The 288,358-nt window shown below is 42.3% G+C and overlaps 6 protein-coding genes across 6 annotated transcripts in view; 1 reads left to right on the top strand and 5 right to left on the bottom strand.

Annotated features, from left to right (window-relative positions):
* itpr3 (inositol 1,4,5-trisphosphate receptor, type 3) overlaps positions 1 to 21,029 on the bottom strand; it is a gene marked incomplete at its 5' end in the record, with an annotated part of 188,451 nt that extends 167,422 nt beyond the window's left edge. The window contains 2 exons of the mRNA XM_083975602.1: positions 1,131 to 1,201; positions 20,938 to 21,029. Coding sequence (XP_083831728.1) covers positions 1,131 to 1,201; positions 20,938 to 21,029 — 163 coding nt within the window. The remainder of the gene's footprint in view (positions 1 to 1,130; positions 1,202 to 20,937) is intronic.
* Positions 21,030 to 41,489: 20,460 nt separating this feature from the next.
* LOC310988437 (G-protein coupled receptor 37-like 1) lies at positions 41,490 to 51,564 on the top strand (the record flags this gene model as incomplete). Its single annotated transcript, XM_083975032.1, has 4 exons — positions 41,490 to 42,194; positions 46,637 to 46,945; positions 48,998 to 49,369; positions 51,391 to 51,564. 4 exons carry the CDS (start codon positions 41,490 to 41,492, stop codon positions 51,562 to 51,564), a joined length of 1,560 nt encoding a protein of 519 aa, XP_083831158.1.
* Positions 51,565 to 78,298: 26,734 nt separating this feature from the next.
* LOC310988841 (ADP-ribosylation factor-like protein 8A) lies at positions 78,299 to 99,267 on the bottom strand. The gene is made up of 7 exons (XM_083975620.1): positions 98,873 to 99,267; positions 96,532 to 96,612; positions 94,195 to 94,268; positions 92,343 to 92,436; positions 90,229 to 90,296; positions 87,329 to 87,399; positions 78,299 to 85,393 (listed from the first exon to the last, which is right to left on the bottom strand). The coding sequence occupies exons 1-7, from the start codon at positions 98,993 to 98,995 to the stop codon at positions 85,341 to 85,343; spliced, it is 564 nt and encodes a 187-aa protein (XP_083831746.1). The 5' UTR covers positions 98,996 to 99,267; the 3' UTR covers positions 78,299 to 85,340.
* Positions 99,268 to 101,529: 2,262 nt separating this feature from the next.
* On the bottom strand, positions 101,530 to 129,018 carry LOC310988531 (tyrosine-protein phosphatase non-receptor type 7-like). The gene is made up of 11 exons (XM_083975171.1): positions 128,949 to 129,018; positions 116,517 to 116,670; positions 116,013 to 116,193; positions 115,192 to 115,276; positions 115,007 to 115,086; positions 110,388 to 110,525; positions 110,074 to 110,265; positions 106,129 to 106,322; positions 102,106 to 102,219; positions 101,912 to 101,996; positions 101,530 to 101,791 (listed from the first exon to the last, which is right to left on the bottom strand). The coding sequence occupies exons 2-11, from the start codon at positions 116,621 to 116,623 to the stop codon at positions 101,699 to 101,701; spliced, it is 1,269 nt and encodes a 422-aa protein (XP_083831297.1). The 5' UTR covers positions 116,624 to 116,670; positions 128,949 to 129,018; the 3' UTR covers positions 101,530 to 101,698.
* Positions 129,019 to 150,510: 21,492 nt separating this feature from the next.
* Positions 150,511 to 186,558, bottom strand: LOC310989108 (suppressor of tumorigenicity 14 protein homolog; the record flags this gene model as incomplete). The annotated part of the gene is made up of 19 exons (XM_083976012.1): positions 186,434 to 186,558; positions 176,068 to 176,230; positions 173,996 to 174,126; positions 172,454 to 172,524; positions 171,791 to 171,990; positions 167,824 to 167,859; positions 167,384 to 167,612; positions 161,597 to 161,733; positions 161,407 to 161,504; positions 160,482 to 160,582; positions 158,808 to 158,941; positions 158,617 to 158,721; positions 156,118 to 156,225; positions 155,852 to 155,968; positions 154,005 to 154,130; positions 153,724 to 153,907; positions 152,352 to 152,623; positions 151,792 to 151,928; positions 150,511 to 150,672 (listed from the first exon to the last, which is right to left on the bottom strand). Exons 1-19 carry the CDS (start codon positions 186,473 to 186,475, stop codon positions 150,511 to 150,513), a joined length of 2,553 nt encoding a protein of 850 aa, XP_083832138.1. The 5' UTR covers positions 186,476 to 186,558.
* Positions 186,559 to 198,048: 11,490 nt separating this feature from the next.
* kcnd1 (potassium voltage-gated channel, Shal-related subfamily, member 1) lies at positions 198,049 to 286,959 on the bottom strand (the record flags this gene model as incomplete). The annotated part of the gene is made up of 8 exons (XM_083976021.1): positions 198,049 to 198,256; positions 203,837 to 204,087; positions 205,444 to 205,539; positions 212,074 to 212,157; positions 215,836 to 215,998; positions 277,504 to 278,216; positions 282,803 to 283,048; positions 286,804 to 286,959. 8 exons carry the CDS (start codon positions 286,957 to 286,959, stop codon positions 198,049 to 198,051), a joined length of 1,917 nt encoding a protein of 638 aa, XP_083832147.1.
* Positions 286,960 to 288,358: the final 1,399 nt, after the last annotated feature.

Genomic DNA, 288,358 nt, shown 5'->3' with positions numbered 1-288,358 from the left:
AAACTGTTTTGGGAGAGATATGAGGTTCTGCAGCTCATCCATGGTGTTATGCTGAACCATCCAGTTTATTTTTGGTAAAAGCACTAAGTGAATGCAAATGAGCCAAAAGCAATTGAGAAAGATCTTTGCCATTTTGATGGTACTGACACTTTACATGGTAAAGGAATCTAGTTTTGAAGCATGTGTGAACAGTTCTGGGAGAGATATGCGCTTTTGCTAGTGAGCTGTAATGTTGTGCAGAACTGTAAGACTGTTTGGCCAAATGGTCTTATAGTTTTAAGAATGTAATTTCTGTTTCAAGAAATGAGCCAAACCAACAGAGAAAAACTGTAATGTGGATGAATCTACGCTACCCACACTTGTTAATGGCTCCATTTTCACTAAATCTATCGTTTTGAACCTCTTTGAACCTCTGACTTTAATTAGATTAGATTAGATTAGATTAGAAAACTTTATTGATCCCCAAGGGGAAACTGCTTTGCCACCCAATAAAAACACATACATCCACTTAACAAACAATACAAACATTTCCATACCATTGCACAAAACTTATCAACATGATTGGATACTTAATACGACAGAGTAGGCTGCTCAAAGCAAGTGATTTAAATTAATATTAATATAGGCAAGGATAAATAAATAAGTATACACCTAAAGATAAAAACAACAACAACAACAACAACAACAGAAAACCGCTATTTGTGGTTAAAATAATTCTTGATGAACGAAAACATGAGTCTGTCTTGTGCCGGTCAAAGAATTTCATGGTGCGTGCGGAGGCTCATAAATGTAGTGTGAAAACACTTCGCTTTTCCAAAACTCCTCGTTGTCCCTTTAATTATTTAATTTAGTTAATCAGTTTATTAATCAACCACAAAACATAGTCAGAACTCATTTGAAAGTCATTTTCTAACCCTAACCCAAGCTAGAAAACAGTATAAAACTCTATGTCGAATAACTGAGCTCTTATCTGAGTACACACCCACACACACACACACACACACACACACACACACACACACACACACACACACACACACACACACACACACACACACACACACAAACACACACACACACACACACACACACACACACACACACACACACACACACACACACAGTCCTACCTCTGAATTTCTTTGGAGGATTCTCCAAATCTCCAGCTGCGGGTTCGACCACACAACGGTCATCTACCAACCTGCAGACAAAGACCAGACAAGGAGACACATCATTAGTCATTCAGGTGCTGATGATGGGATTTAAGGGGTTAATTAATAACATTTTTTTTTATGCTGTCTGGGTATTTTAATTTGCTGCACATTTGCACTTTTGATGCTCAAAAATCAACCGATATACTGAGTGTTTTATTTTTCACTGTGTTGGCTGACAATTAATTCCCCACAAGAGAATGTTGCACTTAAATACACACCCTAAGTTTAGATTCACACTGATATGACGCTCATTCTTTATGTTTCACACTTCCACTGAGCGAGCAGGATCAGATAAAACAGTGATGTTGCGCAAACTTTGCAAACTGATCTGAACTCAGTAGCAGTATAGCGACAACCATGAAACATAATAATTCACCTTCACAGACATGTGCACGAGAGGTGAGCAGAGATGAATCACTATGGTTTGACCCGCAGCCGGCTGTGGGGTGACTTGCAGTTGATTTGTTAAAAAATTTGTGAAGACACAATGATACAGTGCTTTTTTTTGTTTTTCTGAAGAGGACAGGAAACGACACCCTGACGCTTCGCTTCGATCTGCCGCTTGTGGTTACTCCTCTTCTATTTTTAGACGCTTGTTCTCACCGGACGGTTTTGTGAGTTCACACTGAGACGTCAAGTGGCGTCGAGCGGCTCAGTCACACTGGTCAACTTGTCAGCTGCTGTGAAGCGATGACACACAGCTGGTGGTCCTCACATTCACAACTTTTTAGCATCTTATGACCAACATATGTTCAGAGAGAGCAGAGGTCCCCTGGGCTCAGATAGTATTCACCGCACCGCTGACCCCAATCAAACACGTCTGTTGTTCAACAGCATGATCTGTAGTTTCTCTTTGCTGAGAGCATGCAGCTCAGCATGTCACATCTAAAATGCACCAATGCAACACAACACATCTCAGGATCCAGTGTGGGACCAGAACTCACACTTTCTTGTGCAGGTCACCACCAGTGTAAAAGAGATTTAGATTTCTATCGGTTTCAACTGGTTATATACTGTAGGTTTAAAGGGATAGTTCACCCAAAATTGAAATTTCACTCATTATCTACTCACCCTCATGTGGACTAAGGGCTGGGAGAAGTTTCAGAGTCCTCTGTGGCTTCTCTTAGTTACAGGGGGTCTCGGCGTAGCAGTGCATGTCCATATAACGGTTGCAAATGGATACCAACTGTCTTCGTAACAAAAAGACACACCAAAAAACATCCAAATACCTCCATGCTGCTCGTATGTAATGTCCGTCTTGTATTGAAGCCCCGAAATGCGAAATTGTCCTGAAAAAAATTTAATAAGTCTATATTTCAAGCTTGTTTGTAGCGAAAGCTCCTCTTCCCGTATGGACGAACCAGGGTCTGTCCTCTTCCCAGTTCGTCCAAATTTGACTAACCGGGAAGAGGAGCTTCGAGAAGCTTCCGCTACAAAACAAGCTTGAAATATAGACTTATTTAATTTTTTTCTGGACAATTTCGCATTTCGGGGCTTCAATACAAGACGGACATTACATACGAGCAGCATGGAGGTATTTGGATGTTTTTTGGTGTGTCTTTTTGTTTACGAAGACAGTTGGTATCCATTTGCAACCGTTATATGGACATGCACTGCTACGCTGAGACCCCCTGTAACTCAGAAAAGCCACGGAGGACTCTGAAACTTCTCCCAGCCCTTAGTCGACATGAGGGTGAGTAGATAATGAGTGAAATTTCAATTTGGGGTGAACTATCCCTTTAATAAGAATTAAAAAAAAAAAAAAAAAAAAACTTCTGCCTCAAAACATCTGTCCCTCAGAGCACTTCTTCGTGACCTCTTCAATCTGCTTTTTTTTCAAATTTTCATTCCACGTGCGCAAAAAGAAACAGGAAGTAGTTCTAGCAAAACACAAAACTAAATATGTTTACTGTATTTACGTGTTCAAAATAGCTACAGAAACACAACAGCACTCGTCCACACATGTCTGCTTTATTTGGATACGAGTTGTCAGTGGGGGGCATGCAGCGGATGAGTGCAGGAAGGGGAGAATAAAAGAGACGTCATGGAGGTGTGACTGCAGAGATGATTTAAAAGGGACAAAACCCTCTGGATTCAGCCAGAAAAGATCTGATCACGACATTAAATATCTATCAGCGTCTGTGTTTTAAAGGGATAGTAGCATTTTGTGTGGGGTTGTATGATCTACAAATAGCCCCCAAGTACTTTAATTGCAGTAGAAGACTCTCTACACTCCTCCCGTTAGCAACGCCTCTTTTAGGCCGCAAAAATAGGCTGTTTCTTTGGGTCCATTCACAACAATGTATGTTGTAAATCTCTGGGCAGGGCTATGGGCTGGCGTTGCTAATGGGAGGAGTGCAGAGAGTCTGCTACTGCAATTAAAGTACTTAGGGGCTATTTGTAGATCATACAACCCCACTTTAAAAAAAAATGCTAGTATCCCTTTAAGGTCTAACTAGGAGATCATGGAGGTTCATGCTTTGTATTTCTCTTTGGTCTGGAAGCAAGTGGAAAAAGTCATTTTGATGTGTAGTAATCTTGTTTTCTGCAGGTTTACGGCTCAGATTAGACATTTAGCTTCGTGTTCTCTTTTTTTTTTCTTTTTCTGTTTATGTAAAGTACATGTGACTATTTAAGGTCAGAGCAGGGATACCTGACCAGTCAGAGCACGACTCTGTGTGCGGTCATTAGAGGAAATCTCTCTTACCATCAGTGTTTAGGAAACAGAGGGGGGCTCGGTGGAGACACACACACACACACCTGTTAAATCTCTCTTTTCATGCAGTGAGCAGACAGACTGCACTCAGCAGGATTACCTGTCCATTCATAAACACATTAACTACAATCAGCAGGAGGCCAGGTGTGTGTGTCTGTGTCTGTGTGTGTGGTCCTGGTATTACTCATGCTGGCGGGACCGAAATTTGTTCACACCATCACATTAAGGGGACTTGTATTTCTTAAGGGGACAAAAGCCTCAATCATTAATTCCAAGGTGAGTGTGTGAGTTAGGAGAAAACTGGTGATGGTTCAGGTTCCAGGAAATGTTGAAAAGTAACATATTTTCTCATACTGTGGTTTCCCTCCCCTGAACCAGAACAGGTAGAAACCAAGATGATCCACTGGACTGTGACATAATCAATGTTTCATTACCTTTAATTTCACAATAAGAGTCTAGTTTTGTATGATGTGTCTGCAATATCTTTTAAACTGCTGCAATAAGGGTCAGACATTTGCATGCTGGTTCAGTCAGACCCATACGAGCCAATTACAAAGCAAAACCAAAGCATGTAAACAAAACAGGTGTGTGAAGTGATTGCGGGAAGCTGCAGCTGCAATTTATTAGAAGATCAAGCTTTTATGAGCTCTGCTCACATAACTCATCTAATCACTGAACTCATGACAGGCAGAGAGGGAAGATGGACATTGGCTGATTGTGGTTATATAAAGGTAAGATGACACATGTTCACAATACAGTTTTGCAGTTATCACCTACAAAGCTCTGGGCTTTATCTCCAACCTGCTCAGTCCATATATAAGGATTCATGCTAATTATATCACAACCCCGGTAGTTCAGTTTATGTGTTGCCTTTTTAAAACGTCTGATTTTAGAACTCCCAGAAATATACTGTAACATAACATACTAATATAAAGAAAATTAATAATATACATTACACTGACTTGATACAATTAAATCACAAGAACAGAAACTCTGAGTGTGTCTGTGTAATTGGTTTGTCAGATTGTGTGAAATGTTTTAGTTTCTAAAAGTTTCGCCCTCTCTGATAAATGCTGCACATCCTGGATCTGCAAACAAATCCGCAGTTTTACCTTTTCCTTTGTTCATTATCACTTTTCCTTTTTTCAATTCTTTCACCAACTCCTTTCTTTCTTTCTTTCTTTCTTTCTTTCTTTCTTTCTTTCTTTCTTTCTTTCTTTCTTTCTTTCTTTCTTTCTTTCCCCAACCAATGACAACAGCCAATCAGTTCTTTTGTCTGCCGTGTGTCCCAGTCCCAGGTGTGTGTGCATGTCTTTCCCGACGCTTGTGGGTGGGTACTGCTGATTGCTCTTTTCACAAAGTACACACACACACACACACACACGTACGTGTACACGCACACACAGGTATGTTGATTCAGTGACTAACGTTTGGCTCAGCTCTCTGACAGGTGACCCACTGTCAACATCTGTGTGAGTATTCCTATCAGACTGACTCTGACTCTGACTCTGTCTCTGGGCCGACACTGAAACTGTGTCATTCCCTCTTTTCTTTTCTTTTTTATCTTCACATTTTCCCTTTCTTCTTGGCTTCTGACTTTCTTCATTCCTTACCCTCCTCTTCTCTTTTGTCCTGTTTCATTGTCCTTTCTTCTCACTAATTATTCAGCTCTCAAACTTTTTTTCATTCACTTTCCTTCTTTGTATCTTTCCCCACATCCTTTATTTTCTTCATTCCCTTTCCCTCCTGTTTCTACTTGTCATTCTTTTCTTTTTACATTATTTTTCTTTCAGTCATTCATCATATATTTTCCTACACTTCCCTCCCTTTTTTCCCCATTCTTTACTTCTCTCCATGTTTTCAGTTTCAAATGAGTGACTTTCTAAACACTGATGCCTCTGCAGCTTCACTGGCTGTGACCCATCCTCCAATGACAACAGAAAAGTCTTGGTGTTTTTTTCCCTCTGTGAGCTCCTCCCTCTTTTTTCATTCCAGCGTTAAGCTGAAGTTAATGCATGTCACTATCAACCACAAACTCTGTGACTCACAGATTCTCTTTGGTCAAACTGAGGACAAAATGTAAACTGTGGTCAACTGCCCCCACCACTTCCCCTCCCCCGCCCTCCCGCCTGCAGGAAAACGGATTTGAATATGGATTGAGGTATTTGAATTCATCCAGGTGTCTTCCACCTCTGCTGCTTGACAACAGGAAAAAACCCAACCCCACAACTACTATACAGAAACATTTGCTTAAAGGGATAGAACCCTGGGCCGGAGGGATACGTGAGTTGGTTAGTTCCAAATAAAAACTGTGTTTTTCCTGCACTTTGAAGGGCTGGAAAAAATGATATTATAGCGAACAATGGAACTGTGTAATGTTTTTCACGTAAAACCTCTTTTAGGCTGCGAAAATAGGCCGTTTCTTTGGGTCCATTCACAACAATGTATGTTGTAAATCTCTGGGCAGGGTTATGGGCTGGCGTTGCTAACGGGAGGAGTGCAGGGGAGTCTTCTACTACAATTAAAGTACTTAGGGGCTATTTGTAGATCATACAACCCCACTTTTTTAAAAAAAATGCTACTATCCCTTTAATCAAAATACCTGGACAGGTAATGAAAAGTAATCAGCAGCAATCAAAATCAATCTGAGGTGAATTAAAGAGAGAGGCTTGTCACTTACACAATGTATAATAGACTCTTGTCTTTTAAACTCAATGATGGCTGAAGCTCTTGGTAAAGAAGCATCAACACAACCTGCTGACAGCAAGAAGCCATGCGTGGAGGCTGAGAAAACCTCTAGCAGAAAGCAAACAGTCAAGTTAGGTGGACAAACTGTAAATAATGCTGACATATTGGTTCTGCAGGAAGAATCTCCACAAACATCATCTCAGCTTTAACTCTCACATCAACAATTATTCACGAGCAATGCTGCTGGGATGTTCAGGGAGGTGGAATATACTCCAGGGACGTGAACATGGAAGGTGGAGATGGAATGAAAAACAGCAGCTGGTAAAATGTTTGTGAGCTCAGTTCCTGTTTGAATCTAGTTTGTGTTGATGCAACAGAATTTGCCTGTAGGGAAACCTGTTGGTCCCCTTCTCTCTATCTGTCTCATCCGTCTCACCTGGAGACAGCAGGTTCTCCCTATTCAAATGTCTCCAGCTCAGTTGACTCCAACTGGACACAGGCAATGAGCAAACAAACACGCAAAGGCACCTGGCCTGTTTAAAACTTACTTAATGGCCAAAAGTATGTGGACAGCTTAACATCTCCACATCCATTCAGGCACCATCACTCAGGTCCAGCACTGATGTTGGTGGCCAGGTTTGGATCACAGGGGTCAGGACTCTGCAAGCCAATCCAATGCCCAAACAGGAAATCCACCACAAAGGTTTTCAGTCGTCCAGGTCATGATTATCCCAGAGAACTCAACTTAAAGGGATAGTTCACCCAAAATTGAAATTTCACTCATTGTCTACTCACCCTCATGTCGACTAAGGGCTGGGAGAAGTTTCAGAGTCCTCCGTGGCTTCTCTGAGTTACAGGGGGTCTCGGCGTAGCAGTGCATGTCCATATAACGGTTGCAAATGGATACCAACTGTCTTCGTAACAAAAAGACACACCAAAAAACATCCAAATACCTCCAAGCTCCTCTTCCCGGTTCGTCAGGGTCCGTCCTCTTCCTGGTTCGTCCAAATTTGACGAACCGGGAAGAGGAGCTTCCGCTACAAAACAAGCTTGAAATATAGACTTATTTAAAGGGACAACGAGGAGTTTCTATTTGGTTATTTAAAAGTCTCACGTTAATGTGGATGAATCTCCGCTACCCACACTTGTTAATGGGCCCATTTTAGATAAATATATTGTTTTGTCTATATCGTTATTTTGTTATTATAACTTTTGGTTTTGTGGCGAGTCATGAGAATAACGCCGCCGAATCGCCTTTTATGGTCGGGACTACGACGGTATGTGATCGTCTTCGAACCTCTGACTTTAATTCTTGGTGAATGAAAACATGAGTCTGTCTTGCGCCGGTCAAAGAATTTTAAGGTGCGCACGGAGGCTCATAAATGTAGTGTGAAAACACTTCGCTTTTCCAAAACTCCTCGTTGTCCCTTTAATTTTTTTCGGAACAATTTTGCATTTCGGGGCTTCAATACAAGACGGACATTACATACGAGCAGCATGGAGGTATTTGGATGTTTTTTGGTGTGTCTTTTTGTTACGAAGAACAAAGGGAATGGCGTGCTCGACTCTTGTGTAGAGGTAAAACTGGGTACTGGCTCAAAAATCGAAACAATGAAAAAAACTGAAATGGCAGCACTCACAAAATAAACTTGAAACATTTATTTAACGCACAGCAGTGCCTGACGGACGCGTTTCAGCCCTTGGCTTTCTTCAGTGTTAAATAAATGTTGTATGCCGAGACCCCCTGTAACTCAGAGAAGCCACGGAGGACTCTGAAACTTCTCCCAGCCCTTAGTCCACATGAGGGTAAGTAGATAATGAGTGAAATTTCAATTTTGGGTGAACTATCCCTTTAACAAGTCCAGTTTCCCTAGACATCAACTGTTGTGGGTGTCTGCACAATTTTGGCTACAAAGTGCAGAACTACATACAAGTACAAATCTGCAGTCAGAGAGATAACCATAAACGGAGGTGAACGTGGAACAGAAGGATTAATCAGAAATGGACCCCATTTGATGAATCAGCCATTAATTATTAAACCCCAGACTGAGGCAGAACTCAGACACAGTTTTGTTCTCTTTGTGGGTTTGTTGTGTTTGATTAAACGGGTGGAGGACGGACACAAGGAAGTACAGCTTTATTTACACTTCTGTTTCCGACTGTGTAAACAAGTTTGTACTAAGAGCTGGTATAATATGATGATAATAATGATCATTAGGCCTACCTGTGTTTGTACAGTTACTAAAGTTATATCTGTTCAGTAGCACTTGAACTCTGTAAATCTCTTGGAATTTTATTTATCCTTCTGTTGACCCTCAGACCAGAGGTCCTAGTCTTGAGGTCTGAAGGTGGACTCTCTGGGCCTTTGGGCTGTTGGGGATTAACCTCCTGAGGGGCGCTGCGCAAACATTTGCTTTTGGGCCCCTGTAACCCTCCCACTATAAATGGTATAAAAGATTAGATGATTGATTAATTTATCTATTTATTGGTTGAAAGAAAAGTTCTTGGCAATTGTGATTATTGATCAAATTCACAAGTTACATAATCTAAAAGCAGATTATTTTGCAAATGCCCCAGTGTCTGTCTATGATATTACACATGAAGCTGTGAGTTAAGAAGCCTAAATGATGCATTAAAGGGATAGTTAACCCAAAATTCAAATTTCACTCATTATCTACTCACCCTCATGTCAACTAAGAGCTGTGAGTTCCTTCTCTGATACCCCTTTCCCACTGGCCAAAAAACCCGTTTAAACCCGCTAACAATCGGCTTTTAGTGGCAGTGGGAAAGGCGCACGGAGCCGCGTCGACGCGGGTCGACGCGGGTCAAACGACTCGGCAAGCGACGCGGGTTAAAATCGCCTTTAATCGGCTCGGCTCGGCTCGGCTTGCAATGGGAACGCCAGACCCGCGTCGACCCGCTAATTTACGTGATGACACTGAACGTTACGTGACGCTACGTCATCGCGCCGGTCGCGTCCTGGTCTCATCCGAGACTGGGATCAAAAGATGAAAGAACACTGACCAAAAACGATAGAAAAAAAGAAAAGAAAAGAAGCGACAGTCTGTTTAACTGACGTGTTGTGTTGTGCCACGGACGTCCGTCATCCGGCCGCAGCAGACTCTCTGTCCTCCGCGGTCCTGGTGCTCCAGGTCAGCCAGCCAGAGAGTCTGCCTCGGCGGACGGACACTCCGCGGCGGACGGCTGTGGCATGACTGTGTGTGTCTCTTGCACCGCGGATGAGAGCGGGGCGACTGGTTTATGCTCTGTCTGATCCCTCAGCGGGGGGGCAGACTCGGCTCATTTTGGTCAATGGGAAAGGGGCCAAATGCCGATTGTTAGCGGGTCGACCCGCGTTTAAAAAAACCCGCGTCGACCCGCTAATTTTAGTGGGAAAACGGCTTGAGTTACGGGGGGGGGGGGTCCACGCAGCAGTATTTGTCCAACTTTCTTCACCCAAAAAGACACACCAAAATACATCCAAATACCTCCATAGTGCTCGTCTGTAATGTCCCTCTTGTATTGAAGCCCCGACATGAGAAATGGCTTCCGCTACAAACAAGCTTGAAATATAGACTTATTTAATTTTTTTCGGAACAATTTCTCATGTCGGGGCTTCAATACAAGACGGACATTACAGACGAGCACTATGGACGTATTTGGATGTTTTTTGGTGTGTCTTTTTGGACGAAGAAAGTTGGTAGGTATCCATTGACAACCATTATATGGACAAATACTGCTGCGCGGCCCCCCCCGTAACTCAGAGAAGGCACGGAGGACTCTGAAAATTCTCACATCTCTTAGTCGACATGAGGGTGAGTAGATAATGAGTGAAATTTGAATTTTGGGTGAACTATCCCTTTAATTATTAATGAGTTGTCAGACTAATCAAATGATAATAAATAATGGAGCACTAATACACTACTTCAGATTTAAACACACAGTGTTTACCAACAAATACACAAGAGAACAACATAAGATACAATATGTTCAATTAGGGCTGAATGATGTGCAAAAAACATCATAGGCTACTGTATTATATGGGCACGTATTGTGATTGCAAATGTCCCTTTATGGTTATGGTTACGGTTCATTGTGCTGCCCTAAGATAAATAAATAAAACTTTGATACTTCTCAGGACCACGAGATTCACTCAGAATTGAACTATTTCTGTGGCTTTAGTGGGTCCAGTTCCTGAACAGTAAAACCAGTGGTAACAGTGAACTGGGCTCTGGTGGTCCAGGAGAAAAATTTTTTTTTACACAAACATGCCTGAACAATTCTCTGTGGACAAATTGAGCCAATGACGTCTCCTTCCTCACAGCTGTTAGAACATGACGCTAATGTGACTAAACCAAGTGACCTACAGTTTGCATTGTTGCCACTGAGATCAGTGAAAGTCAACAATCGAAGTTAAAAAAGGTCAAGTAAAAGGTCAAGATCCAGTCACACACACTAGGGTGGGTGTAATAACACAGTACAGGAAACACACTCACACACTGGCACATTGGCACAATGGAAATCTCTCTCGGACATACTCCATACCACTTCCTTTTCCTGACGTACAAGCAGACATAGCTACTACCAATGTGTGTGTGTGGCGTGTGTTAAAGGATATGCTACACAGTACAGCAGACACTCACTTAAGAGTAAAATGGTTTGAGACTGACTGAAACTGAAAAAAAAAAACAGTTTCATAGCTTCAAACCTGAATCTGTAGAAATTGCATTTACTGTATTTCTACTTCTCCTTTTTGTCTGAAGGCAGAAATTAAATGATCTAACGTCTGAATAAGAGCCAGAAAATCCTCCAAAACTGGCAAAGATATGTTTGAGGTCATTTAGAAAGAGTCTAATTACAGACTTTATCCAGCAGAGCTGAGGCTGGACTGGGACCTGCTCCAGGCCTGGGCCGCTTCACCCCAACATTCAAAAAATAACTGAAAAGTATTTTTATTTTGTCCTGAACAATTTGAGCAACCATAAACATGCTCTATTCAAATAATCAACGTTTCCTGACACCTGCCTGGTTGATGTGGCCATATAAAAACTGGACACAGAAGAAGGACATAAAGTTGTTTTTCAATATAAGGCTAAAAATTAACACATGTTAATGGAAACAGCATTTGGACATGTTTCCCATGGCAACAACTGAGAGAGCTGCCGAAGAAGATCATCAACTCCAGCAGTAACTTACATTAATACAAGATGGTTTTTCTCTTTTTAAAAAACACCTTTTAGACACATCCTGCTGATAAGTTTCTGTTTTACTCAGAGAGGGGAAACCAGCCGCCCACCCTGCTAACAATAACACTGATTACAAGACTTTAGTTGGTGGGGTTATTGTTGATGACTGATTGACTCAACAGGTGGTTGACTAGATACTTGGGAGCACATATGCGCCACCTTTTTGCCCATGCTAGGGGTGGAGTCACTGGCAAGATGGAGAAGGTGAAGCAGTTCACTCAAAGGGATACGCCAACATTTTTTTTTTTTTTCGTGTCTTGCCTCACTCCCGAGTCCATGACAACCAGATAGACACCATCCTTTCGACTGTGCGTGCAGTAACAAGGGAGATCGCCCGTAATTAGCTTAGCTCAAACACTGGAAGTGTATAGGTAGTGTTAGCCTGCCTTCACCTAAAGTCATCAGAGAAACTCTCTTCAGCAACTCTAAACGGAAAGCGGCGGGCCGATCTTCGTCTCAGAGCTGACAAAACTCTTCGGTATAAGGCATCTTGAGCGGTCAAATGCCGGTAACGGGACCAGATCGGTCAAAACGGAGGGTTCAAGCAAAGACGGTTTATTTTGGTTCAAACTAGCTACATCGAGGGTAGGTTAGCTTATTTCAAAGTAAAAGCACAAATTCTATCGTCATGGTTTTCTGTATGTAAAGGGCAACGGGTGTTTTATTTTGTGAAAGTAACCAGAAGTGCGTTGGTCACAACGGCTAGCTTGAGTAGCGCCGAATTCGTCCGAACAAAATTGTAAACAGCTGGTATTTAGACAAATTAACAACACACTGCTGATCTAAACGGCTACTTTCTCGCCTAATAATGTTTGAATGTCGATAAAGTGATATATTTACAGAGTTTAGAGCTAAAATGAAATCAGCTTCTGACTGCTGATTTTGGCTCAGGTATGAGGCAGGCTAACACTACCTATACACTTCCAGCGTTTGAGCTAAGCTAAGTAAGGGCGATACAGGCTTGTTACGTACAGTCGAAAGGATGGTGTCTATCTGCTTGTCATGGACTCGGGAGTGAGGCAAGACACGGAAAAAAAAGTTGCCATATCCCTTTAAAGGTAGAGTCTGGGGATTTGTTCATTGCAGTTTGTGGGTTAGGGTTAAACAAAACATTCAAACTGAGTCCCTCCTCTTTGGCTCAACTGTGCAGGGCTCCCGCCCCTGATAGCAGCAGCAGCAGTAGTCAGGACTGCAAAGAAAAGGAAATGCAGTCCGAGGGAAGTGCTGGAGTGACGAACCGATACCCGGCCGTCCCTGAAAACGGGAGCCTAGAGTGTTAAGCTGTAACGAGTAGGAGGGCCGCTGTGGTGAGCTGGGAAGCGGGTGGTAGTAGTGGATGCTAGCCACTACCGCTAGCGGCGGCAGCGGCACTCTTCATGTCTGTGGCGTGGAGCAGTGCGTCTCTAATGCAGCGGAGACAGCTCCGTGACACTACTGTGTAGGCTGACTACCTGTGAGTGCTCGCGGCAGCGCCGCTGCTCGTTGAAAACAGCTGTGATAACGTGATTTGAGGTCCAGAAACGTTTGTAATATCACTGGAAAAAGTCGCTAGATTTGTCGCTAGTCGCTTTTGACAAAAAAAAGTCGCCAAGAGGGTTTGGAAAGTCGCCAGATTTAGTGAGAAAGTCGACAAGTTTGCAACATAGGTGATGATTAAGCCAGATTTCATATAGGTCTAGCATTTTTTTTTTTAGCAAAAACCTCCAGACTCAACCTTTAAAAACTGTTTTTCAGAAACCATCACAGAGGCTACTTCCATCTTTATTTACAGTCTGCTTCATTTCCTCTGGCAAAGCAGATCATTCAGGGAACGAATAACTGAGACGGAGCCTGACGCTAAACCTGCTGCAGCCATATGCTGTGCTTCAGCTTGCCATGCTTACGCTCATCCTTTTTGTTTTGATTCAGATTTAGGATACATTTGACTAAATACTGTATGATTCAAACTGACACTAGGTTTTCAACTCAGGCCCAACAGACTCTGATAGGGAAAGAAACACAAGCAGCCACTACTGCCTTTGGTGGCAACTCTTGATAAACATTTTTAAACAATAGCTGTACCCTAAGTGGGTTTGTTTTCAGCTACTTAATGTAAAAAGTATGTGATACATTTTATCAGACCAAGTTTAGGGTGATTTTCTTTGAATCCATCAGCAAGAGAGACACAGGGTGGAGGGAGAAGAACAGGGTGGAGCTTTTCATGGTCTGTAGGGACCAGAAGAACCTAACAGACCTTGTCCTGGACAACACAGACATAAAATAATAAAAAGACCCCTCACATTTGACTTTTCCACAGTCTTCTCCCACAGTCGCCTTGTATCAGCAGTGCCCACTACAGAGCAGCAACAACAGCTTGGCGGACAGTGCACTGCACCTGCAGAGCAGACTGTGTGCAGGTTGCTGAGTACACCATAATGGTGTAACATCTGCTGATCATCAGCAGTTCTCACATGGCTGCTAGTTAGCATTGTCTGCCTGTGCTTCGTGGTTTCAGATGTGGTGAACTAGGGGTGGGCAGTATGAACAGTGAAACGATATGAATTTGGCCAATGGTAGAGATTTTGACTATCAGGGCCTATCGAGATAGCCCATGTTGATGATGCCATTAAAGGTGTACAGAAAAGAAAATTGAATTTGAGCCCACTCTGGGTCATAAAATTAGTGTAATAACTCATCTATCAGACGATGTAGGCCAAACTTTGTGCAAAATTCTATTTTTGAGTAAATCCGGGATGAAAGTGTGTTTTTTTTTTTCGCATTGGATAATGCAGGCGCACGGATTATACGTCAGCCTGTACACGATTCACCAGCCACTGATATTGGATCTGTCATCCGTCATTCAAACGTCTGAGACACGCACACACACACGGAGCTCGGTCTCGCCCCAAGCTTTGAATGTCCCGCCTGCTCGATAACGACCAACCAAATTAGTTTTCCTTACTCGGGTAAACTCGTGTTGCAGCTCGTGACAACTTAATATTGCAAGTTTAAAATGTGTTGTTCTGGGGCGGTGTGGGGCGCAGTGGTTAAAGCGGCCGCCTCATGTAGAGGCTACAGTCCTCAACGCAGGCGTCCCCGGTTCGAATTCCGCGTCGGGCAGACCTTTCCTGCATGTCATTCCCCCTCGATCTGCCTCCCCCTTTCCTGTCTGTCTCACTGTGCTATGAAATAAAGGCAAAAAAGCCAAAAAAAAAATAGTTGTTCTATATTCTAAGGAAAAGAAACCTGTTGATCTTGAAGGATTTCTATTTCAAATATGTGCAGCTTTATTTTTGTGCAAAATAAAAAAATATAACGCAAAATTCTCTGTTACCGACAAAGCTTCAATTTACACCGTAATATAAATTTTAGGCCATATCGCCCAGCCCTATGGTGAACTCATAGTGATGGGTAGTCCTGTGACCTGAGTGTAAAGCCATGGAGTAGCATACAAGAGGTAATATAGTGATACACTGAGGCCACAGGCGGAGCTAATCTACTCCCAGCTGGTCCACACCTGTATGTCAGAGGGCTCAGATTCACCTGTTCATGTCTTAAAGCTGAAGTTAAATAACAAACAGGTGAAACCAGAGCATCTGGGCTCTGGTCCAGATGAAAAGCTCCTTCAAAACCCCACTGACATTTATAACAACAACAGCCATAACTAATGATCCACACTCAGAACAGAGATTCAACAGTTTCCAGCATGTCAGGTGATGCTAAATGGGAGTTACAACAGCTGGTGGAACACAGGCCAGACAGGAAGTGAGGTCACAATTTTTGCACACACGCAGAAGACAATGACAAAATAACTATACAAGTCAAAACAAATACCAGCGGACTGTAGTTGATGTCTAAGTGTGTTGCCGATCAGATCAGAGCAGTGTTGAGTAGAGATTTGAAGGGGAGCATGACTGGAGCTGTGGTAACACACATAGGTTCACACAATGCGCACACACACACAGTTCTCTACCTGTTCAGACATGTCTCTGTTGCTTTAACCAGCAGGTTGACACATTCAGCTTCAAACTTTTTTAAGTATATTTTTTGAGCTTTTAATGTCTTTAATTGATAGCACAGTGGAGAGAGAGACAGGAAATGGGGAGGCAGAGAGGAGGAATGACATGCAGGATAGGGTCGTCCGATGCGGGATTCGAACCGGGGCCGCCTGCAGTGAGGACTATAACCTCAACGTGGGACAGCAGCTCTACCAATTCAGCTTCAGTTACGGTAATACTGTAAAAAGTATTCTACACAACTTACTAAACCTTTTCAGCTTGAAAAGTCAAATGTCAGGTCAGGTGCTTGAACAGTTTAAAGGGATAGTTCACCCAAAATTGAAAAGAAATGTGGTTACAGGACTTTTAAAGTTCAGAATACAGTAGTGGAAACACTGGAGACTGTCTTGAGAAATATGAAAATAATTAAATAATCTTTCTCAGGTCCCTCTTGGTGGTCTTTAGCCTCAGGCTGGTGGGAGTCACTGCTCCACAGCACCTTAAAGTGATAGTTCACCCAAAATTGAAATTTCACTCGACTAAGGGCTGGGAGAAGTTTCAGAGTCCTCCGTGGCTTCTCTGAGTTACCAGGGGGTCTCGGCGTAGCAGTGCATGTCCATATAACAGTTGCAAATGGATACCAACTGTCTTCGTAACAAAAAGACACACCAAAAAACACCCAAATACCTCCATGCTGCTCGTATGTAATGTCCGTCTTGTATTGAAGCCCCGAAATGCGAAATTGTCCCAAAAAAAATTTAATAAGTCTATATATATCAAGCTTGTTTTGTAGCGGAAGCTTCTCGAAGCTCCTCTTCCCAGTTCGTCCAAATTTGATAGCCGGGAAGAGGAGCAACCGTTATATGGACATGCACTGCTACGCCGAGACCCCCTGTAACTCAGAGAAGCCACGGAGGACTCTGAAACTTCTCCCAGCCCTTAGTCCACATGAGGGTGAGTAGATAATGAGTGAAATTTCAATTTTGGGTGAACTATCACTTTAAGGTGCTGTGGAGCAGTGACTCCCACCAGCCTGAGGCTAAAGACCGCCGAGAGGGACCTGAGAAAAATTATTTAATTATTTTCATATTTCTCAAGACAGTCTCCAGTGTTTCCACTACTGTATTCTGAACTTTAAAAGTCCTGTAACCACATGATGTCACGAGGACCATGACTGTGATGTGCATCTACTTAAACTAGTGTTTTTTTTTGTTTTTGTTTTTTACAGCTAAGAGCCATTGTACATCACAGCAGCAGCAAACTAAATGCTGATCACTGGAGTCTTGGCAGTGGTGGCACCAGAGGAAGAAGAAAACAGGGTCTAGGATCTAAACTACGGAAACCAAGAGAGTCCACATCAGACTGAATGAAAATCTAATGGATCCAGACACGCAAGGCTAAACAGACAGAAACAAGTGATAAAGTGAATCTGCTTCATGTTATTGTGTCCGGCTCCCTTGTAACAGTCTGTCTCTATATGTTCCCGGTTTGTGCCTGCAATGAATTTATGGTCACCTTATCCCCCTGTTTGGTGTTTTATCTACAGTGTGGTGTCAATATTCTGCTGTTGTCTGTTATTTGTACAGTAACTCAATGAACTGTAATTTAACACAGCATCATCGTCATGGTTCCTACAGAGAATTGACAGTGTGTATACAGATCTGCAGGGAGCCACGTTAGGGTTTGTGTAGCTCGGTGGATTTGAAGTCAGATGATCATGATTTAATGTTACAGATGTTCTACCACTGTTAGTTTATGGCAATCTTCAGTATATTTTGTTACTGGTAAAAAAAAAAAAGGAGTAAGTAGCACTGAACATGAGAAACTGTTAAAGGTCCATACAGTATAAAGGTAGATTCTCTGATTATAGATCCATGTCTACGTTCTATACTAATACAGTGAAAGTATCAAAACCTCAGTCCACATCCTCAATTCACACAGACTATATTCAGGAACTGAGCCCTGAAACCAGCTGTCAGGACTTCTGTCACTTTGTGATGTCACAACAAACCAGTCGTCACCCTTAGCCACACCTAAAGCCACTCCCACCTCGACTCACTATCAGAACCTTAAGAAATTTGGTTTCTCTTGGTACAGTGTTTCCTCTACATTCATTTAGGAGTGGCGGGCCGCTCAATTTTTTCAATCGCGTCACCAGGCTCTTCAGACAAGCGAAGAGCCTGATGTCTGTTAACTCCGAATTTTGTCTGCATTCTGGTTCCCGTCTGTAATCACCAAATTCACCAAAATAAAAGTGTTCACCAACATAAAACTTATAAAATAGACATTAACTTGTAATAAAATAAAAGCAAAATGTTAACTTAATGGCTCTGGGACTTTCTTGTAAATTATATTCCTTAAATTAAAGAGTTTCACCTCATTTTATTAGCTTGGTGCTTTTATTTTGACGGAAAGGCCTGTGTCTCTCGTCCTGGTTCCGTTTCCCAGAGATGGGACCAAGTCACACATGTGCAAGTCTCAAGTAAGTCTCAAGTCTTAACCTTCAAGTCTCAAGTAAGTCCCAAGTCATTTTTCTTTGGGCAAGTCAAGTCAAGTCAAGTCACAGGTTATGTCAAGTCAAGTCCAAGTCAAGTCGTGCATAGGTCAAGTCAAGTCCAAGTCAAGTCACCTTATTATTGCAATTTCACCCGCAGAATCTAATCTAAATAAAGTGAAGACAATATATTAGAATAGAATAGAACATCTATTATGTCTTATGTCTTATCATGTCTTATAATGCATTAATGAGCCTCTTCATACCTGATCTGATCACAAAAGGTTAACTCCTACTACATCAATAGAATAGAATAGAAAATCTATTAGCTATATTCTATCATGACAACACTATTCTCAGCCTGCACTCATACCAAGTAGTTAGATATTAATTTGATATTTTATATTCAAAAGTCAAAGAATGTGTAACATTGAAACATTCCTGGATGCTATGAGTGACAGGCAAACAGCAAACAGCTGTTTAGTCACTGCAGATTCTGCAGCAGTGAGAACGTGAGGCTGAAGGAGAGGAGATTTTTTAATTTTTTAAAAAGGACACTTTAGCTTCTCGCTATGGTAACGCTGGTAACAGGTGACTGTTACCGTATGTCTATTGGTTACTGTGCGTTGTCCCGACGCAGCGTTAATGAAGCAGCGTCAGGCCGCTCACCGTCACTGAAACTCCGGATGAAATCTCTGAGCTGCGAGCGTGATAGCACGCCATGGATGTATTATATTATAATAGATCCATGTAGCACGCCCGCTGCAGCGACCCTGGAGGCCCCTCCGTATCAAACCCCCCTCTCACTCTCCCCCCTCCCTCTCTCTCTCCAGCGGTCCTTTCAAAATAAGTGCATAAAAAGTCCGGGGGAAAAAAAAAAAACACCGACTGAGCTGGTGCCGTGCCGGTGAGAAATTCAGCGGTGGCGGCTGGTCATTCAAGTCATTCAAGTCATTCAAGTCATCGTGTCTCAAGTCAAGTCAAGTCCCGAGTCTTTAACCTTCAAGTCCGAGTCAAGTCGCAAGTCTTTTATTTTTTGTCAAGTCAAGTCAAGTCGCATCAAAATAGCGACTCGAGTCGACTCGAGTCCAAGTCACAGTGACTCGAGTCCCCATCTCTGCCGTTTCCTACCGGAACAGCGAGTCAACGGCCCCAGACTAGTGGTGTTTAGCTAAAATCTACTTTATTCTTATCGGATCATTCAGAAAACAGCTAGCAAATCAGAAGATAGCCTCAGAACCTCCTCTCCTCTGATTGGCTGACTGACTGACCTGTTGTTACCAGAGCTCCAGAGATAAATCTGACAATAGTTGCACTACGAACCCCACTCTCATGAGATTCTGTTACTTATGGATGGGATTATACTGAAAAATGAATTCATCCATCTTTTCACTCAAGACCCCTCTAGGTCCCCGGACCCACTGGGAAACACTGCTCATGTGTGTTCATACACAGATAAAAGCTGAATAATTAATCAAAACTGAAATCGTAACGTGGCCAAGCACAATATCCAAATCAGAGGAGCTCCTGTTTTTGATAAAGATAAAATGTGAGACATTGTTGTGCATTGTAAACACCATTAGTGTAGTGCTGATACAGGCCTACAAAGCATTTCCTCCAGACACGAGGGAACATGTTGTTAAAGTTTGGTAAAGGGACCAAAAAAAATCACCATATTATATATTTTCATTGAAAATGCAAAAAAAAAAGAATTCCTAAAACCACAGCTCACAATTTGGCAAAGTTACCCCAACTTGAATTTTTACCATATTATCCATCCCACACAGAACCACATATTTCTTTCTCATGATACTGCAAATATCTGGAGACCACAACAATAAGTCACATTTGCCCAGTTTCTGACGGCTGCAGTTAAAGTCAGGAGTCAGATTTGCACTGGCACACGTTCGATCCCCTGCCCCTCCTGTCCACCTTACACAACCGCTTAGATATCAGTTTGAGTAATAGAAAGTTGAATAACACTTCAGATACAAGAGGAAAAAAAGTTAAATATGAGAGAGAAACAAAGGAGAGAGAAACAAAGGACATAGCCTATGATGGGAAATGTGTTTTATCGTAAAAAGTCATGTCGTTATTAATTTCACAGGTATTGTGATTCCAGTTCATTTTTGTAAACCTTGTAACTGCTGAGAATATGATTTTCTGACAGGGGGTCTGTATAGCAATGGTGTTAACAGTGTGTAACAACGTCCTTACACATTTTACTTTCTTTTCTTTTCTTTTGGATATGGCCATACCGCAGATTACTTCAATGAGGCCTAAACTGAATTATCCAATAATGAGAGACACAGTGACTCTTCTGATTAAAAACACTCAGCATGCCCATGCACAGAGCAGATATAAAAGTGGCCACAACAATACATGGTCAAATAAAAATGAATGAGACTATAACTTCACCGTCTCATCTCAGCACTTTGAGGTCAAAGGTCAAGCAACGTGAACATTATCGCCTAGTAATCTCAGTTGTATGTCTCGTGCCGCTCTGAGCTCCCACTCGGGGACGTGTGCAGGTGTTTCCCCCCACACCTGTCCGCTGACTGACAACCTGCGACGGGACAGAGACAGACACAGAGACACTCACCCCAGGGTGCTGATGAAGCCGTTGACCGACCCCTCGGCGTACAGGGACACAATATCCCCGATGTGGAGGAAGCTGGAGGCAGAGTCCGACATCCTGGACCTGGATCTGGAGCGGATCCGGGTCCCGACGACCACCACAACAACAACAACAACAGCAGCGGTGGTGGTGATCCAACAGGTCGTGGAGGAGAGGAGACACTTTCTCCTCCGCTGTCCTCCGCGGGAGACACGAGGACTACAGGGTCTGTTTGAGCCTCACATAAGGCAGAGAGACCAGGGGGGAAGACTCCAGTCAGTCCCGACCTGGACGATCACCCTGGACAGCTCACACCGCTCACACACACAAACACACTCACACACTCACTGCCGGGTTCTGCAAGACGGCAAACTCCTCAACCTCCCCCCGAAGAAGTTGGCAGATCAACAACCATGAGAGCAACAGCTGATCGGTCCTGGAGGCTGCAGAAGACACCGCACAGCTACACTGATCCTGTGTGTGTGCGTGTGTATGTGTGTATGTGTGTGTGCGTGCGTGTGTGTGTGTGTGTGTTCGGATGTTATGTGTGTGTCGGTCCAGGAGTTGAAAATGTGCGCGCAGAGGTGTGGAGCCAGAAGAGCACGGCACCGCGCTGCTCCCGCCTTCCCTGCGCTTAGTCAGTCAGTGTGTATGGGGGCGTGCGTGTGCGCGCTCACGCCAAAGACTCCGGTATTTAAAACCAGGAAGTGAGTCGAAGTGTTGATAAGGCTGACAGACAGCTTCAAGAAAACTGCCGCAGGCACACACACACACATACACACACACAGGCAACAAAAGCAGCAACCCAAGTGTGACACACAAGCAAGGGAGCGTGCAAGGGTAGGGCCCCCACAAAAAAATCTCCTATTACCAAAATGCACACAATTATAAAATAAAATAAAATAAAAAGTAGGAAAGTTCTGTATCGAAAAATAAAATCTTAGTCGAGGGTCACCTGAAGTCAGTTTCTCCACAGTCTGTTGCTCAGATTCTTCATGGGCAGACCTTCAGCTTTACACTACATCTTTTGAGAATAGGTTATAGACTACTTCATCAAACGTACAGACACATCTTCATAAATGTTTTTGTGAATAAAATATTTTATGTTGTTAATAAAATAGAGGAAGGTCACATTACATTTATCCTGTGTTTATTTGAAGTATTGATAGGCTATGTTTGCAAAGTTGACATCTTTTCTCTCAGGCTTCACTCTGGAGCTATAAGGGCAGTCAGCCAATCAGAAGAGAGGAGGTTTTGAACCTCTTTTCTATGGCTTGCTGTTTTCTGAGTGATCAAATAAAATACAGCAAATTCAGGTAAAACACTCAAGAGAAACTATAACCTGCCAGATTTGGGTCCGGGTACAAGTGGGCGGGGCTTGGTGACTGCTTTATTGTGACGTCACAAAGTCCTGATGGCTTGTTTTAAAGCTCGGTTTGTGAAAACGGGCTGTCTGAGCACTTTCATACAAAACTCAGACATGCTTTAAAATCAAAAGCACATGGACATCAGCCTCTCTACTGTATGGACCTTTAAAAAAGGATTTTCAGAGGAAGATGTTCAGTGCTCGACCTCAATAAGGCACATCAGGAGTTTTTATGAGAAACCATGACAGTGAACATGACTCCACATCGCCCGTTAAACACAGAAAAGTGGGACTTTTTATTAATGATGATGATAAAATTCATTTAGATTGAATCATAAGTTCAGGAGTGAGTCTCTCACCAGTTCCCACTGTACACGGACTGAATGATACTGTACTTTGTGTGGTTCATTGACACCAGTCAATTCGAGAGAAAGTTGTTTTGTATTGTGTGACACTATAAATATAACAGTCTGATCTCACAGGCAACTTCTACTTATGTTAAAAGCCTCGTCGTCTCTCCTCTGACACGAGCCGATGCCGTTACTGCTGAAAACCTGCAGGTGTCAAAGATGTGATGTGCGGAAGTCTGTGGTTTTCTATCGTAAAACCACAGTTCTGGTGAGAATGTGTTGCAGAGATGAATTTTAAGGGACTCGTCCTTTTGCGTCTGAAAAAACTCAGCTACTTTGTAAGGTTCAGATTTTATTCACCAAATACAAATAACAATGATAGGCATTTTTTGTGTAGTTCCAGTTTTTTATTGTGAGTAAAATTCTCACAATAAAATATGAATGCATCAGCAATAAACATTTCTTTAGCCGATAGCGCTTCTGCAGATTCAGTTTAGTGAAGTTGTTTTACGTTGTGGAGTTTTTAAAAGATCAGAGGTCTCCTTCTGTTGACACACTGATGTCTGTGTGTGTGTAAAGTCATGCTGACTGGACTTCCTGTCTTAGCTGTTAAAACAGTAGGCTGTTACACCCAGTAGGAGAGCCACTGGTGGTTTGTGACTCACTGGGCTCCATGATCTGCCTCCTCCTCCTCCTCCTCCTCCTCCTCCTCCTCCTCCTCCTCCTCCTCCTCCTCCTCCTTCTACTTCTTGTGGTCACTGTATAGGGCCCACAAACACACACACACACACACACACACACACACACACACACACACACACACACACACACACACACACACACACACACACACTGAGGTGACGGCAAAAGAGAGACCAAACTTTTGAACTAGATGTTAAATCCCCTGCTTCACAGAACAAACACATTGACAACACAGCCAAAGAAAACACTGTCTCCTGATTGGTACGTCATTGTGTCTGTTTCCAGACCACCGCCCACATGCCCAGTCAACTTCCTGAGGAGCCAGCTAGCTAGATAACATTATATTCACAATGATAATGACAAATAACTGCAGATCACAACAAAAATATTTCCACCTCCCTAAAAGAAAACATTAAGATGAAGTGTCATAAAAATGGCAATTCAATCCTGAAATGATGTCAACATCTTTACACCTCAACTCAAAACACCACTGACATTTGTAGGCTATAGCAGCTCTATATCTACTATATCTCAATGTCATGTGTCTAACGTCATATTTTTTGGATAAGGATGTGTGGTGGCATTTTTTATGAGAAGTGACATAAGTCTGAAAACAACAAGACCAATGAAAAGAAAGTTATGCCACCTTTAAAGACTGAGTGTGAGCTGTGTTATTATGTCATTAAAAATCACATTTTATGTTATTTTGTGTTGATTTGAATAGTTAGAATATACTTATTTCTCGTGTTCTTATGTTGTTTCACTCCACAGTGGCTCTATCATTGCTAATTGCCATTATCTGCCTACAAACATCGCAACATGCTCTTTAACACCACTTAATGGATGAAAGTGTACATTTCAACAGGGTTTGGAGTACAAGGCAAAGTGGAGAGTCAGGAGACAAGAGTGAACTATGTATGACCCTTTGTAACACCTGTTGTTTTGCTAAAAGTTGTTATGCTAGTGCAAATCCGTTATAAGGCCACCAGAAAAGGGCTGTACAGGGGCTGAGAAAAGGGATTTCAGAGTCGTATGAAAGTCTATGGGCAGCCTCTTGGAATACAGTGGCAGAATGGCATGATAAGAGAATGGATACAAGGCTGAAATCGAGGCTGCAACAGGGATGAGGCCACGGGGTGGGAAAGTACCTAAAACCACAGACACACCAGCATATAAGCCACACACGGATGATGTGAAAGTCAGTCACTTCGACCCTTCTGTCAACACTTTTTCTTTTTCATATACTGTGTATCTTGTAAGTGACTCGAGGTGTTAATTTGTGCTTTACTTTGTCTAAGAGTGAATAAAAGACAACTCTGCGTCGGATCCATCCTTTTCCAGCGTTTTATTGGAGTCTTCAAAGTTATTATATTAAAGTGATGCTAAATAGGTTCAAGGCCCAAAAAGACGAGCAGATGATCAGTGAATCAGTTGTTTATTCATAAGTGACATTTTTCAGGAACCTTCAATAAACAAAAAATCCCACAAGCCCCGGTTGTTTACAGGCTGGTGAAGGGGGCAGTTTGCTATTGAGTTTAGTTTAATGGACATGGATGAAACCAAGGTTAGAGTGTATGGAGCTACACCACGGCCAATAGTTTGATGATTGAAAAGCAAGATTTTTGGAGTGGCAAATCTTCACTTTTATATTTTATACTTTTATTTCATTTATTTTTTTCACTTTCAGATCAGACTTGATTATTAGAATCAGACTTATTTAGAATGAGGATGTAAGTACCCACACCGTGTCTCATAAGAACCATGGATTATTAAATCATGTAACTATTAAAATCAAAAAAGTTTCAATTTCTTATGTCAGTTGAGATGATTTGTCTTAAAATATGGAAACTAACTAAATAACTAACCTCAAAGACAGCATGTCAAATTTTTCAGAAGTACCAGTAAATCAGAGGCTGACTGAGAGTTTTACCTGTTCAGTTTCTACTTATATGACAGTGTCTGCTGGGAGCAGGTGAAGGACTTTGTTCTGTATGAAGATAAAAACACAAGTCGATGCTCAAGTTGAAGCTTTTACTTTGAACAGCTTCACCAACACTGTGCTCGTGTTTACTATTAGTAGTCTATTCACTCCACCTGTCCGCTCCATTAACAGATTTAAAATGTGTGTGTCTGTGTGTGTGTGTGTGCGTGAGTGAGTGAGTGTGTGTTGGTCTCCAGGGTGACATTGGGCAGTCTGTGGTCTCTATGGTGATGGATCAAACAAGCCAACAATGCATTTGTTTCAGTGGAGGCCTAAAACTTCCGCAGAGCTGAAGGGACAACTCTAGACCTGTGTGTGTGTGTGTGTGTGTGTGTGTGTGTGTGTGTGTGTGTGTGTGTGTGTGTGTGTGTGTGTGTGTGTGTGTGTGTGTGTGTGTGTGTGTGTGTGTGTGTGTGTGTGTTTATCGTACTGTAGGCTATACTATCACCCTCTGTTGTTCTGCTTTAGTAGTGTGATCTATATGTACGTAGTAGATACTCAGTTATTCATAAGTATTTTTTTATTGTTGTATTGTAGCTACATTTACAGAACCTAATGACAGAGGTTCAACACTGTCGAATGAGATTAAAAAATGCCACTTTACCACCGAGACTAAGGTTTTTCACTGCTGAAATTTGAACTGGAGTAAATGGAGGCATTTGAAAACATGTGACAGCCAGTTTGTGTATGTGACATAGTTACCGTCGGAAGTGATGTGGGCTGGAACGCTCAGTGGATGGACTGATTTAGGAAAGGACAGCTGTCTGCATGGGGGAGATGGGGAGAAGAAGATCTAAAAAAAAAAAAAAAAAGAAAGAGAGAGAGAGAGAAAAAATAGGAGTTTCCATCTGAACCTGAAAACGAGCCACATACTTCTCTGGAGGTTACGGACCCGGACGAGGTTGGTTAACTGGAACGAAGTGAGGCAGAGGAGGAGGGTAAAACCAGTCAGAGACATAATCTAACACACAATAAGGTGGCGGAAAAAAAAATAATGAAAGCTACAAAAGATTTGGGTTTTATTTAGCTTGAACCGGTCAAACGCTGCTGGCCTGTGCTTGTCCAGATGGGATTTCACTGTGTCTGGGTGTCACTGGGCAAATCCAGTGACACATTATCTAAAATGTGCACATTGATGCAGATAGGCTGTAACTTATGTCATTTCTTACACAGCATTCATGAATGGAAATAAAAAATAGTGACAATGGCCACTGTGAGCCACTGCTGCTGTTAGGCTGTTGTTAGTGTTGTTGTTTGTGAATGAGAGCAAACAAGTAGAGCAGCTGTTATCAGGACCAGAGCTACTGGTTTACCCACATCCACGGACAGGACAGGACAGGACAGGAAGCTAACATGTTTGTTAGCCCTTGGGGAACCTGCATGTATAGCTTCTGGCAAACTGAGACAGGACAGGTAACTACAGTAAGATAAGGGGACGTTAGTTAAATGCTGCTACACAGATCTATAGAAACTTTCAGCTGTGAGTTTGTGACAGTCAGTTTAAAACCGTTAAAACAGGTGTCAAATAAAAATAAACTGTTGTACATGTTGTACTTGTGACTCCTTCCAAAACTTAATCTTAGTAGTTTGGTATTACTGTGTAGTGTGCATGAACAAACAGTGGCTGGCCTGGCTGTGGCTCAGGAAATGGAGCGGTTGGTGGGTCAACCCCCAGCTCCTTAAAGTATACTGGGCAAGACCCAGAACTGCCTCTGATGTGTCATGGGACCAGAAGAGGGGTTCTGGGGTAAGTTGAGCCACTTCCCATATTTAGGATGATTACATCAAGGCAATTATAGTTTTGTAAACTCATATATCTGCGTATATTTCAGGATGTTGTTCATCTCTACAAACAAACAGAATGAGTGTAAACCATAGACTGTAAAAAAAAAACATGGACGTAGCATCGGTGACGTCACCCATTGGTTTTGGGGAGTCGTTTTTGTGACTCAAATATTGTGGCCTGATCAGCGCCATGTTGGATTTTGGTGGGCGTGTACTTTCCATATTTGGAGGAGAGGCGGTAACTCAACGGGTCAAACAGCCAAGAACCCGCCCATGGCCTCGAAGCAACTGCCAAACCTGCTCCGGACCTAATTTATGCAAGAATTTTAAACCTAATAATAGTAAAAAAGTAGAGTTTAAAAAAAATTCACCCCCCTCAGAGTGTGTGCGGGGGTTGAAACTATAGATTGAGACCAAAAAACGTGATGACACCGGGCTTTGATCATGTTTATTGAGGATGTAAAGTCGGTGATTTTAACATGGGGGTCTATGGAGAATGCTGCTTTCTGACACCAGCCCCCAGAGGAAGCTGAGGGGATTGCAGTTTTTTGAACGCGGAAGTGAGCTTCACTTCTCAGACCGACAACTGCCCCCTTGGTGTAAACATTACTGTTTTGAAAATAGGCCTACATGTATAGCATGTCCAAAAAAAGTCATCTCGTGGCACAACTTACCCCATGTTGAGTAGGCTATAGGAGCGGGGGAAGTTGAGACCCTTCCATCTGTCTCCCTCCTCACTCAATATTCCACCTGTCCAGGTTGCAGGTGAATACAAACTGCTGGGACACCAACTCAGTGAGGTTTGCAGTTACATCACATCTTGGGAAAGAATCCTTTTCTTCACTTAATTCCACTTTAGTTCAACTCATGGCCACATACATAGTATGGAGCACAAACATTAAACCATATCAATAATCAAACATAGCAAGTGGCAGGGCTATAGCCTACATGTTTTCCAGCTCTGACAATTGGGAAAAAAATCACTTAAACAAAGGAAGGACACTTTTCAAACAGGCACCTAACTTGTAAATAACTTTTAGTTTATCAGATTGTAGTAATAAAATCAGTTTAAACATTGACGGACAATTTACATAATATTTTGAAAGTAAAGCTTGGCTTACCATAAACAGCGTTGCCTCTTCTCAGGAACTTACCAACAGTAAGCAAAAAAAAAATCCAGACTCTTGCTTTAATAATTAGGATATTAACAGACAAAATATACTCATTAGGAGTATGGGACAGGTGACTCAACATACCCCAGAGTTACCATGTTATTAGTCCCCACAGCTAAAATGGTTCACTTTCATGCTCTTGTGTTGTAGCTCATAGATACCACAACTGATGTATGTAACAAATGTATATTTATATCTTTTCTAAACACAATTTTCATGAAATTTATGACTGACTAAATTCACTTTCAAGAGTGAAAAATGTTTTTATGGACATAGCCGTGTCAAACCACTTGACCCATGTGGTTCTTACCGGTCCTATGTTCCCCACTTTGTATGGGACCAAAAGGGTTCTATGTTCCCCGCTTTTCCCCAAAAGGGTCCTATGTTCCCCGCTGTGTCCGGACCGGGGAACATAGAACCTTATTTTAGAAAAATGGTCCTTTGTTTCCCACTTTTCCCCCAAAAGGACCTGGGGAACATGCAATTTTTGTACCCATACCTGGAAGTAGAGTTGTGACTTTGCAGATTTTTGCCTATTTCTGAGTAAAAAGTTGAGTTGTGACTTTGAGTGAGAAGTGGAATTGTCCCATTGGTTGGGTTTAGGCAATGAAGAAAGGAGTTGGTTAAGTTTAGTAAAAAGACCAGGTAGAGGCTAGACAGGCCAGATAGATAGAGAGAGTCCAGATAAGTAGAGAGAGAGTTCATTGACCGGCAACAGCGGGGAACATCAGACTCTTTTTTTGAAAAAGGGTCCTATGTTCCCCAGTATGTATTGCGACCAGGGAACATACCCTTTTTGGGAAAAACGGGGAACATAGGACCATCTTTTTGAAAAAGGGTCCTATGTTCCTCCATGAAATGATGCTTTCCTCCTAAATATTTGGTCACATGCTCAATTTTTCTAAGGGTATCCTAGCAACAAGGGCTAAATCTGCCTCTATGATCAATTAACCCCAGTCTCCCCTAAATGATATTAACACTCCTTGACACGCTAACTGCTATGCTATGCTAATTGCCTAATGGCGGGCGTTGGGTTGATATTTGCCTTCTCCTCTCGCTGTCAGCAATAAAACAAAGGTTTGATGAGATATGGAGATGTGTTTAATGTCATCAGCTATAGATCTGTGTGTAAATTGGTACTTGTTAAGTTTTACTGCTGGGGCAGGGTCTCGGTGAAGACACAGAGACTGGTCTCATTCAATGATGATGGAGGTCTGACCTGTGTGTGGATTGAGTCTGGATATAGGTCTGATTGTGTTTTTTCTGATTGTTGAAGTTATCTTTGAGGAGCAGTGTGATGTTCGCTCCAAACCAAACACGACTGTCAGCTCTGGGAGATTTAGATTGGATTTAAGAGGAGGAATTTCACGCTCTGTTGTTTCTCTCCAACATTTTCCACAGACTTTCTCTCCCATATAAGGTGTGTGTGTGTGTATATGTGTGTGTGTCCACTGACCCGTGCTGCCCTCCACGTCTTTCCACCAGAGAGACTGACGACCTTATATAGAGCTGCAGGAGCCGAACGGACTGAGGACAGTGAGTCCATGAGCAGTTAGAGTGGACTCACCTGATGTATCACCTGTCACCTGTTAGTCTGGGGTTGAACTGGGGCTTGTGACAAGTGCCCAGTGAGGTTGAGGGCTGGATCATGGGTGGGGTTGGTTTCCACAGACCAAAATGGGCGTAGGGAATATTTATTCAGTAGACAGTTATACCTAATAAATAAGTGGATGTGATTAAAGATGCTGCTGTTGAATTCTCCACATGACAGTGTGGAATCCATAGTTCACCACAATCTGTTGCCTAATTCGCACATCACTGCTGTAAATATTGCTGCATTTAAACAATATGTCTAAAGCCTCCCTGTAACCATCTAAGGTATGGGCCACAAAGAAAACTTGATTCCCCAGAGGAAATGGCAGATTTGATGGAGCTGGACTCATCCTCGTGACCTTTTGTTTCTAGTGGTAGTTTACTGTAGAAACTATGTCTATATGCAGAGAGGCATTCAGGTTAAGACCATAGTGAGATCACAATGCCACATTAGAGAGTTGAACCCAGTACTTTAAAGCTCCATGTTAGCTTTTTCTTCTGTGTTTTATTTGAAGTATTGATCCATAAAACGATATATTTGTGGTTTAAAGGTGTACAGAAAAGAAAATTGAATTTGAGCCCACTTTGGGTCGTAAAATTAGTGTAATAACTCATCTATTAGACGATGTAGGCCAAACTTTGTGCAAAATTCTATTTTTGAGTAAATCCGGGATGAAAGTGTGTTATTTTTTTTTCGCATTGGATAATGCAGGTGCACAGATTATACGTCAGCCTGCACATGATTCACCAGCCACTGATATTGGATCCGTCATTCAAATGTCTGAGACACACACACACACACCGAGCTTGGTCTCGCCCCAAGCTTTGAATGTCCCGCCCGCTCGATAACAACCAATCAAATTCGTTTTCCTTTTTCGGGTAAACTCGTGTTGCAGCTCGTGACAACTCGGCGCGACAACCAGGACAAACGGCCATTTCTGTACACCTTTAAGGACCAAAACCCATCTCAGCGTACTAGCGTAGTTTTACATCTCCTCTCTCAGATTCTCTCTGAGGGTCTGGTAACAACAGGTCTATGAGCCAATCAGAAGAGAGGAGGCTCTGAAGCTCTCTTCTGATTAGCTGTTTTCTGAATGATCCAATAAAAATATAGCAGCATGGCAGTTAAGCACTCAGAGAAACCTAAACCTGCAAGGTTGGATGGTGGGTCCAGGTGGGTGGGGCTTGGTCCATGGTTTAGAGCTGTGACTGCTCTGTTGTGACGTCACAAAGTAACAGAAGTCCTGATCACTCATTTTAAGGCTCAGTTTCTGAATACAGACTGTAGACTCTGATAGGAGATGAGATGAAGCTGAGGTCCAGAGGGCTGTGGCCCAGTTTTAGCCCAGAGTGTGTACTTCGGTATCACTGGAAGCTTGTGTTCAGACCGAAGATGGCATGGCAGGGCCGTCCACCAAGGCACTGGACTGTCCAATCAAATACATGCACATTCTTGGTAGATTGCTCTGAAACATGAACTCTGTTTTTCTGCTGCTGAGACTGTAGAATAAATGCTGTGGGAAAGCAGTTAGGGTTTTATCTTTACGGCCCTCTGGTGAGCATGAAACATTGCACAAACATCAGAAGTGCTGAAAAGTATTGATGAAGATCTAAGCCTGGCGAAATCAGTTGGCATATTAAACATGCCAAGACACACAAAAAAGCCCCCTGGCAGCGATAGTCTAACACAAACAGGAAGGTGGCCATTTTCAGTACAATGTGAAATTTTGGCACTGTTTTTACAGTTACCCTAACTAACTCCTCCCAGGGGTTTCATCCAATCGACTCACTATTTGGTCAACCTATTTCAACAAATCAGAATGTTGCACATTAAAGTAAACAGCAAAATCGACTTTATCCTAGCTGAGCTCATAAATTATGATGTCAAGTAACATTTTGGTTGCTTTTTATGATTTGATATGGGCAGATGATATTGTCTCATATCGATCGATCCCTGAATCAAATCAAATTGAAATCCTATTATGATAGACTTTATGAATCCTTGTCCATTGAATTGATATATGTGATCATTTTACTGTGATTTACAGCTTTAATGATTGACCATAAAAAATCAAACTGTTATAACTCAAGTTTCCAAACTGCTCCAAACTTAGTTTGTGTGGCAAGAGTTGCTCCCTGAAGAAACCGTTCTGACTATTACTGTAAGGCAAATTATCACTCCAACTTTAACCACTTGAGCCTCAGATGGTTTATCTTTGGAAGTGTTTAAAGAGATGTGCCATTTTTTTTCTTTGTAAACTAAACATGTTGTGCTTTTCACTAAGACGAAGTATGTCTATGTGTGTCACTGTCTTAAATTGCTAAAATATTTTAGATATCTGGAGAGATCTGGTGCACTGTTTAGATCTTCATCTGTCATCTCTGAGAGTGATGTATTTTCACGTCACTTCCTTGGGCACTGGCTGTTGTGCAGGACTGAAATGAAAGATAAACTGGCTTTTTTCATCATAAATGATCAAATGCAGTGGATATAGAAAGTATTCAGACCCCCACTATTTGTTATTTTGCAGCTTTATGTTAAAATCAATAAAAATTATTATTTTTTCTCATCAATCTACACTCACCACCCCATCATGACAGCAAAAACCCAACATTTTTGAAGAAACATAACTATTCCCTTTGCTGTGACACTCCTTTTGGTCATTCAGGTGCCGTCAATTCATTTTATTCATCTTTGAGATGGTTTTGCACCTTCATCTGAGTCCAACTGTGTTGAATTAAATATTTTGGACATGATTTGGAAGGTTCACACCTGTCTAAATAAGGCCATACAGTTAATTTGCATATCTGAGCTAAATGAGATCCATGAGGTCGAAGGAACTGCCCCAAGAGCTCAGAAACAGAACTGTAGCAAGGTACTGAAGGTCATGTTATAATTCTGTTTTTCTTTTTTAATTTAATTTGCAAAAAAATCTAAAATTCTAGGTTTGTGCTGTCATGATATGGTGTTGAGTGTAGACTGATGAGGAGAAAAAAAGAATTTTATTGATTTATTGAATAGAATAGAATAGAATAGAATAGAATAGAATACTTTATTGTCAGTGTGTTACAACGAAATTGGTTTAGGATAGCCTAACCATAGTGCAATAGTATAAAATAGTAATGACAATGACTAAAACTATAAACTGTCCCACCCACGCATCATTCATATATTGTTCAAGAGCCTGATAGCCCAAGGGTAAAAGGTGTTTCTGAGCCTGTTTGTGCGTTGCCTCAAGACCCTGTACCTTTTTGCCAGAGGGTTGCAAGTTAAAGAGGCTGTGACTGTGGTGAGCCGGATCGAGGAGGATTTCATCATAAAGCTGCAACATAAAAAATGGTGAAAATTTGTAGGGGGGTTGAATAATACAATTTAGATGCCTGTCCACAAGAATCTCAAGATCTCAATTTCACACACTGACCACATCTGCATACTCACTAAGTGGAAATTTTGTAGCCGCTGTGATATTAATCACGTTTCAATGAGACTTCAGCTTATTTCCATCACTCTAGTCTCCGTTGAGTAAAAGTGTCTTTTCCTCTTCTGCGGTTGATCACAACGATTGTCCTGAGGATGACAGAGAAAACCACATATCTGTTTAGCTACATAAAAAAAAAAACGTAATCCTTTGTGTGATGGTCAGTATGTGGCACTGAGTTTCAGCATCAGAGAAAATTAAGCTAAGATGAATTTCGAGAGGAAATGAAAGGAGTTAAGAAGGCTTACGGCAAATGTGGCGACGCATTTAGCTTCATGCCTGAATCGCAGCGTCGCTTGCAGTTTTGCTGTGGGACTTGATGTTGGATGCTGGAACATAAACAAAACAAGACCATACATGTGAACTAGAGTCAGACAGTGGAATGCATGAAGAGTAAAACTTTTTAAATAAACAGAAAGAGGCTTATGCTAATGCCATAATCAGATGTTACCATCCATACAGTTATACAGCATATTAGTTTGCTAGCATGCTAAATGTTACCATGCATACAGTTGCAGTAGCATGTTGAGATGCTAGATCACTATATCTCTTCAACCAGAGCTGTTTGCTGTAAATTTCAGAGACTTCAGTCCATTCAACAGTTGCCCCGGTGTTTTATCTGGCTCAAAATTCAACAGACTTTGGGCCTTTCAGAACAAGTCAGCCTCAGCTAAAAGTATTAATTACAGTACCTACGGTTTTCTTTCTTCTTTTCTCTGTGTGCACTCTGTTTAATTCGGAAACACTGACGCCCAGATCTCTCAGACAGGTAGCTGCACGTCCTGATGAGCTGACAGATGAGGAAGGTTCACTAAAATCTGAGTCAGCAGTCGTTGCTTGTTGTTCTTAATGCAGGCTTCCCACAGCCCAAAGAAGTTAAAAGCGATAAGGATATTACAGTTAATCTTCCACAGCCCCTTGGAAACCTGTGTTCTGCTGTGTAACCAGGTGAGGGGCGTGGCAGCACCAGGAGTCTACACACTGAGGCCCTCAGTGCTCCTCCTGACACTGTGAAATGTGAAGTGATGAGCAATATGTGGAAATGAGGTTATGTATTTGTTTTTATGCATAACTTTCATAATGTCAACACATGCAACAAACAATTGTTACAGGAGAATTGCTCTGAGTTAAAATGTTATATTTGTTGTTGCCTGCTTGTTTGAATACTACACTTACTGCATGCTTGTGTAGCCAATGTTAAAGGGATAGTTCACCCAAAATTGAAATTTCACTCATTATCTACTCACCCTCATGTCGACTAACGCCAGGAATACACTAGGCACGGACGCGACGCGACACGGCTTCACTGTTTGTTGTTGCAGCTGTCGGCTTCACCTTGTCAAGCCTGCAGTAAATGAGTGCACTTTATGCATCTCAACACATTTTTACATCCCTCCTGTTACAATGGATTGACAGAACCTTTTTCACAGGTAATTTGCTGACTATGTAGGGTTTGCAAGTGCAGACTATATTAAATGGTATCAATTAACTGTTTAACTACACGATCATGGATCCACAATGTAAAAAAACAAACCCCATAATGTTGCACTGCTACTGGCTTTGCCTCTGGTACATGAGACATTTATTTTAATCACTTTTAAACGTAATATATTAGTTTTAGACACAGTTCTCTGTAGTTTTCTACCTGTTGGAGGGCCGCGTAGCCACGCCACGAGGAAATAAAATAGACCCGGCGTGAAAAAGAAGAGAAACGCGCGTCGCTCACATGGCCGGTGGAGGAGCTTCCATTGACTGAATGGGCGCGAGCTGCTGCGGGTGTCGCGCGACATACGTTTCGCGTCGCGACCGTTCCCAGTGTATTTCAGCCGTAAGGGCTGGGAGAAGTTTCAGAGTCCTCCGTGGCTTCTCTGAGTTACAGGGGGTCTCGGCGTAGCAGTGCATGTCCGGAAGCGGAAGCTCTTCTTCCCGGGACGAACCACATTTCGGGGCTTCAATACGAGACGGACATTACATACGAGCAGCATTGAGGTATTTGGATGTTTTTTGGTGTGTCTTTTTGTTATGAAGACAGTTGGTATCCATTTGCAACCGTTATATGGACATGCACTGCTACGCCGAGACCCCCTGTAACTCAGAGAAGCCACGGAGGACTCTGAAACTTCTCCCAGCCCTTAGTCCACATGAGGGTGAGTAGATATTAAATTTTCAATTTTGGGTGAACTATCCCTTTAATCTGCCCCTCTGCGTTGTGTTTTGGTATAGACTGCCCCATGTGGGGTGTGAACCCTGGTCTCCAGTATGGTGGGCACGATGCAAACCATTGTGCCAAGAGATCAATGACCGCTTGGCAGTCGGGTCTGCACGTCCTTTATGGGTGAGGGAGTGCACCTGGCCCCTCTGTTACACTTGTCCTGTTTTTACATATTTCCTTATTTATTGAGCCTGTACAGTTTATCATTATTTGTACAGCATTCACAAGCACTAGAGAGAATTAGCATATAAACAGCAGTATTAATAAGTATTACGATGACAAAATAAATAAAACAACTGACAATAATGATTATAGGATAAGATAAAAAATAAATAAACAAATAAATACATGGTAGAATCATTTAAAAGAAAGAGCATAAAAGTAGGTACTGTAGTACCAAGGTGCTACTTCAAAAGGAAGCTTCTCTTACCTACAGGTAGTCTGCTCCAGTCTACGATACACAGGCCGGATCAGAGGACCTGAACGAGCCAGCTGGAACATAAACAGATCAAAGGTCAGTTAGGTAAGAAGATCCACACAGAAGGTAATGTATGATGTAATGACCACTGTGTGTCTGTTCAGATCGCGCTCATGAAATACATCCCACTGACTGGGATGTGTAGCCTACTCTGTTTGCTCCAGGATTCAGCAGCGTCTTGAAGACTCAGGGTGTTTGGGGTGGAACAGAGAGTATTGATGGTATTCACATTTTATGTAATGGAATTTCTACTTGGTTTGGTAATTTATCAGTTAAGTTAAGAACTCAAATAAGCAGACTGGTTCATTTTGCAATGAAAGTGATGGGGGTGAAAGAATAGCCCTCCGTCAGATGCTTTTTGATAAAATCATTGTGAGACAGGCTAAGAAATCACCACCGACCCCTCTTATGTTCTACACGGTGAATACGAGCTGCTCCCATCAGCAGATGCTGTAAAGTTCCAGTTAAGAATAAACAAACGCTACCTCAATAGATACAGGAACTCCTTCATTCCACTTTCAGTGGGTCTCCTGAACTCAAAGCAGTATCGATGCTGATATAGTGTATTGTGATTGTATGATTGTACATTTTTGTATTTATGTTCGTAGACGTATTGTACATGCACTCATGTCCTGTCCATGCACTATGCACTATATGTAGCAGCCTGCGTGCATGTCCTAGACACATTTACTACAGGACAAATACATTTAACTAACTTACTAACTAATTAAGATGCTAAATCGTGGAATGATTTTAAAATCAATCCTAAAAGCAACAGGAAGCCAAATGCAGGGAGGCAGGTGTAATGTGATCTCTCATCCTGGTCGAGGTTTAAACTCTGGCTGCTGCTTTTTTTTTTTTTTAGAAGCTATTATTTTTGTGTAAACCAGTAAAAAAGTGCATTGCAGTAATCTAAGAGTGAGACAATGAAGGCATGCAACAGCTTTTGGGGATCTTCCAGGGAGAAGTATGGTCTCACTGATGTTTCTCGGGTGAAAGATGACCATTGCAACACTGGTAAAAAAAATGTGGCATAAAATCCGACACCCAGGTTTATATGATATTCTCATTCTGTACAGCCGGATGGTTTTCCTTTAAAAAACATATCTAATTTAAATCTGTTTATACTTTTTCTGGAATGTTGCAGTTGTAGAAAATAACATAAATCAATGAATAAATAATTTTCATCAATGGTGCCATAAACATAGTCGTACACAGGTATTTAGATATAATTAATATTTCTTAAAATACTCAGGTTTTCTGACGAGAAAGAGAAAGAGTAGTCTGAAGAAATATAAGTCCAGTACTGTGACATCAACATTGGTGCATCATGGGAGGACACCTGATGATCTGTGGAACTTAATGACCCACACAAAAAAGAAACACCGCCCATTTAGACAAACACTGTACAGAGACTATCGACTTCTCTCTCCCATAAACACACTCAGCAAATACATTAACTGCACACATTCATACCTGACATACAGGTTATATCCATTCACATGCACACACATGAAGAGTAAAGATTTGTGGGTGGGTGTGAACCAGTTGTTTGCACAGAGAACTGATAACACACTGATAACGCGACCTTTGTAAATCTTCAAGATGAAATTTTGATGGACTTCAGGTTGATTATTAGTTTGAATAAAGTTTTGTTGAAAACAGAACCCCTGCTCTGGAGACCTGTTCTCACTCTGAACTTTGTATTAATCATTGAAGAGTCTGGAGACTGTGCCTTTGAGACAGTCAATTTCACCAACACAGAGCAATGCTGCCCTCCAATGGCACAAAGAAACACTGCAGGTACGTGACCCACCACCACCTAATGACCCGACTAATGACTTCACTTTAACCTCCACAGTTCAGCATGGCTCATTTTTACTCAGATTTTAACCACAGATTGAGATTCTCTGTGTGTTTCTCTATAAACATAGACTTGAGACTCCTGGTTTAAAGCAAGATCTGGTGAACAAACATGTCTGGTGGATTATGGGTAATTGAGTCATGATGATTTAAGAAAACATGCAGATGTTTAAAAAAAAAATCCATTTAAAGGGGGAATTGCCGTTTTTTACAATCTGGATCTTATTTCTAGCATAAAATACGATCATTTACTCACCCAGATAACTTTGGTGTCATTACAAGTCGTTCCGACGAAATTAGATCCAGCAGAGAGCCGCGTATATCTGTATAATGCGAATCTACAGTGCAGCAGAATGCAGCCTCTAAATAACACATTATCTGCCGCAAAATTCGTTAATTTTACCAATATTTAGTTCTGATAGGCTAGTGCTATTCCCCTCTGAGTCCGGGGTTAGCTGTTATCAACATCCGGGGTCTGTAGGTTGACCTACTGACCTCTGACCTGGATGATGTCATCTCCGAGTGCTGCACGGTTAATTCTGATAATAATCATTCCACTTTTAGCGCAACTAGCCGGAGCCTTAGTGAGACCAGGGGCCTCATTTATCAAAGAGGGTGTAAAACTGCTACTAAATTTTTGCGTACGGCGAAAAGACGAAAATGGCGTACACCCAAAATATTTACATCTTTTTCTGATCTATCAAACTGTGCGTACGCACAACTCTCCGCAATTTCTCTTTGATAAATCACACCGGACCCAAGTATGGTGCACACGTGAACACACCTCATACTCCGCCCCGGAACGCCTATGTACAACCATATGGTCAGCACGTGCATATTAATTAGCCATGTGCGCTCTGTGGAGCGGCAACAAAGTGACAACATAGTGACAAGGAAGACAACCGGTGGAGGGCAGGGGAAAGAAGCGGAACTTCTCCGAAAGCAGATACACGGCGACATCGGGCAATAACTCAGTCAGAAAAATGATCTTGCATTTTAATAAGCTACAATAAAAACAAAAACCTCCCAAATCTCAACAAAAGGGAGCAGAAAGAAGAATAATTTCATGTAATCTGCCCCTTTATCCCAGAAAATCTTTTTTTTTTTTTTTTTTTTACCTAGATGTTAAAACAATGTAAAGCTGGATTTCCACGATAGTTATCTACCATTACTTTGCACACCCTTCCACTACACAGTTACAGCTCTACTGGACTCGGTTTAGGTCATTTTCCATTACAGCTGAGTCCTTTTTCCTCTTCGAGCCGCGTTGTCTCGCTCTTTATTCTCTCCTCTCGTCAGCTCCAAACACACGTGCACCTCGTTAACTCAGGTGACAGATTAATAACAGTCTCAGTAGCTGCAGATCAGTGTGCGCTGCTGCCGGTGTGTTTTTAAACTTGGAGGGTTTGATCCTTCTCGGACGTCACACATAGCCTAATCAAAAAAGCAAAATCCTCAATCCGCTCTGTTTATCAATTAACATATAGCCTAGTGTTATTATAGAGCGGGTTGGATTGCCAGCATCAACCACTAGCCTACTTACTTCAAAAAATCCTAGGGGAAACACTGTGCTCTTCTAAATGTAGGTACTCCGCGCTCCTCTCTCCCTCACACACTGCAGTTCTCTGACTCAGCAACGGTGTCGCCAATTCCTCCTGTTCTTCAAAAAAGGTGTAAATCACGGTACGCCAGGGTCAAAATGGGTGTAAATGTCCGCACTTTTTCCCGTCAGGTTTTGGCTTGATAGATCTCAAATTTGGCGGAGAAAAGTGCGTACGCACAAAACGGGGGGAAAACGGTGTAAAAAAAAAAGGTGTATCCACAATGATAAATGAGGCCCCAGGTTGTGGAGAGGAAGCCTGTGGAAGCTGAACTTCATCCAGCTGCTCATTTTGTTCTGACGTCGGAAGTCGGAAACACGCAGAAACGAACCATAGCATTAGCCGTAGCAACAAGCTGCGCCGCGCGGCTCTCAGAGATGACATCATCCAGGTCAGAGGTTAGTAGGTCAACCTACAGACCCCGGATGTTGATAACAGCTAACCCCGGACTCAGAGGGGAATAGCACTAGCGTATCATAACAAAATATTGGTGAAATGAAGAGTTAGAGTTAGAGAGTTGCCCTGTAGACTTGCATTATACAGATATACGCGGCTCTTGGCTGGAGCTAATTTCATTGGAACAACTTGGACACCAAATTATCTGGGTGAGTAAATGATCGTATTTTAAGCTAGAAATAAGGTCCAGATTGTAAAAAACGGCAATTCCCCTTTAATAATGAATCCTTGTGATATTCTCCATGGTCCTTCATGTCAACATTAACCATGTGCACAGATACAAACAGCACTGCACTGTGTGTGAGAGAGAGCGATAAACTAACACGTTGGTTTGAGGAATAAGAATGTAATTAAATGATAGCACAGGACTAATCCATTAAGTTAGCTTGTTTGGGTAGAAGAAAACAAACATTTGATTGATTTTTAGGTTTTATTTTCTTCATTGTGTTCCATTGTGTCTGGTTTATAATCAATGTAATAGCTGAGATCACAGTTCATGGTGTAGTGCTAAAAAAAAAAAAGCTGCCAAATCTGTCCTCATCCTGCAAAAATGTTCTCACACTGGTTCCCACGGAGAGAGAGAGAAAAGCAGCTTCATCAGTATTCGATTCACACGTGTTTCTGTCAGTGAAATCAGCTGCTTTAGTTCCCACTGAAACCACCACCAGGGGGCAGCAGAACTAAGAGTGATTAAATGTGTCCCTCAATGTGTGTGTGTGTGTGTGTGTGCGAGTGTGTGTGTTTGTGTGAGAAAGAGAGAGCCAAAAAGAGCAAAAGAAAACTATGCATGCATGATTGTGCAGACAAATGTGTGAGTTTGTGTGTGTGCCAACCTTATTTGTATGCCTGTGTTTGTGAGCTTGTCAATGTGTGTGTGTGTGTGTGTGTGTGCCCTGACAAAGGCTCCATCCAGCCATACTGCAGAGGGCTGCTTGTTCCCAGAGACCCTCAGAGCTCCAGGACGCCCAGTCTCTCTGCTGCCTGCAGCCCAGACACAGCAGCCCCGACACGGACCCTCACCCAGCGGGCCCCCCTCCTCCTCCTGGAGCTCCACAACACCTGTTTGGATTGTACTGATAGATGGGGAAAACAAAGTTGGACTTTCAAGCAGGAAAGTGTGGGTGGCGCAGAGTTTGAAGAGAGAAACCTGAGAAGAGAAGAGAAGAGAAGAGAAGAGAAGAGAAGAGAAGAGAAGAGAAGAGAAGAGAAGAGAAGAGAAGAGAAGAGAAGAGAAGATCATCATCTTGGGTGGACTACAAATTTATGAAAAGTTGGAGGTGAATCTATCAAAATTGTGGAATTGTTGACTTTAACAAAGTTTTGTCTGTTGTTCATCATTCAAGGATTTTAGAGCAAAACTGGAAACTCTGATCAAACTCATAATTTTATTCTTTGAAACATCTTGGGAACATTTCTGGAGTTTTATTGGAGCGCCGTCAACTGACACTGACTATCTAGTCCAATTCTAAGAGGAACCTTTCACGTTTAGAATCTGCGTCATGGCTCCGTCTGTCAGTCTGTGGTTGTGTCTGTACTTGCCGCTGCTCTTCGCAGACGCAAAGAGCGTTGAACAACATGACAGCCAGCACGTCGCTGTCGACAAATCCTCCTCTCATGTGGAACTGGAGCCTCTGTGGACCACCAAGCGACTCAAAGTTCAGGAAAACGCCTACGCCCAGGACCAAAGCCTTCCTCTCCCTGAGATGCTGGATCTGGATGCAGACCAGCAGCACCGCCGCCTGGTTCGCGGCGCCGATGAGGACGAGCAACAGTCCACTTTCAGCCAGTCCTTCGAGAACGACTCGGTGACACCGCCGCAGGTCACCGAGTTCCACAATGTGACACAGGTGTCACCAGATGATGATGAGAATGTTAATCTCCATAAAAATGCCACCAACGCTGACCGCGACGCACCGGGACTCTTCAACCCGTTCTACCCGCTGGTTGAGAGTTCGTACGCGGCCTATGCCGTCCTGTTCCTGGCCGGCCTGGTGCTGGCGGTGGGTGTGGTGGGAAACATGGCGGTGATGTGCATTGTGTGGAACAACTACTACATGAGGTCTGCCTGGAACTACCTGCTAGCCAGCATGGCATTCTGGGACTTCTTGGTCTTGGTGCTCTGCCTCCCTGTGGTGGTCCTAAATCAGCTCTCCCATAGGCGGATTCTCGGTGACATCACCTGCCGCATGGTGCCTTATATGGAGGTGGGTGGGGCTTATCAGGGAGGGAGCTCACTGTGATTGCTACAAATTGTTCCTTTTTTTATTATGTTTCCATGGTTTCAGGACTTTCACGGCTACATATCTACAACTGCATTTCTAAGATTCATTCATTCATTCATTCATTTTCTATACCGCTTATCCTGCACTAGGGTCACGGGTGAGCTGGAGCCTATCCCAGCTGACTTTTGGGCGAGAGGCGGGGTACACCCTGGACAGGTCGCCAGTATATCGCAGGGCTCATTTCTAAGATCATGGTTTTTAATCAAGTTCACTGGTTCGTGTCACCATCAGTCTCGTTTTACACACGTTTGTGTATCTGGCAATGTCACAGCTGTCATGGTGTTTGACATTACTCGAGATGGACTGAAGATGGCGCTGAAGGAAATCAAAAGAAATGTCTAGCATTTAAAGGAGACATATTCTGCCCCCTTTCCACAAATTAAAATAGTTCCCAGGTGTCTTAAAGACATGTATGGTCTGGTCAAAATCCACCAAGGATCAAACATCACAGCTCTTTTCATCCTCTCTAAACAGCCCTGTTCAGAACGGCTGCTTTCAGTGCCTGTCCCTTTAAATGCAAATGAACCACTGCTTGCCCCGCCCCTTCTACTGGTACCAGGTAGGGGTGGTGTTATGCAAATTCGAAACCTAGTTACATCACTGGAAGACAACTGAGGGAACAGCTCATAAAACCACATGGATTTCAACCTAGGGAGCCTGAAAATTACAGATTTTTTTGTCAATTCTCACATTTTGGAGGCTGGAAGGCAAGACAAACACCTAAATATATGAAAGTGATATTTCCATAATATGTCCCCTTTAAAGGATTGACTGTCTGGGAAGCATGAAGGTGTTCAGTGTAAATTTTAATGGCAGTCTGAGTTTAGACTTTGCTATGTTTTGTGCAAGTGTGCAACATTTTTTGTCCCGACAGTGGTGCTGGAGGAAAGATCAAGGGCTCGTTGGGAGGGTGTTTCACATCTGGTTTTAACCTGTATTCTGTATGTAGCAGAACCTGGAAAGACCATAAAGATATGAATGGAGGAGGACACATTGACATTAAAGGGGACACATTATGGAAATATCACTTTTTGAAGCCTCTTTAACATATATTTAGGTGTTTGTCTTACCTTCTGGCCCCCAAAATGTGAGACCTGACAAAAAAATCTGTCATTTTCAGGCTCCCTAGGTTGAAATCCATGTGGTTTTATGAGCTGTTCCCTCAGTTGTCTTCCAGTGATGTAACTAGGTTTCAAATTTGCATAATACCACACCTACCTGGTACCAGTAGAAGGGGCGGGACAAGCAGTGCAAGCATTTAAAGGGACAGACACTGAAACCAGCCGTTCTGAACAGGGCTGTTTTGAGAGGATGAAAAGAGCTGTGATGTTTGATCCTTGGGGCATTTTGACCGAAGCATGTCACAGATATGTCTTTAAGACACCTGGGAACTATTTTAATTTGTGGAAAGGGGGCAGAATATGTCTCCTTTAACATGATGTCCAGAACACATTTGAACATTTTGAAGCTGGGACGTCGCCTGATACCAAATCTTCCTATTGTCTCAAGCTGCCCACCTAAATAAAAGCTGTAGCAGCGGAGCCTGAAGACCTTTGATCTGATGTCATTGTCCAGATCCAAATCACAAGTAAAGATGAGGTCCAGATGGGTTTACCAAGCCTTTCCATTCTTTATCAAGCAAAAGGAATTATGATTTGTAAAGGTGCCTTCTGGTATTTATAAAAATACAGTTTTATTCTTTTAGCTTTAAAAATGTAGTGTGTATCTTGCAGATTTCTTCTTCACTACCTGTGTTGAGTTATTGCTGCATTTCTTGCTGTTGATGTTGTTGCCACCACCTGTTGATCAGAGGAGAAGAGTTTTATGTGGCTGCAGGGCAAAAAAAGGAAAGAACAGAAAACAGGCATTTGTCATAACATTGCTTTCTATGTCAAACAGGGCTTTCACTGCCCTGATCCGTCTCTGTGAGTCTCTCCCCACAGCTGAGACCGAGGCTTAGTTGCCATGGTGACCTGTAACCAAGTCTATAGGAATGTCCTGCTGCTGTTTTCATGGTTTGACAGGAACAAATTTGGGGTTAAAATTTGTTTGTATGATTGGCAAACCCTGTCTGTGGCGGCCATATTGGAGGTCCTCAGTCCAGAGAGCAGCTGATGGTGTCTCTGTGAGGACTCATCAGAACTGAGCAAACATGATTCGTGTGTTTCCCAGAGTCAGACAGACATAGAAAGACTTCCAGTCCTTGTGCTAGGCTCAACAGGTCATGTCTCTGTGAACAGCACTAAAGCTGAAGTCCAGTTAACTTTAGGTACAGTATATCAACAACGATTATATATGCATACCTTCTGTTTCTGCTGATCGGTCACACAGGACGGCAGTAGAGGAGACAGTGCCAGAATCTGGTCTCTCTGTTACTTTCCATTTAACTCACAGGAGGTCAAAGGGGGTAAATCTGAGACAAGTTACAACCCTAATTCAAAATTTGACGTTTTTAATCATCTAAAACTGTGACGACGATGAGTCACTTCAGCAGGATCAGATATCTGACTTTGAAATGCATCCAAGAAGCTTTAAAGACCAACTGAACCTGACTGTAGACCACATTTGGAGGCCCATCCTGGTGTGATGTAACCCTGTCCCCCCAGATCAGATCAGATCAGTTCAACCACAATGACCTTTGTTCTGCTCAGAGCTGAAGTTCTTCTTTACCAATTACCAAATAGCTTTAGGTGCATTAGCCTCTTCCTGGACCGATAGGGGACTGACCATGGTCTCTAGCAAAGAAATCAGATGTAGATTTGTGTAAATGGGTTTGAAGTGTAGGAAGCAGCTTTCATTTTTTAGACTGTTTGTTGTTTCTCTTTCTTGTCTGAAGATAGTTTATCAATCTTAATTTAATTTAAGCAGCAGCAAAAGTAAAACTGGGCTAAATGTTTACAATGATCCACTTGCACAAGCCTGGAGCTTGTTCAAGTAAACTCTTATAATGTGGAGACAATGGCTGTTTTCATACCATTTAAATGTAAGCCAAAGTGGAGCCAAACAATCAACAATACTATGATTGTGATTTGTATTTTTGAACTTTAGACAGAACCAAGCGAAACATCTCCATCCACCTCCAGTCTTCACGCTAAGCTAAATTAAAGCAGATATCAGTGGAATGTTTTTGTTAATATAAGTCCTAAATAGTCCTATTTTCCGTCAGCAATCACTTACATGAAGTATTTCAGCCTAAACACGAGTCTCTCCGTCACTCTGCTCTGCTGTAACCCGAGGAGAAAATTTTCCTTGTGGGATACAAGTGTTATCCAATGAGGAGAGAGAACGGCATGAAGGGCTGTGTGTGCAGCCAAGGGATGCGCGTGAATGTGGTGACGTAGCACGAGGACCAATTGATGCCTGACAAGGGCGGGGGCTGCTAACTCATGGTGCGTTCAAAGAAACTCGTACTTTGTGTTTTTCTTTCCTGTGAAGTCATACCAGTTCGATCTGGTACGAGTTCACGGGTCGGAAGTTACGAGTGGCCGTTATAGGGAACTTTCACAGACAACAGGATGGTAAAAACACGAGCTACGGGTTACCTGGAACGCTACCAAGTCGTAGTTGTGACTTGAAGCTGTAACTTACGGTTTCAAAAGCCTGCCTTGAACGCAGCATTAGCCGAAACGGCCGTGAAGCTGATATCTGCTTTAAGCCTCCTGTTGTCCTTATGGGTCAAATTGACCCAATCTGTTCTCTTCCTCCATCCTTCCTTCTTTCCACAATCGTTATTCCCTTCCTTCTTTCCTTCCTTCCTTCTTACTTCCTTCCTCTTTTGATCCAATTGACCTGATCTGTTCCCTCCCTCCATCTTTCTTTCCTTCCTTTTCCCCTTCCTTCTTTCCACAATCCTTATTCCCTTCGTCCTTACTTTCTTCTTCTTTTGATCCAATTGACCTGATCTGTTCCCTCCCTTCTTTCCCTTCTCCCTTCCTTTTTCTTCCTTCTTTGAACAAATCTATTCCCTCTCTCCATCTTTCCTTCCTTTTTTCTCTCCCTTCCTTTCTTCCTTCCTTCCCTTCGTCCTTACTTCTTCCTTCCTTTTTGACCCAATCAACCCAATCTGTTCCCTCCCTCCTTCTATCTGACTTCCTTTTTCCCTTCCTTCTTTCCTCCCATCTTTCCTTTTGTCCTTCCTTCCATTCTTCTTTCCCTTCATCCGTCCTTCCCTCCTTCCTTCCTTGACCCAGGAGGACAACAGGAGGGTTAAGCCTATCAGAATCTGAGCGTCTAGAAGAGAATAAGAGGATTTTGCAAAACATAAAAAATCAGATGTTAAAGAGAAAACAAATACTCACAGATGTTTTCTTCCTCCTCCTCCTCCTCCTCCTCCTCCTCCTCCTCCTCCTCCTCCTCCTCCACAGGTGGTGTCTCTAGGCATCACCTCCTTCACCTTGTGTGCTCTGGGCATCGATCGTTTTCACGCTGCTACCTCCTCATCGCAGCCTAAAGCCCGGCGGGTGGAGCGCTGCCGCACGGTGCTGCTGAAGCTGCTGCTGGTGTGGCTGGCCGCTCTGCTGCTGTCCAGCCCAGAGATCTTCCTGTGGCAGCTCAGCCAGGCTGTGTCCCCCTCCACCGGCCGGCTGGTGGACTCCTGCACCATCACCCCCTCCTCTCCCCTGTCGCTCTACCTCCCTGACTCCCTCCACTCCCTGCTGCTCAGGTACCACCAGGTGAGTCCCTGCTCTGGAGTTACTGCCTGCTATTAGGAGTCAAAGGGCTTCACCCACAGGTATCACATGATGATGACAATGATACAAGATCTATATCAATGATGTTGGAGGCAATGGTGGACTTAGAATAGGAGAGGGAGGCTTGTGATCAGTCACAAGTAGGGTTGCAAAATTTCGGGAATTTTCAAAGTTGGAAACTTTCCATGGGAATTAACGGGAATATATGGGAATAAACAGGAATAAATCCAAAATTTTACTTTTTGATTGGGTGGGGGAGTAATATTTTACTCAAAATTCATGTTTTTGTTGTTCAGTAAAATAATTGATTGTTCATACAAGAATTAAAACGTGATAAAGTTCTATTCACAAATAAATCTGTTGAAATGTCATGTTTTTTTAATTGTATTATTTAGCATGGATGTCTGCTTATGATAAAACTAAATATTTACATTCATGTTTGGATATGAGATATAGTTTGTTTAAATTACCCCCAATTACTAGTTAATTCTCATAAATTCCCAATAATTCCCATAAATTCCCATAATTCCCATGGAAAGTTTCCAATTTCAAGATTTTTTAGGTGTGCATCAGCCTCCACACCTTGAAGTTTCCAATTTGGAATATTTCCAAAATTCTCCATCTTAACTTCAAGTTTCTGGAAATTTACTAGAAATTTACTGGACATTTTCCGCCCCTTTGCAACCAGTCACAAGCTTTCTCTTCGACTTAGACTTAGGCCTGGTTAGTGGTCAGCTGTCATTGTGATCGGATCATGAACAAATCTAGGTGTGACTTAGTCAACCAGTGACCATCCATGACTGAATCAAATAAGTAGCACATGCAGTGAATCTGGACAATCTGATCTCAGCCCCAGTAGTAACCCTCTTACAGCATGAAGCTTTCACAGGTTGTTTTTTTTATAGTGGTATAGCACATTTCTGTCAGTTATAGATACAATTGATTTCAAGTTAACCTGAAGTCTCCAACATGAAACTAAATTGATAAAAGATCAAAAGCTTTCAATTTTCAGTTTTCTTTTTTAGATGGTCCTCTGTGTTCTGATCCCTCGTCTTTCAGTTTGTTTTGCTTTGAAGTTGCTTCTTTCCACAGCAACAAATGTTGCTTGTACCTTCTCCTACTCAGAAATTTTGAGCAAGTTGTCCGTTCCTTGTTTTTTTTTTTTTTTGTATTTTGGGGGTACATTTTATGCCCTTATATAGGACAGTGAAGAGAGACAGGAAAACATTGAGAGAGACTGGGGGAATGAGCATGATCTGATATCACCAAGTAATTAACAGCCCAGGAGCGCTGTTATAACCAACCGGTTAGGTTTAGGGTTAGGTTTCGTCCTGGGCTGTTGTTTAGTTGGTGATATCAGATGGTGCGGGGGAATGACATGAAGGAAAGATTGCCTTGGTTTGGAGTCAGAACGGCGTTTGACTGCTTTGGGGCAGACTATGCCAACATGAGACATGCTCTGACCACTTGACCACTGCGCACCCCATCAAACCATTTATTAGAAACATTTACTCCAATGACAGTTCATGATCATTTGGTGTTTGTCGGTTTCTCTATTTTTTTTTTTACAAACCATGCTCTCCAGTGGGTGACTATCTAAGGGACTGAAAGAATTGGTGATGATGTTACCTTTGGTGTCCATCCAGGTTGCATTTACCGATCAGGTCAAAAATAAATTAAATATAATCCAGACTAAAACGTATCAATATGGACATATCCTGAGGCACAGTGTTTGTACTTGTGTCATTGATATCACCAGCTTCACTTTCAGTGAACATGGACTAATGTTAGTTTGGCGGGGACGAGACATTTGTCTAAGGGGACACTTATGGAAGCCCATTTCTGCCACTTGATGAAAAAAATAAGATATAATAACTCAAACTTATGAGATACTAAGTCACTAGACATAAGACACTAGAATTTCCTTCGGGATCAATAAAGTTTATTCAATTCAATAACCCTAGTACCAAGTATCAATTTGTTTTCACGTCAAGTAATCAGATTACTTCTGTACCTACTATCTATCTGTTTCAGGGTCGTATGTGGTGGAGTTTCGGCTGCTACTTCTGCCTTCCCGTCCTCTTCACCATCCTTTGCCAGCTGGCTACCCGCAATGTCAACAGCGATTACAGCTCTGCCCAAAAGCAGCGTAACCACGACGACCGCTCCTCCAATCAGAAGCGCCAGCAGCACCAGGCGGTGGAGCGTCAGCTGAACTGCACGCTGTTAGCATTGGCTGTGGTCTACGGCATCTGTGCGTTGCCCGAGCACATCTGCAACATCACGTTGGCCTACACGCACATCACCGTCTCTGAAGACACGGCCACCATGCTGGCTCTGCTGCATCACTTCCTGTTGTTCTTCAAGTCATCGGTGACCCCGGTGCTGCTGCTCTGCCTCTGTAAGGTAGGTCTGATGGTTAATGGTTCACCAGTTCCATCCAGACACATCAGGCAAACCCCAACATCTCCAATGTGTGTGAGCAAGGGGGTCTTAGAAACCTCGATACCAAGACCAATACTCAAGACCACCTGAAAATATCAACATTCATTTCTTTGTGATGTCGAAAATGAAGGCACTATTGCACTTATATGTCATGGGTACAATAACTGCTATTAAAGGGGAACTATGCAAGTCCTGTAGCTCTTCTGCTGTTTTGCTAACCCTCCTCCTGGCCATGTGCATTTGTTTTCAACGAAGCTGGCAAAAAAGCAATCCACTGAACGGTGGATAATGTTATATATTACGATGTATATCTGTGTAGACATACCTGGCATAAGCAAGAGATTATGGGTTACGGGGCGTGTTTGTGTTGCGGTGCCACCAAGACCAGAGCTGGGACACCGGGTCGGAGGCTCTGATCTTACAAGGATGGTTTTCAGCCAAGAGAGGCTAGGTGGGAGGAAGAGAGTCTCCATTCTCCTTGTAACAAGTTACACGTTTTATTTATCTATTATGTTTTATTTATTTAACCATCACAATTGCGGCAAAGCTGATTAATTAAGGTAAAAATCTTGCATAGCTCCTCTTTAACACTACAACTTGTTCAGTCAGCCCTCACAGCAGCAATACTAAAACTCCCTCAGTAAAACAATCATCTGGTACCTCTCCTGTCACTAGTAGTGCAAACTAATTTCACTCAGGAACATACAGTACATACTTTCTTCTCAAAGTACAGCCCAGATTTGTGTTTTTTTTTTTTTACATTTCTGAAATGAGATTCAACCTGTTCATCAATGAAATGTAGAGGTTGTAGCTGGTATGTTAGGTAGAACTTTGGACTGTGTCAGGCTATACGTATATTTCCTGTCCTTGTGCTAATCTAGGCTAGCAAAGAGGCTACAAAGTTTACCAGCATCTTGTTTATCTCCACCCCAGTGTGCATTGTTCTTGTGCAAAATTTGGTGGCCTTAAGCCCCATTCGCATGGGATTAGTATTACCTGGGGACGTCTGGTAATTTGTAAATTACCCCCCCACGTCTGTGTTTCTTGCGGTGCATTCGCACGGAAAAATTAAGTCTGGATTTTACTCGGGCGCATGACGTCTGTCCGACTACCCATTTCTCCGACCATACATTTCTTTATTTTTGCGTCCATTAGTCCGACCTCCCATTTCTCCGACTTAAGTAGCCCTAACTCTCAACCTTACCCTAAACCTAACCTTAACACTGTAGAATGGGTAGTCCGAGAAATGAGCCGTCGGACTTATGGGCAGTCGGACTGATGTATGCTCCCCATTTTACTCGAATTTACTGACATTAAGGCTCCGATATGACGTCAAAGCTGTGCACGTCGTAACATCAGCTGCTGTCACATCCATGTGCGAAGCAAATGTAAATAAAATGTCAAAGCAGCAACGTGACTTCGCAACAGTGTGCAGTTGTTGTCACAATAACGGGCCGTCATGGCATTTGTATTAAAAAGCCGCCTGTCAATATCCTCCGAAACTTCGCTCTTTTTATGGATCTGAGCTGTTTCTTCAAATGGGTCTCCAGTACCGAGACGAAACTGTATAATTGCACCTAAAATGGTGCCAAAATTGCCGCTCATAATTTCCACCACAGCCTCCATGTTTCAACCGGGAAAGAAGTAGAAAAAGGCGCACAATAAAAACAAAAAATGCCCCTCAATTACTGAGATGCAGATTCGCACGGGACTAGTTTTACCACGGGGCGTCTGTCTTTGGTGAAATATAGTAGGTAATTTGCGGGGGAAATTTTACTTTACAAATTACTGACATGGCGCATTCGCACGGGATTAAGATCACAGACGTCCTCGGCAATTATTACAAATTACTAGAGGTCCCCAGGTAATACTAATCCCGTACGAATAGGGCTTTAAGGAAATAGCAGTGAGCCACCAGAAAGAGAAGTTGTTGAAGCTGCTGTGGTCAGAGTCACCTTTAGAAACATGTTTCTGTGTTTCAGGCTCTCGGTCAGGCCTTCATGGACTGCTGCTGCTGCTGCTGTCAGGAGTGTCAGCCAAACACAACTCAAGGCTCGCCAGGCTCCGCTCAGGTCAAACTGAAGGCAGCCAACGAGACATCCATCCTGTTCGACAAGGCTAAAGAGACGTCGGCCATCTTGTCCATCTCCAGCTAGAGCCATGGGTCTCTCTTTTGACCGTCTGTTTATCATTCCCACCTCCATAAATCCTGTCCATCATTTTCTTCTTCCTTGTCTTAAAATGATCACTTTCCTTTCTCCTTTTCTTTGCTGTTTTGCCATGAACCCGATTATCCTTCCTCTACAAGTTCTTTCCATCTATGAACACCCCAATCATCGCCTTTCTTCATCTTTATCTCTATCCTCTCTTCTCTTTCAGAGCTCTGTTTGTATGATATTCTTCTATGGACACGGTTCCCCATCCAGCTTCATCTCTGTGCAGGAAAAGATGTTTAATCTGTAGTGAGATTAGAAAAGTTGCTGTACTTGCACAAAGCAGCTGTTGTAAAAGCAGGAGCCTGTTTCAGGACTCTCCCAGCGGACTCTTCCCTCCAGCCTCCTGCCAAGATGTTTGTCAAGTAGAATGAAAAAAAAGAAGAAGATGCAGAATAGACAGAAGACTCCGGATGTCATGATTTGGTTGCACTTGAGAGGGATGAGATGAAGCCGAAGTTTAACTGTTTCATGAAAAAGCAGTAGTTTGTGTAATATACATGGTAAGCTTCAATCAGTTTGCTGCAGTCTGATGCTGCTTTGGCCCGGATGTGGATTTGATGACAGGCTGGGTATTAGTTTGAATCAAATCAATCAATCAAATCAAATAATCAGACTGGAATGTATTATATGAGACAAAACTCAAAAGCAAAAAGCAAAAGTTTTTATTGTTCAAATTTTTTTAAATTGGATGATTAACCTAATATGTTCACAACAAACATCAAATTTGAATTCAGAAAAGCTTTATTGGCATGAATGTTAAGATTACACTGTTGCCAAAGCTCTGTTACATATTGGTGCAGACTCGTACCAACATATATGTTGCATCAATGCCCAGGCCTAAATGAATACTTCTTGAAGACATAGTTGCTGAGGAGGCAAGACATATGACATTGGCTCTGTTAAAAATTGTGCTATTTTCTAAACTCAACACATGAAAAGAGAGTAGGCTACAGTCAGTGCACACATTAAAATATGGGGTTTTGTTTTAGACCCTGTAGTCATGGGGTCAAGGGACAGGATTATCATTAACTTTACTGGCCCCACAAGATGATTCATAATACTTTGGTTGACTTCCTGTCTCGCATCCGATTCTGACTCACTGGTCCATGACAAGGTATCCTGATAATCAACTGGAAGCTGTCTTGTTGCACCACCTAAAGGTGCAGTTTGAGTGAATTTCACCAGCCAAAACACTGTTTTAGTCGAATAGTGTGCCTAAAGGAATAAAGATTTTACTGACAATTCAGTGATGTCCCGAGGACAAGCATCTTTATACACTACACTGATGTTTTGAGTGTATTGATCAGTGGCTTTTAGCTGACAAGTGGAATCAAAGATCAAAGGTGGGAGTTTCATTAGACTTCAGAAGATGAAACTGAATTTCTTTAGATGCGAGACTGCCAATGATCTGATCCATTTGTTTCTGCCTCCAAAGCAGCTTTGGCTTTAAGAAATGTTCCAACATGTGGATGAATTGGATCACACTGTGATCTCAGACATGAATGTGAGTATGATGATAAATCATGGCATTGTTTAAGGATTTGAAGTCATTTTCACAAGTTCTCTTTCTGTGAAGGATTTGGTGCTTAATTAAGCTACTAATGCAGTGAAGTGGAAAGTTGTTAAGTATAAAGGGCAGGGAGGACATGTAGAGTATTTGAACAGGACTCGAAACCCTCTCAGTATTGAGGCGGTCTCTTTGTACAGAAAATTAAACTGTGTAGAAAGTTGTGTATTAATGTCTTTAGCACAGTGCTCTCACTGTCCAACTCAAACAACTAGAACAAAACGAAGAAACAGAGGATATGAATGTAGCTTATTAATGCTAGATGTTTGACTAATTACATCTTTATATGAAGGGAAGTGATGAAGTCTTTTTTTTATGTCACAAGAACGTCTATGCCTTTGTAATATTCAGTGTCACAGTGTTAAAGTGGTGGTATTATGTGTGTCAGAGCCGACTGTGCCTTAGCGTCTCCTCAGCCCTCAGCCCTGGACCGTCAGTCTGAACACAGAAGACTGAACACCAGCCAGTAGACACTGTAGTCAGACTAACTTTGTTTTCACTCTATGAGCAGCTTGTTCAAACTCCCGAAAGGGAGAAAACTGCATGTATAGTATGTTCAACAAATGTCAGAGCAGGTATTTAGTAACTGGTCGTAGATATTCTCAATGCCAGGTCATTAAGCTGAACTGATAGAGTTGTCACTTCTTTACATTTAAAATTCAAACTTAATCTGATCTGTTTGATTTCCAAATTCCACCCCCAGCATCCCTGCAAGATGTCTTTGCTAATAGAGAAAAACTAATGGAAAATGACAGCACTAAACTGTAGCATTGTGGATTCAACACTGTAATATCAGACAGGGGTACGACTGAGTTTGATACGTTTCTAATGATCCATTCTACATCAAGTCTTTGTGGAGGTAAATGGGTTAACCATGTTCACATTTATTTAATCAAATTACATTTGTTTGATTTTGCCCATTCTTTTTTTTTTTTTTTAAAGCAGCAGGGGTCATCTAGCCTATATTACATAAACATTAGCAAAAGAAAAACGGATAGGGGTTCCTGTTAGACGAACAAACACTTTATTATTCCCTTGCTGGCTTCAGTTCTCTGGCCATATGGCTAATCCACAAATTTAGGTAAGTTATCTGTGTCCCAATTCAGGAGCTGGAGCATGAAGGTCCAACTAAAATAAAATGTTTAACATACAATTATGTTTTTTGATCAATTTGTTGTCTATAAAAGGATGGTGCATTTGAAGGAGCCTTTACAAAGGCACAGTGGTCATACCGCTGTCGATCTTTGGAAGCAGCTGAATTGGGACACAGCTGTTGCTAGGAAAGTGACATAAAGTCAATAGATTTTTCCGAAACCTTATATAATAATCTACAAGGACCATGAGACAGTTCATTCAGCCGGTTTACATTAGATATGCAGGGGTGCGAAACTCATGTTCAACATGTTTTGTGTCCCGTTTTACAGCTGAACCTTCACGTGCACTCTGTGTTTCTGATTCTTTCCTTTGTCGTCTCAGTCATTGGACAAAAGAAATGAGTCAAACTAACAGCTCAAGACCTCGCTGATGTGTTGGGAGTTCACTGTAAATGTGAACAAAGCCTGGCTGCTCTTTCATAATCTTTTAATAAAGGTACAGTCCACACAAAACAAATTCATGAAGTCTGTTGAGTGTTGTGTCTCTTCAGGTTGTTTTTATCTTTGGAGTTAGGCATGAACCAACCAATTGGATGTAGAGTTGGTAATTTATAAATAAAGGCGTGTCATTCAAATTACAGTTGTCTTGAAAACTTATTGATTCAATAATGATTGATTAGTGATCACTTTTGCTATACGTCCACACTGCTATGTTTCTGTTTTAAATTGCATCTCTTTTGCTTGGTAACTCTGGGGCCTCATTTATCATTGTGGATACACCTTTTTTTACACCCTTTTTCCCCCGTTTTGTGCGTACGCACTTTTCTCCGCCAGATTTGGGATCTATCAAGCCAAAACCTGACGGGGAAAAGTGCGGACATTTACACCCATTTTGACCCTGGCGTACCGTGATTTACACCTTTTTTGAGGAACAGGAGAAATTGGAGACACCGTTGCTGAGTCAGAGAACTGCAGTGTGAGAGGGAGAGAGGAGCGCGGAGTACATTTAGAAGAGCACAGTAGGATTTTTTGAAGTAATTGTGGTAGTGGTGGACCGTTGATGCTGGCAATCCAACCCGCTCTATAATAACACTAGGCTCTATGTTAATTGATAAACAGAGCGGATTGAGGATTTAGCTTTTTTGATTAGGCTATGTGTGACGTCCGACAAGGATCAAACCATCCAAGTTTAAAAACACATCGGCAGCAGCGCAAACTGATCTGCAGCCTAGACTGTTATTATTCTGTCACCTGAGTTAACTAGGTGCATGTGTGTTTGGAGCTGAGAGAGGAGAGAATAAAGAGTGAGACAACGCGGCTCTCAGGAGGAACTGTGAAGGACTCAGCTGTAATGGAAAATGACCTAAACCGAGTCCAGTATAGAGCTTTCTGTGTAGTGGAAAGGCGTGCAAAGTAATGGTAACTATCGTCCTGCTTCCTACATTGTTTTAACATCTAGGTAAAAAAAAAAAAAAAAAAAAAAAAGATTTTCTGGGATAAAGGGGCAGATTACACAAGATTCTTCTTCTTTCTGCTCCCCTTTGTTGAGATTTGGGAGGTTTTTGTTTTTATTGTTGCTTATTAAAATTCAAGATCGTTTTTCTGACTGAGTTATTGCCCGATATCGCCGTCTGCTTTCGGAGAAGTTCCGCTTTTTTCCCCCGTCCTCCGCCCGTTGTCTCCGTTGTCACTTTGTTGCCGCTCCACAGAGCGCACATGGCTAATTAAATATGCACGTGCTGACCATATATAGTTGTATATAGGCGTTCCGGGGGCGGAGTAAGAGGTGTGTTCACGTGTGCACCATTCTTGGGTCCGGTGTGATTTATTGCGGAGAGTTGTGCGTAGGCACAGTTTGATAGATCCGAAAAAGGTGTAAATATTTTGGGTGTACGCCATTTTCGTCTTTTCGCCGTACGCAAAAATGTAGTAGCAGTTTTATACCCTCTTTGATAAATGAGGCCCCTGGTGTTTTAGAGCAATCGTTCTCAAACTTTTTTAGATCAAGGACCCCTAAACTGACACAAATTAGACCACAGACCCCCCATTGGACAAAATTTTGAAACAAACACCAGAAATACACAAATATTTGTTCTGAGAGTGAATAAGGTTACGTTTTTTAATCAGTGTACATTCAAATTAGGGCCGTGAAATTCTGGAGAAAAAAATGTATATTTCTGGAAAAAAAAAGTGGTAAAATTTCGAGAAAAAGTTGGGGACCCCCTTTAACCCTCTCATGGACCCCTGGGGGTCCCCGGACCCCACTTTGAGAACCACTGTTTTAGAGCACCGAATACTAAGCGCCATGGAAATGCTGCTGACCCTGTTTTAGAAATCTTCAGGGCTGTGTTGTCATCATGACTGGACATTGGGAAATGATGAAGTAGAGCCAGTGATGGCTCCCTGATTGGGTCTTATCTGTCCCAAGTGTCCGAGGTGGAAACAACGAGGTTAGTGTTGGTGTTGTCTTCACTTGCTGTTGGTTGCTGTTGTAGTGAAATTATGCATTTCAACATGGCAGCTGCCATTTGTTGTTCCTTGTTGCAACTAATTAGTTGCAGAGATTAGGGATGGACTGATATGTTTTTTTCAGGGCTGAAACTGATTATTAGTGATCAAGGAAACCGATAACTGATATTCATTTGCAGCAAAAATTAAAATGTTGGTGTCAAAATTAAGAATAATGCACCTGGGATTAGACTGAATACACTATACTGCTTGTTTTTTGTATACTGTAAAAAACTGTGATAAAAAGACCTTACATTTCTGTAGTAACACAAACTCCAACACAGATCTTGGTTCAGTGGGCGGGACACTGTTACACAGCCAAGAGTAGCTGCTGCATCAGAGCCAAAGGAGCGTACATTTATTTTATTGGTGATCGGTGAAAAAAGTGGCCTTCATCTTCCTCTCACATGCATTGGCCATCTCCAAATTTCTTGTGTGGATTGAGCGTGAATGTTGCGTGAATGTGGTTGTTTTTTGACCAGGGCGCACGCAGAATACACGCTGTGTGTAGGCCCTGGGATCCATGGGGGGCCCCACTTTGCACAAGCTGTTAATAGTTTTTTGTAGGACATTCAGGTTTAAGTAACTTTTTTCTTTTTTAAACAAAAACATCTTTTGTTGATTTTTTTTTTTTTTAGAGACCCGAAGGAGTTTGCTTCTGGTTATAAAAGAGTCTCATATTAATGTGGATGAATCTACGTTACACACTTATTAATGGGTCCATTTTCGATAAATATATCGTTTTGCTTTTATAGTTATTAGTAAATATCTTATTATTATTATTTGGTGGTCGACTCGCCCAGCATTTCCTAGTTTCAGTTTCCTGGACGCTGCCCGGCGGGTCATGGGAATAACACCGCCGAATTGACCCTTCGCGTAAGCCCCGCCCCCTTGGTTACTGTTGCTCCGGCGGGCAAGCTTTCACTCCCAGCCATGCTCCTGGCAGTATTTGGTATCGATTTCAAAGGAAATATCAGCAAATTTCTGGATAAACTGTTCTGAGATAATAGAGAGAAGAAGTCACAAAGATCATTCAGAGTTTTAAGTGACGTGACTCGCGCAGGAGGATAAAACATCTGTTCAACGACACGACTGGACAATGTACAGAGCAGCAGTAAGGACTGGTAATTTTACCGTCTATCAACCCACGAAGACTTAGGTCATCTCACTGGTCATGAAACGTTGTCAAACTGCAAGTTTTTGGGCGATTGTGAACCACATACAGCTTTCGCTGCTGTTTTGTTTTCTCCCACCGCTGTATCAGTCAGTGAAAGCAGTCCCTGCCTGGAGGATCCCTCCCCTAAAAGCCCAGGTAAAAGCCCTAAAAGTACAGCTGTCATTTCGGATGTGAACATATGGTTATCCCCATATTTACACTTGCTCAGGTCGAAAAAAAAGTCCGCTCGTATCTGAACATGTCTATATTGCTGCTGCCGCCGCCGCCGCCGCCATAGTAGCAGCAGCAGCAACAACATCCTTCTCTACAAACAAATGTTTTTCGTCCTAGTCTCAAAATGTGTCCACAAAAGCAAACGTAATGACTCACTGCGGAAAGCTTGCCAGGCCTATAGTTACGGTTGCTAACGTAGGATTGGACAATAGCCGTTTGTGGGAGGAGTTGGCGAAGGGTCAATTGCTGTTTATGGTCGGAACTATGTGTGTAACACTGAGGCGTGAGCTTTCATTGGTCCACTCTGCTATATAGCCCAGATTGGTGGAGGCTTGGTGGAGGCTGCACCAATGGCTCATCTTCTGAGCCATCTTCTGTAACTTTCTCCCTTTGTTTTTGGGGTTCTTTGTTACCTTTCTGAACCAACTCTCACCAACTCCGCCAACTGTTCAGTTTGGCTGGATGGCCATCTCTACGAAGAGTCCTGGTTGACCCAAACCTTTGATGGAGGCCACTGTGCTCTTAGAAACAATAAGTGCAGCAGGTCTTCTTTTGTAGCCTTGTCCAGACCTGAGTCTTGCTACAATTATGTCTCTGTATTTACCGCAGATCTGTGCAGTTGCAACTATCAAGAGTTACAAGATTTTTGAAATCATCCAACAAAAGGATTGCCCATTCTAGTAATAGATGATCAATTTACTACATTCATTAACTTCATTTAATTTATAATAACTTTGGAATGATAAGGCTCCAGTGCTTCTCTACCCCTTCCAGATGCTTTTGCGTCTTTGCACAACTAATCCATAATGATACTGTAATGCATGTTTTATACACATCATTTGGAAGGTTACTAGTCAGTGCACAAATTAAAAGCAGCAAATTAGCTAACATCAATTATCTTGTTAAGACTTGAAAATATGGTTCTTTTTATAGATATTTCAAACATTTCTGGTGGGCTCCTAGGCTAAAATTGTATAGTAGGTACTAGGGTTGTATATCTCCACCACTGAGGCCGATTCGATATGCATCTCGATACGCTGCCACCGATGCGATACATTAACGATACACTGAAGCTCCTGTCGATACGATGCGATGCGATTCACTCCTATTCACGATACGATGCGATTCAAAAATGATTTGATAACGATATGACTTAATTACAAAGAGATTTGGTTCGATATGATGTATCAAGTTCGGTACAGTTGTGATACGAGAGTTTCTTAGCCCACATCAGGTTTCTTACCTCAATACCACTATTCTGCTTTACTCTCTGTATCAATTTGAGGGATGTATTTAATATTTGGTTAATTTTTATGGGGCAAACAACTCATATTTGAAAGGTATAGTAGAGCTTTTTGCTAAAAAATAAATGCTAGACAAATGAAATCCAACTTAATCATCACCTATGGGCTTCTAGTCCTGTGTGGTGGTAAGTCTGTATTTTGGTCTTTTGCTATGTTTTAATAATAATAACTTTATTTATATAGCACCTTTAAAAACACAACTTTACAAAGTGCAAGTCACAGATGTTTTGTTATGGGACACTTCTGGAGAGTCTGTGTTTTCTCTCTAGCCAGTGACAGAGCTCGGGTGTAGCTCCGTCCAGCAGAGCAGAGGTACTAGCCCCGCTAGCTAGCTGTCCGGATGGTAACCGCTACCGCTAACTAGCGGTTAGCATCCGCCGCTACCACCGCTTCCCAGTTCACTACAACCAGAGCCACTACCATGGCCCTGCTCCTAGTTACAGCCGCTGACGGCCGAGTTTTAAACCCGTCGCTCCAGTGCTTTACTTTTCTTGGCGGCTCTGACTATAGCTGCTGCTGCTGCTGCTGCTGCTGTTACCTGTCAGGGGCAGGAGGCTACACAAGGCTTCCGCGGTGGTGCATTCAGGAAACGATCGATGTAACCATGGAATTTACCGATGTAGACAGCTAGAAGAGATGCATCGCAAATTCAACCATGAATTTTATCCGATGTACCCTGAATCCACCGGTGCAGTCGCATCGCAAACGTTTGTATCGGACCACCGATATGAATCAGTGAATCTCCACATCCCTAGTAGGTAGGCTACTGACGTAGCCTCATGCCAAATTTCACACTTTTATCTGCTCCGTAACGGTAAGCCCAAAAAAGTGTGCAAAGCCCCCTGACTATTCGTAGTAGTTGTCATCATGGTCATTTTGAGGAGAACTTCAGCTAAACGGGAGAGGTTAGCTTCCTCCTTTCGTTTCATGCTGTCACATCGTACTTCATACTTCAGACTGCAGCTTGTACCTGTGTCTTATTTAGACATTTCATGAGTAGCATTGCTGAATAATTAAGAATAATAATAACTAATACAGATGCCTTGTTTATACCTTACAAGAAAACAAACTACAAACACTTTGAATGAAAGTGTTTTTCGTGTTTTTTGTGCTTTTCACATGTTCCTGTGGCATTTTTCTTGTGTTAGAGCACATATCAGCAGAAAAGGAAGTGCAAAATTGCATTTCTGAGTTTTTCTGCCTTCAAATTGCTGTGAACCAATGGCAGACGCAAACTGGCAGTTTCAGCGATCCTGGGGTTGACGTGTCACAACCCCAGGGTCGCAAGGGGGTGGTTGGGTGGGTGCAGAGCAGCGCAGTCTCCGCCCCCCCCCCCCCCCCCCCCCCCTCCAGAGGTGCATTGCTAATGAGCTGCTGGTGCTGTGCAGAAGGAGAGCCCTGGGAAATGGCACAGGTTGTGTGATTTTGGCTAAAAGCTTCATAATCACAATTTAAAGACCACAGAGAATGTTTTAAAATAACCAAAAAGGGTCGCGGGAGGGGGACTTTAAACCAAACAACTGTACCATTTTGTCTGAATAAAACACTACTTGTCTAATACAACAGTGTTAAATCAGGAAGCAGCTGAACAGTGAAGGAGAGGAGGTCAAGGGCTTGCTGGGCCACATCCAGGTGAAACACACAATGGGAATAAATTGGTTTCATGCTCACAGAGGACTTTGAGAGGATCATCAAAGCCATTGTTTTTTTTAGTAGTTATAAATGGTCTAAAAGGATCCTTCCTCCTCTTTAATAAGAGACCAAAAGTGAGGAGGATTTTCCCTCAGCTCCACTGCTGCTCTGCATATCAATGTCCTCACTACTGTCCTGTCGCCATGGGATACCACCCCAAATTCATGCGCGAGAAAGAACATGCACAAGCACGCAGGCACGCACGCACACACACACACACACACACACACACACACACACACACACACGCACACACACAGAGTTAATATAGAAACTTCTCTTTTCTAATCATTGAGTCTCTTTCTGGTTCCCCCTGACCACTGTTCTGTCCGTTCACACTTAGAAAGAAGCAGCTATACGTGGAGTTTAGATGAAATGAAAATGAACTACTTCATATTTTATGTTCTTTTTTTTTGCTTACAAGTTCATAATTCATGAATTGTAAACTGATTAGTTCTGTTTGGTGTTCACGTTATGGAAGTATTTCTGTACCATCTGAGTTTGAATATGAATTTCTAAAATTTAATTTTTTCAGCATCAAAATCAGACTTTGAATTTTAAAAACCATCAAATTTCTAGCACTGAAATTTATTTTTCCTCTGAATTTTTTTGGAGTGTTACATTTCTTTACATGTTGAATTTTGAAAAACTGAATATTTTTATTATATTTGGATTTTTTTTTACACTGAATTTATTTCAACATTGAAAAAAATTCAGAGGCAAAAAAAAAAAATCAGTGCTAGAAATGTGATGGTTTTTAAAATTCAAAGTCTGATTTTGATGCTGAAAAAATTCAGTCTTAGAAATTCATATTCAAACTCAGATGGCACAGAAATACTTCCATTCACGTCTTTAATGAATGTCAGTCACTGAAGGTGTTGTACAGCACTGGCCCTGACAACTCACAAAGAGGATTTAAAAATGTTAAATGCTGTTGGAAAATGTTGTTTTCTGTCCTACAGAGGCTCACAGACAAACACAAGTTGGACATATGCAGGAGATAATGTAAAAAATAAAGAATAATAATTGAAAACAGGGTTGCATATGATCAAATATTAACAGAATAATCTGAACTCCTGTTCATAGTTAACTCAGTAATGAGCATAGAACTATTATTTCAATTACTCGTCATTATGTTACATAACGTGTTGTTAATAAACAGACAATCACCAGCATTATTTGAGCTCCATGTGCTTCAGCAGAAAATCCTCAACACCAACAACTGAACTTTTACCCAAGTTAAAGTATAAACTGCACATTGTTGAAATACTCTGGTGAACTCAAGTCCTGCACTCATTTAGCCCAAGGTATAAAAAGTATAAAAGTAGGAACTCAAAGACACAACAATGTGAGTAACTCTTAAGCTCGATGCTTAGAAAGTTGGATGACTAGTTTCCCCATCTTGGTAGAAAAGCTCTAAGTTAGATGAATAAGTTTCATGTAGTTTGATGAAACCGAGCCTTAAATGACTGGGTGAATCATGGACAGAGAAGAGAGAAAAAGTGGGGAGAGGATGGAGAAACAGAGGGAGATTGATGTGGAGTTGGAGGAACAGAGTGTTTCAGGAGGACGGTGATGTTGTTCTCATTAGTAGTGATGAGAGCTCGCCCCCTCTGATACAAACTACTGAACAGACCGCCTCTGTTCGCTAATGAAGCCACACACACAGGCGACTAGACCTCCATTGGTCATGCGACAATGTCTCTGGGACAGACTGGATGGGAACCAACTGCAGGGCTGCGGTTACGTAACGACAGGAAGGTCACAGGTTCGAGTCCCACGCCTATCTTTAAGGTTTCTCACAATGACGGCCACTTATTTCTGGACTCTGCCTGTCTCTCAGGGAGGACGTGGGCTTGATGTTTGATTTCATCATGGGTGAGATGTTATTTTTCAGGTCCCAGAGATTCCTGCTAAATTCAAAGAATTAACTAGTTTTGAGAAGGAGTGGTCGAAAAAAAGTCACTCTTAGAGTTTGTCATAAAAGAAAATTGTTTGTAGTTTGTACGTTAATGTTCATTGAAGATTGATCCATTAGGCAGAGAACAGCCCAAAAGGTCAAATGTGGCCTCCCAACAAAAAAGTCAGACCCCTCAATGACAGCTTTTTTTTCCCCTTTACAGTTCAAATTTTGGGGAGACTAGGGACAGTTGCAACAAGGGACGGTTGCAACAAGCCTTATTTCTCCAATCAGAAACATGCTGGAGTGATGACACTCACACTAGTCCAGTCATTTTATGAAAAAAGGTTGAACAAATTGCAACAGAAGCAAACTCAACTGATTTTGTATCCTCAACATGTCCTGAGTGAGGGAAAAAAAGCCCTGAAGAATCCCATTAGGGGAAAGTTTAGAAAAAGACCCAAATATAGCCCATTCATACGCCTATTCATTATTTTTCTCACGTGAATAGGGTCAAATTTTTAACCTTTAGATATCTCCATGATATCTCTTTGTTAACATGAGCAAATTTGCATAAATTTGCATAAATTCCACCGTTTTGACGGCACATAAAGGTGCTGTGGTGGTACCAGCTTGAAAACTGGAATGAGTTGATTCCAGAGGTTCATAAAGGGACCTGTGTATTGTATTCGTCAGCTTACCAACTGTAGCTAGCTAGGGTGCTTAGGCTACCGTGTAAAACAAGTGCTTCCCACAGCGACGGATTCTTGAAAAATTGCAGTCATCTTGAAATTTAAAGTGGTTTCTTGTCGGTTAACCGGTGGAGTCAACTCATTCCAATTTTCATGCTGGTACCACCACAGCACCTTTACGTATACATGTGCCGTCAAAATGGTGGAATTTATGCAAATCTGTGCAAATGTTCTCATGTTAACAAAGAATTTCAAACAACTTGTAATACATTTTTTGTTTGTCTTAATGTAAGTAATCAACTCAGTAATTTGAATGGAGATATCTAGAGGTTAAAAATTTTACCCTATTCACGTGAGAAAAATAATGAATAGGCGTATGAATGGGCTATATTTGGGTCTTTTTTCTAAACTTTCCCCTAATGGGATTCTTCGGGGCTTTTTTTCCCTCACTCAGGACATGTTGAGGATACAAAATCAGTTGAGTTTGCTTCTCTTGCAATTTGTTCAATGTTGACCCCTTTTTCGGCTTAAAATTACTGGACTACACTGCATATTCACAGTTAGACCCTCTACCCACCAAAAATAGAGAAGACATATTCAGCATCTGCTCCTGCTTGTACTGAGACAAAGTTGTTTTAAGTGTATGAAAGTAGCTTTTTTCATGAGCTGTATTTTTGTCATATTGTTCTGATCTTTTGTATGAATGAATCCAAACCTACCTAGTTCGAATCACTGTTTTGTTGACTATCAAATGACATGGTTAGCATGTGTCAGTGTCATTCTGTCTAGCTAGTACATGATGTTTTGTCATGACTGACAGGGTGGGGGACGGTTGCAACAACTTCCATTTGAATATGGAAGCACTATGCAAATGCAAATGTATAAGATGAAACATTTTTAGCTTAAAATAGGCACAATATATCCATTTCATTCCTCATGATGAACAGAACAGCCAATTATATTAAACCATGAGAGACTAAGATTTCAAAATAATTCCCCAGATAACTTCCTATAATGAAATATGCAATCTGTATCTATAGCCTAGTTGTTGCTTATTCTATGGGACAGAAGTAGCCACATATATTCCTATGAAAATTAGAGAAAAGTACATTTATTTGATGTCATACAGTGAATAAATCATCCAAAAGTAGAGTATATGTTTATAAAAGTCCAACTGTTCTCTGATAAATATTACTAACTAAATAATCAGGGATGCAAACGGGTCAGGACCAAAAAAGAGAGGAATTTCCCGGGGGGGGGGAGTCAATTTCCAGTAGTTCAACCCCAACAAAGTATTGAGTGCATATAGATGGACATAGTTTTCAGAAGGCCAACATTTCTATATTAAAAATGCTTAGAAAAAAAAAATCCTTTGCAATATTTCCATTTTGGAGATACTGATTTTTAGGTCTTCACTGAATGTTAGTCATAATTATTACTATTAAAATAAACTGAATAAATAAAGACATGGGATGTTTCATTCAGTGTTTAATGGACATATAGGCCTATATAATGTGTTAGTTTCACTTTTTGAATTGAACACATTCTACATCGCGGAGGCGACGTCTTTCCACTTAGGGCTTCCTTCACCTCTGAAACGGGGCAGAGCTCCGTCGCGTCGCACCGACTGCACGCGGATACGCGCCGCTAATGTCGCGTGTCTACATTGGAAGAGGCTGTTATCAGTATAATCAGAGACAACCATGAATGAGTTCGCCTCAGTTTCACGTGATTGTCACTGTCAGCCTGTTAGAAAACATTTTACTGACCCCAGCTGAGACGCTGAGACCCCCCCCCCCCCCCCCTCTCAAAACAAAAACTCTTCGGATCTGAACGATTCACACAAGTCACCTAATTGACCCTTCGCGTAAGCCCCGCCCCCTTGGTTACTGTTGCTACGGCGGGCAAGCTTTCACTCCCAGCCATGCTCCTGGCAGTATTTGGTATCGATTTCAAAGGAAATATCAGAAAATTTCTGGATAAACTGTTCTGAGATAATAGAGAGAAGAAGTCACAAAGATCATTCATAGTTTTCAGTGACGTGACTCGCGCAGGAGGATAAAACATCTGTTCAACGACACGACTGGACAATGTACAGAGCAGCAGTAAGGACCGGTAATTTTACCGTCTATCAACCCACGAAGACTTGGGTCATCTCACTGGTCATGAAACGTTGTCAAACTGCAAGTTTTTGGGCGATTGTGAACCACATACAGCTTTCGCTGCTGTTTTTTTTCTCCCACCGCTGTATCAGTCAGTGAAAGCAGTCCCTGCCTGGAGGATCCCTCGCCTGAAAGCCCAGGTAAAAGCCCTAAAAGTACAGCTGTCATTTCGGAGGTGAACATATGGTTATCCCCATATTTACACTTGCTCAAGTCAAAAAAAAAGTCCGCTCGTATCTGAACATCTCTATATTGCTGCTGCCGCCGCCGCCGCCACCACCGTAGTAGCAGCAGCAACAACATCCTTCTCTACAAACAAATGTTTTTCGTCCTAGTCTCAAAATGTGTCCACAAAAGCAAACGTAATGACTCACTGCGGAAAGCTTGCCAGGCCTATAGTTACGGTTGCTAACGTAGGATTGGACAATAGCCGTTTGTGGGAGGAGTTGGCGAAGGGTCAATTGGTCATGAAAAAAGCGAGTTTCGCTTTTGGGCGCGCTGTTTGCATCCCTGAAATAATACTATAGTATTATTGTAAGACAATGCATATTTTAGGAATACTATGCTTATTGAGACAAAAATCAAAAGTTAATTAGTGAAATTTAATGTATGTTTAATATGTTGCAACTGTCCCCACGTTTGGGGTCAGTTGCAACGTCTGGATTCTTCCATTCAAATGAATATTGTGATTGATGTGTCATATGTAACCATCTTTAAAGTCCCTGGAAAGTGAAATTGGAGTTTTGTTTCAAAATATATTAAAAGTGTTCGAAATGTATTGATAAAAACATGCAAAAATACTAATTTCTGTGCAGTGCTTACTTTTAGAGGTTAGGGTTTCACAGTTTCACTCTGCTTCAGTGGTCTTTGTTTTTAAGGGCAGGCTTACAGAGGGGGCGCCGTGACGCACTGGCGTCCCTACTTTCATAACTCCTCCCATGTGCACAGTAATATTATAAATACTTCAAGAATGCCAACGAGCGTCTGCTGCCACTATACCCCTAGAGCTACCAGCGCTGCCGGAGCTCCCAGTCCACTAGCTTGGTCTCTGTCTTAATAAAATGTAATGCAGACTTATCAGGTCATTGTAAAACATTTATTTATTGATGTAAATGTGGTGTTATTTGAACATAGTCTATACAGATCCCAGAGGCAGCTGCTCTTATGTGAAACATGAAGCTCCACTTTTAATTCAAACAAACTAATGAGACAGCCACAGTGGGACCAGCCGGCGCCCGGTGGCAAAACTCTAAAAGCCAAAACAGCCACAGTCCAGGTGAACCTCTGCAGCGTCCGTCCCACAGCTCACCTCCACAGCAACGGCTACACCGGCAACAAACTGAGGGCCGCCGCCTTCAGCAGATGAATCTCTGCTTGCCCTGATAGCATTAGCTCGGCGGCTAGCGCTAGGCCCGTCGTCCTGTGCTGACGGTGGCAGCCCTCATTGTTGTTGTGGTGTAGCCTTCAAGGCTCCCGGTGCTGTGGCGGTGAGCCGTGGGTCCGATGCTGCAGTGGCTCGGGGTGAACGGGACGAACGGGGCTAGCCGCCGAGCTAACGGTTAGCGCCGGGCTATTAGCCGCCGAGCTAACGCTATCAGGGTAGCGGAGATTCGTGTGCTGACGGCAGCGGCCCCAGCATATTTCCCTCACTGCTCAGTGTGTATCCGAGACATTCAGATAAGAGCTGGACTCAGGCTCAAGCGTATAGCTCAAGCCCGTAGCTGCTCGGGTACGATGTGACAGTTAGCAGTTGGCCGGCCGGTAGGCCATTTGATTGACAGTTGAAACTTGACGAAGCTCAGTAAGTGGGCGGGGCTTATGTGCCTGCAGCAGACATCCAGAGCTGCGAGAACTGCCTCATTTAGTCATGATTTTAAAACCTAATTTCACCTACTAAACGAATTTTTCTAGCATCCAAAATTGGCAGGATGGTTAATAGGACATATGTCTGGGATGTGATTAACTCAGAAAACGAATCCAGTGTCACTTTTCAGGGACTTTAAATGGTATGACTAATTAGCTGACAAATGTATGTTTAATCTGTAAAGGTTTGGTGAGCCTAGTCCAAATAGTCTCCGAGTAACTGAGAAAAATGTAAAAAAGTGTTGCAACTGTCCCCAGTCTCCCCTACATGTGATTTCTCAAAAATCATCTAAGTAACAACGTGCTCGTACTCTACAATTAATGTGATCATGTCATCATCAGTTTGAGAATAATCAATGGCTTGTTCATATCATCTTGATTCCACAACACAAACAAAATTAAACTAGGGTATATTGACATGATGTAAAGGGTCGGGGTGGGAGTCAGACCTGAGACCAGCTGCTATAGTGGGCCACCTGAAAGTAAGCTTTTTAAACAACACACTTGCTACCAGCTGCCCTATAGGCCTGTGCCTGAAGTCACAGTGGAGTTGTGGATGTGGATGCATTTTCTAGTTGCTATGGTATTTCTATAACTTATCAAATAAACAAATAAGCCACTGCCTATTCATCTCTGTGGTACCTGTTTCCATATGTTAATGACACCTACGACTGGACATTGGACAGAAAATTATTTTAAAATGACAAACAAAAAAACAATCCCAGCAAAATCACCTTACTCACACTAGCTGTTATCAATGTATTGGTATGCAAAAGTACACAATCCCACAAAAGTGTAAAACGCATTTTCAAATTTCAGAAAAACGGCGGCAGAGGTAGGAAGTTATGTGCTGATGGCGGCTTCATTTCAAAGTAGCGTGAACCGGCAGCAGCATACGAAAGTAAGTAAAGGCGAACAGAGCAAACAGCTCATATTTTGAAGGGAGACAATCACAATCACGATGCAACTGTCAATTCCACTAAAATTTGCTATTAAGGTTAAGAAGTCCAACGTAGAATCCACAAATTTTGGCCAATAGAAAATCAAAAGATATAAGGGGAGTCAAAGAAATCCTGAAACAGTTATCAGAGTGTTATACAGCTCTACATGATCAGATGTTTCAGGTAAAAAAGAAAAAGCCAGGGAGGGACATGTCACAGGGACGTAACATTCAAGAAACAATTTTGGAAGGAAAATTATAGGACGCTCTTTGAGTGCTCGATGAGTCATCACATGTCTGAAATCATTTTACAGAAGGAGAAAATACATCGATTTAGATACATGTTGATACAGGATTCAGGCTGGAAAAGACGTTTTTCACTTAAAGGGGACATTTTATGGAAATATCACTTTTTGAAGGCTTTTTAAAGGGACAACGAGGAGTTTCTATTTGGTTATAAAAAAGTCTCACATTAATGTGGATGAATCTACGCTACCCACACTTGTTAATGGCTCCATTTTTGATAAATATATTGTTTTGTCATATCGTTATTTTGTTATTGTAATTAATGGTGGAAATGCTGGGCGAGCCGACCAGCGTTTCCTTACTTTCGGTTTCGCGGATGCTGCCTGGCAGGTCATGATAATAACGCCGCCTAATCGCCGTTTATGGTCGGAACTATGACGGTATCTGATCGTCTTCGAACCTCTGACTTTTATTCTTGATGAATGAAAACATTCATGGCAAGACGTCCGTCTTATGCCAGTCCAAGAATTTCACCGTGCGCGCGGAGGTTCATGGTAAGTTTAGTAGGAGATCACTTCGCTTTCCAAAACTCCTCGTTGTCTCTTTAACATAAAGCTGGGTTTGGCTTGCCTTCCGGCCCCCAAAATGTGAGAATTGACAAAAAATTCTGAAATGTGCAGTTGCCTAGATTGAAATCCACGTGGTTTTATAAGCTGTTCCCTCAGTTGTCTTCCAGTGACGTGACTAGGATCTGAATTTGCATAACCCCGCCCCTACCTGGTACCAGTAGAAGGGGCGGGGCAAGCAGTGGTTCATTTGCATTTAAAGGGACAGACACTGAAACCAGCCGTTCTGAACAGGGCTGTTTAGAGAGGATGAAAAGAGCTGTGATGTTTGATCCTTGGGGGATTTTGACCAGACCAGACATGTCTTTAAGACACCTGGGAACTATTTTAATTTGTGGAAAGGGAGCAGAATATGTCCCCTAGTTCAGTGTAAACTCTGGGTCTTTGACTTCCCATAATGCAACTTAAACACGTTCCTGGTATACAGGGCCCTCTGCCCAACTCCATACCTCAGTTTAAAACCACATTGTTGTTTCTAGTCCACACATGAAGACAGACAGAAACTGAATAAGTGATGGTGTTGTAGAACACAAGGCAGTGTGTTCAGGGTTTCTGTATGCTCAGACTTTGTAAAGCAACCAGCACATAAGTATTATGAAGTAGTAGTATGGAGTTTGTGGACACTGAAATCAACACTTTAACTGTTTCAAGGTCTGGATTCTCTGGTTGTGCCGATTCTTCACTGACAGAGACAGAAAAACTGAGTATTAAAGTCGGTGCCTCATTTATTTCATTTCTTTGTTTATGAGAAGGTTTCACAGAAGTGGTGAACCTCTCGCTTAGGGTGTGAATTCCTTTAATATGAAGCAAAGCTTGTCTATAAGTGTGTGTGTGCGCGCGCATGTGTGTGTGTGTGGGGAGAAGTACTTTTACTTAGCCCTTTCATCAACAGGATGAGGCTGAGTGAATGAAGAGCAACAAGTGTGTATTTGTGAGTGTGTGTGTCTCTAAGCGCAAGCTCAATGAACACAAACTAATCTGACCTGAATGTCTCTCACACACACTCACACACACACACACACACACACACACACACACACACACACACACACACACACACACACACACACACACAGAGAAAACCAGGGACACAATGTTGGTTTTGTTCTGTGGGAAAACTGATGAGGGAAGGAGTGAGGAGAAAGAGGGGGGAGTGGAGGGGGGTCCCGTTGACATGACAACGAGCACGGGGTCCTGATGGAGAGCTAGGTTGACTCTCATTGGGTACACGCACACATACACCACAGTGGTGAGACCACCTTGTCCTGCAGACAGGAAACACTGAGGCCTGCTTCTTTGTCGATTGCTATAAAAGTAGCTCTCCACACACATACATGCGCACACACACACACACACACACACACACACACACACATACACACACCTCGCACTATGAAAGAAAAGTTTTACCCACTTGTTGACAAGTAGCTCAGAGAGAATAAAGGGGGAGGCACTGATGGAGAGAAGCAGTGAGGAGGACGAAGTTGGAGGAGTTTTTATCAGTGCGATCACGTCACAGCCAAGTGGCCAGATGACCAGCTTATCTCCTGCTTCACTGTCTTCACTTCTTCTGAGTGACTGAGAAAGCTAAGCTTCAGGCTTTCTGTCCTGTCCTGAAATTTCACTCATTATCTACTCACCCTCATGTGGAATAAGGGCTGGGAGAAGTTTCAGAGTCCTCCGTGGCTTCTCTGAGTTACAGGGGGTCTCGGCGTAGCAGTGCATGTCCATATAACGGTTGCAAATGGATACCAACTGTCTTCGTAACAAAAAGACACACCAAAAAACATCCAAATACCTCCATGCTGCTCGTATGTAATGTCCGTCTTGTATTGAAGCCCCGAAATGAGAAATTGTCCCGAAAAAATTAAATAAGTCTATATTTCAAGCTTGTTTTGTAGCAGAAGCTTCTCGAAGCTCCTCTTCCCGGTTCGTCATATGTGGACGAACTGGGAAGAGGACAGACCCTGGTTCGTCCAAATTTGACAAACCAGGAAGAGGAGCTTCCGCTACAAACAAGCTTGTATTTAATTTTTTTCGGGACAATTTCGCATTTCGGGGCTTCAATACAAGACGGACATTACATACGAGCAGCATGGAGGTATTTGGATGTTTTTTGGTGTGTCTTTTTGTTACCAAGACAGTTGGTATCCATTTGCAACCGTTATATGGACATGCACTGCTACGCCGAGACCCCCTGTAACTCAGAGAAGACACGGAGGAAACTTATCACTTACCATATTGATGTGACCAGAGGTGTTAGAATTTAAATACTTGGTCTGCTAGGAAATCTAACGAGAGAAACCTAATCGGAGAAGATGCCTCCTGAAGTTGGAATTCCAAATAGTACCCCTTTCCCACTGGCCAAAAAAACCTGTTTAAACCCGCTAACCATCGGCTTTTGGTGGGAGTGGGAAAGGCGCACCGACCCGCGCCAAACGCCTCGGCAAGTGACGCAGGTTAAAGGGATAGTTCAACATTTTGGCAAATTGGCCCATTGCCATAATCACTATAGTCATAGTAGTAGGTTCATTACCTTGATTTGTCGGTGTAAGCTGTTTTTAGAACGGCGGAGCCCAAACTAACCCTAACCCTCATGGGATTTCTTGGTTTCCCTCATCAAACTCATCAAATACACAATCCAACAACTCCAAAACGCTCTGGTGGACAAGTTATGACCTGCACATTCACCACGCTATGAGATAATAACGGAACGTTACGAGACGGAGCCATTTTAGAGGAAAATTCATGCAAAACTGCTGATGCACGTTGCCTTCAGTCTGCAGTCTCTGTAGTAGTAGTCTGTAGTCTCTGCAGGTCGACCCGCGTTTAAAAAAACGGCGTAGACCCACAAATTTTAGTGGGAAAGCAGCTTTAGCAACTTCAGTAACTCTAAACTGTAATTCACGCAGATGACACTACAATATATGCCTTGGCAGAGAATGATACAGACCTGAGTAGTGTACTTCAAGATGAGTTAATGCAGATTTCTCAATGGGTCACTGAAAATAAGTTGAAACTGAATATATCAAAAACCAAATTAGCTCAAATTATGCTCTTATAAAGGAACAAAAATTATATGTTTCTTTGCTTGGAGCTAATATTGAGCAAGTTAAGGAGGCCAGACTGCTGGGGATTACAGTCGATGAAACACTTTCTTGGGCTACTCACATTAACTCATTGAGTGCCATTGACGTATATATACGTCAATCAAAATCCAACGCTTGAGTGCCATTGACGTATATATACGTCAAATGCAGTTTTCTGCGGCTGGTAAATGGGGACGCTGTTGCGCACACTGTGAGTAATTTTGGGGCTTCTGGGATGTGTAGAACGAAGAAGACTGTAGATCAGAGCAAGAAGTGAAGAGGAAGGAGAAGACGAGTGCGATCGGTACAGAGATAAAAAAGTTGGGAAAATTTTCTATTTCTAGAGGAAAACGACGGGCAGAGCCTGGAACAAGTGTAACGTGGAGCTGGAGGAAAGCTTAGCCACGGATGCTATTAGCATAGCTCCAGCATGAAGTGATCGGAGGAGGCAGGAAAGGTAAACATCTAGATGATCAGCACCGAAATGCCGAAGCGAAAGCGGATCGCGGAGTCAGTTTCACCAGTTGCTGTAAACCGACGTCGTGACGACGAACCGAGAGATCAGCGCGGTGCGTCGCTGCCGCAGCCGCGTCCAGCACAGAGGCTGGAGACGCCACGACGTCTCCCTCCCTTCAGAGACGAGGGGAAGCAGCAGGAGGAGAAGTAGGAGAGGGGAGGGGCAGAGAGGGGGTGAGGGGAGGGGGGAGGAGGGGGTTAGGAGAGGGTGAGGGGGCAGCAACTGCAGGAGGAGTAGGAGAGCAGGCATCATTCTGCATAGTAGGACTCCTACTTGTTGTATTTTAGTTTTTTTTTTTTTTTGTACAATGAAAAAACATGTGAAATGAAATTTTCAGATTTCTTACATGTTTCTGAAGCCAAAATTAAAACGGATAAATCACTGTTTGTCTTGAGAGACTCTCTTTCACAAAAATGCATTTTTCTCAGCTTTCTAGAAAAAAAGTGGTCTTTTTGGTGCAACCAGGCTCTATTCAACTTAAGATAAATTAAGAATGGAACAAGGTACAAACAAATGGTTTTTCCCTAGTTAAATAGAGAGTCTCCTCTTTCCTTTGAGCTATTTTGTGTTTTCAGAGTCATAATACAAAATATTCTCTTGGTCTTAAAATATTACTCAAAATGCCCCGAAACGCTGGCACATGGCACTGACCATTTTATAAAAGGGCTGGCACTCAATGAGTTAACAACATTGTAGCAAAAATGAGCAAAGTATTTCAGTCATTAGAAGAAGTACCTACTTTTTAACCAACACAACAATAAAACCACTTGTGCTTATCTTGACTATTGCCCAGCAGTTTGGTCAAATGCATCCAAACTACAACTAAATAAAATTCAGCTTACTCAGAATAGGGCTGCAAGACTCGCTCTACGTTGCTTATTTAGGCACAGTGTCGAATAAATGCACAATGAATTGTCATGGATGAGAGTTGGTGAGAGACTTGCTTGTAGCCTAATTTTATTTTTGAAAAACATTTATACATCAACTAAGCCTTCTTGTCTCTACTCTCAGCTGGTGCGTGCTAGTGACAGTTACAACCATGGAACTAGACGAGCCTTAAGAGGTGTTTTTACCCTGCCTATACCTAGATCAGATGCTTTAAAAACAACAGTTATGTACAGGGCATTTACATGCTGGACTAGACTCCCACAGCATCTGGTCTCAATCACCAGTAGAGTTGGTTTCCGGGAAAAGACTAAAAGAAAGTGTGGCACAGAAAGAGATTTTTTTGGACTTCATTTAATATTTAGTAGATTTGTTAGTTTTTTCCTACTCGGTTATGGGTCTCTATACATCTGCCTCATTTATTTTCTTTATTTTTCTTTTTTCAACTGTCATTTATTTTCAGATCCATAATAATAAACTAAACTTGAAATCTAAAGCCTGGTTTATGCTCCACGCCGTAACCATGCCGGTGCCTCAACGCCATCGTGCAGCTTTTGAAGTTTTGCGTTGGGGGAACGCTTCGCTGCGCAATTCAATGCTGTTCATTTTATTTGCAAAACTTTGTTTATCTTCCTGCTTCGTTCCTCCAGGCACAGTGAACAATGTCGACCGAAGTGACAAAAGTGTCAAGTAGTGTTGTAGTACATTTTTACTCAGTCTTGTCTCGGGTCTCGGTCGACCTGGACTCCGGGTTTTTTTTCTCAAGACCAGTCAAGACCACAGCTGCAGTGACATCTTTCTTTTTTTAACTGCAAATGTTTGTGTCACCTGTTCACTGAGGTTTATGTAATGTGTTCAATAATTTTAAGATAATTAAATTGTTCCACAAAAGAGTATGCTAACCATCTGAACAACTTCAGCAGGTTCTGTGCTGTGTTCTTCTATTCAATCCAAACTTTGTTTCAATTAAATATGGTTTAGATTTTATATCAAATGATCTTTTCTTTTTAGTTGAGGAGTAATGTAAATATGAAGTTGCATGATTATTATGAGTACTGGCACTGATTACAGTTATCTTGGTCTGCTCTGGTCTTGGTCTTGACTCGGCCTCGGTTTAGGTGGTCTTGACTACAACACTAATGTTGAGAGAGTTGGAGATGATTGATGATTGTGGAACAACAATGCTGCGAAAATTTTTTAAATAAGGGTATAGCATGAACAAGAATCTGCTGGAAATGACTTTCTGAGCAGACCAATCACAGGTCCTGCAGTCTGCATCGCCTCGACATGAAGTTAGTTCTTTGGGAAGTGCACGTCAGGTGACAGTGTAGGGGTTCGCGGGGTCGCAGATGGCTCTGTGGCTGGGTTTCTGTTATTTGGTAATTAGGGGAGAGTGGGGTAAGATGAGCCAGTGGGTAAGTTGACCCACCCCTTGTTTCTAGGAAACTATAGGAAAAAATTTGCATGTGACCAAATATTAGGGAGGCAGGCATCATTTCATGGAGTCTGTGAAGGTTAGAACCATGTGAGTAAATTGGTTTAACATTTATGACGTGATTGTAAATTTGTTTTATACATGGGTTGTGGTATCTAAGAGCTACAACATGAGGTAGTAAACTTAGCATGAAAGTGCACAATTTTAGCTGTGGGAGTAATAAACCCAAGCTAAGGTAGCTGTGGGGTAAGTTGATCCATCTGGCCAGGGGTAAGTTGAGCCACCTATCCTATACACTTAGTGAATGTATTTTGGCTGTATATGCCCAAATGATTAAATCAAGATTCTGTATGTTTGTGATTACAGTAAGTATGTTCCTATAATCAGGAAAAGTTGTTTATAGTGTGCCAAACTTTACTTTCAAAGAAAAATCTCTGGGATTCTTCCCAAGATGCGACGTAATTGCAAAACTCCCCAAATCTCAGTGAGTTGGTGGCTCAGCAGGAAGTCCCTGTAGTTTGTGTTCACCTGTAACCTGGACGGGTGAAATATTAAGTAAAGGGGGAGGTAGGAGATGGATGGAAGGAAAGAAGGGGGGGTTGATCAATTTACCCCACTCCTATGGCCATTCATGGGGTAAGTTGAGTCACAAGACCACTTTTTTTGGACATGCTATATTTTAAAAACAGTTATATTTACACTCATTCTGTTAATTTGTAGGGATGCAAAACATCCTGAAATATATGCAGATGTGTTAGTTAGGAACAAAACTATAATTGTCTTGATGTAGTGATCCTGAATACAAAAAGTGGCTCAACTTACCCCACTCTCCCCTACTAGTAATTAAAAGACATGTACAAAGTGAGTGAAGTTCCTGCTTTAACACATTGAATCTTATTTTTTGATGCTGTTTTTACTGCATCTCCTGGCAGAGAAGTAACAAATTCAAACTAATTGTTTCTCTGCTTTTACTTTGTGGCCTCGGCCTTCAGAGCAGCTGACCGTCTGTCTCCATGACTGTGATGATGATTGTCATGAAGCAGCTGAACTGCTGAGCTCAGCAGCTGCTGCTCAACAGACGAATTAGTCTGAATCTGACCCAACATACACACACAAAACCGGGCAAAGAACTGCACACAATCAAACACACAAGACACACAGCACAGAGACGCAACAACACTGATGAAGTTAGGATCTGTGTGTATGTGTGTACTGCCCCCTTCTGGCTCATCAGTAACACTGCAGGTCTAAACCAGTCTTGACATCTTACTGTGACAGAAAAGTTCCTACACAGATACAGAAAATACTGATTCCTGATTGGTTGGCTGGTGAACACTATTGATAGCTTTCATGTGACGTCACGGCCCGTATGGAACGCCCCCCTGGCGGTCAAAACAATCCACTTCCCCGCTGTCCGCGGATTAGGACAAGGCAGAAAAACACACACTGCTCCCTGCTGCTTCAAAAATACCGGTGTTATGGCCCAACTGGTGTCTGATTTAACTGGTTACCGTACCGAACAACAGCTGTGCTGCACTTCCGTCCGCAGATTTGTCACAAATTCACAAATAAAGCCGCAGTTCACATGTTACTGCAGCAATATGCGTCTGTGAGTGAACCTGTTCCGCCAACCTACAGACATCAGCGCCACACTACTCTCACTAGTCTGCACAACACTGCACACTATGACAAAGCCTGTCATGTTAAAGTTACGAACTAATGGAAAACACTCTGAAAATACGCTAAACAACACCGGTCATCGTCCTCGCCGCGCCGCGGTCGGTCCCGACCCCCGTTACCGTGTCGCTGCCGCCGCGGGCGGTGCTGTTGCCGTGTCCGGTGGCGGCGGTCCCGCCGGGTTACCATCGCCGCCGCCGCCGGTCCTGCTGCTATCGGACCGCCGTCATCGTTGCCGTCGGTAGCGGTGCGTAGCAAAGCTCCGGGGGGAAGGAGGGGGGCAGCTGGTCACCGTGCAGCCCAGCTAAGGGCTCTGGTTTGTGGGTGAGAGGAGCAGGGAGCCTGGGCTCAGTGGGCTGGAGCTCAGCTGTGGAGCTCAGCGGAGCTGCGGTACCAGGACGGTGTTCCCACACAGGAAAGTTACAGGTACATTTCTACCACTTCAATGAGTTCAGAAACATTATTTTAAGATAAAAAAAACTACAAAATGGGGCTTTTAATCAGAAACCAGTTGAGCCATAACACCGGAGGTATTGGTTGCAAGCGGTGGAGGATGATGACTCTCCACCAGGTAATACATCGCCCAACTGGAGCTTCGGCAGGGAACTGGTCATTTTAAACAGCTCGTATACAGCAGCTGGTGTTGAATATGGGTCACAAGTGCCCAAAACTTCAAAGTTGTTTTTATATCTTTCTTTCTCGGCCGCTGACAGATGATTTAAGTCATTACTCGGTTGTTTGTCCATAGAAAGTCCATTGCGGGGCCACTTTGGAATGTTGCTTTTTGACCGCCAGGTCCCTGGGACGTGACGTCAGTGAAAGCTATCAATTGGGAGATACTCTCAAAGCTCCAATGAACCATCGAACCACTGTCTTTTATGGCTCATTGTAGGTTGCCATGGCAATAATACTGATGCTACACTGCTGTCATCTTGTGATTACAAGGTAAGACGTTAACAAACTGGTGAAATAAGAAACGTTGCCTGTCGTTTCTCCATAGTATTTTTATTAGTATCATACACAAGCATGTTTCTATTAAAACACATTATATCAACTGAATCAAACTATAATGTACAAACAAGTTCAAAGTGACAGGCCGTCTCCACCGTGTTCATCCTGCATGTACAAACCAAACCTTAACCCCACCCAGTCCCACCCACCACCCCGAGGCCTTTCTGCACCAACACCACAGGATCAGGAGCAAAACCAGAACCGGTTGAGGAGTCGGTCAAACGTGTGACCTGGTCGAGCGTCTTTGAGCAAGGCACTGCACAACCAGCAGCTCACCCACTGTGTGAAGTGACTTGAAGTGGAGCAGTCTGTGTTCATCTTGGGTAAATCCGTATCGCTTCCGTATCTTAAAATTGATTTGGAATTTGAATCATGTCTGCTGCACACTTTATAGGAAAAGTTCAGTTGCCACAAAAATTGACTGATTGATTTGGCTGGGACTGACATGTAGTTTTCTAAATACACTATAGGGATGAAGTATAAATGTCAATTTATGTGAAAAGGGCCTCAATTCCATGACAACTGATTAAACTAGAGAAAGCTCACAGCTTTAGACTGATATGTTACTTAGCGCACCACTACACTACCAGACTGGCGGTAAGATAAAGAACTGGTTCATTTGTCAACTCAGTTCCACAGGTCTGGGCAAAATCCATTTGCTGATTAAAACTGAGCGATCTGGTCGAAAGCTGCTACAAGACCAAAGTAAATAAACCTTGATCTTGAGACTGTTGTGACAAACCAGTATTCTCTACACACGTTTGAACCCCGAAACCTGGATCAATGAAATGATCATCTATTGGTACACATTTCATTCTTGTTGGGATTAACAGTCAGTGAGGTTCTGTGGTCATTATTAAGCAAGTTTCAAAGGTCAGAGGTCACGATTCTACCCAATAAACTGCCACTTGGGGGTCGACACAGTGTTGTGATGCTGCACATTGTGTCTGGGTTTTTGGTCCTCATTCTGTTCTGAATCTCCAGTTTGTGACTTTTTGATGATGAGTTTAGCTGTACAGGATTATCATGAAACATTCAACATCACAACATCCTGCACAGCTTCAGTTGGTACATGCAGGATCACACGTTTTTACTGGTTTTTTTCCTCCCATTTAAAAAAAAAAAAAGTTCAAACTTTACATTACAATAACCATATTCCAGTGTATTTATCTGTTGGAAAAGTACTGTAAGTACACCATCACTATGTACTTTAAAACATGTAAAAACACAGTTTAAGCACAATATCAATACTTGTGTTTTATTGAACTGTTTCAAGTACATATCGTGTTGTGCGCTTGTATTACTTTTCTGTAGATTAATACTCAGGCTGATGCACTGGATTAAGGCTATCTCATGATAAAGTTGCACCAAAGTAACAATTCACTTCATCAGGTCCTACAGATATATAATCCCCTGCCCTCAGCATGCAAACATAAGAGACCGGAGCTGGGAAGAGCACTGCTGCAGGGGGAGGTCAAGGTTCACATGTTTGGCCTGATAAGCAAGGACAGGAAATACCAGCAGCCATCATCTGAGGGTGTCAGATACAGACACCTGGCAGGTTGGTAAACTAGGCAAAGTGGCTGGTGAATCTCGAGAGTTTACCAACGAGAGATGACGCAATCCAACTGGTCTGGTACAATCTGTCTTTTTGCCATCTGACGTTAGTCCAATTATTGCCTTTTCTGTTTCTAAATAAAAAAGGTGTTTCTAGTGTTAACAGGATTTCATAAAACAATGGGTGAGAAAACTGGTGTCCTCCAAGGGCTTTTATGCTTAAAATAAAAGTGTTTGTTGGTTCTTTCAACAGCGCAAGAAACCCGGAGGGACACCACAAATGTCTTTGAGATGACACTGAGACTGTGCTCTGTTATCCCCATTTGTACAATTGTGTTTGGACAAGCTTTTTTTACGCTTCAGACCAGTTCCTTTTCAAGAATATCAAACCTTTTCAGGTCTAGACTGAATCCCTGTGGATTCCTGTTAACACTCAGCTGGATATTACCAAATAAAAGCAAAATGGCGCTAAAAAAAGCCATGATGTACCTTTGAAATTCCCTTGGCAATCTGATCTGTCTGGCGGTGACGTCAACTAATAATCACTGTGCTGGCTTGATCAGCAGATCAACAGGAGGAATCAGACAACAACTCTTGGCTGGTTAAGAAAACACCACAACCTGACATCTGGAGCAGCTGGAGGCCAAAGGAGATTCAGTTTTTCCTTGTCAGAGTATGACGTAAAGAAGTGGCTTGATACAACCAGTGCCAGTTGTGCTTGTTGTTGTATGGGCTTTCATCTGGAAAGCATTGACATCTACTGGAGCCTCCATCTCCTTCAGACTGACTGGCCTCTGTCATTAAGAAACAAGCAGCTTTCCACTGTCGGGTTAAGACGACCAAACAACTGATTGGCCCTGTAGTAGAAACCACTCAACAAACAAAACACAAGGACTTTCTCAACCAAAGGTACACCAGGATCAGACTTTTAGATCTAGCATTCTTGCAAGTTTGATATCGTGTTGGTGGGAGCTCAACCTCCTGATGTTGGGTCTTTTGAATTTTTAGCTGAGTTTTAATTTGGTTAAATCATAACCAACATTTCAAGTAATTGGCACCATTTTTAAACTTTGAATTTGGGTATCATATAAGTCTTAACTAACAAAGTTTCTCTTGAGTGTCTAATAAAGTCCTTATTAAGTGTTGCATGAACAAAACGCCAGACTGATTCCATTTGGCCCGACAGTGTAAAGCAGGTGGAGGTGTATCAGCAGAACTGATCTCCCATGTATACTGCTGGCAGTTTGACCACTCTTCATCTAAACAACCTTTGAACAACATACAGACAGGAAATGTTTGCCCATTTCCTGTTTGTTCTGAAGTCTGATTGGCTGCTGTCAGGACCAGGATGTGTCAGAACGTGAGATGAACATTTGTGTTTCAAATGGTACAGATTCATTAATATAATTAACAGAAAAGGAAATCAGAATTACAATTTATAATTTATCTAACTGTAAAAGTAACAGTGACCATTTAAAATGCATAATTACTGGCAAAAAAAATAATAAATAGAATTTTCTGTGTATTAAGTGTAACAGACTATGATGAAACTAAATGTAAAATAAATATATTCAAATAGTCAATAATTGAACAGCATAAATTTGAGATTATATAGCAAAGTTGTGTTGTGTGTGTTAATTATGCTCTATTGATTTTGGTGCATTTCTGATTACAACAGGATGATAGGATTCTCTCAGGTCATACGGCAAATATGAGAATGTTACATTTGATTATCATTAGAAATGAACTAAATCCAGGTTGTAATGAAAATTCATATTCAAATTCCACAATTTTATTTTTATGGATAGGTTGAACTTTTCCTGGCAATTTCATTTGATGCATTCAGGTTCGTCCTTAGTATGCCAGTGTTTATTTAGCATTTTTGTAAAGTTCAGTCATACATCATGAGCGCAAAAATGCCTTATTAACTCTAAATTCAATTTTAAAATGTCGTACTGGCAGCCGCAGACCTCCATGTTTATGCTGTGGTTATTAAAAAGAGTGTCATTGTTAGTATTTTAATGTACGTTATCAAACTTTGATTTGTGAATCACAGAAGGGAAAAAATGGATGAAAATGAAAATATTTAAGTTAATAAATTCTAAAATAAAAATTTAATATGTAGGTTTCAGAGGCTCAAACACGAATAGTTACATTGCTCCGTTTTGATGTAAGCGTTGCATGTGATCACGTGACAACCCCTGGTGCAATCAGCAGACGCCTCAGAGCAGAGAACACTGAACTCTGGCTGTTCATCCAGAGAAGACTTATGAAGTCAACATACAGCAATAAAAAAAATGACAAAAAAAAACAATAACAATATAAAACAAATAAGAAATAAAAAGCTTATTACAGAAATATGAACAGAAACAATAATATTTCTTCTTCTCCGGTTAAAGTACCACTTCCTTAAATCTGGACAAGACCAGGTTATGTCACAATAAGAAGATTATTAACATTATTCTCATTATTAATATCTTACAAAACCAAAATCAACAGTGCAATAAAAAGGTTCTTCATCCCTCGCTCAGCAGGAGAGAGAGAGTGAAAGAGAGAAAGAGACGGCAAGGGGGCGGGGGTTTTGGCGACAAGGAAAAGAGAGAAAGAAGGTAACATCCAAAAATAAGAAAAGAAAGGAAGGAGAGATCGAGGGACACAGAGGAGGACAAACAGTTTACACCAGACGAGGGAGGAAGAGGGGCTTCTCAGGATTATATAAATGGGAAATAATGGATGGAGAGATGATGTGGAGGTAGAGGGGGGAAATGGAGAGAGGGAGACAGCGAAGAAGGAGAATCAGCGGAGGTGGAGGGGAGAGGAAATGATCGTGGCAGATTTGTGGATACTGTCTAAACGGTGATGAAGGTGTGGTTGTGGGAAAACAGATCCACAAAACAGGCTCCAGCTGACCGGTGTGTGTGTGTGTGTGTGTGTGTGTGTGTGTCTGTTCTTCGGCTCTTTGAAAGTTGGGTGATGATAAAAGTCAAAATGGCACAGGTTGAAAGGAAAACAAATATACGGCATTTAATTTAAAAACGCAGATCACAACAGAGGCTGTTATGAGGATCTGTAAAGATGCAATGACACCTCTTTCCTGTTGTCAGTATCAAACACTTATGTAACTGTGGTGTTATCATTTCAATGATATAGGGTTATAAAAAAAAAAGAAGAGTCTGCTTCAGTCTTGTGGTATCTGTTCACATGGATGCTTTTGGTTTTATTCATTCAGATTTAACCCTCAGCCCAAATACAAACTGGAAAGTGGAATTTAGATTTTGCGTCAAATAATTTCATTTTAAAAAGCTTCTTTACAAAAATAAAACAACCTAATTACTCGGCATAATCCCCATGGATTGTTTCCCAGTGAACTTTAATTTGGTGAACAAACACGTGACATGTCTGTGTGGTAACATGTGACACACCCCAGCAAGAAAAGAGGCCGATCAGCCTCCAGTGACTGTATGAACTCAGTTTAGACACAGTTAATGGAGGGTTTGATATTTGCTTCCAGAAACAAACAAAACAAACCTTTGTGCTGCGTACTGTTACTGAAACACTTCCTGGGACCATCACACACACGTTATTACTGTTGGTCTAACAGTACTGTAGCTGCAGAGCTGTCTTCCACTGAGTGCAGGCGGACATCAGGGGCCTTATGTACTACAGTCGTGCACGCCAACTTTCACTTTCATGTTCAAATGTATGAAGAGTGAACTGGATGTGGGAATATGCCATATTCCATCATGATCGACTGCACACACACTGCTATAAAGGCACCGTCAGAGGACGACTTTATTTTTGTCAACAGGGAACGTTTTCATTTGAAGTGCACATTGTGGCAGGGTGGCCATGCATGAACTTAAGGTTAAATCGTTTTAGAATCAACCTTGACATACACAGGAAGCAGATACGCTGTGAAATATAAATATATGGAAGCGTCTTTAAAGCTTTATTAGTCCTCAGTGGTTCTTTTCCTGTTCAACTATACCAGCAGTGCTTTGTGGAAAGCCCCTGCTCGTCTGCCAGACTCATTTATTCCCATCAGTAAACTAATGCATCGTGTCCTGATGAATCTCGGCATTAGTGTTTGTCCAAAACGGCGCGTGATGGACGCGTTGTGTGTGAAATGAACTAAACAATAGGCTTCTGTAAACATTTGTACTCATTTCAAATCAAAAGAAAGTGCATAAAGTTCAAGTGACATAATTCTGGTGCAGGACGTCAGGACCTCGCAGCCTCGGCCACACTCTCCCACTTTGTTATCTGGCTTTAATACTAACGGCACATTTTTTATACTCATTCACGTATTACATTTAGGGTGAGAGTGTGGCATTTGTGCGTGTGCTCTAAATTCCACGTCCATTGGGATCTATAAGTTAAACTGTGCATGGAGTTCTGCTGCGTCTGCTGTGTTTCATATATCTGAAATCTTTGGTGCGTGCGCATCTTCTCAGCTTTGTGTGTACGCCAGGTTTCAGTGTGGAATCAGTCTAAGGATTTTTTCTTTTTTTTTTTTTACATGAGGCCCCTGATGCAGACACTCACCTCCACGTTATGACTTCATCTGGCCGCTGTATGTGACAGGGTTTCCAGTTACTGTTCAAAACGCAGCACAGACGGTGTTAACACTACCCCGGGTGTCTGCGTGTGTTATACTCTCACATACTTCCAGCAGTCAGGAGTTTTTTACTTTGGCTTCTGACACCTTCCAGTGTTTGCGCTTGATTTGATACTAACACAAAAGGTTGCGTTTCCACTGCAGGAACTTCGGGGTCATTTTACGGGGCCGGGACTGTTGGTGTGTGACTCCACTGCAGGAACCTCCCCCACAGGGCCGTTTACAGGAACCTTTACGGGGCCGAACGGAGTCCCTGCCTGGGGGTAGGTACTCGGATCGGCCCTGAAAAAGTCCCGGTGGGGCTTGAGATTTACTCTGTGCTGATTGGTCAGACTCAAAGCAGGATGTGACGCTAAGAGAAAGCCCCGAAATAAGCGGCGTTCTTAAAACCCAACCCCAAAAGACGAGAGTAGCAGTAGGCCTGGTAAAATAAATAAAATGCGATTGCGGGATTACGTGACGATCGAGACGGCAATAAAAAAACCCATCTTTTTTTTATTTTTAGAAAGCGTCTATACTGCTGGAAAAAAAAACAACAACAAGAAGGCTGCACAACGGCCGCGCGATGATCGAAACTATCGCACATCGCCATAAGAGCCCGGTGGGTTCCTGTCTGCAGTGGAGTCCAAGTCCAACTTCCTACCCCCCTCCTTTTACCAGGAACTCCTGCAGTGGAAACACGGCTAAAGAGGTATCAATGGATCCTGAGGTGGGAGGGGAGGGCGGAGAGGGAGGGGAGGGGAGGAGAGGGAGGGCAGATGGGCAGAGGTGGGGTGCGGGCATTAATGCTAGATGGAAGAGGGGAGGGTTGATGGTTTGGGGTTAGGGTGCAGCGTTTTGGGGGAGGGGGGGTATGGTGGGGGGCGGGTGGTTTGATCAAAGAGAAGAAGATGTGTTAGGGTGGGTGGGTGTGGCCTGTTCAGTTGGGGGGGCGTGTCTGTTCTCAGGAACTCCTCTTAGTCCTGGAGTGTTGGATCAACCACTGGAGAGTGATGTCTGTGAAGAGAGGTGTGACATCAGCAGAGCTCGAAGAGAGGGGGGGGGGAGTGTGTGTGTGTGTGTGTGTGTGTAGATATAGAGTGTTATTTGGTGTGACCTGGACCACTTTGAATTAGAATTGTATATCTGTGGTACATGATGTAATGAGTCTTATTTTCTAAATCTGGGCTTACATGACTTTTATTCTCTTGTAACTTTGTTCTAAAGGTGCTCTGTGTTCTCATGCAGTAGTCTGGGTGGTTGAGAGGTAATTGTCATCAACAACTCACTAAGCTGCTCAGGTATAAACTTAAAGGGATAGTTCACCCAAAATTGAAATTGCACTCATTATCTACTCACCCTCATGTCGACTAAGGGCTGGGAGAAGTTTCAGAGTTATCTGAAATCTATAGCCTCTCTGAGTTACAGGGGGTCTCGGCGTAACAGTGCATGTCCATATAACGGTTGCAACGGCTGGTCCGTCCAATTTGGACGAACTCTTCCTGGTTTGTCCAAATTGGACGGACCAGGAAGAGGAGCTCCTGCTACAAACAAGCTTGAAATACAGACTTATTTAATTTTCGGAGAAATTTTGCATTTCGGGGCTTCAATACAAGACGGACATTACATACGAGCAGCATGGAGGTCTTTGGATGTTTTTTGGTGTGTCTTTTTGTTACCAAGACAGTTGGTATCCATTTGCAACCATTATATGGACATGCACTGCTACGCGTTGAGTAGATAATGAGTGCAATTTCAATTTTGGGTGAACTATCCCTTTAACAAGTTTGAACTCTGTATGTTAAAGGAGAAGTGCCGTCTTTTTACAACCTCAACCTTATTCCTGGCATAAATAATAATCGTCTACTCACCCAGATAACTTTGGTGTCATTAGGAGTCCTTCCTTTATTTAGATCTACTTGAGGGTATATCGATAGTGGGAGTGATCGGGGCAGCCTCTAAATAACACATTATCTGCCGCGAAACTCGTTCATTTCACCAATATGTTGTTTTTTTTTTTTCTCTAGCCAGCTGTTTCTCTCTCTGTCTCCACATCCTCCGTTCAAAGAGCTCCTCATCCGTAGACTCAGAGCGGTGAGGACGTCCATCATATTCAAAGTCGTTGTCCACAACCTCAAAGTCTGACAAATATTCAGCTATGTTGCACAAAGAGTGAATGAGCCTTTTTTTTTAATTGCATTATTAACAATTAGTTATAGTTATAAAAACGATACACGCAAAGTTCAGAGGTCAGTAGGTCAACCCGGATGATGATAACAGCTAACCCCGGACTCAGAGGGGAACAGCACTAGTGAATCATAACAAAATATTGGTGAAATGAACGAGTTTCACGGCAGATAATGTGTTATTTAGAGGCTGCATTTTTGTGCCCCGATCACTCCCTCTATATGGATATACGCAGCTCTCGATCTATCGTCTGAAAGATCCTAATGTCATTAAGGTTATCTGGGTGAGTAGACAACTGTATTTTATGCCAGAAATAAGGTCCAGGTTGTAAAAAAAACGGCACTTCTCAAAAAGGGGGATTATGCCAAACTAACAAATTGCATCACACTGCGGCTCCTCCAGCGGCTTCACAATAAAAGCCTCCTGCTCAGCGTGTGTGCTACAGGATTTCACAGCAGCAATCATTTCTCCTCTTCCTCCTCTGCAGGATGAAGAGTAGAAACACGCTGTTATCTTCACAGCTTGCTCTGTCAGAATTTATCGTAGTGTCCAGAGCAGTGCTGAACATAGCTGCAGGGTTTAGGGAGTGTGACTGTTTTATGTCAACAAGGGTTCCTGCTGGTGTGAAAGTGCAAACTTGCAAACAGAGTGTGTGTGTGTGTGTGTGTGTGTGTGTGTGTGTGTGTGTGTGTGTGTGTGTGTGTGTGTGTGTGTGTGTGTGTGTGTGTGTGTGTGTGTGTGTGTGTGTGTGTGTGTGTGTGGTACCGATGTTGTCTTTCTCCTTGCAGGAGATGGAGTAGCAGCAGATCTCTCTGTCCTGGATGGCCGACAGGTTCCTAAGGAAAAACACACACACACACACAAATATGTTAATGCGCACTAAAGGACCAACGCAAACAACTCAGAATATCAGAACTAGGGATGCAACGGTTCTCTGTAAAATAGCGAACCGTTCGGTACGGCCTGCGCGGTGCAATACGCTCTTGGACCGCGGTATTTCAGATTCAGCTTGCATCAGCTCTTACTGCTTTACAGACAGCTGTGTCATGTATAGGGCCGATTATAGCCCATTTGAGAATAATCGGTAATCGGCCAAAACACGTCGATTGTCGCCGATATTATCAGAAATAAAATGCAGGGAATAAGACTTGGTTTTACTTTGAAAATGTTCCCCCATTTAAAAAGATCCCCGACATTAGGATATTTATCCTGTAGAGGGCACATCCAACTCCATCCACTATCCACTAACCACCTCACACACAGCAGAGTGACTGATCTGCAGGACACGCTCAGCCATAGCCTTGTCACACACACACATCACACAGCTTATTAACAACTTGATTAACTGTTAACTGTCTCAAAACCATTGTTGCCCCTGGCTTTCTTTTTACTTTTTTTTTTTTACCGCGGTCGGGTTGTGAATTAATTAATTAATGCTCGTGACTCCGGTCGTGTTGGGTCCGAGATTCAACAAGCCGGTCGGGTTTTACCGGCAGTATGCCCGCTTATCACCAATAAACGCAGTAGATGAGGTGGGTGAGTGACTGAGCTCAGGCTGCGTAAGACGGGGTGTGGGGAGGGGGGGTTAGGGGGGGGGTCTCTGACTGCAGCGGGAGTATCATGTCTCTGCTCCGTTACACTGAGACTGGCCGCCGGTGAGCGCTTTTGGGACCGGCTAGTCGTTGAAAACAGCAGTGATACGTGCTTCCACTTCGAGATCAACAAACCAGAAACGTCTGGAACAACATTGGAAAAAGTCGCTTTTGATAAATAAAAAAAATATATAAAAAAGAGAGAGCGAGAGAGAGAGAGACGCCGTGCCGTGTAAAAACAACAACAACAACAACAACAAAAAAGTGTCAGGTGTCATGACTTCCTGTATCTGGCCCTTCAAAATAAAAGCCCTATAGCCTTTCATATACAGTTCAGTCATATTGATTTTGACTTAATTTTGACAAGACAGGGCTCCAAATGTTTTGTTTTTTTCCTGCGACCAAGACCAGTGCTTGGTATACTATTTATGGGCAGCCCTAATTTATATATTATATAAAATATATAGAAATTACTTAAATTAATACAATTTTAAAACTTTATTTAAAAAAAAATAACTGGCCGATTAATTGGTTATCGGATTTTTTTCCCCCTAATAATCGGCATCGGCCCCAAAAAATCCATATCGGTCGGGCCCTAGTCATGTATGTGTGTGCCTGGCCGTTTAAGGCGAAAGCCCGCCCCCGCAAGTTGATGTCCAATCACTGTTGAGCCTCCACACACTCACAGTGACTCCCCTCCTATCACACTGAAAGTGCAGCTCACTAGTCTGGGGCCATTGACTGGCTGTTTTGGGTAACCCTAAGGAAACGGAACCAGGGCGAGAGAGACAGGCATTTCCGTCAAAATAAAAGCGAATAAAATGCCATGAAACTTGCTAATTTAAGGAATTTAATTTACAAGAAAGTCCCTGAGCCATTAAGTTAACATTTTGCTTTTATTGTATAACAAGTTAATGTCTATTTTGCAAGTTTTATGTTGGTGAACACTTTTACTTTGCTGAATTTGGTGATTTCTGGATCCGCTAGGAAAAAAATCGGAGTGACGCGAGGCTAGCAGCTCACACACAGAAGAAAGAAAAAGAAAACAAACAGGCGGCAGCACGAGTGGTAGCTGATCCTGATCGCGGGGAAAATGAATTGGTTATTAGCGCGATTTAGCACATTTAGCTTTTATTAGAGTTCCAGCAGGACTCTGTCCATGCGCACCGCACGTGTGTGGTCACGTATCCGCGTTCCCGCGTGTCCGCGCGCGATAGAGAGACCGAGGTCCAGCAGGAAGAGTTGACTGACAGGGATGAGAGGTGGTGAAAGGCTGTTTAAAAAAAACACAATAGACTAACTCCTTCTTTCCCAGTGAGAGACTGTGGCTGCCAGCATAGTGACGGTCTGTTTGAAAGTGTCTTCAGAGTGTTCACCATAGACTGAAAGACTAAGGAGTGTGCAGAGGGAGGAGCTAGGGGCTGTTCACAGACAGATCATGTGTGTGTGTGTGTGTGTATGTGTGTGTGTGTGTGTGTGTGAGTGAGAGAGAGAGAAGAGAGCTCTACAAGGGAATATTATAAATAGTAGTAGCCTAATATTAGAAATAATATACATTTTAAACATTATTTTGGGAGAAAAAAAAAAGTTCTCTGCACAAAACACATACCGAAACCGTACCGAGAACCGTGGCCAAAAACAGAGGTACGTATTGTACCGTGGGCTACCTGTACCGTTGCACCCCTAATCAGAACACACATTTACACAAAAGCACCTCAGCAACAATAACCTTTAGATCAATTTCTTAGTCAGTATGGATATTATAGTATTACTGTTATAAAGCGGGTGTCTCTAAAGCTTTGATGTGAAGCACTGTGACGTGTGTGAGGTGTGTATTCCTCCTGTGTTCAGCAGTTGTGTTATGTATTCCACTTTACTGAGGTCAGTGCGTTTACGGCGGTCAGACCCAGAGGGGGGAGAGCTACTGAGCTGAGGTGAGAGCACATGACAGAAACAACTGTGTGGGAGGAAATCGACATGTGACTGGAGTCACGTGACGCTGACAGGCGGTGGGCGGTGGTGTGTTCAGGGGAAAGGGGAAAGCTGAGGACCAGAGTGTTGGAGCAGACTTACATCCTCTCTATGAGCTCCTTCTCATCCAGGGCTCCTGGTAGGTCTCTCTTATTACCCAGAACTAAAACCTGAGAGACACACAGGGAGGAAACACATCAGATGGAGACACAGGAAAACACATGTCACATGTAGAGTTACACAGACTGTCTGCATCCGCTTTGTCTGGTTCACTGGAGGTGGTGCACTGTCAGTGTGTTTGGTCACAGGCTAAAGATCAGCTGGTTCAGTCGGTTCATCCTGGTTCACTCTGATTAAAGGACAATTCCAGGCAAATTCAACCTGGGGCTCTAGTGTCCTAATATTTTAGGTCTAAAAGAATGAATCTGCAGATTTTCTTTTTAATGTCTCCTGTTCTGCAGTAGTTGTGACTGTCCCCACATCGCCACGGCAGTGTATAATGAGCTCTTCTCACAAAACTGCATTTTCTTTTCCACAGACAGCATCAGATGGGTTTGCTTATTTCAAGAAAGCCAACATGTTTGTAAACGGCGCTGTAATACAAAGTCTCGTGAGAGTGAAGTTGACCGTCTCAGTATGTTTACAGGCAAGATAAACACTGTCCGGACTTACTCTTACTGATACAAAGAGTTGATATTTCTTTGTTGATAAAACAAACGGGAGCTTCAGACGACCTGTAAACTAGGGGTGTCAACAATAATCGATTTGGCGATGCATTGCAATGCGGGACCGAGATTCAACAAGCCGGTCGGGTTTTACCATTACTACAGGCAGTATGCCCGTTTATCACCAATAAACACAGTAGAGGAGGGTGAGTGACTGAGCTCAGGCTGTGTGTGGGGGGGTCTCTGATGCAGAGAGAGAGAGAGAGAGAGAGAGATGCCGTGTAAAAAAACAACAACAAAAAGTGTCACGACTTCCTGTATCTGGCCCTTCAAAATAAAAGCCCCATAGTCTTTCATATAATTCAGTCATATTGGTTTTGAGTTAATATTGACAAGACACGGCTCCAAAGGTTTGTTTGTTTTTTCCTGCGACCAATCGACCAATGAAATTTTGGTCGGCTTATTTTTGGGGGGCAGCCCTAGAAGTGAAATGCCATATCCAATACCCTGTAGCCTACCATTCAATTTTATTTTATTTAATGACATTTATGTCAAAGATACAGGAGCGTGATAATACACACATAGCAGATAAAATCTGTTCATGACTGATGAAAAATTTGCTGTGTTGTGTGCAGTAGAATTTTGATGCATTGCAATGCATCACAATGCATCATAGAATCGAATCGAATCGTTACCTGCTGAATCGTAATAGAATTGAATCGTGAGGGCAGTGCCAATGCACACCCCTACTGTAAACATAGACATCAACTTGACGCGAGACTTCGCGAGCTGCTCGAGACTTTGTATTACAGCTCTGTTTACAAACATGTCGGCTTTCTTGAAGTAAACAAACCCCTAGGTGTAGTTTGAATAGCCCTATGTTGTTTGTTCGGTTTTGTGGGATGTAAACAGCCTAAACAGCCTAAGATCGGTCTGCTGCCACTATACGCTGCTGTGGCGGTGCGGGGACAGACACAACTACTGCAGAACAGGAGACATTAAAAAGAAAATCTTCAGAATGATTCTTTTAGACCTAAAATATTAGGAAACTAGAGCCTCAGGTTGAATTTGCCTGGAATTGTCCTTTAAGTCAGTTCAGTTGTCTTGGGTTGAATTGGTCTTTCCTCCCTGTAGCTGTCAGACTCCACAACAAGAGCTGCTCTCAGCACTAAACATAATTGGATTGGAATGTGTATGTACATATTTTTCTTATTCTTATTATTCATTAATCATACTCTTTTACATATACTGCTTTCTTTTTTCTGCTATTGCTATTTCTTATCTGTGCTATTACATTTCTTTGCTGTTGTCTGCAGCTGCAACCTTATACATTTCCCCACGTGGGACAAATAAATGATTATCTCATCTAATCTGCAAAAGAAGTACCAGGTACTATGGCTACTGAAGAACAAAAAAATAAAAAAATAAAAAAGTCAATTTGAGCCAAGTCGTGCTAGTGGAAATGGGCCATAAGGTTCAAGTGGGTCATGGTGGTGGGTCCAGTCAGGATTAGAGGGGCAGCATGCTGGATGGTGGTCTGGTGTGACTTACAGGGATTCCCTGCAGCTGCGGTTTGTCCAGCAGGTTGTGGAGTTCGTTCTTGGAGGCTTCGATTTTCTCTGGGTCTGCTGCGTCCACCATGTAGCTGCAACAGTGAGACAAAAACAACTGCTCAACATCTGGACGTCCACTCCTGCAGGAAGTGGTGCTGTTGCATTAGCGGTAACACAGCTGAGCTCTGATGCAACTTTCTGGTTAACGGTACAGTCTGGCTTTATGGCCTCAAAATACAATCTTGGATTTTATATTTCACATCAGACTTGATTTACAAATTGTTCCATAAAAACTCACAGTACCTACAAATAACAACAAAAAACGCTTATATTTTATCAATAAAGTTTAACAAAAAGAAACTTAATGTGACCTCTGGGGTCAAAGCATGAATTGTAATTTTGTCTTTAAATTGCACCATGTAGTTTCAGGGGGGGTTTCCACTGTGGTAACCACAACTTGAGCGATATGCAGCAGCTTTTCTCACCAAACTTGATGCAATAGGAAATGATTTGGCTGCTTTTAGCTTCTTGTTGGCGAGTGTTTGTGAGTTGTTCTGTCTCTTCTGCATCTCACTGAGACACATTTCTCCCACTAAGTTGTGCTGCCGCCTTCAGTTAAAAAAAAAAAAAGAAGAAAAATCTGACAGTGCGTGATGGACATGATGCCTGGTTTGTTTGGTTCAGTGTAAATGAGCGGAGACGGAGCGGAGCTGTGTTCAACAGCTGAAAAAACCCAAAATCATATCGCACATCACATCAGTGTTGTGAAAAGTGAAAAAGAGGTGAAAGAAAAAGCTGGCACAACCCATCACTATCACTTCCACCACACCACAGCCGTGCCACACGACTTTGCTCTTTGTTATATAAATCTGACCCGTTGGCCCTGCAGCCCTCTTCCTGCCCCGTCTTCTCACCAAGACACAACTGGGCTGACGTGACACAACTACACAGCACAAGACCAGAGGACACTTCTGATGATCAGATTTAATGATTTTAAATTTGTCTAAGATCCGTGGAGCAAACTCAAACCATCAGCTATGATTTTCAGATATCAGATTCATCACTGACTATCTGCAGAAGAAACATCGAGGTCTGCCCCGGCCAATCAGCTAAGTCCTCTCAGGGTCGTCGTCATGTTTGGGCTCAGTGGAGACATCAAGCGCAGCCTTAAAGGGATAGTAGCATTTTTTTTAAAGTGGGGTTGTATGATCTACAAATAGCCCCTAAGTACTTTAATTGCAGTAGAAGACTCTCTGCAGTCCTCCCGTTAGCAACGCCAGCCCATAGCCCTGCCCAGAGATTTACAACATACATTGTTGTGAACAGACCCAAAGAAACGGCCTATTTTTGCGTCCTAAAAGAGGTTTTACCTGGAAAAAAAATACACAGTTCCATTGTTCGCTATAATATAATTTTTTCCAGTCGCTCAACGTGCAGGAAAACGCAGTTTTTATTTGGACCTAACCAACTGCTGATCGGCGGGCGCTAACCCTGGGTGGAGGGATACGTGAGTTGGTTAGCTCCAAATAAAAACTGTGTTTTTCCTGAACTTTGAGGGGCTGGAAAAAATTACATTATAGCGAACAATGGAACTGTGTATTTTTTTTCAGGTAAAACCTCTTTTAGGCCGAGAAAATAGGCCGTTTCTTTGGGTCTGTTCACAACACTGTATGTTGTAAATCTCTGGGCAGGGCTATGGGCTGGCGTTGCTAACGGGAGGAGTGCAGAGAGTCTTCTACTGCAATTAAAGTACTTAGGGGCTATTTGTAGATCATACAACCCCACTTTAAAAAAAATGCTACTATCCCTTTAACGTGATAGTAGCTGCGGTTTAAAGGGTGATGACTTACACAATGGCGCTGACTCCTCGACAGTAACGCTCCCACATGCTCCTGAACCGAGGCTGACCGCCGATATCCCACAACTGCAGACACACAGAGAAGGGTTTATTGTTACAGTATGTAATGTATGCATTATAAAAAAAAACATGATTAATTAATAAATGATGAGGAGAATAAAAAGTAAAACTGTTGTCAACATGTTTATCTTCTTAACATGTTTGAGAGCTCATTTCTGGCTGTTCATATTCATCTGAATGTAAAGTGTTTCGTGTAGTTATGGAGCATTAACAAATATTATGTATTATGTATGCATTGATAATTTATGTGTCTACGGTGTGTCAGTGTGTATGTGTGTGTTCTTATAGCTGAAAATGTGCTACGATGATAAGGATGATGAAACATAATATAAAGTAGTGAACAATATATAATGATGTAATAACACGTGGTGGTGTTATCTTATTAATAATTCAAAATATGTTGTATTACTGCATGACAAATAGAATTTAACGATGTGAAGTTTTATAGTGATGGATCCTTTTGATTTGGATGTTATTGTTTTACTCAATCTTCACAGGGGAAAGAAGAATGTTATTTAAACAAGGATTAATTAAAGGGGAATTGCCGTTTTTTTTTTTTTACAATCAGGACCTTATTTCTAGCATAAAATACGATCATTTACTCACCCAGATAACTTTGGTGTCATTACAAGTCCTTCTGAAGAAATTAGCTCCAGCCGAGAGCCGCGTATCCATATAATGCGACTCTACAGGGCAGCAGAATGCAGCCTCTAAATAACACATTATCTGCTGCGAAACTCATTCATTTCACCAATATTTTGTTATGATAGGCTAGTGCTATTCCCCTCTGAGTCCGGGGTTAGCTGTTATCAACATCCGGGGTCTGTAGGTTGACCTACTGACCTCTGACCTGGATGATGTCATCTCTGACCGCTGCCCGGCTCATTCTGATAATAATCATTCCACTTCGGCATTCTGGTCCATTTTTAGCGCAACTAGCCAGAGCTTTAGTGAGTCCAGGTTGTGGAGAGGAAGCCTGTGGAAGCTGAACTTCATCCAGCTGCTCATTTTGTTCTCACAAGTCGGAAAACACTCAGAAAGAAACCATAGTATTAGCGGTAGCAACTTTCAGGTAAACAAGCCGCGCCACGTGGCGCTCAGAGATGACATCATCCAGGTCAGAGGTCAGTAGGTCAACCTACAGACCCCGGATGTTGATAACAGCTAACCCCGGACTCAGAGGGGAATAGCACTAGCCTATCATAACTAAATATTGGTGAAATAAAGAGTTTCTTGGCAGATAATGTGTTATTTAGAGGCTGCATTCTGCTGCCCTGTAGAGTCGCATTATACGGATACGCGGCTCTCGGCTGGAGCTAAATTTCGTCGTAACGACTTGTAATGACACCAAAGTTATCTGGGTGAGTAAATGATCGTATTTTATGCTATAAATAAGGTCCAGATTGTAAAAAACGGAAATTCCCCTTTATGTTAAGTTAAAGCAGAAGTGAGTGATCCGGTCGTTTTCGCTAATGCTGCGTTCCAGGCAGTCTTTTGAAATCGTAAATTACAGCTTCAAGTCACAACTTACGACTTTGTAGCGTTCCAGGCAACCCACTCGTGTTTTTCCGACCTGTTTTACTGGTGAAAGTCACTATAACGGCCACTCGTAACTTCCGACCGGTAAACTCGTACCAGATCAAACTGGTACCACTTCACGGTCGGAAAAATACGAGTTTCCTTGAACGCACCATAACAGTCCTCGTCGCTACGTCACCACATTCACGGCGTTCCTTGGCTGCACACACAGCCCTGCATGCCGTTCTCTCTCCTCATTGGATAAAAACTGTAGGATACGATAAATGTTTTCTCTTCGGCTCAGAGCAGAGCAGAGTGACTGACAGACCCGTGTTTCAGTCCAAACACTCTATGTAAGTGATTGCTGTCGGAAGATATAACTATTTAAGACTTATATTAACACAAATATATCACTCACTTCTGCTTTAACTGGTTTGTTGATAATAATTAGGTGTTGGAGATCTCGCTCTACTTTCCTTTGTATTACACTGGTATAGTACATTTTCTTCAGAATAGTTCTGTTTTGTTTTTTGTAAGTTTGTTTATTAGAAAAGGGACAGTGTACATTAATCAAACATTTTAACAGAATGTAAATGCCCCTGAGTTAGCTGGACGGCTAATGTCCATTGGTATGTACATCAATAAATCAATAAATCATGATAACTGGGTGATATTTAGCCAAACATGAGCCGACAACCAGCCCAACAGTGTGACTGTGTACAGACAGACAACAGGGAACTGAACTACCGACCTTGATGGTGACGTTGCCCTTGGTGATCTTCCTCATGTTGAATCCCACTGTAGGAATCATATCTTCACTGAACTGCCCAGACTGAAACACACAAACACACACACATCGCTGTTGATTAGAATGACGTATTCCACTGCTATGTGCCACAACCACTCATTAGAGGAATATGAGCATCATCACATGACAGCGGTCTATGGTTTCTATGAGGAAACATCAACAGATCAAGAGTTCAGATTAATATATATTATACAGCATTTGTACATCTATGGAGAGATAACAGGAAGTTGTCATAAAAAAGTGAGATAAATTGATGGACGTGCTCATGGCCTACAGGATGAATTTAAAGTGCTGATCATAAACCTGGTTTGAAGTCCACCTGGGGACCTTTACTCCATGCTGCCTCCGTCCCCTCTTTCCCCATCATCTCTCCATTTTCAATCCTCCAATAAAAATGCAAAAAAAAATGACCCTCCACACTGCTACCACAGTCAAGACAAGACAACTCAGTCTTCATCCTCTAACTAAATCCAGAACCTGGTTTGCAGTCTACAAATTACATCAATATCATACTTTAAAACCCATACTTTGATCAAGTTGTGGTGGCTCTTTATACATACACTTCCATGTCAGACGCTCAAAGTTGATAAATAACAAGGATATCTAATCCAGGGGTGTCTCATTTCTGTGAGAAAAATATGTGCAATTTCAACAACATGATGTCTCTTCTATCTGCTATGGAATTTTCACACTTGGCAAATTCATCCCGAGGGCTGGACTGGACCCTCAGGTGGGGCTGGTTTTGACCCACAGGCTGTGCATTTGACGTACTGATCTAATCTAATACTGATACACACTAATTATATAATATCACTTAACTGCATTAGAAAATTTGGCGTTTCCTTTCTGCTTTTATTCAGTCATGTTCATTCAAAGCTGTTGACACAATTTCAGTGTCCCAGCATCTCTGACCTCATGTGACCTCACATGATGATAATTATTCCAATGAGTTCTTGCACACTAGATGGAGACATTTTAAATGTAGGAAGAAAAAAAAAGAAAAACAGCATCAAATAAACATTTCAATCAAACTGAATTAAAAATGTTAATATATTTGCATTTTAATTTGGTTAAGCAGAAGAATTTGACAGTAATTGTGACAAATGGGCAAGAGTTTCATCAGTAATGAGGAGCCTAGTCCAAAGCAGACCTCATAATCCGCCACAAACCACTTCCAGAAACTCTGGGGCTGAGGGCTTGGGAGTGGCCCCTGTGGCCCCCCACCACCCCCCCAACTGTGACCTAAACATCAATGACAACGTCGGACCTGCAGTGTGTGCAGGAGTGAAACATCTCAGAGCTGGAAGAACGGAGGAAAGCTCATCCATCAACGACAGTCACAGACGGATCCTTATTGGACAGAAATCCTGCCGGACCTCCAATAACAAGACCAGCTTTGTTTGGGGGTGTGTTTGTTAGTAGAGGGACCCTAAACTTTTACACATCATAGTTGCTTTTTACGAATATCCTCTTCATTAATTCATAAAATACAATGTAACACAGCACATCAACAAAATATCTGCTGCCTGAAGGTTTTATTCTTATTTACGCTTTAAAAAAGAAAAAAGTATATTGAACAAATATGAATATCAGCCACCCTATTAATCACCTAATTTAATTTATCTCTCATGGACATCAGCCCTCTCTAAACTGTAATTCAGACATTAAAAAAGGAGGAAAGTGAATTATATCACACAGGTGAAGGCAAATCTGTGTTAGTGGGTCACCCAAAAAAATGTCATTTGCACATTGAAGCAGAGGAGGGTGCAGCCGGGGAGGGGTGATCAGCTGATGGTGTATGACAGGGAGTGACTGTGACCGGAGAAGGAAGGTCACTCCGATGACAGGATGGGGGGTTCAAACCTCAAACCTCCAATACTGGACCTACACAATACATCTAAGTTACCCCCCCGGGCCCTGTGTGAACAACACAGGGGACAAGTCGGCCTTCAGTTCTGATAACGATATCTCTAGTGATGGTGGAGGTCAGGACCATCTACCGGTGCAGATGTGAGAAGAGAACAGCTGTGCTCATTTAAAAAGACACTTCACAGTTTAGTAGGCAGAGCGTTAGGGCGCCTGAGCTTATTAAGAAACATAGCCGCAGTAATGGCTTTTCAATCCGACGTGATACCAAACACACCGACTCGACGGCCGTGTCGCCAGAGTCGAACACCCGACAGCTAGCTGACCTCATCACCGCAGGATAACAATGGATGGAGCCAGATGCTAACTGGCAGCTGGCGTTAGCACATCTGCGAGCGGTTAAATTCGCGTCGCTTACCGCTATCACATTGACGAAGGTCGTTTTCCCGGAGTATTGCAGCCCCACCAGGGTGAGCTCCATCTCCTCCTTCCAGAAGAGCGCCTTGAACCAGTCCAGCAATTTGTTAATTAGCGCTATCATCTTTGTCGTCTGCTGCTGATGCTAATGCTAGCTGCTGCTTCTGCTTCTACGGCTAAGTGGCTGTGCTAGCTAGCTAGCTGGCTAACGCCCCGACAGTCAGGCTTTTTTTTTTCTCAGACAGCTGACAGTCGCAGCGACAACCTCTCGCGATAACAGGAAAACGAGCGACACCGATTAGCTTGGTTATGAACCGAAGGTTGGATTCAATAAATCGGTGTTTTCAGGCTCTGGTGTCCGCTGTGTGTTTTCCGTGATGTTTACTAGCTACGCCTTTTCCCACAGTACTGTCAAGAGATTTATTAAGTGACACCATGTCCGGTACAGCCCTTCAAAATAAACCACGGACCGAAAGGAATTTCCTCAAGCATGCAATCAAATTAAAGCCCAAGCCAGATATCAATATAATTTAAAAAAGCTATCATTTGAATTGAAACTTAGTCTAAAGTTTCTCTTTTATCCATATTTTTGTTGGATTTATTGGTTTAATCTGTCAGCAGGTGGTCCGCTCCGCTTCCTGTTTGGGTGGGGTTGATACATAGAGCAGAGGAGAGCAGAGCAAAGAGGAGACACAGAGCACAGTATGACTGAAACTCTGCCCTCTGTTGTACAGATGAGGTAACTACAGTTAAACCACGGACGGGGGCCACTACGTGTTACCGTTTGTTTGTCTGCAAAGTACAGTGGATTTTTTTCAAGTTATAGGTACAAGCTCTTGAATCAGTGAGCACATGGCCACAGATGCTTGTATTTTTAGCAGCACCTGTTGCTCTGCCATTAGTTGCAGTTTCAGGTTTAAATCTGGCGTCAACCATGTGTCGATTCGTCTCAAACAACCTCATTAAAGCCACTGCTGTGTCTTCAGAAGCTTCAGCTGTGGTTGAGTCTAAATCAGTCATGTTTCACTACTACTAGGCTACTCAGCCAGTCAACATATCTAAGGTTCAACATGCAACTCAGACCAGATTTACAGTTCAGAGTCAGTGGTTCTATTTCTATACAGTAAAAATTTCAGCTTTTAAACAAATAAGAAATTATTATAATTAAGTAGTGTGATCACTTAAGATTGTGATTGATTATCCAACAAACTGAAAGGGTCAGAGTATGAACTAATGCTGGAGCAAATATCTGTAGACATGAGGACAGTTTATTAGTGATGGAAATGTACACACAGTAACCCACAAAAAATCTATGTCTATGAAAGGTCATGTGTTTGAAGAAATATTGAAAACGTTCTTAATTTGTCCTTAATTCCTGTGGAATTGGCACTAGGCTACTTGCCTTTGCAGTAGTGTTAATGTGGCAGTGAACGCACAACATGTGCACTGCCACTTTAACATGTGATGTGACAGAATACGTAATACAGGAAGTGCAACTGGACAACCTCACAGTCAGGCGTTCTCATTTTAGGTTATGATAGAACAGCTGTTTTCAGTCTATGAAAATTTCCCTTTACTCATCTTTAAAAACTAGACTTACTTCACCCACATCATTAAAAAAAGAAAAAAGAAAACAACAACTCTGGTGGCATGCAGTCATAGTGCAGATGGTTTTCTTCACACCGTTGACACATCATAAATTTATTAAGGTAGGGGCCAAAGCTGTGTGTATTATCTCCACTGTTTTGGAAGAGGTCGGAGGTCATCTATGTTAGAGGCAAATCAAATAAGACATGGCGGCTTGGGGTTCAGCATCTGGGACTCAGATCCGTCACCAAAATACATCCCGTGCCGTCTCTAATGTTGTGCTTCTGTCTGAGATGCTGAAAATCTGAATACGCGCCTTGTGTGTTGGACCGATGAACCTGCAGTCAGACTGGTGAGAGAATGGGCCTACTGGGCACAGAACTGAGGGGTCAGGGGTCGTCACAGGGGTCTGAGGGCCAGAGCCTCTGCAGGAAGTGACTGAAGTTCTGGTTGGATGAAAAGAAAAGCCACAAAGACACTCAAACTAACCAAAAGAAGACACAAAATGACTAAAGAGAGACACAAGATAACAAAAAACTACAAACTCTTATAAATACGACACCAGAGACACAAAAAGACCACAATTAGAGGAAAAGCAACTACAAAGAGACACGAAAAGGCTGCAGCGAGCGTCAAACCACAAAGACAGACAGAACAACCATAGTAGATGCGAAACCACGACAAAAAGACACAAAATGGCCCCAAAGAGACACAAAACCACTATAAAGAGACCACCCTTATGAAAAACATTATGTGACGAGTCACATGAGAAAGATACGGAGGTGAATTGTAGTTATTAAAATGATTATAATTGTCAATGGGATTTTGAGTGTGCTTTCTTTCACCCCTTTGGTTTTAAATTACATTTGTTTGAAAATACTTTATTAAAAACACCATGTCCATGTCAAAGAAAGTTTATTTTGTCATTACAGTTCATTCATTTGATATTAATATTGGGAAGGACGTTTTGTGGGTGTGTTTTTTTCTACTTGGTTGTTTTGGTTCAAGGTTCTGTTTTGTGACATTTTCAGTTATTGGGGTTCTCTGGATGTCCGGTCTAACGCCGAGGTTTTGGAGTTTCTGTCTGATCCTGCTGGTTCACTCCCAAACTCTCCACCCAGAAGTGCATCAGGTCTTTGGGCTCTGCTGCTGGTGTCAGGTGCTGCCTTGAAGTTCCCATCTTTCTGGTTCTGAGGTTTCTTTAGGTGTGCGTATGGATCTCTGGAGGTTCTGTGTGGTTTCAGTTCCTCTGGTTCTGGTTCTGTGTGTTGTCCAGCTGGAGGCTTTGGAGCTGTATGCTGACTTGGTCCTCTGGGTTCTGCTGGTTCTGATTCTGCTTGTGAAGAAATAACATTACCTAAATCACTCACTGTTGCAACATTATCTGGCTGGAGTGGAGGGTCTCAGGTCTATATGTTATAAATGATAAATGCCCCTCTGTGGGGATTGGTACCTGGTTGTGTTGTAGCTGACAGCTGTACTGGGCCAGAGTGGAGTACAAGAACTGGTACTGCTCTGTTGTTTGAATCATACCACCCCTGCACAGGGAGATTATGGGTTAGATATGCTACAGGTATGGAATAATTACGAAAAAGCCAAACCACAGAGAGACACAGGATGAAAGTGACAGATTCTGTTTTCACCTACCTGTCGAGCCGGAGCTGACACACTGTCTCCAGGATGTCAACCTGGGCCGTTTCTCTGAGCTGCTGACAGCCGATACTGCTGGCTATGAAACAACCCGTTCTGCCTATACCTGCACTGAGGAGAGGAGAGGAGAGGAGAGGAAAAGTGGTACAGGTACTGTAAAGGTAAAGGTACTTTATTTGTCACATATACAGCTAGTACAGTGAAATTCTTAATCTGCATCTAACCCAACCCTGAGGAGCAGTGGGCAGCCACGGTGCAGCGCCCGGGGACCAACTCCAGATTATGAGCCAGTGCCAGAGATGGGGACTCGAGTTTGCGACTCGAACTCGAGTCGCTTAAAGGGATAGTTCAACATTTTTGAAAATTGGCCCATCGCCATGATCCCCCTAGTAATAGCAGTAGGTTCGTTACCTTTAATTGTTGGTCCAAGCTGCTTTTAGATCGGGGGAGAAGAATACCGAGCGGCGCAGCTACACTACGGAGGCTAATGGAATTTCTTGGTTTTGCTCATCAAACTCAGCAAATACACAACCAAAAAACTCAAAAACGCTGTGGTGGACAAGTTGTGACCTGCACATTTACCACGCTATGAGATAATAGCGGAAAGTTAAGAGAAGTGAAGCAAATACTCGGAACTACTTTCTTCAGTGAACCACTGGTCGGAGGGACACAGTGTGCGCACCTCAGCCAGTGCCGTAGTATACGGACGTATCTGCAGTAAACAGGCGCTTTTGAAATCACTCCGCCGAGCAGCCGTCTAGAGTGTAAAGTCCGACTTTGCCTCTAAAACAACTCCATCTCGCAACTTTCCGCTATTATCTCATAGCGTGGTGAATGTGCAGGTCACAACTTGTCCACCACAGCGTTTTTGAGTTTTTTGGTTGTGTATTTGCTGAGTTTGATGAGCAAAACCAAGAAATTCCATTAGCCTCCATAGTGCAGCTGCGCCGCTCGGTATTCTTCTCCCCCGATCTAAAAGCAGCTTGGACCAACAATTAAAGGTAACGAACCTACTGCTATTACTAGGGGGATCATGGCGATGGGCCAATTTTCAAAAATGTTGAACTATCCCTTTAAGTCGCACCCACAGAGACTTCAGACTTGACTTGGACTCGTGCCCTAAAGACTTCAGACTCGACTCGGACTCGTGTTTTGAGACTCGTGAACAATCTTTATTTTTTTTGGCTCGTGTCTCCCTCCTGACAGGACGACAGACAACCTTTTTTTTTGCCGTTAACACACCACTTGCGGAGCAGCGCCACATGGCCGGTAACGTTATTCAGATGGAGGTTAGATCTTCATATTGAACTCCTACAGAGTGCAGCCAAACACCAGTGTCTAAAGAGAGAGGAGCAGCAGAGCTCCTCTGACAGCTCAGTCAGCTGCGGGTGAGTGACAGGTGACTGTGAACTGGCTCTTTTTTTTTTTTAATAGCGGCACCGTCCGTAGCCTACATGCACAACGCCCTTTTGTTGTGAAACTTTCCTTCACGGGGACTAGCTGCTGAATAACGGGCACATATCAGGCTACTGTAGGCCAAATCCTCCTGTTTATTTATGTTTTTGCTGCGAAATATGACTGAAGGCTCGTATGGAAGTCTGGACGTGTCGACACACCCCCATGAGTTGACGGAGCTAATTAAAAAAATAATAACAACGATGCGGATCCAGAAAGGTTTTGCTGCACATAAAGATGTGAGCTATACCACCCAGATCTAATGACCTGTAATTAACAGCCTAAATCATTTTCCATGTTGTTCATCTGGGTTTTCTGAATTCAACAAAGCAAAAAAAGAGAGAAAAGGCCAGTGCAGAGGGGCAGAGCAGCCTTGATTATTTCTTGACTCAGAATACAGTTTCCTTTAAAGGAAAGCTTTCATTGTGTGTTTTCTTCATATTGCATTGCAATATCCTGTTTAAAGTGATCATATAATAAACAACTAATCAATACTGTATAGATAAAGGAGTGATAATAACCTACAGTAAATGCTTTGAATTTCTTAGATATAGCTGTGCAGTATCCTTAGTAGAGCGGATAGCAGCAGATGATAAAGGGTCATTACAACCAGAAGAGACAGGAGACTTTTATTTTTTAGAGACTTGAGACTTGACTTGGACTCGTGACCAAAGACTTGAGACTTGATGAAGTCTCACCCCTCAAAGACTTGAGACTTGATGAAGTCTCACCCCTCAAAGACTTGAGACTTGACTTGGACTTGTGACCAAAGACTTGAGACTTGACTTGGACTTGCAAAAAAAGACTTGTGAACATCTCTGGCCAGTGCCTTTGGTCAGGGGCGCTGACTGGAGGATTAGCTATAGCTGGCATGTTTTTAGTGGTGGGGGAAACCGGAGTACCCAGAGGAAACGCACGCAGACACGGGGAGAACATGAAAACTCCACACAGAAAGGACCTGGGCGGCCGGGGATTCGAACCCAGGACCTTCTTGCTGTGAGGCCTCCTCATTAAATAAACTGTGTTGGTCTGGAAACTGAAGCTAATGTGGAAGTTCCTTGAACCTGCATTCTACTGAATGACCATCAGGGGGCAACTCCTGTTGTCCAGTTGTATGGAAGTCTATGAGAAACTGATCCTCATTCTCTCAAAATGTATGACCTGACCAAATGTTTTCCTGCTGTTTTTATGGTCTTAATCACTAGTTTGAAGTCTTCTGTAATACAACGTGGTGTTCATTTTTCAAATTATGGTCTTATTTAATAGAAAAAGAAAATAAAGCAAATTGATCTTTGGGCTGTGGTTAGCCCTACCACTTGACTGACACACTGACAGTGTTTACTGTTCTTGGTATTATTAAAGTTTTGATTTGGAACCGTCATCTTAGAGCTTTTTTAGAGGCTACAGTTTGAGAAGTTTGAGTTTCCCCATTGGTCCTGCCAGGACTGGGCCAGGTTTGGACCTGGTCTAGTCTGCATTAGGAGACAGACTGTGGGTCTGTCAGATCCTCACCACAGCTCTCCTCTCAGACTCTTACATGGGTCCTCTCCGCCGTGGTTGGCTGCTCACCTACGACCATCAGCTTTCTGGCACAGGAAGTAGCTTTGAACACATCACTGCTGGTTTTACTGTTCACTGACTCAGATCATGTAATCTGCTGCTGTTTTCTAGACACATTAAATGCGTTAAAATGAACATTCAGTGTGTCAGCCAGAAGAGCGATAACTAATGAGTGCTTTCTAATGCTTGTGTTTTACCATAAACTGTCCACACATTACATTACTACTCCTTTGACTCACTGTGCTGTAGATTATCGATTGTGGCCAGTGTTAGGGGAAGAGTTTAAAAGAGCAGAGTCAGAGTATTGGGGGAAAAAAATGTAACATTATGGGAATAGAGATACAATTTAGTCATGGATGAGTAGTTTTAAAGCAGAAGTAAGTGGTCCGGTCGTTTTCGCTAATGCTGCGTTCCAGGCAGGCTTTTGAAATCATAAATTACAGCTTCAAGTCACAACTTACGACTTTGTAGCGTTCCAGGCAACCCACTCGTGTTTTTCCGACCTGTTTTACCGGTGAAAGTCACTATAACGGCCACTCGTAACTTCCGACCGGTGAACTCGTACCAGATCGAACTGGTACCACTTCACGGTCGGAAAAATACGAGTTTCCTTGAACGCACCATAACAGTCCTCGTCCCTACGTCGCCACATTCACGACGTTCCTTGGCTGCACACACAGCCCTGCATGCCGTTCTCTCTCCTCATTGGATAAAAACTGTAGGATACGATAAATGTTTTCTCTTCGGCTCAGAGCAGAGCAGAGGGACTGAGAGACCCGTGTTTCAGTCCAAACACTCTATGTAAGTGATTGCTGTCGGAAGATACAACTATTTAAGACTTATATTATCACAAATATATCACTTACTTCTGCTTTAAGTTGAGTGTAGTGGTTCCTGTGGTGACAATAACCTACAACTCAGTAAGAAAAAAGGTTCTTATTCTGAGAAACAAGCCATAACTTTTTAAAACAGAGGAGCTGATGAACCCTGTGATAAAGAACCAACCTGCAGTGGACAATGACTGGTCCAGGACCGGCGGCGGGGTCTGTGATTGGCTGAGAGCTCTTCTGTAGGAGGAGATTGCTGTACATCTCCACCTCCTCCACCATCCTCAGCAAAGGAGCGGTGCATTGTGGGATGTGGTGGTCAGGCCATGAAGTGAACCAGTAGTGTCTGACTGACCGACGCTCCGAGCACAGCTACACACACACACACACACACAAACAGTCGAATGGCAAAATGTCAGACCCTATAATAAAGTATGTGGTCACTTACGCATGTGACTCTAGCACTGGTTCTCAAACTTTTTTACATCAAGGACCCCTAAACTGACACAAATTAGACCACGGATCACCCCATTGGACAAAAATTTGAAACAAATACCAGAAATACACAAATATTTCTTCTGAATAACATTACTTTTTTTTGTCAATTCATGTTCAAATTACTGCCAATGGCATGCATTTTTCGAAAGATTTCAAGAAATCTCTGGAAATTTTTTTTAATATTTATGGAGAAAAAAATCGGTAACATTTTGAGAAAAAGTTGGGGACCTCCGTGAAACCTCTCAAGGACCCCTGGGGGTCCACAGACCCCACTTTGAGAACCACTGCTCTATAGGATGAGAGGCAAAAACCATTAAGATTAGGCGTCACTGTTGATATAAAAGACTGTCACTGACATGTTTATTGGGTGATATCTCAGTTAAGATAGACATTCTTCATTCATTACTGTTAAAGGGACATTGTGTAACATTTTCAGTTGTTTACTGGCCAAAATTGATGTCTGCATTGATATGTCATCATAGGTTTATTATGGCCTCCGCCAATAATCGGACTTGTAGGTGAAGAATTTCAGATTTGTTTGTACATTGGGTGGGTAAGTCAACTGGGGAGCTCCATGGCGGTCTGGAATCTTGAAACTACATCTGCCAGCAAGGCAGTGATTACCAAGGATTGATGGTATAAGGGTTGCATACCCACTACCTCCATCAGTTGTTTTCTTTCTATCCATCTGGTCAAAGGCATTTTTTCCAGCTGCAACTTCTGGCCAAGGTAAAACCATATACCTCTCTCCTAGTGGTTGCCTATAAGCTGTGTAACAGTTTACCGCTGCATGTCCTGTCGTCAGAGACTCTGGAGACTTTTAAATTCCCTTAAAACTCATTTTTTTCTCCCAGGTTTTCGGACCTGTGTAAGACGAAAGTTGTTTTGTGTGTTGAATGTAATGTATCTCTCTCTGTTATTGCTGAAATTGTCTCTTTGAAATTGTATTGTTATTTATTTTATGTAAAGCACCTTGGTCAACCTAGGTTGTAAATAAGGTGCTCTATAAATAAACGTGACCTTGACCTTGACCCTGACCCTGACCATCTTTTCCCTGACTCTGCATTCTTAGCCATGATTTGTAGTGAAGGCCAGTTACACTCCTCCGGTGGAACTGTATGTTTACGTGGTTTCGTAGTTTCGGTAAACGCCTACCCAACGGTTTTTAGCCCTGCTTTACTACGACTATGAAAAGTACAGAAACCACGAAAACATACAGTTCCACCGGAGGAGTAAAACCAGGTTTCACTACATGTGTCAGATGACATGGTTTCACCAATGTTGTCAAAGCTTTTTGATACACAGCGGCTACCATAGTTGCAATACGCGTTTGAAGAAGTTTGGCGATTTGAATGCAATACACGAGTACAACATTAGATGGGAGTAATTCCTACGCAATATCCCTTTAACTCATAACAAGCTCACCCCTTTGACAGATGTGCACTTTTTTTGTTGGTCCTTCGTCTTTTCATACAGGTTTTGTCTGATTTCAAACACTCTCTGAACACAATTTGAGAGTAAATGATTCCTCATATCTGTCTTGTAGGCCGGGGTGTTTCTGTAGCTCCACAGTGATTCATTTATAGTCTGTTGTGACACATTTTACCTTCAAAGCTAATATTATTTTGACTAATGGAAAAACATGAGATGCCACTATGAAATCAAAATGGATGTTTATCTCAATCAGCACAGGATGTGGTTTGAATAGCAGATAAATTTGCTGCGGCTGAAAAAAATATTTTTTTCAGTAGAACACAAACTGTTGTTTCTCAATCAGATAATTCAGTCACAGATACTTGACATTATAGAGGAATATGTGAGTTTTAAAAACAGGTCAAATTACTTCAATCTAGTCTATGGACACAACAATACTGAAGCGTCAATGTTTTATCATCCAGATAACCAATTCTGTTGTAGTAGTTACAGGAGATGTGAGGTCCAGCAGGTGGAGCTGTTCCACTGGGAGCTGCAGCTTTTTCAATTTCACCTGTCCAGGTGAGATGAGGGTTAATACATACTGTCATTCCGACATCCCACTATTCCAACATCCCCCCCTCTCCGACATACCACCATTTAAACATACCGCTATTCCGACATGTCATCGTCCCACCATACCAACAAGGCTTTCAATATAAGGAAATGTGCGTTACTCAACAGGTGACTCCCTCCTACTTATCTGGACTCTCTCTATCTATCTGGCCTGTCTAGCCTCTACCTGGTCTTTTTACTAAACTTAACCAACTCCTTTCTTCATTACCTAAGCAAAATCTTTTGGGGAAGGAATACGCTATTAAAGGAATTGTCGGAAAGGCAGGATTAAAAAAAGAAAAAAAAACATAATTCCAACCATAGGAGTCAAGAATTGTTGGAATGACGGGACATTTGATAGAAAATTAAGTGTTGCCATTTAGACAATTAGAGGCCTATGTCGGACTGGTGCGGGATGTCGGAATGGCAGTTGCCATTAATAATACCAATAATACCACCATTGGTGTTGTATTTTATATTGTTGGAAGGCCGGATTTGTCACCTTTACAATGAGGTACAACTTGTAAGAATCATGCATTGGTGGAATGAGCAACACAGCTAAACATGTACCCCCCAAAAATTTACCTAACTCCCCAAGCAGAATTTGTCATCATTGAATCTCAATGCAGTGAGATTTTGGAATGAGCTTCTGAGTCAGTGGCGTTCCCATATTTTGCTGTTACAAACGTTTCTGGTTTGGAGACTCGGATCTGAAAGCCCGTTATCTCTGCTGTTTTCACGGTGCAGCGGAGCGGCCAGTCACACAGCAGTGTCACGGAGCTGCTCCGCTGCGGCCAGAGACCCACACCGCTGCACCGCTGCACCGCTGCTCTCCACGCTGCCACACCCCCCAGATTTGCCTACAAATATATTTATTTAGCCGTAGAAATGATTTGGGAGACATGCCACACTGCAGAGTACCGGTAAAATGAGCCAATTGCCACTTGACACAAAAGTGCGTTTTTCTCTGAAACTAGAGCGGGAGCTCCGTTTTTGGAGAAACCCAGCTCTCTTCTTCTACTTCGTACTCACGAACGAAACGGCGGAAAAACTCGCCATTTTTTCGAGGAGCACGTTGGAAAGTCACTCTTCAACCACGTGAAGACCGTTTGTTTCTAGGTGATGTACAGAGTTCGGTTCGACGTGAGAAAAAGGTAAACAAATAGCCAAAAACATGTGGTCCTGAGCGGATGTGCTGAGGAATTAGTGTGGTCGCGAAAGAGTTAATGAAGGGTTGCTCATTCCACAGATGCACGATTCTTACAAGTCGTACCTCGTTGTAAAGGGGACTAATCAGGCTTTCCAATGTAATACAATACAACATTATTTGGTATTATTAAAGGGGAGAAATGATTGACTGAAAAAACGTTTCTAAACTTTTTTAAGGAGTAGTGTAGTTCTGCTGGACCATGCTGTGGTACAGCGGTTGGCACCACTGACTCAGACCCCTCCGTTCAAACACATGTAGGTGAGATTCATTGTCTAAACTGATTCTTTATCTCTGGGATTTATATTTGGGAGTTTTGGAAAAATCTGAGTTGGAACTTGAAGAGAGAAACATCACAGAGTTAAATCATGATTTTATGGTTTGCTGTACCTGGATCTCCATGTCAGTGACAGTGAACCCGTCTTTCTCTCGACTGTTCCTCACTTTGAGGAGGAATCTCCCGAATCGACCCGTCTCTCCTTCCTCCTCGTCCTCTGTCCTCTGCCTCATCTCGTCCTCCTCGTCCTCCTCCTTCACCCTCATCGCCCCCTCCGCCGGCTGAGGCCAGTACACTTCACATTTCTGGAACAGACCAACAGGCTGATGATGCTTTTGTTGTTTTCACGTGCTACAGCCTCATTTGAGTATTTCCAGGATACGATTAAAGGCAGAGGGGGTGGGAGGGGGGGTATACATCTCCTCACCTCGTTGTTCTCCTTGAGTCTAGTAACCATGACAATGACGCTGCTCCTCTCCTGCCACACCATGTCCCAGAAGTCCCCCACAGTGTGAACCATCGGCCCCTGGGTGGCAATGTAGGCCCTCGGAGCCCCTCTGTAACCCTGCGGGGGACAGATGATGAGCTCTGTCACCTCAGCCGTATATCAGCGCTCACACAGGTCAATGTGCTGCACAGCAGAAGACTCATTATAGAGATATTGAAGGTAAACACAGGGAGGCAAAGAGGAGACAAAGAATCACTATGAAGCCTTTACAATATTTATATCACATGCGGTAGGTCAGTGGGTTCACACTAAACCACTGACCTACAGGGGGCAGCAACACGCCAGGAGGAGCAGTGATGTACCAGTGATGAGGGAGGACAGCTGTTTAACCTGAACAAGAAATCTGTTCTGCTAATGATTTAAATTCAAAAGGGCTCAGTGAACACAGAAATGCATTTTACTTTAAAGGGATAGTTCACCCAAAATTCAAATTGCACTCATTATCTACTCACCCTCATGTGGACTAAGAGCTGTGAGAATTTTCAGAGTCCCCCGTGCCTTCTTTGAGTTACGGGGGGGTCCGCGCAGCAGTATTTGTACATATAAAGGTTGTGAATGGATACCACTTTTCTTCGTTCAAAAAGACACACCAAAAAACATCCAAATACCTCCATACTGCTCGTCTGTAATGTCCCTCTTGTATTGAAGCCCCGACATGAGAAATTGTTCAGAAAAAAATTAAATAAGTCTATATTTTCACTGCTCTTCCTGTGTCAGTGCAAATCTCGCGTGATTTGCACTGACCGGCGGAACAATTTCTCATGTCGGGGCTTCAATACAAGAGGGACATTACAGACGAGCAGTATGGAGATATTTGGATGTTTTTTGGTGTGTCTTTTTGGATGAAGAAAGTTGGTATCCATTGACAATCATTATGGACAAATACTGCTGCGCAGACGGCCCTGTAACTCAGAGAAGGCACGGAGGACTCTGAAAATTCTCACAGTTCTTAGTTGACATGAGGGTGAGTAGATAATGAGTGAAATTTGAATTTTGGGTGAACTATCTCTTCAAGAACCATTGACACCAATTTCTCTGTTTGAATATAAATTGTGTGTTTTTTCAAAGGAAGTAGGAAGGAATCATTTTTTGTACCCTGAATTATATTTACGTTTGAAACTAAAGCGTCTAAAGGTTGATATGAAAACATACATTTTAAAACTGTAAAGATCTGTCCAGCTGCCAAACTCCAGATGAGGGAGCAGAGCTCATCAACATGTTGATACACACACACCTGAGTCACCTGTGATTCTTCACGTGTACACACAGCAGGCTGCAGCTTTGCCAGCTGATTATGAACTCTTTGCCCTCGGTTTTGCCTCTCAGGCACAATAAACTCTGCCCCCACTGTTTTGTGAGGCGCTAATTTGGAACAGCAGATAACATTCAGGTTGAGGAGCACCGCTGCCTGCATGATGCACACATACCATTCATCACAACAAAGAAGTGTTTTAACGGCTGTACCGGCAAATAAAGTTGTAAAATATTCATGCTGAACACACTGTACCTGCCGAGTGACAAAGTATTCTGTTTGTTTCTCTGCGACAGCTGCTACTGGCAGGTTTTTACATTTATACACAAGCTATGTTATCTTAGTTCAATAATAAATAGCGTGAATGGCTGAGGATGTGCTTTATTTCTAGATATTTAATCAACACTAGAATCCTTTTCTAACAAACCAAGGAAACTAGACACATATAGGATCTCAATGCAACACATCACTCAATTCATCCTGACTTATTTCCTATAAATATAGGATGATAATTTTGCTCTCTCAACCTCCATTGTAGGGATTTATGGAAACAGGGATTTGAGAGAACAACATTAGAGTTAACTGTGTGAGCCTCCTACAGATTTCTTAAACCATAACTGTCAAACATAAAGAGAAACCATCTGTCTGAGATCAGTGTGGTAGAATACAAAAGACTTACTCACCTAATTAAATATTAACAACTAACACACACTCACTTTATGACACTGGTGTTAATTCTAAATCAAGTTCTTTTCATTTTTCAGAGAAAATCCAGAGGCTGATGTTCGTGGCAAACTGACGTCTTCCCTCTGACAGAAAGTCATGTTCACATTCTTACTTTTTTTTTTCAATGAATACAGAGGTATTTACCGCCACAATGGAGCTTGTGTTTTCATCCATTCTGCCAGTTACTTTGCTTTTCATCATTACACACATATATTTACTCTACACTGTGTTCATGCATTTTCATGAATATTGCACCCAGATGGAGGGATGCTCCATACTGAGTTTTTTTTGTTGTTGACTCAATTCTTTTATTTATTGTGGTTAAAGAAGAAGAATTCGTAATTGCTATCAATAACAATAAGGCTGCATTGCTAACTGATGACTGACACACTGTGACAGCGTGGGACTGCATTGCATTTGCCGGCTTAGCATAAATGTCGTGTCTATTTTCTGTAAACGTGGAAAATAACTTTTTTGTCTGACTGACTGAATAAAGAAAGTCAGAACTTTGTCACGTCCCCTCCACTTTTGAAACTACCCTCCATCTCTGACCTGGTAAGGCAGGAAGTGAATGATTAAGACTGTTCTGTTCATCAATAACAACCTCTGCCTGCATGTCGAGCTTCTCTGCAGCGATTCAATGCCATACAAATGCATTTACATGTATTTTTTCATACTTATAAATAAAGATATATTTTATAAACCATATTTTTATTGTATTTGATGAACTGTATATGTTGTTTTGCAGCAGGTACCTGACTCAAAACACTGTGCTGGCAGATTAACAACACACACACACACACACAGCTGAGGCTGCAAAGTGAGAGGGATGCGTGGGCCGCGGGGGGCGGGAGGGGGGGAGATAGGGACGTGTCACTTCCTCCCTCACTTCCTGTGGTTTTCCTGGTTGTCAGACTCCCACGCTGACAAACGGATGGCTCATGTCTGAGTTTCTGTTTGTTTAGCTGTCCAACACACGCACGCACACACACACACACACACATGCACGCACGCACACACTTGAAAAGACGCCCACGCTGGGTGACAGCGGTGTCACACTCTATCAGCTTGTTTTCTTTTTAATAAAACACTGAAGGAAACCAATTTTCTTCACTGTCACTAAACTCATTTAATCAGCGTTGGAATAAATTAATAAAATAATAAAGCGACACTCAAAAGCTCAAAGTGAAGAGGAGATGTTGGGACCTTGTTTGCTGGAGGTTTTTATGCATCTGCACCAACGAGAGGTGGAAGGATATTGTTTATAGGTTGTATGTCCGTTCCTCAGTTTGTGTGTCTCATTCTCATAGACACAGTATCAATGTGAATTTGGCACATATTCACTTGGACTTGAGGATGAACGGATGCGTGGTGGTTAAAAGTAAAGGTCACAATGACCTGACAAAACACAGTTCTGGTCTTGTGAATGCAAAATCTACATAAGGCCTCAAGGGAATTCCTTCAAATTTGGCAGAAACATTCACTTGTACTCAAAGACAAAGTGATTCGTTTTCAGAAATCAGATGTAAAGATGAAAATACGTTTTATTTCTGGATAAACAGGGTTGTGAGCTGAGACTGAGCGGCGGAGGCAGACAACCAAACTGATGGACTTCACCACATAGAAGGTTCATATGCATCTTTTTATCTTTAAAGCTGTTGCTGCCAAATTTCCTGTTTACCATGTAACATGCTATCTCAAAACCTTATCAGTAAACAAACAGACCAGATCATCTTTACCAAATGGATAACGTGTAAGTGCCCAAACCATTGGCAAGTATAATTAGGCAACTTGATGGTTATGAATATTTTTCTATTCTTGCTATAGTGCGAAAGATGTGGTGTACTATTCCCTCATTGATTTAGTATTTATTTTGTTGAGTTTTTTTTTCTTCTTTTTGTTTTTATGTTGTTTTATTTTTGGTGTATTTCTTTCTGGCTACTCGATTGTATTTCTACTTGAATGCTGATGTGTATGTGTGATTTTGTATATTTTTATGTGGACCTCAGGAAGACTAGCCTGGAAGACTGCCATGGCTTCAGCTAATGGGGATCCAAACAAAATGTGTGAATTGTTTTCTACAAAAAGCCCCATTGCAGAACTTCCATTTAAAATAAGTCTAAATACCAGACTGGTCAATGAGAAGGAAGCACTCCTACAAGCTCAACCAGGCATGGGCAAACGTTGGGCTTTAAACAATGGTACAAAATTGTCCAAATTATAGCAAAAATGTTGATGCCCCGGCAAAAAAGGGTGAGCAACAACGCTGCTCCCCTGAAACTTTTTTATGGCTTTTACATATTAGTTCACACAAACACTCTTTATCCATCTGATACTGCCCCGGCTTGGATGTCAACTTTTACTCATTGCCCCTGAGCCAAAAGGTTTGCCCACCCCTGAGTTTAACCCTGCAGAGACCACCAGCAACATTCAGCTCTCTGTGCAGGCTTCCAATATGGCCGCCACACAGAAGGGCTTGTATTGTTCCACCATACTGAAACAACACAAGGAGCAAGATAATTTGCCTCAGCTAGAGTATAATATAACATTAGACTCTAACCCTGATGTAGTTGGCGTTGATGTAGCGGTCCGGTCCCGCCTCCTCTTCTGGGCTCCTCAGGATCACTCGACTCTCAGGGTCTAAACAGTAAAGAAAAAAGAGTGAAAATGGTGTTGACAGACAGACAGACAGACAGACAGACAGACAGACAGACAGACAGACAGACAGACAGACGAGTCACTGACTGGGTAGGATGGTTTTGTATCTGTCTTTCATCGTGTGTCCTGGGATGTCGAGGTCTGCAGCATTCACAAAGTTTGGAGGGATTTTCTGTAAAGGAGACAGGGACGGGCTGGATGTTAAAGGGATAGTTCAACATTTTGGCAAATTGGCCCATTGCCATAATCGCTATAGTCATAGCAGTAGGTTCGTTACCTTTAATTGTCGGTGCAAGCTATTTTTAGAACGACGGAGCGGAGCAGCGAGCTGCTCAGGGCTATGCTATGGAGGCTAAGGGAATTTCTTGGTTTCCCTCATCAAACTCATCAAATACACAACCCAACAACTCCAAAAGGCTGATAATAACGGAACGTTACCAGACAGAGTTGTTTTAGAGGTAAATTCATGCAAAACAGCTGATGCGTGTTGCGTTCAGGGACAGTTTTTCAGCAAGCAGACTCTGTATTTACCCTGTATTTACCTCGAAAACGGCTCCGTTTCGTAACCTTCCATTATTATCTCATAGCGTGGTGATTGTGCAGGTCACAACTTGTCCACGAAAGCGTTTTGGAGTTTTGGGATTTTGTATGTAATGAGTTTGATGAGGGAAACCAAGAAATTCCTTTAGCCTCCATAGCGTAGCCCTGAGCAACCTGCTGCTCCGCTCCGCCATTCTAAAAAATAGCTTACACCGACAAATAAAGGTAATGAACCTACTGCTATGACTATAGCGATTATGGCAATGGGCCAATTTGCCAAAATGTTGAACTATCCCTTCAAAGCAAGCACACCTTTTTTTCGAGGGGGGGGGGGGGGGGGGGGGGGGGGGTATGCAGATTGTCTTTACCTGGTACTCTACATTCAGTGTGTTGGTGTCCATGGCAGCCTGCTGCAGCAGTGTGTGAGTGAGCGGTCGTGTGGAGGTGTGAAGCAGCTGGAGCCACACCTCCTTGGGGGTGGTGACAGAGCAGACAGGCTCCACCCCCAGGCTGTTCATGTCCAATAGAAGTGACAGATTGGAGCCACGCCTGTAAAAAAAAAAAAAAAAAAAAAAGTAACAACAAGTTAACATAATGACAAACTTTTGAAAGGTGAAGGTTTTTAGAGAGTGCAGACATTTTTCAAAGATGTGTTACTTGTGACACATTAAAAAACATGGGAACTAGTTGTTTGAACAGTGACAACATTTTAAGGAACTACAGTCACAAATGAAAGCAGGGACACATTTGTAGATCTAGGATATTCTTGGAAAATAAGTGTATTTGACAATGGAAAATCTTTAAGAGATGCTCGGGGACAGTCCACATTTTAAGAAGTCGCAGAAATGTGTGTGTGTGTGTTTAACATCCACCTCTCCTGTAGGCGAACTGAGGCTTTGCGAGGAGGCGTGGTCATCGGTGGGGGTGTGGTTGGGTCCTCAGCGGGAGGGGAGGCTGGACGCACTGCCGACGTACTCATAGTGTGTTTGTCTGAAGCTGGTCTTAGGTGTTCATCACAACATTGTGCTGCAGAGAGAGAGAGAGAGAGAGAGCATATTAAAGCGATAGTTCACCCAAGATTGAAATGTCACTCATTATCTACTCACCCTCATATCGACTAAGGGCTGGGAGAAGTTTCAGAGTCCTCTGTGGCTTCTCTGAGTTACAGGGGGTCTCGGCGTAGCAGTGCATGTCCATATAACGGTTGCAAATGGATACCAACTGTCTTCGTAACAAAAAGACACACCAAAAAACATCCAAATACCTCCATGCTGCTCGTATGAAATGTCCGTCTTGTATTGAAGCCCCGAAATGCAAAATTGTCCCGAAAAAAATTAAATAAGTCTATATTTCAAGCTTGTTTTGTAGCGGAAGCTTCTTAAAGCTCCTCTTCCCGGTTTGTCATATCTGGACGAACTGGGAAGAGAACAGACCCTGGTTCGTCCAAATATGACGAACCGGGAAGAGGAGCTTCGAGAAGCTTCCGCTATAAACAAGCTTGAAAAATAGACTTATTTAATTTTTTTTGGGACAATTCCGGTTTTTTGGTGTGTCTTTTTGTTACGAAGACAGTTGGTATCCATTTGCAACCGTTATATGGACATGCACTGCTACGCCGAGACCCGCTGTAACTCAGAGAAGCCACGGAGGACTCTGAAACTTCTCCCAGCCCTTAGTCCACATGAGGGTGAGTAGATAATGAGTGCAATTTCAATTTTGGGTGAACTATCCCTTTAAGTTCTGACCCAATAGATCAGCAGGAGCACCGCTGTGCCCACACTAACACACAGGGGGCGCTGCTTCTCATCAAGAAACAACATGTGTGCTTCATATGCTGAAGAAACTCTGCACTTCAACAGTAATCCAGTGCTCAGCAAGGTGTGCAGTGTTTCCACAAAGGTAAAGTAACGAAGTAAAGTCTTTATTCATGAGTGGAATGTGGATTTGACCACAAAATCTAGGTTCTATAGCCACATCTCAATCTCAGTGGAGATTGTGTAAGGATCTGGTGAAGGTGTATTCACCTCCGATTTCCAAGGGGGCGTGGCCAACAGACATAGATAGATAGATAGTCTTTATGACGGACTCAGGTCCATTATAAATAAAAAGAGACAATACAAAAACACATACAATACAAGATAAAAAACATCATCATAGTTTTAAAACACGTACAGACACCTGTTCCAGTGTCTCCAAAGACCTGACAGGTATTTCATATCACTGTGTGTAACTAGTGCCGCTATGATGCTATTGCTTGCCTGGTTAAGTCGACACTTGAACCTATACATGTAGTTTCTTAAAGCAGAAGTAAGCAGAAGTAAGCGGAATGTTTGTGTTAATATAAGTCTTAAATAGTTATATCTTCCGACAGCAATCACTTATATAGAGTGTTTGGTCTGAAACACGGGTCTGTCAGTCACTCTGCTCTGCTGTAAGCCGAGGAGAAAACTTTCCTTGTATCCTACAACCTTTATCCAATGAGGAGAGAGAACGGCATAAAGGGGCAGTCCTCTCTGTGTGTGCAGCCAAGGGATGCGCGTGAATGTGGTGACGTAGGAACGAGGGCGGGGACTGCTAACTCCATCGGCTGACAGGAAGTTAGCCAAAACCACCGGATCGCTTACTTCTGCTTTAAAAGAGCATGAAAGGTGGATACATTATAAGATACAAACAAATGACTCGCGCTTGTCCATCTTGGGCGCCTAAGTAATATTTGAAATGCATCATTGTAAGCTACCAACAGTTTTCTCATTTTTGCAGCACTGTACCTGCACCACAAGTGTGCCGTGTACAGTGTAGTACAATATGATCTGAACAAGGCTATCTTTACATCCTCTGTACACTTATTACATTTCCTTGCAAGCATATTGGTCGATAGAGTTTACAACACTGACGTTGAACGTCATCATCATCACAATAATTCACAAATCACATAATTTCAATCCACTGATGGATTTATACATCTTCTGCCCATCTAACTGTAACATCATCAGCTACACCAGGGGTTCTCAACTAGTCTCACTCTGGGCTCCACATTTTCCCATGGTCATTAAGTCGCGACCCACTTTTATAGAATCCAAACCAAGAATTTTTTTTTAAAGCCTTTAAAAACTCATTTTGCTCTTTATTGAGCAAACTGCATTTCAGGGCACATTGATGAAACTGAGGAGGACCATGACAACTGCATGTACGGAAGTGAATAAAATAATATCAAACTGCACAAAATGGAGACAAACAAAACGATATATTTGACTTCTAATGCATCTGCATTCAGAGCATATTCACAAAAGTGAATAAATATCAAATTGCACAAAATAAAGACCCACAAAACAAGGTATTTTCACTGCATTCAGGCCACATTAATAAGAAACTGATATCTTTGCATTTAGAGCAAATGGAGCAAATAATAAAAAACTGAGGAGGACCATTACAACTGCATGTGTTCACGTGTCTCTTGTGCCTTTCAAAATAAGTTATTTTTCAAAATAAAATACATGTCCAACATCAGATGTGCATTAAATATTATTTACTTTTTTGACCAGCTGTCCGCGACCCATCCAGAACGGGTCCGCGGCCCACTTTTGGGTCCCGACCCACCAGTTGAGAACCACTGAGCTACACCACCATGGTCAGATTGATCAAATACATAAGATTGTACAAAATAAACACACTCACATACAACAAACGGCAGAAATGTAAAGTCATCAGCTGCACATGACCAACAAGTAATACATTTCTGAATTAAAGTAACCAATCACTGCATCCTGCACAATAGCACAAAGCCAATATAAAATAAAGGATGTAGATAACAACATGTGAAAACATCATGTCAAGTAACATGAAAAAATATCCAAACATACGATTAAAAGGCTGCATGTTACATGAAAGTCATCACTCACAGTTCTGAGTGTCACCAACTCTTCAACTCCTTCGAACCTTTCAGCCTCTTTTAGATCCTCCTGTTTTTAGTTGTATGGCACATTTCCTGTCTGGTGGAGCCTCAGTGTTTCCAGCAAGAAAACAAAAATACCGATCACACCGCTCTGTCCTTTCTGAGGTTGCACTCGTCGCATTAATTTCAACTAAGGAGCCGACATACAAAATGAGAAGTTATGCTTTGACACTCCACGTGTTACTTCTGCCAGCTCTTGCAATCGATTCGGTCGGCTTTTTTCTGGTTTTGTCACCGGCCTCAATGGAGGAAGTTTGTGAATTACTGATGTGACACCGGGACGCAGCTGCTGTCTGTCAGACTCCACAGATCTGTCAGCAGTCACTTCACCAACAAGAACGCATGTTATCCCATAAACTCGACCTGCCTGAATCCTGATGAAGAGATTAAAATAATGACTGAGCCATGTGTGTGCGCGTGCGTGCGTGCGTGTGTGTCAGTGTGTTTCCACATCGGCTTGGATCCGAAACGTTTCAGTGTGTGTCCATTGGAAGAGAGTTTCCTCATTTCAGGAAGTCAGCACACCCACAATGACTCAAAGCACAACACACACAACACACACAGACAGCACACTCAAACATAAAGTCCACTCTGATGGCTTACACTGTTTTTATTCTCGTACAACTCAATTCACATAAAAGAGGCACACTGTTTTATCTGTATGAGCCCGGGCCTGAGGTGACTGTTGTTACTGAATATGTCAAATGATTAGAGATATGAAACCTTGGTGTGTCAGCTCTTGTCTGCTCTTGTTTTATTGGGAAACACCACCACATCCTGAGTCTGGCTCTAATTCAGGCCACATTCAAGGCTCCAAAATAATCTACCAAGAAATCTTTTGGGGTTCTTTTTGGGAGTGCTTTAAAAAGGTTTTCCGAGGTCGTCCATCATTACCAGTTTGGGTTGTGGTTTTCATTTTGGATACTGTCCGTCTTGCAGATGGTTGTGTTGGTATCTTCAGATCTGTAACCCACTGGGTCGGTTTGCAGTAGAATTTGAACTGGTAGAGATCAGAGATAGACTCAGGACCTTCACACTGTGGGATAAACGGCATATTGCTCCATTTGTGGTTGAGGTAATGCACAAGGTACGTTTCCATCAGCTGTTTAGATGCGCATCGAGGTGTATCGCTGTAATTCAAATTAAAATCCCCTGATTCGCACAAACTGAAATACGCTTGCTATGGCCGGGTTTTGGTTGATTCGAATGGGATGGAAACAGCTGTATGCAAATTAAGTGTGACGTAGCGCACTTTCACCCCATCTGCTCCCGTGTTTGCAGTTCACTCACAAGACAACATCAGGGTTTCCGCTAATGTCACAGAACAATTAATTAATGAATTGTGGCGCACCGCCACGGCAAAACGGGGGGGTGCAGAGTCCGTAGATGGAAACACACACGATTCAAATTTCTTTTAATGCGCATTTCCCAGTAATTCGAATCACTTTGGATGGAAACATGGCTACAGTAAGGAAGTTTAGGTATCGTGGGGTTCTCTTTTAATAAATGTTACACTTCTGTGTGTACAGAATAACAACCTCATGGACAGGCATCAACTTCCATTAAGGTGTAACCAGTGGTGGACAGTAACGGAGTAAATTTACTTGAGTACTGTACTTAAGTACATATCCAGAGGATCTGTACTTTACTTGAGTATTAGATTTCTTTGGTACTTATTACTCTTACTTGAATACATTTCCAAGACAAATATTTTTACTTTTACACGTTAAAGCAGAAGTAAGCAGAATGTTTGTGTTAATATAAGTCTTAAATAGTTCTATCTTCCGACAGCAATCACTTATATAGAGTGTTTGGTCTGAAACACGGGTCTGTCAGTCACTCTGCTCTGCTGTAAGCCGAGGAGAAAACTTCTTGTATACTTCCTTGTATCCTACAACCTTTATCCAATGAGGAGAGAGAACGGCATAAAGGGACAGGAAATTAGCCAAAACGACCGGATTGCTTACTTCTGCTTTAATTTTTAGGAAGGCTGAAAAGTACTGGTTACTTTCAGGTCTGCTCTTTTTCTTTCTAAAATCCTATTGAACACAAGCTGTGTTTGTCAAAGAAGGAAACCCTAACCCCTAAAAGCAGCACATCAGTGCAGCTGCTTTCAAAGAGTTCATTCTCACAAACAAGAGTTAAAAGCTCCTTACATTCATTTAGAAAAAATTATAGTAATTCATTGATGTGAAAAATAAGAAATGTACTCTTACTCTTACTCTTACTCTTACTTTTACTTAAAGTACATTTAAAATCATGTACTTTTGGATACTTAAGTAGCTACCTTTAAAAGCAAATACTTTTTTACTCTTACTGGAGTAACATGTCGACTGAGCTACTTTTACTTGTAACGGAGTCAATTTTGACCAGTAGTATTTGTACTCTTACTCAAGTACTGGGGTCGAGTACTCTGTCCATCTCTGGGTGTAACACATGAATAAAGGAAAACAAATGACACCTCGTTTGTTACTAGATAACGCAGCATGCAACTGTTGATTTTCAGTGTGTCAGTTTAAAGGTAGGGTTGGAGATCTCTTTCTGGAGCATTTTTTTTTATTGAATTGCTTGAAATCCTCTTCACACCCCAGTTGCAACCAAGTAATGTAATGCTTCTTTACAAACATGAAAAAAGTCAGTCACCTGTGGAACGGACAATCAAGTCAGTTGTCAATCAAACTGCCATCTGTCCCTCCCTCCCTCCTCTGCATGTACCACTCTTCGTGCACTAATCACATGCGTGCTTCAGTCTTCAACGAGTTACGCCACAGAAAAGACAACGCCAGTAATCCAATGTACCACACTCCAGTTTGGTAGGTGGCAACGTAGCCTATCTCTAAACTGGATGCTGGCTAGTTTATAATGATGTCAGCTGTTTTCTTACCCGTGAATAAGCCATGACAAAAAATCTACGAAAGTAACAAAGTGATTTTCTCCGAGCCCATACAAGTCTGATATGTCTACCTTTGTCAGCATACAGCATGCATGACCTAACACAACTGCGAAAATCTTGTCTTGAGGATACTTGAGTCACATTCAAGAACCAGTTTTCAATGACGGAAAGTAAATTTACTCGAGTTGTCATTTGTTTTCCAATCAATCAGCTGTGTTTACCACTTCAGGTGTGTTACGATGGATAGACAGATAAATTAGTCCTCTAACACATCCTACAGTTTGACATGTCAGAGTTTTTCAGTAGCAAGTCAGGTTTAAGAGTCAGGAGGAGTCATTGTCGGGACGACAGTGCTTGAATATCAACTCTTGATTTGCTTGAAGTAAACTTTTTTTTTCCACAGACAGCGTCAGATGGCGACTCAAACATGCACCGAGAAGTTGGTTTACTTCAAGCAAGTAAAGAGTTGATATTCCTGTGTTTATGACACAAACAGGAGCTTCCCACTGCACCTGAACACACCGAGCGTCAACTTGGGTCTCGCACGAGACTCCGGGAGACTTTGAATTAGATCTAGTTTTACAAACATGTCGGCTTGCTTGAAGTAAATAAACTTCTCGGTGCATGTTTGAGTAGCCATCTGACTCTGTCTGTGGAAAAAAAATGTGGCTTTGAGGGCTGTAAACAGCCTAAGCAGCGGAACTTACATCCGCTCCCATTCATCGCTGCCGTGGCGATGCGGGGACAGACACAACTACCGCAAAACAGGAGCAATTAAACTGAAAATCTTCAGACTCCTTGAATTTGCCCGGAATTGTCCTTTAAACTATATTGTGAAATCTTCTCTCACCATCTACTGGACAAATTAGATTTTAAGTGCCAATAAAACTCTAAAACTTGATCAATTGTCAGTATGCTTTACAAAGACTGTCCAGTATGAAAATGGGTTCATGAAATCACACCTAGTGGTCGTAGTAATTATGACAGGAGCAAAGGAAAAGGTTTCATGACGTATAAATCGCGACCAATCCACGTCAGGAGGAGGTTGTGGTGGATGGATTAAGACAACAGCAAAGAGCAGCTGTTTGATCTGATGTGAAACTAACTAACTAACTTTTGTGATTAAAAGCCATAGCTGTTAGGGAGATCAGGTTTTATATTAGAAGCCATTTATGATGATTCACCAAGGCTAACATGTTTTTACAACTTTACCCATGACAACAAAGACTGTCTAATGTTGAGAAAATTATTATTTTAACTCAACTCATCGTCATTTACTAAACCTAACCAAACATGACCGCTCTTGTAACAATGGTGACAAAATAAATGTGGTTCAGTTCTGCTACTGCTAGACTTTCTTTTATATTGAGGCTGTAATGACTACTGCAGCCTGTAGGGGAGCTGTACAGCTTTGTTTGTATTTACAATCAGTAAATAGAAACATTAAAAGGGACAACGAGGAGTTTCTCCGTCGGCAGAACGAAAAATTCCGCGACAATAAAACGTTAATGTGGATGAATCTACGCTACCCACACTTGTTAATGGCTCCATTTTCAATAAATATATCGTTTTGTCTCTATCTTTATTTTGTTATTATTAGTGGTGGTGGAAATGCTGGTCGAGCCGACCAGCGTTTCCTTACTTTCGGTTTCGTGGCGAGTCATGAGAATAACGCCGCTGAATCGCCATTTATGGTGGGAACTACGACGGTATGTGATCGTCTTCGAACCTCTGACTTTAATTCTTGATGAATGAAAACATGAGTCTGTCTTGCACCGGTCAAAGAATTTCACGGTGCGCGGAGGCTCATAAATGTAGTGTGAAAACACTTCGCTTTTCCAAAACTCCTCGTTGTCCCTTTAATCATTTTTAATAGCCAGTAGGGATGTCACGATTACAGATTTTCTTGGTACGATTATTGTCATTTCACAACACTATGAATGTGTAAAATCAAATATAGTCAAAATATAATTACATTACTAATCTCTTAATATAGGACCAGCTATTAATCCCCCGGGATTGAAATATTAATATTTGAAATAAGAATATACTGTATATATAATATTTGAGTCATTAATTGTCATCTATACCAAAAGTTTAAGTTTATTTTAATACAAATAAAAATGACACGCTATCAATTTAGTGTTAGTTTAGATAAATGGACCAGTATCTGTCGTTTACCTTTACTTTGCTGCACATCTGCAGATACGGTTCCAACATAATCTTTTTTGGAAAGTGACGGTATTTAGGAATCTTTACGATCAATTAATTGTGGCGTTTAATACCGCGATTAATTGTGAAAACAAGTAATCGTGACATCCCTAATAGCCAGTGTATTGTTTTTGCTGATTGCACTGGATTAACGGTGAGATTTAGAGAATGAAGTAATGACACCTGTCAATAACTGTTAGTAGCAAATATATTGATCAGGCTTACCAGGTAATTCAGGCCGGTAACATGTGAATCCTCCTGTGATACTAGAGCTGCTGCTGACTTTCTCCAGCTCACCTACAACAACATATACCTCACAGCTCACGCATCTGACTAGTTCTAACTAACCAACTAACTAACTAACTAACTGACTGAACAGTGAAGAGAGGGGAGCTCTCCGTTTCTTCCTTATACCCTCTTCAAACGAAATCAATGACTTTCTGACAGACCAGGGGCAAGAAGAAACAAGTGAACAGGGAGAGAAAGGGAGTGAGATAGAAAGTGATAGTGAAGGAGAAAACAGCAGTGCATGTGGTGAGGGAGAGAGAAGAGGCAGCAGGAACAGACATGTCCTGTTTTTCTGGCCGTTATTACACCAATTCAAAGTGTTCAGGTAGCGAAAGAGAGAGAGAGAGAGAGAGGAGAGAGAGAGAGAGAGAGAGAGACCCGAGGGGAGAGAGAGAAAGAAAGTGAGTCAGAGAACAAATGAAGAAGAGAGAGAGAGAGATATTGAAAGAGAGAAAGACATGCTCCAGGCGTTGATTATTAACACACCAAGAACTGCTCATGAATCATTCATATCAAATCATGCAACATGGACCGTGAACACCAGCAGCACAAAAACACGCATAACACTCATTCATACAGCACAACTAAATAACACACACTAATATAAAACCTGCTCTCCCTGACAGCTATGGCTATTTACCACAGAGGAAGTATGAAAAAAAAAAAATCAACCTTTTTTTATGAGCAAACAGTGACTCAACCTCACACCTCCACATTGTTTTTCACTCTTCAGTCGACAATGGAAAATTATACCCTTTTGAACTTTGAACCATAAACTTATGACTTTGTTTACAGGCCTTATGGTACTGACGCCAGCCATATGCTAAGCTCACTAAACGGCAGATGACCAATCATAGCTCAGCAACAGCAGCTAAGCACGTAGCGGTGCAGACGTCACAAACCCCGACCGGTCCCCTTTTCAACCTTTCCGAAAAACAAAACAGTGTGTTATTGTCTTTTGTTCATGCAAGATAAAGCTGCTAATGTTAACATCTGCAAGGCCAAGGGTTATCAGATAATACGCTCCATGCATCATTAAAGCAGAAGTAAGCGATATTTTTGTGTTAATATAAGTCTTAAGTAGTTATATCTTCCGACAGCAATCACTTACATTGAGTGTTTGGACCGAAACACGGGTCTGTCAGTCACTCTGCTCTGCTCTGAGCCGAGGAGAAAACTTTTCTTGTATCCTACAATTTTTATCCAATGAGGAGAGAGAACGGCATGAAGGGCTGTGTGTGCAGCCAAGGGATGCGCGTGAATGTGGTGACGTAGGGACGAGGACCAATAGATCCATGACGAGGGCGGGGACTGCTAACTCCATCGGCTGACAAGAAGTTATGGTGCGTTCAGGGCAGCCCGTAACTCGTGTTTTTCCGACCTGTGAAGTCGTACCAGTTCAATCTGGTACGACCCAAGGGTCGGAAGTTACGAGTGGCCGTTATAGTGACTTTCACAGGTAAAACAGGTCGGAAAAACATGAGTGGGTTGCCTGGAACGCTACAAAGTCGTAAGTTGTGACTTGAAGCTGTAACTTACGGTTTCAAAAGCCTGCCTGGAACGCAGCATTAGCCAAAACGACCGGATCGCTTACTTCTGCTTTAAGTGATGGCGAATCATTTCCTCCTCATAATATCCTGTTATCCTCGGATATGAAGCTTTATATGAAGATAATGACAACAAAATATTTGCAAGTCTAGCTATGTCTGCTTCCATATGATTCAGGGAAGTCACATCTATCTGTCAGTCTCTGTGGGTTTTTATAGAGATAAATACAAGATCAAGTCTCCACCAACTACATCAATCAATAAATGCGTATTATGGACCTCAAGTTTCATATGACTGGCCACTTTTGAGCAAATGCACTTGGGGCCCAGCTGTCATAAGCTCATATTGAAATGTTAATTACTTTTTTTTTAATGAAATATTTGTTTTATTAAAAGTAAAATATATTTCTCCCCACAACCATGTGATTTGATTACCTTCTCAGAAATCCTAATTTGCAATAAGCGAGCAGCAAGTGAAGCAGTGATATCCAATACCAAGTCAGTCCCCGTGGACTCTCGTGTTAAAAAGTTCAGCTTCACAGCAAGTTTGTTTACAGCCTGGAACAACTACAACATCACCCATTAAATTGGAATAGAATATTTGTTTTTACGATTGTGACAATGTGATTTATTCTTGATAGTATATCTTCTCAAAACGTTACTGATCAATCTCTTCCAAACGTATCACTGTGAAGATTAAACCACAATAAACCTTTATAATAGGAATAAAATGAGAAATGTGTCTGAAAACAAAATGATTCCAACTTTATGGGCAACAGTGTAAAACGTTTTGCTTTCTACAACTAATTTACTCCTTCATGCTAAGTGTATCAGGGGTGAATATTCATATAGCTCACTTGCTTACATTCCTATTTCTTAAAGCGTAATGTTCTGTACAATTAGGGGTGTGCCACTTGGAGTGACAGGTGGGTGAGCGCATGCGGGCTCGCCAACACACACGCCTCATTGCTCATTTCTGTATTAACTGAGAGTTTAGGTGCTGGCAAGATGGAAAAAAGAATACAGTCTATGGTGGTAAGTTGCAAGAGCATGAAAGAAGCTTTTTTTTTTTTCATCAAATGTAACATGAAGTCTGCAACATGATGCTCAGCAAGTTCAAACAAAGAAGCACCAGGAGAATGAGGATCGAAGACAACAAGTAGTTAATGGCTAACTTTTAAGGGTTTTACTACAGTGTGCTTCTTGTTCATCTATATGCACTGTTAATGGAACAGCCAGATTCTAAATGGCTATTTGCATAAATTATATTATCCTTGAGTGTGGATAGATATTATATAGTGGAGAGGAACTTGACCTTCTGCAGGTGTTCGACTACCACCCTATAGAACACTTTACTTTATTTTAATTTTTTTTAATAAATGCACTTAAACAGAGTACTTGTGTTTGTGACAGACCAAAGATGGCCCTTTAAGTTTGGCTTCTTCCATTAAGTCAAGAAGTGAAATTGTATCTAAATTCAGCAGACGTAAGTACGACATGAAAAAGTACTGCCTTCAATTTTACTTATAGCACTAGTACAGCTTTAGTTATAATGGTTGATGGAAAATAAATTAATTCAACTGAGTAAATAATGCAATTTGAGACATGTTTCTGTCTCAGCAACTCACTTTTGCAAGATCTCATGTGGCCGACATCGCCTTCCAACTGCAAGTTTAGTGGGACTTGAATTTGAAAACATTGTGTATGACATTTTTTTTTACTGCTGCTTGAAATGCATCATCATCCTTTAAAGAATGTCTTTGCTGATTCATAGTTATAGGCTACTGTTCTATCAGGCTTCGAACTTAAAGTTGCGTAAAAAAAATACCACAACATAAAGATACATCATTCCAGGGTTAAATATTCAAATATTTAAGTGGAAGCATCAGCAGCAAAATTTACTCCAACTATCAGAAGTGATTGGTGAGGCAAAATGCCTGACACATTTATAATAACAATACAATGACATTTAAAAATTTCAAGGTAATTAAATAATAAATTAAAGATATAATATACATAAATATAAATACATTAAATAATGCGATAATATATCTTGCATGTAAAACTTAAACTTACATAACTTGAGTAAAGTGACTTTAACTGACACATAAGAAGACTTCTCTTCACTTCAGATGTACTGTTTTTGCAAGCTTTATTATAAGCCATCATCTACCTCTGTCAAGAATACATGTTCTCAATCTTTAGTTGTTATTTTTATAAAATAGTATAACTTTAAGAAAGAGGTGATCTTTTTTTGTTAAGATTTACTGTTAATCAGATTAAATAATTACATTTTGAAAAAGACTACATCTCACTATTTGTTTGTATTCATCCACCCACCCATCCTTCCATCCATCCATCCATTCAAAGTTAGCTTTCAGGTCACCAAGTTTTCATCTCTCCTCTTCCTCACCATTGTGCGTTTGTCTCACTCCCCCAATCCTTGCTCTCGTCTTTTCCTCCCTCTTTTTTGTCTTTCTCCTCTTTTCTTCTTTTTGGTCCTCGTCTCTTCTTCCTCTTCTCTCATCTGTTGCTGTTGCTTTCTGTCGTTGTCTTTACTTCTACCTTCTCCGCCACTTCCTTTTCTGCACCCACCCACTCTCTCATTATCTCACACACACACACTCTCTCTCTGTCTCTCTTTCGCACACACATACACTTTCTATTCCCCTCATCCAAGGTTATGGGTCCCCTTTAGACTACACGCCACAGGCTTCAACATTGTGTATTTGTGTATTTCATCTTGTGCATCTACTCTGTGTGTGTGTGTGTGTGTGTGTGTGTGTGCATGTGTGTGTAAAGCCATCAGCAGTGTTTCACAGTGGGGCTGTATAAACTGATTTTCCACGTCTTTTTCTCTCCAGCTGTCAGATGAACAGCAGCAGGATACAGTCCTGCCGGGACACATTCAAGAAGGCTAACCTTCTAGCGTTATTAGCAGTCACCATAGAAATAAAATTAATAGAAGAGACGCCACTGTTCACCACAGTGCTCTATCAGACAAGAGGATAATCACACCGTGGAGGAAGTTGTGAGGTGCCAGCTGTATTCTGCAAAAAAAAGAAAAAGAAAAAAAAAAGATTAAAATTGCTGTTGGTGTTTGGGCCTGTTATTGGCTGCTGTTGCACTCTGTTATTATTGCAATATTTTGTCTTAATCTCTATCACAAAAGAGATCTTCAAATGCCAGGGGTTAGATTTGTTTGGTCCAATCAACGTTGGACGAAACAGGAAGTAAAGTGACAAGGACATCACAAGATGGCAGGTCTGGACGACACAATAAGCAAAACCTCAAACATCAAATTTAACATGACACTTCACATTATATTAACTAGGCCTATATCACACTATGTTGGGAATTGTCAGCTTTCTTAGACTTACATAAAATATTAAGTGTTACCGTAGCTGGCTGCAGTTTTATGATGTTAGCTATAAAAGTGCTAGCTTAGCTCATTTTTACTCAAGCTGTGCACCAAGCTACTTGCCCTGTCTCTCAAAATGCTGCAGTGCTCTCTTGAGATTTAAGACAGTAGTTGAAAAAAAAGATTTGGATGTCATTTTACTGCTTCCTGTGTAAGCTAAAGAGAGAGAGAGAGAAACGGCAGCAGTTGATAAAGTAACCCGCTAACCAGCGTTAATTTATGTGGACTCCTCTGATGTTTAAGCCTTACAGGTTCTACTGCCATTGTTGTTTATCTGAGCTTTGAGCCTAGAAATGGATTATACATTATGTGTGGTGGCCAACTTATCAAGAGGATGCAGTGTAAGGTGTGGCCCTTCATACAGTAGGTCGCAGAAATTTGGATCAGGGTGAGGCAGTTTGGTGTTAAGGGGTTTCCCCTCTCCACCTTTTCTGTGTCGCAAACCTCAACTTCTGCTGCCTAGCAACCTTGACAACATTGATGTCTTTTTCACAAGAAAAGGTAACCACCTTGGTTTGCCAGTTGTATCTGATACTTAGGCTATATACAGTAGGCTACATATAGTCCTTACTGCAGCCGGCCCTGGTTCAAGTCTCCTAGTGGCACTCTCCTGCGTGTCATTCCCCCTCTCTGTCTCCCCTGACTTTCCTATCAGTTATGAAAGATGAAGAAACATGTCCACTTACTTGAAGTAAAAAAAAACCTCGGTGTATGTCTATATCTGACGCTGTCTGAAAAAAAAAATTGTGGTTTTGAGGGATCTAAACAGCCTGAACAGGGAAGATCGGTCCGCTCTGATTCATCACTGCCGTGCTGATGCGGGGACAGACAAAACAACTGCAAAACAGGAGCAATTAAAAAGAAAATCTACAGAATCCTTCTCTTAGACCTAAAATATCAGGAAACTATAGCCCCAGGTTGAATTTCAATTGTCCTTTAACTATGTTAACAGTATTTGTGATGTTGGAGCATCAGCTGTGTTTCTGTCATCACCCACCATCAGCAGAAGTGCCCCACATACTCAAGATCCTTTAGTATACCCGTGTCACCCCAAGACCTCCAGCAAAACCTACCCGATACCACCCCAGATAACCAAACCCACCCTGCGAGGGCACAAACGACTAAAATGGCTCAGGGTGAGCTTCATCAAAGAATGGAACAAACGGGACCAAGACCTGAATTAAGTGCTATAGGTCCATCCAAGCCAAGCAAAATATTCCAACACTCTCAACGGTAACATAGCCTATAATCTGGGAAGAGGGCGTCTGGAGTCGAGGAAAAGAAGTGCAACACAATAACTCCACACCAGCCATGTAGAGGAGAAATCCATCCCTTGAGGGGAGAAATAAAGAGGCTGAACAAACAGTTCAAAAGAGCCCCTGTAAATGAAGAAGAGTTCAAAAACTGTCGACCATCTTGAAAGGAAGTCAAAGAGTTGGCCATAAGGCCAGAACAGGATCTTTTCCCCCGGCACCAAGCGGTATACTATAAGGTCTATAAGAAATGCCCAGTGCTCTTTTGGAGGCTGTGGAACCTGTTCAAGACGATCTGGAGAAAGGGTGAAGGGCTGTTTTGTGCAAAAAATAAGAAGGTGCTTTGACCATAGACCAATTCTGGACAATATCACCCCTAAGTGTGGTGGACAAAATTTCTGTACTGGCTAAAAGGATGACTTCATATATGACAGAGAATGGATATGTGGATACCTCTATCCATAAAGGCTGGATCCCAGGCTTCTCTGGATGTCTGGAACACAACAAAGTTCTCTGACAGATGATTCAGGAGGCCAAAACTTGCAGAGGAAACCTGACTGTACTGCTGAGACTATGTGACTGTTGACGGTATATGAAGTTCCTTTGACATGTGTAGAAGGAGTGGAGAGAAAGATCATTTAGTGCCTCTGTGGTTGGGAAACCTTCCAAGCCTTACTTCAGGAGGTCTCTACATAAGACCAGGACAGTTCCAGGCAAGTCAGACATGCAGACATCACTACAAGATCAGGACAAGAGTGAGCAGCTGTTACATCTGTGGCATGAGCTGAGAACGTGTTGAGATTTCATGACATCGTCAGAACTCCATGCACAGGAAGACAGAGTCTTGGAACTTCACATCTCCAACAGTGGGGTAAGGCAACACCCAAAGAAAGAAGAGCCAGGACAGGAGTGGAGTGCAGAACCTGGAGGAGGAAAGATGGAGATCAATTGCAATAGACCTCGCATCCTACAGCAAAGCCTGGACCAAATGGGGCCTCGCCAAGAGAGAGATCCATGGGCAGATCTTTGGAGACTGGATGCTTTGTGGATCTCTCTCCTGACTCCATCAAAAGAGTGTAGAAAGAGAGAGTTGACCCACTGTGCAAGCTTTGTGGGGAAAGGGGCACTATGGTGCTCATCTTGTCAGGGTCTATAACAGAACTCACTCAAGTGAGGTACAGATGGCAGGATGACAAGGTGCCTATGACACTCACCAACACCTTGGAGCAGGAGAGATGCAAGAAACACCAATCACAAGGAAGAAGAAGAACAACAACTGCCCAGTTTGTAAGGGAGGGAGATGAGCACTCAACCACAGCAACAACAAGTCACAGCATAAGGCCTGATCATGGGGCATGAAGCTAGACCTGGAAGAGGGCTGCATTTCCCCCAGGTTGTCAAGACAACTTTGAGGCCAGGGGCCCTAGTTTCTTGGCGCAGCGCAGGTGGCGCAAGGTAACGCAGCTGGTCTAATGCAAGTTTCGACCAGCGCAGCCTAGTGCAAAGTCAGATTGGAAGATTGGTAGATCGCGCTGTGCTGAGATAGGCGTGGCCCCGCAGCAGGGGGAGGCGTCACAGATTCAGCTTGGTGCAGTGGAAGTTTTGTGCGAAAATGTCCCGCCGAGGTTGCGCTGAAAGCTCGCCACCTCCAACCAGGTCTACTCTCAGCGCAGGGCGGAGCGCAGCAGGTGCAGTGGAAGTTTGGCTGACTGACCTGCAGTGCACACACGCCACCAAGACCTCACAGGCAGATCTCCACAGTTCCAGACACATTTCAATGCAATAAATATCCACAATAACCACTATTTAATGCAACTAATGGAATCAACACGTGAATTTATATCTATATAGATTGTCCCGTCACATCTGACGTCAGATCAAAGCAGAGATCAAAGGCTGTGGCACGCGTAATGGAAACTCCACCTGAATTAACACAGCAGGGACGAACTGGCACTGAAAAGCAGCTGTGGATGTCCCAAAAGCAGGACTGAGGGTGGATGACTGCATGTCGCTGCCGTGTTGAGACTACGCACTGCCGTTGTGATGATCGCTTTATTTATTTATTTACTTATTAATTAATTAGCGCGAGCGACCGCGTCACGCAGCCGTATTGAAAAACAAAACACAAATCATTATCTCTCTTAGTCCACCACAACAGCCTCGGTATCAGATAGTCAGTATAGCCTATACTCAGAATCTCTCATCACATAGAAAAAAGAGAGGAGGACAGAGAGAGAGAGAGAGCGCGTCCTTTACGCTGATTTCATCCCGCATGGTGTTTGTTTATGTTGTGATTAGTGTAGGCTACACCTCTCATCTGTCTTACACAGGGAATAATAAATTGAAATGAATAAATGTGAGTTTCTTCATTAGTTTATTAGTTGTTGTTTCTTACGCTGAGCACCGGTTCTCAGTGTATCAGATCAAACCTGATTAAGTATATTAGTAAACTCATTATTGGTCACTCTGAGCTCGGACCTCCGGACCAAAACAGCTGTTTCCTCCTGGGAGAGGTTCGGCCTCTGGCGTCGCTGTCTCCTCCATCCATGTCAAAGTATAAAATGACAAACTTGCAGTGCGCATCACCCGCGGCGCAGTTAAAGGTGAGGAGAGGAGCTCCTTTGATTGGTGAAGATCCGAATCGGCTGTGTTAATCCCACTTCTCCTCCTCCTGTCTCCCTCCCGCCCTCTCTCCTCCCTCTTTGCCGTTTGCGCCGGGAGGAGGGACGAGGGGAGGGGCTGCACTGGTCTAAGTCGGACTGCGCTGTCCAGCAAACTTGCGAAATGGACCTGGGCCACACCCCGTTGACGTGGCGAAGCTGCCCTGAGGTTAGACTTCACCCGGTCTACAAAACTAGGGCCCCAGATGTGGTACTGTGGTCTGAAGAGGCAGTGAAGATCATTTTCATCCAGCTTGCAGTCCCATGAGAAAAACAGCGCAATCATGCCTCTGAAAGGAAGAGTGACAAATAGCAGGGCCTTGTGAATTACTGCAGTCAAGGTTGGCTGCAGAGGATTCCCTGTCCAGTCAGTGTGGACACCCACCAGAAGGGTGGTTCAGGGTCGAAACACCTGATTACATCAAATCCCTCTGGTCAAAGCTACGTTCACTGAGTTTGAATGAAGGAGAAGCCTCTATAGTGTTTCCCATACATTCATTTATTCATTCATTTAAATCATGAATAATACTACTTTTACTAATTACTAATTCTACTTTTGGCTCGACCAATGCGATATCATTGCTTTGAAGGGACCTTTTTTTGCTGCACATGACAGCATCTATCTTTACATTGTCAACCCATTCATAGGGACTGGAAACATGTTTAGTGTAGTTTCAGGTGAAAGCAGGAACTCATTCATCCTTGCTGCATTTACACATAAAATAATTCAGCCTGTTGTCTTTTGCTCTGAGTGACTTTATTGCTCTGTGCTCCCCGCCTGCTCTTAATCTCCATCATTTACCTTTATGAAACGTATGTTGTGTGATAAGCTGCAGTGTTTTCAGTGTGTGGCTTCAGTCTGAACTCTGTCTGTAAGCCAAATTTCCCCCATGAACAATAAAAGGCAAAATGACTGAATGAATTAGACCACAGAGTCTGAGGCAGCTACAGCAGACTTCAGTGGCCCCCTGTGAGGCTGTTTCATTGTAGTTTCTATGGCAATTCAGCACCAGGATGGAAAACAATTCACCGCAGACTCACTACTGAAATACTTTAATTCTGCTAATGACGGAGGGAGCGTTTATACTGTCAGCTGGGTGATAATGGGACATGGAGGATGGGAGAAAGAAGACACGCGAGAGAAGATGCAAAAAAGAGAAAGAGTGAGGGATGGCTCTGAGCAGACAGGAAGCTGCAGAGGAACGAGATATGAGAAGGAGAAAAGAGAGGTTAACATAATCTGTTTATAAGATATTAACCAGTTATGTACATTTTTTTGTTTTACAGTAGTAGCTCTCCTGAGTGATAGTTGTTGCAGTCTGTGAGTCACACTGACTGCTCGGGTCATCCTTGAGTCCAGGTGAGGGGTTTTTCTAAATTTAAAGAAATTCCCTCAAGGTGTTACAAAGATATTGTGTCCACAAGAATGAGACCAATGAAAACTACATGGCTCAGGATGTCACTATGTCAATTAATTTGACCTTTGTTTAGCAAAAGATCAGTTATGTTGCAGTGCAATATTGTTCTTCCTATTTTTGGCCCATGCTAAATCTGAGCATAGTTTTTCATTACCTACATATTTTATAGGTTTTACATTTCTGTGAGGTTTTAATTGAGAACAGCCCTGTACCACATTGACATGATCAACATGATCACTTGATGAAGAGAGAATTCAGCGAGGAGTGAAGCAGCTGCAGCAGAGGAGAATCAGGCGACTGCTGCTGCCATCTCTAAAAACTGTTTCCTCTCTTGACATTTGCTCCACAACATCATTAACAAACCACAAATTCTGTTGTTTTTGTCTCTTTGTCACTTGTCAGCAGGTGTTATTGATTGTTACTATGGTGATGCGCACACCGTTTGGTTAAGGGAGGGGTGAGGTTGGTGAACCGTTTCTGGTCCCACATGACATTTTTACAAACGAACATACATGGAAGCAACCGAAATGTCTTTGCACTCCAGCTCCTGCAGCATGATGTGGGCATCTCTTGAGATTTATGTCAGTAGTTGGGAAAAGAGAAGAGAGGCAGAGGAGAAAATGTCAGTTTGTACCCAAGGCTAGTTTTATATTGAATTTTCATGTAGTTCACAGATTTGTCCACTGGGTGTTGCCCTATGCTGTGACAAGAATAAATGAACAAAATTAACTTCACAAAGTAAAATTATGTGGAATACATAAGATATGTCGGCCTAGGCCACTTTTTGTGACACACTGTTGGTACTAATTACTGAAACTAACTCTGTCTTTTGGTGTTTCTGCGTTTGTAAATAATCCTTACTGATAACCCTGTTCCTTACCCTCTCTCAACGTTTAGGCTCTCTAAAGAACCCTGTAATGTCTGTAAAGACCTTGGCTATTAACTCTTTTATGCCTGTAAAAATCTTGTCTATTAATTCTTTTTATGCTTGAAAAATCCTTGTTATTAACTTTTATGTCTTGTTTTTGCTGAATGTTTGTATAGTTGTGCATATTTGCTATTGTCTTTTAACCTATCTTTTCTCCCTCACAGCCCCCCTCCCCCCTCCCCTCAAGAAGCTTATGCCTCTTGTCAGGCCATCATTGTAAATAAGAACTTGTTCTTAATTGATTCTGCCTGGTTAAATAAAGGTTAAATAAAAAAAATTTAAAAAGTGAAATGCTAAATTGTAATACACTGAGTTTATTACTGTTGTGATAGCTTAGTCTTAAAGCAGAAGTAAGCGGAATATTTGTGTTAATATAAGTCTTAAATAGTTCTATCTTCCGACAGCAATCACTTAGAATGTTTGGTCTGAAACACGGGTCTGTCAGTCACTCTGCTCTGCTGTAAGCCGAGGAGAAAACTTTCCTTGTACCCTACAACCTTTATCCAATGAGGAGAGAGAACGGCATAAAGGGGCGGTCCTCTCTGTGTGTGCAGCCAAGGGATGCGCGTGAATGTGGTGACGTAGGGACGAGGGCGGGGACTGCTAACTCCATCTGCTGACAGGAAGTTAGCCAAAACCACCGGATCGCTTACTTCTGCTTTAATTACCAATTTGTAATAAAATTGCAACTGAACTGCAAAGACACTGTTAGTCACAGTGCATTCATGTGAACAGGTAAAACACTGATGAAAGGCAGGATATTAGAGTCAGTAACTGTCATGGTGTCAGTCTTTTTTTTGTTCCTCCTGCTGGCCGCTGTCCTTGGGCTCGTCCTTGGGCTCGTCCTGTGTGAGAACCAAAACAAGAAAAAGAAAAATGCATCTGATTTAGTAAACTGCTGGTATGTGTCAGGTATGTTGTCTTACAATGTATCTCAAGTACTTACATCAGTGAGTTCAGTGAGGGTGTTGATTGGAGAAAGTTTATCCTGCGTGTTAAAACACACATAAGTCAGTCACACGTGGTTGTGGAATTTTGTGTCAATGTTAAACTGTGAATCTGTAAAGACTCAGACTAAACAATGTAGTCTTTCTTTCTTCATTATAGAAAACACAGCGAACAGAACTAACTGTTACAGAGGTGTGTTGGAATAAAAACTGATGCAGCAGTGACCTCTGGTGACCTCTGTGTAGATTACATGTCTACCAGTGGATTGGGAGCTGTGACTAACACAGATGATACTTGAGTCAGAGTCCTCCTGGTCAAATAGTCCTGTCAGATTTTTACTCAAGTTAACATGCAGTTTTTTAGTTTATGGTCCAAAAGTACATTTTTTTTTATCTATCAACATGTTGTATTGTTCCATATTTAAAGAACCTGATTACTCTGAAACAACTGTCTGACTCAAGTAGTACTCAAGTACTGATGATTAAAAATATACCATGGTACAGTACCTGCTCTTCTATTTGGTCGATGAAGCATTCAACCTCATCCAACATTTTTTTCCACTCTCCTTGCTTTGCTTTGAAGGGACCATTTTTTGCCACACATGGTGTTAGTCTTTGTTTTTGTTCCCCCTGCTGGCCGCTGTCCTTGGGCTGGCCCTGTGTGAAAACCAAAACAAGACAAGGAAAATGCATTGTATTTAGTAAACTACTGGGATGTGTCAGGTGTGTTGTCTTATGGGGCGTTCACACCAAAAGCGATAGACACAACAAAATCGCTTGAAACGCTTGTGTCGCGCTGCTTGATCATTTTTGGATCATGGCTTCATTCACTTCATTAGCGCTTGTCGCACTTGAAGCTAAAAAACCCCCCAAAAAACAACAACAACACCGCTGCCATGTTTTATCTGGACCAGAATAAAAAAAGAAGAGGCATAGGTCAAAGTTAGCGAGGAGGTGGGACTCTCTGGTAAGTTCTGAGACTACAGTATCTGTGGCTTGTTTTACTATGTTACTGACTGTGTTTCTGTATAAATGAAACATTAGCATTGGTTAGCACTAGCATAGCAGATTGTCCCACTTGGCAGGATACCGTACCAGTTTATGTGTGAATGTTATTATTGTCTGAATAGTCCCAATAGGCAGCGGTGTTATAGATGACCGGGTGCCCACACACAGCGACAATAAGCTTTTCCTCCATGTTTGTGCGCAAACTTCCCTGCTTACATCAGGAAAAACTCATCACTGATTGGATGTCAGCACGATGTCGTCTGAAGAGTTCAATTTTTCCAACTTTATTTGCGCCGGTTCAGACGCTTCATTCGCGTTGCGTCTTGTCATGCCAGACCCTCCATTTGTGCCGCCTGATATTAAATTGCGCGTCATTTACATTGATTTGGTATGTATAGTGCCGATCAATGCGTGTCTATCACTTTTGGTGCGAATGCCCCATTACAATGTACCTCTAGTACTGAATGAATGAATGAATGAATGAATGAATTAATTAATGAATGAATACTTTATTTCAAACATGTGAATAACATATTACACTTGAAGCACTAGTCGATAAAAACCTTGTATGTTTGAAAAGGAATAGGAAGAAGCATTAGTTTATTACGGTAATTCCTACCCCTTCATCACCTAGAATCCTAGGTTATCTTACTTCCTGTATATGCTGTTTTTAATACTCTCAACAAAACAAACAATCACCAACAAACAACAACACCATGACTGCTTGTGTCAAAATAAATACAAAAAGTGACAAGTATGGCAAAAGTGTGAAAACCTTAATGTTTGTCATAGCCCTTTTCTTCCCTGTACCTTGTACCATCTGTTTGTACCGCTGTTTGAATTTGCTCATGGTTGGACATCGTCTGAGCTCCTCCACTAGTCTGTTCCACAGTCTCACTCCACATATTGCATACAGATGTACTACTTACTTTAGTGAGGGTGTTGATTGGAGAAGATTTATCCTGTGTGTTAAAATGTACATGTTAATACTTATGTTACAAGTCAGTCATATGGTACATATATGGGACTTCATGTCAATGTTAAACTGTGAATCTGTAAAGACTCAAACTAAACAATGTAGTCTTTCTTTCTTCATTGTAGAAAACACAGAACAGAACTACTGTGTTACAGAGGTGTGTTGGAATAAAAACTGATGCAGCAGCGACCTCTAGTGACCTCTGTCTAGATTACATGTCCACTAGTCTACCAGTGGAGTGGGACCTGTGACAAAACTATGATACCTGAGTTAATTTTTACTCAAGTTAACGTACCAGTTTTTTAGGTTACGGTTCAAAAGTAAATTATTTATATTAACATGTTGTATTGTTCCATATTTATATATATAATAGGATTACTTCGAAACAACTGTCTGACTCAAGTAGCCTGCTAGTAATTAAGGAATATACCATGGTACAGTACTTGACGTTATCACTACCCATCCATCAGGATTCTAGAGTTTATTCAGTGTCCACTACATGTCACAGTCTTCATTCAGGTATGTTATTTCTTTGGGTCTCCATGTTATAGAGTTGATCATGAATTGATCAACACAACCAAAGTCTCTAACCTAAAAAAATGTTCGATTGGAGAAATGAACACTCCGGGAATAGGAAGAGGTGTTGATAATTACCTGCTCTCCTATTTCGCCAATCAAGCATTCAACAGCATCCAAACATTCTTCCCACGCTCTTTGACTGATCAAGCGATTGACTCTCTCAGTTAAAATGCTTTTCTGTCTGTCTTTCATCGTCTGTGACACAACGTCTTCCCCGACCTCCAGGATCAGCTCGTGCACCAGAACCTGCCTCCTGCAGCACTGGAGACAACACCGATCGGCGCAGATTGTCCAGGTTGAGAGAAAAACGGCACCCACCACAGTGATGGCAAAGAGCAAGGATATGCCATACAGCTGAAAAAAAGGCAGTAAAGAGCAGGTTACCAGTGCAGGTCAGATCACAGTTACATTTACAACCTTTGAACATTTTCTCTGTCCTCCATTTTCTTTTCCTACAGAAACCTGAAGCCATGTCACTTCCTGTTCAGCCTACATTAGCCTCTGGTTTCACTTCGACTCTCTCTTGCAAGGCAAGAAGTTGGGTCACAGTTTGTGACAAGAGCTAATAACCTCCACAATGTTCAGTTGCTGCTGTTAGGGGAGACTGGGGTAAATTGAACCACTTTCCATATTCAAGATCACTACATCAAGGTAGTTGTAGTTTTGCTACTAAATATCTGCATTTCAATCAGACAAATGAGAATAAATCATTTATTGAGCGTAAGCATAGCAAATTGAAGCACAGCATGGATAGCATATTCTTGAGCATGGCTCCAGCAGGAGTGAATGAAGAATTCCGTATTTATTCATGCTTAACTAATGCTTAATAGTGTGTAGGCTACTTATTATAAAGTGTTACCACGTTTTTTCAGTCAATCATTTCTCCTCTTTAATAATACCAATTGGTGTTGTATTTTATATAGTTTGAAAGCCTGATTAGTCACCTTTACAATGAGGTACAACTTGTAAAGATAGTCCATTCGTTGTCTTAGAATATAGACCGCAAACCCCAAGGGATACATCAATGAGTAAAATGTTTATAGAGAGTTTACATTGAGTGACAGCAGCTAGTAGAAGATGCTGGACAGGAAGTGACTCATGACTCTGGCTCTCTAAAGCAGAGGGATACAGTGAGTGCGTAGTAAAACCAGTTGTCCTGTACGGTCTACGGACCAAAACACTCTTACCCTTGAATTACTTCTCATCTCTGCAATGGTCACCACAGGGATTCCTCCAGGTGTGATCTCCTTCTTGGCTTTACATTGTAACTCCGCCACCACCTTTGGATTGTGGTTGCAACAGCAAACATACCACTCTGCATCAATCAGCACGGAGGCAGCCCACAACAGACCTACGCACACAGCCTTGGCAGTACGACGGAGCAAAACGCAACCAAAATGACAAGAGCATTTGCTGGTAGTGTAGCTCCACGCTCTCTGGAAGGACAGGTCCGTCGAGAGCATCAAGATGGTCACTATCAGACACGGAATGATCATGTAGACACGGCAGTATTCAGTCTGTGGTTTACAGGAGCATGGAAATTCATTCTCAAATACATGATAAGAAAAAACCAGAACACTTAAGATGATGGCGTTGGCGTTGTCTTTGACCTGACCGATGAGCTTCTGCAGGGGCAGAACCAGGGCCTGCATCTTTGGAGGAGAGGATCGCCTGCTACGTATTGGAGCTAAACACCGACTGAAATATGTATCAACATGAAACCATGCCCTCCTCTTTTTTTCTTTTTTTTTTTATTCCAATAGAGGCCGGAAAGTACATTAAGCAAATGGAAGTACATTAAACTGCACTCTCAACTGTTGCTGCTGCTGTGTGGTGAGAGAGATGCTGTGTCAGATATCAGGTATCGAAATCATCAAAAAAAAAGCAAGCCTCAAAGACTGAGTCATGAGAATAAAACAAGAGGTCTGAACATTGGTGGGGTCCCCAACCAGTGGAAGGAATCCATCACCCCCCAAAATCCCCCAAAAAACACATACTAAGGACTTAAACGACTCAGGCCAATGGTCCTGATATCTGTCCTATGGAAATGCACGTCGGACAGTGTAGTGTGTGACCAGATAAACTGGATCCACTTCATTTTGCCTATTGGGCAAAACATGGTGTAGGGGGATGCAAGCCTTACACTTTTGGTCACCAAACAGCTGGACTCTCACACACACACACACTAGGATTTTGTGATTGGACTTCTCCTCTGCTTTTAGTACCGTACACACAGATACTCTGTTGCACTGCCTCTCTGACCTTCGAGTCCACCCGACACGGATTTTATGGAACAGGAGTTTTTTTCATTACAGACCTCAAGAGGTCCTTTTAAATGATTTTAAAGGGATAGTTCAACATTTTGGCAAATTGGCCCATTGCCATAATCCCTATAGTCATAGCAGTAGGTTCATTACCTTTAATTGTCGGTGCAAGCTATTTTTAAAATGGCAGAGCAGAGCCGCAAGCTGCTCAGAGCTACGCTACATAGGCTCATGGGATTTCTTGGTTTTTTAGTTTTAGTTTATTTATTTTGCACCAATAAAGAATAAAAATGGGACATATTAAAATACATTGACAAAATAAACAATAGGTGGAAGCCAAGACAAGAGACCCAAAGGGCCTATACAAGGCCTCAGCTCAGAAAAAAACAAAAAACAAACAAACAATATACTCATACACACACACACATATGTGTGTATATATATATATATATATATATATATATATATATATATATATATATATATATATATACTGTACGTATATACACAGACACACACATGCATAGGCCTACATACTAGACAGTGAGAGTAGAAACACGGTTTCCCTCATCAAATACATTTTCTGGCTCTTTATTGATTAAAATGATCTTTATGCATCCTGATACATTGTATTTTTATTTTATTTTATTTATTTATTTAGTTATTATTTCATTTATTTATTTTTGTCGAGCTCTGCTATACAGTATGTGTTATGCACTCCCTGTCCTTCAGTGTTATTTCATGTTTGTATGATGTCATGTTGTTTGTATAATGTCTCTAATATGATAAAAAAGAAAAAAGAAAAAAAAATGTTGGCATAACTTGTTTTGGTGTTGTTGTCATTTGTGTTTTTGTGCCCAGCTGCTACCAGAGCAGCATCAGCATGAGTTGTGTCTCTACATAGTTGTTTGGTGTTACAAACTGAACCAAATACTGTCACTGCAGATCTACTTGGGTGGAGAACCCTTACATCAACGTCCTCTTCAGTTTTTTATCCTGAATAACCTCCTCAATTTTCTCCACCTTCCCCCTCTTTCACTTTCCTCTTGTTCTTTTACTCCTCCACTTTCTCCTCTTTTACTTCCCTCTCCTTTTTTCACTTTCCTCTTCTTCCTCCTCCACTTCTCTTCCCTCTTCTCCACTTTCTCAACAAATGCCAGTCTTAAACAGGTCAAAGTTGCTGTGCCTCTAAATATGATTTCATAATTTAATTTTTTTTCAGCACATCTATGCACACATACTGTAACAATGATAGGTCATTGATGCCATACACGAATAAAAACCAGCCAGACAGTTTTTCTCAAAAAAGCTTTAGTACCAATCTAATGCAAATTAAACATCGAAACTTTTGAAGCTATTGATGGAAAAAGATTTGAGTCTAATTTCAGTGGAAGTTTCAATCTAGTTTATTTGTTCACTGCAGTTCAAACTAAAGTTCAAAATGTTATCACCTACATGATTGATATTTTATTATAGTGCTTAAGAATAAAACATAAAAACAGTACTTTTTTCCCCCCTTCAAAGCAAAAACTAAATCATTTGATATAATGTAAGTGAAATATAAGTGTCATTGATGCAGTCAGCTGGTCAGACTTCTTGTCTGTGACCCTTTGTGCTTGTGGAGAGTTTTCCGTCAATGGTTCTGAGCTCTGAAAGGAGAAAACACAGCATTTGTGGTTAGAAGCCCTGAAATCCTCCGCTTGAGTCAAAACATGAACACAAATGTGTGAAAATATTCCAATACACCCAAAAATAAAATTACATTTAATCAAGTGAGATGTTCAGAAATCTAAATGGTGGCAATGTTAAGAGATAATGTTGGGATCTCCTTGGGTCAAAATACTCTTAAAGTGAGGATCATCACAGGAGATAAGAGGTTTTTCCACATTCACTTTCCTGAGTGATTATATAGTTAAAAACATTCAAATATGAACTCTAGTGATGGAAAAGTCTCCAAAAATGTAAACGCTTAAATTCTTGTATTTCTCTGTGTAATTTACTTAAAGCAGAAGTAAGCGATCGTTTTGGCTAATGCTGCGTTCCAGGCAGGCTTTTGAAACCGTAAATTACAGCTTCAAGCCACGACTTACGACTTTGTAGCGTTCCAGGCAACCCACTTGTGTTTTTCCGACCTGTTTTACCTGTGAAAGTCACTATAACGGCCTCTCGTAACTTCCGACCCGTGAACTCGTACCAGATCGAACTGGTACGACTTCACAGGTCGGAAAAACACGGGTTACGGGTTGCCTTGAACGCACCATAACGTCTTGTCAGCCGATGGAGTTAGCAGCCCCCGCCCTCGTCATGGATCTATTGGTCCTCGTCCCTACGTCACCACATTCACGCGCATCCCTTGGCTGCACACACAGCCCTTCATGCCGTTCTCTCTCCTCATTGGATAAAACTTGTAGGATACGAGAAAAGTTTTCTCCTCGGCTCAGAGCAGAGCAGAGTGACTGACAGACCCGTGTTTCGGTCCAAACACTCTATGTAAGTGATTGCTGTCGGAAGATAGAACTATTTAAGACTTATATTAACACAAAAATATTGCTTACTTCTGCTTTAAATTCATTCATATATACTAATACACACAAAAATGTATTAGGCTACATTTGCACATTTATACTGGTTGTAAATAATGTTGTTATCTATAGGGGGAAGATGCTCACCTTGTGTCCATCACTCTCAGTCAGAACCGGTCGGCTGAGCAGATGCTTTGATGAGTTCTTCAGCAACATCAAAACACTCTTCCCACTGTCCACCGCGGATTTTGTTCTCAATTTCCTCCGTCAGCTTTTCCTTTGCATATTTCCTCAAAATCTCTTTCAGCACATTTTTCTCCTCTTTCAGAATCAGTTTGTAATACAAGTGTCTTCTTTCACAACTTGAAGGTTTCCTCCATCCAAACAACGACAACAGGGCCGGTACACCAATGATACCGAAGAGCAAAAAGGTGCCAATCATCTAAAAAAAAAGGATATTAAAAAACACAAAAACACTTCAGTCATATTTTATTTCAATCTCTGACGAGACACAAGAAGAAAAACACTCACCCTTGACTCATTTTTCAGCTCAGCGATGATTACTCTGTCTTCATCAGTGATGCTTCCCAAGTCTTTGCAGGCCAGCTGTGCCTGTTGTTGAGAGTGATCATTCATGCAGCAAACGTACCAGTCTCCACCAATTAAAACACACACAACCCACAGCAAACCAATAAAAGCTGCTTTGATAATGTGTTGGAAGCAAGACCCCAAAAAACTGCAGGTACGAAGTGGAGCACTTCCTCCAAATGCAGATGAACACAAATGTCTACAGACTCTCTGAAACGACCCGTCGGTCCAGAGAACATAGACAAACACGATGAAAACTGGCAGAACCAGGTATAATAATAATAATAATAATACATTTAATTTAGAGGCGCCTTTCATGACACCCAAGGTCACCTTACAGAGCATAACATTTTAATAACATTATTAAAAACAAGACATTATATAAGTTGTATAAGTTGCAGTCAAAGTATTGTGGTTTGCAAGTGCAATAAAAGTCCCTGCCGAGCAAGATGAAAATAGCAATGACTGCGATGTAAGTGCAGAATCTAGCACAAAGGAAATTTGCCCGTTCCCCCTCCATCTCTGAAGTGCAGTTGCCATCTGCTGACAAGATGCAGCTTGTACCCTCTGAACCCACACCCACATGACACCACATTTCCTGTTTAGCTTTTTTGTGTGTGTTCCGCATGCCCAGCATATGTATGCATTTTTTTAACATTTGAAACTCTATAAAGGCTCATTTGTTATTGTTTTCCCTTAATTTCGGGGGAAAAAATGTCACAATTAAGTTTGAGATTATAGCTTTTTACTGATAAACGATCAGAGGAATTTTTTATTTCATCTTTACCTGCTCAGTAGGCTGTAAATGATGTGTTTAGTTTCTGTGTACAGGGAGCAGCCTACTGTGGTCAGTCTCTCTCTACTTGTTAGGGGAGTTAAAGTCATAAATGAGGCTACAAGATTTCACCTTCTGTCATAATAAACTGCAAAAAAATGACCTACAGCCAGGGCCGTTGCTAGGAATTCTGGGGCCCCTGAAAGAATACTAAAGTGGGCCCCTGACTTTTCCACTTTTTTTCTTAGACTACGTACGGTATGTATTATCATTTTTCTTTTTTTTTATTCATTATCATTTAGCCTATTTTGTTTTGATGCTAATGCAGCATTACTATGAGTATCAGTCAGGGTCTTATGCAGAATAATTCAGTCATACAAAGATTAGACTACTGGGGTTTTTTGTGGGCCCCACTGGGTGCTGGACCCCTAGAATTATCATCACCTTTCTCCCCTATACAACGGCCCTGCCTACAGCCTCATCTTTTACAGTCTCATTCAGTCTGTTTCTGCCTGCTCGGAAGGCTGTGTTAGCCTTACTGTATTCAGTAGCCTATGTGTTTATCTGCGAGAGGGCCTAACATTAGCTAGCTGTTGTTGTCTGTCTGCCTGTGTCGGCATGCATGTCTTTTTGTGGTCTCGTTTCTACTGTCTATGCATGCAGTTTGTGTCTGTGCCTCTGCTTTGCATGCTGTGGTGTGATGTGTCTTGCGTCATGTGTCTTTGCTGCATGTGTTGGGGATGTACTGAATTATGTTTTCTGATTGATGTTATATATGCTCTTTTGTCATGTTGTATGTTCTTTTGTCAAGTTGTTAATTGCTGTGCATGTTTGTAGATTGCCTTGGCTAATAACTTTTAATTTTAATCATATTCATATTCTGTTTTTAGAGTGACTTTTTAACATCCGTCTGGGGACTACAGATGAGCTCTTACTAATGCATTCAGTCTGGAGGGGATTTTACACCAATACTGTGCAATAGAATTTTCTAAATAGAAATGTGAGTTATTCCAAAGCTTATTATTGGATAGTTTTGGGTACCCAGGACCTTCCAAGAGGCAGTTCAGTGAGGTAGTTGTGCTTGAGAACAAGACAACAGTGTGAAATGTCTGCATCACAACTGAATTTATTAGTTGAAATACTTTGGGTGACCAAGGTTGTGAGGTTTGAAGTGTGAAGAAATGATTTGCTGTGTCTTCATGTTGAAGGCATTGGTTTTGCTGTGTTCTTGGCAAGACTGTCCAGAAAAAGGAAATCCAACAGCCTCTTCATCTTTCTTATTTTACAGTGACCACAACTGCATACCTCAGCACTGTATGTTCTCACGATAGGGATGTGATGAGTGATGAACCATTAAGAAATCAGCTGTAGCCTATGCCCTGTAGGTTTAAAATGTTTTAGCAGATAAAGCCCTTATTGAGTCAATAACTAACTAACTGAGAAAATCCTACAAATACTTTTGAAAAACAGTTAGAGTTACATAAGGGTTTAAGGCAATTTCAGAGCCTTTCTGAACTAGCGGAATAGTGATTTTGGTATTTTTGAAAAATATGATAGAATTTCAATGTTGTGATTTTAGAAGAAATGTACAATTGAATTTTTCACACAATGTATTCAGTGGTTTTTTTTGTTGTCCAGGAGAGGCTGTTCACATCTAAGATCTAAGAAAATAAAAATCTCAATGGAATCACAGGTGGAAAAACTTAAGTCAAATTCTTTCGGGTATGGTTATGAGTTTTGTGGTGTCCCCAGAAGCTAATACTTCCGATGCTTACAGTAATATGCTTGAGAATAAATTATAGAAGCTTGAGTTATGCCTGCCAAAAAAGTCACACTCTCTAACATTTTGTTGGAACGCCTTTAGCTTTGATTACCACATGCATTTGTTGTGGAATCATTTCGATAAGCTTCTGCAATGTTACAACATTTATTTCCATCCAGAGTTGCATTCCTCGGCATCTTCTGGCCAAACAAAATCAGTAACATCAACCTATAGGAACGCACCAAACAAGATACAGTGGAGGTACAGCTGAAAAGGAGGAAATGGAACTGGATAGGTCACACACTAAGAAAAAACAACACAACAATAAGCAAACAGGCAATGACATGGAACCCACAAGGCAAGCGAGGCAGAGGAAGACCAAAAAACACCTGGAGAAGGAGCACAGGACAAGAGCTTAAGATGCAGGGACTGACGTGGAAACAGCTGGAGAGAAAGGCCCAAGACAGACGAGGGTGGAAACAATTCATCAATGGCCTATGTTCTGAAAGGAACACAAAGGCCTAAGTAAGTAAGTAAGTAGAGTTGCATTCATTTTTCAAAGATTGTCAATGGGGTTAAGATAAGAACTCTGTGGTCACATTGGACCACGTTTCTTCCTTGAAGATGATGGTTCCCCACACTTCCTTCCAGTTTTTAGGGTTAGGGTTAGGGTTGCGTTGGACAGTTCTTAACCCAATTTTAGTAGTCTGAGAAATCTCCTTAGATGTTTTATTTGCTTGATGCCAATAATTTGACCCCTCTGAAACATCTTCTCCACAACCACATAGTGTGTCTTCTAACATGGTTGTTTAAGAAATTAGACTGCATCAGTTAGGGTTAAATAAGTTGTTGCCAACTGAAACATAATCATCCATACAGTAATTATCCAATGGGAGGCTCTGACCTATTGGCCTGGTTTTTTTTTTTGGATTGGCAGTGTATATTGTAATTCAACATGATTTAGCAGTCATTTGTATAGTTTGTGGCAGACGGTTCATTCAGTATTTTTTTCTGTTCCTCAAAGAAACAATAAGTGTCGGGATGTGAATGTTTATTTTGACATGAAATTAAATTAGGAACTACAAGAAAATATATCTTTGTACATCTTACAAATGTATAAATTAGCCTTCATACAAGTATTTGCAAATATCTGTATTAGCTTGCTTGTTGCAGCCACAGTTCACATTCATAAGAACCCACACCTGTGTCTGATAAATGCTAGAATAAGTTTGAATTACCCAAAGCTAAACTACGATGTACTAAGGCCTTTAGAAAAGTCACATTAGAATTCCATCTGTGTGTACTTAATTTCAAGAGCACTGTCCTCTGATACATCCTTTGATACTGTATAAAGCTGCTCAGAATTCTGCAGCCCATGCTAAGTGTAACCAGGACGAGAGCTCCATACACCCAGCTGTTATTTAGACACTGTACAAATAAATACAATCAGCGGATACAAAATGTGAACAGGAAAAAACAAGACCTGTAACAAAAACAGCTGCTTATAATGCTGCTCAAACTGACAAAGAAAATAAGGAAAATATTGAAATTAAAATAAAATCTAATGTAGCCTAATAAATTGTAAAAATACAAAAATTGATTCACTTTTCAGCTTGTTTTGAATTTAAAAAAGGCATCTCCCCTCCATTTTGTAGTGCAAAGCAAATATTGGAGAGCGTCATATACAAAAAGAGCTTCAAACATTTATCATTTTTATACTATAGCTTTGTTCTCTTGAACATTTACCGTGGCAAAAACATTGGCTTTGACTAATAATCCTGAGAGGATCCAGGCTGGTTCCCTGAGGAGCTCCTCCACAAAAGCTTCATGAAACCTGACACTTTATCTGAATACTAGAGATGCTTAGAGGTTATTTAACTTATTATTTCCACTTCTGCCGAAACATCGTCTAATTTTCAGGTACAAATTACTGGGAACTTTGTATTGTAGGTAGAAATACAATGCAATTATTTCTTTTGAAAAACATACAAATTAGTGATAGATTATCCAAATCTATTGGTGCAACTGTCACACCTTATAATCAAGTTAAATATATATAAATAATAAAATAGACTATACAATAAGATAGCATAAGAAGCATATCTAGCAAATTAGTTTACAATGGGAGGACAAAAATATATTCCATTAATTTTTTCAGATGAGAACAAAACAAAAAAATGACATTTTGAAGCTACAGTTTCACGAGAATATAATGTATAAAATTCAATCTGAGCGAATTATATGTAAATTACATATGTGACATTGATTCCTGAACTCAGTTTTGATTTTTTTTCATTCGTTTTTATAGCAAATTTGGAATATGTACAGAATGAATAATATCTTGCGAAGCGACAGAAAAAAAGGTTTGATATAATCAGCATTCAGCCGATCATGGTTAAATCTCGACTTCCTTGATCTATATTGCATTTCAAATTAAGAGCACACTATAGTTTCATTTAAAATGAGTAAGTCAAAGTAGTGGCTTTGTTAAACGATGAGTGAACTGGCCTGTTCAGTTAAGCCATGATCAGAATCAGACGTGACAGAGTGAGTTCATTTTGAGTGTTTCAAGGTTAAAAATGAAGTGTTACATTTAAAATGAACAGAAACATACCTACAGTATAATTCATAGAAAAATGTATCACCTGAAATTCCCCAGCTCAACATGATTCTGCTTGGTTTTAAAAGTTTTAGGTATTTACTGAATAAGATAAATGTTTCTTTCAGCAGCAGAGAGCACCTGAGGGAATCTGCTGTGAACGTTGATCATATTCCAGCTTGAAAATTAAAAACAATCACAGCTTACATCCAGCTCCCGTCATAAATATCCATGAGAAATACCCGTAATCCAGAAAAGTGATTGCTGTGATGCAGCTATATTCCTGTCTGATCCTTTATCCAGCTGCGGTATTTGGTGATTCGGGTATAGACCCCCGGTTTGTTCCTTCGACCGCAGCCGTCACCCCAGCTCACCACACCAGCCAGGAAGACACGCCCACTGGGGCCCGTGACCGACAGTGGACCGCCGGAGTCACCCTGAGACAGCCAGAGAGGAAAGTTATAGCAGAACAATACTCAAGGGTTTTGAATACTGAAATCAAAAATGTGGCTAAAATAAAGCACACTGACATAGACAGGCCATAGAACAATCAGACTAAGTGGAGGAATCTTATCTTGATTGGTAATTAAAGGGATAGTTCAACATTTTGGCAAATTGGCTCATTGCCATAATCCCTACAGTCATAGCAGTAGGTTCGTCACCTTTAATTGTCTGTGTAAGCTATTTTTAGAACGGCGGAGCAGAGCCGCGAGCTGCTCAGAGCTACGCTACAGGGGCTAATGGAATTTCTTGGTTTCCCTCATCAAACTCATCAAATACACAATCCAACAACTCCAAAACGCTCTGGTGGACAAGTTGTGACCTGCACATTCACCACGCTATGAGATAATAACAGAATGTTATGAGACAGAGCCGTTATAGAGGTAAATACAGAGACTGCTTGCTGAAAAACTGTCCCTGAAGGCAACACGTATCAGCGGTTTTGCATGAATTTACCTCTAAAACAACTCTGTCTGGTAACGTTCTGTTATTATCTCATAGTGTGGTGAATGTGCAGGTCACAACTTGTCCACCAGAGCGTTTTGGAGTTGTTGGATTGTGTATTTGATGAGGGAAACCAAGAAATCCCATTATCCTCCGTAGCGTAGCTCTGAGCAGCTCACGGGTCTGCTTCGCCGTTCTAAAATAGCTTACACCGACAATTAAAGGTAACAAACCTACTGCTATGACTATAGCGATTATGGCGATGGGCCAATTTGCCAAAATGTTGAACTATCCCTTTAAGCCACTAACAGCCTAAATCAAGTTTATTAAAGTGAAAATCATGTTGACAGATGCTTCCACATCTGCTCTGTATGAAATATCAGGATATTCAGGTCAAGCCTGTTGCCATTTATTCATATGATGGCTCTAAAAGTATGTTAATTTGTGAAGGAGGACACACACACACACACACACACACACACACACACACACACACACACACACACACAGTTTATTCAAAAAGTATTCCGCCTGCTTCATTTTTATCATATTTTGTACAAAAAGATGTCCCTCCATCAGGCTACACTGAAAACCGAGTTTGTAAACTGTACCTGACAGGCGTCCACGCCTCCTTTGAGGACTCCAGCACACAGCATCTTGTCTGTGACCTCGTCCTCCAGCAGTCTCTTACACACTGTGCCGTTGACGATGCGAACCTCCGCCTTCTGCAGGATGGTCGCAGTAAAACCTGACAGAAAAGGTGTCATTTATTAACAATTTCTGCGATAATAAGGGTGTTTAATAGGCTTAAATGTTGGCTGTTCTTGCATAAAAATAAAACATATTTAAACCCAAATTTTAAAGATGATGATTTGAGGAGATTTTCTGAGTCAGTTCCCACTTTTCACCACTAGATGTCAGAATTTTGGCCCATTTAAGTTTAGATAGAACAGCTACTGAAATTATTCTTAATAAATAAGAAAAACTATGTATCTATAACACTATATTGTTGTTTCCAATAGTTTATGAAGCTTTCCATACATCTTCATCTGTACAGGGTTTTTTCAGAGTGGGCTCAGGACAACACTGCTCATTCTAACAACCAAAATCTTTTTGTCTTTCCTCAGTTACAGACTGTTTGTTACACTGCAACTCTTTGATGTCAACCCACCTCCCTCTCTGGTGGCTCCCCAGCCGGTGATCCACGCCACTTGGCCTGCTGGGAAGTCAAAGGTGGGGGAGGGCAGACAGATGGGCCAGATGTTCTGGTTGAGTTTGACTTCAGTGTCCAGCTCCATCAGGGCGATGTCATTGTTATAGGTGAAGGTGTTGTAGTCTTGGTGGGCGATGATCCTCTTGATGTTCCTCCTCACGGTCCACTCGTTGATCTGGCTCTGCACATGCAGACCAAGCAAGGCCTCCCATTGGTCCGCCTGCGAGTACCTGCATCAACACACAATCACAAAGTCAGGGTGGAGAGCCGCGGGAGAAATAAGAAAACTAAAACTTCAGCTCTGGAACATTTTACAGGGCTTGTCCCTCGTCAGTCTGATACCACCGGGCTTACACCAAACGATTTTCACAGTCCCAGACTAAAGACTGACAGTCTTTGGTAAATCTGAGGAGTCTTACTGGAGTCTCGGCGCGCTCCCGTCATCTTGATCGTTAAGTTTAAGGTGGTAATCTGCAGTCTGTGACTGCGTTTCACACCAGTCTTTCCCTAGTTTTGGGCTTGCAGTGTCGCAGTGACGTAACACGATCAACAACCAATAGATTAGCAGTGACAAAAGCCGAAACAGGAAACCAGACAGTCAATAACAAACATGGACCAGAGCGATTGATATAACCATAGACATGTCTATGGATATAACAGCCAGATAATAAAATAATAGCCAGAATTAATTAGCCCGTCTATGGGGTTTTACATTATATGTTAGCATTAAGCTAGCGGCCTATATGTTTAGTTGTGATGCTGACTGCGTTTTGAACGTTGTTTCAAACTATGTGGGTTTGATTGAACATCTTTGATTCCCGCTTAATATATTGCTTTACTCCTCTTTTAATTTTATCTCGGCTATGCCATTTTTACTGTAGGGCAGGATCTTCAATTTGGAGTGACAAATAAAACCTTGAAGCAAGAAGATTTTGCCTTCTTTGAGAACTGACATTGATGTACATACAGAAATTCAGTAACAGCTGTCCAAAAGGAGGGTTTTTCACTACAAACCACTGCACAGAAAAGAGCAGCTGTAGCTAAAAGCTGATTGTCCTCCATTTTTGTAACATTTCTGCTGTACATGATGGGAAAAAAATGCATGGTGGGAAAAACCCCTAAAATAATCTAGTTGTAGTCTTGTAAATAGTGAACCTATAAGATTCACAGTCTTTGTAAATTCTAGTCTGAGACTAGTCTGGGACTAAAAACTCTAAACACTAGTCTTTAGATGTGAGCTGATAGTCTTTTAGAGTCTTTTCTAAATCTTTTCAAAGTCTTCTAGTGTGTGGGTAGCATAATTCTGATTCATTTCTCTGACGGTTCCTACTTGTCCGGTCCCTTGTCTTGGACGCAGTGAGCAGCGGTCAGCAGCCAGCGGCTACTCAGCACAGAAGCTCCACACACGTGACCCGTGCCCCTGATGTGGAGGCTGACCTGCCAGGGCCACTCGCCCTCCCTGGACACCTGACCGCCCACGATACGAGAGCTTCGATACGGCCTGGCCCCGCACTCTGTAAAAACACACACATACACACACCATGACACACAAGGAGACATACAACTGAAGTCAGACTGCAGTCAGTGTTTGTGGATATGCAGGAAACCTACGGCAGTCTTCCTCATCAGAGCCGTCCTCGCAGTCCTGCTCCCCGTCACACTCTGGGTTCAGTTTACTGATGCAGCGTCCACTCTTGCAGCGGAAGGTGAACTCTGAACACTGCTGCAGCACCAGAGCTGGACCACACAAGACAAGGTATCAGGACTGACAATTACTGTAGAGCCGCAACAATTAATCGAACAATAATCAATTATTAAATTAATCGTCAACTATTTCAATAATTGAATAATCAGTTTGAGTAGTTTTTTAAGAAAAAAAGTCAAAATTCTCTGATTTCAGCTTCTTAAATGTGAATATTTCTGGTTTCTTTGTTCCTTTATGACAATAAACTGAGTCTCTTTTGGTTTGTGGACAAAACAAGACATTTGAGGACGTCATCTTGTGGTTTGTGAAACACTGATTGACAATTTTGAATTTTTAAAAACATTTTATTGTTCAAACAACAAATCGATTAAAGGGATAGTTCAACATTTTGGCAAATTGGCCCATGGCCATAATCCCTATAGTCATAGCAGTAGGTTCGTTACCTTTAATTGTCGGTGCAAGCTGTTTTTAGAACGGCAGAGCAGAGCCGTGAGCTGCTCAGTGCTACACTATGGAGGCTAATGGGATTTCTTGGTTTCCCTCATCAAACTCATCAAATACACAATCCAACAACTCCACAACGCTCTGGTGGACAAGTTGTGACCTGCACATTCACCACGCTATGAGATAATAACGGAACGTTACCAGACAGAGTTGTTTTAGAGGGAAATTCATGCAAAACCACTGTTTTAGAGGTAAATACAGAGTCTGCTTGCTGAAGAACTGCCCCCAACGGGAACGCACATCAGCGGTTTTGCATGAATTTACCTCTAAAACAACTCTGTATCGTAACGTTCCGTTATTATCTCATAGCGTGGTGAATGTGCAGGTCACAACTTGTCCAACAGAGCGTTTGAGTTGTTGGATTGTGTATTTGATGAGTTTGATGGAGGAACTCAAGAAATCCCATGAGCCCCCGTAGCATAGCTCTGAGCAGCTTGCGGCTCTGCTCCGCCTTTCTAAAAACAGCTTGCACTGACAATTAAAGGTAATGAACCTACTGCTATGACTATAGGGATTATGGCAATGGGCCAATTTGCCAAAATGTTGAACTATCCCTTTAATCATTAAAATAATCGACAGATTCATCGATACTGAAATTCTTCTTAAACCAACCAAATTACAGCATCAAAAATATGTCCTTCAAAACACAAAAAACATAGTAGGAAGAGTGAGTGGAGACCAATAACAGAACAGGTGTATCACTAGTTGGTTATTTGAATGACTACTGTTCCAACCATAGACTGGATGGATGTATCATCGCCCATAGGTCTCTGCTCCACCGTCACCATCCTGTACCTGATTCTCTACCTCCGGACTGATCTACCTGCCACTCAAAGCGGCACACCCTCAACTGTGCATGACCTTATTAAGCCTCAGCAGGTGAGGCTTTTAAAAAGAACTCACCATTGTCTTAAAGGAGGAAGTAAGCTAGAGGCAGAACTGGTTTATGTACCAGGCTGGAAACATGTTTTATTTCTGTGGACTCACTCAGTGTTGGAGCCAGACTCCAGTGTTCATTAGAGGAACTGCAGTTTCTGGTGCTTCTGTGTTTCGGTTCTGCTCGGTTCTGACTGATGTCAGTACATCATTTATTTATATTGAACTACTAGTACTGCTCCTCCCACTATTCCCTCCTTTAAGTGCTGTAAGTTTGACTCGTTGAATATTCATGTATGAGGCTTGGCAGACGTTTGCTTTCACTATTTGCTTTCTTAAAGTGTCTGTTTGAGAAACCAGTTTTTCCTCTTACATTTTTCACATTTGGACTCATCAGATCCATCGGAGCAGTCGTCTTCTCCGTTACACCTCAACGCCTCCGGGATACAGCGGCCGTTTCTGCAGAGAAACTCTGCTGCTGTACATTTCACTGTGACGGAAAAGACAAGCGTGTGAGATGTTGATGGAAATCTGGCGACGGTTCATTTTCAACAAATGAATCTTTGTACACAGCAGCATCGGCTAGACCCTCAGTGCACATGAACGTGTGTGTTTCTGCAGGTTTACACTTGTACCCACCACAGTTTTCTTCATCTGTGTTGTCTCCACAGTCGTCAGCCCCGTCACACTCCCAGAATTTTGGTTTACAGCGTCCGTTTTTACACCTCATCTGGGACGCATCGCACTCTGAGCGGACACACAGAAGAATCGTGGTTCATGTTTTGCCAGAATGAGTGAGAACTAGAGTTGCAAAATTTTGGGAATTTTCAAAGTTGGAAACTTTCCATGGGAATGAAACGGGAATATATGGGAATAAACAGGAATAAATGCAAAATTTTACTTTTTGATTGGGTGGGGGAGTAATATTTTACTCAACATTCATGTTTTTGTTATTCAGTAAAATAATTGATTGTTCATACAAGAATTAAAACGTGATAAAGTTCTACTCAAATAAATCTGTTGAAATGTCAAGTTTTTTTAATTGTATTATTTAGCATGGATGTCTGCTTATGATAAAACTAAATATTTACATTCATGTTTGGATATGATATAGTTTGTCTAAATTACCCCCAATTTCCAGTTAAAGCAGAAGTAAGCGATATTTTTGTGTTAATATAAGTCTTAAATAGTTATATCTCCCTACAGTAATCACTTATATAGAGTGTTTGGACCGAAACACGGGTCTGTCAGTCACTCTGCTCTGCTGTAAGCCGAGGAGAAAACTTTCCTTGTATCCTACAAGCTTTATCCAATGAGGAGAGAGAACGGCATAAAGGGGTGGTCCTCTTTAGCGGCGTTCACACCGGACGCGATAGACGCGAATACAATCGCGCCAGACGCTTCATTCGCGCCGCTTGGTCATTTTGGATCATTCGCGTCCATCGCGTCATTCACGCTAGACGCTCCGCCCGTTAATTTGAAAACCGGTGATCTCAACCCGCTCTCTTTCCACGTCGATCGTGGCTGATATTATTTTTACAGTCTATGCTGATATCACCACCGTTGCTGCACTGTACTTGCTGTACAAGTCTCAGAAACACCGGAAAACCACCCGCCGTCGTGTCTGGGTTCACTGTGTGTGTGTGTTTTTTTTTTGTTCACTCTGTGTAGAAGACGGCAGCGGTGCCCACACACAGCTCATACAATTATACCCCTTTCCCACTGCCCAAAAAACCCGTTTAAACCCGCTAACAATCGGCTTTTGGTGGCAGTGGGAAAGGCGCATCGAGCCGCGTCGACGCGGTCAAACGACTCGGCAAGCGACGCGGGTTAAAATCGCCTTTAATCGGCTCGGCTCTGCTCGGCTTGCAGTGGGAACGCCAGACCCGCGTCAACCCGCTAATTTACGTGATGACACTGAACGTTATGTGACGCTACGTCATCGCGCCGGTCGCGTCTCATATCACGTACCAAAACAAAGCTCTGCTCCGCTCTGCTCTCATCCGAGACTGGGATCAAAACATCAGAGAACACTGACCAAAAACGATAGAAAAAACGAAAAGAAAAGAAGCGACCGTCTGTTTAACTGACGTGTTGTGCCGCGGAGGTCCGTCATCCGGCCGCAGCAGACTCTCTGTCCTCTGCGGTCCTGGTGCTCCAGGTCAGCCAGCCAGAGAGTCTGCCTCGGCGGACGGACACTCCGCGGCGGACGGCTGTGGCATGACTGTGTGTGTCTCTTGCACCGCGGATGAGAGCGGGGCGACTGGTTTCTGCTCTGTCTGATCCCTCAGCGGGGGGCAGACTCGGCTCATTTTGGTCAATGGGAAACGGGCCAAATGCCGATTGTTAGCGGGTCGACCCGCGTTTAAAAAACCCGCGTCGACCCGCTAATTTTAGTGGGAAAACGGCTTTAGCTTCTCCTTCATGTTGTTCTGAGTGTAAACAACCGTACAGATAAGTGACGTCGTCGGCTTGAACTTGTTGCTGATTGGATGTCGCGGCGCGATGCCTCCTGAAAAGTTCAATATTTTCAACTTTATTCGCGCCGCTCCAGACGCTTCAGACGCTTCAGATGCACCGCTCCAGACGCTCCATTCGCGCCGCCTCCGCCTGAATCGCGTGTCATCGCGCCATTTACATTGATTTTCAATGTAGAGTTGCCGCTCAATTCGCGTCTATCGCGTCCGGTGTGAACGCCGCTTTTGTGTGTGCAGCCAAGGGATGCGCGTGAATGTGGTGACGTAGGGACGAGGACCAATAGATCCATGATGAGACTGCTAACGCCATCGGCTGACAAGAAGTAGCCAAATCGACGGATCGCTTACTTCTGCTTTAATTCTCATAAATTCCCAATAATTCCCAAAAGTTTCCAATTTGGAATATTTCCAAAATTCTCCAGCTTAACTTCCCATGGAAAGTTTCTGGAAATTGACTAGAACTTTACTGGACATTTTCCACCCGTTTGCAACCCTAGTGAGAACTGACACAGACTAATTATTTAGTTTTTGTCTGAACACAAGAAGAAAATAACATATCTTGAGAACTGACACAATTGTGAAATTGGGAGATTCTTTTTGTACTTCTTAAAAACAACAGATTTGTATGATTTGGGTTGGATCATTCAGGGTTTGGACTCACTGCAGTTGTCTTCGTCGCTGCTGTCTCCGCAGTCGTTCCAGCCGTCACACTGCAGAGTCTTGTTGATGCACAGGTTGTTGGTGCACTGGAACCTTCCCGGACAAGCTGATGGACAACATCACACAGTCACACGGCGAACACAAAACACAGAGCAGGAGTTGAAGCAGCTGTGTGTAGCTGCTGGGTCTTACGGTTTGTTGGGACGAAGGCTTCGTATTCGGCGGAGAAACCCTGGTCGACGTAGGCCGAGTCAGAGGTAAACCTGATGGTCATGGTGTTGCTGCGGCTGGTGATCACTGAGCTTTTTAACTTGTTGCCACACAGTCTACAACGCAGAGGGATGGGCAGGTTCAGTTGATCAATACAACATGATATCAATATTAACTCATTGAGTGCCGCGCTCCTTTCCAAAGTTTTAGTCAAGTGTACCGGCAATTTAGACCATTTTTGACGATTTTTGTAGAGTCACAGTGTATTCTATATTATTGCCACCAACACATACTGTGGCTCATTTGAAAGGTGAAACTTAATGCTTCAAATGGCCACAAACCGTTTGTTTCTACGTGCCTCCGTTCCTGAGGAAAGTCAAGCTAAACATGGCTGGGTTTCACCAAAATCCCTGCTTTTTTTCTAGAAAAGGAGAGATGAGGGTCTTTTATGAAAGGTGCTCTGTTTGTGCCTGTCGCTCTTCTGACACTCGCATTTCTGGATCAAAGGGCTTGTGTAAGATAAATATATACAACAATGGTTGTTCTATTCACAAAACCACCATCGGGGGCGGGGGGGGGGGGGGCCACTAAACAACAATAACACAGACGCACCGTGCCGTGTCACAGCCTCTCGCCGCGGAACGTGAGGGTCTCTGGGCCAAAGCAGGTCGGGAACACCGGCCCCACCGGTGGTCGCGGTCCTTCTGTGGTACGGGTCGGTGATGCCGGTCTGCTTTGGCCCAGAGACCATCACATTTTACCGCCGGAGGACCTTGGGGAGGACACGGTGTTGCTCCAGATGAAGCCCGGGCGGGACTGTCGGCTGAGAGCTTCCTGTTTCAGCTCCGAGCTGCTGGAGCCTCGCGGGTGAGAGCAGAGCAGCTGCTGCATCCACATGCAGAACTCCGTTTGCAGAAGCCGAGTTATGATAAAAACTTCCAGATCATGAGCTGTCATGAGTTTTTGATCGTCATCTATTTCAGTTCTACTCGTCGTAGAGACCCCAAATTTACACATTTAAAACTGTGAACTGCTTTATGCCCCAATGAAGGCCACAGAGCATGACCGAAACATGTCAGTGTTTTTAATGTTCATGATGAACTAGCCACCTAAATAAAGGCTTTTTAACTCTTATTTATTTATTTTTTATGTAACCTTTATTTATTCAGGAAGGATCCATTGAGATTAACAATCTCTTTTCCAAGGATGTCCTGGACAGGAAGAGCAGCAGCACAAAAACTATTTTTTATTTTATACAAGAGTTGCCTTGGCTCCTGTTTTGTTAAATATGTACTGCAGGTCCTGACCAAAGAGCACCTTACTGGATGCTACTATACTGCCACCCACATGAGCTCCTCGTTTTGCTATCGTCTTCAAGTTTGACAGTGATTCCTTTAAGGTCACATCAATGTCACTGAAGCCAAATACAAGCCGACATCACGTACCGGCCCTCACAGTCAGGTTGTTCACTGCAGAGTCACTGCAGTCACATGTTAAAGTTCAAATCATGTGTGATACAGTCTCGAAATCTCTCAACTCAAGTCACGAGTGCTAAATCCTGATGAACAGATCTGAGCCACATCTTCCTCTTTAACTGGGACCTGAGGACGGTTCAAGAAACGACAAAGGAACTGAAAAAGGAAGTAAAGCGCTGACCTTAGATCGTTGACGGCAACGTAATCACTGGGACACTTGTTGCTTTGATTTCCCAGGAAGAACGAGTTGAACTGAATCTTCAAGAACTTGTCCTCTGGAACCTGCAAAAGACATCGGAGACAAGACGGAATCATTAATGTTACACTCATTTCTAAATAAGATCAGCATCATTAAAGGGATAGTTCACCCAAAATTCAAATTTCACTCATTATCTACTCACCCTCATGTCGACTAAGAGCTGTGAGAATTTTCAGAGTCCTCCGTGCCTTCTCTGAGTTACGGGGGGGTCCGTGCAGCAGTATTTGTCCATATAATGGTTGTGAATGGATACCAACTTTCTTCGTCCAAAAAGACACACCAAAAAACATCCAAATACCTCCATACTGCTCGTCTGTAATGTCCCTCTTGTATTGAAGCCCCGACATGAGAAATTGTTCCGAAAAAAATTAAATAAGTCTATATTTTAAGCTTGTTTGTAGTGGAAGCTCCCAGTGTCTCAGTTCACTGCTCTTCCTGTGTCAGTACAAATCTCGCGTGATTTGCTCTGACCGGCGGAACAATTTCTCATGTCGGGGCTTCAATACAAGAGGGACATTACAGACGAGCAGTATGGAGATATTTGGATGTTTTTTGGTGTGTCTTTTTGGACGAAGAAAGTTGGTATCCATTGACAACCATTATATGGACAAATACTGCTGCACGGACCCCCCCCCCCCCCCCCCCCCCGTAACTCAGAGAAGGCACAGAGGACTCTGAAAATTCTCACAGCTCTTAGTCGACATGAGGGTGAGTAGATAATGAGTGAAATTTGAATTTTTGGGTGAACTATCCCTTTAAAGACAGTGAGTGGACAGCATCCGGACAATGCATGCTTTAGTTTAGAGGGAGCTAGTACTTTCTTCTCAGGACGGCCGTGTGGACTTACGTTGATGTTCCAGACACATTTGGTCCGTGGTGGATAGTTGGAGGGGAAGAAGGGTGAAGACAGGGAGCCTCTGTCTGCAGTCAGCGTACCTCCACACCCTGGACAGCAACACACACAGGTCACACTTGTTGGACATGATGGTACAGAAGCATCATGGTATTAGTAAGCTCTAAGTTCTCTCCTGTCGTACCTGCTTCAGTCAGAGGGATCTGGGAGTAGTTGGCTCTGAAGCCGGGGAAGTTCTTCTCCTCACTGGTGACCAGAGTCAGCAGCATGACGTTTCCAGAGGACAGGAAGGAGAGGGAGTTGTGTGGGTATCCACACTGTCTGAAGAGAGAGCATAAAAACACTGTGAGCACCTGTGTCTGACTCAGATCTGAGGATTTCTAAAGTCCTGTCAGATCAGACAGAGGTGTTGCTTTAGAGCTCCACTGATAAATTGGTCAACACATTTATTTACACTGTTAAGAGGCCCATACATACAGGATCAGTCAAAGTTTGTATTGCCTAATTCATTCATGTCAATATTTATTCCATAGCTCTTTTTCTTTATGCAGTTTTTCATTTATCCAATATTGATTTAGATGAGACTCCATAAGATAAAGCTGAACAGTGTACAGCAGTGGTCCCCAAACTACGGCCCGCGGGCCAAATGCGGCCCGCGTTCAAATTCCAACCGGCCCGCAGCCTCTGTCATGAAATCAATAATATTCAGCCCGCCAGCACGTACAATTTTTTCTCCAGCCTCGATATATTGCCATGTGCATGCCTGTTTGTTTTCCTCGTCTCTGGCCTCCAAACAGGCTGAATGACAAGAGGTTTCACTCTGTGACTCGGTCTCAGCACCTGGGAGCGTTTGTTCCATAGCGGAATGAAATGAAGGGAGTGAAGCCTCTTGTCAGTCATCCAGGATCTTTGTCTCTGTGGGGGGAGGCGGGGCCGCTACCACACACACAGTGCAGCATGTGAGGAGCAACGCAAGGTAACGACTCAGTGCTGCCAACTTGGTGACTTTCTCCCTAAATCTGGCGACTTTCCAACCCCTCTCATCGACTTTCTTTTTGACAAAAGCCACTAGCGACAAATCTAGCGACTTTTCCAGTGCTGTTACTGTTACAAACGCTTCTGGTTTGGAGACTCGGACGTGAAAGCATGTCATCACTGCTGTTTCCAATGAGCAGCGGTGCTGCCGTGAGCCCCCCGCCCCCGTCCCTACAGCCCCCACCGGCGGTGTGACGGAGCTGTCCCCGCTACAGAGACCCGCTCCACGCCGCTGACCCCCCCACCACACCCGTCTTTAGAGCGACATACACAGCCTCAGTCACTACTCACCTCATCTACTGTGATGACACGGTCAATATCTATTCAAGTGCAGTTTTGTTGAGACTTGATAAGCCATTTTATTTATTATTTTGGTTGTGTGTGGTTTTATATTTGAGTGCATCTTTTCTTAACAGAGACAGGGTCTATTCTTGTTTTTGGTTTGATTTTTATTCAAGTGCAATTTTTGATTTTTAAAAAATATAATATAATATAAAATATAATAATGTTTCAAATTAACCTAGATATGTTTAAGCTTCCTTTTTTTCCAGACATTTATGTCATTTTATGTGGTCTTCAAATATGAAAAGCAGAGTGATTTTGGTAAAAACTTGTTTAGATTTATTTATCTGTGTGAAGAAATGAAAAGAATTCCATTTGCAATGAAAAAAAAAGAGTATTAAATAGTTAATTTGCATTTAATGTTAATGGTTCAAAGGATGTCAGGCTGAATGGTCGGCCGACTCGGCCCCCACACATTTTTACTTCACCAAATCTGGCCCTCTTTGCAAAAAGTTTGGGGACCCCTGGTGTACAGGAATTATTCATCACACAAAATACATTTGTTAGACTAGCCACCTCTTCTAACTACATGTCTCCATCTGCCCCTCTATTTAAGAAACAAGACATATTGTCAATTTATGACATTTATACACTTCAAGGGACCCCCTTGAAAATGAGATGCTACATCTCAAGGGGCTATCCTTTAATTAATTCAAATTCAAATTCAATCTTGCATATTTATGTATGAATATATTCATATTCCACATTTGCCTCCCAAATCTTTCAATGCATTCTTTACAGGTAACTCTCAGGTCCATTCTTACAATACAAGACACACTGATGAACTTCATCCTCCCTTTTGCCGTACCACACATAGTCAGTTTTCTTTTACTCACAGAGGTTCCTCACTCTGGAATTCTCATCTTCATATAGCAAAAGTATCTTCATCTCTGATTCATTTCAAGTCCAGACTGAAGGCCTATCTGATATGTCAAGCCTCCTTTCCTAGTACAGTTATCATTGGATCATACTCCATACTAGCCTGGTCGCGCCCACACTAGTGACGTCACGCCTCGCAAAAGCGCTGCTGACTTCTAGTCTGGCCAACCGTGCTATTAACTGGATTTCTGTCTCCCGAATTTTCGGGAACTCCACCCTCTTTTTCGAGAGCCAATCAACGTCGAGCCTCTCCAACGGCTCTGGGTAGAGGCGTGTTGCAGTAGAGCAGCGACCGGAACCTCATTGTAAACAGCAGCATGGAGCGGTGTGATTGGTTTAAGCTTCGACACCGCCTATTCTGGCTTCGACCAATAGCAGACTGAGGCATTTGAGGGGGGCGGGTAAACCAGGTTTGAAGGATGCGCTTTGAGAAATGGATTCTCTTAACGTCTTGGCCAGACCCAATGCTGAGTATCAACATTGGAAAGTCGTGCCAACCAGGCTAACTCCATACTGAATCTGTACGCTCACCCACTCATCATGTCACACATATACATACTGTACTCATAATTAGATTTTGTCGCTTCTTGTTTTAATAAGGCACTTGTATTGCTTTCTATTTGTTGTGGTTGTTGTTAATGAGTTGTTCTTGAATCTTTGCGTATTTTTATACGCAAAGATTAGATTAGATAAGCCTACATAGGGTTTTTAACCTCTCCCGCACTTTCAGTTCTTGTTTCATTTCTGTTTTTGTGTTTGTCCTTGATTTTTATGGTGCAAACTAGGGATGGGCATGATTAATCGATGATCGATTATTGATTGTTAAGAATTTTATCGATCACGTTAATTTTTTATCGATTTATTATAAGGGATCATGTAGAGGGCAGATGTTGTTATGTAGAAATATTTATTTTCATAACAACCAATAAACTCTATATTATTATTATATATTATTATTACAACATGGTTTAAGAGTGAAATCATTCATTAAATATGACGGGGCGCTTGTGTCACGGACTCGGTGCAACAGAGACATGAGCTGTGACTCCGCGGCTCCGCTCGCTCTGATCAGCAGGTTTGGTTTTCAGCAGCAGTGTGGAAGGAGCCTCCACTCTCTCTGTAAGTTACAAGCTACAAGTCATTTGTCTAACATCACAATTAGTCCGAAGCTGTTTAACTACGGTTAAAGTGAAACTTAAAGCAGAAGTGAGTGATCCGGTCGTTTTCGCTAATGCTGCGTTCCGGGCAGGCTTTTGAAACCGTAAATTACAGCTTCAAGTCACAACTTACGACTTTGTAGCGTTCCAGGCAACACACTCGTGTTTTTCCGACCTGTTTTACCGGTGAAAGTCACTATAACGGCCACTCGTAACTTCTGACCCATGGACTCGTACCAGATCGAACTGGTACCACTTCACGGTCGGAAAAATACGAGTTTCCTTGAATGCACCATAACAGTCCTCGTCCCTACGTCACCACATTCACGGCGTTCCTTGGCTGCACACACAGCCCTGCATGCCGTTCTCTCTCCTCATTGGATATAAACTGTAGGATACGATAAATGTTTTCTCCTGGGCTCAGAGCAGAGCAGAGTGACTGAGAGACCCGTGTTTCGGTCCAAACACTCTATAGAAGTGATTGCTGTCGGAAGATAGAACTATTTAAGACTTATATTAACACAAATATATCACTCACTTCTGCTTTAAGGTAAATATCCTGCATAGTTAGTTTCTCTTCTCTGTGCCGAGCTGATCAGAGCGCCGCTCCGCCGTGTGTTGGCTACAGAAAAAACAATAAAACACACGCTTTCACATCCTGAAAGTGCTTGCGATTTCTTTCGTACTGTACAAGTGCAGCCAAACACAAGGCTGAAGAGAGAGGGACAGCAGAGCTGCTCTGACGGCTCAGCTGCAGGTGAGCCAGGCAGCGCAACGGTGCTTTTTTTTTTTTTTTAAATGCCGGTGTCGGCACTGTCCCTACAGGTGAAGCACAAGCACACAGACGTCCGTGTACGTTGTTGTCTGACCTTCCTAAACGGGGACTGCCCTGGATTACTGGCACACGCCATAGCCGCACGCATTCTGTTATTAAATTGAAAATTAATATTCATATTAATATGAATATTAATATTAACGATTAAATCGATAATTGATCGTTAATTTCCCCCATGATCGATCAAAAAGATTTCTTCAAATGCCCATCCCTAGTGCAAACAAATAAAATAAGCAGGAAATATAAGCAGGACTGGAGGCCAGATAGAGCACTTTTCAAGGCTAGATGGCTTGCTAGCTGAAGGAGAGCATACTAGTTGGGTCTAAGGCCCAATCCCATTAGCCTGACTCTCGCCAGACCCTTGTAGTTCCGCAAAGCTACGCTGAGCTCCACACAAGGGTCTGGGACTGCTCCATAGGCGATTCATTTCAGAAGGCGGGGCCTTGTAAAAAAAATCTTGTATGTGATTGGATAAACCACTTGTCCGTTATCTTGAATGACGTGCTACTTCAGCCACTCACTGCGAGCCGCCATTGTTGTTTGACTCAAACAGTCGCTTCAGCGCTACGTCACACCTCAGAAAGTCCCGCCCGGCGATCCTGATTGGTTCATTATTTTTTGCTCCGGGGAAGAAGTTTGCATTGGCCTCGAGTCCAGACCCTTGTGTGAAGCTGAGCGTAGCGCCTCTGGTGGAGCTTTGCGGAACTACAAGGGTCTGGCGAGAGCCAGGCTACAATCCCATCTCACCTTGGCCCTACCACTTACACCTACCCCTCCGTTTTGCGCGTTCACGTGTAGGGGTAGGGGTGTCCCAATTCCCGTTAGGTCAGAGGGGTAGGGGGAAGTGGTAGGGCTACATACCCCTCCAAACGGAGATTTTTCAGAGGCACACTCCAAACGGAGGGGTATGAATAGTTTCCCAGAATGCACCTTGCGGCAGCGGTAGCTGTAAAACGAAAAGCTGTTTTATTTCTTGCTGTAGCGCTGTTATTACGTCATTTTATTAAGTTTTAATATTTTTTCATGCAAGAAAGTGACTGTTTAGGTCCCAAATGTGCCGTTAGTTTATCCAAATGACGGCTGGTTAGAAGTTTGCTCCGACGTTTTTTCGGAGAAGTGAAGCTCCAGGAGGAGCGGCTCCTCACAGAGGCAGCAGCCGGTCTGCAGCGCTGCTCCGCCGGCCAAATTACGTCCTCGTCCCGGGAGAGAAGGTGATCGCTAATGAACTTACCTGCAGGTTTTTAGAGGTTTACTACCGGCTGGTTAAATTCTTTTTGGGAGATAAATGTTGGTCTCATTGATGAAATCTAACAATTGTGGCAGTAGCATTGTTTGTTTGAATAAAAAGTGAAGCTTCATGTGTATTCTTGGATAGAAGAGCAGCGCAGCCTCTGGGCTCTGTAGCCTACGTACATTAATCACCACATTTACAAAAATAAATAAATGTTTTACAATGAACCGATCAGTCTGCATTAAGTTTTTTTTTTTTTTTTGAAGTTATATGGTACAAGGCGATTGGATTTCTGGCAAAAGCTCGCCGCATCAGTTTACGTAAAAGCCAGTGAGACTACGTGATGACGTACCGTATGTGACTGTTGAAGGGGTGTTCGTAGGGGTTGACTTTCAACCCCTACCCCTTGTAGCTCAGTTTCAAGGGGCGAGGGGCAAGGGGTAGGGGTAAAAAAGAGAAATGGGATTGGGCCTAAATGTTGGTCTCACTCACTCTGTCAGAGCACGGTTCTCGATGGCAGCCAGGGAGTCATAGACTTTGATGAAGTCTTGCTGGCAGTCGTCCTCCAGGATCAGGGTGTGGAAGTCCAGCCGGACCCGGTGGCCCGGGTCGGCCCGGAGCCTCCACTCCAGGTAGACGTTGGGTGGGTAGGAGGAGTCTGGAAACCCTGGAGACCGGACCAGCCCCGCTGTTTTGACGTGGATGTTGAAGGACTTCTTCACTGGAAGAAAAAGAAGTCTGGCTGTAAACATAAATCCCTCTGAATACATCACTCGCAACATTTAAGACTCCACAGTAGAAAGGATAGGGAAGACTTTCCAACAATGTTTTTTTTATACCCTCTGTGAAATCATCTATAATATAAGTATATGAATCTTTCATAAAACTGAAGTTAAAAAGTAAACACAACTTTCCCAAATAAGAGGCCTTACCTAGTAAAGATGATCTCGCCATGCGTGGATCTACGGCTGTGAAAAGACACAAACATCTTTAGTGAATGAGAGCAGAGGACTGGGGTCAGTGTCATCTTAGTGGTGACTCTGTAACACAGATGTGTCGCTGCAGGATGAAGGAACCTGGTATCACAGAGGTGTCCTGCTGGTTGAAAAAACAAGACATGCTCACAGTCACTACGTTTACATGCAGAGCTTAATCGAGCTATGCTCAAAATTCGATTTTGGCGTCAAGTCGGACTTCTGTCCTTGTCCCAGTTTACATGCAACTGAGAAAATGTAATAACTGACGGGGTCCGCCCCCTCATGCGGCGTCACCCGTTGTTTCAACGGGTTAATACGCCTCCTGTCCTGTTGACTCTTCTGTCACCTCCTAAAAAACTGAATATAAACAACTTAGTAAGCTTAATAATAAATTCTCAACTACAGTTTCTGACCAGACGCGCCAGTCTGGGCCAGATTCGCGCTGAGAATAGGATACGGGCTTCCTTTTTTCCTCTCTCTCTCTCTCTTTTTTAAAAATAAAACACTCTGGCTAGTTGCGCTGTGTGAAATGCATTGAATCTGTGCTGACGTTGGGTTTTTTTCTTTACTTTGCCGGGTTCGGGCGGCTTCTCTGCTCCACTTGGTGCCGTCTCTACGGTTGTGGAGCATGTGCACATGCATTGTCCAGCTTCAGTCCGACTAAGGTGTATACATGACGGAGAAAATCGAATTCCAATCGCATTATCTGGGTGTCTTAATCGGAGTTCTCAACTCCGATTTCAGTCGGACTAAGGCGTTTACATGCACTTCAGTTGTCCAGTTTTTTTTCATGTACTGTAAACGTACTGACTGTTACACAAAATAATCAGAGCAGTTAGAAAACATCTGGTCTGTTTCATCAGCAGGTCTTTGATTTAAAGACCCCCTCCCATGAAAATCGTGTTTTTCGTGCTTTTCACATGTTCTTGTGGCATTTTTCTGATGTTTGAGGACATATCAGCAGAAAGGTAGGTGCAAAATTGCATTTCTGAGTTTTTCTGCTTTTAAAGAAACGGCCTATTTTCGCAGCCTAAAAGAGGTTTTACCTGAAAAAAAAATACACAGTTCCATTGTAAAACCTCTTTTAGGCCGTGAAAATAGGCCGTTTTTTTGGGTCTGTTCACAACACTGTATGTTGTAAATATCTGGGGGGGCTATGGGCTGGCGTTGCTAACGGGAGGAGTGCAGAGAGTCTCCTACTGCAATTAAAGTACTTAGGGGCTATTTGTAGATCATACAACCCCACTTTTAAAAAATGCTACTATCCCTTTAAGAGTTTCACTGATCACTCATGTCCAAGCACTGACCCAGCCAACAGGCCTCTGAAGGTCACGTGACAGATACAAGAAAAGCCTCAAAACACATTTTCACTATATTCATGACATCTCAGATGTGTGGAAGATGAAGACAGTGAGTGTGTTTACATGCAGTCAATAACCCTTTCATAACCGGAATATTAGCAATAACCCGGTTGCGCACGGCCACGTAAACACCAATAACCCTTTTCTAACCCGAATATGCTCATATTCCGGTTTTTAAAATCCCGAAAAAGACCCCTGAGTTACTCCTTTTCTAACTCGAATATTTGGTCATGTATACGCCCTCCCACCCTCTCCCCCTCTCCCCCTCTTTCGGCGTTCAGGCTGAGAATAGCTGCTCGTGCCACGGCGGGTCCGAGCTTCAAAACTCAAGGCCGACTGAGAACTCTAATGAGAAATGAAGCAGCTTAGAAACTGCTCAAACGGGCGATTGTGGGCGATGAGAGGTTTTGTACATTTAAGAAAATAGAAATAGACCGGGCTTTTATTCTCTCGGTCAGTGGAGGAGAGTGTGGTGAAAGACAATCTCGGGATGCGGGTTACCAACAAGCCTAAAAACCCACAAATTTATAAGCGACTTCACAGAAAAAAAAGTCCGAAGTCGCTTTTAAGAAGCGGACTTGGCAACGAAGAAGAAGCTGAAATAACGCACATTGCGTCATGACACTCTCTGTGCGTCGAGACTTTGTCCGTGCGTCCCTGTTTTGATCAGGATATCCAATTGATTACAATTCCCATGTATACAGGAATAACTCTGTTTGCTCACACATGTAAACGGGTTATTCCAAATGTCTCAGAAACCCGAATATTGACCTTAACCGAATATTGACTGCATGTAAACATACTCAGTAACTACGTTTACACTATCTAACCAACCCATTTACATGTGTGACCAAACAGGGTTATTCCTGTATACATGGTAATTGTAATCAATTGGATATCCCGATCAAAACAGTGACGCACGGACAACGTCATCACACAATGCGCGTCATTTCCGCTTCTTCTTCCTGTATCCAATAACAACAGCAGCAGTACGGCGGATGATGAACAGCAGGGGACCGGTAGCAGTCGCCTTCGTTTGTGCTTTGGTGCTGGTACTTGACACTATTCTTTGACACTTTATGCGACGTTCAAGATGAGAACGTTGTTTACAAGTAGTTCCTGTACGCAAAAGACCAAGATTCCTTGCGAATAGAACATGTGCAGAACACAAATGAATGTTCCTTTTGATGAGGATATCCCGATAGGCGTATACATGACCAAATATTCAGGTTAGAAAAGGGTTATTGGTGTTTACATGACCGTGTGCAACTGGGTTATTACTAATATTCCGGTTCTGAAAGGGTTATTGACTGACGTCCATCAGTGGAGGTCCTGTAAACAGGGGGACAGTGTCACTGTGAATAACAGAAAACTCAGGCTTCACCACCAGCAGTTAACATATTTCCTGACATAGTTTATAGAGTGGTGTCATGTGAGTGACTGGGCTGTGATTCCCTCATCAGTTCCTCTTCTTCGTGGTGGATGTGGTTACAAAATTTGAATCATTTTAGATTTTAAAATCTCTTTTATAGGCACGGTGTTGTTGTTACTCTGCTGCCCTCTGCTGGGACACTTCAAGGACTTCAGTTAAGACCTTCGTCTCCTCAGCAGAGCTCACATTTAGCTTCAGGAGCTGTCTGTGAAGCAGGGGACAGAGTAGAGACAGTAAGGACGAGGGTCCTGTTATGGTCCTTTAGGGCGTATTCACACCTGCTGTGTTCTGATTCAGCAACTAAACCGATACGTTGTTTGTGTTCACACATGGTAACAGCTCCAAATGGTCCAAAGTTGTAAACAAATGCCATGTGCTGACAAACTCTTCTCTTATTGGTCAGAAAAAAAAGAAAAGAATTAGCCCAATGAAAATTAAAATCCAACAAGGTCCAAACCGCTGTTGAAGCCCAGACCAGACCCAATCCAGGTCTTCTGTGTAGCCTTTTTCAGCCCTAATCCGACCTGAACACGGCAACAAAAAAAAAGAGAGAAAGAAAGAAAAAAAAAGAAGCGACCAGAGTGATCCTCGACCAGAACTCGGCCTGAATCACGCGGGCCAGTACGAACCAGCATGCCTGGTCGTTGAGAATCACTGAAGACCAGCAGAGTGTATTGTGTTGTGTCGGTTTCTGTGTCGATTGTGTTCTCACTGCAAACGAACCGCTCCGGGGCTCGAGTGGAAACGAGCCGAGAACACCTCTCCCAAGCCATCTCGGCCCGCTTGTTTTGTTCCGCATCCGAGCCCGATTGCTGTGTTGACATATGACCAAATGATCCCATCTCTGACGTAAATCGCTCCCTGTTCCGGAACAACAACCAATCGATCCCGGTGTGAAAGCACCCTAGTTACCAGCAGTGACACAAAGCTGCTGACTGTGGGTTTTTGTAGATGAAACTTCATTTCACACAAACCCAAACTGTTTCCTACTCCCCCTATTCTTTCATACTAACTAACAGAGACAAGCCCTTTCTGGATTTAGAAAGGAGAACCTGTTCCATTTGGTAAATAACAAATTTGTTAGAAATTTGGCAGAAATGAACTGGAATCGGACTCTGAGCTCTCAGACCTCGTGAGACGACACTCTTGACGTTGAGGGCGTCGGTGGGTCTCAGCATCACTCGCCCCTGTGACTGTCGGCCTTGCTGACTTCCCTCTGGCGACTCCAGAGACTCGATGGCTTCATCCAGCGAGCTCTGCTGGGGGATGGGGACGTCGAACTCTGACTGGTAGTACGCCACCATGCCGTCAGCGCCGCCGTCCCCCTCGCTGCAAAATGACAATGATGATGCAAAGACATTTTAAAGTTTTTTAAGGGCCAAAAACAACCTCAGTGTGTCTCTCAGGCTTCTCTCTGGGCTCGCAAAAGGCCAATCAGAGGAGAGGACATTGAGTCTCTCTTCTGATTGGCTGACTGTATTTTGAGCAAGACTATAAAAATATAAAAGACTTCAGGTAAAACACCTATAGAATCCAAAACATGTAAAGTAGGATGGTGGGTAAAGGTGGGCAGGGATTTGGTGACTGTTTTGTTGTGACATCACAAAGTTACGACATCCTGTTGGCTGGTTTAAAGGCTCAGTTTCTGAATACAGGCTGTGTGTATCTCTCTGTGGACTGAATCTTTATCAATATAGAACCTAGCTCATATTGGCATTTACCTAGATTCTATATGGAAAGTAACAATTTCTACATTGCAGAAAAAAACCTGTAACTATAAGACAACTCCTACCTGAAGGCCTGGACCGTGGAGCCTTTAAAGTATCTGGACAACACAGAGTTTTTGGAGTAAATCAGTTTCAGCTGAAAGAGACAAAGGTGACATGTCATCATGACATCATCCTGATGTTATCACAGTCACATTGACAAACACAGCACAGAAGAAGCCACAGAGCAGAAGTGGTCAGAGCCACCATGTGTATGGCCGGTCAGGGTGAAGCATGTGATGGAGCTGGGCTGTGGTCCAAAGCGTCTGAGCAGCAGCCCTGATAAGAGCCGGTCCAATTCACTACATACTTCAGTCTCATCTATTTCTTATCCACAAGTTTCCGAACGTCATCTATGGTCAAACCCGGAAGCCGGTTTTGCCGGTTTGGTGGAGTTGTACGTTTACGTTTCCATGGTTTTCAGTCGTTGTCATAGTTGCGGTAAACGCATGGATCTATTAAAGGGATAGTTCACCCTAGAATGATATTTCGCTCATTATCTACTCACCCTCATGTTGACTAAGGGCTGGAAGAATTATCAGAGTCCACCGTCCCTTCTCTTAGTTACAGGGGGTCTTGGCGTAGCAGTGCATTTCAATGCAACGGTTGCAAAGGGACACCAGAGCTCTTCGTAAAAAAACACACACAAAAAAACATCCAAATACCTCCATGATGCTCGTATGTAATGTCCGTCTTGTGCTGAAGCCCCAAATTGCGTAATTGTCCCGAAAAAAATTAAATAAGTCTATATTTTAAGCTTGTTTGTAGCGGAAGCTTCTCGAAGCTCCTCTTCCTGGTCCGTCCAAATCTCGCGTGATTCGCAGTAACCGCACTGACGCCGGCGCAAATCACGCGAGATTTGGACGGACCAGGAAGAGGAGCTTCGAGAAGCTTCTGCTACAAACAAGCTTAAAATATAGACTTATTTAATTTTTTTCGGGACAATTACGCAATTTGGGGCTTCAGCACAAGACGGACATTACATACGAAGAGCTCTGGTGTCCCTTTGCAACCGTTGCATTGAAATGCACTGCTACGCCAAGACCCCCTGTAACTCAGAGAAGGGACGGTGGACTCTGATAATTCTTCCAGCCCTTAGTCAACATGAGGGTGAGTAGATAATGAGCGAAATATCATTCTAGGGTGAACTATCCCTTTAACGCTGGCTTTTAACCCGGATGTCAATTTGTGTGATATCCACTGTTAAAAGCTGCTGTGATGATCCATGCGTTTTTACAGATTTTCATTGAAAAAAAAAAAAAAAATCCATGCATTTACCGCAACTACCAAAACCATGGAAACGTAAACATAAAATTCCACCGGAAGAGCAAAATCGGAAAAACAGGCTCACGTTTTTGACGTTCGGAAAAAGGTGGATAAAAGTCAAAAGAAATAATGCCCCACAATTCCTTGCTGCAACATACATAAGGCTAGTTTCACCTGCTGGGCCCAGTCAGAGTGTCCCAGCATCTTGAACTCACGAGTTTTCCATTGAGGTTGAGTAAAAGTGGTTTGGAAAGGAGATATGGAGAACTCCCATAATGCACTGGGAGCGCGTGCAGTCTCACCTGCTGGTTGACCAGGGAGGCCAGGTTAGTAAACTGAGGACTCTCTGGATCTTCATGCTCCAGCAGGAAGCGCTGGTCATTGATCCCCATGGAGCCGATGTACACTCTCTTCACTCTGACGTCCTGACGCACTGGGAGAGGGAGAGAGAGATCTCTGTTGACCTTTTGACATTCAGGTTTCTTCATTAACCATTGGAAAGTGACACTTGGAATGACCATCAGACCAAACATTCCGTTTTGTTTGATTTGAGGTATAGTGACAATTTCCAGCCATAGCAAGTGCATCTTTAGAATATAGAAAGGTCATCCTGGGCACAAATTGAAGCTTACAAACTTGGGAAGTTTTCTATATACATGTGAAGCAGTGATGTTTGAGATAAAGTGGTAGGAAAATGTCATTTTTGACAAGAATTTGTCGTACGGACAGTACTTTTTTTTTTGAAATTGTGAGAAATTGTGGGTGATTTTTTTTAAATAGCATGGCAACAGGTCCCAGAAACTTATTTTTTTACTTTCCCCTATGTTTCATGATACTCCCTGCCAATATACACCCATGACTATTTGTAGTAACTAAATCGGGGCTTACATTATTTTTACAAGGATTTTGGCGCTTTGGGCATCAAGGGGTTAAGGGGTTCAGGTCCCGCATCAGGCGGCCCTTTGCTGCGTGCCGTTCGACTATACTGTCAAATAAGGGAAAACAAGGCCAAAAAATATACTTTAAAATAAATAAATAAATAAATAAATAAAGTTTGGACCTGAAGTTACTGTATCACAAAGAAAAGATGTGACACAGCTCCGCTCCCAGCTGCTGTCCTGTGTCTTTATGGGAGTGTCCAGCATTTTTAATCACCTGGTCTAGTTGTTATAGTAGTGCAGGCAAGCCAAGCTAAACCAAACTAAACTAGGCACAGGGAGGCAGCTATGCTATCCTTCACTTTCAGCAGCATATGCTCCAGGTGTAACAGACTATCTGTGAACATGAAACAAGACAAAGAAAGCACAGAGTGAAGGAGAATAAGTGACTAAGCAAAGTTTTAGTTCAAATAAACTAAAATTTGAACCAGTTTTTAAATCTATTTAATGAAAAGGTATTTTAAGCTCTTAGGCACCTAGGTGGTGCATGCATTCTATACTTTACTGATTCATGCTGTTACCTATTGTTTTAAAACCATAGGTAACAGGATTTTCTTTGGTTTTGTTGTTCTTTGGTCTTTCTTTTATCTATACAAGCACTTGCAGCACAAGCAGCAATTTTAAGAATGGTGTCAAATACTAAATAAGTGTATCATTATTATTACCTATCTTATGATTGACATTTGAAAATCTATAAATAAATGTTAAATGTCAAAATGACAATAATTTTGTTATTAGCTCTTTACGTGAGAAACACTCTAGTGAAAGTGGAGAAATGGTCCAGGGGCTCTACACCTGAGCTTAAAGGGATAGTTACCCCAAAATTGAAATTTCACTCATTATCTACTCACCCTCATGTGGACTAAGGGCTGGGAGAAGTTTCAGAGTCCTCCGCGGCTTCTCTGAGTTACAGGGGGTCTCGGCGTAGCAGTGCATGTCCATATAACGGTTGCAAATGGATACCAACTGTCTTTGTAACAAAAAGTCACACCAAAAAACATCCAAATACCTCCATGCTGCTCGTATGTAATGTCCGTCTTGTATTGAAGCCCCGAAATGCGAAATTGTTCCGAAAAAAATTAATATCTCAAGCTTGTTTGTAGCAGAAGCTTCTCAAAGCTCCTCTTCCTGTCTTTTTGTTACGAAGACAGTTGGTATCCATTTGCAACCATTATATGGACATGCACTGCTACGCTGAGACCCCCTGTAACTCAGAGAAGCCACGGAGGACTCTCAGCCCAGCCCTTAGTCGAGATGAGGGTGAGTAGATAATGAGTGAAATTTCAATTTTGGGTGAACTATCCCTTTAAGGAAAATGAAAAGTGGTGCCACTGCTACATTGTCTGGTTGGGTTCTAGACTCTGACTGGGCCACATCTCCACAGCCAAACCTGACAACACTGCCTGTGTTAATGAAGGTTGTTGAAATCAGCTCACAGTGGAAGTGCCAGACCAGCATCCCAGTGAGCAGAGACACGGCAGCAGCCGCGGCCACCAGCCCCACGCCGATCCACAGCTTCTTCCTGCGGCCCGGTTTCTTCTCCAGGCGCTTGGAGTCTGAGGCCGGCAGGAAGGTGAAGGTCGTGTCCCAGTCAGGGTCCTGCAGACAGAGAGAGAGACAGAGGGAGAGGTGGAGATGAACTCACCTTCTGAACTGTGTTGACTGTGGAAACAACAGTGTTAGCTGCAACAACATGCTGACAGAACACACTCAGCAGCTTTTGATGAGTCTCGGGCCAGAGACTAAGGCCCAATCCCATTTCTCTTTTTTACCCCTACCCCCCCTACCCCTTGCCCCTCGCCCCTTGAAACGGAGCTACAAGGGGTAGGGGTAGAAAGTCAACCCCTACGAATTGGGACACCCCTTCAACAATCACATACGTCATCACGTAATCTCCACGGGCTTTTACGTAAGCTGATGCGGCGAGCTTTTGCCAGAAATCAAATAGCCGTGTACCATATAACTTAATAAAATAAGATAAAACTTAATGCAGGCTGATCGGTTCATTGTAAAACATTTATTTACTGACTAAATGTGGTGATTACTGTACGTATAGAGCCCAGCGGCAGCGCTGCCTGCTCCTCTGTCTGATACACACATGAAGCTTCACTTTTCATTCAAATAAACTAATGCTACTACCACAATTGTCAGATTTCATCAATGAGACCAACATTTAAATGCTAAAAAGAATTTAACATGCTGGTGGTAAACCTCTAAAAACCTGCGGATAAGTTAATTAGTCCCGGGACGAGGACGTAACTTGGCCGGCGGAGCAGCTCTGCAGACCGGCTGCTGCCTCTGTGAGGAGCCGCTCCTCCTAGAGCTTCACTTCTCCCAAAAAACGTCGGAGCAAACTTCTAACCAGCGGTCATTTGGATAAACTAACTGCACATTTGGGACCTAAACAGTTACTTTCTCGCATGAAAAAATATTAAAACTTAATTAAGTGACGTAATAACAGCGCTACAGCAAGAAATAAAACAGCTTTTCGTTTTACAGCTACCGCTGCCGGCTGCCGCAAGATGCATTCTGGGAAACTTTTCATACCCCTCCGTTTGAAGTGTGCCTCTGAAAAATTTCCGTTTGAAGGGGTATGTAGCCCTACCACTTCCCCCTACCCCTCTGACCTAACGGGAATTGGGACACCCCTACCCCTACACGTGAACGCGCAAAACGGAGGGGTAGGTGTAAGTGGTAGGGCCAAGGGGATTGGGCCTAACACGGTTTCTTGCCTCACCATTATTCTTTTCAATGCAGCAATAGAAAATGGAGTCTTCAGAGAGTTGGAGTTCAATGCAGTACTGTAGAGTTCAGGGCTTCAATCTGCCCCTAAATGGGGGGAGTTTACCCCTACATTTTGAGACAGTACACCTACATTTTTTTCTACTTGCACATTTGCAAAAAAGTAAAATTTGCAGATTTTTACACTGGTGAAATGTGGAAGAGACGAGTCAAAGAATCTGGACTCTGTCAGGATGAAAATACACAGCCGTGAGTGGTGGTACAGGGTCATGTTGATGCAGTTTATGGTCTGGTGGCAGGACATTGAGTGTGAGGATCATGAATGAAAAGATGTTGCATACTGTAAATCTGCAAGTACATTTACAGTGTGTGACACCTAAATTTTTTGCTTGCGCCCAACATTTTTTAGAGGGATAGTTCAACATTTTGGCAAATTGGCCCATTGCCATAATCTCTATAGTCTTTTATTGTCAGTGCAAGCTATTATTAGAACAGTGGAGCAGAGCTGCGAGCTGCTCAGAGCTACGCTACAGAGGCTAATTGAATTTCTTGGTTTCCCTCATCAAACTCATCAAATACACAATCCAACAACTCCAAAAAATTCTCATGGACAAGTTGTGATCTGCACATTCACCACGCTATGAAATAATAACGGAAAGTTACAAGACAGAATTGTTTTCGAGGCAAATGCAGAGGCTGCTTGCCGAAAAACTGCCCCCAACGGGAACGTGCCTCAGCGGTTTTGCATGAATTTACCTCGAAAACAACTCTGTCTCATAACGTTCTGTTATTATTTCATAGCGTGGTGAATGTGCAGGTCACAACTTGTCCACCAGAGCATTTTGAGTTGTTGGATTGTGTATTTGATGAGTTTGATGAGGGAAACCAAGAAATCCCTTTACTCCGTAGTGTAGCTCTGAGCAGCTAACGGCTCTGCTCCGCCGTTCTGAAAACAGCTTGCACTGACAATTAAAGGTAATGAACCTATTGCATAGAGATTATGGCAATGGGCCAATTTGCCAAAATGTTGAACTATCCCTTTAAGTTTGGGCGGGCACTGTGCTCCTAGTAAAAACTGTTAGTCTGGAGCCCTGGAGGTTTATTCACTTTACAGTGAACAAAAAGTAAGAAAAAACACAGACTCCAAGCACACAACAGGACACCACTGATCCATACTTTTTACACTCTTTGTTTGACATTGGACAAAATCATCATTCTCTTCACCCCACTCCCATTCTATTCATTCTCAATCATTCACTTATTTGGCATATTTATTACGTTAACCTCACCATCCCCTCTAATATTTGCATCTCTGAGGCGTCTCTCTATCCCATGATCGTAGGATTGTAGGTCTTTCTGATGTTTTTTCTGCCCTGGGCTCCTCTCCCTATTATATGCCTCTTTCATGCTCATGCCGCCTTATCACTGCGCCATGGATCGGACATTTGCAAAAACTGTTTGCTCAGCTTGATGAGATAGAGACCCTGGTAGTTCTCCTACCTCCCACTTATGACGAGAGACCGTAGTAGTTTTTCTACCCCCAGTTCATGACAAGAGGACATATCTGACAGCCTGATCTTGAAAGTGGGTGGATTGTGGGTTCTTATGTTTCCATCACTACTCTAGCCCTCTGTTCGGGGGATGCTTGCACCCGGACAGAGAATCATAGTGTGGCTGAATGTGCCCTGTGAGGGGTTTTGGTGCAGCTTTAAAGTTCACTGAGAGGTAACAAATACATTAACGGTAGAGCTTCATTGAAAGGTAACAGATATCCAAATGTGGGGCAAACATTCCAAAATATCAAAACAACATTAAGATTAAAAAGTTAAACAAAAGATTATTCTAAATGAAATACACACTTTGATTATAAAAAGTAGCATAATATGATCCACACATTTTTATGTTTTTTTATAAGCCATTACGCCATAAGCCATAATACTTTACACTACACTTTCACTGGGACTGTTCTTCTGCTGTGGCCAAGAATCCTGATGTCTTATGCTAAACATCCAACCTCCATTCTCCAGCCTGATATATATGCAGATGTGTGTTTCTCCTGTAACTATTTGTCTGAGACAACAGGATGAAAGAGCATATCCCACAGATCCAGGGTCAGCTCAGCCTTGGGCACAATATAATGTTCACTTACGCATGTTTTTCTATGCAACAGACAATACTCTTAGCTGATGGACTATACAAACAGACTTGTTGAACATCAGGTATCAATGTTTAAGTATTAATGCTTAGTCCAGGGAGAGACAGTCACGTCAGTTACACATCAGTTACACAACTCTCTCATATATAATACTGTTATTTTAAAATGGTTTTAAAAAAAATCATTTTTGAATGCTGACTCATCAGACAGAATGTCACACTAGGCTTCCCATCAGCCTCAGCTGTTCTTTGCTTCTAATGGCAGACGTCATGCTTGATGTTATTTAGACAGAGTTCTTGTGCAGCCGCTTTTGTTTAGGCAACAATTAACATTAAAGAACTGAGGCCTCTTTTCCTAAAGGGACAATAGTCTCTGAACGACTTTGCACAAACGACCTCTCTGGTTTGTTGACATGGTTTGTGGCCGACTGGCTGGAGATCTGTGGAGAGATCAGCCTGCTGGTCACACCGGGTCAAGGCTTGTGACTCAGGGTGACTGGTCATTCACTGTTCACTAGCCTGAAACCAACTGTGACTGAAACCATCTGCTGGAACCTCCTGATTCAGATGCACGTCTTTGTCTCAGCCCTTCGGTAATGTCTGATACGTGTATCATCATCATTATGGGTAGGAGCGCTGCAGGTCCAACCAGCTACAGAGTGAACAGAGAGAGGGAGCGGCTGTAGCAATTGCAGAGCAGTGAATCAGAGAAACACAACTTTACGTTTGGATTGTTGAACTGTGGCTACAACGGGACCACACCCTCCCCTGCAGGAGAGAGCTGCACTACCAGTGTGTGTGTGTGACATACACACATACACACACACAAACATGCGTACACTCAGATGTAACTTAATTCCTGCCTCCACTGTTATTGGCTGGGGTCTCCACACCCACCACCCAAATATGGTCAGAGACAGAGGATTAGAGCTGCAACAATTCATCGATTAATCGAACAATAATCGATTATTAAATTCAACTATTTTGATAATTGAATAATCAGTTTGAGTAGTTTTTAAAGAAAAAAAGTCAAAATTCTCTGATTTCAGCTTCTTCAATGTGAATATTTCTGGTTTCTTTGTTCCTTTATGACAATAAACTGAGTCTCTCTTTGGTTTGTGGACAAAACAAGACATTTGAGGACGTCATCTGGTGGTTTGGGAAACACTGATTAATATCAATCTGTGTTCAACATTTTATTGACCAGACAACTCATTGATTAATTGTTTAAAGCTATAGTGCGTAACTTCTACGTGTCTGTAAATATCCGTTTTAATAACGCGATAGACATTACGCACTATAGCTTTAAATAATCAACAGATTAATCAATAATGAAAATCGTTAGTTGCAGCCCTACAGAGGATGTGTAGGGGTGTCAACCATTCACATCCTCTGTCTCTGTCCAGATATTTTTTCAGTAAATCCTAAAAAATATATATAAATAAATTATACCTCTGGATGAAAGATGAGGCCCAAAGTCAAACTCATTTATATTGGTCCCCTATGGGAGAGTTTTGTCTTGGACAAAGGGCAACGCTGCAAAACCAGTACAAAGAGCTTCACAAAGTGCTAAAAACATAGAATAGAAATCAACATGGTTGTCTCCAAGAATGTCTTAAAAAGTGCAATATGCCTCAGAAGTATAGAAAACAATAAATATAAAAATCATCACTAACATTCATACATTTATTCATCAGTCGTCTCAGCATTAGAGGCCTCTTTGGATCCCGCTCCTCCTCCCACACTAGCTGCTCATTAATGAATTTGATAGGCAAAGGGATGAACGAGTGTTTGAAGCAGTTGTACATCTGGTTACACAGAGCCCTCTCCTCTCCTCTCCTCTCCTCTCCTCTCCTCTCCTCTACTCTCCTCTCCTCTCCTCTCCTCTCATTTTGAACTGTCATTACCATTATCTGTTGCACTTTGTAGTTTGGCCTTGGTGTCTCACATTCTTTCTGTTTCCACAGATCCACTGGAGCTCCATCTCCCAGCACCAACCCCCGCCTGCATTGTCCCGCCTGCATTGCCCCCCTTTCCCCCTGCTGTTAAACCGGCCTGCCCTCCCTTCCCATGAACCAGTCTGCCAGCCGGCCTGCTCTCCCTGCCTTTCCTCCCTGCAGAAGCTGCCTTCATCAGCTCTTGTTAACATTTCCATGTTTCCCACATTCTCTGTTATAAACTGTTTTCTTGTCTGTAACAACATCTATGTCCTGTCTGTCCGTCCTGGGTGAGGGATCCCTCCTCTGTCTCTCACCCTGAGCTTTCTCCTGGTTTTCCCTGTTAAAAGGGTTTTCTATGGAGTTTTTCCTCAGTGGATGTGAGGGTCTAAGGACAGAGGATGTTGTTGTGATGCCATGTAAAGCCCTTTGAGACAAACTGTTGGTAAAAAATGGGCTATACAAATAAAATCGCCTTGCGCCTACACAATTCTCCTTTCTGAATTTAAAAGTTGTGTCTGATAAAACAGTGTTTGCCTGATGGTGGCCTGCTCAAGAACTTGAGGAGTGGGTGGGGGAGGGGAACCCACGATCTTGCTGGCTGTCTTCACCAGATTATCTGAGATTTGGATTTGATTGTTAGATTACCAAACCAGGAAGTCATGCCGTATCTAAGGATGGACTCACTGGCTGCACAGTAGGAGATGTTCATGATGTTACTGCTGACACCCAACAAACAAAGTCGCCTGAGAAAGTTGAGGCGCTGACAGATTCTGGCACACACACACACACACACACACACACACACACACACACACACACACACTTGCCACATGAGTGTGTCAGCTGAGGTCGCTGTCTAAGTGCACGCCCAGGTACTTGACACGCATGTTTATACACTGCTCAAAAGATATTGAATTGAATTGAATTGAATTGAATTGAATTGAATTGAATTGAATTAACTTTATTAATCCCGAAGGAGGGAAATTTGTTTGTCCCAGCAGCACACAACAATAAAAACAAATACACAATATAAAAACAGACAGATAAATACTCCCGGCACACACACAACAATCATTCATTAAAAATATGGTCAGACTGCCCAGGTCTGGAGACTACATATGTGTTATAAAGACTGATGGCCTCAGGCAGAAATCTGTAAAATGAAGAGAACACTAAATCATTAAAGTAAGAGTTAAACATCAATGTGTCCATCTAGAAGCATCACCTGCCCAACATCATGCTTGGTCATAATGAAATTCATGTTGGATCAGTCTGTGATGAGGGTTTGTTATGTCATTTTGTCCAACAATGAACATCAGTACAGATTTGAACTTGAATAATTTGTTCATCAAGATCCAACGTTTAATCAAAGGACAATTCCGGGCAAATTCAACTTGAGGCTGTATTTTCCTATCATTTTAGGTGTAAAAGAAGGAATCTGAAGATTTTCAGTTTAATTGCTCCTGTTTTGTGGTAGTTGTGTCTGTCCCCGCATCGCCACGGCAGCAATGAATGGGAGCGGATGCAAGTTCGCTGCTTAGGCTGTTTACATCCCTCAAAGCCGCAATGTTTTTCCACAGACAGCGTCAGATGGCGACTCAAACATGCACCCAGAAGTTTATTTACTTCAGGCAAGCCGACATGTTTGTAAAACTAGATCTAATTCAAAGTCTCGCGGAGTCTCACGCGAGACCCAAGTTGCCGTGCTCGGTGTGTTCACGTGCAGTGGGAAAGCTCCCGTTTGTGTCATAAACACAGGAATATCAACACTTGACTTGCTTCAAGTAAAAAAAACTTCTCGGCGCATGTTTGAGTAGCCACCTGACGCTGTCTGTGGGAAAAAATTTACACTTCAAGCAGGTCAATACACCCCTGAGTTGAATTTGCCCGGAATTGTCCTTTAAGAGTTCCCCTCATTTTTTTTGAGCAGCGTACTTTACATGTAGAAGTTTAACAAACCTCTGTGGCATCAGTGCTGACAGGTAGCCTATGTTTCCCATTACATTTCAGATGCTTCCTTTGTGACAAACACAAACTGCAGTGCAGACATTGGAGGAGGCACACAGCCAGCCGGTGTTCAGGTAGCTACTCTCTGTGTGAGCCCGTCAGACTGTGTCAAAGTGAAGCAGGGTGTTGCTGCTTGACAGGAATGTTTGCAGTGCACTACTGATATATGACATGTCAGCGTGTTGCGTCCTGCTCTGTCGGAATTCTGATTCAGTGTCTTTAAGAAGAAAAGATCCACACCCTGTTACTCTGTAAGATGCCAACGCTCTGTCTCTAAACTGTCACAGTCTGTCCCAGACACAGCTGTGTGCCCAGTATCATAGAGCTTAGTATAAAGACACCAAGACCTTCTTATCTACAGGTGTAGAAACAGAAGTTGCCACTGCTGCTAACATTAAACACCATTAAAGGGATAGTTCAGTATTTTCTTTTTTGACATGTGTTTATCTGTCATGCATGGTACATTACCTCTAGTAGATTCTGATCAGTCCACTCCCAGTTAGGAGAGCTGTAATGTGCTGTCAGGACTACGTCACACAACCCCATGACCGAAAACCTGAACCCTGGAGGCCCCATTAACGCCAGTTCATGCTTCTTGGACAGATAGTCACTGAATGAACTAGACTCCCTCCTCAACTAGCCAGGGCTGCATCCTTCTTCCAGAATTTTATACAATATTAACAAATTTGGCTGAAACTTGCTTTGTGAGGTCATTTTGAACTTTAGCTTAGACCACCAGAGTCAGATCACTTGCTTGAGTCATGAAAGTGAACGCTTCAAACTCAAAACTTAAGCAGCAAAGAAAAGAAAAGTAAAAAAAAAAAGAAATTAAATGAAGATGTGACCTTTAGAACAGGACTAAAAGTTGTTAGTGACCCTGTAATGACTGTAATTCGTTAAATTATGGAGCAGGACAGTCCATAAATTTACATGTAGCTCTCACAGTCACGTGACACTTATCTCATATCTGGCTAAAAGTTGGAAATTAAAAAAGCATGATCCTCCAGGAAGCCAATACTGGGGTGCTACAACCTGCAATTCTTCTAATGACCACTAGAGTCTGGCTCCAGCACTGAGCCAATCCCCAGAGACTCCTGTGTTAAAATATTCAACTTCACAGCAGAGGCGAACATGTTAATATTTTATGAAATGAGGTGAGCGTATTTGCCCTGTTTCTTGGATTAGCTGGAGTTAGGGGGCAGAGTCAGACACAGCCACAGTGGCAACAGTGAAGCAACTCTCGCCTCAAAACACTCAATGGATTTAATTAATAGATGTGCTTTCACTCAATGTCTGGTGGGTGAGCGAGCGCGGGTGAATGTTGTTAATGTCTGGTTGTGTACATTGTGTGTAGCCTACATAGTGTGTTATATGTGTGACGGACTGTGAGAAAAAATGAATCCCTTTGGCACAATAAAGGCATCTATCGCTTTAGCCAGGTCCATGTAAACCGGGGACCGTCCTCTAGTCCGTGTGGAGAGGTGGTGTTGCACATTTTCCATGTAGCCTAGTATCAAACCATCAACTGAATATGAACTTTAGGTAGAGTTCAAATTCATCTTGGTTACATCTACACTTCACGTTTTTACTATGTATTAAATCCCATTGCCATAATCCCTATAGACCCTTTCAGTGAGTATAAACAAAGACAGGTGTGGCTCATTAGAAAACGCTCTGGTACACTAAATGGAATGGAGCCTTAATTAGTATCCTTGGTAACACCTGTCTTTGTTTATACTCTCTGAAAGGGTCTATAGCAGGGGTACTCAAATACATTTGCCGAAGGGCCAGAATTTTTCTCAACAGACACCTTGGGGGCCGCACATTCAAATAGGCCTAGATTGAAATTAAATTCACCTTTTTCGTCTAATAATTTAAATATTTTTATTTTACTTGTAAGCACATAATTTTTATTTATACACTTCATGGTGTTTTGTATGATAGCCTATAAAATGAAAAATCTTGACATTAGGTATCATCATTTACATATCATGCTGGAGCTTTACACTGCTAACTTGTATCCTCAGACATGCCCTGTGATTTTCAACTTAAATATGACCTGACCATCACAGGACATGTCTGACTCTGTTCTGAGGATACAAGTCATTGGTCCTGAAATGTGTGTTTCTCTTCTATAATACACATTCTACATCTCGGAGGCGACGTCTTTCCACACACGGGCTTCCTTCACCTTTCAAACGAGGCAGAGCTCAGTGGGAAACAGTAGGACGGACAGACACAGGCCGAGGGCACCGGGACACAACACCACAACACCGGGGGTGTTGTATATTATGTTGTAATTATCTCATATAACAGAACGTTATTATGAGATAATAACGTTCTGTTATTATCTCATAGCGTGGTGAATGTGCAGGTCACAACTTGTTCACGACGGCGTTTTGGAGTTGTTTGATTGTGTATTTGATGAGTTTGATGAGGGAAACCAAGAAATTCCATTAGCCTCTGTAGCGTAGCTCTGAGCAGCTCACGGCTCTGCTCCGCCATTCTAAAAAACACCTTGCACCAACAATTAAAGGCAATGAACCTATACTGCTAACGCTATAGTGATTATGCCAATGGGCCAATTTGCCAAAATGTTGAACTATCCCTTTAAACAAGTAGTGAAAACTGTCGACTATAATGACAAAATTTTTCTTCAGTAGTTTTTAAGTCAAGTAATAATAAGGGTTGATTTATGTCGTAGTTTGACATGTTTAACTAGAATCAGGAACATGATAGATGGATAAGAGAAGTGATATTTGACAACTACAAATCATATAGCCACATTGAAAGCATACAGACAGAAGAAACAGCAAAGCTACAGCTCAGTTAAGTTTATTATTAACGTAGTATGCTTATCTGCCCCCTGGTTTAAAGAGAAACCAGTCTGGTTTCTGTTGTTTATCTCAGGTGAAACTGAGGAACCTGCACCAGCTGTGACGTCAGAGTGAGGACTCACCTGTCTCGGGCTGAACCTCTGTCCTGAGTCCAGTGCATCCATGATGTCCTCGCGCTGCCCGGTCCCGCGTGCTGTGCTTTCTGTTTATTCCGCCTTCACCGCAGATCGTCCCCTGTTGTTTTCTCCCCGCTGATCTCTGACCAGCCTTTTACCTTTTACTGCAGCGCTGACATCATGGCGCCGACCGACAGGTGAGCTGCGACAGGTGTCTCCTTTCAGCAGGTAGAAACCGAGATGTAACGAAGTGGAAAGACGCTTGTTAAATGACTTTTACTCTGACTTAAATGTTACTTTAAAACACTGCCGTGCGGCTCGTTTAACCGACTGTGTACCGGAGGAACAAGCAGGTGCTCCGGTCTGAGAGGATCCGTCCGCGGTGACTGGAACGAGGAAACTAGTGCGACAGAGAGAGCGAGAGAGAGAGAGAGAGAGAGAGAGAGAGAGAGAGAGAGAGAGAGAGAGAGAGAGAGAGAGAGAGAGAGAGAGAGACGGGCTTGGTGCAAAGTGATTGGTCGCTGCAGGCTGCAGGTATAGACCCGGTAGACCAGTGACACCTGAGCTCGCCGGCTTCCCGTGATTCATTGCGTGGATCTGGATCTGTTGGTTTGTGAACTGGCGTTGTGAAGCGGTGGATTGGTCCACACATAACATAACATAAAGCACGTTTTTACACTTGATAACACATGGATGATTAAAAAAAAAAAAAAAAAAAAGCAAACGTTTTTTCTTTTATCCAAAATAATCTTTGATTCCTCCCATGAAAACAAAGGAAAGAGGAAATGTCTGAATAACAAGGAACAGAACAGTAGATTGTATTCAGACAGTTTCCTATTCTCTATTTCCACATTCTGTTTTTGTCTCATATGCATTTGTATTTCTATAATGTTGGTGAATAGTTTTATGTGACAAAAGTTAACAGATGAAATTCAGCATGATAATGAACACTGACACAAATTATAATAAAAGATTAAAATAGAATTAATTGACTCTATGCTGAGGTGCCTTGAGTACTGCAATGCCATGTTCATGTTAAGCAGGTCCACATGTGTTACCACAGTTATCCCACAACAAAACAGAAACAGGATGAGCTGTTACACGCTGAAGAAGGGTTGTGTCATAATAAAGTACTTGAATTTGGAGTGGGTCTTGTACTGCTTGTACATTTTCTATATGGACTTTGGTGTGAGGATCCAGCACCCATTTATATTTTTGAAGGATTTTTGGATTGTTTTTTGGATTTCCAATGTTAAACAGGTAGGAATTTTTGACTGTGCATATTTGCTAATTAGCTCAAAATACAAGAGCAGCTATGGCTGATGATGGGAACAACATTAGTCCTACTGCATGGACAAGTCAAATACTGACCTGATGATGGCATGGGTGAAGAGACAGCAGGTCACTCACACATGTAATTATAAAAAGTCAGCAACCAATCACAATAAATACAACAAAAAGATCATCTAAATGCTTAAAATTAATTCAATTCTCAATTGTAATGAAAGGAGTAGACCATTTGAATATACCAGTGATTTTTCAACCAATTACCCTTGTACAGTAAATAGGAGAAGAAGAAAAAATAAAGATAAAAATCATGTAGTAACACCAAATTATTTTGGCCAAATCATAGCAAGCTCTCATTTCATCTCAAATAGATGCAAGGGGCAATCTCAAGCCGTATCAAAACAAACAGACCAGCTATCATGGGATGGTCTGCTTTATCCCTAGAACAACTTTGCTCAGGTTGCTCATATAACCTGTGCTGCCAGAGCACATGTGTGGTTTATGTACACAAGGGTCATGTAAAGGTCATAAAGTTTGAATTCCCTCATCTCCAAATCTGTATAGCTCAAGTCCCACATCAGCTCTACTTCCCAAAAACTCAGACCTATACCCCCCCTCCTCCCCCCCACTAAAGGCAGCAGCCTCACCTCACTACACTATAAACCCCCATCACTAACATCACCTGCTGCTCTGCTGCTGAAGAGGCCAGATGCCACATTGTGTTGTTTTTTGCAGAGCGACTTGCAAACGCAACTGAGGTAAGGTCAGGTCAGGTCACACAGCCACTTACAGGGATTCTTTTTCAGAGAAAAAAAACAATTCTTTGAGAAAACGTTAGCAATAGTTGCAGGATTTCAGGCTGGACAAAAATGATGGATCCACTGATATCGTCACCTCTATGTGGCTGGCAAATCTCACTATGACATGTATGTTTCTGTAATACAATTAAAGTATTCAAATACAGCATTCAGGTTTCATCACTGTGAATCTCATAAATATAATGTTGAAGTGATCAAGAAGATGAAGATTCAGCTGATGGTGCTGGAAGCTGTAGACAAAGCTGTAAAATGGGCTAAACAAATGCCTTGCCTTGCCTGTATTGAAGCTCTAGTCTGTAGTTGCAATCGTAAAGGAAAATGTAGTCAGAGGTATAGATGAGGTTGTAGACAGAAGTGTGGATGGAGCTGATAATGCTGTGGTCAAAGCTGTAGTCGAAGTTGTACAGTAGTCATAGCTGTGGACTAATTACTGTATGTCTCAGACAACATGAAACCATGATGGCTCTCCATTGCATTTATTGAGTGCCATAGTTAGCTTGTCTTCTGCACCTTTTCTCAGTTTTCTTTCCACGTGATTTCCCCTCTCTTCCAAAACTATCAAATGAAGGAAGGTGTTTTTGGCATCAGCAATGCATTTGTACATTGGTACTGATGATCAGTCCAAACACTAGAGATACTGCAAAGAATGGGCAGTCCAAGAACCTAAAAAACAGCATCAAAAACTTAATCGCAGTACTGTCTTCATGTATTGGAATGGTTTTGATTAAGTTACCATAAGCGTGTACAACAAGGTGCTGTAACAGGAATGTTACTTTTGGGGGTTGGGCATATAGGTTAGCCCTCATTATATGGCACTATACCTTTTTATGCTGATAATGTACTTTGATGTTCTACTCTTTAATTTCCAACCATCTAATCCTCCTTCAGATGGTGTTAAATAGGCAACAATGCAAACAAACCATTTTACAGTATTAGCATTCCTTAGAAATCTGTATTTGTTATGTAACTCAAAGGCCTGGATTAAGTAGAAATCAAAGCTCTTTTGTAGTTGGAATCAGTCCTTTAATGTTCTGTGTTATGACCCTGGGGGGTCTAGGGGAGGCGGGGAGTAACATGGATGAATGCAGGGAAATTGAAACCAAGGACACCCAGAGATTGACCCAAAATACAGCCGTTTATGTATAAGTCCAACTCAAATAAATCATGAGGGAGCTGCCTGCATGGAAAAGGGGAAAAACCAACATAAGGAAAACCCCTTGTTAATACTAACAACCAGTGGCGTGCACAGACCTTTTGAAGGACAGGGGCGAAAAGAAAAAAGAGGGCACAACACGTCCTCGCCACTGAAAAGGGCACTTAAGCATGTGTTTTTCAAAAACACTGTTGTATAATAGATATGATCATTTAAGAGAATCTATTGTCTAGTTTCATTATTGTACTTTTTTTCTGATATTTGGATAAAATAACCCCTTTTGGTCACACAACTAAGTTAATTCTGTGTACAACCAGTTAGTTTTAACACTTCGTTCAGTACCCAGGGGGCAAAGCAAAAAAACGGACACGGAGCGTTGTAAAAGGTTTGACACCAGAAATGATATCTAGGAACTTCAAGGATTAAAACCTGGGTGGACAACCCGGTCAACTAGCTGCTGGAAAGCTACAGGGGCCAAAACCCCTTTCTTGGGTCATTTTGCTGGCGAAATGATGTAATTGCAAATATTTAGGTACTACAATGGCATAAATAGTCATACAACTATTGACCCCTTGCAGCTACGTCACAATTAGAACGTGACGCGAGAGGCGACGCCATGACGGACGGCAGAAAGTGCTCAGTGATAATGTACTGTGTATGGGTGCCGTCCAACAATGTGCCTCGATCACTTCACACTACAACCTCACAGCATTATCACTTATTTTAAATAGAATATCTACTCATCCGTTGCAATATTCTGTTTGTTTTTTTGTTATTCGCCGTAGAATAGTGCTTTTTCCACTGCTAAGGAGTTAACGTCAGTCAGTGCCACACTCCCCATACAGCAGCTGCTGCTAACTACAGTTAACGGACCTGGAAATTAAAACCTGGTCCGACCTGTGGGTGTTGAAGACCTGACCCGACGACCGTATAATTAGTGATCATTCTCTGATTAAACCCGGCTGAAAAATAAAATAAAACAGGAAGCCGTCTTCGTTGTAATCACCGCGATCGGCCGGCGGCAACCACGTTGTGACGGTGCTATGTTTAATACGAGCGTTAGCTGTTGTTAGCCACAGCATGTAGCTCAGCTAGTTAGCTTCAACTGTGTTTACATCGACTATACACTGTAGATAAACTAACTTATAATGGCATCGATAACGTGTCTGTATCTTCACACTGGTCCTGTTGCTCATGTAACCCCGCCGCCAGTGGCCAGCCCCCGGTTCTTAGCTCTAGCCCAGCAAGGAGTTGGTGCTTGGGACCAGTTTTAAGTACCAATAACCGGTTCTTAAGCGTTGGAAAAGCAAAGAACCGGTGCTAGTCGGGCTCTGGCTCCGAACCAGCACTGGAACCAGCTCAGTGGAGAAGGAGGGGAAACCCTACAACCACGGTATGTCACAAAACTATAACGCGCCCATTTAATTAAATTGACGTCCACTGTTCTTTTGCCGTCCATCATGGCGTCCGTAGCTACCGCGAGTGGAACGTGACGTCACGCGCAAGGGGTCAATACTGTTAACTTTGGGGGAGGCATGAAAAAAAGATTCTGGGGTTTGTTGCAACTTGATTTTAAGATATCACCCTCAACATCCCACAAAAGACCAAAAAAAGTACTGTTCGCATGACAAATTCTCATGAAAATTATTATTTTTCAGCACTTTATGGAGAATATCTATGCCTAACATGTATATAGAACATTTCCTTAATTCATAAGCTTCCATCCAGGGTCAGGCTCAGGCTAACACTCATGGATGTTCCTTTTTCAAGTTCAGGATTTCTACTGTTCTAGTTGTGGTCCCGTTCTCCCTGTATAATGATCTTTGTAAAAAAAAAAAAGTGTAATTCACAGTTGTTTTTTAAATGTTGCTGTTTGCTGAGTTGCATCTGATTTTTTTTATCAACAATGTCACTCAGTCTGGTGCAAGGTGAATATCTGTGTTAGGGGGGGTTACTCAACCACTGGAACTGAAATCAACAGCAACAAAACAAAGACTTACCTGGGACTTGTTTTTCAGCTCAGCATCGATCGTTTGTTCCTCGTCTTTGAGTTGCATTTTATCTTTGCAGGGTAACTGTGGGTGTTCTTCAGAGTAATGGTTGAAACAGCAAACGTACCAGTCTCCATCAATCAACACAGATGCAACCCACACCATAGCAACTCAAAGTGCTTAAATGTGAAACAGTAAAATACAACAAACATTTCCTTTACAGTACAGCAGGGTAAACGTCCAGGTTCTCTGAAAGGCCTTGTCCTTACCAAGTAGAAAAGCTGCTGACAGGATCATGTGCAACGAGCAGTCAAGACGTTGGTCCTTGCAGGTGCACAGTAATTCCCTTTCAAGTATGACATGGTTAGAAAAAAATCAAAATGGCCGCAACCTTTATGATGCTCTCCATGTTTGGTGGAAGGTTTGATACCCACAACTTGTTCATCTAAATATACTGCATGTAGCTACTGTACCAATAGGCTTTATGTAGAACTTAAACAAGCTCCTTTATTTCCTGTCTAACATTATTGGACAAACTGATTATTCCAGGTGGATTAATCAGTTTGTCCAATAGTGTAAAACAGGAAATAAAGGAGCTTGTTTAAAGGGATAGTTCAACATTTTGGCAAATTGGCCCATTGCCATAATCGCAGTAGGTCCGTTACCTTTAATTGTCGGTGCAAGCTGTTTTTAGAACGGCGGAGCAGAGCCGTGAGCTGCTCAGAGCTACGCTATGGAGGCTAAAGGAATTTCTTGGTTTCACTCATCAAACTCATCAAATACACAATCCAAAAACTCCAAAACGCTTTTGTGGACAAGTTGTGACCTGCACATTCACCACGCTATGAGATATTAATGGAACGTTATGAAACGGAGCCGTTTTTGAGGTAAATGCAGAGACTGCTTGCTGAAAAACTGTCCCTGTACGCAATACACATCAGCGGTTTTGCATGAATTTCCCTCTAAAACAACTCTGTCTGGTAACGTTCTGTTATTATCTCATAGTGTGGTGAATGTGCAGGTCACAACTTGTCCACCAGAGCGTTTTGGAGTTGTTGGATTGTGTATTTGATGAGTTTGATGAGGGAAACCAAGAAATTCCTTAAGCCTCCGTAGCGTAGCTCTGAGCAGCTCGCGGCTCTGCTCCACCATTCTAAAAATATCTTACACCGACAACGAACCTAACGAACCTACTGCTATGACTATAGCAATTATGGCAATGGGCCAAATTGCCAAAATGTTGAACTATCCCTTTAAGTTCAGGAAGTAGTTGAGCTGTGCATAAAGCCTATAGGAAAGCAGCCAAAAGCTGGACACCTCAGGAAGGAGGAGGAGGAAGGAGAAGACAGAGTGGAGTTGGACCCACACCTTGACCCAAGGACATACAGGACCGTGTATAAAGAAGGAGGCGCAGCCTGCTCTGGTTTCTGTTGTCTTTATTAGTGGAATGGAATATACACCTCTGTGCTTTAATGCTGTTTTCTCCCTCACTCATTCACCACTCCTCTCTCTCTCTCTCTCTGAGACTGAACATGACCGTCCTTCAGTTCACCGGACGAGCAGCTGGTCCTCATCTGAACGGATCATCTGCCCTCACGATCAGATCCTTGTGCTTTGTCAGGTTTGCCACATAAACACAGTATGTTGGTTGGTTGTCAGACAGGAAGTGAACCCGTGTCCTTCATGCTCTGCTGTTATGTAACCACCACTTCAGATAGGCAGCTGCTCGTCCACTGAAACCTCAAACTAAAAACAACCCAACATCCAGTTTTGGCTTCACATTTTCATAAAAGCAGTTTCATGGAATGTGTTTTTTTTTCTTTCATTCTTTTCATTCAGTTTTGAACAGTGATTTCCAACCTGTGGCCCTGATCCCAAAATGACAAGACAGGGTGATAACGGGACAGGAGAAAGTATTTTCAGTATATTCTAAGTTTGCTTTCTTTCTTAATCAATCAATTAAAAAAAATAGATAATAACATACTGTATAAGAGAAAGTCAAAGCTTTAGTTTAGTTTAGATTTAGTCCATGAGGTCAAAGTTGGAAATCACTGGTCTGGAGGATAGAACCACTGGATCGAAACAAAGCAAATAACAACAGTTATAATGGAGACTTGACTTCGATCTTCAATCTACTGCCTTTACTATGAAGGCTTCAAATTCTGAAGACATTTGACCTGTTATATTAAATAAGTTATAATAAATGAACGATTGATATGATCAAATGTGCTGTTCATGGTGATTTCCAGTTGCTGACCTCCATCCCAAATGGTCAGTCAAATACGAGAAAAAACTTCATAAAACCATGAGCTCATTAATATGAGAATCAAAAGATTATTTGCTTCAACAGAAAGTTCCTCAGTCAATAGAAACAACAGATACAACTGTCTTTGTAGCAGAAACTCTATTATACCTTAGTAGAGCTGTGGCACTCAACCATTACCCAGAAGCCCCTGCATGAGCAGATCTCAACCAGCATTTTATTTAACATTTTATTTCCAATTGTGGTTCATCTTGTCACAAGATGGACTCTCAGCCCAGAAAAAAATGTGAAGAAAAAAATAAAACAAATTCAGGTCAACCTGCAGCCTGATGGAATGAACTACATTCATATGGAGGACCAAAGAGGACAAAAATGCATTACTGCAGTAAAACACAAAATAAGTCTAACATTCTGATTTGAATTAGGAGGATATTTTTGAATATTGAATAGCCTAACTTTCAGCTAAAAAGACAATTACAGTAGTACTGTAGCCTAATCCAGACTGAAGGCCGACTTACTGGCTTCCTATGGAGCTTTCAGCTGCATCCAAGTGACTGAAAACTCTGGAAATAGCCTACTAACTGGACCATGAGTTGAGAATATTTGAGCAATTTAAGGAAATTCATTGTCAAAATTGTTGTAAAAATTAATTATTTCATGGTATGATGGATGCAGCAGTGGGAGTGGAGGCCGGCTGAGAGCCACAGCTGCACGACAGACTGAAGACACGAGAACAGCTGATGTGTTATAGAAAACGTGACAAAGGTTTAAAAACTGAGACAAAGATCCTCGAGGTGAAGCGCCGGCACGTTCAGTCTCCGCTAAGTCATCCTGCTTTAAACTGCCAAAGAAAACAGATAAAATACCTATAACGGTATCCATGCATATTTGTGACTGCTCATCATACAAACACACACACACATTCATACAAACACCTGGAGGTGTGCGCACACACGCACGCACACACACACACACACACACTTTGCATTCTGGCGAGGAACATGCCTGAATGATTTAAATTTTTATATCATCTGCTTAGTTTCTTCTCGTTAATCTAACGTACACATCTCGTGGTGCAAACACTCCTCTTCAAAAATTCCTTTTTAAGAGGGGAGGGGGGAGGGAGGGGGTGAGGAAAACAAACCAACGACTGACAGGGGAGAACGAAAGAAGAGTCGTCATGCAAAAGAACGGATGATGAGTTTTTTTTCCCCCATTGTGGTGTGTGTTTTTTTTTTTCTTTTTTTGATAAGTTCCTATGATCAGTAGTGCTACTTCTACTGTACGAGGCTCATGCACAGAGGAACGCCAGTCAGATCCCCGACGACCTTCATCTCTATCTTTTTTTTCTTCTTTTTTTTAATCTTTTTTTTTCTGAGTTTGGGGGTTTGATTGGAAGATGCAGGTGAAAGTTTATGATACAAAATATGTTACAGTACACTATGTACGTCTTTGTCTCTCGTCTGTGTGTCACTCGCTCTGCTTCTGGATGGTCCGGGGGAAATGCTTCACCAGAGCACTCACAGCTTCAGTCACATGCAGCTGATGTCATTTTCAGGTTGTCCAATCGTATTCAGCATAATGTCGCATCATGTGCTTACATGGCGGTTGAAAAAATAGCACAAATGAGGGCATTAGAAAAGAAAAGAAAAGAAAAGAAAAGCATATAATCCACTCTTTTCTCTCTGATGAATGAGTTCTGCTCATTTTAACAAAGACATATAAAATATTTCATTATCTTTATTATTTAACACTTTGTCATAAGTGATATGGTGCTAAAAGCATGTTAGCCTCCTGTACGTTCAGGGCTAGCTACTTGTTAGTAGCTTGTAGCTAGTAGCTTGTTAGCTAACAGTTAAGCCAAAAAGTAAATGGGCGCATGGCGTCTGTCCGACTACCCATTTCTCCGACCATACATTTCTTTATTTTTGCGTCCATTAGTCCGACCTTCCACTTCTCTGACTTAAGTAGCCCTAACCCTTAACCTTATCCTAAACCTAACCTTAACACTGTAGAATGGGTAGTCGGAGAAATGAGCCGTCGGACTTTTGGGCAGTCGGACTGATGTATGCTCCCCAAAGTAAATTAGCTGATCCAGAAGAAAGAAAATCTTGATTGAATCTGAAATGACAGAAAACATCCAATTCATATTTTAATCACATCATTTTTTTTTACTTGATTATGCTCGTATGTTTTAAGGTGGGCTACTGATTCTCACAATCTTGTTACTTTGTGAAGATTGTATTTTGTTGTTGATTGATGAAACATTCCTATAGTGCAGTTGTGTATCTATAGGCTATATGTATTGTTATTTATTAATTAATTGTATTAGCCTACTTAAAAATACCTATTCCAAATATAGCTATTTAAGCTAATAGCCTTGGAATGTTTTTAGCTTTGTGACCAACATGAGTGGATTATCTGTTTTTGTGTTTTTATGAGCAGATAAGTAAGATTCAGGGCTGAAACATCTTGGCCACCTTAACCAATGTGCTGTTCATGCCTGCATGTCACTGAGATACATGTAAAGAGCTTCTGGTGTAGCATTTCCCAGTCCCATTTAAATCTATTGCAGAACTACTTCTGTTCTCTCACATAAATTAATTTCTTAGTTGCTTTACATTTTTGTTCCCTGCAATAATGACCATAGTTTTAAACACACACATTATTATTGTTGTTAATGTTATTATTATTCTGTTCATTGTTGATGCTATTTTCCTGCTTGTTGTAATGTTGCATATTTTGAAAAGTAAAAGGCTTTCATTCCCGGTCTGGACGTCGGCGTCACGCTGATCAACACTTGGGAGCTACAGCCAGACCAGACCAGACCAGACCAGACCAGACCTGACCAGACCAGACCAGACCAGACCAGACCAGGCCAGGCCAGGTCAGGTCAGTTGGCATCAGACCACGTACATCCAGGCCAGGATCACTAATTTAAACCTCCTCTCTTCTCCGTCTCATTTAAAGAGACCAGGTGAATCCAGTTCTTCTGAGACCAGTTTGTGTTTGTGGCCCCGTTCGGCTCCTTTAAGTCGCACCCAGCTCAGTGTAGTCGTGTGAACAGTATTCAGGCTCAGCATAGATCAGTTAAACCCAGTTCAGTTTGGTTCATGTCTCAGATTTACAGGTTTCAGCAGCATCTGGATGAGTTTCATGAGTTTCTCGCTCTTAGTTTCCGTCCTTTCCTAAAAAAACATGACCTGAAGCCTCTGAAGAGGTCGCTCATCCAGTCTGACTCAGAGTCGTCCTCTTCGTCGTTGGGGCTTATACCTACGATGTTTACATGTCAAACAAAAAGAGGTCCAACATCACACTCGGGCGAACAGCAGTTTCTCTGCTGAGATCCAGTCAGGAGCTGGTTGAATAAAATCAACTAAAACCAAAACACCAATCCACGCAATGTGTTTGATTGGCCTGAAAAACATTGTCTGTTTCCCATGGCATCCAAAAAATAGTTTGTAGCTGCGGCCTCTGAGAGTCTGTCTTCGTCTCGTCCTAATGTCTTAATGATCCTCCAGTTGTTGGAATCCCTCAGGTCCAACACTTGTCTTTGGAAAACAGACCAAACCAAACCCTTAAGACCAAGACCAGCATCATCAGCAGCTACTTTCAACCCAAATGGACCCACAGACCCCTGTCCGTCAGGTGCTGAACGTCATTCTTCTGAGGTTCTGGCATGCTTCTTGTTTGTCAGTCGAGGAGGAACTCTTCATGGGGTTTGTGCAATGAGGCCCAAAAGTCAAAATTGTGCAGAGGTCAAGTGCTTGTTGGGGAAGGTCTAAAATACATGAGGGGGGAGTTCTTGATTTCCAGACACTCATTTAGTGTCACTATATATATTTGCCTCTTGATGAAATGGTTTTTTCCAAGTCATCATGTAGAGAGGAAGTGAAAACAACCAGCACCGCTCAGAGGATCCGTCTGAGTCTTTGTCCCCAAAATCTTAGCTTAGCTTAGCTGCGCCCCGGGGGTTCAGGATCAAAGGGTTCAAGGGCATTCTTAAGGTTCAGAGTTCACAGGGGAGGGACAATGATGGAGGAGGGGCAGGGGGGTGGGGTGGCATGGTCGGTGAGGAGGGTGGAGGAGGTTGCAGGTGAAGTTGAAGGTTATAAGGAGGAGATTTTGACCGTTTCGTGGGTGTATGCGGTGGCGCGGGTGTTGCGCAGGATGCCGGGGATGGGGGCGGGCGACGGGGGGAGGCTCTCGTCGGGCGTGTTGGCGGGCGGCGTGGGGATGCTGATGATGGCGGCGGTGAAGTCTTGTTCCCCACAGTTGAGCTTCAGGTCGCCCGCCTGGGCGTTCAGACTGGACCGACTGAGGAGGGAGAGACACATGTTGTCACACCGAGGTAAACACAGCACATACACACACAATCCTCTGATCTAAACACAACATTAAAGGTCCAGTGTGTAATAATCGGCAAGGTTTATTGGCAACATCTGAATATACTACCAATGAATATATAAGGTGGGAGGTGTATAATCGCTATAAAATAATTATTGTTTGGTTTTCGTAGCCTTATAATTATTCTTGTGTATATACAGTATATATATATATATACAGGGCCGTTGCTAGGAATTCTGGGGCCCCTGAAAGAATACTAAAGTGGGCCCCTCCCCCTAACTTTTCCACTTTTTTTTCTTAGACTACGTATGTATTATCATTTTTTATTTCACCTACTTTGTTTTGATGCTAATACAGATGCGTATTAGTCAGGGTCTTATGCATAAATCAGTCATACACACTAAAAACAGTTGGGTTAAAAAATAACCCAATTTTAACCCAACTGCTGGTTCAGATAAGGACAAACGTTATTTTAACCCAACAGGTTGGGTTATTCTTTTTGACCCAACTTTTGGGTTGAATATTCAACTGTTTCACTGAAATTACTTGAACAACCCAGCAATTGGGCTAAATTCATAGCCTATAACCCTGAAAATGGGTTACACTCTGGAAAAATAACCCAAAAATTTAACTCAACACCAATAACTCAGAAATTGGGTTACAGAAATAACCCAACATTTGTTAGTGTGTAAAAAGATTAGACTACTGGGGTTTTTTGTGGGCCCCACTGGGCTCTGGGCCCCTAGAATTATCATCACCTTTCTCCCCTATACAACGGCCCTGTATATATATATATATATATATATATATATATATATATATATATATATATATATATATATATATATATATACAAGGGTCTTGCTTTAGAGAGTGTTGCCATCTTGCTCCGCCATGTTTGTACGGCAGCCCGAATGGAAAATCCAGCCAGCCAGAGAGCACGATTCAAGAGTATTGCGAGTTTGGCGTGTTTGGCGTTCATAAATAACCCAATGAAGAACAAGGAGGAAGGAAAGAAGAAGGAGGAGGAAACAGCAGACATATAGTAAAATTGTTTAGATCTTCACCTCATGGCTCCCAGTCGTACCAGTTGTGGTAAACACGTTTTTTTGTCCTCAGAGGCCACCGTCACTTTGCCAACAGGAGGGGTGAGTGTGTGCGAGCGAGTGATCGCTGCAATCAAGAATCTGAACGCTAGATATCACAATTTTACCCCCCATTTTACACACTGGACCTTTAAGAGATGTGCAAATATCTATTTTTCAACAGTCAAAAACCAGATACCTTTTGGAGAACAGGGTCTTGATGTGTTCAGACTCGACTTTAAACAAATGTTAGGGTGTTTTCACTTCTGACTTGTTAAGTTCACTTAAAGCAGACTCAGATTCACCCCCCACCCCCACCCACCCTCGATGTAGACCTTTTGGTCAGGTGTGAATACAACAATCGAACTCAGGTACAGACCAAACAAGCGGGCCGAGGTGGTCTCGATGCGGTACCCTAGTGCAGTCCGTTTAAGGTCTGAAAGCAACCCACCCTCAGCTCAACCTGTTTTCAAAAAGCGTATGCCTTTCACGCTTTCTCCCTGGCAGCCATCTTGCAGCAGGTATTCTTCATTGTAAGATGATGAGAACAGTAATGTAAGGCCGGGTTCAGACTACACAATTTTTTGTTAGTCTTTCACGATGGTCTCCATGTCACATTAAACGATCACAGTGGTATACATTATTGGCGTGTCTTGGTCGGGAGACTGGCAACACTACAAGTATCACCCCGAACCAATCACACTGCAGAAACTCAAAATCTTACCGAGAATATTTGTCTTATTTCTAGTCAAAACAAATCAAATTATACTCAAAATAAGACTCATCACATTAAAAAGCAGCTTGTTTTTAGACACTTTTTACTTCTTTCAAGCTGATTTTCACTTGAAATAAGTAGAAAAATCTGACAGTGGAGCAAGTTTATCTTTCTTATTGCTCTAGAAACTGGGCGCTTCCACTCGATCCCAGAGGAGGAACGAAAATGCTGTCTGTGTGATCTTGATGTGATTGAAAGTGAATTTAATTTCTTATTCTATTGTCCATTGTATCACGACTACATTTCTGTTGAAGATAGCCCAGATTTGTTCTCGATGTCTGATGAATGTATACTTAAAGACCCACTCTCGTGAAAATCGTGTTTTTTGAGCTTTTCACATGTTCCTGTGGCATTTTTCTTGTGTCAGAGCACATATCAGCAGAAAAGGAAGTGCAAAATTGCATTTCTGAGTTTTTCTGCCTTCAAACTGCTGTAAACCAATGGCAGACGCAAACTGGCAGTTTCAGGGAGACCTGAGCTGACGTGTCACAGCTCCAGGGGAGGGCACTAGTGCTACAAGCTCCCGCCCCGCTCTGCATCTGGCTCAGAGGTGAAAGGGTTCACAGCTCTGTGTAGCTATCAAGGTATAACAGGTATAGCTCATCTGGTAGAGCAGCTTGCACCGTGAGCAAGGACTATGTTCCAGTCTGGGATCAAATCCCAGTGTGGAGTTTTACGCTAAACACGCTGAATCTGTAATTGTACAATGTCCAGCTGTCAGCGAGCGGGGGGTGGGGTGCGAGGAGGTGGCTGGGCGGGTGCAGAGCAGCGCAGTCTCCGACCACCCTCCAGAGGTGCATTGCTAATGTGCATGGCTAATGAGCTGGTTTTAAAATGACCAAAAAGGGTCGCGGGAGTGGGACTTTAAAAAAGGTGTTCCCATTGGCGAAATTTATTTTGGAGTCATTTAAGCAGCGCAAAGATGTGTTGTATGTCTGAAGTCTTTCAGTCCCGGCAATTGTTTTTTTTTTGCTCTGTGTGCGTATGTATGAGTGTATGTGGGCATGCATGCATGCGTGTGTGTGTGTATGTGTGCGCATGTGTGGATATGTACTGTAGAAAAATATGTACACGAGCATGTATTCCTTATCCTCTTGTGTGTGCCGGTGTTTTGTGTTTTGTTTTTAGTGTGTCCCAGCCCATGAGGGCTGGGCACCTATGGTGCAAGACACCACGTTTAAATAAAAAAAACCTACTACTACTACTACTACTACTACTACTACAAGCACAAAAAACTTGCTTTCACTGGCAGATTTTCTACTTATTTCAAGTGACAATTAGTTTGAAACAAGTGAAAATGATCTAAAAACAAGTTAATTTTTAGGTGATGAGTCTTATTTTAAATGGAAAGAGATTAGTTTTGACTAGAAATGAGACATTTTGAAAAGAAATAAGACAAATATTGTTGGAAAGATTTGGAGTTTTTGCAGTGCATCGTTCACGGCCGATCATGACCATGATCTTTACACTAAAAAGAAAAGGAAGAAAAGCCGATGGTGAAGAAGACAGTCAGTCTGTCCTTCAGAGAGAACATGAGGTACGTTAACAAATGTGTTCACCTCAAAACCATTAACTTACATTGCTACATGAACGCACATCTTCATGGTGTGTAAACAATGCGTCAGAGCGCTCTGTCATCCTATTGGTCAACATCGAGGTTCACGTCATACATGTCAGACTATGCAAAGAAATTCAAAAAAGTATCCCATGCTAGACTTTCTGTCTGGTGTGGTAGAGCATCGCGGAGCGTCCTAGTTATGACACACAACACGTCCGTTCGTTGTTCCCGACATTCATTATTGGCCATGACGCTGGAAATGTGTCGACCATGACATAATCATGTAAAAATAGCGTAGTCTGATCCTGCCTTAGAACTGACGTTGTATGAAATGCTTTTGATGCTCAAAATATTCTGTGAATGTCTGAATGTGTATAAACCAGATCAATATCTGAAGGAGTGCAGTGTGCAAGCTCTCCATGATTGTTTACTTCCACTTTCCCCCGCCCCCAGACGTTCCTGACCAATGATTGAAGGACCTCTACATACATGTGAAATTGAGCTGCACCAAACAAAAAAATTAACATTTCATTTGGTCCGGACCAAAGCGAATGAACCAACAGACTTTCCTTTTCCTGGTGTGAAAACGACGTTAGATACAACCAATTGCTTCACATTCAAATGTAGATCAATTGTTCAGTCAATTGTGACCCAGGGACTTCCACTCTAATGTCTCTAACAAAGCAGATACCAAAGCTATGGTCGTTGTGTCCAGGTGTGACCAGGGCCGTTGCTAGGAATTCTGGGCCCCCTTAAAGAATACTAAAGTGGGCCCCTAACCCCTAACTTTTCCAATTTTTTCCCCCGTTTTTTTGTCTTTTTTTCAATTACGTATGTATTATCATTTTTTATTTAGCCTACTTTGTTTTGATGCGAATGCAGCACTACTATGAGTATTAGTCAGGGTCTTATGCAGAATAAATCAGTCATACAAAGATTAGACTACTGGGGTTTTTTGTGGGCCCCACTGGGCGCTGGGCCCCTAGAATTATCATCACCTTTCACCCCTTTACAACAGCCCTGGGTGTGACTATGGAGGTAATGATTAGCAGAGCACAGGCTCCAGAATGGCTCCACCCTTGGTGAGGTTCAGGATTTTAATCCTGAGAGCCATACTGGACTTTCTATGCATCTACATTAATTTGATTAATTCACAAGTGATGATTAATGTATGAAAGTGTGTTAACCATGTAAGAGGGATCCCCACACTGACACTACATTATTCACCACCTGCATTTCTCATACACACCACTAGAGGGCTGCATAACACCAGTTGAGATCCCATTTGCTGAAGCTCTAAACTCCTCCAGGGCTTTTTAAAGGGATAGTTCACCCAAAATTGAAATTTCACTCATTATTTACTCACCCTCATGTGGACTAAGGGCTGGGAGAAGTTTCAGAGTCCTCCGTGGCTTCTCTGAGTTACAGGGGGTCTCGGCGTAGCAGTGCATGTCCATATAATGGTTGCAAATGGATACCAACTGTCTTCGTAACAAAAAGACGCACCAAAAAACATCCAAATACCTCCATGCTGCTCGTATGTAATGTCCGTCTTGTATTGAAGCCCCGAAATGTGAAATTGTCCCGAAAAAAATTAAATACAAGCTTGTTTGTAGCAGAAGCTCCTCTTCCTGGTTCGTCAAATTTGGACGAACCAGGGTCTGTCCTCTTCCCCGTTCGTCCAAATTTGACGAACCGGGAAGAGGAGCTTCGAGAAGCTTCCGCTACAAAACAAGCTTGAAATATAGACTTATTTAATTTTTTTTGGGACAATTTCGCATTTCGGGGCTTCAATACAAGACGGACATTACATACGAGCAGCATGGAGGTATTTGGATGTTTTTTGGTGTGTCTTTTTGTTACGAAGACAGTTGGTATCCATTTGCAACCGTTATATGGACATGCACTGCTACGCCGAGACCCCCTGTAACTCAGAGAAGCCACGGAGGACTCTGAAACTTCTCCCAGCCCTTAGTCCACATGAGGGTGAGTAGATAATGAGTGAAATTTCAATTTTGGGTGAACTATCCCTTTAACAAACTGAGACAAAGTAATTTGATGGTTAACATTAAAGTATTTTCCTGGTGACAGTTGGTCCATCTGTGTGTGTGTGTGTGTGTGTGTGTGTTTACGTTTGTGGTGGTATGCAGGTGGTCTTGATGTGCAGGGTGTCCAGCTCCTGGACGCTGCCTCGGCTGACGGACACGGTGGAGTTGGCCAGCCTCATGGCGGCTCTCCTCCGGGCGCGGCGGGGGCAGCAGCCCGTGGAGTTGTTCTGCGCCCCCTGGTGGCTGGACAGGGAGGTGCTGCGGCTGGTCCTGAAGCCCACCGACTCGGTCATACACAGCTCGCTGTAGTTCATCTCGTCCGTGAACTCGTGGTTCTGAAAGGAGGCGGGGGGTTTGGACATAGACCATCAGTCAGTCTGGTTTGTTTCTATAACTTTACAGATTTACATCAGAAAGGGGAAAAGACTGGGGGACAGAATTAAAAGACCACCCCATCTTGGAATGGATACAGAATGCTCCCAGATGTACTGTTTCATACATTTATGATACACTGAATTCCCAGAAATATATGCCCACAGCAGGAATGAAAGCCTGGGAGAGAGATTTATCTGATTCAGGGCAAAACTTAGACTGGAAGACGATTTGGGACAATATTATTGGAGCATCAAAAAACCCTAATCATCAGTATATATACACCTGAAATTCTGTCACAGAGCAGATCTAACACCTAGAATTAGACATCAAATGGGATTAACTACGGACCCATATTGCTCATTTTGTCCCAGGGAACCTTTGGCTCTATTGCACATGTTGTATGGGAATGTCCAGGGATTTTGGATTTATGGGAGAAGGACGGTTATTAGCACAATAGCAGTACTAACAGGGGTGCAGCTACCAATGGAACCTGCTATCCTTCTGAATGATGAAAAACACGTCAAATCTGGTTGGCAGGTCTGACAGTCATTCATTCATTCATCACTTTTATTGAACTAGCACACTGCTGGGTCTCTTATGTTTTTATCCTGGAATCTGTGTATATTACCAGTCTATTACTGTACAGTATTTCTGTTTGGGCTAAATTCATGTTCCTTTTTTTTTTTGTCTGTTTGTTTGATTGTTTTGCGTATACACTATGTCTAATTTGTAATTGTGTTTCTGAGTCTGTGTTGTCCAGAATTGTAAGTGTTTTAGTGTTTTGTTTTCATATTGTGGCTCCTAATATGTAATCCACTCTTCTTCTTTTTTTTGGAAAATTAAAAAAAAAAGAAAAAAAAAAGAAGTTAATAATAAAAAAAGAAAGTGGAAAAGACTGGAGGTGTAATCTGATGGATCTTGTACAGTAAATCCACGTGCAGCGCTCCCCTCCATCAGGAAGATGAATGAATTGTTAATATTCACATATTGATATAAATATCTGCTGCCTGAGCTGACACAGCCAACAACATCTGAAACATGAAGTGAAGCAATTTAAAGGCGTCTGAGTTTATTTTGAGGACGTCTGTGATGAAGACAAAGAAAAGCTGAAGGTATTTATAAACACATGGTTGTGCATTAGAATCTAAAAAAGTTACATTCTTTTTATCAACAGCCCTCAGATGTGTGTGTGTGTGTGTGTGTGTGTGTGTGTGTGTGTGTGTGTGTGTGTGTGTGTGTGTGTGTGTGTGTGTGTGTGTGTGTGTGTGTGTGTGTGTGTGTGTGTGTGTGTGTGTAGATGTGAGAGGTGTCCTCACCGTGGTTTTCTCCAGACAGTGCAGCAGATGGTGGTGTTGATGCTCGAACGCCGATTTGTTCTTCACACACAGAGCCGTGCTGTCGCTGTCCCGGTCCTGACACACACACACACACACACACACACACACACACACACACACACACACACACACACACACACACACAAATAAAACACAAACATGTTCACGTTAAAGTCATGAAAGTCAATAAATTCACATTTGGGGAAAACAGATCAGTGGTTTCACTGCTGCTGAGTGTCAACCTGGTTTTAAAGGGATAGGTCAACATTTTGGCAAATTGGCCCATTGCCATAATCCCTATAGTTTTAGGAGTAGGCTCATTACCTATAATTGTCGGTGCAAGCTATTTTTAGAACGGCGGAGCAGAGCCGCGAGCTGCTCAGAGCTACGCTACGGAGGCTAATGGAATTTCTTGGTTTCCCTCATCAAACTCATCAAATACACAATCCAACAACTCCAAAACGCTCTGTTGGACAAGTTGTGACCTGCACATTCACCACGCTATGAGATAATAACAGAACGTTACCAGACAGAGTTGTTTAAGAGGTAAATTCATACAAAAACGCTGATGCGCGTTCCCGTCTGGGGCAGTTTTTCGGCATGCAGTCTCTGTATTTGCCTCGAAAACAACTCTGTCTCTTAACGTTGTGTTATTATCTCATAGCGTGGTGAATGTGCAGGTCACAACTTGTCCACCAGAGCGTTTTGGAGTTGTTTGATTGTGTATTTGATGAGTTTGATGAGGGAAACCAAGAAATCCCATTAGCCTCCGTAGCGTAGCTCTGAGCAGCTCACGGCTCTGCTCCGCCGTTCTAAAAACAGCTTGCACCAACAATTAAAGGCAATGAACCTCCTGCTAACGCTATAGTGATTATGCCAATGGGCCAATTTGCCAAAATGTTGAACTATCCCTTTAACTTTTCTTAAAGCACATTCAGAGCTCAGGTAACACACACACACACTGACAGTGGAGACAATAATGACCCTGTTTTGTTTTACACTAAATTCTGACAGGCAGCAAAACACACAAATATAGCAACAGGGGACACAAAAAGTGACGCACTTGAACCGATGTATCATGGCACTGCATCATAATCAGAACACATCAGTTCAATGATTTAATCCTCAAATGTCACAAAGCGTTGAGCAACAGGTGAACCAGGCCAGTTCATCACGTTTTACTGTCCCTCATGGACACACACGCATTGTCTTCTGTGCTACTTGTGACTATTTGCAGTGTGTGTGTGTGTGTGTGTGTTTCCAAACTGATGAAGAATATTTTTGAAGATGCAATTGTAACGGAGGGTCCGGCTGCACTCACTCACCCATAAAGGACGTGCAAACCCGACTGCTAGGCGGTCATTGACCTCTTGTCACAACGGTTTGCGTCGTCGCTCCGCCGTGCATTAACATTGGCTACACAATATCTGTTTGTATTGTATGTTCTTTGGTTGCGGTGTCTTGAGCTCTCAGGGCCACCGTACTTAAAGCTGAAGATTCAGATTCATTTATTCATGTGCGTATGATGTTGTGTCTATGGGTGTTGTGTTGTCAAAGAACCCCTTCAAGAAAATACACTTAATGGTTTTGGATGGGATGAGTGAAGTTTTTTAAAAGCAAACTGAAGACCTACCTTTTTAGCCTGGCTTTTAACTGATTCTTATTATTTTTATCGATATAAAACATTCAATTTTATTTGTTTAATTTCATTTTAATTTATTATTGATTATCTTTTTTATTCTATTTTAATTAATTCATTTTTTTTTTACACTTTCTTTTTATTGTTTTTCTTTAGCAGTGCATAAACATTATACAAGGGGGAAACAAATAAAAAAATAAAATTAAAATAAAATGTGAAAAAGAACATGTTGGATCACCATGTTTCTACAGTTTGATCATTTTTCAATGTCAATGTGATGGTCCTTGTCCTGTCGTTTTCATGTATTCAGTCCATTTCTCCCACTTCCAGTAGTATTGATCCTCTTGAGTCCTTATTTTATAAGTCAGTTGTTCCATAATATGTATTTCGTCCATAACTTTCAACCAATCTTCCTGTGACGGTGGGTCTTTCTTGTACCATTTTCTTGTGATTGCCTTTTTACAGGCTACTAACCTAATTTCCAATATGTATCTATCATCTTTCAACACAACATTTTCCGTAATGACACCAAGATATAATAATGTACAAGAGTTGGATACATCATAACCCAAAATTCTTCCTATAACCAAATGAACAGAATTTTGTGATTTTAGGACAGAGCCAGAACACATGTGAATGATTCACATTTACATCTCCACAGCTTCTCCAACATGGCTGTGGTAATGAAGTATGTTTATTCCTAATTTTGGGTGTTATAAAAAATCGAATTAAATTTTTCCAGCAATGTAATTAATTAATTAATTTTTATTCTATTTTATCCTACTACACCTGCCTATTTTACTTCATTTTATCTAGTGTCTTTCTCTTCTTCTCATTTTATCTATTTTACTTCATTTTATCTAGTGTTTTCCCCACTGCAAATGATTGAGTGTAAGATAGCGTTTCCTCGATGTCTCTAAAATCCAATGTTCTAAAATTATTGTGTGAATGCGAATGTGTATGTCAATGTATGTGTGTCTCCCAATATGTGTCCCCTATGTTCCTTGTTTTTATCATGTGCAGCACTTTGAGCTGCCGTGGGCATGAAAAGTGCTATACAAATAAAGCCTGATTGATTGATTGATTGATTGATTGATTGATTGAAAGTATAAAGTAAAGTAAAAACAACACAAACAGAGCCACACAATCACACTCGACAAAGACGGTGTGAGAAGACGCTTTAAAAGTGTCCTCAGTGTCTCAGTCCACATTCAAACTCCACTAAACCTTTTACTTTCTGTGCGTGTTCCCAAAAGGCTGAGGTGACAACCGAGGGACATTTAATAATGTTTAATCTGATCCCCTCCTCCATCTGTCGCCGTTCCTTCACCGCCCCATCTAATCTCGCTTCGTCTTCTTCTTCCTCTTCCTCTCTCTTGCTATTTATTCCTCCTCTCTGGACCGGCGCTCTCTGATCTTCCATCTCTGTCTCAGATTACACAAACACTCTCATCTTCCCTTTTCCTCTTCTCCTCATTCTCTAGGATTGCTCTCCCCCACTTTTTTCTTTTTTCATCTTATCATTTTACACTTCCTCCTCTGTCTCCTGCTGCCGTGCCCTCCGCTCCTCAGCCCGCCTCTTTGTCCTCATTATGCACTCTATAAATCCAACAGTCATCCCTCTTTCTTGCTCAGTGCTGAAGAGGGATTAGGACGCAACAATATCTGTGTGTGTGTGTGTGTGTGTGAGTGTGTGTGTTCCTCTTCTACCTGAAGCCTAAACCCATTTCACTGATAAAACATTTAAACCCAGAGACCGTTTCATCCTTTAACTGAAGTAACACAAAGACTCAGAGTCGTGATTAAGCTGAAACTGAAAAAAATAGTTCTTCAGATCTTCTTCTTGTCTCTTGTTCCTGTGTGAGTTTGTCCACCTGCACGTTAACGTCACACTGTCCTGAGTCTGTGTGTTCAGAGTAAGTGGGACAAGTCTATTTACTGAATGGGCCATAAAAGAAAAGTGTGTGTGTGTGTGTTTTTTATCTTTACGTTGCTGGTAAGAGTGTGCAGCACTATAAAGATAGTCACAAACACACATGTAAATTATTAGATGATATGATACAGTTACATAAACCACAGAACACAGATATCCAGTCCTGTTGAATAATAGACAATAAACATCATCAAATATATATATTAAACATAGTCAAAACAAGTTTCATGTTGGAGCTCTCAAACAAAGACAGGTTTAAAGGTCCATACAGTAGGAAGAAGTCCTTGTGTTCTTTGATTATATATCAGCTATTAAAGAGGAGCTATGTAAGTCCGGTTGCTTTTCCTCTGTTTTTCTAACCCTCCTCCCGACCATGTGCATTTGTTTACAACGAAACCAGCAAGAAATCAATCAATAGAGCGGTAGATAACGTTATATATCCTATACGATGTTACAACCTGTATATTTGTATATAGTTTAATCTGTCATAAACAAGAGATTACGTGTTACAGGGCGCTTTTGTGTTGCGGTGCCATAGAGACGAGAGCTGGGACACAAGCCATTTATTAAACCATCACAATTACTCCAAAGCTGTTTAATTAAGGTAAAAATGTAGCAGAAGTAAGCTATAAATCTTCTTCTTTAATACAGTGAAAGTATCAAAGCCTCAGTCCACAGAGAAATGCACACAGCATGTATTCTGAAACTGAGCCTTAAAATGAGCCATCAGGACTTCCTGTGACTTTGTGATGTCACAAAAAAGCAGTCACAGAAACCAAATCCCACGAGGTTTAGATTGTGGGTCCAGGGGGTTGGACTCACAATCTAAACCTCGTGGGATTTGGTTTTTCTCAGTGTTTATTTGAAATCTGCTTTACTATTATTACTATTATTTATTATTCCCACACAGAAAGAACCTATAGGTTTTAATATAGGTTTGAATATACAGTATGTGACATACATAAAATTGGCTGTTTTCATACAGTATATACGCATATATGCTAATATGTATGGTGCATATATGCAGCATATATGCACAGATAAACTGCATATAGGTTTCATATATGCGCATATATCCTCATGAGGATATATAAGATATATATATATATATGTGCATATATGAAACCTATATGCAGTCTATCTGTGCATAATTAGCATATATGCGTATATATGAAAATGGCCAATTTTATGTATGTCACATAATCAAACCTATATTAAAACCTATAGGTTCTTTCCGTGTGGGTTATTACTGAACCATTTAAAAAACAAATAGCCAATCAGAGGAGATTCTCCGTGCCTCCGCTCTTTTGATTGGCTGACTGTTACTAGAGCTTTGAGATGTAAAACTACACTGACATGCTTTTAGGTTCCCAAAACCACCACCACCCACATACAGTATCTTCTCATGGATCAACAGTTGAGAAAAGATACAACATGTTTCCTGGCTGTGGGCTGTTCCTGCTCAGGTTCCTGTCAGCAGCTGGAGGTGAGTGTCAGGAAGCCTGGACGATGATGGATCTCACATTCAGTCCTGTTAAAATGTGACGAGGACTGACACACCAGCTGCTGTGACAGCTGGTGAAGGGGAAAACCCACAGCTCCACCCTCACTTTGTAAACACCGAGGCTGGGACTCACCCCTCCCTCCGCCCCTCCGTCCCTCTGTCCACATCCCTCTCACTCCTCAACTCACCTGCTTCCATTGTTGCTTTGCCAAATGGCTGCTGGGGAAAAAACGGCTTCTCTGATGGACTACTGGTGAAGAGCCAAGCTGCTGAGGCAGCAGCTCCTTATCCGTCTGTATCTGTGGCTCTGTCTGGGTCTCTGGTACCCTCTTTACCTCTCTGATCTGCAGCCTAGGGAGCTACAAGTAGTTCTGGACGGGACTCCATCAGACATTAATGAATATGACTCCGCCCCCACCTGTGACCTGTATTTTCATGTTGTCTGGCTTACAGTGTTGGGCATGTTACTTTTAAAATGTAATTAAATATAGTTACTTGTTACTTTCCCCCAAAAATAACTGAGTTAGTAATGGAATTACTAGTGGTAACTTATTACCAGGAAAAGTAACTATTGTGTTACTTTTCTTTATAAAATGCTTAATTTGTCAAATTACTTGGACTCGCCCCCCTAACCTCCCGTTTTATCTGGAACTACGGAGGAATACTGAGTGAGTTGGTTAGTTCCAGATAAACGCCTTTTTTCCGACTGGTTGATGGACTGAAAATAAAATGTGTATGTCACGTAGGCGGGTGTATTTTATTTTGTGACGGGACTTCTTGAGTCAATTAACGGTGCATTTTATCGTCAGTAACGGTAACGGCGTTGTAACGGGGGAAACAGTAACTTTTTTGATTACTTGTTAATGAAAAAAAGCGCTGTTATTCCCATCACTGCTGGCTATTGACATCTGATCTGAACATTAATTTCAGATCAGAACTTTATCTATTTTCTTTTATTTTACTTTTATTTGCTTTTAACTCTGTTTTTAGTGTTTTGTTTGTTTTTATTCTATTGTATGCTTCTTTTTTTTATGTTTTGTCTTTATGTAAAGCACATTGAGTTGCCTTGGTATGAAATGCGCTATATAAATAAAGATGCCTTGCCTTGCCGGTGTGTTCGGCTCCTGTTGTAATGTTCACAGGTCCACAGGAGGAGCCAGTGCTAACTCAGTCCAACCACAGCACCCGGGCCTCGCAGGTCAAAGTCTCAGGAAGAGATGGATGGATTAAGGAATGGGCCGGACTCTACGTTTGCTGCAATCTGGTCACAGACCGCATCAGCACCTGAACCTGCACCACTTATCTCAGCCCACAACTTGCCCCCTTCTCTTTGTCCACCCTGCTGTTTCTACCCCTCCTTCCCCCCTCGGCCTCTCATCTCTTCCCATTTTCTCTCCGCATCACTGTCTGACTTAACTGGACTGCAATCCACCCTTCCTGCTTGATAGTGAGAAACGATCGACTGTCAGTGGGTGTGTGTGTGTTTGTCTGTCTCTGTGTGTGTGTGTGTGTGTGTGTGTGTGTGTGTCTCACCCCAATTGCTCTATCTTCTTTGTACTGGAGGAAGGCGTTGGTTGTTCCTTTCTTTGCCATGCGGATCCGAGCCAAACGCACTTTCTGTCGAACAGAAACACACAGGAAAACAGCTCTGTCAGCACATCACACACACACACACACACACACACACACACACACTTGCAGTGTATGGGAGCACTGAGGTTAAAGTGAAGCTCAGGTTTGGATGCTGTAACATTCTGCTTATTTCACAGACTGGAGAACAGGAGCAGCAGATCGTTGCATCAGCTGCTCTCTGAGCTGGAAGTGCTTTCTGACTGATGTCAGGTTCAACACTGATTGATGGATTCATGGCAAATTTAGCATTAACATTTAGAAGAATATTTTTCTTTTATGTGTAAACCAGACTTTCTGTGCCTGTAACTGCTTTTTCTACATCAGATGGATACCTGCTGGTATTTTAATCATGTGTGACCATATTAATGTGTGATATAGTGGAGCTCGCCTCAGTAAAAACATCAGGATCAAGAGCAGAGTGTTTAATAGAAGAGAGGAAGAAGCTGTTATTACCACAGGGAAATGACATTATTGTGGCAGAAAGTGATAAATAACAAAAGACAAGAAGCTACAGAAAAAAAATAAAAGTAATAAGGCTGATAAAAAAAAGTGCTGGGATTATTGTAAAGGCCTTGGTATATACAGACGGCAGTGTGTCCTGTCTAATGAACAAAACCATAAATAACAGATCAGCCTCAAAGCAGCTAAAAAATAATGTTCTTTGGCTGAAACTACACAGGAGGGGAAGATGAAGACTTCGTAGTGGGGCCTTAACATTTCATTTAAAATGTGACAGCACTTAATTTAAAAGTGAAATAATGACATGGAGCAAAGTTCTGCAGGAATGAGTCCTATTAGCACGTTATCACTTCCTGTTCCCTCACCCTGAAGTCTCTGGGGTTTTCGAATGTGTTTTTGGGAAGATGACTGAAATAAGGCACATTTTAACTATTTATCCCACAACTTCAAATCAGTCAGTAAACAGCCCAGTCCTGATTTCTTTAAGCTTTTATGTTGAAAAAGGCCAGTGGCTACCAGGTGTCTGGAAGCCATCATGAACTGATCGTGTCTCCAGCCTTGTTGTGTCATTCGTAAAGGGATATTTCAACATTTTGGCAAATTCACCTATTGCCATAATCCCTATAATCTCAGCAGTAGGTTCGTTACCTTTAATTGTCGGTGCAAGCTGTTTTTCGATCAGCGGGTCAGAGACATGAGCTGCTCAGCTAATGCTACGGAGGGATATGGTATTTCCGGCTTTCCATCAAATACACAATCCAACAACTCCAAAACGCTCTCATGGACAGGTTGTGACCTGCACATTCACCACGCTATGAGATAATAACATGTAATAACATAACGACACACACATCGACACTACTTTCGCTTTTTAAGTCACTCTGTCGAGCAGCCGTGTCAGGAATGTAGTTCCGGTTACGTATTTAGCTCAAAAACAACTCCATCTTTTAACGTTACATTATTATTTCATAGCGTGGTGAATGTGCAGGTCACAACTTGTCAATTGGTTGTGAGAGCATTTTGGAGTTGTTGGATTGTGTATTTGGTGAGTTTGATGAGGGAAAGCTAGAAATACCATGAGCCTCCATAGTGTTAGCTGAGCAGCTCGTATCTCTGACCCGCTGATCGAAAAACAGCTTGCACTGACAATTAAAGGTAACAAACCTACTGCTATGATTACAGGGATTATGGCCATGGGCAAATTTGCCAAAATGTTGAAATATCCCTTTGATGATTGTTTCTAACGTTGTAAGAGGAAAAGCCTCTGTACAGTAGACAAGAATGTTGAATGTTGGGGTGGTGATGTTGAAGTCATGTGACCATGATGTAGCTACTTTCTAGTCTAACATTAGTTTTTTACATCTGGTGACTGAATTTAGGATTCAAACATCATTAAATACTACATACTGTACAGAAGGGTATATATATGTAGTATATAGACTGTGTAGGTATGTAAATGAAAAGAAATTAAGAGCCATATGAAGGTGGAGGGTGGGAATATATATTTATATATAGTATATATTTTGGAAATTGGCTGTTTCAGGAAGAAACAGGGTGGTTTGGACTACAAAAATCTGTTGACTATGCAGTACCATATTGATTTAAAAAAAACTGTGGGAATTTACAGTTTTTCTCAGCCGCTTTGGTGCTATTCTCAGATCAGAATGAAAGTTCTCATAACTATTAGTTCAACCTCCACAACATGTAGTCATTAGTCCACATCATAGTAGCAGTTTCTCCTTCCTCTGAACAAATTGCAAATGCTTTTGGACATGTATCAGTTGCTCTCATACAATTCTCTGCTGTTTTACAACATCATCATTTGTTTATGTCATGTCAGTCAAAATGAACTATACTTTTGAACGCTGAAGTCTTTCCCTATAAAACTAATAGTCCTCATTTCATTGCTTGAGTCATTACATACAAAATTGTTGAACTAGTTTTCAAAATCTGTCAAACTAGTTTTAAATGTTGGGAGAAGCACTCAATTATTCAATTATTCAAACATTTACAGTAAGGAACAACAGGTATGTATTCAGCACTGCTGTCATTGTGTCAGGCATTACTGTAAGATACAGTGGGACAAGAACTTTTTACATTTACATTTAGACTTCGAGCTTCACTAGAGAACAGATTTACTGTATTGTAATGTATTACAGCAACCACAGTAAAGATTTCCCATCTTTACAGTACGGTACTGTACTACAGCATTTTACAAGTAAGAAGCACTTTTACAGTATTGTACACTACAGTAATAATGGTTGATGCAGTACATGTACTGTACATTACTGTAATTTTACTCTGCATCACATAGGATTACAAGACAACCTCACAGAGCTGGAAGAGACTGAGCCCTTTTTACTACAAGAACAAGACATTTGTGCAATGGTGATTACAAACAATGGCAAAAGGTTGAAAGAGATATAATGTAAGGATGACATCACTGTATCTTTGGGAATATTGAATCTCTACAATCGCTACAGTTGACAGAGTGATGTAGATGAAAATGTGACTGGAACGTCTGGATGTGCAGGAATGATTTACAGTACTCTGTAGGTTCAGTTACTATATGTACTGCAACATTGTTTACGTAAAGTTGTACCCAAAGAGTGTTTCTTATGTTTGTTGTAGATGACTGTAGTGTATTTTTCCTTTGCACAATGCTGTGAACAAATCAGAATTGCAAAGAGCATATGCAGTAGAAATGTGAAACATACATATTCAGTATCTCCACTAAATACAGTAATGTGTAACTTTACTGTAGTTTTCACATGGTTGTACCAGTAGTGTATAGTGCTGTCTGGAGTATTTTCAGGTATCATCACTTTTTGCATTGGAAAACACTTAGAGAATAAAGTGTCCTAATGAAAACATGACAAAGCCATTTGACTATCTTGTTCATAAACGATGGTGTCAAGATTTCTGATTTTGACGACACTGACAGTTTCATTGACATGAGTACTTGCTTTTGAAGGATGGACAATTCATTTTGAGCAAGTGACGCACTTTTGCAGGTCATCCACTAGGTTTTGCAGTTTGTGATAATTGTTCTGAGAAATGCACTAACTGTTGTGCAAATGTTAAGAGTGATGTGAGAAAAGCACCAAAGCGACTGAGAAAAACTGTAATCAAGTTTCTAGCTGCCACTACATGTAACCATAGAAACCATGGAAAGATAGTTGCAGTCACATGAAGCCAACAGACCTGCTGTGCTCTCATCTTGTCTGCTCTCTGGTTCTGGTGGTAGATGCGGCTGAAGTTGGAGACGATGACGGGGACGGGCAGAGCGATCACCAGCACGCCGCTCAGGGAGCAGATGGAGCCGAAGATCTTCCCGGCGATGGTGTTGGGAACCATGTCACCATAGCTGGAAGAGGAAGAGACAGTCACATGACCAAAACTCCTCTAACTGTCAAGAACAAAAAAGTCTTCTCCACAGCTGCTGCACTGATCCAAAAGTCATCAAAGAGTTTAACTCGTGAAACATTTCTGAATTGATCCAACTTGGCCTCTAGTTTCACAGTGCAGTTCACTGCTTTGTAACTTTTTTGATTTCTTGCAAGAGTGCTGATGTTAGAGCTGTTGTTGACCACACTCTTCAACTTGTTATGGACATGATGAATTTTTTATGCAGTGAAGCTGAAGATCTGGGGCCGTATTCCTAAAGATTCTTAGTGCAAAGAGTTGCTCCTAGTGGCCAAATTCTAAGAAAATTCTTAGAATCATGATGTTTTCTTAGAATTTCTCCTAAAAGTTAAGAGTAGATCCTAGTAAAGATAAAAGCTATTCCTAAAGAATCCTAGCTCTTAAGAGAGCTCCTAAGGTGGGATCTGTTAAGAGTAGGGAAGAGGACTTTTAAGTGGCTTAGGAGTTCCCTAAGCAGAGGACAGAGTGGTGGACAGAAGAGGCAGGAGAGATATTCTCCAAACACTGGATGACAGTGAATTAATGAAACGCTACAGATGGTTCCTGTTCCAGTTGGGTTACCTTGTTCTTTTCTTCTCCATTGCTGTTCACTGGTTTGTGGTAGAGTTCAAAGCCAACCAACACTGCTTCTTATAGGCCGGTCAGCAATCACAGACACTGATGAAAGCTGAGCCATTTTACCCTTGTTAATACCAAATTGAGTTGAAATGTTGAAAGTTGAAAGTGCAAAAATTACCAGCATGGTAATTAATATAAGCAAATAAATCTAAGTTTCACTATGTGAATACTGTGCAAGTTTTCACACATTTTGTAGGATAATTTTAAAGTATAGCTTACTATTCATTTAACAGATATTTTGTTTTATGTGAAATATTTTTTACAATTACACAGTCTTTATAAGATTGGATTCTATGGTTACATTTATCGATTTGAGGGTCCATCCTTTGCCGATTATCACCAAAATTATATTTTTTATCTAGCTTTTTTTAAAGTATATTTTTTGGGCTTTTTGGCCTTTAATTGACAGAACAATTGAGAGAGAGAGAGAGGAAGCAGAAAGAGGGGGAATGACATGCAGGATAGGACTGCTCTACCAACTGAGCTAAACACCGCCCCTTTATCTAACTTTATGGATCAACCAATCACAGCGTTTGAAATGATGACTCATACCTAGCAACGGGGGTCAACCACACCTCCTCACTAAGATAGGAGTTTCTGTCCACTCCTTGCTCAGAGTTCTCTGAGAGTGTTCTGGAATCACTCCTAAGCTAAGACTCCTTGCTAGGAATTTTTAGGTTAAGTTAGGAGCTCTCTGAGAGGATTCTTAGAATCTTTAGGAATACGGGCCCTGGTTTTTAGGTTTGTTTTATAGATAGATAGATAGATAGATAGATAGATAGATAGATAGATAGATAGATAGATAGATAGATAGATAGATAGATAGATAGATAGATAGATAGATAGATAGATAGAACGATAGAAACGATAGATAGAACGATAGATAGATAGAACGATAGATAGAACGATAGAACGATAGATAGATAGATAGATAGAATGATAGATAGATAGAATGATAGATAGATAGAATGATAGATAGAACGATAGAACGATAGATAGAACGATAGATAGATAGAACGATAGATAGAACAATATATAGAACGATAGATAGAACGATAGAACGATCGAACGATCGATAGAACGATCGATAGATAGATAGATAGATAGATAGATAGATAGATAGATAGATAAATAGATAGATAGATAGATAGATAGATAGATAGATAGATAGATAGATAGATAGATAGATAGATAGATAGATAGATAGATAGATAGATAGATAGATAGATAGAATCAGTCTACACACACTCTCTCTCACACTCCCACACTCTATCACTCACTCACACACAGGGGTTTCTGGATGTTGCCTCATGCGGCCTTCACCTTTCATTGTACAGAGCCATAAATCACTTGAAGTGAGACGAGGAAGAGGAGGAGATTAGAGCGCGGGCAGGAGTCCAGCTCTGTGTGATTGTGAGGAGAAAACACTTTATAGCTGCACTGATCCACATTTCACTGCACAAACCACCGAACATCACCACACCTCTCGCAGCCAAATTCCTGTCTCCGTCTCCTCTGATGGTTTATTTTATGCTCCTTTAACAGTTTGTCTTAAATTTTAAGGTATTTATTTATTTATTTATTATTATTTTAAAAAAACAGTCAGTTTCAGATTGTGAGGACTGAGTGGTAGATTGACATCGTCGTGTCAGAGCTCTGTTTGTGACACGGCTCGTGACAAAGAGCCGCCTACTGTTCGCATCAGGTACTGCACCTTTAATCAACTCAAAACTCTCAGGCCATATAAATTTAGATATACCCTTGGCCTGTGGGACATCATTTGGAAACCCTGAAAGAGATAGTGCACCACTTAAATTACAGCAGTGACATCAACAGTGTGCACAAGTTCACACCTACTGCAGAACATTAACACAGTGGGGGAGTGCTGTCTCTGTGCTGCAACATGAATCAAATATGAACATCATCTTAGTGGGAAAGGTTCGCCAACCAAATCAAACTAAACCAAAAATGTTTTTATTACTTATTAATTCCTTGCATGTACAATTTAAAAGGCTATAAATGTATATGTTAGAATGTTGCTGTTTCCAGTGATTCAACAGAAAATATAAAGATGTATGATGAACAGTCAATATGTTTAAACTGACATTTAAAGGGATAGATCAACATTTTGGCAAATTGGCCCATTGCCATAATCCCTATAGTCATAGCAGTAGGTTTGTTACCTTTAATTGTCAGTGCAAGCTGTTTTTAGAACGGCGGAGCAGAGCCGTGAGCTGCTCAGAGCTACGCTACGGAGGCTAATGGGATTTCTTGGTTTCCCTCATCAAACTCATCAAATACACAATCCAACAACTCCAAAACGCTCTGGTGGACAAGTTGTGACCTGCACAATCACCACGCTATGAGATAATAACAGAACGTTACGAGACAGAGTTGTTTTAGAGGTAAATACAGAGACCGTTTTGCATGAATTTACCTCTAAAACAACTCTGTCTGGTAATTATCTCATAGCGTGGTGAACGTGCAGTACACAACTTGTCTACCAGAGCATTTGACAACACATGGAGTTGTTGGATTGTATTTGATGAGGGAAACCAAGAAATCCCACTAGCCTCCGTAGCGTAGCTCTGAGCAGCTCGCCGCTCTGTTCCACCATTCTAAAAATAGCTTGCACCAACAATTAAAGGTAACAAACCTACTGCTATGACTATAGCGATTATGGCAATGGAGTAATTTGCCAAAATGTTGAACTATGCCTTTAATAATTATTATTATAACTTTGATTTGAAACTTGGACCCAGCTCTACAGATTTCCCCTCAGTCTATACTCTAAAACTGATGACGTCTGTGTGAATTGTTTCCCAGGTGATAACAAATGAGGGTCTGTATAAGAGGATGTTCCCACGTTCCTCCAATGAATCATAGTCACTGTGGAATTAAACTATTTCTATTCAGATATGCAGATCAGCTCAGACAGTACAGTCAATCAGATCTGCAGGTAATGAACTGCGGCTCTGTGCTCATGTACCTGCTGCAGTGGATTACGTCTCAGTCCGTCAGAAAATAAGGCCACGACCTCGTCTGCTCCGTTAATGCTCATATCTGTGAGCTCATTTACTTTTTTGTAAAAACTCTCAGGCTAATTTCAAAGCTTTGCAGCATCTCCTTCTGTGCGCTGGGTTTTTGTGGGCTACTGAAATTAAGCTAAATACATTTATAAACATTATGCATTACATTTAAATACACTCATTTAATCAATAGGGATTATTCTGCACCGAAGGATGTGGTTTTTACATGTAATCCAAATCCTCCATAATCTCACCTACTCTTCCATTTTTACATTCAACTGCTGTCCTGCAGCCTGAACATCCATTTAACTCTCCTGTCTCCTTCGTTTCTTGAAAGCCTCACTATAGGTGGAATCTGTCCAGATGTTTCTATGATTTCTGGACAGCACTGTTGACTGAATTTCAAAATGAGTGAACATGACACCAATTTGGTTCATTTGCTTTCCTTCATCATTTGATCACCAGTGATTAAAATTGACCCCAAGTATTTCAAAGTCAGATGTTTGACTTTTATACTGGTATTAGTATTGGAAATGGATCAGGTATTGGTGACTACATGGGTCTATGTATTTAATAATAAAGCTGACGGCATTTTTCTCTAAAATCTATTCTTTTGAACTGCTTGGAATAGAAGTTTCCAGGGCACTCATTGGAAAGTACTAGCAGAGAAGAAGAATATGTTTCTAATAAACAACAGTATGAAAGGCTTTATTTTGAAGGGGTGTCACAAATTAGAGATTTAAATTTAAAAAAATCTATTGTGCTAATGTATCTGTTAATGTTTACTATGTCATACAGTCCAACAGCAATGAGGCAGGAATCATACAGCATTCAGCTGACACACAGTGGGGAAACTGAGAAGCTAATAGTTTCTGGGAGAACAGCCTCTGCTCTGAACTTCACATAATGATAATGTAGCTGCGTGGATGGAGGCTATATGATGTGTGGTTAATGGACTAAAACTGAACCTCCAACTGCCGACTGAGTTCAAACTGAGCCCGATACGGCGTGGCTCTGACAGTGCTGTATGTCAGTGAGCTGGGATCTGCAAGAACTAAGCAGCTCTCAGGTCAGTTTTACTGGACTTCCAGATTCCTCAGCAGGGAGCTGTATTGGCAGCTGAGAGCGAATCGATGGAGCTAACAGAGGGGGCTGAGAGGAGCAGAAGTCATCTGTAACTGTTGGCAAAAAGGGCTCTGCAGAATCGACAGGATGTCAGACTGAAGCCAAACAGCCAGGACAAATCTGCACGGGATCACTAACTGAATCCACCCTGAAAACCAGCTGGACTAATGCCTCCTGACCCTGACACAAGTTCCCTCAGGCTTTAGGTCTCTGTTACCTCTCTACCTCTGCTCTACAGTGACTAGTGATCAAGGATGGTCTTGGTTCCAATCTGAGTCAATACCCCCTTCCTGGGGATTTGTATAGAACAGGGGTCTCCAACCTTTTTTCCTCTGAGAGCTACTTTTACAAAATCCGTAGGTCGACAGCTACTTGTGTTTTGCAACATTAATTCTGTACATTCGTAAAACAAAACTGTGTTTCCCACTCTTCATGAAAATAGTATGTTTCTAGCCTCTATCATCCTGAAATTATTACTGTCAGGTATTGTCCCTCCTCTATTAAATATGACAGGAGGCTGAAAACCACATGTCTGTTCTGATGATACAAGTCAGTGGTCCTGAAATGTGTGTTTAGCCCCGTTTCCACTATGCGGTACGGTACGGGTTGGTACGGAACGGTACGCTTATTTCAGCGTTTCCACTACCATGGAACCGTACTGGTCCCATGGTACCCGTTCCCATTTTTGTAACCCCTCTGGTTGGGGTACCTAGCACACAGGACCGGTTCCCTTGGGGAGGAGCCAAAGCAATGCGAGCTGGTGATTGGTCGAGCATATGGCGTCATCGCGCAGAGGAGTAAAGCAATATAGCGGCAATATATATTTAAGCATCAAAGATGTTCAATCAAACCCACATAGTTTGAAACAACACAGCCAGTGTCACAACTAAGCATAAAGTCAACTAGCTTAATGCTAACGTATAATGTAAAACACCATAGACGGGCTAACAGAAATTAGCTCCGTCCTCATCCCAGGGGAGAAAACGAGCCAAGTAACGTATCCGCATGCTTTTAGAGGTTTATCGCTGGCTGGTTAAATTCTTTTTAGCAGATTAATGTTAGTCTCATTGATGACATTTAACAACTGTGGCAGTTGCAACAGTTTGTTTGAATTAAAAGTGAGCAGTGCTGCCTCTGGGCTACATACATGGCAAAGATTATTACCACTTTATGACTTAAAATTATCGCCACTCTGTTATATCAATCACTCTGGTCGGCAATAGTTGGGGCGGTGTGTGGAGGCCTTTAGAAGCAGGTCCATGGAGCTGATTGGTCAGTTCTTATCACATAACATGCAGTGCACTTGCTGCCTCCCAAAAAGTTGAGATCTTTCCTCTGTGCGCCACGTCGGACATGCATGAAAAAACAGGCGCGATTCACCATCTGCGTGCCGCTACAGCTTCGCTTTGGTTACATGTAACATCTGAACGGCCCCATGCACGCACACACGCTTCAACCAAGGCAGTGCCACAGGCAGGGAAAATCCAGGATCAAGTTTTCAAATTTATGTTTGATCCATTATTCCTTTGGGGAGCTACTGGGAGAGGGGCTGCGAGCTACTAGTAGCTCGTGAGCGACGTGTTTGAGACCCCTGGTATAGTCACTTAAACCTAGCCTCGTAAACCAGCCTCTCGCGGAAATGCATTTCATTTCATTTCTCGGGAGAGTCTGGCCTCATCCCCCCTCTAAGCGTTTGGGGTGGGCGGGAGCTGGGCGGGAGTAGTAGCAAAGACGGTTTAATATCTTTGGTAGTAGCGTTGACAGACAACCCCATTCAGCCAATCAGCAAGTTGGTGTAGTGACGGGGCGTTGCACCAGTCGGTCCCTGATTGGCCAACGTGCTGTGTCAATCACAGCGGGCGACGCTGATTGGCTCGGCCTTCTGAGGGTTTCAGTCCAAACGCTTAGAATGGGGATGAGGCCACACTCTCCCTCGGAATGAAATGCAATGCACTTCCGAGAGAGGCTGGTTTACGAGGCTAACTTAAACCCCTTTTCCACTAAAAAGAACCTGGTGCTAGAGCCAGTGCTTAACTGGCTCTCCAGTGCTCCTCCTCAGTCAATCTGCTTGTTTTTAGGATCCATTTCTCTCTTTGTAGTTGATGCAACTGACTCGCTCATAGCGTTTTAAAAATGGCGGTTCATTGTTTTTGCTCATCCTGTTTGGTTAGGTAACCCTGCCCCCAGCCCCTCGCGTCACCGGTTCTTAGGTCTGGACCAGCTCGGAGTTGGTGCTTGCTTGGAACCAGTTTTAGGAACTAAGAACCGGTGCTTAGGCGATGGTAAAGCAAAAAAAAACTGGTTCTAAGTCACTTAAAGTGATTTAAGAGTGGACATAGCTGTGTTGAGGCCTGTTCACAGGACAAGAGTTAGCTACTGTAACATCCAGTTTAATCCGTTGGAACTATGCATGTTGGTTGCTTTTTTTTGCCATTTTGGAAGCTTTTTCCCTTTATGGAGCTTGCCCTACTGTTTCGGAGTGCATATGTGGTAAAAACCCACCAATAACCCTCCTCCATCCCCCCTGGCCATGTGCATTTGTTTTCAATGAAGCTGGCAAGAAGGCAATCTGTGGAGCAATGTCTACCGAGGTGGGTAACATTAACAAGGGAAGGCACTACTAATTACCGGGCGTGTTAGTGTTGTAGTGCTGTAAAGCAGTCCATGTTTCTCATGAGACGAGATCTGGGACACCGGGTCAGAGGGGCTGATCTTACAAGGTTGGTTTTTGGCCAAGAGACGCAAGGTGGAAGACAGAGAGCCTCTGTTCTCACTATAACAAGTCATCACAATTACTGAGAAGCTGTTTAATTCAAATTAAAATCTTGCATAGTTTCTCTTTAATTTAGCTAATGTCCAGTTAAGTGGAGAACTTATTGTTTGAGGCTTAAATAGTTTGGATTGGTTCAACTAACAAGTCTGAAACAGTTTGGTTCTGCTGAAGCTTTTGGGTTCATGTAAACAAACAAGCGTAAGTGTTCTTACACATTACCAGCAGGTATTTGTTTTTTTGGACTATAGTAAATGGATCTGTAATGAAATAGATCATGATAATAAACATGTCTGCTGAAGGAGCAAAATTCAGATTAGCTGACCTGATCACACCGCAACTAATTTGTTTCAGGTTGTAGCTTTTAATTATTTAATAAAAGACAGCGAGGTTCCCACAGAGCAGCTAGAGAGCAAGTGTGGATATAAATGTGAGTGAACAAAGCTTTGATGGGCAGTCAGCCGAATGGAGCTTCTGCCAGCTGTTTCACTTGATGCAGCTGGAACATCTGTCTGATTAATCTGCAGTTTATAGACCTCGAACTTGATGGGTTGTAAACTTTAGTATGGCTTTCGAAAGAGGACGCACTGAATAATACAGAATTCATCAGGTGGTGTCACCTGATGAAGATGATGATCATCAGATGTCGGGGGGGGGGGGGGGGTCCAAATGACCGGCCAATCAGAGTAGCTTTAATTTTTTGAGGCCATTCAGCAGAATCAGTGCTTTAAAGGGATAGTTCACCCAAAATTGAAATTTCACTCATTATCTACTCACCCTCATGTGGACTAAGGGCTGGGAGAAGTTTCAGAGTCCTCTGTGGCTTCTCTGAGTTACAGGGGGTCTCGGCGTAGCAGTGCATGTCCATATAATGGTTGCAAATGGATACCACTTTTCTTCGTAACAAAAAGACACACCAAAAAACATCCAAATACCTCCATGCTGCTCGTAGCCTATGTAATGTCCGTCTTGAAATATAGACTTATTTAATTTTTTTCGGAACAATTTTGCATTTCGGAGCTTCAATACAAGACGAACATTACATACGAGCAGCATGGAGGTATTTGGATGTTTTTTGGTGTGTCATTTTGTTACGAAGACAGTTGGTATCCATTTGCAACCGTTATATGGACATGCGCTGCTATGCCGAGACCCCCTGTAACTCAGAGAAGCCACGGATAACTCTGAAACTTCTCCCAGCCCTTAGTCCACATGAGGGTGAGTAGATAATGAGTGAATTCAAATTTGGGTGAACTATCTCTTTAACTTCAGTACTTAATGTTGAACGCAGTACTACTCGTTATTGAAAACCTCTAATTCTTCTATTCTTCGATCTGAATTCTTCTTCATCCACTGAGTGGAATGCATTCACAGCAGTATTGTTCTATTGTGTTGCCTGATATTGAACGGGTTATTCTGTCTTCCTAGTTGTGTGTGTGTCCCTGTCAATCTAATTGCTGCTGTAATAGCTCAGCTCCCAACAGACCACAAAGTCTAATCTACATCTCCCAGAACCACTGTGACCTGACACCAGACCAGAGCTGAAAACTCATCCACAGCACAGCGGGGTGAGCCATGTGGACTGTTTTACTGTGTGCCATCAGGTGGCGCTCTCCCCCCTCCAACAGCTGGCATCGGTAATCATGACCTCCAAGATCAGCCATCTTTGATCAGCTGCTGGGAGCTTCCCCTGAGCGACCGTCAACGCTAAGTGCTTCAGAGAAAAGCGCATTAGCAGAGAAAAGCTATAAACATTGATTAAAGGAACTCTTGTCTTGTCCAGAGTCAGACGAGAAGACGGATATCAGTTTCATCTCAGTTTGTTCAGGGCAAAGATAGCTCCAGACTTATTAGCCTATAGCTTAGCGCAAAAAACTGGAGGCAAGGGGAAAGTGCTAGCCTAAGTCCATTAAAGCCAAGAAGCTGTTGCAGCAAGTTCACATTTTATTGTTATGTTTGGCCGATAGCACACAAGCTGAATCAACCAGAACAACAACTCTATCGTACAATTTGTCAAGTATAATTTCCAAGAGGGTTCCTGCCTCTTAAGCAAGAAAAAACACCAAAAAGTCACATTTTCAACGGGCGATTTGTTACTGTCATAGACGGTGGGGAAAAAATGGAAAACACATCAAGTTCAACAGGGGAGTCACAGACACTGTGTATCCATTTATATCCCTGGACCTCCATTAACCATGGACACAATTAGCTTTTACCACTTTCAGTACACACCACACACACACACACACACACACACACACACTGACACACACACACATTCCCTCTCTTGCAGCCATAAAGCGTCCTACTGCTGTTTGTGTGTTTTTATTAGCAGAGAGCTGCAGTAAATCTGCAGCAGCCTTCAGTCTGCAGCCAGGCATTACACGCAATGCGCCTTTAATGGACTGTAAATTAGCTCTGATGCTGTGGCGGAGGCTGCTGTAAGTGTGCAGTGCACGCGTGTGGGGCAGTGTTTAGCTCAGTTGGTAGAGCACCCGTCCCATACTGAGGCCACAGTCCTCGCTGCAATTGTCCTATCAAATAAAGGCATGAAAAGCCAAAAAAATATACTTAAAAAAAAAAGTGTGCGCGTGTGTGTGTTTGCGTAGGTTAACTTTATGAACCAGTTGGAACTGAAGTCTCTGTAAATTAATTCTCATCTACAAACCTCCCACCACTGTGTGCAAATGAGGGATAATCTGCCGCTGATGGAGTCTCCAGCATACACACTGTTTCCTCCTGTGTGTCTGATAAAAAACTATAGTGTGCACTGTGCATATATTTTGATATTTGATGTAATGACAGAGACTTTTAAAAAGTGAAACTCAGTGTCTCTAAGAAGTTGTTAAAGATTTGATCTCATCAGTTTGAGCCAGAGGAGAGAAGTCAGAAAGTGATGAGAGACAAACTAACACACTGATGCTGAAAATCAACACAAACCAATAGATTTAAACTCTGAATGAAGTTTACAGACTTATTCAGTTTGATTCTCCCCATCCAACTGTCTGCAGAAAAATAAAGGAAGAAGAAAAAGAAAAGAAGGTCAAGAGGTCGACCAATCACTCTACCCAGAATCCCCTCAGGCTCTCTCTCTCTCTGTATCTTTCGCTTTCTGTGTGAGAGAGCGGTAAACAGAGAGAGAGAGACTGTATATACAAACACACATCATTCATACATAATAACCCCTGACCCCCACCCCCACCCCCACCTCCTGCATATGAGTTACATTGAATCCAGGTTTATATTTAACTCATTCTGACAATAAATATGTTATTGATTTATTTTATTCACTGACCTGAAGAGCTTTACCACACACACACACACACACACACACACACACACACACACACACACACACACACACACACACACAAAGAGATACAGCGGTGTACACTACGTACATTACAGTCAGTAATGGTGTGTAGCTCTCAGACAGTCTCCATACATGATTACAGCAAAACAGACTCATGAATGTTGTGATGACTAAGTCATGTGTGATTTAATCTGTATTAGATCATGAGGTAAAATAAATGAATCAATAAAACCCCCAATATTTCTTATGATGTGTAAATAACTATAGTTTTTTTTTTTTTTGCTCTGATCCAAACTGACATATCTCAACAATAACTAGGCTGACTACAGTGAAATTCTATACTGTACATTCGTGGTCCCCTGAGGATGGATCCTACAGACTCTGGTGATCCTGAATCTTCCCGTATGACACTGACAATCAGATTCACATTTATGGTTTTGAGTGAAATATCTCAGCAACTACCAGATGGACTGTGATGAAATGATCAGACTTAAGGACACAACTGATCTTCTGGGGTGCTGTGTGACGCAGTGGGTTGAACAGAGGTTATAGTCCTCACTGCATTCGGATCTGGTTCGAATCCCACACCGGGTAGCCATATGTCTCTGATTTTAAAGATTAGCGTTACTTCTCGTAGTTTTATATTTACAATCAGGAGTCATGTAAACATGATGTATCGCTCGTCTTTTCCGGTCAGTCGCCATGGAAATATGACACTCTGTCAGTGGTGTGGCGTTTGGACCAGAGTGAAAACATACATGTGTAGGCTACGATGAAACACCGTATCACTGTATACCGCCAGTATGTGTGAAAACACACACCGTGGCTGCACTTAGTGCTATTATATAGCCGCAATGGTACTAAAAATTGGCGTTAACACTTTACTTGAATAGGTATTCATAAGATTGACATAACACTGTCATAACCATCAATGAATACTTATGACAGCTGTCGTTAAGTGTCATTCGGTAAGTTATGTCACTTTTAATGCAAAGTTGACATTATTTGAGATTTTTTGTTCTGACAACTTTACATAAAGATGACATAACATCATAGCAGACCTAATTGCCAAACTTTAAAAATTATGTCAAGGTCCTAATAACAAGGACATCTCAAATAATGTCAACTTTGCATCAAAAGTGACATAACTTACCGAATGACACTTAACGACAGCTGTCATAAGTATTCATTGATGGTTATGACAGGTGTCATGTCATGGTTATGACAGATTTATGTCAATCTTATGAATACCTATTCAAGTAAAGTGTTACCAAATTGGCATAATAAATTCTTTTGGATTTCGGCCAAAAATGTTCATTTCGGTGCATCCCTAATAAATTTAAAACATGAAATACTATCAAACATATTAGAATGGATATAAATATCTTATCAACCGATGGCAAAAAAATAAAGGAGATCGGGTCTGCGGGAAGCGGCTGCTTCTTCATTAATGCCGCCGCTGCTTCAGAGTTGGGGCAGACGCACAGTAACTGTCACCTGTTACCATTACTATCCACCTCTTTCCGAACGTCAAAAACGTAGCCTGTTTTGCCGGTTTTGCTCTTCCGGTGGAATTTTATGTTTACGTTTCCATGGTTTCAGTAGATGCGGTAAATGCATGGATTTTTTTTTTTCAATTAAAATCTGTAAAACGCATGGATCATCACAGCAGCTTTTAACAGTGGATATCACACAAATTGACATCCGTGTTAAAAGCCAGCGTTAATAGATCCATGCGTTTACCGCAACTATGACAACGACTGAAAACCATGGAAACGTAACCGTACAATTCCACCAAACCGGCAAAACCGGCTTCCGGGTTTGCCCATAGATGACGTTCGGAAACTTGTGGATAGCGATGAGCTAAAGTGTCCTTTTTTGTTCATGATCTCCTCTCCTTCAGCCTCCTGTTCACTACACGCTGTTCTGTTGTCAATCAGCTCCACTAACTGGTATCATCAGAACAGACATGTCCTCTGACTGTGGATCACTGCAACTGTGTTGACCGTGCCACATCTGTGGTTGCCATGACAGTGAGACTCACTCACCCTGCGACAGATGTTCAACCTGGAGAAGTCAAGTCAGACCAAACTCAGAGTTAGTCTTAAAGATGTCCCAGGTTGTGACTGCAGAGAGGTGATTAAACCAGCTGAGACTGTCACTGTGTGTGTGTGTGTGTGTGTGTGTGTGTGTGTGTGTGTGTGTGTGTGTGTGTGTGTGTGTGTGAGAGAGAGAGAGAGAGAGAGAGACAGAGAGAGAGAGAGAGAGAGAGAGAGAGAGAGAGAGAGAGAGAGTGTGTGTCTGTGTGTGTGTAGAGCTGCTAATGGTAAATAATGGATGGCAGCATTAGAGAGTTTGTAGCTGGTTAGCACAGAGAGGAGGGGAGGGAGGGGAAAGTTTGTATTATTTCTCTTTCTCTCTCTCATACATTCCCTTCTTTCCTTCCACTCTCGTGCCCTTTGTATTGTCTCCTCTATCTCTCCTCTCATCTCCTGTATCCACCCCCGCCCCACCATCCTCCCCCCCTCTCTTTCTCTGGGGTCATTATCTGCAGCTGCCGGAGCCAAGTCTCCGTCCTGCAGCAGGAGAGGAGAGAGGAGGATAACACATCGAGTGGATGCTTGACACGAAGCCAGAGGAGAGAGGAGGAGGAGGAGGAGGAGGAGGAGGAGGAGGAGGAGGAGGAGGAGGAGGAGGAGGAGGAGGGAGGAAGGAGGGAAAGACGAGGTTGAGTGCAGAGGGACGAGAGAGGAAAGAGGAGATGGAGAGAAGAGCAAAGAGAGGTCAGGAGAGAGGAGGTGTGAGGAAGGAGTGGAGGAGAGAGGGATGGACGTGGAGGTATAAAAGCTCAAATAAATCTGGAAATATTCTGGAAGCGAGTGAATCTGGTGTCACTGAGTCCAGCGCTGGTTTCAGACAGTCAGGTCATAGGTCCAAGTCCAACTTCTGCCAGAGGTATCAAACATGAACGTCTAGATAACTCATTTAAACTCAGCTGCACTTTTAGGATGTTTTACATCATGTCACATTTTTGTAAATCACAGTAAATTCTGCATAAATCTAGGTGATATGGTTTCTATGTGACACTGATATATTAGGATATGTCACACTGATGTATCTGTGTATTAATATGACATTGAACTTCTTCTCCATTGAATTTTAAAAATGCAGCATTTGAACCTTTGATGCTTCGCTGCTTTTTAGAGATTTGATTTTCTCTGGCAATGAGCAGCTCAGCAAAACAAAAAAAACAAAAACCAGATGAGGAGACATGTGTCAACCTGATATGATACCAGCATCACTATATATAACTGACACACTGAAGGACAGAGGAGGCCGTATGTAGTAGATGATCACAGAAACCCAATGTTGGTTATAATTATATTATGTTAATAATTTAGCAGATGAAGGGCAGTATGTTGATGCTCTCTCTCTCTCTCTCGCTTGCTGTGTGTGTGTGTGTGTGTGTGTGTGTGTGTTGCTTTGAATGAGGACTAACAAAAGTCAAAGAAAACTTCATGTGGAAAAACACACACACACACACACGAGCTACTAGTTTGATGTTGTTTCTCTTCAGGACCGGTTCATCTGCCTCCATCCTCAGTTACTGTTTCTGAACACAACTTTAGTGCGTCACTTTTTTCCCTCCACTCCTCCGACTGATATGGATTTGATAGCCGGTGATATCTGACCATTGTTGTGAGGTCAGACACACCTGAATTAATCAGTTGGTCCAATAATGTAAGACAGCAAATAAACGAGCTGGCTAATTTCAGGAAGTAGTGGAGCTGTGCATAAAGCCCATTGAAGGCAGAGCGTTTTACTATTTTCAAATACTCAAAAATTGTTGTGTGGGACAATTCTAACATGTTCTGAAATGCACCTCTCTGACGTCCTCTAAACGTGCGTTCTGAACAATGAAGTTATTATGAATCAGTGCACTGTTGTAAATACAGCCGTCATAAGGTTGTCGTTACAGCGATATTTCTTTTCCCAGGATGGTAGGGGAAGGTCCCGCCTTTTTTGCCTCTGACTGGCTAGAAGGGCTCTCTCATGCAGGCAGGCTGTCAGCAATCTACCAGTGTGATAAGTGTGTGCCGTCAGATTTATCGACCACAAATCACCTTAAATGTGCTCCTAGCTACTTTCTGGACAGTCATTTTGTACGAAAACTGGTTAGGCAGTAGCCAAAGGGCCTGGATCTGCCAGGATCAGGGGAAATGGTTGGGATTAGGGCCAAAACGCAGATCCAGGCCTATCTATCTGGACTCTCTCTACTAGGGCTGGGACGATACGCTTTTCTCCCGATTCGATTCTTCTACGATTTTTTGGATGGCGATTCGATTTAAATTGCGATTCTACGATATTGCCGATTCTCTCGATTTTTAGTCGCATTTTTAACATTTATCTCCACACAAATACTGTAGGAGCCTATAAATTAACATACTCAATTATAAAGTGAACTTAAACCCTTTTCAAAGCCTGTACTCTCTGTATGTAAAAGAGGCTAACAAATACACATTGCACAATATTTAAAAAAAAAAAAAAAAAAAAAAATCGATTTAAAAATCGTCAAAAAAGATATCACGATATCTATGTGAATCGATTTTTTCTCCCACCCCTACTCTCTACTTAGCTGGACTCTACGTTACTTATCTGGCCTGTCTACACTCTACCTGGTCTTTTTACTAAACTTAACCAACTATTTTCTTCATTGCCTAAACCTAACCAATGGCACAATTGCACTTCTCACTCAAACTCAAAATGTAAATTTAAAAAATAAATTTATCGGAATGTGAAACCAACAGGGATCGAACTCGAGTCTGCCAGACCGCAGGCAAGAAAGGAAACCACTACGCCAAGGTATCATTGACAACAGCAGCATAGGTTTGTACGTATTTCAGTTTACTTGCAGTACTGTTGTGAGATGACGTTTCGCTGTCAAATCAAACAAACAACCAATCGGAGGAGAGCTCATCTAGCCAATCAGGGGCGAAAAAGGCGGGACCTTCCCCTACCATCCTGGAAAAAAAAATATTGCGTCGTTACATGGTTAAGTGATACTATCAATCAGAGTGGATCGGTTTTTGCAAAGGAGTGAGGTGGAGCGATAACATTAACTGTTATGTTATTCATTCACTTCAAGCCAACAATGGGTTTCCCAATGAATCCAATTAATCAGCACAGAGTTTTCTGATTGGGGGGGGGGGGGGGGGGGGGGGGGGGGGGGGGCAGCAAAGGAGAGATTGAAGCAAGGAAACACCAACGAGAACTCCATGCCAGCATCTGAAAACAATTATCCCACAATGTCTACAATGTTTGGGATTATTGTGTTGTCAAGACAAAGAACAAGCTGAGTTACATCAGCCACACTCACTCATCCTAAACTGCTTATGGAACTGTGTGATGTCACAGCAAAGCAGCTGCCAGAAGACAGAGAGGAGGAGATGTGACACTAACCTGAGACGGTGTTTGGTTCTTAAAACCATGAATACTTGTCGTCTTGGACTTTTATTTCATGTCTAGCTGATACCTTCTCTCATTTGGAGCCTGGATTGATTTTGTGTAATAGACGGAAGTGACACATCCACTCTCATGCATGTGGAGAGCGGATGTCACCAGGTAGTAGCCAGGTTTAGACCCCGTTGGGGAAAAAAAAAAAAAAAACTAGCAGCAAACCTCAGGTCTAGGCCTGTAACGATACACCAAAGTCACGATTCGATTCGTATCTCGATTTCTGACCCACGGTTCGATACACGATTCGATTCAATTCGAATTTTATTAAGGTTAAAAAAAGAAGAGATTATGATAGCAAAAACTGGATTATTTATTATTAACAACAATATATAACATTAACAATTATAACTAGGGCTGCCCCCAAATAGTCGACCAAGCACTGGTCGACCAAAAAAACATTATTCAATTCAATTCAATTGAATTTTATTTATAAAAGGGCATTTCATGCACAGGGCAAACTCAATGCGCTTTACAATAGTTAAGCAATTATAATACAATGCAATTTAGCTGACCAAAGTCTCATTGGTCGATTGGTCGCAGGAAAAAAACAAACATTTGGAGCCGTGTTTTGTCAAAATTAAGTCAAAATCAATATGACTGAACTGTATTATGAAAGGCTATAGGGCTTTTAATTTGAAGGGCCAGATACAGGAAGTCGTGACACACACTCGCTGTCAGTTTTTTGTTGTTGTGTTGTTGTTGATTTTTTTACACAGCACGGCAGGTCCGGTCCCTACTTTTTTTTTTTCCTTGTCAAGAGCGACTTTTTCCAATGTTGTTCCAGACGTTTCTGGTCAGCTCAGTACCTTCCTCATCTGTGTTTATTGGTGATAAACGGGCATAACGGTAAAACCCGACCGACTTGTTGAAACTAATCAAGTTCATAAGCTGTGTGCAGAGCGATCTGGCTGTGTGGTGTGTGTGTGAGTGACTATGGCGGAACATGTCCGACGGAAAAAAAAAACAGCCACGGAGCGTTGGAATGGGTGTGTCGCGGTTTCGGTTTCGACACGTGTATCGTTACAGGCCTACTCAGGTCACATGGGAGTTCTCCCCAAAGCTTTGTCAAAATCCAGCAAGTAGAAAGTGAAACTGGCTGAATGAAGTGAGTGATGCATCATCTCACCGGCAAACACACTGATCCAAACCCTGCTAACAAGCTCTAAGCAAGGCATCTGACCCTGCAGCTGCCTGCTGGCAGTCAGCCGTCGTGATAAATAAAGGTTTTACAAAAGGGGGGAAACTCTCGGGAGGACCGGGTCAGCCCGGTTATTCTGAGACGCTCTCTTCAGTACGTTGAATATTTCATGGTCGGGATTATGTCATCCTGCGCCGAGCGATGATACCAAGAAACAGACAGAGACGGACGAGAGAGCAAAAACAGAGGAGGGGAGAAGGAAGACACGGGGAGACGGGGAGACGGAGACACAGGTCCAAACTTCAGACACAGTTTATCTGTGAGCAGAGGAACACAACACAACACAGACCAACAGACGTCTGCTGCTTCCCGATTGGAGGAGATAGGAATCCATTAGTGCCGCATCAGCCAATCGAATACACAGACCGATCCTTATCTCCCACCTGGAATAGGGTAGAGAGCCAATCAAAATCTAATAGAGGGACAGACAGCCAATGGTAATTAGTTTAGAGAGGAGAGCAGGAAGGACAATTAAAGTGCAGGGTGATCCCTGTGATCAGAGAAGAAGAAACCCAGCTGATTCTTCTTGTGTCGTCACCCCACAAACACACACACTCACCAGGGGAGGCTATCCAGATAAATACATGTGGCCCCCCAGGGGTAAAAAAAATGCCCCCTGATGGCCCCACACACTGGCCCATTGTGCAATGACAACTGTAAACCCTTTTAGTGGGGCCCCTGATAACATGTGTATGCTGGAACTGGTGTACTCACTGCCTGTTTGTGAGGCGTTTAAAGCAATAGTTCAACATTTTGGCAAATTCGCTTATTGCCATAATCCCTATAGTCATAGCAGTAGGTTCATTACCTTGAATTGTCGGTGCAAGCTGTTTTGAGATCAGCGGGGCAGACGCTAGCTGCTCAGCTAATGCGACAGAGGTGAATGGTACTTTCGCTTTTCCCTCATCAAAATCATCAAATACACAATCCAACAACTCTAAAACGCTCTGGTGGACAAGTTGTGACCTGCACATTCACCACGCTATGAGATAATAACGTATAATTATGTAACATTATGACACATGAAGCATATACTCGGAACTACTTGCGTTTTTAAAATCACTCCGCCCAGCAGCCATGTTTGGGATGTAGTTCCGGCTACGCATTTGCCTCGAAAACAACTCTGTCTCGTAACATTACATGATTATTTCATAGCGAGGTTAATGTGCAGGTCACAACTTGTCCACTAGAGCGTTTTTTTTTTTTGGAGTTGTTGGATTGTGTGTTTGATGAGTTTGATGAGTTTTTTGAAAAGCGAAAGTACCAATCACCTCTGTTGCTCTGTTGTTCACTGAGCAGCTCACATCTCTGCCCCGCAGATCTCAAAACAACTTGCACCGATACTGAAAGGTAACGAACCTACTGCTATGACTGCAGGGATTATGGCAATAGGCGAATTTGCCAAAATGTTGAACTATCCCTTTAAGAAACATCTATAAATTGCAATATTGACCAATAGCATAACTGGGGACTTTCAGGGAACATCTGTAGATTGCAGCATCCACTGATGGAATGAAGTTGAGTTGAGAACTCTAGTTTAGGGCGCATCTGTACATTTTAGCATCTAGTAAATTTAAGGCAAGAATGGGAAATCTAGAAGTTGTAGCCTCCCTTTACTGTCTCAATTTTAAGTGTTCGAGGAACATCTGAAATTCGTAACATCAACCAAATGTCACAAAGCATTGAGGGCACATCTGTCGATTGCGGCGTCTGTGTATCTGCAAGTGTGGCATTTAGGGGACGTCTGGAAATTGTAGTGTCAAGTATGGTTTGTCAAGGATAGTCTGTGGTCTGACTGTTTCTCCCAGCTTTATAGGCAGACGCTGGAGCGCACTGTGGAATATGTGAAAGGTACATTAGGGGAAATGTAATCCTGCCCTCTGCCTCCACAGTTTGGGCTGGGATTGTTCTTCACAAGGACACCGGTATCGACCGGACGCGGTTTTTATCATCAGCTCAGTTTGTTTTTCCTCTTTGAAAACTTCTATTCTGGGTTGCAGCAGGCTGCTAAAAGCCTCGCCGTTCTCCTCCTCTTTCCCTCCACCTCCTCCTCATCTTTCCCCCTCTTTCTTCTCCTCTCACCTTTTCTGCCTCTCCTCCTGTTCCCCGGCTCTCCCCCTCTCCTTTTTTTTCTCCTCCTCTCCCCTCTCCTCCTCCAGTGTAATCCACGGCCATGTTTAATTGATGGAGGGATGATGAAAGTTGCAGGAGGAGGGATGGTTGTTCCATGTTTTCTCCTCCTCTGGTGAAGGAGATCTGACTCTTTAAGCAAACTGAAATCCTGCTCTCCGTTTTCTTTCTCTTCTAGTCACACTCTCTCTTTGTTATTTTGTTGTTAGCTTTTATTACTCCTCCGCCTTATTCCTGACATGTGATCATGTTTCGGAGGGACAGTTCAACTCAATCATTGTGAGACCATGTGACCATCCACCAGGCCTGAAGCTGCTGTCACTCACACACTGACTGACAGCTCTTTAAATAGTAGATCAATGATAAATGAGAGGCTGGGATAATTGACAGAATATAAACAAGAACAACTGAATTCTGCAAAACAGTGTTAATCTTTTTAACTTTTCTTCTTTCCTGATGAATAAATGAATAATTGTATTTCTTTAAGTCCACACAATGTATCTAAATGAAACATCCTCTGGAGAAGTACAGTATAAGTGATGATGGATTAGACTTGGACAGAGTTTTGTATCACGTTGCTGTTTTACAGTCAGACAGCAACAAAAAGGATAAAGATCGATGCAGGAGAATCTTTTTATCTCCACACGTTCGACTTTTCTGGTCAAAGCTCGAAACGCCTGTTTTGTGTATCATTAGAACTCGTCTCAGCAGGTGTGTCAGAGTTTGTCTTCCTCAAGTGGAGGACGAGAGGTCACACAGACACACACCGAGGTCTCGGAGGGTGTTGGTGATTCTGTCACTTTTTAAAGTCAAAAATGGGGAATAGGTTGGACATGAAGAAATCTAAACTTCTAGATATTTCTTCTTTACTCTGTTTATTAGTGAATTAATTCAACTTTAACTGTTGTTGGACGAATATCTTCTTCGAATTAAGATTTTGCTGAGGCAGAACACGCTTTCTGTAGGCATTATTTCATATAAAAGAGTAATGAATCAATAATTGATCTTTAATATTTCCTAATGATCGAATAAGGAACTATCTTCAGTTGCCTATGCTTTGTGGAAATTTAAATATTCGATCTATGTTCTATATCAAATTAGTTGTATTCAAATTAGTTTCAACACAGCAGTTTGAAGGTGACGTTGTATTTGCAGTGATCAAGTGATTTAAGCTCCTTTTAACTGGTTCTGCTGATTTAGCACAGGAGCAATGTTAACACCTGGGAGCAAATTTGCATATTGAGTCTAGAATAAAAAAAGAGAGAAATTAAACAATCAAGTCAAAGTTGGACGGTGTCTATTTTCAGTATCAGAGCAGCTCAGTTGTTATTTTGAGCTGCCGAGACAAACAGGTTCAAACAGAGATGGAGGCTGTGACGTCGCACTGACATCACAGCTTGATCTAATTACAACTTTTGTTTATCCAGAGTGTGACTGCAGTCTGGGTTTGTCATGTGGTTCTTAAGCCCTCTAAGGTGACGCCTCGTCAGGTGATGCTGGTCCATCCATCTGAGGATGATGATGATGTCGGTTGTTGCATCTCTGGGGTCAGAGTGAAATATCTGACTAGAAGTCTCTGTGGTGATGTTTGTACTGATTCTCTTAATGACGGTAAAGATCCCCTCACTTTTCCTCCAGTGCCATTTGACATTTTTGCTTCTGAGAGCCGCTGCTGCCACTCACTCATAGTCATAAAGACTGACAGACAGTTAAAGCTGATGTGGATATGTATTAGGGCTGGGACGATATGCTTTTCTCCCGATATGATTCTTCTACTATTTTTTGGATGGCGATTCGATTTAAAATGCAATTCTATGATATTGCAGATTCTCTCGATTTTTAGTCTGCATGTTAACATTTATCTGCACATGTAACGGATGTGCACTCACTCCACCCATAAAAGACGTGCTAACCAACCTGCCAAGCGGTTGTCAACCTCTTGGCGAAGAGGTTAGCATCGTCGCCTCCGGTGCGGGAGGTCGTGGGATCGAACCCCACCTAGGGCAGGCCGTGAGAAACACAACGCAGAGGGCCAGATCGACATCGGCTACACACACAACTGGAGTGAAACTTTGGAATAGCTTACCAGAAGATATTAAAGATAGTAAAAATGTTGCCCATTTAAAAACAATGTTTAAAAATAATATTTTTGAAAGGTACAGAAGTGAAAATGTTGAGAGCAACAAAGGGAAATAATTAACTTAATTTTGCAACAAACATGAAGTTTTCTTGTTTGTTTGATTCGGACTGTTTTTTAGCGTATATGATTGATATGGGATGTGTAATGTAACCTAGGAAATTTAGACCTGTTTTGTTTTTGAGTTGTGAAGGTTTGTGGATATAGAATGGTCGGTGGGGGACGTACTGTGTAGGTATATGTATGTGTGTGGCGTGTATGTATATGCGCCATTCCGATCAGACTGCTTATGGTTTTTTATAATGAAATGAGAAATGAGGGTGCGGCAGCTATAAGCTTTGCTTCAGCCGCAACCCTTTTCGACCAGCTATATAGTATTTGTTACTACCTTGAATTTGTTTTGTTGAAATTTTGATGCTGTGATCGAAATAAACACTCATTCATTCATTCATTCATTCATAAGCCGGTATTCAATTAAGAATGGGGTCTCAAAAACAAATACAGTTCAGCCCCAAACACAGGATGGGGCAAACTAAAACCACCTCCTGGGACAAACTGGACAAGGATGTAAACAGAAAGTCTTTCAAAGTTTGTGGACTGATGCTCTGATTGGGAGCAAACTGTTCTGGCGTGAGCAACGGAGACGGAACGGAGCGGAGACAAAGTATGTACAAATTGGTGGTGACCCAGCTCCGACAGCGCAGCGAGGAGAACAGGTACCAAGCAGCACAGAGGGAAGATGAAGACGAGCGACTGGACAATGAGCTTGTTGTTGCATTGTGGTCACTAATGTGTAAAAAAAAAAAAACAGAGCAAATGGAAGGAAAACAGAAAATAAAGAGGCTTCTCTCTCTGATAAAAGCCTGCTTCCAATTAGGGGTGGGTATTGCCAAGGACCTCACGATACGATACGCATCACGATACTTGAGTCACGATACGATACGATATTGCGATATCCAAATTTTGCGATATATTGCGATATTCTACGATATTCCACATAGTTCACTGAAAAATGTAAAAGGCATTATGCATCTTAAAATCCGAGTTGTATGTACATCAGATGATAGTGATAATTTATGGGACAAACTGAGTCAAAACAATGTAATTCAAATTATCCATGCCATTTTATACAAGTGCAAGTTACAACAACATATTTGCATGTAGAACACACTGTCTGAGGTAGCAGTACAGTGACACCTCACGGAGCAGAGGTGCGGAAGTCGTACTGGATTTACATCTGACACATGATTTATTATTTGAAAAAAAATGTTGAACTTTTTTTTTTAAAGATATTTAAATTTTTAATATCGATATTGTATCGCGATATATTGCCATATCAATATTTTTGCCCACCCCTACTTCCAATAAGGGCCTGGTACCTCCGGCAGTTGAATAAATAAAAGCCCCAGTCACAATTTGAGGAAATACATTACACATATAATCTTACAGTTGAGGTTAGAGAGACACAACCCATGTGTCCTTGAATTTTCAACTTTTGAGTCTCCACTGGTTCCAGTGGCCAAAAACAAACCACATTTCCCTGTATGCCGACGACGCCGCACTAGTTGTTTCTAACGGCAGTGATGTACATCAGCTCACAGCCAGGAGGTAAGTGGTGCAAATACAACAACTGGGTGTTAATAAATTCTAAGACATGATAATGGGCTTGAGGAAGCCCTGACTCTGGTGCGCGTCAGCAGTCCTGCTGCCAAAACACAATCTGTATACACACACAGCATTATCCCTGACCCAGACTCGTCCCTGTGACACAGTGGAATGATAGATTACTGGCAATTGATCCAGAGAAAGAATCAAACCTGGAAAATAAAAATAAACTACATCTATCTGATGTGAGCAGGAAGCTGAGCAGGGCTAATATTAGACTACAGACACAGAAAATAAGACTCTTGTTCCCAAAATAAGACACACACACACACACACTGCTGAATGTGTGTGTATTGCGTCAACTGGTCCAACTACACTCAGTTGGTTCACTTGATTTCATGTATAAATATCAAGGCTCTGAACAACTAGACACGTAAGACACATTCACAGACTGCAGGGTCTGTAAAACCACCCAAACACAAACCCTTTGCTATCCTCCATAGCTAATATAAAAATAAAATACTGAACACATTAATAGCACTCTTCTTGCACCAGAGGTGTTGTTACTGTATCAGAACTTCCAGAAAAATCTGACTTCAACCTTCGACCTTGATGTGAACGTTGATCATAAAATAGTGACAATTACAGTAACTCCTATGATGTAAACCAGGGGTTCTCAACTAGTCTCACTCTGGGCTCCACATTTTCCCATGGTCATTAAGTCGCGACCCACTTTTATAGAATTCAAACCAAGAATTTTTTTTAAAGCCTTTAAAAACTCATTTTGCTCTTTATTGAGCAAAGTGCATTTCAGAGCACATGAATGGAACATGAAAACTGAGGAGGACCATGACAACTGCATGTACGGAAGTGAATAAAAAAATATCAAACTGCACAAAATGGAGACCAACAAAACGATATATTTGACTTCTAATGCATCTCTGCATTCAGAGCATATTCACAAAAGTGAATAAATATCAAATTGCACAAAATAAAGACCCACAAAACAAAACAAGATGCACTGCATTCAGGCCACATTAATAAGAAACTGATATCTTTGCATTCAGAGCAAATGGAGCAAATAATAAGAAAGTGAGGAGGAGCATTACAACTGCATGTGTTCACATGTCTCGTGTGCCTTTCAAAATGAGTTATTTTTCAAAATAAAAGACATGTCCAACATCAGATGTGCATTAAATATTATTTACTTTTTTGACCAGCTGTCCGCGACCCATCCAGAACGGGTCCACGACCCACTTTTGGGTCCCGACCCACCAGTTGAGAACCACTGATGTAAACAGCATAAATAAAAATTAAAACTCCACCCTGCAGGCTAGGGCTGAACGGAGGCAGTTGTTCAAAAGTAAATTCCAATTGGTACATGGAACATGGTGCTTTTTACATGTATTTATTTTTTATGGCCTTCTGCAGTTCAATATCAAACTTACTCACAAAATATTAACAAATAAAACAAATACGTCCTCTTATTTATCAACACTTACATAATATGGGGCTTTAAAATGCTGCTTGAACGCATCTGTTGTATTATAAACAGTGTAACACTATATAACAGTAGTATTTGGAAATGTAACACTAGAACATTTGGTGGGTTCATTTACACATCATTATCATATGATATCCATATAGTGTAAATATACCATGGATAAACCATGGTATATTGTTCCCTGAATCATCCTTGACTTTGGTTTTCTTCTCTTCCTCTTTTTCTTCTCTGTTCTTCTTTTCTATTTCTGGCTACAAGGAGTTAAACCCCACATTAATGTTTAACAAGCCCTACACACACACACACACACACACACACACGCCCGCTGATATACCATTACTGTCTCCCTGGTTTATCATGTGTATGAACTCAGTTTCCGCTGGTGAGATATCTGATCCAACAGTCCACATTTAGTCACGTTTACAGGCTCATGTGGTGAAACTGATCTCTGACTGTAAAGCTGGTGAAAGAACCTCTGAACTTGTCCTTTAATAAGCTAAATTCTTACACACTGATCACCCTCCTAATGGCATGTTCAAATGCTTACTACCTGAAGTACAGTAAAGTTAATCAATGTATCGTTTGTACAAGACACCTGCTTTAAAAGATTAGAAGTTTCTCTCCCTTCTGTGTAAAATGTGTTTCACTGGTTTCCAGCATCAATATATATAATAATCCGGTTAAAATGAATGTTTGTAAAAAGTTGCTGTTTGTACAGACCATAATGATTCCTTCCTGCATTATGATCAGAAGCTTTAGAGTGAATTTCAAATCCTCCATATTTAATATTTTGTGCTCTGTAGAACGACAAATGATATGCTCTGATGTGGGAGGGGTGGAGTGTGTGTGTCTATGGCTGTAGGATATTTGCAGATACAAATGAAACCTGTTTAGTGATATTATTTAACATTAACATATTTGAAGTTGTTTATCTTGCACTCAAGTTATTACACTGAATAAACAATTCAGCTTGACAATGCAAAGTTTATTATTTCCAGGAACCAGGGCTTTAAATATGACTCTCCAAGGTGCTATGTAAGCGTTGCTATGGATACATAGCTATCGTTAGCATTAACAACTGGGTACTTACCAGTCAAGAAAATATGTCTGTGAGTTTACAAACACACAAACACTATATTGATGCAGAGAGATTACACCTGAAGTTAAAGGGATAGTTCACCCAAATTTGAAATGTCACTCATGATCTACTCACCCTCATGTCGAGGGCTGGGAGAAGTTTCAGAGTCCTCCGTGGCTTCTCTGAGTTACAGGGGGTCTCGGCCTAGCAGTGCATGTCCATATAACGGTTGCAAATGGATACCAACTGTCTTCGTAACAAAAAGACACACCAAAAAACATCCAAATACCTCCATGCTGCTCGTATGTAATGTCCGTCTTGTATTGAATGCGAAATTGTCCAGAAAAAAATTAAATAAGTCCATATTTCAAGTCTATATATAGACTTATTTAATTTTTTTCGGGACAATTTCGCATTTCAGGGCTTCAATACAAGACGGCCCTTATTAGTCGACATGAGGGTGAGTAGATAATGAATGCAATTTCAATTTTGAGTGAACTATCCCTTTAACGTTTACTTGTTAAAAGTTTCTGACCTCTGTCTCTTGGTTCCTGTGTTGTTTGTCTCAATGTCTCATCTGTAATTCAATCTAATATTCTTGATGCGTTCACCCTGACAACCTCCCTCAGTAAACTTGTAGAACACCGTCAGCCGACCCCCTCCTCTGCTCCAGATGGGCAGGAGTCACTAGGTGGCGCTGCCAGTGGAACGTGAACTGGCTGAAATGAAGGTTACTTAGATTTTTTTCCCCCCGGGCGGAGTCTCACAGTCATGTGACGCTCTGATAAACACGGTGCAGTCTGAATGACCTTGTCTGATGTTTCCACTTTGCTTCATGGGATTTTCATTCAATTACATTGGACCCTGAACTTTTACATTAAACCTGAGAAAGAGGGATTGTAGAACTTTGCAACATACAGTACATTCATTTGGACAAAAACACACACACACACACACACACACACACACACACACACACACACACACACACACACACACACACACACACACACACACACACACACACACACACACACACACACACACACACACACTACATTTACTCTGGCCTCAGGGAACACAGTGGAGAATAAAATCATCTTTCTCTTCCTCTTGTCTTTCTATCTCTCCCTCTCCTTTTCTGCACCTCGTTCTTCCTATTTTTCCGCCCTCTCCCTTTCTCCTGAATTTACATCTCCCACGCTCCCTCATTTATAGCGCCTCCCCCTCCCTCCCCCCTCCATCTCTCTTTGTTATTAACTCGTCTGTTTGTCGCTGGGAGGAAGCTCACGTTGTTTCAGAGCATCTCTAATGTGCTTTATTTGTTCATTTTGCATAATCCACATTTCTGTGTTTATTTTTACCTCTCTCTCACACACACACACACACACACACACACACACACACACACACACACACACACACACACACACACACAAACACACACACACAGGGCAGAACAGAAACAATCCATCTGTGTGTGCGTTTAAATATCACATGATGTGTTTTAAATGTTTCAGGAAGTCTCACATGAAGAAGAGAGGGGAGGAGACAGGAGGGGTGAGAGAGGAGGACAAGAAGGAAGGAGGTGATTAAAAGGAGTAAAAAGAGGAGGATAAAGAATAAATAAGAGAGGTGTGGGAGGAGAAAAGGAAGGGAGAATGGGATAGGTTTGACACAAAGAAGAAAATAGAGGAAAAGCAAAACAGAAGAGGAAAATGGAAAGATGAGAGTGTCAAAGAAAAGGATGAGAGAATGGAAGGAGAGGAGAAGTGTGGTCAACATGAGAAGAACAACAGCAGAGGAGGAAAATGGGGGAGAAGAGAAAACAGAAATAGCAGGAGGAAGGGAAGAACCCCCTGTTGAGGAGATGAGGGGGGGAAGAGGTGAAGAAAGAAAGAAAGAAAGAAAGAAAGAAAGAAAGAACAAATGGACGTGTCAAAAAGAATTATGAGAGTAGAAAGAAAAAGAAGAAAGGAAATGAGCAGGAAGGAGGGAGCATGTATGGGAAGAGAAAGTAGAAGCTACATCTGTGAAGTAAAGAAAAAAAGAGGGGAAAGGGGTAGAGAAGAGGAAAAGGTACAGAGAGAAGATGGCAAGAAAGGAGAGGAAGTGAAGAAGAAGAAATGAGCGCAGAGAGGAGAGCATGAGTAAAGAAACGACAGAGCGGACGATGGGAGGAAAGAAAAGTGGAAAAGAGAAGGGAGGTAAAGGAGGAGGATATGAAGAAGGGCGGGGAGATGAACGGATGAAGAGGAGGAGTGGTGGGATGAGGATGGGAGGATGGTGCACTCAGACATTGAGAGGAAATAATTGATGAGAGGAAAAGTTCTCTCCTCCTTCACTCTGCCTCTCGCTCTTTTTTTATCTGTTTATCTGAGGCTCGTTCGGCCAGACAGAGCAGCTGCAGCAATTAGGGTCAGAAGGAGAGAGATGGAGGAGGACGGTGAGAGAGGGAGAGAAGGTAGGAGAGAGAACAGAGAGAGGGGAAAGGTAAAGGTAAAGGAGAGAAGAGACATAACAGTAAGAAAGACAGAGGGATGAGAAAAGGAAAGAAGAAAGAAGAGGGGAGGAGGGAAGAAGGAAGAGGGGAAGAGAGGAGGGATCCATGTTTACATCACAGACACATTAACTTCATTAAACTAGTATTAATGTTGTTTTTTTCACGTATGGTAACCATGACGATGGTACTGTACATCTGCCATGGGTCATGTCGGAGGGTTGGGATGGCCGATTGGTTCGCCAACTGATGTGAACAGACTTTGAATGGAATCTGGATGAGTATCCATGACGACGGTGGCGTTAGCGCCCGTCTGGTGGTTGGCAGGATTTAATAGTAAGTAATCATGTGTGAGTCATATATAGGCGTTATAAGCTGCGTGTGCATGGCATGTGATAAGGAATGAAATGTGGAGAAGAGTGGAGTTAGTGTTGGGGGGAGGGAGGGGGAGGGGGGTGCAATGGGAAGGAGGACAGAAAGAGTGGGGGTGGGGGGAGGTGTTCACAGGACGACAGGAGCAGGATGGAGGGAAAACTAAAAGGAGGGAAGGCGGCTGAGGTGTGGACAGAGAGATGTCCCTGTGGAGCGTCCAGTCGACAGGAAAACTGGGACACACACACACACAGACAAGAGAAGGACACACACACAGCTCCTCTTACTTTTCATACTTTACCCCCCAGAGTATCCTGCACTGTGATTGGCTGTCAGCTCCTTTCTTATAATCAGATTGAAAAAACATCCAAATACCTCCATGCTGCTCGTATGTAATGTCCGTCTTGTATTGAAGCCCCGAAATGCGAAATTGTTTGGGGCTTCAATACAAGACGGACATTACATACGAGCAGCTTGGAGGTATTTGGATGTTTTTTGGTGCGTCTTTTTGTTACGAAGACAGTTGGTATCCATTTGCAACCGTTATATGGACATGCACTGCTACGCCGAGACCCCCTGTAACTCAGAGAAGCCACGGAGGACTCCGAAACTTCTCCCAGCCCTTAGTCCACATGAGCGTGAGTAGATAATGAGTGAAATTTCAATTTTGGGTGAACTATCCCTTTAACATTTAACCCCTTCAGATTGAACATATTAAATATGAGGTATACTGTACATATACTGTAGATATATTTAGATACAGACATATAGGCTATAGATAGGCCTACACCAATCAAGGTGATCCTAAGATGTTGTTTAGATCGCCATGACAACACACAATGACATAGAAGTAAGATGACAAACCATGACAGGCCAGGGATGTGTATTCAGGAGTCTACGGCTGTGAGTGTGAATGATGAGTGTAAAAATGGATTTGGCTCCAAGATAGATAAATGATGTGTACACACACAGACCACACATACACTGGGGTTTGGTTAAACAGGAAAAATATCCCTATGAATTATAATATAAAGTGTCTGAAGGAGGTTTTACAATTAAAACAACTGAATTCTGTTTGTTTTTTTAACCACAGGATTTAAAAAAAGTTTGACTCTAAACTGTACTTTAGTATTATTCTTATCAAGTCACCTCCTCTGCTATCCACACACGCACGCACACACACACACACACACACACACACACACACACACTGTATCTCACCTCTGCCCCACATTCTTCATATCACACTAAACTGCTTAAACCTCCTCCTCTCTCCCTCTCCTTTATTTCTGCTCTGACATTCCCTCCTGCAGCTTCAGTCTCTGTAAATCAGCCTAATGCCAAATCTCCTCTGCTCTGATCTCCCGACGCCCCGCGACCCCGCCTGTGTGGCGAGCTCTCTGGTGGGCTGCGGAGGACACGGGGGAGGGGGGGGCAGGTGGATTCAGCAGCTCTGCGGTTTGATTTCTTCTGATTCCTTATCTCAGACCTCAGAGAAACCTGATCAGGTCTGCTGCTGATTCCTTCAAAGAATCCATGAAGAATCTTCCTGTGAACGCGCCCACTGGGCCCACAGCAGCAGAGCAGCTGTCGTCTGTGGAAATTTCACCCTTCAATCCACCAAATATATGTATTAAAGACAGTCCCTGTAAAGTGACACTACATTCGTCTCCTGAGTTAATCACATCCCAGACAGATGTCTTATTAACCATCCTGCCAAATTTGAATACTAGAAAAATTCATTTAGTAGGTGAAATTAGGTTTTAAATGAGGCAGTTCTCTGAGCTCTGGAAGCTGGGGGCACAGAAGCCCCGCCCACTTGCTGAGCTTTGTCAAGTTTCAACTGTCAATCAAATATCGTCCAACTACGCTAATGCTAACTGTCACATCGTTTGAGCTATACGCTTGAGCCTGAGTCTGAGTCCAGCTCTATCTGAATGTCTTGGATACACACCTAGCAGTGAGGGAAAGTAAATATTCTGGGGCCGCTGCCGTCAGCACACCAATCTCTGCTTGCCCTGATAGCGCCGCTAACACTAGCCCCGTACTGACGGCGGCTAACACTAGCCCCGTACTGACGGCGGCTCAGCGGCTAACCCTAGCCCCATTAGTCCCGTACTGACGGCGCCTCAGCGGCTAACGCTAGCCCCGTTCGTTCCGTGCTGACGACGGCTCACGCTAGCCCCATTCGTCCCGTACTGATGGCGGCTAACACTAGCCCCGTACTGACGGAGGCTCAGAGGCTAACCCTAGCCCCATTACTGACGGCGGCTCAGCAGCTAACGCTAGTCCCGTGCTGTTTAAATTTAAACATGAGGAAATATGTTCTACTGACCGGTGGATTGGCTAAGAAGAAGGATTACAGTACATGACCATCTAAACAAGAAAATGACGACGTGGATTTATTTTTGTTTACCGTACACGTTATGGCCGGGGGGGCTGGCAGCACCCGCAGCAGGAACCAGGTAGAAGAAGACTACGTTTAGGTAAGAAACAGAAAGTAATAAAAACAAGTCTTATTTAACGCTAGACAACTTGTATTAAATCATAAAGCAACTCAGGCATTTCAGGTCCACAGGTTTTTCAGGGTTCGGGGCTGGCATGTCACGGTTCTATTCAGAGCCGGTTCCGACATATCTCGGTGCCGCTCGGGTACGGAACACACATTTACAATAATAGCTCGGGGCCAGTCGCCTCCGGGTACAATTTTCACGGGTCCATTTCGGTTCGGATCTGTCAAATTGAACCGCTTCAGAGGACCTGGACTGTGACTGTTTTGGCTTTTAGAATTTTGCCGCCGGCTGGTCCCATTGATGAAATCTAACAATTGTGGCAGTCTCATTAGTTTGTTTGAATTAAAAGTGGAGCTTCATGTTTCACATAAGAGCAGCGCTGCCTCTGGGATCTGCAGAGACTATGTACAAAAAACACCACATTTACATCAATAAATAAATGTTTTACAATGACCTGATAAGTCTGCATTGCATTTTATTAAGACAGAGACCAAGCTAGTGGACTGGTAGCTCCGGCGGCACTGGCAGCAGACGTCATCGGCATTCTTGAAGTATTTATAATGTTACTGTGTGTACATGAGAGGAGTTATGAAAGTAGGGACGGCAGTGCGTCATGGTGCCCCCTCTGTAAGCCCGCCCATAAAAACCTAGACCACTGAAGCAGAGTGAAACTGTTAAACCCTAAAACTCTAAAATTAAACACTGTACAGAAATGAGGCTTTCTGCATGTTTTTATCAATACATTTCGAACACTTTTAATATATCTTGAAACAAAACTCCAATTTCACTTTACAGGGACTTTAACATTTGATTGATAAACATGTATTTTCTGAACAAACTGATCACAATGATGAACTACAGGAATTCTTCTTCTATCACCACTACAATCTATTAGAATTCCTCAGTTCTCTGTGCTCCGCTCTCCACCAGGCAGGTAGAGGTAGAGCAGACAGGTGACGCGCTGAATGAGCTGAATACAGATGTTTGTGGTTGTGCGACCACCTCTGTATTACATGGAGAGACTCACACAGCCTGTAGCCCAGGAGGAAGGAGGTCAGACTGAGGCGGAGCTGCTCGGTGCACAGGTCACATAGAAACATGTGGAAAGAGCATGTGTTTATGGATGCTGACTCATAATGGACGTCAGTGGTCACAATATTTTCAAGTGTCAATCAATCTAAAAAATGCTTTCGTGTGTGTGTGTGTGTGTGTGTGTATTAGGGCTGTCAGAATGAACTTCGCTATTCGAACAGAATTGAAATTATAAAAAAAAAAATTAGAACATTCGAAGGTGGAATCTGACGTTGGAACGTGTGCCTTCCAGAACGACGCACTACATTCATCGTGACTTTCAGGGTAGTAAACATGTTGATAAAACAAACCATTTTGTTGTTGTTGTTGTGCACGACATAGAGCTGCAGCTTCAAATTTGTTCCCACTATATAGGCCTACACACAACTTGTTTTTTTCTTTTTCTTTTTAATTGATCGATCCGTGGACCACTTGCGTGCCGATCGTGCACGGATCAACTGTGATCCGTCACACCACTACTTATCATTTTTTATTCCCTTTATGAAGTTTTATATTGAGTTGGTAAAACTTAAGTGTGTTGCAAATATTACATAACAGATTTGGTTAGAATGGGGGATGTAATAATAAACTGGTAGGTGTATATAATGAGCTAAAAAAAACAATAAAAAAAACCCAAAGTTTGAATATAATTTGAATATTTAACATAAGAAGCATTAGAAATTCAAATCTGATTTGGGGGGAAGATTGACAGCCCTAGTATGTACGTGCACTCTGGTTAATAAAAAGACGTGGATTAAAGCCGTACTCTTACAATAAACCTCATGGAGCTGAACTGCTGCGCCCAGATCAGCCCGGCCAGCCTCTCCAACCTGTTTTTTTTATTTACCACACTGACACGACTGAGACCGAGCCGTGATATGGATTTAATAAAACACAGATGGAATAAAGTCAAACGGGCGACGCGCAGCAGCTTTCTTAGAAAGCTCACATGCTCTGCAGCCGCCGTATAAATCCCAGCAGGCCACGGCTTGATATTAAAATATTTCAGGTGGAGAGAGTTGTTTTTTAATCTTAAAGCCCGTCACACCCATCGCAGTGGTCTGCCCTTTAATCCCACTGTGATGCAACACAACACAGTACAAGCTAGGAACCTGATCATACACTGATCAGAGTCATAGCTCAGCCAGAGAGAGAGAGACTGCTGGTCTAACACATTACACACACACACACACACACACACACACACACACACACACACACACACACACACACACACACACACACACACACACACACACACACACACACACACAGTATATTTAGGCACCATCTGTTCTAATATCTAACATATGAAGTTGTATTTCAATCTGATTATAAAACGTCCCCCTACCACCGAAACTGTCTAAAAAAATAAAATAAATAACATACGTAACCATGGTAACAGTCCCACCCATAAGGTATTTAAGTGTGCGTGCATGTGTGTGTTTTTTCGTGTGCGTCAGGGGGATTTGTGGTGAAAAAAGGATTTCCTAATCGCACGGCAACAAGATAAATTACTTTCTTGGTGTGTTGAAGGACACTGTGAATGGTGTGTGGGGTGTGTGCATTACTGTAAGGGAGTGTGTGTGTGTGTGTGTGTGTGTGTGTGTGTGTGTGTGTGTGTGTGTGTGTGTGTGTGTGTGTGTGTGTGTGTGTGTGTGTGTGTGTGTGTGTGTGTGTGTGTGTGTGTGTGTGAGAGAGAGGGAGAGATTGTGTGCGCACGGAGTCTCAGGGGTAAAAGTAAAGAATCAAATCCTTAATTACATTTTGTAATAAATTTCTGGTTACCCTCGTTGAAGGGCAGAGAGGAAGTGTGTGTGTGTGTGTGTGTGTTGAGTTTTTGTCACCCTGCTGTGTGACAGCCTGTGCAGTTGGAGTGTGATGCCTTGCTCATGGGCAGGAGTGATGCAATGTCATGAGTCCTCAACATTCAACATTTCAACATTTTGGCAAATTCTCCTATTGCCATAATCCCTATAGTCATAGCAGTAGGTTCATTACCGTTAATTGTCGGTGCAAGCTGTTTTTAGAACGGCGGAGCAGAGCTGTGAGCTGCTCAGAGCTACGCTACAGGGGCTAATGGAATTTCTTGGTTTCCCTCATCAAACTCATCAAATACACAATCCAACAACTCCACAACGCTCTGGTGGACAAGTTGTGACCTGCACATTCACCACACTATGAGATGATAATGGAATGTGAAGGTCAAACTGGAACAGGACTGGGACCACATTCAACTCAAACACATGCATTTGTAAAAAAAAAAAAAAAAAAAGTTAAGGAGTGAAGTTGTACTTCGTTGTTTCATGGCATCTTATTGTATCTAGATTATATACACTGTGTACCTTGTCCCTTTACAATACATGAAATACAACTCCAAGAGTGAATTGTTAAATGCTGCAGTTCCTCTAATAGCTACTAATGGTCACACATGTTTTGGTTGCAATAGTTACTTATATATATATTTATAAACTAATATATCTAATATTTTTTCATACATATGTATATATTTTTCAACCTCAAATTTATCAATAATTAAAGCAGAAGTAAGTGATATATTTGTGTTAATATAAGTCTTAAATAGTTATATCTTCCAACAGCAATCACTTACATAGAGTGTTTGGTCTGAAACACAGGTCTGTCAGTCCCTCTGCTCTGCTCTGCTCGGAGAAAACATTTATCGTATCCTACAGTTTTTATCCAATGAGGAGAGAGAACGGCATGCAGGGCTGTGTGTGCAGCCAAGGAACGCCGTGAATGTGGCGACGTAGGGACGAGGACTGTTATGGTGCGTTCAAGGAAACGACCGTGAAGTTGTACCAGTTCGATCTGGTACGAGTTCACGGGTCGGAAGTTACGAGTGGCCGTTATAGTGACTTTCACCGGTAAAACAGGTCGGAAAAACATGAGTGGGTTGCCTGGAACGTTGCACACTATATACCTATAACCGCCATGAGTCGTTCATTGGACGAACTGTAATAAAGCGTTAATTAGTGCTGTATAGGTGTTACATTTGTCGTAGTCTTTTAACAGCTACTCTGGGCCATGAAGTAGGCTGCACCCCGCAGCCTCCGCGAGGCAGGGGGGGGGGGGGCATACCGTAGGAACCCCGCCCCCGCCTGTAAAGCCGGGTTTCCACCGTATAAACAACTTTTTTTTTTCTTCTCTTTTACGGCAACATCCATAGTCCTTAGTGATCTTTGTTTGATATGTCAGGTGGAGCTGCTGCCCATCATACCGACGCAGGATTGCCCCCCCCCCCCCCCCCCGCGTGCGCTCACGTCGGCGCTTTACATGAAGAGCACAGCGACTCTGTTTTTACACTAGTTTGCTCCTAAATACTGGCTTTATAAAACGAATTTCGTTTTCTTTTGATATCATATTGATATTTCCCCCCTGAATGTAGGCTACACCTCTTCTACAACTAGTCTGTCCAGTCTGGAAAATAATTTCTGCACCGTGAGTGTGCATCTGCGCAGCCTGCGCACGTGTACACACAGAGACACACGTACACACACACGCACGCACGCACGCACGCACGCACACACACACACACACACACACACACAGAGAGAGAGCGAGAGAGAGAGAGAGAGAGGGAGGGAGAGAGAGAGAGCGCATAAGCCCAATAATGCCGGCGCAAATCGGTGAATTCCCTGGTCGTCCAATGAACGAACGTGGCGGTTATAGGTAAAAATGAGAAAACATGATCGATATTTTTTTGTGTGAGTAATATTGATTGTATTTAACAAAACGGGGTGCTGCCCAACATCATTTTAGGAAAAGTCACAGACTGGTGGACTTCAATGTATTTTTTAAATAAAGTTATGCACAAATGAAAATCAAAGTCGTCCAATGAACGGCAGTTGGCGGTTCTAGTGTTAAGGGTGTGGCCACTTTGAGTGACAGGTAGGTGAGAGTACTATATGCCTGCCACTAATCAAATTATAATACAATAAAGTCTCTACTCAACATGCACCTCTTCTTTGCCTCATTTTGGACTCGCTGGGAATTAGGGGGCGGGCATTTTTCTTTTCATAACGGGGTGTTCCCACCAAACGCGATGACGCTTCATCGCGCGTCGAGATTACATGTAAAGTCAATGCAAACACGCGATTAGATGAAGCGTCATCGCGCCGGGCGATGCGATGGACGCGATAGCGCGGCGCGATGGACGCGTTGGCCGCGAAAAATCGCCTCCATCGCGTCGCCCGGCGCGATGACGCTTCATCGCTCGAGTTCAAATAATTGAACTTTTGCAGCGAATTCGCGTGAAGACGCGCCGCGACAGCCTATCAGCTTTGAGATCGTCACCGACGTGCTGACGTACGGACGTACTGGTGTTCCCTTGGCAGTTTAGTCAGAGCGAGTCTATTGACAATATTAGAAGTTTTCTGGTTTAGTTTAGTTTATTATTCAGATCCCCATTAGCTGCAGCAAAGCCACAGATCTTCACTGTTGCTTTTCCGGTGCTGTTACAAACGTTTCTTGTTTGGATATTCGGACCTGAAAGCCCGTTATCACTGCTGTTTTCAACCAGCGGGCACTGTGAGCCGGCCGCCCCGTCCCAAAGCACTCAACAGGCGGTCAGTCACACAGTAGTTCACGGAGCTGTCTCCACTGCAGCCAGAGACCCACACCACTGTTCCTGTCCCATCTACAGGGACAGGAACAGTGCAGCGACGGTGGTTATCTCAGCCAGAGAATGAAATAGTGGGAGAAATGTTGTTGTTTGGGCGGGCTCGTCGCACGACGCGATGCCGCGACGAGGCGTTTTTTGCATATTGAACCAGGGTCAAAACTGGAGCGTCTAGCGCGACGCGATTTCATTTGACGTGCGATTCAATCGCGTTCATCGCGTTTGGTGGGAACACCCCGTAAGAGACGCCTGATGAACCAACTCCTAAAAACACAGCAGCATAGTTTAATTGAAACAAAAGGCAATTTAATCCACCTGACAGAGTCTGACTCACCATACCATAATACATAGTGTAGTTATACTGATAGAGAAGAACAGGACAGACTGTTATTGGAGTGAAATGAAACAGGACAGGTCATTTTGTTTGATTCTGTCTCTTGTATCTGAGACAGAGGTTAATGAGGTTGAACTAAGACTGAAGCGGAGGCACAGTATAAGATAAGATAAAAGTTGTACAGGTAGATTTCACCTTGTGTGTTTGATGAGCTGAGTGTGTTGTGTTTTAAGACGCCGTGTTTATGGTCTGTGCATGAATAGAGATGACTATCATCACAGAGACAAAGCTCACTGACTTTCTGTTCAAAGCCTTGAGGTTCAGATGCAGCAGGAAAACATCCAACAGGATTAGTCATTTAAAAACGCCCCTGTTGTTACAGCTGACTCTGGATCAGCTTTAACAGGGTTGATGTGCCAGCTGTAGGTTTCAGAAATATCTCACAAACACAATGGAGCGAGGACTGAGGATATCAGAACTACAGACTACAATTGCTCAAACTCTCTTAGAGTCAGTCTGTTGCTGAGTTTCAGATTGTAGAAGTATTTTAAAGGAAGTATTTTTCTGAGGGGTTGGTGTAATGGTCTATGGAGGAGCCTCGTGGACCATGAGGAATTTAATTTGGATGTTAATGTGTTCATTTCTACCAGTCAGGCTACCCTTTCCCGTTCCCTGTTACACATTAAAGGGATATTTTGGCCAATATATTGCCATAATCCCTATAGTCTTAGCAGTAGGTTCATTACCTTTAATTGTCGGTGCAAGCTGTTTTTAGATCGGCGGGGCAGAGACGTGAGCTCTGCACGGCGAGCAGTATTTTCACCTTTCCCTCATCAAACTCATCAAATACATAATCAAACAAATCCAAAATGCTCTCATGGACAAGTTGTGACCTGCACATTCACCACGCTAGGAAATAATAATGGAACGTTACGAGACGGAGTAGTTTTCGAGGCAATTGCGTAACTGAAACTACATTTCAGACACGGCTGCTGGGTGGAGTAGCAGTTCAGAGTATTTGCTTCATGTGTCGTAATGTTACATAATTATTAAGGCTGTCAAACGCGTTAACGCAAAATGCTTTTAACGGCACTATTTTTTTAACGCACAATTACCACTGTGACATTTGAACCTCGAGCCACACCGTAGTTTGGGGAAACAGAGAAGCTGCTTCTCTCCAGACGTGACCACACAGACACGCGCCGTCTTCTAATGTTACAGAAAACCTGCATCAGTTTTTTCTCCTCATGTTCCTACACTAGAGAACTTGTTCTTCTTATCACTAAACGAGGCCGCTCTCTCTCTGACAGCTGATTTTTAAATACCATGAATGGAAAGCATAAGATGCTTCATACTGCTGTTATTTCAAGCAAAAAAGAAAAAGATGCGATTAATCGCGATTAACTCAGGAAATTTTGAGATTAATCACAATTACAAATTTTAATCATTTGACAGCCCTAATAATTATACGTTATTATTTCATAGCGTGGTGAATGTGCAGGTGTCAACTTGTCAACGAGAGTGTGCACCTCGATGCGAGCAGCTCGCCTCTCTGCCCCACCGATCTAAAAACAGCTTGCACCGACAATTAAAGGTAACCTACTCCTATGACTATAGGGATTATGGCAATAGGCCAATTTGCCAAAATGTTGAAATATCCCTTTAAGAATGTATTCAGACCTGGCTCGTTTGGAGCAGTTGTTCCGAAACAGGGAGTGTTTCACCCCAAAGATGGGTTGGTTTGGTCCTATGTGAACACAGAAACCGCGCTCGGATGCAGAATAAAAGGTGAGATGGCAGAGATGGGGTGGTCTGGGCTCGTTTCCATTGGACCTATGGAGCGGTTTGTTTGCAGTGAGAACATAATCGACTCAGCGACCGACTCAAAAAAACACAAACTAGCCACACACACACACTGCTGATTTGTTGTTTTTTCTGTGTAACCTCCAACTGTTGGAGCTGGCCTGTTTGTTTTACTTTGAAGTTTAACGCCAGTCTGACTCTGTCCAAGATGAGCAGTAGCCCCGCTGTTCACAACAGAGCAGCATTCTGCCCCAGTGCTCCTTCATTATCACATGTGGTGCTGATCTTTATAAAACACTAATGAATTTCAAACATAGAACTTTTCTCATGTTCCAGGATCGCTCGCTCCGACTCAGTCTCAGTGTATTGGGATTTTGTTTTTGATGGAATCCACTGAAGTGAAGACTTTTCATCTCCAGACACGAAGTCACCACCTTCCTGCTGAATAAATCATATTTTCTTGTAGCGTATGCCTCCATATTACCATAACGCCTCAATTAGCACTACCCGTTAATTACCATATTGCATAAGGACTTGTGCTGTGGTAAATGTCATAGTCCTTTATTATACGAGTGTGACCTGTTACGTATCACACAATACGACACGCGATGTATGTATAGACTCACATTCCCATTAAGCCTGAGGAGAAGAGAGAACATGGAGCCCCTTTTGATTTTGAACGAGTCGTGGAGGGGTCAAAGGTCAGCGCAAGATTTTAACACCTCACACATAACAACTCATGGCCACCACATAAACACAAACACACACACACGCTCACACCTTAAACCCATAGAGCTGCAGTTCTAGATCTGCTCTGATCATGTGGTTCACACTCAGATCCGCGGCAGAATGGATCACAGTTATTACAGCACCGTTAACGGGGCCGATCAATCGCTAAGTATTGATCAGTTTCACACTGTGGTCCGGAGAAGCTCCGCACCGAGGGAGACGGCAGCTGATTCCTGCTGCTATGGATCTGTGGTGGAGTTCTCACTCCATTACAGCCCATGAGGAGAGGACTGCCTCATAGATCAGGATCCAATGCCCCCCCCCCACCACCTTCACCAACTCTGGAGGTCAGGAGCAGAGGACACTTCCAACTGGTTCACTTCCAACTCACTTCCAACAAAAAAAAGGAGGAGAATTAAATAGTTGGCTCATCTTATCCAGGCTGAATGAAATTTGTCTTTTTGATTACTTCCACACACACACACACACATAGACACACACTCATTTCATTTATCTCTATCAGCAGCACAGAGCAGGAGTCAGCAGGTTAGTGCCTTGCTTAAGGGCAGTAAAAGTGAACTGTGTGTTACATCTAGACACATTAGGTCACAGATCACGGGTGCAGACTGTTCTCTGGTTTAAGTGGACTTCAACACGGTTCCAACACGTGCACTCATCCTGATCCACACTGCAGCTGCTGGCAGAAGGTGAACTACAAACCACCTTAGAAATCAAGAGGTATAAGAGAACACAAAGAAAAGACAATGGCAAGAGCGCTCATGAATGTCGGCAACACGAATCTCCTCTCACAGCCTCTCTCAGATGTCTGCTGGGTGGACACCTCACCTTAAAGGGATACGCCAACTTTTTTTTTTTTTTTACGTGTCTTGCCTCACTCCCGAGTCCATGACCAGCAGATAGACACCATCCTTTCGATTGTGCGTGCAGTAACAAGGGAGATAGAGCCGTATCGCCCGTAATTAGCTTAGCTCAAACACTGGAAGTGTATCTAGCCTGCCTCCACCTAAAGTCATCAGAGAAACTCTTCAGCAACTCTAAACGGAAACCGGCGGGCCGATCTTCGTCTCAGAGCTGACAGAACTCTCTAGTAAGGCATCCTGAGCGGTCAAATGCCGGTAACGGGACCAGATCGGTCAAAACGGAGGGTTCAAGCAAAGATGGTTTATTTTGGTTCAAGCTAGCTACATCGAGGGTAGGTTAGCTTCCTATTTCAAAGTAAAAGCACAAATTCTATCGTCATGGTTTTCTGTATGTAAAGGGCAACGGGTGTTTTATTTTGTGAAAGTAACCGGAAGTGCGTTGGTCACAACGGCAAGCTTGAGTAGCGCCGAATTCGTCCGAACAAAATTGTAAACAGCTGGTATTTAGACAAATTAACGACACACTGCTGATCTAAACGGCTACTTTCTCACCTAAAAATGTTTGAAATGTCGATAAAGTGATATATTTACAGAGTTTACAGCTAAAATGAAATCAGCTTCTGACTGGCAGGCTAACACTACCTGTGCACTTCCAGCGTTTGAGCTAAGCTAATTACAGGCGATACGGCTCTATCTCCCTTGTTACTGCACGCACAGTTGAAAGGATGGTGTCTATCTGCTGGTCATGGACTCGGGAGTGAGGCAAGACACGGAAAAAAAAAATGTTGGCGTATCCCTTTAACCATCTCCAACCTGGACAGATGACAACACTGACATTGCGTAAAACAAAGCAGACCCTTGAGACACAGGGAATTTACATGAGGACGGACAACTGTTCTTAGTGACTTATGCTACAGTGCTTGAAGGTGTCTGTAAAGCCAGAAGTTAGTGATGACTGAGGATTCATTTATTATCCTCTGATTTGAACATAAACCACTGAACAAGTCCTTTGTCCCTCCCTACTCCCCCACTGTAAACCTCATGATGGAGGATTTACTGCAGGACTGTTTCATTAGACTCAATTAGTTTCAGCTGGTGTTCCTAATAAATGGCCAGCTGAGCGTATTTATTTTTATTATCTCTGTGACTGAGTACTCCACATGCTGAGACCATAAGACATGGTTGAAAAAGCTAGTATGTGGGACTTGAATTCATCTTGTCACAGAAAATGAAATATATTAACTTCCACCAGCAAATTAAAGGTCCCATATAGTTTAAAGGAAGAATTCAACATGTTCTTGGATTATAGATCAGCTCTAGGTTCTATATTAATACTACAAAAGTATCAAAGTCTCAGTCCACAGAGAAATACACACAGACTGCATTCAGACACTGTGCAATAAAATGAGCTGTGAGAACTTCTGTGACCTTGTGATGTCACAACAAAGCAGTCACCGCCCTCAGCCACGTCCCAAGCTCTGCCCACCTGGACCATTTGGTTGCTTGTTAACCAAAAATCTATACTGGATAGTTATGATACTTCTATTGGATCACTCAGAAACAGCCAATCAGAGGCCCTTTTCTGTTCTCTTCTGATTGGCTGACATGACCTGCTGTCAATAGGGATGGCTAGTCGCTGCGTCATCACATTCTAAAACGTCACTTCCGTGTCGCAGGATATTCAGAACAGAAACAATAGGCAGAGCCGGGTCAAAAACACAGCGGGAGCTTTCAATTATGAATAAACAAACATATATATTCATGTATATGAATTAAATGCACAATATAGCAGAGGGAGAGAGAGAGAGAGAGAGAGAGAGAGAGAGAGAGAGAGAGAGAGAGAGAGAGAGAGAGAGAGAGAGAGAAGATGAACGTAATGTGGGACAAAAGTAACAAAGTGATTTTCTCCGAGCCCATACAAGTCTGATGTCTAACTTTGTCAGCATGTAGCCTACAACAGAACTGCAAAAAAATCTTGAGGTTACGTCTTACTTTGACTGAGTTACATTCAAGAACCAGCTGTTTTCAATGACAGAAAATAAATTCACTCGAGCAGTGATTTATTTCGATCGATCGGCTGTGATTACCGTTTCAGGTGTCATGGTTAGACAGAGGAATTAGTCCTCTAAATACATCCTAAAGTGTGACATGTCAGAGAAGAAACTCAGGTTTAAGTGTCGGGAGTCAATGTGGGGATGAAAGAAACAGTTAAGTTATCTTGTCCCTCTGCACATTAACAATGAGCTTGTCTGTCACCGTGCCGTAGGCGTACCGCGGTCAGACTGTGTGTGTTACAGGATAGGGCTGTCATTTTTTATTCGACATTCGAATATTCGTTCGAACGTGGGGTGAAAAGTTCATATTCGAGCGGTAATGACCTGCTCGATATGTAGGCTGCAGTGCCTGCATAGCACAGGGGACCGTCTACCGGACGCGGAAGCGCCGCGAATAGCTGCAAAGTGCTGAGAAGCGGAGCCAGTTTCCTTTCGGTGCCCATATTACCCGCCGGTGTCGTGTCGCGGCGTGCACGTCCGCGGCCGGCTCGCGCCCTGCAGTGATCGTTTTGGCGTCTGGTCTATTTTGAAACAACGAGAGAATCCGGTCAAAACTAAAACAATTTTCAAAATAAAACACCGCGGTGGTGGGGGATATTCAAATGTATCCGAACGAATTACGGGTCATTCGATATTCGTTCGAACCTCATTTTTCTAAAAAGTGACAGCCCTATTACAGGATTAATTAAAACACACAACAGCAACAATGTGACTGTATATACATGTAAATACTACAGGAGGAGGCAGAGACCAGTGGATCGTGGTAGTCCAGTCACGGTGGTTAACGTTAGTTAGCTAGTAGCTACTAGCGCTAAACGTCAGCTCAATTAACGTCTCTATATAAGTTATAAAGTGTGTGTGTGTGTGTGTGTGTGTGTGTGTGTGTGTGTGTGTGTGTGTGTGTGTGTGTGTGTGTGTGTGTGTGTGTGTGTGTGTGTGTGTGTGTGTGTGTGTGCGTGCGTGTGTTTTGGGGGGCAGCAATGAAGAACATGCATTGCTGTTAGCAGCAGGGGTTGGACATGGAAGTCTCCATCCCCATGGAGCTCTAGAGAGAAGTCTGACAGAGTCGATGTTAAACTACAGTGAGATGTTTTTTTTAGTTCTTAAAACAGCCAATCTTCTTATGGATCAACACTTCAAATAAAACACAGAAGAAGGAGAAAATACAGCACCTTAAAAACTGTTCTGTGTGATAAAGGTGTAATGGCCGCTCACTGCAGCAGAAAGTCCGACTCATTGATCCTGTCGATGCGGTAGCTCTGTTCTAACACAGTGTAATGAGTGAGCCTCTGAGGCGGCTGCTGATGGTCTCTATGATAAAATCAAAGCAGTAAAGTCAGAATTCCTTTTCTTCTTCATTAAGGGCCTCGTCTCACTGAGCACAATCTCATCTCTGCACTTCAACATTTGTCAAGTTAATCACCCACAGATGTTTGTGTACTGTGAGGAATCTCTTCCCTCCTTTTATATATAATGTATTGATGCGTACAGTAATTATCAGCACCTCTCTCTAAAGGCTCCAACGTATGGATGTGTCTTTAAATTCTCTTTTATCACCCCTAACAAATCAATATGGATGATGTGATTTTCTCCTCTCAGCCTGTTCACTGTTTAATCTCAGTCTGTTGCCTCCTGTGTTCTGTTGCCAGCACTAAACTTAGTCTTTGTGACTGTGAAAGACAAGTTTTCCTTCTTTCCTCAGGGTTTTTATTGTGAAGGGGGAGGACTCTTCATCATCACCATCAACCCACTGTCTGCCCCCCTGACATGGAGCTACACAGCTGCTCGATCACAGACCTAGACAGATGTACTCCTCCAGCTGCTGTCCATCAATGACACATACACCCATCCTGCTGCTGTCCATCACAAACAGATATAGACACACCCCTCTACCTGCTGCCAGTCACACACTGACACGCCCCTCCAGTTGCTTTCTATTGGACAAACCCTTCTGGCTGCTGCCAATCAGACACAAACATTAGGCCTGTAACGATACACCAGAGTCACGATTCGATTCGTATCTCGATTTCTGACCCACGGTTCGATACACGATTCGATTCAATTCTAATTTTTTAAGGTTAAAAAAAGAAGAGATTTTGGTGGCAAAAGCGAGCCCTAATTATAACAATAATAAATTAAAAACAAAGAAACTATTGTCTTTTCTCAACAATATACTGTTAAAAAATAAACAGAACTTAAAGCAGAAGTAAGCGGAATGTTTGTGTTAATATAGGCTAAGTCTTAAATCGTTATATCTTCTGACAGCAATCACTTATATAGAGTGTTTGGTCTGAAACACCAGTCTATCAGTCACTCTGCTCTGCTGTAAGCCGAGGAGAAAACTTTCCTTGTATCCTACAACCTTATCCAATGAGGAGAGAGAACGGCATAAAGGGGCGGTCCTCTCTGTGTGTGCAGCCAAGGGATGCGCGTGAATGTGGTGACGTAGGGACGAGGGCGGGGACTGCTAACTCCATCTGCTGACAGGAAGTTAGCCAAAACCACCGGATCGCTTACTTCTGCTTTAACTCCATTGTGGAGACTATTCAAGTTTAGGAAACAAACTTGCGTCTGTGCCATATACCCAGGCCCCAAGCAAAAAAAACAGCCACGGAGCGTTGTAATGGGTGTGTCACGGTTCTGCCATTTCATTGGCGACACAGGTTTGTGTCTTAGAGTGTTGCGGTTTCGGTTTCGACACGTGTATCGTTACAGGCCTAACAAACATAGACATGGACGCACCCCTCCAACTGCTGTCAACCAATCATAGACATACTCAGCCAGTGTCAATCAGGAACAACATAGACACACCCCTCAAACATAGACATAGACACGCCCCTCTGCTTGCTGTTGAATTGTGTTTTCCTTGACATTTCTCTCAAATTATCAGCATATAGGCTACAAATAAACTCCTCAAAAATAGTTCAAAAACACTTTTTCAGTCAATCATTTCTCCCCTTTAACAATACCAATTGGTGTTGTATTTTATATCGTTGGACAGCCTGATTAGTCACCTTTGCAATGAGGTACAACTACGTGGATAATGCATCCGTGGAATGAGCAACACAACTAAACATGTGGGTACCACCTAAAATCCCTCAAACAGAACTTCTCAAAGTTGAAGGCGATCTCGATGCAGTGAGATATCGGAATGAGATTCTGAGTCAGTGGCGATCCCATATCTCCAGGATCTGGGAATACCAACAAGAGAATATTGCAGGGGATTTTGGCACATTTCTTTGGGAGCTCCCCACACGTTTAGCTGTGCTGCTCATTCCACGGATGCATGATCCTTATAAGTTGTAGGCTACCTCGTTGAAAAAGGGACTAATCAGGCATTCCAACAAAATAGCCTAAAATACAGCACCAATTGGTATTGTTAAAGGGGAGAAATGATTGAGTGAAAAAAACCTTTTCAAACTTTTTTTGAGGAGTGTAGATGTCTTTTTACATTTTACAATTCAAAGGATGGGAGAGTTCGTCCGTCTCATGTGGATGCCGTTAGCCTAGCTTAGCATAAAGACTGGAGACACAGAGGTAGGCTACAGCGGGAGCGTACCTATGTTCCCCGGGTCCTATGTTCCCCAGGTTCTATGTTCCCCTATAGAAGAACATAGAACCCTCTTTTTGAAAATGGGTCCTATGTTCCCTGTTTTTACCAAAAAGGGTCCTATGTTCCCCGGTCGCAGTACCTACTGGGGAAGACAGGACCCTTTTTCTGAAAAAGGGTCCTATGTTGTCTATGGACTCTCTCTACTTATCTGGACTCTCTCTATCTGGCCTGTCTAGCCTCTACCTGGTCTGTTTACTAAACTTAACCAACTCCTTTCTTCATTGCCTAAACCCAACCAATGGGACAATTGGCCTACACTTCTCACTCAAAGTCACAACTCAACTTCTCACTCAAAAATAGGCAAAAATCTGCAAAGTCACAACTCCACTTCTAGGTATGGGACCAAAAATTGCATGTTCCCCGGGTCCTTTTGGGGAAAAGCGGGGAACATAGAACCATTTTTCTAAAAAAAAAGGGTTCTATTTTCCCCGGTCTGGACACAGAGGGGAACATAGGACCCTTTTGGGAAAAAGGTTGGCCCAGAGAGAGAAAACCAAACCTAAAACGTTGCTGTATCCAGAGATGCTGCACACATGTAGGCTACCAAGAGGAAGCATCCATCAAGACCTAGCTCTGATACAGCTCAGCTTCCAACATGGCGTTCTGTGCGGACATCATCAGCCATTTTATGTCCCAGTCGGCCAGTGGGAGGGGCTTCCAGACAGGAAATGGAGGAGATAAACTGAAGCATCAAACCATCTCAGCCTCCCTGTGCCTGCTTTCACCCCCCCCCCCCCCCCCCCCTCTTCTCGCCTCGTCCTCTTTCACCCTTTACCCCCCCCTCCCGCCCTCCCTCCTCCTATCTATTAAAACATTAACAGTGTGTGCCATGCGTTGAGATGGTCTATAATTCCATCCAGGCCGTTTTATAAGGCCGCCTGCTGCTCTCGCTCTCAGACTCATATATATCCTGTTCCTCAGAGGAAATGGCTGCTTCCCCTCTCGTTCTTATAAATAATGTTGATGTTAAAGTGCTCTGCAGCAGAACAAACTGTATACAGACAGGACAAAGCTGCTCTTATACACTCTTGCGTCATTACTGAAAAGAAAGACAGAAAGCTCAAGTATGGGTTGATGATTTTTGAAAAACATATTTTGTCTTAATGAGATAGAGGGGGGCAGAGGATCTAGGTCCCTGCTGGGGCCACCACAGACCAGGCGCTGGCCCCAAGACTGTGCAGTACCAGTATCCTGTCATTTCCACCGATGGCTACATAGATGCTGCGGCTGCAACTGTACACTGCGTCCTCTGAAGGACGTGGCACCTGAACTGGGACACAGCTACCCACAGTGTCCCCGTTATTTTGGTTTTCGCCGGAGAAGAGACCAACTTACAGTGAAAAACAAGCCATACAGATGTTACTGGTTCAAATTTGCGGACTTCACGCGTGGTCCACGCGAGACGGCACAAGACTCATGCATTTTTTTTCTTTGGCGAGACAAGAGGTTTTAATGAAAAGCCTCAATGTGCCAAAACAACCGCCAGGTGGCATCTGTGAGAACGGAGGACGACAGGCGGATGACTCAGTGATCTGTGCAGTAATCCACAGCTTAAACTCTAGGCTATTAAACTAGAACTAACTACTGTATACACTGCCTAAATCACAGAAACTATTGTAATATGATAAAGCCTGTCTTGCTTTATGACTTGATGATTATGTATCACATATCGCCGCGATTAGGAGTGGCGCTGTTCATGATACAGAATACAAGAGGATGAAAGGAGAACTAGCTGCAGACAGTAAATAATATAGTAGCCTAGTTTTTCAATGACAAAATGTAACGACGGCAGCTACAGTAGACTATAGCCCACGTCTCACTCTCTTTTTTCGGTCATCTGTCTCGTCATCTCCAAAATGTGTTTTTAAAATGAGCCAACTACAGTACTGTGCAGTAGTGCCGCAGATTTCTCACTCCGCACCTTGTTTGAGAGTGCAGCTGGATGATTTCTTGTGAATGAACGGGTCTGTGTCACTTTGGGGCTGGGCGATAAAACATAGGATAAATAACTTTCCCTCGATAGAAGACGCGGCCGATACAAAGTGACACCGTCAGCCATGCAGCCGGCCTGGACTTTTTATTTTTAATTATGAAGGATCATCAAAGATGATAGCATCAACAAAACACGGCGTAACACACGCGGCTGTATGGGACAGGCTTTTATTTAATTCAGAACAAACCGCTTAGCAAAAATGGAAAATATAGTCTATAATAATTAATTGATCTGTTGTTTGGCCACTGTTTGAAAATAACCCGAATTATGAGCAAATAATCTGATCCAGAACAGCAGTCATAATCAGACTTCTTCTAAATAAACCTAAACATTAAATAACTGGGTCAGGTCGGACCATGGGGTTATTTTTTCTCTTCTTCTTCACAGGAGAAGAGGAGGTGCGCTGCGCTCACGGACGCGTTGATGTTTTGTGATTTATCTGCTGCCTTGACTCTGCCCTTTATACATGTGCGTTCAGATTAACAATAAGACAAGCCATGGTTGAGTTTATTGAGTTTTAGCTGCTCAATCTCATTGTTTCAAAGAAAAGGGATTGATTTTTATAACGAAATGAAACGAAAACAATATTATATTGATACATTGTTGTAAAAAAAAATCCAAAAGAAACGAAAATGAACTAAAGAAAATAACTTTCACACACACACATTAAAACAGTGCGATTGGTTGAAAGCTGATAATTAGCCATGTGCTTATAAGCTGATTGGCCGAAACCAAGAACAAAGCCGCGTGAATGGCCAATCGCCATGTGTTAACATTTCCATATTCCGCACATTCTGTGACAAACTGTAAACTGTTTTCTTGTCTGTAACAACATCTATTGCACGTCTGTCCGTCCTGGGTGAGGGATCCCTCCTCTGTTGCTCACCCTGAGGTTTCTCCTGTTTTTCCCTGTTAAAAGGGTTTCCATGGAGTTTTTCCTCAGTCGATGTGAGGGTCTAAGGACAGAGGATGTTGCTACGATGCCATGTGAAGCCCTTTGAGACAAACTGTTTGTAAAAACGGGCTATACAAATAAAATTGCCTTGCCTTGCCTTGCCTTAACGGCCGACATGTAAATCAGCTGTTTCGATGGGCGTTATATGAATAGAGATGTTAATGTGGTACTTTGCACATAGCCTCCTCTTCTCCTGTGAAGAAGAAGAGAAAAAATAACCCCATGGTCCGACCTGACCCAGTTATTTAATGTTTAGGTTTATTTAGAAGAAGTCTGATTATGACTGCTGTTCTGGATCAGATTATTTGCTCATAATTCGGGTTATTTTCAAACAGTGGCCAAACAACAGATCAATTAATTATTATAGACTATATTTTCCATTTTTGCTAAGCGGTTTGTTCTGAATTAAATAAAAGCCTGTCCCATACAGCCGCGTGTGTTACGCCGTGTTTTGTTGATGCTATCATCTTTGATGATCCTTCATAATTAAAAATAAAAAGTCCAGGCCGGCTGCATGGCTGACGGTGTCACTTTGTATCGGCCGCGTCTTCTATCGAGGGAAAGTTATTTATCCTATGTTTTATCGCCCAGCCCCAAAGTGACACAGACCCGTTCATTCACAAGAAATCATCCAGCTGCACTCTCAAACAAGGTGCGGAGTGAGAAATCTGCGGCACTACTGCACAGTACTGTAGTTGGCTCATTTTAAAAACACATTTTGGAGATGACGAGACAGATGACCGAAAAAAGAGAGTGAGACGTGGGCTATAGTCTACTGTAGCTGCTGTCGTTACATTTTGTCATTGAAAAACTAGGCTACTATATTATTTACTGTCTGCAGCTAGTTCTCCTTTCATCCTCTTGTATTCTGTATCATGAACAGCGCCACTCCTAATCGCGGCTATCAGGCTGTCAGCATTGTCCCCAAAACGTCTGAGCAGTATTTAGTACGGTGCTGCCACCTAGAGGAAAACAGTTGTGGTGAAAAGTCACGCGATCACGCGATCCTGCAGTGCAGGACAAACCCCGCAAATTTGAACCAGTAACATCTGTAGGTGCAGCAGCATTATCATGACAAATAGTTACGTTTTGTTGCAAGGCGACATCTAGTGTTTGTGGTAATTATGGCATGGTAAAAGGAAAGAAAAAAGCACTGCGACATAGTGACACCAGTTTATGTTGCGTCTTTCATCCATGACCTTTTTTTTTTTTTTTTTTTTTTTTTTACAATTTTTGTCTTGATCTGCAACAGCCACTCTAGGGGCACTTTTACCATTTCATATCAAACGGCTGTGTGGTTGTTCAGATTGGAGGAACTAGGCTTAAAGGGATAGTTCACTCAAAATTGAAATTTCACTCATTATCTACTCACCCTCATGTGGACTAAGGGCTGGGAGAAGTTTCAGAGTCCTCCGTGCCTTCTCTGAGTTACAGCGGGGCTCCGTGCAGCACTGCATGTCCATATGACGGTTGCAAATGGATACCACTTTTCTTCGTAACAAAAAGACACACCAAGGGGCGGTGTTTAGCTCAGTTGGTAGAGCGGCGGCCCCATATGCAGAGGCTATAGCCCTCAACGCAGGCGTCACCCGTTCGAATCCCGCTCCGGACAGACCTATCCTGCATGTCATCCCCCCCCCCCCCCCCCCCCCCCCTCTCTGCCTCCCATTTCCTGTCTCTCTCGACTGTCCTGTCAAATAAAGGCCAAAAAGCCCCCCCCCCCAAAAAAAAAAAAAGACACACCAAAAAACATCAAAATACCTCCATAGTGCTCTTATGTAATGTCCGTCTTGTATTGAAGCCCTTGTATTGATGCAAAATTGTTCAGAAAAAAATTAATTCTCTTCTTGAATGTATCTTGCGAGATTTGCGCCAGCGTCAGTGCACGAGATTTGGACGAACCAGGAGGAGGAGCTTCTGCTGCAAACAAGCTTGAAATATAGACTTTTTTTTTTTTTCGGGACAATTACGCATTTCGGGGCTTCAATACAAGACGGACATTACATACGAGCAGCATGGAGGTATTTGGATGTTTTTTGGTGGGGCTTTTTGTTACGAAGACAGTTGGTATCCATTTGCAACCGTTATATGGACATGCACTGCTACGCCGAGACCCCCTGTAACTCAGAGAAGCCACGGAGGACTCTGAAACTTCTCCCAGCCCTTAGTCCACATGAGGGTGAGTAGATAATGAGTGCAATTTGAATTTTGGGTGAACTACTATGAACCTACGGCACCAACCGTGGATTAATCCACCAATGAAAGTAGTCCCATCAGAACGCACCGTTTCCTCCAGCTTGTTTGTTAGAAGCTTTAATGATCAGCGGTTTCAGGAGAAGACTGAACGCTAGTGCAGGGGTCAAGTGTTAATCCACCACCATGTGGTACAGTATCTCCACCGTGTCCAGTATGAACGGAGCTTCTCCGCCTCCAGGCAATAACTCCAGCCTCGGTGTGTTGGTATTTCACGTGTCAGGAGGTAAAGGCTGCTGCTGGCCTCGGGATTGAGCAGCAGCCATTTTTAGACTCAGATTGTTTTCAACAGTGTTTTGTGTGTGTGTGTGTAATTCTTTTATTCATTGTGATGCAGGCTGCACCACAGAGTGGTCATTATGCACATTGTATTAAACATCCTGCTCTGGTTTATCTGCTGTACCCACACTCTGTTTTCCAGCTGTCCGTTAAGAGAACATCTATGTGAGATATGCAGCTCATCAATGGACAAATGAAAGATTTCCCCAGTGACATGTACTATTAATTGTTGAGCTGAGAGCTTTCTGTTATCAGAGCACCTGGAGGAAGACGAGGATTATCTTGAGTCCAGACACAAACTGTCGGCGTGTTTCCTGGCAGTGACTCTGAACCAGCTCCAGTAGATTATGTTTCCCCTCACATATATTGCTCCTAGAGATGCTGCAATAGGTTTATGATTTCGCTTCCAGTTTATTTGCTCAGTGATAAAACACAGGAGCAAAGCAATAAAGGAACATGATGAAAAACAATGATAACCAAACTGAAGAAAGAGAAACAAATGAGCAGAGCGGAGCGCTGGGTGAGAAGAGGAGCGTGCATGGGGGAGGGGGTGGGGAAAAAAAACAGACAGAGGAGAAAGGAGGAAAATTTGTTTCCTACTAAATTTTAAAAATTTCTGAAACTTGATTATGATGCTGTTACATTTTCAAAGCACAGGACACTTTAACATCTCCACTACAACAAGAATACAACTGTTTATCAAATCTTGGCTTGGATTTCCGACATTATTTTAAGGAAAGGCCCAGCACACATTTATAGCGACGTCTCATAAAGTTCAACAGTGACAGTTCCGGTAATGTCGACATTAACAACGTTAATCCACAGACAGGAAACAGTGACGTTACTGAGGTGAAGCAGCCGCTCCAACATGAGACTCAGGCTCAGAAAATAAAAGAGAGAAATGAGCTGCTGGATGTGTAAAAGGTGCTGCAATCAGCTGATGCCACAGAGTCACCACCACATGGTACAGTATTTAACACAGAGCAGCTTTAAAAACAAAGACTGTGATGAGTTACATGAACAAATTACAAGCTAAGCTGCCCCCAATGAGCAGGTAGATTTCATATTTTTTATTTGACAAAGTTCTAATTAAGTAAAACAAAAAACAAAAAAAGAGAGAAGACAAAAGATGGAGAGCACGAAGATAAGAATATCAAGGGAGCCACTAAAACAAAGACTGATGGAGCTCAAAGACAAATAACAAAGAATCCATTCAACTGGAGGAGATGTAATTATCTGACTTGTAGTTCACTTCTTCAAGACCTACTTTTAGAGACTTGAAAGTTTTGATGTGTCAAACTTCAGTAGAACACATCAGTGACAACATGGATGTGGACCTGTCTTACAAGGTGGATTTTGCATGTTCTCCCTGTTCCTGCATGGGTTCTCTCCAGGTTCTCCAGCTTCCTCTCAAAGTCCAAACTAAGGCTGGGTATCGATTCAAATTTCAAGAATCGATTAGATTCCAATTCTTAAGATTCAGAATCTTTTTTTTTTATTCGATCTGATTCAATCCGATCCGATTCGATCCGATATCAATTTGGGTTAGTGTTATTAAAACCGTTTTTTGAGCTGTTACCTCATTGTCTAGTTATGCAACATATTAATACTAGTATTAAATGAATGAACTAGCCTATTGGTAGTTAATGATGGCTATAAGACTGAGGAAAATGGCAAGGACCAATCCCAGAATGTTGATAGACTAGAATTTTACAAACACGCTGTAGGGCAGAATTACTGAACAGATCCAGGGCACCTGCAGCAATGGATTGCTATTGGGACAGTAACTTGGTGCGTTATTAAAAATATGACATGGAGAATTCACCCAAAAGCTGTTGCATTTTCATTTTGTCATGGCCATTTGGCCCACAAACATGGGGTTTGTGGGCCAAATGGTTTGAACGTGGGTTACGGCCGACAGTAACTGTACCGTTCCTGAAATAATTGTAGGTTTGTTGAGCAACTCCTCCTCATCCTTTTATCACATCCGGTCGGACGCTATATATATATTTTTTAAATCGATCTTTGGACGTACGAATCGATCTGTAGGAATTAAGATGAGAATCGATTTAAAATCGGTGGATCGATCTTTTCAACCCAGCACTAGTCCAAACATACAGTATACTCCTTAGACTGAGTCAGACAATTTGATTTGTATAGCCCATTTTTTTACAAACGGTTTGTCTCAAAGGGCTTTACACAGAATCATAACAACATCCTCTGCCCTTAGACCCTCACATCCACTGAGGAAACACTCCCTACAGTCCGTCTTTATCTCTGATGCTCGGTGACTGATGAAAACTTTCTAACAACTGTGCATAAACTAATTTGAACATGAGTCGACTGTTTCCATGTCCAGGATGGAGACGGACCATGGATACATCAAATCAAACAGTGAGTGGATGTTTGATGTTATCTGTCCTGAGTGCTTCTTGGATGCATTAACACTCGGTTTTTTTAAGATCAGATCTGACCAGGATGACTCAGACTAAATGGGGTCTGGATGACAGCTTCACCAACCTCCAAACCCTGGAGATCCTCCTCTACACAAGTCATGAGTTCAAGTAGCAGAGATCCAGTGCAACTGTATACAGCGTCCAAAATGTTAAAGTGGTGGAGTGTGATATAGGCTACCTGCAGTAGCAAGAATCAGTCTATGGAAATTTCATGGAATTACCAGCAAAAGACTGATTTGTCATTGGGTTTATTTATGCAACACTACAAACAATCATCTGTTACACTGCAAAAACTCAAAATCTTACCAAGAACATTTGTCTTATTTCTATTCAAAACAATCTCATTGTACTTAAAATGAGACTCACCACATAAAAAGTAGCTTGTTTTTAGACACTTTTTACTTCTTTCAAGCAGATTTTCACTTGAAATAAGTAGAAAAATCTGACAGTGGAGCAAGTTTTTCTTTCTTATTACAAGCACAAAAAACTTGCTTTCACTGGCAGATTTTTCTACTTATTTCAAGTGAATATTTGAAACAAGTGAAAATGATCTAAAAACAAGTTCATTTTTAGGTGATGAGTCTTATTTTAAGTGAAAAGAGTTTAGTTTTGACTAGAAATTTGACATTTTGACAAGAAATAAGACAAATATTCTTGGAAAGATTTTGAGTTTTTGCAGTAGAAGACCCATGGTAGACTAAACATGAGCAGTTCTTTCATGTAACATGCTAGCTCATTCCGAGCCTGGCTACTCTCCATTGAGAAACGTTTACTTCCTGCTAGGTGGATACTCTGTTGAAGTTTAAAACTGTTGGATCTGCCTTTAATAAATCACTAACCTTTAGTCGTGACATACAGTACGTCATGTGCCGGAACACAATGAAGCTGCTGCTGGCTGTAAACAACGACCGTCCCCTACTGCAATGAGCAGAGCAAAGTGAGTGTGTGTTAAATGTCCGTGGATGACAGAAGCGTCGCCACAATGGAACGAATGGCTTCGCGAACATCCATCCATCGCCATGATGGATGAAATACAACTTCAAACTTAGTGCATAACCTCAGCCACTCCCTCTGTTCACTGATTGGTCAATCTCAGACAGGGTAATGAAGGGAAATGAAAACTGAGAAGAAGTATGTAGGTGTGGAGCCAGGCTGAGCTTATAGTTTCTCTTCTGTTTGGTCTCATAGGGAGACACAGGAGGGACAGCATCCATCAGGCAGCCTTACTTGTTCTGAAGCATTTCCTTGCTGTAATGTTTACAGGATATACTCAGGATAAGAGTGAGGAAGACCGACAGGGATCAGATCCACCAGACCAGCATGACAGAGCCTGGCTGGCTGTGCTGGAGGGTCCAGTCAATCAGCCAACAAAAACAAACAAAAAACAACAAAAAATGTCTTACAATTCTAAATACAAAGTTACATCGAATATTATAATACTTAAAGTCCCCCTCCCACGCCCATTTCCCAGGGCTCTCCTCCTGCACAGCACCAGCAGCTCATTAGCAATGCACCTCTGGAGGGTGGGCGGAGACTGCGCTGCCCCGCCCAGCCACCCCCTCGCTGACATAATTGTAAATAAGAACTTGTTCTTAATTGATTCTGCCTGGTTAAATAAAGGTTAAATAAAAAATAAAAAGACAGCTGGACATTGTACAATTACAGATTCAGTGCGTTTAGCGTAAAACTCCACACTGGGATTCAATCCCAGACTGGAACATAGTCTTTGCTCACGGTGCAAGCTGCTCTACCAGGTGAGCTATACCTGTTATACCTTGACAGCTACACCGAGCTGTTAAGGCTTTCACCTCTGAGCCAGATGCAGAGCGGGGCGGGAGCTTGTAGCACTAGTGCCCTCCCCTGGAGCTGTGACACGTCAGCTCCAGTCTCCCTGAAACTGCCAGTTTGCGTCTGCCATTGGTTCACAGTAACTTGAAGGCAGAAAAACTCAGAAATGCAATTTTGCACTTCCTTTTCTGCTGATATGTCCTCTAACACAAGAAAAATGCCACAGGAACATGTGAAAAGCACGAAAAACACGATTTTCATGGGAGGGGGTCTTAAAGATCCCCTGAAGCAGCTCTCAGAGTGATATAGAGCTCTGCATGATCATGTGTTTCTGGTAAAAACAGGAAGATAGGGAGGGTCATGTCACAGATATTGATTGTTGTCTACAGAGCTAATCAAGTTGAATGTTGGTTGACCACCTGTTGTGGGACTGTCTGCTGCTGCGGAGGACTTCTCTACCTCAGCTCCACACACACCTGTGGACCTCGGTGATGAGACGGATAAAACTAGAGCTGAAAGTAGTGGTGATGCTGCAGCTTCATGATGATCCACAGAACAAGTGAAGCAGAACAAGCTTGTTACAGCTCAGAGATAAAAAATTAAAAAAAAACAGTTTTAATTGGACACAAAATAATAAGACGGCCCTCGAGTACAGGATGAGTCATGAAACATCTGAAGTTGTTTTACAGGAAGAGAAAATAAGTCCATTTAGATGTAGAAAGACTACATGTTGATACAGGATTCAAGCTGGAAAAGACTTTTTTTCACTTCATGTGGTCTTTAAAAATTTTAATTCATCTTTCAGATCATCATTTATATACATACCCATAACAATAAATTAAATATTAAAATACATTGTGCTCTGCATCAAAGTGATCGATCACAACCTCTACAAACCTGTTTACTGTATTAACCCGTGGGACTCCACTGCTGTTACACCGACACACATCACATGCAGGTTGCTCACATACAGAAACCAGAGCTGTCCTATTCTTTATGTAATGATTTAAAAAACAAAAAACAAAGAAAGGGAGAGAATGGCCCTGGAGCTCCTCCTCCTCCTCAGGGTCTTTTTCATCACTGAGGCAAAGGGACAAAGCGTTGTGGTGGAGAGGAACTAGTGTAACGCATTTTCTTGGTCTTGGTCTTGGTCTTGGTCGAGCTGGACTCGCGATTCTTTGTCAAGACCAGTTGAAACCACAGGTGCTGTGATTATTTTTTAACTACAAATGTGTGAAATTCCCAAATTAAAATGCAACCAGTAAAGTCTTTTATTTTGAAAGTGTTAACGCTGCCACCATACGTGCCAAAGAGGAGAAGAAGAGGGACAAAGAGGGCAACGGCTGTGGCAGAGATGTCGTCGACGTCATCAATCATTAAATTTTCTTATTCAAACCACAAAGAATGTATCTGTAGCTGTTTTCATTCCAGGTGACGGTGAAAGTTCGACGTCGTCCCAGCTGTCTCGCCGAATGTCACTTTACAAATGTTACACTTGGCAGAGTGTTTTTCCTCCCAGTTAACTTAAGCCTGGTACAGGTACACACATAAAGATAATCTGGCTGGTTTTGGCCAGATTTTCATCCTTCCGGAAGAAAATCAGTAAATCATTTTATGCCTTTTAAGATTATCCTATAGGATTATCCTGTGGTGTGAGGTGTGTTACGAGTCATCTCCCGACAATCGGCTCGACTGTTTTCCGATCCGATTGTCGGGAGAATTTGTCGAAAATATTAAACATGTTCCATATTTACGATCGTCGGCCCTGACCGTTTTTATCAAAAGTCGTCTTGTGTGTGGGAGAAGCCGACAGGAGTCAGCGACTGCGCAAAATGTGACATGAAATTGAATGTCGCCAATTAAGACGTGAGCTGACTGAAGAGCAGAAGCATAACAAACCTACATTAACTCACCACTTTTAACATGAATCATTTGGGGAAAAAATACAAAAAATGAATGTAGGCTACAGTACATTTGTTTTGTTTTTTCATCAGAGAATCACCTTTCAAGTGTTGATATGTTCTTCATACATTGGTTGTGTGGTTGGCTGTTTATTCTGTTTGGTCTCGGCCTGGGACTTGGTCTCGGCCCTCCTCGGTCTTGGTCTTGACTCGGTCTTGTGTTTGGTGGTCTTGCTTACAACACTAAGAGGAACGGAGCAGCCGGTCTGTGCTCCAACCTGCGCTCTAACTCTCAGCTTTGGATAGGACAGTGGCTACGAGCTGCCAACAGAAATTTCATCTTCTGAGTGGCTGGGTTCATCGTTCAGATGTGAAATGTCAGGAGTGTCGTGAAGCTTCCAGGGTTTTGATGGAGCCTCAGGAACTGAAACCCTGAACATCTGCAGACCCACGAAGCTCTGACAGAACGGCCCAGCAGCGTGTCGGTGTGTTGTAACAACATGCCGCGGTGGCACAGAACCACACTGCAGAGACGCTGCAGCGGTGTGATGTGGAGCTCTGGCCTGTGACTGGTTCCACACAATACACAATCCAACAACTCCACAACGCTCTGGTGGACAAGTTGTGACCTGCACATTCACCACACTATGAGATAATAATGGAACATTACGAAACTGAGCTGTTTTCAAGGTAAATACCGTTTACGGTTTTGCGGTTTTGCATGAATTTACCTCTAAAACAACTCTGTCTGGTAACGTTCTGTTATTATCTCATAGCGTGGTGAATGTGCAGGTCACAACTTGTCCACCAGTGTGTTTTGGAGTTGTTGGATTGTGTATTTGATGAGGGAAACCAAGAAATCCCATTAACCTCCGTAGCGTAGCTCTGAGCAGCTCGCCGCTCCGCTCCGCCGTTCTAAAAATAGCTTGCACCGATAAATAAAGGTAATGAACCTACTGTTATGACTATAGCGATTATGGCAATGGGCCAATTTGCCAAAATGTTGAACTATCCCTTTAAGCGTCACGGTTAACTGATCCTAAAGGGCGGGGGTTGCAGAGCCATTGCAGAGCCCCTTGGTTATTGTTGCTACAGTACGTCTGTCAATTTTTCGCTCCGTGCAAACAGTTTTCAACAATATTTGCAACGATTCCAAAGGAAATATCAGGAAATTTCTGGAAAAACTGTTCGGAGATATCAGAGAGAAGCCGTCAGAAAGGTCTTCAATATAGTTTTCAGTTACGCGACCCGCGTAGCTGTGCTCATATGAAACCCCTGAACATCTCGCCGCCGCAGCAGCAGCAGCAACAACAACAACATCCTTCCACATATTGTTGTTCGTCGTTCTCTCATCATGTGTCAGTTAGTCCACAAAAGCAAACATAATGACTCACTGTTAACTGGAAAGTTGTTTGGCTCCTCTGACCTGCTGCTGCTCATAAACGTAGCCTGCAGTTCATAGTGAAATGTCTATGTTAGGACAATAAACAAATATAAAATAAAACCCTGCCGCCTGTTATAATGATACGGAAAACCCTGCCTTCACCTCCCAAATGACCACTGTCACACTGAACATTACTGTTAAAGTAGAAGTAAGCAGAATGTTTGTGTTAATATAAGTCTTAAATAGTTGTATCTTCCGACAGCAATCACTTCTATAGAGTGTTTGGTCTGAAACACGGGTCTGTCAGTCACTCTGCTCTGCTGTAAGCCGAGGAGAAAACTTTCCTTGTATCCTACAACCTTTATCCAATGAGGAGAGAGAACGGCATAAAGGGGCGGTCCTCTCTGTGTGTCCAGCCAAGGGATGCGCGTGAATGTGGTGACGTAGGGACGAGGGCGGGGACTGCTAACTCCATCTGCTGACAGGAAGTTAGCCAAAACCACCGGATCGCTTACTTCTGCTTTAATGGCAGATTAATTGGTCATATATTAATAGATAACATTTTGTGTACATAATTAGTAATGTAATTATATTTTGAGTATGTTGATTTTACAGATTCATAGTGTTGTGAAATTAATTAATGCATAATAATCATGATAATCGTAATATCGCGATTATTTCTCTGACAATAATCGTACCAAGAAAATCCATCATGGTGACGTCCCTAGTGGATTTATCACCCAGTCTGAAGTTGGCACCCTGAACCACGTTGTCTCTCTGTAATAAGTCAGTGTGAACATGAAACAGAGCAGCACGGACACAACACAGTGGAAAGATGTTTGTGAACTTGTACCGTCCACAGCTCACGGGCCAAACCGAGCCTTAGATCTGCAGCCTCCAGCTGAATATTAACTATTTATCCCGACAGAAACCTTCTGTCGTCATTCAGCGAAACAAGCAGCCCTTCCACCTGCACCACAGTCTCACTGCTGGAGTCATTCACTTCCATTCACACGTTCCCATTCACACCCTCTCAACTCACACGTTCCCCCTCCATTCACAGACAGGTACAGTAGGTGTATGGAGTCATATGTGTGTGTGTGTGTGTGTGTGTGTGTGTGTGTGTGTGTGTGTGTGTGTGTGTGTGTGTGTGTGTGTGTGTGTGTGTGTGTGTGTGTGTGTGTGTGTGTGTGTGTGTGTGTGTGTGTGTGTGTGTGTGGGTATGTGTGTTGTAAAGCAGTATGGTGGTTCGGACAGAGCTTATGGCAGATTCCTGACTCACTCTCTATTTCTGATGTTTCCAAAAGCTCTTTGAACAACAGATAATGGATCAGAGCTGGAGAGCTGCAGGGTGAAGGCACCATCATCATCCTCGCACACACATGCACACATATATATATACGCAGAAAACACACACACACACACACACACACACACACACACGTTCTCCCATCCACATGGCAGCAGAGAGTGTGTGTGCGTGGGCAGCAGCAGGGTGAAGATACACCACCGTGCTCGAGAAGCAACGTGTGGGAGGCAAATAAACACACACACACACACACACACACACACACACACACACACACACACACACACACACACACACACACACACACACACACACACACACACACACAAACACACAGAGTTTTAGTTCTTCACACTTCATCTCTTTTCATGCTGGAAACATTAAAACTCTCCTCCATAACCAATAATAACGCACATCCGAGTCCCGACACGACGCAGGGCGATTACAGCACAGAAAAACACGCTTGCGTTGCCATGGCGATGATATTAACAGTGGCATGTTCCATCAGTAGCAAAAATAAAAAAAAATCTGTTTAATGTCACATATCACAGCAGTCAGCAAACAACGCCGACATTAAACCCCGATATCAACTCACCCGAGCGTGGTCATGGTGACGATGGTGTACCAGAAGGAGGCCGGGATGGAGGTGAAGGTGGATCCCTTGGTGCCCTTCTCGGCGTAGAACATGACGGTGGCGAAGATGATGATGGCCATGGTGAGGGAGAAGAGCAGGAAGCCCAGCTCGGAGGCGCAGCTCTTCAGCGTGTAGCCCAAAATCCTCAAACCCTGCGAGTGGCGCGAGAACTTGAAGATCCTGAAGACGCGGAAGACCCGCAGGGTGACGAAGGCCCCGCTCACGTCCTCGTTCTCGGGCATCACCAGGCCGATGTAGTAGGGCATGATGGCCACCACGTCGATCACCGACATCACCGAGCGCATGAACTTGCAGCGGCTGGGCGCGGCGAACAGACGCATCAGGTACTCGAAGGTGAAGATGAGCACGCAGGCCGTGTCCATGCAGAAGAAGGCCAGCTGGTACTTCTCCCCGCAAGGGAGCTCTTTGACGCTGCCCTTGGGGGGCCGGCAGGGGACCGTCTCCACCACGTTGGCGATGACCGACACGGCGATGAAGAAGCCGGTGACGTAGTAGAAGACCAGCGCCATGGTGGAGGTGTGGGGGTTCTCGAAGGCTCGCCACAGACGCTCCCTGGAGGTGCTGTGTGGGGGCAGGGGGGCGTCCATGGCCTCGTTGGCCTCCGTGTCTTCTGCCAGACGCTCCTGGTTCTCCTTTTTCCTGTCCCGGTATTCCTGCACAGAGCGGGGAGAGGAGAGGAGGCCAGGGTCAGAACCAGGTTAGCAACAGCTTCAAAGACGACTCACACGCTCCGTTTACACCTGGCATTAACATGTGTTTTCATTGATTGGATAAGATCAGACACACTGCAAAAACTCAAAATCTTACCGAAAATATTTGTCTTATTTCTAGTCAAAACAAATCTCATTCTACTAAAATAATACACATCACATAAAAAGTAGCTTGTTTTTAGGCACTTTAAAAAAAAACTTTTTTCAAACATATTTTCACTTGAATTAAGTAGAAAAATCTGATAGTGGAGCAAGTTTTTCTTTCTTATTACAAGCTCAAAAAACTGCTAAAAAATATACCCTCTAAAAAAATAAAAATCTAAAAATAAGTTAATTTTTAGGTGAGGAGTCTTTTAAGTGGAAAGAGTTTAGTTTTGACTAGAAATGAGACATTTTGACAAGAAATAAGACAAATATTCTTGGAAAGATTTTGAGTTTTTTTAGTGTAGAGCTTAACCACATGAAAGTACAGGAGTAAACGCACCCAAGACACATTCAGGACAGATTGTGATCCGATTGGCCAAACCGCCTCTGCTCTGACCACATTGAACAAAAGTGTAAACGGTGATGCATCCTGTATCCGCATACAACTACGTGGGCAGAAATACTTTTACTATTTATTTTCTTTTTTAATTTACCCGCGCAAATATGTAATCGGATCTCAACCGGATCTAGGGATGGGCATTTCGAATAATTTTCCAACCGAGTATCCTAACCTTGTAGTAACCGGGTAACCGAATACGGTAATAAAAAATAAAATGACGTCATGTCTCACGGACAGAGCACAGCCGGTGCATAAATGCGCTCTGTCCGTCAGACAGTCACATTACTGACACACAGCGTCATCAGACTAAATATCAGGTGGATAATAAGAGTAGAGACTGGAGTTTAAGATGCACATATTGGGCAGATGTGCATCTTTATGCCGGGGAATAAATGCGCTGCATCGTGCGCTCTGAGCTCTGAGCGCAGCGCATTTATCCCGCAGCTGCCTCGGAGGAGAAAACTTTTTTTTTCTTTTTTTAAAATTATTAGCGGTGCTTATTTATTATATTTATTTATTAACACCAGGTGTCCAGATACAATCTGGATACAAGGATAGGAGATGCATGTTAAATGGGATATTTCAACATTTTATAATAATAATAATAACGTATAGTTATGTAACATTACGTGACATGAAGCAAATACTCAGAATGCAGCAGCCATGTCTGAAATGTAGTTTCGGTTACGTATTTCCCTCGAAAACAACTCTGTCTGGTAACGTTCCGTTATTATCTCATAGCGTGGTGAATGTGCAGGTCACAACTTGTCCAGCAGAGCCTTTTGTTGCATTGTGTATTTGATGAGTTTGATGAGGGAAAGCTGGAAATAGCCTACCATATGCCGCCATAGCATTAGCTGAACAGCTCTGCCCCGCCGATCAAAAAACAGCTTGCACTTACAATTAAAGGTAATGATACCTACTGCTATGACTATAGGGATTATGGCAATGGGGGAATTTGCCAAAATGTTGAAATATCCCTTTAATGTGTAAACGGGGTGACAGATTCAGTGTGCTCAGAAGGTGCAAAGGACTAGTTTGTGCATGAGAGTAGAGGTCACCATGGACTCCACACTGTGAATCTGTTAGCTACCAGGTTAGCTACGAGTTGAGCGAAGAGAAACGTTAAAGGCCGCCCTGCAGAGGAGCAGTCAGACTTCCCATCTGGTCTGTGGTGGGGAGCAGCACTCACTTCTTATTTATCAGATTTATCAAACTCGGTTATAACTGAGTAACAGATAACTTCATCATCTGGAGCTGTTAGCCCTAAGCGTCTAGCAGCTAGCATTTCCCCCAGCACAGCAGCAGCAGCAGCCACATAAATGCTACAATTCTATAGGCTATTTACTTTAATAATCAAACAAATTATGCCAATCATGTTCACTGCTCGACAGCAGTTTGTGGCCTGACAACTATGGGTTTAATGGAGATGGAATTCTCCTTGTTATTAAATCAGTAGCTGACACAGATGTTGTTACACAGATTAATTGCAGCCACCTCCCTGATTTATATGAACTGGGGGCTGTTGACATCGTTAGCAAATTACCACAGTCTCACGAGGAACAGACACAGCTCCTGACTTTGTGCTGCCCCATTGCAAAGGATGGTTTCCCATTAGCTAACAGCAGCTAACCTTCTCTGATAGGGTTAGTTAAAAAAAAAACAAGACTCTGGGCTGAATTTGCGAGTAAATTTAACTCCAGCCACAGATAACAAACAGAATATCAAACAATAGAAATATCCCAGAATTAAGTTAAATGTCCTCCTGTGCTGAAAAAAAATCACCAGATAATCCAGAATGAGCCAGTATAAATATTGGCAGATACATACATTAAAGGAGGCATCCATAAATCTATAAAAGAAAAATGTAAATTTACATTTTTCTTTGATAGATTTATGGATTTGATCTTTTGATTTGCCCTGGTTCGTTAAGGTTAGCTGCTTGTTAACTGTTAACAAGAAGGCAACAAGGAACAAGGATCAATTCAAACCGTAGTGAGTGTTGGGAAATGATATATCGTCAATAATTGTTTTCACTTTGCTTGAAATCCAAGACGACCGGTCAGGAAAACAATAAAATCTGTGAAATTACTAGAGGAAAAAAAGATTTAAAAAATAAATCACATTGACTGTTTGTTGTGGGAAAGTGTGGGGGAAGTGTTGAGTAGTTAAAAAAAGAAATCCAGAAATTAGAATCAACACGATGGCGTCTGCCAGATCTGAGGAAATAAAGGATGGTCACTCATTCATGAGCTGGTAGAAGGGTATAAAAGCCTCTGAGGACAAGGCCGGTGCTGAACAGACAAAGAGAGAACAGCAAATGATTTGCTGTTCAGAGACTGAGGGGGGAACAAATGACTGGCTTATGACTCTAAAGAAATCACAGGGTTTGCAGCCGAGATCAGTTAAGAGGCTGATGAGCTGCTGCTGTTTGAGGAGGATCCTCAGTCAGCTCCTAATGAGAGTCGGCCTCAAGTCTGAGAGCAGCGCTGGTTACTAATCCCCTCACATCCATCAGCTGTTTTACATATAGTCATTTGGCTGATGATGCTGGTCTCCAGAGAGACTTAATGAGCAGCATCACCAACGACCAGTAGGAGAACATCAAAGGTCAAAGGTCACAGGACCCACGAAAGTGCAACATAAATGATGCAACACATCTGAAATAGAATTGGGTTGCCCATTAACTGTGTGAAGGGCAGAATTTGTGCTTACAATAGATACAAAGAATTGAAAATAAGTCTTATAATTTAACAGGAGTGAAGAAAAGAGCGACTTTTACTGTGAAAAATTCTACAAATGATTAGTCAGAAGAAAATCTGGCAGTGTATTTTTCTTCCTTTACAGGGAGGCTGTATTGTTGCTGTAATAGCACTATCATCAAGCAGATACATAGCTACATTAAAGGAGGCATATTATGCCACTTTTCCACAAATTAAAGTAGTTCCCAGGTGTCTGTGACATGCTTTGGTCAAAATTCCCCAAGGATCAAACATCACAGCTCTTTTCATCCTCTCTATACAGCCCTGTTCAGAACGGCTGGTTTCAGTGTCTGTCCCTTTAAATGCAAATGAACCACTGCTTGCCCCGCCCCTTCTACTGGTACCAGGTAGGGGTGGTATTATGCAAATTCTAAATCTAGTTTAATGTAATTACAGATTCTTTTGTCAATTCTCACATTTGGGGGCCAGAACACAAGACAAACACCTAAATGTATGTTAAAGAGACTTCAGAAAGTGATATTTCCATAATATGTCCCCTTTAAAAAACTGAAGCCAAACATAACAGGCTCGACATCTCATCAATAAGAACCTAAATCTGCCTCCAGTTTTAAATGCACACACTGTGCAGCTGAGGTGTCCAGAGTAAAGAGGAACAAACTGTTCAACAATGAGGAAAACAAAAGGTCAATAATCAAGTTAAATCACAAACGAGAAGATGCCACATGGATCAACAACGTCTCACGTACGGTGTACATTCACTACTCAGGCCTCAGGGCCAGTTCATAGCAGCAAATACATTCCTTTTTTTTTTTTTTTACATTAGACAAAATTACACCTCTGATTGGCACAAACCAGAAAGAAAATGATTCAACCACCTGTTTGATGCTCAACTGCAATGAAATATAGCAAACTGCTCTCTGCATGTGACGATAAATAGCTTGAAAATTGAGATCAGGAAGCATCTGATCAAACATCTGATGATATGTGAAACTTTCTGCCGTCCAGATCTATGATCCAGCTCCTGTTTCTGTGTTCAATCTGTATTTGCAGACATTTAACAGTCCATGATGATTTGTCAGGACAAACATTATCACTTACTGTGTCTAACTGGCTGCTCCAGCAGATTTTATTTTAAAGATGTTGAATAAATCTTTGTGAAAATGAATCAAGCAAATATGGAAAGCACGTCTGTAAGTCTTTTTCTTAATTCTGCTAAAACAAGAGACTGTGAGGAAGCTCAGACATTCAGACAGCAGCTTTACCTCCATGCAGCAGTCTCCGATGATCTCCGGCACGATGCCGTAGAAGGCCAGCTCCTCGTCGAAGGCCTGGATGCACTCTTGTCTCGGGTAGTGGAGCTTCCCGGTGCGGTAAAAGTTCAGAATGTGCCGGAACATTTCCGGGTCCCTGTCAAAGAAATACTCCTGTGTGTCTTCATTGTAGAAAAACTCCTTCTCTGAGGAGCCCAGCAGCGTGTCAGGGTACCGGTCCAGAGTGTTCTTCCACGTCTGGACAGGTGGAATACAAGAGGGATCAAACATGTTTTAATGTAGAGGAAGACAAAATGACATTATATAGATGATCTATTGCTGTGTTAAATGGGGAATAGAATATAAACTTTTCACACCACACTAAAAACACAAGCTGTATTTGAAAGACTATGGGACGGTGGAAGCACTGAGCGGCCACCAGCTGATACTAACTAACAGTCACGTAGCGCCTGTTTTATGCCTCCTATCATTGTTTCTTCTATTTTTAAAGCATTACTGTATGTTTCGGTTTTTCTTTTTTACCTTCCAGCTGCTGCGTGTTGTTTTTAAAAATCAGGACAAAGTCACAGACCTGACAGGAACTTTTTCTTTGTGCTGCCACCGCAGCAGAAAGTGCAGCAGAAAGCCACCAAATCTATTTTTGTTCTGCAGCCATTTTGTTATTATTTCTGCCCAGATGCACATCAGTGCTCTGATTAGACCCTCACTGTTTACAACCTGCAGCGGCTGAAGCGTCGGGAACCTCTGAGTGGAGCTCTGGATTTAATAATCAAATGTCAGATAATCAGGTAGTGAGCTCATAATACCAACATGAGGTCAACTACAGGTCCCAGAAAGCATTGCTGTGAGACAGCCAGGCTTCTCCACCCTGTTGCAGGGTGGTTTATTTTGGAACAGTCAGCTGTTGGACTGCACATTACAACTCTTGATATGAGCTGCTGAGGAACATGAGGAGTTTATACTGAACCCTTAGTAAGTGTTTATGGAAGGAGTGTGACATAGTTTATGAGCTGTGACATAGTGAGATCAACATCCATTTACCAAAGCCTGACTTTGTTAATTCAGGATTATCTGTATCTTTAAGACAACGCTGTGTGACATTAAAGGAATAGTTCACCAAAAAAATGAAATTCAGTCAGAAATGACTCACCCTTATGCTGATGAATACTCCAGAGTTTTTTATTCCTCAAAGTGCATCTGGAGACCCGGGGAGGCCGGTTCGTAGTCCAACGAAAACTTTATATGAGAGTAATAGGGTCCGACACAAAAAGGTCCATAAAAATACACAAAAACCATTTAATATTCCTCCACACTGCTCATAAGTGTCCTGAAGGGATATAGTCCAGAGTTTACTGGAAACTACCTCATTTAGGACGTTTTTACAGCCTAAACAGTCCTGGATTGAATTTGCCTGGGGCACGCGGACATGACCGGACTTGCCTAAATGACATTGTTTCGAGTAAACTCTGGACTACATCCCTTCAGGACACTTGGATTGCAGTGGACGAGCAGTGTGGAGGAATATTAAATGGTTGTTGTGTAGTTTTATGGACGTTTTTGTGTCAGACCCTATTACTCTCATATAAAGTTTTTGTTGGACTACGAACCGGCCTCCCGGGTCTCCAGATGCACTTTGAGGAATAAAAAACTACTCCAGAGTATTCATCAGGGTGAGTCAATTTCATGTTGTTGGATGTAAATTTAACACAACTACGTTTCACCCTGAGAGACGACGTCCTCGCTCTCAGAGTGAACGGAGGAACCTGCGTTTTAAGTAAAGTGAACATGTTAAACCGGTAACGGTCGCAGTAATGTTCAGACACTTGTCGACCTCTGAGGGGGGGCGCTTTCAAATCCACACACACTCCAAGGCCTGATCCACAAAGACTGACTAATCTGCTGCACAAAGCAGCTCAGTCCTGACAGTGGTATAAGGAATTTTTTTTTTTCAAAAATGATAAAAAAAAATAAAAGGCTGCTGATGAATCACTGTAGAGCATACACACTGGAGGGGGATTAGTCAGGAAACAGACATCTTTAGGATTTACACTCATGTCAAACTGAATCTACAAGGAGCAACAAGCTGCAGGACCTTTATGTTGAAGTGGGAGGATTAGAAAAGAGCACATTCACTTCACTGTGACTTTACAGAAATGTATCAGTATCACTTTATCACGTTGATGTCTAACAAATGGTTAAAAGCATCCTGAGGTTAGGGTGTGGAGATGTCTTCTACAACCACACTCTGAACCTTAACCACACTGTGGTTTTAAAAACGTTGGCACTGACAGAGTGAGAAAGAAAAGCGATGATGAGAAATGACTTTCTTCCTCTTCGAGTCAACTTCTCCCACTACATTGCTACTCAACGCCGGCACGGAGAGGTCGACACTGAAGCAACACTTGTAAAGAACAACTGTGTCGCATTTATCTCACAATAAAGGAGTAGAATAAAATCGGTGAGGATACGATACAGCACAAGATGCAGTTTGAATTTAGGCTTTTTATCTGTTTATATCTGATCAACCCTGCAGTCTGATAATCTCACAGTTCAATAATAGTTACATCAATAATATGGTTACTAAGCATAGAAATTCACATTTGATTTGATTTTTAACTTGAACATTAAAGGGTTGAATGTTTAACTTGTGCGTTTGGAAAGCGACATCGGCAGCTCTGCAGCCGGGAAACAAGATGAGAAGACAGATCTGTGTTGCCAGATCTCATGAGAGTTCATTTCTGAGACAGAAACGGGTCTTGAATAAGATTCCTTTCCCCCTGATCAGTCTTAACAAATGCTATTTAAATGTCAGTTTGTTCTGAAGATCTGAAAAATTGATCCAATATTTATATTTCAGCGACGATGAGGAACAATGAAAGAAAGATAGAATCACAGTCTGTGAGCTGGTCCCGCCGGAGTGAACGGGCTCAGAGCTGAGACTGGTCTGCTGAGGGGGGCGGAGACACCATGTGACACGGTGACAGGAAGTTACTGTGAATGCACCTTTATGGCAAGCGGATTTAACATTTAAAAGCTAAGTTTGACTATCCAGAATTAACATTGTAGATATCAACAACGTCTTTCTGACTAGTCGTAATTACATTTTGAATAGTTGGATTTTTTATTCAAGATATCTGTAATTCCGTTTTGCCTCTAGTCAAAAAGAACATTTTAGATATCTGCAACTACATTCTTCCTATCCACAATTGTCATTTCAGATATCCACAACTACGTTCTTCCTAGGACAAATGACGTCACTTTTGCCATTCATGTGTATGGGGTTTGTCATTACAGATAATCTACAATTCAGTTGCGGATATCCACAATGTAATTCACATAGCGGATATCCACAACTGAATTGTAGATATCTGTAATTACGGATATCTGTTACTGAATTAGGACTAGTACGAATTCCAGTTTGAGATATCTACAACATCATTTTGACTAGTCAAAACTTAATTTAAGATATCTGAAAAGGGACATGTAGATATCTTTAATTGAGGTGAATTAAAGATATCTTGAACTGGAATTATGACTAGTCAGAATCAAATTGTAGATATCTCAAACTGGAATTCGTACTAGTCGTAATTCAGTTACAGATATCCGTAATTCACATTGCAGATATCTGCAACTGAATTGTAGATATCTGTAATGACAAACCCCATACACATGAACGGAAAAAGTGACGTCATTTGTCCTAGGAAGAACGTAGTTGTGGATATCTGAAATGTTCTTTTTGACAAGAGGCAAAACTGAATTACAGATATCTACAACACATATCCAGTCTGGCTTTCAAATGTTAAAATGGCTTGCCATACACACACCGTCTCCTGTCTCAGCTGACGTCTCCACATAAAAGTCTAACTACTTAATGCGCTGGCACCAAACATCAGCATAGAAATACAGACCATAAATCAGGAGGAGCAGCATCATCCACAGTGAGTGCACCTCTCAGAGACACTGGGGGGGGGGGGGAACACACCATCACCCACCTGAAACCTGACTCCGCTGACGTTGACGTACAGGATCTCGTCCGATCTGGACGTGTTGTCCACCGGGGGCTTGGGCATGGTCTTCTTGGCCAGCGGCAGCCAGCCCACCGCCGCCGCCCGCGCAAACGGCAGCCACGTCGCCACGCCGGCCGCCATCTTGCATCAGAGCGTCTCACCTGTGGAGAACGTGGGGGGGGGGGGGGGGGGGGGGGGGGGGGGGGTGTGTCCTCTGGGGGAGGGGGAGGAGCTAACGGATCCCAGGTGAGAGCCTCGACTGGCGCGTCGCCGCTCACTTCTCCGCCTGCCCCGATTCCCTCGGGCAGCGAGAGACAAGGTGGTCGGACATGTTGTGGGGGGGAGGAGGAGGGGGAGGAGGGGGAGGGAGGGAGGGGTCAGAGCAGGTCAGGTGTCAAGCCATGAAAGGAAGGCCACGAAGGGGGCGGGAAAACATCCAACAGGTGTGTGTCCAGATCTTTACTTAACGGAGAAACTTCCTGTTTCCAAAATAAAACTCAGATAAATGAGCTGAAATATTCCTCTTTTTCTGATTATTGCTGCTGTTGTCTGGTTCTTCCAATAAATAACAAGCTGCTCCAGCTTAAAACAAAAAGTCTTGATAGAAAAGCATCTCACCAGGACAGAAAATCTGCCAGGTAATAATAATATGAAATATGAGTTATTCTCTGGTTTTGAAGGCTCGGGATTCTTAGCTGCTGAAATTCACAGCAACAAAAAGCAAAAAGACAAAAGATCCAGGCAGCAAAGTGTTAAAGCATCTGTGGTCTGGCCTCCACCTCACTGCTTCCTCCCTCTCTCTCTCTCTCTCTCTCTCTCTCTCTCTCTCTCTCTCTCTGTTTGAGTCTAGCTCTCTCGGCCGCCCTCTCTCCCTCTGAAGACAGATTTGTTGCAGCGCCACAGCCTTTCAAATTCTTATTAAATTGTGATGATGGTCCCTGAAGTTGCAAGATAGACAGAATCGCCCTGCCTCCCTCTAAGTGTTTCTCTGCTGTGGAGATTATGGATCTGCAGCCTCTTCCTCTCTTTCTCTTTCTGCTTTTGCTTGCTGTTTTGTCCTCTCTACTTTCCCTTCATCTGTGCTTTACTGTCTCCGTCTCTCTCTCACTCTCTCTCTTCTGGAGTCGGCGGGGCATTAGCGGTGGTGGTGGAGAGACACCGGCCTTGTTTTGAAGAGCGAGGAGGAGGCGTTCAGACGGTTCTTACTCCATGTCCATGTAAGGCCGTCCTGTCAGAAAACACACAAACAGAAAGAGAGACAGACAGTGAGAGATGAAGCAGGACAAGACGAGAGGAGATGAAGTTTTTGAGGAAATGAAAAAAAGAAAAGTCAGAGAAAGACAACGTGAGGGGACAACTAGAATAATGCAATGAAAGGAGGAGATGTGAGGAAAATGTTAGCAAAAGAAGAAAAAACTAAGAATTGGGGAGGAAGGAAGAAGAGAGGACATATGGGAGGAAAGACAACGGGTATAGAGAGGGAAAGAAGGGAGAAGTGAACATATAGAGGGGAGAGGTGGGCAGAAAAGGAGGAGGAAGA

This window comes from Trachurus trachurus (assembly GCF_905171665.1).
Source record: "Trachurus trachurus genome assembly, chromosome: 7".
NCBI lineage: Eukaryota > Metazoa > Chordata > Actinopteri > Carangiformes > Carangidae > Trachurus > Trachurus trachurus.
This window is presented reverse-complemented; position numbering and strand designations above follow the sequence as displayed.

Bases quoted from the DNA above. Each gene is read 5' to 3' on its own strand.
- LOC310988841 (XM_083975620.1), bottom strand. From the start codon at position 98,995: ATGATAGCGCTAATTAACAAATTGCTGGACTGGTTCAAGGCGCTCTTC. The intron at 96,613-98,872 runs GTAAGCGACGCG...TGTGTGTTTCAG, and splicing joins CCTTCGTCAATGTGATAGCG to TCTGGGCAGTTCAGTGAAGA. The intron at 90,297-92,342 runs GTAAGTCACACC...TGTGTCTCTCAG, and splicing joins CGCAGCTGCAGGGAATCCCT to GTTTTAGTTCTGGGTAATAA.
- LOC310988531 (XM_083975171.1), bottom strand. From the start codon at position 116,623: ATGAGTACGTCGGCAGTGCGTCCAGCCTCCCCTCCCGCTGAGGACCCA. The intron at 110,266-110,387 runs GTGAGGAGATGT...GGTCTGTTCCAG, and splicing joins GACTCAAGGAGAACAACGAG to AAATGTGAAGTGTACTGGCC. The intron at 102,220-106,128 runs GTTGGTTCTTTA...TCCTCTCCTCAG, and splicing joins CCAGTCATTGTCCACTGCAG to TGCAGGTATAGGCAGAACGG.